The sequence below is a fragment of the Oryx dammah genome, unplaced genomic scaffold (assembly GCF_014754425.2).
Source record: "Oryx dammah isolate SB20612 unplaced genomic scaffold, SCBI_Odam_1.1 HiC_scaffold_27, whole genome shotgun sequence".
NCBI lineage: Eukaryota > Metazoa > Chordata > Mammalia > Artiodactyla > Bovidae > Oryx > Oryx dammah.
In genome coordinates, this window is record NW_024070211.1 from 13387497 (window position 1) to 13661351 (window position 273855).

Below are 273855 nucleotides of genomic sequence, written 5' to 3' on the forward strand. Positions count from 1 at the left end.
CCAACATAGCAGGGAAAAATAGGGCAATAATAATAATAGTAACAACTCTCATGTGTGGCTTGCATGTGCCCAGCTCTGTGTCGAGTGTTTCCAGAGTGCCCTAGGAGGTGGAAGGACTATTATTCTCCTGCGTAAGAGGATAAATGACTTACAGCAGTCCCGGAGGGCTGGTAGAGCTGGGATTTGAAGCTAGGCACCCGTGGGTCATAAGAGGCTCAGAAGTTTTCATTGTATGAAAGCTTTGATGCATAAGCCAGAGATGTAGCCCCTAGAGAGGCACTAGGGCCCTGGGTCACACTAACAGAGACTTGGGGCCACCCTTTATTTCGGGGGGCTCCAAAATCACTGTAGATGGTGATTGCAGCCATGAAATTAAATGACGCTTACTCCTTGGAAGGAAAGTTAGACAACCTAGACAGCATATTAAAAAGCAGAGACATTACTCTGCCAACAAAGGCTCGTCTAGTCAAGACTATGGTTTTTCCAGGAGTCATGTATGGATGTTAGAGTTGGACTATAAAGAAAGCTGAGCACCGAAGAATTGATGCTTTTGAACTGTGGTGTTGGAGAAGACTCTTGAGAGTCCCTTGGACTGCAAGGAGATCCAACCAGTCCATTCTAAAGGAGATCAGTCCTGGGTGTTCATTGGAAGGACTGATGTTGAAGCTGAAACTCCAATACTTTGGCCACCTCATGCAAAGAGCTGACTCATTTGAAAAGACCCTGATGCTGGGAAAGATTGAAGGCAGGAGGAGAAGGGGACGACAGAGGGTGAGATGGTTAGATGGCATCACCGACTCAATGGACATGAATTTGGGTAAGCTCCGGGAGTTGGTGATGGACAGGGAGGCCTGGCTCCTGCAGTCTATGGGCTCACAAAGAGTCGGACACGACTAAGCTGAACTGAACTGAACTGGGGCCACTCTGCTCACAGGACCAGCTCTCTGGCCTCATAACAACCCTGTGAGAGGGGCAGGGCTGGGCTACCATGCCAGGTGACAGTTGGGGAAACAGACTTGCCAGCGGTTACACATGAGTCCAAGGCAAAGCTGTGAGCCAGATACACTGCCGTCCCAAACCAGAGTGAGGGACTAGCCATCTGACCAGCAGAAGCTGGGGAGGGAGGGAAATGGAAAGCTTAGTCTTAGGGCACATGCCAGACTTCAGGTCCCTGGATGGGACTCTTCACTCCTGAGCCCCGCAAGCCAGGGAAAAGCCATCCCAGTCCTCACCCTGGACCCTTGAGCCCTTAGGCTTCTATAAGGCTTTCTTTAGGCGGCAGCACCCTCGTGTGGCTACTTCTAGTAACTACATGAAGCGGCAGGTTTCCTCCCTGTAAAAATGCTTCACTCTCTAGCGCCTCCTGCCGGCACGCTAAGTCCCTTCAGTCCTATCTGACTGCCACCCCGTGGACTACTTACTGTAGCCCGCCAGGCTCCTCTGTCTAGTGCCTCACGCTTCTCCAAAAACTCAACTAGAAAAGAGACACCAGCTATCCCTGGAGCTGATGGAAGGTGGCAAGAGCAAGACGGCATGGGCAGAGCACTGAGCTTGATTTCAGGAATCTTCAGATAAAATGCCATTTCCTTCTCTAGGGGATCTTCCCAACCCAGGGATCAAACCCAGGTCTCCTGCATTGCAGGCAGACGCTTTACTCTCTGGGCCACCAAGAAGAGTAGTCTCCTGGAGAAGGAAGTGGCAACCTACTCCAGGACTCTTGTCTGGAACATCCCATGGATGAAGGAGCCTGGTAGGCTACAGTCCATGGGTTTGCAAAGACTTCACTTTCACTTTATTGCCTAAGGCTTTCAAGAGGATCAAAGGCATCCAGATATGAATGTGCTCTGTAACTTGTAAAGCCCGGTGTGAGGGAAGGATTCTGTTGTCATCAAAGTGCGATGGAGGGACATGTTGAAGGGACTCATGATGGAGGTCTCTTCTAAGAGACCAAGAATGTCGGTCTCCATATGGTTGGCAGCCCAGGACCTCATATCCTTGGATGGACTTGTTAGCAGCTGGTACTGGCAGTCAGTCAAATAAGGAGATTCAGCCTACACCCTGAAATGCAATCCTGCAGAGGGAGGGGTCCACCCCAGCCCCAATCCCTCCCAGGAGATGCCAAGGGAAAAAGCTTCAGGCCAAGCATTGGTTTGACCCAAACACTTGCATCAGAACCCAGCACTCATTTCCATATCTACAAGATGAAAACCACCACATTCCTCGCAGGACTGTTGTGAGAAATGAGAACATGTAAAAACTTATCTCTTGGGTGCCTGGCCCAGAGTTAGTTCATGACGAGTGACTTTATGTCCCCGGTGGCTCACGTGGTAAAGAATTTGCCTGTGATGTGGGAGACCCAGTTTCGATCTCTGGGTCAGGAAAGATCCCCTGGAGAAGGGAATGGCTAACCACTCCAGTATTCTTGCCTGGAGAATTCCATAAGCAGGAATTTTGACTCCATGGAGTCAAAAAGAGTCGGACACGACTGAGCGACTAACACTTTTAAACTTCTTTACATAATGGACAAGGATTGTTTGATTCACCAAAACCTGTGCACAAACATTTGGAGGAGTGCTATTAAAAGGTAAAAAACAATAAATATCATTTATTGCACCAATGTGCCAGGCACTCTGCTAGGCTACGTAATTCAGTTCATCTTCACGCCAACCTTTGACATGAAGTACTGTTTTCCCCAATTTCACAGAGAAGAAAATTTGGACTCAGAGAGATGACCCAGTAATTAAGGGCAATTGGGATGAAAACCTGTATTTTTCTGACCACAAAGGCCTCAAAGACACAGGGTTGAAGTTAAGATGGTGGAGGTATCACATTTCCAACCTAGCACCTTGCTTTCTTACCACTAAAAAACACAAAACATTTCTCTAAATGCTGAGTAAAAGGAGAGGGGGAAAAAAGTACAAAATCTAAGTATAAATAGTCCAGGTAGAAGAGAAAACCTACATGAGTAGCTCTTCAGTTGCAGGCACTTCACATGTTTTATTTTTATTTTTTGCCTGAGTCCTAGCTGCAACATGAGGGGTCCAATCCCCCAACAAGGGATCAAACCCAGGTACCCTGCATTGGGATCACCACTGGACCAACAGGGAAGTCCCTTGACATGTTTATTAACAATTCCATCTTACTTCAGCTTCATGAGGTATTACTTCAGTCTTAGAGAAAAGGAAACTGAGGATCGGAGAGACAAAATTACCACCTCAAGGTCACAGACTGTAGACTCATGGGAAAGAAATCCAAGCCTCTTGTTTTTGCCTGCTTTGTTCATGGGCTCTGCAAAGGTCCAGTAATTGTCTAAAAGCTGTTAATGTTCCACGATGTAAGAACCACTTCACATACACGCAACTGATGGCCTTCCATCCATTTCCAGCAAGGAATTCGGTTAAAGATCAGGTAAAGGGACTACCCTGGTGGTCCAGTGGTTAAATCCCTGGCTGAGGAACTAAGATCCCACAGGCCACAGGGCAACTAAGTCCACACACCTCAACTACTGACCCTTTGTGCTGCAATTAGACAAGTCTATGTGCCCCAACGAAAGCTTCTGCATGCTGCAACTAAGACCCGACACAGCCAAATAAATATACAAATGCTTAAAAAGATCAGGTTAGGGTTAGGGAGCCGCATTTGAACCCTGGTCTGATTGCAGAGCCACGCTACTCAGTCACACACACCTCCAGCATGCTATCTCTGTGGCCTCGGAAGAGGGTTCGGGAAGGACTCCATCACAGCTGCTACGGCAAAATCAGATTCTGGACATGAACCCTCCACTGTCTCAGCTCCTTTCCCCTCCGTTTCTTCTCAAACCACAGGGGCTACTAGTGACCGTCCCTCACCCTTGGGAGGGGACCCTGGGAAGTCCCTTTTCCATCTACCCTGAGGCTCCACTTCCAGTGCCCCTGGCTGAGCCCGCCCATCCTGTCGTTGCCAACCAAGTTTCAGTGGTGGTTTCCTGCCAAAGCTGCTCCTGGAGCAAAGATGGTGAAGAAGGGGAGGGGCGCATTTCTGGCACAGATGGTGGGTATTTCAGTGAGCTAGAGCCTCCTGAACTCACTGCTGGAAGAGGTCCCCAGTGTGATGATACTAAGAAGAGTGAGCTAGGGACAGGAGCAGCCCAGCCAGGGGAAAGGAGAGGGGACCTCAGGGCAGGGAGGTCTTCCCTACCACCCTGCCTCAGAAAATGAGGAGACATTTAGCTTAGCCAGGAGACATTTATAATCTGTTGGATTCTAATACAGGCCCTTTGGGCTCACAACAGGTGCAGAGCTCAGAGAGTGCAAATGAAGAGAACCAGGCAGATAGCGGGGGTCAGGCCTTTTGAGGATGCTCCCTGTCATGGGCACCCAAGAAGGTGAATTTTCTGATTTTTCAAAAGAAGCTGGACATCGTGATGCATGTGGGATGTCTCTGATAAACCCGCTCACAAGACAAAAACAGAACAGAAAGAGACACAGGCAAGAAAAGGGCTGGCTGCTCTGGGGCACTATATCGGAAAAAATAATAATAGTAATAAAGCACAAACTCAGATTCCAAAGTTCTGTATTTTTCAAAATAAAGATCACACATTGTTTAGAGACAATCTACACAAGAGTTACAAAAAATAGTTGCCCAGGCATAAGCATACACAGGTTTGTTAATTATACACATATGGTTACAAGTGTGCTTGCAAAAAAGTTCATTGGAAATATACACAAGGCTCTGGAAATGTACACCGTGTAGTGTTACAATTCTATATTCAAACAAGGAAAATTGACAGTATGTTACATTCACTTACAAGTAGACAAAATGCAAAATACAGTTCATCTTCTGTACAAAAAGGAAGGGCAATTCACACTTTACAAGGTGAGAGGGGCTCTGATTGTAAGGAAAGTTAGGGCGGGGTTGAACTTTGCACGTCCTTTTGACTGTCACAAAATAAGCAAAACATTACTTTTTTAGGATTAAAAAAAAAAAAAAACCACTACTGTGAACTGAATCATCTTGAATAACATTTAGAAAGGATCTCGCTACTATCTGACTAGGTGACAAATAAAACCAAGCTATTTTTTTCCTTTTTAAAAGTTAACTAGGCTGTATAAAGAACATTTATTCCTTCAAAAGAAAAAAAAATTTACTTCTGGTTGAAATTACAATTTACAATATACAACACTATATGCTACGACCATAAAAGGTGTGAATATACACTGAATGCACAGGGCTGGCTAATTTTCTTTTCTTACCAAAAAACGTGTTTATGTTGATTCAAACTTCTCCACATTTACATTACAGGTATACAAATGTACAATTGTACAATCAAAAGTATGTTCGACTACTAGGGTACATTATAGATACAGATTAGACATCAAAACAAGAAAATACTACAAATTTGTATATATGCAAAGTCTACACCAAGTATACACTATATATTTATAGAAGCAAGACCAAAAGCAGAGTTGGATTTTTTTTTTTCCTCATGCTAAATAATCAGATTTTTGCCTTTCAATGTTAACAGAAAAAAATCCAGTAGGCAGTAAACAATCATAGCCGCCCGGCCTTGAAAGACATTCTGGGTGCTCACATCTCCTCCTCACAAAACGGACTACACTATTTTCTTCAGCATAATAATCTCCAAAAAAGGCAATTTTTAGAAGTTTCATAAACTTAATGTCATAAACTGAGGCTTTTGCAACTCTGAAATGATTTTCATTATATATATATATTTATATATATATATTTTATAAACATTGTTAAATGCCAGTTTGGGGTCATTTAACTAAAATTCAGACTTCTCAGGGTTTTTTTTGTTTGTTTTTCTTTTTTACTAAAATGAGGACGTGGGGAAGAGCTATTTGCAAAACTTGCCAGTGAGGCAAATGAGTTAAAAACCTTTTTTCTTTTTTTTTTTTTTTAACTTTTTTGTTAAACCAACCACCCTGAAAGTTTCCATACGTGGAATATAGATACAACATTGAACAAAATATGTGGCCTCCCATGTACACTGGTTACCTATGTACAAGTATCCTATACACCAGTAAAACAACAGGGCAATTAGTCAATTAAAAAAAATAATTAGTACATGTTATGTGTAATAAAATTAAACAAATTTACAAAGGCTTTTCCACTTGTGGATTTGATTCCTTTTTGGGGGAGGAGAGGGTAATCCTGGAGCAACCATTTACCCATTTTTGGATTCTACACTGGAGCATTTCTGGTTGCTGGTTGGATTCACCAGTGGGCCGTGAGTTCAATGGGAATGAGGGCACGGGGTGACACTGCCTCAGATGATACCATTAGGGGGGCCACAGATGGGCCCCAAGTCAACGCCATTCTTCATGTAGTATTTCTCCAGCTTGGCCAGGATGTGCTTGCCGTAAGTGTACTTGCGAAGAGTCGCGATGTGGGGCCGGATCTGCGGAGAAAGCACAGTCTGTGTTACTCTGGCCTGGGACAGGCTCAGGGGGCTCCAGGGTAACTTGCTCCTGGACACCAGGAGCTACCAACAGGTACACACGCCCCACAAGCAACATCTTTCAGTAGCTCAGCCTGAGCACCGGAATTCACGAGCTACACTGACCCAGCAGATGAGCAGAGCGGCTCCTGTCCTGAGCACTGATGCAGAAGTGAGGGCTCTGGAGGTCGGACAACCACAGACCACTTCCAGGACAGCGTGTGGAGACTGGCATCCTGTGAAACGACCACACCGTCCACCGCCGGACGGCAGCCCCTGAGGGAGCCTCTCGGCCCCATGGCTCTCCTGAGCAGCAGGGGCTGCTTTCTGGGGACCACGAACCCTTGCCCTCATCACCTGACCCTGCTCTCCAGCTCACAGTGAGTCACAGAAAGCTACTAATGATAATAATAAAAACGATTAATACGAGCCAAGAACTGTCCACTTTGAAGCCTCGTAAGAGAGGTGTGATCATCCTCGTTTCACTGATGAAGACATGGAGGCACAGTGGCTAAGTCACTCACCTAAAGTCCAACAGCCCCCACTGTTTGGCTGCTCCTCTCACAGCTCTGCTCCAGCCTCACCTTTCACCTTAGCCCTACGAGCATCTCTTCCGTTCCCCGCTGCCCACCCCCACCCTGGGGCAGACCCACACCTGCAAGTCCCGTGCATCCCACACAACTCAGGAGGTGCTTCCTCTCTGGAACCACCTTTCCTTGTTGGTGACCTCACACAGCCTTCTACATACCTCAGCTACAACACACTGCGTTCAGAATCATTTGTGGAACCACCAACATGCCACAAAGACAGTGAAGACCCACAATATTGACCTGCTTCCCCATCACAGCTCCCCAGGTACTCACTCAACACAGGACAACATGCCAGGGAAGATGGACACTCTCAAGCCTGAATGTTCCATGCAGACTGCTTTGTCTGTTTAGTTGTGCCCTCAAAGCAAGCAAGTGTCAGGTGGCTCCAGAAACCACTTCTGTAACCCACACAGGACACAGACCCATATTAGCTTTACACTCTCACCTAGGAGCCAGCCTGGGACCTGTGCACAGTCCTTGGCTCGAACTCTGAGCTATGGCACCCAGACCATTTGCCCAACCCTCCTAAATAAACTCACTTGCAAAAAGGACACCACACTTCCATTTGGGTTGCAATCACGACCACACACATAGCTGATGATTTGGTCCTTAGTACTCGAGGCTCCAAACCCCTTGCTTTTGGCAGCTCTGCTGTGGAAACTAAGTGAAATTCAATTCCTTCACCTGTCTGTCCCCAGGCCTGGCTCACTGATGAGGCCAGCCACCTAACCTCTGCATCTGCCCTCTTCTAGACAAACACCAACAATGTGCATCTACACCACCACTGAGCTCCCTCTTCCACTTGATCTAAAGGGAAATGGAAAGCAGCGTGTTCCCCTCAATGCTGCCTCTCCCTAAAATAGGTATGCCTAGCTGTGAAAGAGCAGAAGTCAGGCTTTTCAGATTCTTAGGACTCCCCCTCCTCTCTCAACTCCCTCAATCAAACCAGCTGCGAAGCCCCATTCTGTCCACTCTTCTTGAATCTCAAAATCGCCACGCCCCTCCTGGCTTAACTATTTCAACAATCCCCTGTCCAGCCCTCAACTGCCTCCTTTCCTCCAAGGTACTCATCAGCCAGGACCACTATTTGAAACGTAAATGTGATTCTGGCACCAGTCCCGTCCCACTGAACCTGCTGTGCTTCTCCATTTAAATACGCCACCTTGCCTCCCACTTCCAAGCCTGAACACACTTGGTTCCCTCCACCTGGAAAGGTTCAGGGTTTTTTTCGAATATCGCTCTTGTAGGGAGCCTTCTCTGTACCCCCATATCAGAAGAGGCACCCTTCCACATTCTCACCGCCCCCCAGTATTTCCCCAGCCTCAGTGTAACTGTCTACAACACTGCTTGGCCTACCAACACAGTGTCCTGGTGAAAAGAGAGCACATGTGCTTGTAAGTACCTGGTAATGAATGAACTCCCAATGTTCTCTGTGTCACCTACATTCCCTCCGCCCTCGCCAGCATCTTGACAGGCCCATCTGAGTCTCACAGCTTAAGCACTCTGGACTCCCCAGCCTTCCACTGCCATCGCCAACACCAGCATGGTGTTCTGTTTTGAACGGGAGGTGGTGGGTGCCTCGTCTGGCTCAGAACTTGAGTCCAGAGTAAAGATTCTCATTACCGAACTCTGTTCTCAGAGAGGGCAAGTGGCTCATCACTGCCAGACCACGGTCACCCCCTCCTTCGAGAAGGGCTGGGTGAATTCAGAGCCCAAAGGCTGAGGGTTCCAACGGGCAGAACCCGAGGCTCGAGGTACTGCCTCCCGCAGACACAGTGCGGCCTGCACACCTGCCTGGGGGCTGGCTGGGCTTCCCCAGCCCCGTGGTCTGTGTGGGGCCAGCTGGACCTCCTTCATGACAGCTGAGGCCATGAGCCTCTTCACGCGCTTTCTGTGTCAGCTCCCACTCACAGCACACAACACCTCAGATTTCTGTCCCATTTTTTCCTACCTCCTCTGTAGCCTGGACTTCCCCTCCTACGAAGTCTGTCCTCAAAGGCGTGAGCACAGGCGCTCACGTCACCCTTCCCCACGTGTGCTCTGTGGGCAGTGCTCAGTCTCAGCTATCTGTATGCTGGCGACTGGCACACAGTGGGCACCAGGTCACTGTGCCAGACCAGGTGCTGCCTTAGGTGGGAGCTTGTTCAGTAAACGGTGGTGGAATGAACAATAGAGGGAGGAAAGGAAATAAGGAGGTTGATCTGCTAGACTGAGAAGCTGGTCTCCTGGGAGCCAAGAGGTAGAAAGAAGCATGGCCTGAGGAACTGGGAGGGGACTCCCCCACAGAGACCGAGTTTAACATTCACACCAGTGAGTTACTGATGGAGGGGCAGCAAACACAGGGACAGTGACCACTCCAGATAAAAGGGTAAAGAAGTCACAATCCAGTGACAAACTGTGCAAGCAGCAGCAAGATGCCCACCCTCCTTTAGAAGCGAGGGCCAACTCCTCCTCTCTGATTGAGACCTGCACAAACGCCTACCTTGTGCATGACGATCTTCCTCTGAGCTGGCTCTGCCACATCGATCATCTTCTGGACCACGTAGTTGGCGTACTGGTCCTTCATCATGGTGTATAAGGCACTGTGGGGACCATCGTTCATGGTGCACACTTCATCGATAAGCACAGCGCGCTCTGTACGGGAGGCGTGAGTGACACACTTCTCCACAACATTGCTGTAAGGAGACAAATCCAGGGCCAAACCTTAGAGGGACCTCGTTAGGCTGTGCTTATCTGGCCTGGGCTCTGACCTCAAGGTCAGCAGCAAATCAGGCTTCTTCGAAGATTAATTCCTCATCTGTTTGGCTCTATGAGACCCTATCTTTGCCATCTGTGATCTCCAACGTCAACAATGGCCAAGCACAGGTCGTGGAGGGTACCAGACCCAACCATCTAACAGGGGAGGGTAAACCCACGTAAGTAAAGGTTCATACAACTGGTTATGAACTGAAAATAGGTAATGAACATAATTTCAACAGGCATCAACATCTATCAATTCTCCCTTCACGTCTGTGAGCTTAATGGGGCCAAAAACAAGTTTCTCTCACATCTAGATCCCTAGTGCCATGCACAGAGCTGGGCACTTAAGAGAGGCCCTACAGACTTGCTAAGTGAAGGCAGACACAAGGAGAAACCACACTGTCTCTTAAGAACAAGAAGGACCCCCAGGTGTGTCCACATTTCTAAACACTTCACAGATGTCTCAACCTCGGAAAGGAAAAAAAAAGAAATGCAGTTACTTTAAATCAGGGTTCCTCTAAAATCCAGAGGGACTGACTGCAGAGGCTGATTAAATCACATCCAGCCATGCTAAAGGGCACTCCTCACCCAGGAGTGATTGATTATTCATGACTGTTTGCTTCTGTACGTCAGCAGTACTCTGCTTCTGGGCCTCTGTGGGTATGAGGAAGTTGTGTGATGTCTAAGAACAAGAACAATACTTATCCTCTGTATTTGTATTACTGCAGCCAATACTTGGCAAAGAGAACATCTGCTAAGTGGGCAGCTGAATACTGCAACAATTTCATGACTGGGGGAAGAGCTCCTCTGGATCACAGAACACTCAAGTAGAAAAGGAACTTTCAAATCTAGCTAATGCAGAAAGCTCTTTTCTGACCATTCTGAAAGATGCCCATTTAGCCTCTGCATGAGAATTTCCAATGATTTGGAAGTGATTCTGGGGCAACCGACCACGAGTGAATGCTTCTCTTAAACATTCTTTATATACTAAAATAAATGTGCTTCCCTGAAATTTCACCCATTTGTCTTAATTTTGCCTTCAGCGGCTGTCTATACCTATTCTAGGAACACCAGAAGGCAAGAGATAGTGCCTTCTTTCAAAGACCAGCCCTATATAATTGAACAGTCATCACAAATAACCACCACCAAGTCCCTACTCCAGGTCCCTACCCCAAGTCCCTACTTCAATTTTTAAATCAAAAGAGAGGGTGCTGGTTCCACATCACTCTGAAAGGACCCTCGCCATGTTATCTGGTTCAGCATACTGAGCCTTTATTACGTACGTGCTTTTATTTAGAAAACAAAATTCTCAAGCTAAAATATTTAAGAACTACCACCATCCTTTCTTCAGACGTTGTCTCCCAGACATTTCTTCAATCTTTCTTCTTAAGACAGAGTAAATCAAATCTGATAATCACATGTAAAACCACAAACAGCCTCTCCCTTCTGATACAGCAGCAGTATGCGAAAACTTTTCCCCTCACGTTCCTCCCACAGCACTCTGCAATTCTAGCATGAACTGAAGGTGTGGCATGTGAAAGTGAATCTCGTAATAGACACTGGCTTCTCCCTTAGCAGAAAAGGGAGTTAGGACATTACTAAGCCAGTCACGATATCCAAATGTTCAAGTAAAAAATCATCACTTTTTAGAACTGCCAGGCTGAGCTGCCCTTTCATCCACCCAAGACCAGAGTGGTCAGATTTAGAACAGAATTTTCTACTAAGTTAGGCTGGCAACAGGACACTCATTCTTCTCGGCAGAAGACTGACTCCTTGACAGTAACCTGTCTTTTAAGAAGGTATTATAGGATCACTCACTGATCAGGATCCCACCTGGCCAAAGACTCCCTGCCACCTTAACACACAATCCATACTGTTCCAGTCTTTAAAGTTTATTCTAGTATTTCTGAAGCTGTGGTTCTTAAATTGATTGTGGGTGATAAAATCAATTTAGTGATTTGAGACTAGCTTTTTTTTTTAAATGAAACAGAGTAGTATCAATTAATTATGGGCAATCTTCAGTTATGTGTGTATGCACGTGCCTATGCATTCAAAGTTGATGAAAAATTTACTTCGTATTCTGGGTTACCATCAAAAATGTCATAAGGTCACTAACTTGCTTAATTGGTTTGTTTCTATTCAATTTTCAAATTTACTGGCTCTTTTGTTATCTTTAATTTACTGTTAAAGCCATATAGCCAATTTTATTTCAGATGTTATACTTTTCTACTCTAGAACTTCCCTGTTAATTCATTCTGTAATAAAGCTTCTAATTCTCTGCTGCTGCTGCTGAGTTGCTTGTCATGTCCGACTCTGTGCGACCCCATAGACGGCAGCCCACCAGGCTCTGCCATCCCTGGGATTCTCCAGGCAAGAACACTAGAGTGGGTTGCCATTTCCTTCTCCAATGCATAAAAGTGAAAGTGAAGTCGCTCAGTTGTGTCCAACTCTTCCCAATCCCATGGACTGCAGCCTACCAGGGTCCTCCATCCATGGGATTTTCCAGGCAAGAGTACTGGAGTGGGGTGTCACTGCCTTTTCTAATTCTCTACTAACATTCATCTTTTCATTTCACTACACACACATTTTCCTTTACATTTTTGAGTGTAATTTAAATGCTTTATAATACTTTAAGTACCTTAAAATATAATATTTTAAAATACTAATTACTTATATAAAATTCATAAAATATAATTTATAAGATTATAAAATTCATACTTTTATATAATTATACTTTTTCATAATTTTAATACAAACTTTTATTAATTTTAATTTTTAAAATAATAGTTTTTGTATATAAAATTATATACTTTATAAAGGGCTTTCTAATCCTTCTCTGCTAACTCTAACATCTGGGTGGTATGGAACTATCGTCACTGGGGAGTTTTCCATTTCCATTTTTCCTGAGTACAGGCCACACTTTTCTGTTATCTAGACATGACAAACGATGCACTGTGTGCCCTGAGCTCTGTCAATCCCTAAGAGTATTACTCTAACCCCTTTTTGGGGCACGCATTTTCTTTGCTGAAAGCAAACTGCAACCCTCTCCCATGCAGTAAGTAGCAGATGAAACCTCCACTAAATTCTTTCAGCCTTGGTAGGGTTGCCTTGAGTTCGTCCTGTGCAGTGTGGTTCGGGAGTGAACCAGATGCTTAGAAAGTTTAAATTTAGGCTTCCCCCTCATCCCTGGTTCTCTTCCTTTCCAGAATTTCTCCCCTGTCACTCTGCCACTGCCTTCTCAGAACACCAGCGATTTTCTATCCCAACTTAGCCTACAGATTAAAACTTTCCTAATTATAGTCAACAACACCTCTTATAAATTTCAAAGTTACCAACAGACTAGATCTTTAATGGTTCTCAACACAAAAATGATAATCATGTGACATGGTAACAGCTACAGTTACTGTAGGAATATTACAACATATAAATGTATCAAACCAGCAGGTTGTACACTTAAAACGTGCACAATGTTTACGTGTCAATTATGTATCTCCCAATTCTCTCAAAAAAGGAGGTGTGGGAGGAGGAGAAGGAAATTTTCCCAATGCAGTGAACCTTCTTTCAAGTATCAACAACCTCCTCTACTCACTTCTGGTTATCGCTCTGCTCCTGGTCACCATCTAATGTCTGCAGGTAGTTTCTGGTATTTTGTCCACAATTTATTAGTTGTTATACATGAGAGAATCGGGCCCAAAATAGCTACTCACTCATTATCAGACCACAACCCTAATACTTAACTATACAAGGGTGAGACATTAAATACACTGAACAAGACAGTAAATAGGACTGTGACCCCAAAAAGAGACCTAAGAGGTTCTGTCTTCTATTCTCCTGATCCTAGCAAAAGTCCATAAAAACCAATACAAGGTCTAGGAGATGATCCTAATGTGGTTAGGGTGCTGAGACACTGGATCTGGGGTGCTTTTATTTTTTGTCTCTATTTTTCATGCTGTAGTAAGATTTCATAAATTAAAAGTGAACAATTTAAAAACATCAAGGCTGTATGAGTCACACCTGCCCTGCAATGTACTTTAAAAACAAGAGAAAAAAAATATTCCAAAAAATACAGAGAACTGTGTTATGCATAAGATAAGATACACAGACTCAAATCAGATCATTAACCCACTGGAGGGCCATTAATTTCTTCTTTAATCTCTGCTACTTATAAGTTACTTAAAACATCTTTCACAACCTGGGAATAACTAATACATTTAATTATTGGGCTGGTATGATATGAAGACTTGATAAGAGATTTTGAAGAATATGAAGGCCTTATACAAAGATATGGTTACCTTCCTTTTAACTCCAGTATCAATGAGGAAACTAAGTAAAGAACATTTCACAATTCCAAAAAAGTAAATTCATGGAATACCCAGTTTACCAAAGTACAAAAATGTATGTGCTTTAGAAACAAATTCCCCAGATTTCAACGTGGCTCACTCTAGGGGAGTAAGGAGCCAACTAAGAGATGTCTTATGTTTCATATTTTGCAGAACTCAATACCTATATATTACTTTAAGGAAAATAAACATTAAAAAGAAGAAGAAAAAAAAAAGTACGACAATTTCTCTAGACCTGAAATATTATTTAATCACTTCTTCTGGAAAACATTCTGTGTAATTCAAAGCACATACCTTGCAAATTTGTGCTGACTCAACACAAGTACATTGCCTCGAATTTCTGCTACAATTTTACTTTTATCCTCAGGACGACCATGCTCCAATACATGCTGGATTACGTAATTTCCATACTGATCCTGTTTCAAAAACAACAGAAAATTTTAAATTTATTTAAACAAGCTCTATGCTACCTAAATTTTCTGACATTAATCAACACCTATCTTCCTTTAACACCATGATGGCTTACCTGAATACTAAAGAACACATATGGAATTTTTTAAATGGGTAGTGACAATTTTTCCCTATCATTACAAAACAGGAACGCATCATTACTAGACAATGGAATGTTTCTATATATATTTATGCTGAAAGGTCCTAGTCAGGGATTTCAAATAAAGAGCTATTTTTCTAACAAATGTACACGTGGGTCTCTGCACCCGTCTTTAACAAAGAAAAGCTGGAAACACTGGCAACACTGAGTTAAATACCGCCACAAGCAGACAATGGAGACACTCATCCCAAGGGAAAGAGGCATTTAAAGAATAAGTGTGCAAGCAAGGATCTCCAAAGGCACAAATATTTATTTGTAAGATGTAAAAAATTAAGTGCATACAAAGAAGACTTTTTTAAAAAAGTGCCTATGCCAAATGTGTCTGCTTCTGGACAGTAGGATTATGGAACATTTCTTGTGTTCTGCTGCTCCTTTCTGCACTTTCAATTTTTTCTACAATGAATATTAATACATTTATAATCTCACATCTCTCAGCAAAACAAGCAACAGGCACCACTCCAAAAATTGCTTTAAGATAACATACTACATGAAGGAAGTGTTCAAACAGTATGATATGGGAGAAAATTTTAGTACAAGCAAGACAAATTAAAAAACTACAGAAATCAACTAATCCATTTAGTTCATTTGAAAAGATGAAACTGGCAGACTACATGGCCTGCCTAAGTGGCCGCAGCGAGCTTAATCCACGACAGGGCTCTGGCCTTTGACAGTTCCTGGCAGATCTCCTGATGACTCAGAGGTAGATCTCAACTCCAAGGGCAGGGTTCTACTCATCACCCATATTCATAAAAGATGAACCAGGCTGGTATAAATGAAAACTTGCCCAGAACGTCAATGGGCATTTTAAACACATTAACCCCTTCTGGAAAAGAAACCTGTGCTGAGGAAACACATAAGCCCACAGGGACTTGCAATCAGCCCACCGGCAACTCCACTACCTGTACAAGCTGCTCTGTGTGCTGGTGGAGCTCCTCTAAAATAGGGAGTGTCTGGTCGGGGAGACAGTGCTCCAGGATCCTCTGAATCACTCGGCAGCCATAAGGGTGCGTGGACAGAGCAAACACCTAGGGCAAACCAACACAAACAAGACAGCCAAAAGTAACAGGTGCCACTTTCAATACTTCAGTATTATTTACATACATTTTCCCATTAATTTTCCCAATGACCTCGAGAGACAGTCATGATTATTCTTGGTATACAGAAGAGAAAACCAAAGTGCCTAAGTTTACATAATGTGCCTAAAGTCTTACAGATAGTAAGTGACACAACCAGGATTTTATTTCCTACTCTGACTTCAAGTCCAAATTATTAAGTATGGCATTTAAGTTCTCTCTGCAAATAATAAAGTGTGTATGGACAAATGAGGATAAATTCTAATTTCTTAAATCCATTCCAAGAATTCATAGATTTATACAAATTCAAAACTAAGAAGGACCTTCCCAAAAAGTTCATTTAGAAAGGAACAGAGAATTAATTAAGGTCATAGAAAACACAGTTAAAGAGTCCACAGCGTCAAATGATGGCTTTAAAAACAAAGAAAGGGTTTGGACCAAAGCCTGAATGCTATCATATAACCACAGGATAATGTTCTGAATTGAGTTGGGGTGTTTTCCAGCAAGAAACGATTTGTTGAGTCTGCAACAAGGGGAACACAGGCTTCAGATCCAGAGGACCCAGTCTCAACTCGGCCCTTCCTCGCTGAATGACCTGGAGCATCTGCACCTCAAATTTACTGTCAAGAATAATGACAGTAATGATGAGAACACTTAATACGCTCACTAGTAGCTCAGACGGTAAAGAATCTGTCCGCCATGCAGGATACCCAGGTTCGATCCCTGGGTTGGGAAAATCCCCTAGAGAAGGAAATGGCTACCTACTCCAGTATTCTTGCCTGGAGAATCCCATGGACAGAGGAGCCTAGGGGGCTATAGTCCATGGGGGCCTCAGATGGTAAAGTGTCAGTCACAGTACTAGGTGTTTTATACGCAGCTTCATGTGTACAACTATGCACTTGAGACACTGTACTGTTCTGCTCAATTTCAGCTTTATAAAAATGGTAAACACTCAGTCTAGAACAACTTATGTCACTCAACATAGTGATTCAAGTATTTACTTATAATACTATGAGCTTCAATCACTTATTCTGTTTATTTGTATAGCATAAAGTTGAGAAAGATTTTTTTTTGGGGGGGGTCTGATCCTCTCCTGATAGACATCTAGCTTATTTAATCTTTTCCTATTAGGAGACTAATGCTGCTTTAAACACATCTAAACATATCTCGTGGTGTACATGACCAAATATTTCATCAGGTATAGGTATATACCTGAACTTCAAAAGAGTTTGATCCCTGGTTGAGGAACTAAGATTCCACATGTCACGTGGCATGGCCAAAAAAACAAAGAAAATGATCTACTATTTGTGGTCTTATTTTGCATTTTCATGATTACTAATGGGATTACTTTTTCATATTTTCTTCTGTCTATTCAGGCTTTCAGCCCATTTCTGAATTAACTTGTATTATTCTCTTTGATTTTAAGAGTTCTTTATATATGCTGGTTATCAATTCATTGGCATTTTCCATCTTAAAAATATTCCCCCTCATTTGGTGGCTTAATCCGTTTACTTTTTTGTATATTTCAAGCACACACAATAAAAGGTCTTAAACAGAGGTACTCTTTTATAAATTAACTCAGAAAATCCCAAATAATCCTCAGTTACTGTTTGGGCTTCCCTTGTGGCTCAGCTGATAAAGAATCCGCCTGCAATGTGGGAGACCTGGGTCTGATCACTGGGTTGGGAAGGGAAAGGCACTCCAGTATTCTCGCCTGGAGAATTCCATGGACTGTAGAGTCCACGGGGTCGCAAAGAGTCTGACACAACTGAACGACTTTCACTTTCAGTGTCTGTACTCTACTTAACCATTGTTGTAACTGAGCAAACCGCAAAGCCTAAACAACTCTAAAACCCCATTTTGAGACAGGCTTTAGCAGTTCACATGACTATACCTGAAAATTTACCTGATATTTCCAATCTCTCCTTCTTTTCAAAAACAACAACAACAAAAGCTGTGGTATGCAAATTATCAACTCTGCTTGGAAGCTGGTGCTAAAAGCACACTGATTCTCATGATACACAATAAACAGGAGAAATCAGAAGCTAGGTCTGGTTGGGTGCCACTTAACAGAGTTCAAACCAACCTGATCATTGCCCCATCCAACGCCCCAAAATTAAGAAGCACCTTCGTGTTTTCTTAACATTGGGGGCAGGGGAATGGAGGGAGGTGGACACGTAGGACATAAGTCAACCCCTGCATTAGAAATGCAGAGTCTTCACTGCCGGATCACCAGGGAAGTCCCATACCTTGTTAAAGATATATACAGTCACACATAACCTGTGAGACTGGTTTTGTTAATCACCTAAATTTTAAAACATGATAAAAACTTTTAACTATCAAGATAAATAGTACTTAACCAAATGAAAAAATTTACTCTTCAAATATAAGACTTAACCAAATGAAAAAACTTACTCTTCAAATATAAGACTTAACAACTCTGATGATATTATCTCATCCTGACTGATCGGACATCTGCTTTAATGATGGAGAGAAGATCCATGGACAATTAAGGGAAGAGCTAGAGGTGCACAGAGCTAGTACCTAGTAACACTGAAGAGGACTGCTATTTACTGCAGTCTAAAATACACTAAAAGGCCCTGAGAACACTCCCATAGTGTTCTCTGCTCACAATGGAAATACCCATCAACTTGTTTCCCTTGTTTCTTTACTAAGTCACTCACCTGCCCCTTAAATGCATCGATGATAAACTGCAGAGACTGGGGCTGCACACATTCGATGCACTTCTGCACCACGTGATTGCCATTCTGGTCTTTCACACACTTGAGGACGTGGCCATCCAGTTCCCGAACCATTTCATTCTAGTTGAGACAAGGAAAGAAAGCACCACCAGAATCACAGAGAGCAAAAACTTGGACAGTCAACATTCTCCTTGCCAAACACAAAAGCACAGAGCAGGGAGTCCATGACAATCAAAGAGGGACAACTCAGCTGGGGCACTCAGACAACCTTGCTAACAAAGGAGGACTGGAGTTTTTCCACGTGATAGCAAATTTTCTGTAACAATTACCAGGCTTAAGAAAAGTTCTCTAACTGGCGAAAGACCTCTTGGGAATTCCAAAAAAAATGCAGTCAACTTCAAATAGAAAGGAGCCAGTATCAAATCAACTATACTGTATTAGAGACTATCACATACAATTCACCATTTGTCACCATGACAACCCTGTAAAGTACCCATCACTAAAAATGACAGTAGTTAATCTAGCGCTGACTCTAGCTAGGCAGACCTCTAAGTGTTTAACATGATCTGACTCATGAATCTGCCTCACAATCCTCTGAGTGGCCACTATTACAGATGAGGAAATCAAGGCACAGAAAAATTAGATGATTTGTTAAAAATCATAGACCTGGACTTGCCCCAATTCAAACCCAAGTAATCTGACTCCTGTGTGTGACGATACACAGATAACACAGATCATGTCAGCAAATGACTAGTCAATTAAATATTACCCTGCACACTCTCCTCCACCCATATATATGAATATATGAACATACTGAGTCTGAGAAGGGTTAAAACTACAGACAGTGACTGAATCAGAACTCTAGCCTGAGTCTGTGACTCCAACATGATCTTTCCACTAGGCCAGACTGACTGCATAATCAGCTGGAATAGTACCCTCAGTTAATGAAAAGTGTCCAAAGTCAGGGAAAATACAGGACAAGACCAGACATTATGTGGTGTGTATGTGTGTGTGGGTGACATGGGTATCGAAAAAGAGCCATTGGGATTTTTACTGGATGCCCTCCCGAAACTCGCTGACTCAGGTCTCCTTAAGATAAATACATGCACAACAGCTGGGCCCTGGAACTTTCTGCCCAATTTCTTTGCTGTATACAATCTCTATATATTAGCTACACAGTGCTGACTCTGTATTTATGGTGTGGGAGAAGACAGCAAACCAGTTTAAGATGGTGACATTTATGAATACAATTGTCTTAAATCCTTGAGATATTAAGCATGTAAAAGCACTAAAAGATTTTCTAATTAAAGAAATTCAACACTACACTGCCAGGGACTAAACAAGCAATAGATTCAGGACAGTTTGCTGAAGCAATTAATCAAATGTCAGAAAAGAATAACTTATGGAAACATAATTATGAGAATAATAAATACAGGATGATGCCTATATAAAGATAAAACACCAGGAACAGTTCTAATAATCAAAATGAAGGGGAAGTGGCTTCCCTAAATATTTGCTTGAGCCCAAAGAGGTAAAAACTCCACCGGAGATCAATTTATTTCACCTAAAATATACTTACATCTGGAAAACACTGTTATTTGTACTGGGAAAGGTAGTTTAGACCCAGAACAGGAATCCCAGAGAAACCAGATCAGGAAAAGATACTCAGGAATATACAGGGTAGAAAGAACAATGGGGGTCGAAAGAACAATGGGAGTTGGAGTACAGGGAAGAGAAGGGAGACATAAACTACTACAATGTAGCCATTGGATCAGAAAACAAACACAAAAATATAGTAAAATTTTAAAAAAGTCAACAATGTATCATATTCGTGGGATAGGGCACAGAAGTGGAAAATACCTGGGAAATAAAAATTTCCTGCTTGATTTCAGTAAGCAGGCATTATGGTCAAGAGAGGGGAAAAGTTCCATGAAAATTAACAAGGAAAGATTCAGTCATCACATTTTCATCCTGGAACATCCCAGGGAAAATTAAAGCTGGTAACGATCTGAACATTAGGAGAAAACAAACTAGTAGCCTCACCCCTGCTTCTAATCACTTACACACATCCTCTTCTTACCGCTGTACCTCCTGTGCCGGACACTGAATGGAATGAACTCCCAACGTGCTGTGTGTCACCTACATTCCCTCCGCCCTCGCCAGCATCTTGACAGGCCCATCTGAGTCTCACAGCTTAAGCACTCTGGACTCCCCAGCCTTCCACTGCCATCGCCAACACCAGCATGGTGTTCTGTTTTGAACGGGAGGTGGTGGGTGCCTCGTCTGGCTCAGAACTTGAGTCCAGAGTAAAGATTCTCATTACCGAACTCTGTTCTCAGAGAGGGCAAGTGGCTCATCACTGCCAGACCACGGTCACCCCCTCCTTCGAGAAGGGCTGGGTGAATTCAGAGCCCAAAGGCTGAGGGTTCCAACGGGCAGAACCCGAGGCTCGAGGTACTGCCTCCCGCAGACACAGTGCGGCCTGCACACCTGCCTGGGGGCTGGCTGGGCTTCCCCAGCCCCGTGGTCTGTGTGGGGCCAGCTGGACCTCCTCCATGACAGCTGAGGCCATGAGCCTCTTCACGCGCTTTCTGTGTCAGCTCCCACTCACAGCACACAACACCTCAGATTTCTGTCCCATTTTTTCCTACCTCCTCTGTAGCCTGGACTTCTCCTCCTACGAGGTCTGCTCTCAAAGACGTGAGCACAGGCGCTCACATCACCCTTCCCCACGTGTGCTCTGTGGGCAGTGCTCAGTCTCAGCTATCTGTGTGCTGGCAACTAGCACACAGTGGGCACCAGGTCAGTGTGCCAGACCAGGTGCTGCCTTAGGCAAGAGCTCATTCAATAAACAGTGGAATGAATGAGTAAGAGGGTGCAAGTGAAGAAAAGGTAAAGAAGGTAAACTGGAAAAAGTTTTGTTTGTTGGGGTCAGTTCGGGTACAAGAAATTGACAACTTTACTTTCTTCATCTCTTGCCAAATGAAAAACCCACCTCTAAAATCACACCTACTAAAGACTTAATTCTGGTCAAAGGGACACGTGTTTGAAACCACTGGTTTTAACACAAGACACTTGATCCACTATAAATTTACAAAATTAACTGCACAATTCATGCTTGCCATGCACAGAAGGCAGCCACAAGCACCAAAGAAAAACTGAGAGAAAACTAAAGACTGACAAATTTACAAGGTTCACCACATGCACCATGAAGAAACACCAAACACCAAGAGAAAAGTTAAAGGGGAAACTTACAATTACCTGCTGGTCTGAGGGAATAAACTCAAGAGCTTTCTGGATAACACGGCAGCCATACATCTGCAATGCCAATGACAGGACGTGGCCTCGAATCCGTTCAGCCAAAGCCAGCTTCTGTTCAAGGCTGCCAAACTAGACATAATGTGTGGGTGAATACCATTACTTAGGTAGAAAGAAAGAAACCAGAGAAAGCAAAGCATTCATTATTCTGTATCAACCACTGGCATACCTCTTTTAGCCCTGTCATCTGTGATTAACTAAACTTTTTGTTTATAAACCCTTTGTTTCTTCAAGTTCTCTACTTATCAGAATCTGATTAAGAGGAACTCTTTTTAATGTTAAAAACACTTCTCAGATATCCAACTGTAGTAGTTTCTGCTAAACAAATACCAATTCCTCAAAGATGCCCTTAACTCATCAATACTATTAAATATACCTATATGCCATTAATTACAAGAGCATTTACATTTATTCTAAAAACAACAGTACAGGTGGAAGACACAGTTTATTATTAAAGCTTTAGACAACATCTGAGGGATATCTGAGGATTTCTTGCAGCAAACCTACATCACTTTAGGTGTCTGAGTCTGTAAGTTGAAATGAGAGAACTGTAGTTCTCTCATCTTTGTGAAGTTTAAGCCAAAGCACACATGCACACTCTCTTCTGAATATGCTGTTCTATACTACTCTATTTATACAAGTCAACAGGATCAGGGGGAAAGTTGATAAAATCAAGAGGTATGACTGCACAATGTTAGGTCTTCCTAGAAGAATGTTTCTCCATCCTTGGTTTTTTATTTTCATTTGAATAGCATATGAGACTGATAGAGACTTTATGATTAAGGATGCCCAACCCACTCATTTTCCATACAAGGGAACTCAAGTCCAGGAACATTCTCTAAGTCAGAGTTCTCCAGCTTGTCCCAAATTGTACTGCTATAATCAACTGCTCATTTGGCCAGCCTAGTTGTCTTAACCTCTGGAGCTGGAGAGCTCTATATTTTTACATATATGTGACAAAAATGGCAGTGAAAAGGTATCTGAAAGTCAAAATTGTAAGAGTCATATTTAGGTTGATTCGTCAATCCACAGCTAGAGAATTCAGAGTCAAAGAACTTAGATCATGATGAGAAAAGTTGGGAAGATAGCGACTGTGAGTGAGCCACTTTTTAAAAATCTTCACAAAAACCAAAAAAATAAGACGTAAGAAGATTACAGATTTCTCTTATTGAGGGACAGGTAATGTGCAGAGTTGCCGCGTTTTACCCCTGTACCAAATGTTTCATCTCAATGTTTCACTCCTTTCTGGATTTATAATAGGGTTATTGATACCACGGCTGTGTAGTATATCACAGCTACAATGGTCAGTTTAAAAAAAAAAAATCTGTGCCTTTCTGACATTTTAGTTTAGAAGAGAAAATAGACATTAATCCAACAATCTCACTGATCCTTTCCAAAGACAATGATAACAAGAGTAGACATTGTCCGCATTAACAGGAATAATAAGGAATCAAGGCTGAAGGATCACCCATGTATCAATCCTCATGACTATGGTTTATGATGAAAAACACTAGAGTTGGTGTTCAAAGATAATTCTCTAGGAAACCATTTCTTAAATTTCTTTTTCAGAACTTTATTGTGGTCCTCCTAAAATTATCTGACACAAATTTTTTTCCTCCAAACATGACACTTTCAGTGAAACTATTTTGGCAATCAGAAATATTGTGCTGGATGCTAAATGAAGAGAGTGGTTCTACAAACACGTTTCTCAAGTACACTAGCATTATCTGCTTGGCTATTTAAACGATGCACTTCTGCTAATGAACTGGAAAAACATTTAATCATTCTTCAAAAAGACCATTCACACTTCATTTTAAGGACTGGAATGAAATTGCAATTCTAAAAGCAGCTAATGAAAATCAAAATGCTGTGGAGAGTCTCTAAAGGCAAAAGACAGAAAGAACAAAGGCTTACTTCAAAGAACTTCTGAATGACGTAATTTCCAAATACATCCACCATCAGCTGGTAAGCGGCCTGCAGGATTTCATTGAAGACAAGTTGGCGTTCGGCTGGTGTGGCACGCTCAAGTTTCAGCTGAATGAATCTGAAGTACAAAGTAAAAAGAGCAATCACAGCATTTTAGGAAGACTTGGAAAATATCTAAAGACTAGCTCAATTTATGTAATTTTTCAGTTCTGAAGCAATACGTATTTGTGTGCATATGCATATACACACACACACAACTGTTACTTAAATAAATCACTTGAGCTCACTTACTTGAAGAATTACTGAAAAGGAAAAAAGTTATACTGTGAAGTATCCCCTATTTTACCCAAGCTTTTAAAGTATATTTAAGTTTCAGTACATGTCATTACAACAGGACATGTATTTCCGTGTGGGATGGAGGGAGAGATGAAAAGTGGGGCAGAAAAAGAGAGAAGAAGGTGAAGGCAAGAGGCACAACACCAGGAGAACTTGGCCAGACGTTTTCTCTTAGAAACCAGTCCCACATCAATAAACTTAAAAGCCCATGGTCCCTATTTTAGTCTTCAACACACATTCATATGAAGTACATGTGTAGTACATATTCATTAATGGTATGGAACCGTAGTCATCTATGTGCAGTATCTTTCTAAAGTAGCAGCTACTCAGTTTGCCTTTTTTAGCTCAGGAGACTGTATTTAAAAATCCATGTTTTTCTTTTAATCTGGACTTTAGGATTTAAATATGAAAAATCCTTGCCCACTAGCAAGCTGGTAGAATTTAAAGAGGAGGCAAATTCTTTGGGAGTTGTTTTAGTGGAATCATCCATCAGAGAGAAAGAAACAGGGAGAGAGAAGGCTGGATGATGTCATCAGAACTGCCCTTTCCTGAGGACCCAGGTCCCTTTCTGTGAAGTCCACTGGAACAGGGAGCAGTAACCAAAGCTAAATAATAGCATTTCTAACCTCTGTGCAGACCCTTACTTCTACAGAAAGGAACAACAAAGGAAAGTGGTGGCAACATCTTATTCCTGAGCCTAAGGATCCAAATTTGCATTTGAACAGTGTCTCTTGGAGAGAAAGATTCTTAACAGTGATTAAAGTAGCAAGTATTGTACACAAGTCTTTGTGTTAGTATTTCTGTTTTTCTTGAACTGTAGACATTCTGTGAGGTTCTCATGAACAAAGGAACAGCAGGCTAATCTTTCAGAAAGGTAAAAAGGTTTGTTTCAGCATGTGATCCAGATTATTGTGGTTCAGTCACTCAGTCGTGTCCAACTCTTTGAGACCCTATGGACTGCAGCAGACCAGCCTTCCCTGTCCTTCATCATCTCCAGAGCTTGCTCAAACTCATGTCCATCAAGTCAGTGATGCCATCCAACCACCTTCTCTGTTGTCCCCATTCTCTCCTACCTTTAATCTTTCCCAGCATCAGTGTCTTTTCTAAAAACTGTTTTCATATCAGGTGGCCAATGTATTGGAACTTCAGTTTCAGCATCAGTCTTTTAAATGAATATTCAGGATTGATTTCCTTTAGGATTGACAGGTTTAATCTCCTTGTAGTCCAAGGGAAGGACTCTCAAGGGTCTTCTCAAACACCATAGTTCAAAACCATCAATTCTTTGGCACTCAACTTTCTTTATGGTCCAACTCTCACAGACATGACTAATGGACAAGACTACTGGAAAAATCATAGCTGTGACTACAGGGTCCTTTGTTAGGAAAGGAATGTCTCTGCTTTTTAATATGCTATCTAGGTTTGTCATAGTTTTTCTTCCAAAGAGCAAGTGTCTTTTAATTTCATGGCTGCAGCTGCTATCTGCAATGACTTTGGAGCCCAAAAAAATAAAGCCTGTCACTGTTTCCAATGTTGCCTCATCTATTTGCCATGAAGTGATGGGACTGGATGCCATGATCTTCATTTTTTGAATGCTGAGTTCTAAACCAGCTTTTTCATTCTCTTCTTTCACTTTCATCAAGAGGCTCTTCAGTTCCTCTTTGCTTTCTGCCATAACGGTGGTGTCATCCACATATCTGAGGTTGCTGACATTTCTCCCAGAAATCCTGATTCCAGCTTGTGCTTCATCCAGCCTGGCATCTCGTGTGATGTACTCTGCATCTAAGTTAAATAAGCAGGGTGACAATATACAGCCTTGATGTGCTCCTTTCCCAATTTTGAACCAGTCTGTTGTTCCATGTCCGGTTCTAACTGTTGCTTCTTGACCTGCATACAGGCTTCAAAGAAGACAGGTAAGGTGATCTGGAATTCCCATCTGTTTAAGAACTTTCCACAGATTACTAAATGGCTATCGTCAATCACTTTGTATTTGATGGCTCTTACAGCCTCTAAAATAAATAACAGGAAGTATACCAAAAGGAAAATTTTCTTTCATTAATTTTATAGCAATTTCCTTAGTGTACACCTTATCTGAGGCATGGAATTTAAGGCATTAGGATTTCAGTTACCTTAAGTGCCAAAGCCAAGTCCTCACCTGGAACCATGCTGGTCTTGGGAAAACTCCATTATGTGCCCAGCAATCTCCCGCAATTGTAAATTGGGATATCGGTTATTTCGAAAATCTTCCAAAAGCCTGCTCCTGCCAGAGGGCATGACATCAGACATTCCATATCGCAAACGGGAGGAGGAAAAAAGGGTGCTGCTGGGGCTGAAGAGGCTGGAGGCACTGCTTGCGCTGCGGTACTTGGCTTCAGCGCCTGGAGCAGCAGAGATGTATCTTCCACTGCCATTTGTGAGTCCTCCTGTTGGTTACAGAACAGGAGAACTCAAGACTCATTCTTAAGGAACTTTGTTCAAGAGAAGAAAAAGCATTCCATACATGAAATCTTGTATCACCTCTGATTTCTTTTCAGATCTGTTGCTTTTGTGTTAAGACTCAATTCTATTAGTGCCATGATTTTTATAAGGCCAACTCACCAAGTTGGAAGAAAGCTTTTGCACAAAAATTGAGGAGAGTGCTATTAAACACTGATAGGAGACTGCTAGCAACAATGGAGCAAGGGTTAGTGAGTCCCTTCGTAATAAGTGAAATGAGGAGGAACATTCCTGCTGTGTGAACCAGGATCAGAAAAGACAAACTGCACAGAGACGAGAGTGGTTTTCCACTCTCGTCTCTGTGGAGATTCCTGCCATCAATGAATAATCCTCACTCCCATCTGAAACCCTTTCTTAAAAAAAGAAAAATGGGGTACCCAGGTTAGTCTGTTTTATATAGTGGGTCCCCCCAAAAAAGTTTTGAAGGCATGATTTTGCCAGTAAATAAAAGTATGAAAATCACTAAGGCAATGCAGGCCAACAATTAGACATAAGGGATAGAAAAAAAAAAAAAGGATATATACTTTGAAATGGAAGGCTTTCAAGTTCTTCATCAGGAATGGACAGCATCTAACTCCTACTGGAACAGAGCCTGAAGTAATTGCAGTAGCAACACCTTTCAGGCCACTAATACTGCCATCTTGACTGCTGACAAAGAAATAATCACTGTGAATCCCCCGACAGAAAAAATAGAGGAAAAACTGAAAACCTATCAAAAGGTAAAACAGAATTTTAAAAATTATGAGTATCTATTTTCTTTGTTTTTTTACGATACTGGTGTTTTTTTTTTAACTTTAGATTGTACTATAAAAAGGATGTGAAGCCTTTTTTTTTTGGTTCTTCCCCTATTCCTACATTGCAAAGTAGGTAAGAAACACCATTTAAACCACAAAGGGAGCAGATGAATAACAATCCAGAAACCATGAGAGAAGTCACCCAACATGAACTGCCTGTTAACTACAGAGTTTTTATGACAGTCTGATCTGGAGTTCAGTGGTAGCTACAAAAGAACACTCAGCTTGGACTTCTCCACAGAATTCTATGGTCCAGTTTCAAAGGTGTGGGTCTCAATGAAAACTGTGGAACCAAAAGGAAATGGCTCACATTTTTAAGTAATTAAATAAAAACTACTTACTGAGCATTTGTCCTATGTCAGCCTCTATGCTAGCAATATTTCATATCCACTTTCTATCAAATTCTTACTGGCATTACAGAAAAGGGAGTTTTAAAAATCCCGTATAAGTAACATAAAATTAAGGCCGAAAATTACGAAATGCCTCTCCAAAGATACAAAACTCAAATTCACCATGACCAGAATTTATCACAGAATTCTTAACTCCAGAGTTACAGCTTTGCAGCCAACCACACTACTCCTTTTCAGATAGTTATACAGTTTTCGTTTTCTAAAGGACATTGTTATTCTGGTCAAAATTTCACAATATTTCTTAATCCAAAAGGAAAACATTTCTTTCAGCAAAAGAAGACAGGAGGCTTCTAAGAAAAAAGAACAGTAGCCATATGGCTGCTTTTTATTCCATTTCAAAAAATAATACTTCTTTCCTCCAGTCTGAGAAAGGAGACAAACAGGCAAAGAGGAAGTAATCAGACAGGTCAGCAGTACTGAAGACTGTGATAATACCAAGTAAGGTGGTGAAGAAGGAGGCGTGGCATGAATACACAAGGTTTTGAAACAACTCAAAGGTATTTTACAAATCTGGTCACTAACAAAGGTACTTAGTGAAAAGTAACAAATCAACAAAAAAACAACCAAACTCCTAAAAGGCCTGAGAAACATCCAAATTAACATGGAAGGAAGCCAGATCCTTGGTTTCAAGGCTGAATTGCGGGAACCAACCCTGAGCACTGCCCTATTTCTCTACTTCAGTTACACAAGCCAACAAATGCACTTATTGTTTAATCCATTATCAGCTGGATTTTCTGTTACTGTGGCTAAGAGCATACTGACTAATCCATAACATAAAGGGTTGGGAGTGAATAATGGGCAGATTTACACATCTGCCCTGAAGTTTTGATTTTTGGCTCTGGTATCCTTGGATGCCAGAAAGGATATACAAGCACACACACATATATACACACAGCTGTTACTATTGAGAAGGGAAGTATACAAATCTGAAAAAAAGTTTCTCTAGGTACTATATTATAAATGGCAAACCAACAGTTAATAGGAATATTCTGCTCAGGCCAAATAATTTTCTTTAAACATTAAGCCAATGGTTAAAATTTCTGCTTAAAAAATGTGGTTTCCTGTTGTTTTTGAAAAGGTATCCGGCAAAGAGCAGACCATCATTACTTGTTGACTGCAGTTTCTTTATAGATACCTAAAGGCGTTTTCTAGTTCACTATGGTTTACACACCTACATGCACTTATGCCCAAACTTTCATCCCTTGGAGGTGGCCTCTGAGAGTGTTTAACACCTGTTTTAAAAAAGAACATTTCATACAGGCCCTCTAAGGGAGCCTCCTAACGATTCCACAAAGTTTTCAGTAATATTTTGATGGTGGTGGATTTCATAGAGCTGTGTCCTATGACACTTCCGCAGAGATCAACAGCTTAAATGTTTTGTGTATATGTTGTGTATATGTAGGTTTCCTGCTTCACATGTAAGGAATGTGGAAGTCACCACTTCACCCTAACAACAAGCAAAAAACTAAACAGTCTGAAAAATCAAAAATTCTTCTTGGATCCATAAAAGAGATGAAAATAGAGAAAACCACTGCTGCCAAGATCAGAGAGACAGACATACAGGTCATCACGGCTAACCTGACCACAGACTCAAACAGACACACTGCCCAAACCAGTAACAGACTAGGAAATCCTGAACTGTAACCAACAAACTATCAAGTGCTGAAATACGCAACTCTAGCCTACCCAAACTATCCTGTCTGAACAAAAGGAGAAGGAAAAATACTAAGAAACATTTGTGAAGTTGATGGTCCAGAAATACAGGCTCACTAACACAGTGAGACCTAATCATAAGTCTACAGAACACTCTCCCTTCCCTCACACTTCACCATCACATTACTAAAAACCTACTTATGGCATTTCCTTTCACTTGATATATCAGGCATGGCTATCAAGGCATAGCAAAAGGCAAAAAAAAAAAAAATCTGAAGAGTAAGGGCACACATCAGAAACATAAATGACAGGGATACCGAAATTTTCAGAATGGGAATTTAAAACAAATACAATTAATATGCTAAGGGCCCTAAAATATACAGCATGCAGGAAGAGATGGGCAATGTAAGCAGAGAGATGGAAATCCTGAGAAAGAACCAAAAAGAAATGCTAGAGATAAAAAGTATTGTAACCGAAATGAAGAACATCTTTGATGGGTTTATTACCAAACTGACTACAGATGAAGAAAGAATCTCTAAGCTAGAGGATCTATCAATAGAATCCTCAAAAATCAAAATGAACAGAATATCCAAGGATTGTGGGTAAACTACAAAAACTGGAACATACACATAGTGAGGATATCAGAAGGAGAAGAAAGAGAGAAAGGAACAGAGGGAATATCTGAATCAATAATGACTAAGGATTATCTAAATCAATGTAAGACACCAAACTGCAGATCCAGGAAGCACAGGGAACAACAAGCAGGAAAAGCAAGCAAAAAATTATACCTCCCAACTATCATTTTCAAGTGACATAAAATCAAAGAAAAAATACTGAAAGAAGCCACAAGAAAAACGTCTCACTTACAGAGAAGCAAAGGTAAGAATTACATCTGACTTCTCCTCAAAAAGCATGCAAGCAAGAAGACAGAAGAGCTTAAGTTTTGAAGGAAAGAAACCCACCAACCTAGAATTCCGTATCCTGCAAAATTATCCTTCACAAGTGAAGGAGAAATAAAGACTTTCTCAGCAAACAAAAATTGATGGAATTTGTTGCCAACAGATGTGCCTTGCAAAAAATGTCAAAAGCATTCTTCAGAAAGAAGTATAAATAACACAGGCCACAAACTGATCCATATAAAGAAAGGAAGAACCTCAAAAAAAGAATAAGTAAAAGAGAAAAATTTCTCTTATTCTTAACTGATCTGACAGACAATAGTTTGCTCCAATAATAGCAACAATGTATTCAATTATGCATGCTTATGGCTACATCATATACATACATATACACACACATCTGCTTTTTATACAGCTGAAATGAATGACAGTAATTACACAAGGGATAGCAGATAAAGGTTAAGATTATTCTGTGATTATAAAGTCCTTTTATGGCCTTATTTGAAAGTGGACCTTAGTTAACTGTAAATGTATAATGATCCTAGTCAAACCACTGAAAAAGTTGTAAAAAAAAAAAAAGGAAGTAGTCTAATTGACAGGCTAAGAAAGGAAATAAAATGGAATCATAAAAAATGCTCAATTAAAACCACAAGAGGCAGGGACTTCCTGGTGGTCCAGTGGCTAAGATTCCACACTCCCAATGCAGGGTGCTTGGGTTCGACCCCTAGTCAGGGAACTAGATCCCACATGCCCCAACTAAAGATTCCATGCAGCCAAATAAATAATTTCTTTTTAAAATCCACAAATGGCAGAAAAAGAATGAAAGACAAACATAGAAACAAAAAATAGAAAACAACAAATATAGTAAACATTAATCCAACTGTATCAATAATCACTTTGTCAATGGTCTAAATGTACCAAATAGAGAGACTGTCAGAGTGGGTCAAAAGATGTAATTCAACATATGCTGTCTACAAGAAACTAACTTTAAAAATACACACATACAGATTAAAAGTACCATGCTAAATTAAGAAGTGCTTCAGTTACTTTATCCAAAGGGTTTTCTAGTATTCCAGCCATCTAGGATCCCATCCTCTTGCTACATGGAATGTTTTCATTCATCTGGTTTTGTTTTCTGTACTCAGAGATTTAGTAGATGACTAAGGGGCAAAACCCTGCTTTCTTTGCCTTTTACAGAAAACTTCCCAAGGCGCTCAACATCTGGTTCTGAATTTAACACAGGCAGAGGCAGTGCTGCTCACAAAAATGTTTATAAAGTAGTTCTCCTCAAACCACTCCTTAATACCATAACCAAGCAACCCTTCATGAAAGTTAGCCTAAGAATAATTGTCTTTAGTGCATAATGCTGAATCCAAACTATGTTAACTTTCACTCGGTTAGTTTTACAGATGACAAGTCACTTCAGAGAACTAGGTAATCAATCACAAAATGCTACATTTCCATTTAGAACAGGAGGCATACACACGACTAGTAAACAATCTGAGATTACTACAGGTTCAGTTCAGTTAAGTTCAGTCGCTCGGCCGTGTCCAACTCTTTGCGATCCCAGGAATCACAACACACCAGGCCTCCCTGTCCATCACCAACTCCCAGAGTTCACCCAAACTCATGTCCATCAAGTCAGTGATGCCATCCAGCCATCTCATCCTCTGTCGTCCCCTTCTCCTCCTGCCCCCATTCTCTCCCAGCATCAGGGTCTTTTCCAATGAGTCAACTCTTCTCATGAGGTGGCCAAAGTATTGGAGTTTCAGCTTCAGCATTATTCCCTCCAAAGAACAACCAGGACTGATCTCCTTTAGGATAGACTGGTTGGATCTCCTTGCAGTCCAAGGGACTCTCAAGAGTCTTCTCCAACACCATTACTACAGGTTACTGAACAATAAATTGGAAACATCAACTGCAATTCAGGCAGGGACAGGGAAAATTATTTTGTTTGATCTTTGTTTTTCTTAAAGGATTAGTAATTCTACCATGATAATAAAACTAAATGCTTACAAGCAATGGACAATCCAAAATAAAACTAGAATTCTATTCACAATAGCATTAAAAAAATATACTAGATCTAGTTTTCATGTAAAGACCTGCACACTAAAAATTTCAAAACTTTGCTGGGGAAAAACAGTGCACGCAAAAAGATGAACAATCACCTACCTCATGCAATACACAAAATTAACTCAAAACAGACCAAAGACTTTAACAGCTAAAAAAACAAAAATTTTAGAACAAAACATACGAGAACCTCTTTAAGACCCTGAGTTAGGCAAAGATTTCTATACCATAAAGCATGATAAACTGGACCTCATCAAAATTAAAACTATTTTAAAAAAATTTAAAGTTACTGCACTTCAAAAACAACCATTTAAAAAGAAAAAGACAAGCAAAAGATCAGAAACTATGTATATGTAAAACACATATACATAAAGTCTGATAAAGGACTTGATTCCAGAATACAGGGCTTCTCAGATGGTGCCGTGGTAAAGAGTCTGCCTGCCAATGCAGGAGACCTAAGAGATGCGTGTTCAATCCCTGGGTTGGAGAGATCCCCTGAAGCAGGGCAAGGCAACCCACTCCAGTATTCTTGCCTGGAAAATCCCATGGACAGAAGACCTGGTGGGTCCACAGTGTCACAAAGAGTTGGACACGACTGAAGCAACTTAATAGCACACATCCAGAATATACAAAGAACCCTTACAATTCCACGGAATAAGACAAACAATGCACATCCAAAACTGGGCCCAAAAAATGAGTGGACACGTCACCAAAGATCCACGAATGGTAACAAGCACATAAAAAGATGCTATGCATCACTGTCATGAGGGAAATGCAAATTAAAACCACAATGACATAACTATTTCATGCCCACTAGAATGGCGATGTTATATAAGAAAAATAAGAACAAATGTTGGCAAGGATGTAGAGAAATTGGAATCCTCATACACTGCTGGTGGGAACGTAAATGATGAAACTGGAAAAGTCTGAATTTCTCCCAAGTTTAACATAAAACTTTTACATTCAGCAATTCTACTTCTAGAGAAGTGAAAACATGTTTCTACAGGAAAACATCTAACAGCCAAAAACTGTAAACAACAAACATCCTTCAACTGTGAAAAGTTAGACAAAAATGTAGCATTATCCAGAAAACAGGATAATTCAGCCAAAAAAAAAAGGGGGGGGATAAACTACTGACACATACTATATCATGAATAAAATCTCAAAAACCTCTGAAGAAGAAAAAAAAAAGAAGCCAAGCAAAAGAGGTCACATACTGTATGGTTCCATTTATATCAAATGTTCAGAAAAGACAAATTTAAAAACAGGAAGTAGGAAATTTCCTGGCAGTCCACTTTCACTGCAGAGGGCACTGGGTTCCATTCCGGGTAGGGTAACTAAGAATCCCTAAGGCTTGAAGCACACATATATCCACCCCCACATGCAAAAAAAGAACACAGACAGAAAGTACATCAGTGTTTGACTGGAGCTAAGGGTGTGAATGGGCTTCCCTGCTGGCTCAGCAGTATACAATCCACCTGCAATGCAGGAGTCACAGGAGACAAAAGTTGGATCCTTAGGTCGGGAAAATCACCTGGAAGAGGCACGGCAACCCACTCCAGAATTCTTGCCTAGAGACTCTCATGAAAAGAGAGGCTGGTGGGCTAAAATAGGGTCACGATGAGTCAGGCATGACTGAAGTGACTTAGCGCACGCACATAGTCAAGGGTGTGAATGGAGATTAACATAAATGACTAAGAAAAATCTTACAGAAGGGATGAAAATATTACCAACTTGATTTATGCTAAAGATTGCACAATATAGAAAGTTACTAAAAATAATTGAATTGTACGCTTGAAAGGAGTGGATTTCAAAATATGCAATATACAACTCAATAAAGCTGTTTTTTGGGGACTACCCTGGTGGTACAGTGCCTAAGACTCCACGATTCCAATTGCAGGGGATGTCAGGGAACTAGATCCTACATGCAGCAATTAAAGAATCCCCATGCCACATCAAAGATAGGAGATCCTGTGTGCCACAACTAAAATCCAGAACAGCCAAATAAGTTAACAGATATTTTTTAAAATAAATTGTTTTTAAAAATAGAAATCTGATCTTTAAAACAGGTATGAAAAAAAACAATGAAGAATCTATAGTAGGTACTCAACACATGAATGTTGAATAAATAAGGAGGAATATAATTACTGCAGGCAGGGATTTTTTTTGAGTATCCTAACACATTTCTGTCTACTGGGAGGAAATGTGAAAATATATGATAACATTGAGAAAAGATCCACACTGGGATAACAGAGATACAAGCTGGAGTGTGCATTCAAACACTTATAGCTATGGGGTATCACAAAACTCATTAAACCATGCTGAGTTTAAGTTTCCCTGTATAGAGTCATCTGAGTACTTAACACAATGAATGAATGCTTACTTACTATGGTTGTTAGTGACCTGAGAACTGATAGTTGGTGGCAGCAGTACAGTATTAATAGTAAAAACTACATTAGGAATGGCCCAATTTATATTTGGTAAAAAAATTTATATTTCCTTGGTGACAGATGGTAAACAGACTTATTGTGGTGATCATTTTGTAATGGTTAAAACTAAAGCATACAAGAACCTTTTTCTCAAGGAAATAGACTTAGGTGAGGCAAAGCACCACCAATCACCACAAAATTCCTCAAGAGTGGCATGTCTCATTAAACATCGCACATGCAACAAAGGCAGTCCAATGGGAATACATACCTCTAAAATGCTTATTCAAAGTAAAAGATTTTTAAAGGGAAGGTATGTCAAAAATAAAACTAGGCAGACAGCAAGAGTCATTAAAATAAGAAATAACTCACAGCAACAGTTTGTTCCTTCTTCACAGGGAAATCATAAATTAAGGAGAAGGATGTATTTTATTAAATTGCTGATATATTGGAAAGAGGAAAGGCACCACGCATGCAAGTAATGTTTCCAGCTCCATTTTCAAACACCTAGAGCCATAGCATTTAGTTCAGAGGCTGATACAGTCCACAGGACAAATCTGGCCTGCCACCTATTTTTGTAAATGAAGTTTTATTGAAAGATAGCTGCAAATTTATTTACATTCTGTCTGTGGCTATTTCTGTGCTTCTTTAGCAAAGTTGAATATTGACTAGAGACTAACTGACAAGCCTAAGATATCTACTATCTGGCTATTTACAAAAAAAACTTTTTGTAGATTTCATCTGTTTACTGTTAAGTATATGCTGATACAGTTTAAATGTTTAAACCAAGGAATTAAAGGATAAGAGTTCTGACCCTGATAATGCACTGGTTTAAAAGATATTCTGGGCACATTACATGATATACCCTGATGCTGCTTTGGAGTCTGTTCAGACCTAAGCAAGATTTAAGTCAGTTTCCTCACATCTGTATCATAGGCATACCATATCTTCCAGAATGGTATGTACAGCACCCAAAACTGTTAACAGTAGCTGGTAATAACTATTCAATAAATGTTAATGCCTTCCATCTACATACTAAGCTGGGGCTTTCATCTCCTCCTTGTAAGTTTGCATTTACCCTCATTCTTTAAAGCCAGGCCTCCTGTTACAAAGAGACACTGTTGTGCAATATACCCTATTCCTTATTTATCCAATATGGACCTAGCAATTTGTAACATCCCTAAAACTTTTCTAAAGTGATGTCCATATATAACATGACACAGTTTCATAACTATAGTTCTTATCATGTAAAACCTCAGGATACACACACACACTCTCATATGTCTATGTACATACATACATAGTTTTGCCTTAGAACTCATTTCTCAAACTCAGAGAGCACTCTTAGTTCTAGAATAATAACTATATTATCCTATCCCCTTCAAGACTTTTGATTTTTATAATCATTTTTCAGTCTTTGTCTTTCCAAATAAAAAAGGACTGATCATTTTTAATCAGTCCTCATTTCTAAGTCCATAATCTTTCTGGTCAAAAACAAAGAAAGAAAAAAAGAAACAAACAAACAAAAAGATCCATGTAAACTATGGACTTTGGATGATAACGATATGCCAATGTAGGTCCATCAACTCTAACAAAGGTACCACTCTGGTGGGGGACAGTGATAAATAGGAGAAGCTATAAATGTGCAAGTCAGAGAGTACAAGGGAAATCTCTATATTCTCCCCTCAATTTTATTATGAGCCTAAAACTGCTCTAAAAAATAAAAGCTTTAACTTAAAACAATAATAAATAGATTTAAAAATCAGAATCCTCTAGCAAAATGGTATTTCCCAGGACAGTCCTGATTCAGGCTTGTCATCACAGATGATTATTAACAACACCCTCATTAGCTCCCTTAAGTGTCCTGGATTGCAGCATGAATTATATGGTCACCACACTTCTATGCCTCAACTTTCTCCATCTAAAAAATAACTCAGCACTTCAAAATACAAACTTGATAAATAACTAGAGGAAGGGAGTGTGTGTACCATCTTCCATCTTGAAAGATTTAAAACCTTGCAACCCAAATTGTTAAAATAAGTTTCTTTTCATTCTTAAAGCTGGCTGCTTGGCAGCCTCTATTCCCTCGTCATTTTCCAGGATCCAGATGGTAACATTTTTTTAAACCCCATATACAAAATAAGCTAAACATATAATTGGGAAGGATCTATACTCATTAGCATCCTGTGTAGTTTAAGAATGTATATAGAAATTTTTTTAAAGAATCTGATGAAATTTTTAAAACAAAATGCTTTATGTGAGAAAGTAAGATATTAAACATACACGGGGAAGGGAAGGGAATCTGAAAAACAAGGCTAAATATTAACTGTGGTGCTATTTCAGTAGTGTTACTAGGTTAATACACTCTTTGTCTCTATTTTCCAGCTTAAAGGAATCTGTACTGTTTATACTGAAAGATTCTCACATGCAGCCAAAGAACAGCCAAAGATGTTCATACTAAAGCTGAAGTGAATATACATGGGATGCACCCAAACTTGGATAAATTCCACACTGCTGTGCTGCCTAGGTACAGCCTAAGTAACATGAGGCACTTTAGGAAGGCACAGAACACCCAGGACACCTCTAGGATGAAGGGATCGTCCTTTGCTTACGCAAAGTACTTCTAATGTCATCAGTGGCAAGAGATTTCTAGAGTTCAAGGTGGTGTAGAGTAATGGTTCTTACCCAGGTTTAAGCTTGAAGAGGATCCATGTGAAGAGAGGGAAGGAGGTGGTGTCTGTGAATGTCCTGGTCCCTGACTAGGGAGAGGCATGCCCACGGGTCCAGGAGAGGAGGAAAAGCTAAGGCCGTTATAAAAACTGTGTCCAATGGGGGTCAAGCTGCTCGATGTCCTCTTATAAAGGTCACTGCTGCCAGTCAGGGAGTCACGGCGGGAGCCACTGCCAGTGTTGGAGTTTGCAACTAAAATGGAATTAAAACAATGCAGATAAGAACAGGCCTGTTCTTCGAAGAACAAGCCCAGTGACCTGTTCCTAACACTTTGATCCAGACTCCTTACCACCGCAAATTTGTCAGCAGAGACAGCCTAACTGTTCATGTGGCAGTTCTAGGGGCAGGTAGAGTAATAAAGAGGACATGGCTCTGTTAACATGAAACGTTTTTTTCAAACCATCACACGTATGTTAAAGTCTCCTTCCTTTTGTGTCTCATATTATGGGGTAGGGGTGGGTTAAAATCCTCTGATGGCCACACAAGTTATGGGAAAGGTGAAAGAAAATGGGCTAGAAAGAATGCCTTTCATCAACCCAAAGGTTCTGGTAGAAAAATGGAGTAGAAAAAAGATTTGTGAAGGGGGTATTGCCCCACTACACAAGACTTACATGAAAAAGCCTGCTTTCTCAAAGGGTTCAATCAACAGATATTACTAGCCCCCAATTCCAATTTAAGATACTGTCTCTCAAATAAACCCCTGTTTTGATCACATTGTCTTACAAACACTGCAATTATTCCATCACTTTCCTTACTACTTTCCCGCTTTTTTTCTCCCATTAAAACATTTAAAATATCTTTAGTCTAATTTCCTTCCTCCCACTTTTCCATAATATCCACCTTAATTCTTCTGAAGACTAGAGAAAACTCATGACTCTTTAAGGCCTGCAGGTTGTGGAGTATACCACCCTAAGATTTTTGGTAAGTCCTCCTCCCTCAGTTTTTCATATCCACATTTGTATACTTCCCTCCACATTCTCCCCAATGCCTGCAGAAATCTCCCCAGATTTTCTAACCCTTAAAAACAAATGGACTCTGAGAATATAAATAAGTAGCAATGTGTGTGTAAACCTGAAATAGGCCCCACATGTATAACTTGACTTGAACAGTCCATTATCTCAAAGACGTGTGGAACAGCTGGGTTCCCACGGGACTCGGTCCAGATCTGCCTGTGGTATCTGTCCAGGGTTCCATGCACTGTCAGTAATTCCATAAAGATTGTAAAAAATAATTAAAATTTAGTTTCAGCACATCAGCGTGATTTCTACCTGCTGTTCCAAACCCTCCAAGGGCTGATCCCAGTGTGGCGCCGAGAGAACTGCTACTTCCAAATCCCAAGGATGTGTTGGCAGGCTGGGCGGAGCCCTGGGAGAAGAGGGAGCTGCTCTGTGAATTGCTGCTCAGAGAGTTGTTGCCGTAAAAAGAGCTGGATGCCAGGTTGTTACTGGGCTGCTGCTGGGGCTGGGGCTGGGGCTGCTGAGTTCCTAAAGGGCGAAATGGTCCATTTGTTGTTCCAGCAAGACCACCGGCTGCTCCATTTGCTGAAGCTGCGGCCGCTGCAACAGCTATGTAGAAGAAAGCAAACCATATGGCTATGAAAGAGAATGGCCACATTTCCAAACTGCATTGTTATCCTTTTGAAAATCTTTTAATGCTGCCATATCTTTTCAAAGCAGACACAAATCTTTTAAAGAACTATACAAATCTGTCTTTGATCCCTTCACCTGAAGCTTCTATTAGTATTTTTCTACTTCTACTCTCAATTCAAACTCAAAATACCACTGGAGCCAAGTTCACTATGTGGGCAGATTATAAAGAGTCTACAATTTAAGATAGATCACTATGTGGGCAGATTATAAAGAGCCTATAATTAAGATAGATATGGGTATCAAAAGTACTCATTTCAAATACAACTACTTCCTAAAGTTTCAAGTTCTACAATTACCTACATTAAGGACATTTTCTCCAGAATCACATACTGAAGCCCTGCAATTCTTAGGACACTTAAGCATATTTCTCTCCCCTAGATACCCCCACTGTTGTTCCCAAATTTATAATGTATATAATAATACAATATATACATATGACATATATAAAGACTTAAAATAAAAATCTATTGCTGCCCTCCCCCGCCATAGCAAAACAAAAACAAAACAAACACCAAATTGTCTTAAATAACTATATGAATTTCTGTGAAATTAGCCTTGGACTTCTGCCAACAGTGCCATTTTGTGTGAGTAATCCAACTTGGCTATGCTCACAGTAGAGCAGGTCCTTGCTGCTAACCAGCTGGTACACACTGTCAACAGAATCAGAATCTATCAAGGTCATTTGCCACTTCTGACTCTTTCTCTTTGAAAAATTACAGGATAGAATTCTTACTCTGAAAATTGTCAAATAATGTACCTTTCAACATAGTTTAAGAATATCATCCATTCTCCCTTTTAAATCTGAGTGAGTCCACTAAGACATAAGCTCACCTGCTTGTGCAGCTGAGGAACTAATGATGACTGGGGCAGGAGCTACAAGTCGAACAGGAGCTCCAAGACCATTTCTCGCTCCTGCATTCACCACAAGGGCACCGGTTTGGTCATAGTAAGCAGCGGGAGCCAAGACTGGATAACCTGAGAATATTAAGATGACAGATAAGTATATATGAAGCTAACAAATGTTTCCTGGACACCAGCATACTGTAAATAGTTACAAACTCAGCACTAGGGACAGAAACACCTAGGTTTATATCCTAGCTTGACCACTTAAGATAGCAGCATAACCCTGAGAGTCTGGGTAGTATCCTCATAAGGTTAATAATAATACCTAACTCATAAAGTTCTTGTAAAGATTAAAAAATGAGTGTGAAAGATGTAGCATGCTACGTGGCACAGCAGAGGGTAGTGTAATTTATTATACACCAAGTGTTAGAAAGGGAATTTAGTGGAACAGGGAACAACTGTACTCTTCAAAGTGCTAACCACAGTTATCACCAGCAACCATACACTGACAATTATTTTATGTTTTCTTAACTATACAATTCATATCACATAATCTAAATACAAATATACTGCAAGTTATCAGGGAAACTCTAGACAAGCTTCCATTAACAGGTTCTTTCAATACTCTGAGACAGTATCTTCAAATGCTATTGAGCCATAAGATTAATTACAGTTGACTTCATAATAAAACATAAATGCTTAGTAACTAACAACATGCATGATCTAAGTTCAAGTTACTCAATGAATTCATAAATAGATAAGCTGACCTAACTATACGCCAAGGTCAGTAAGAATCCATAAACTTATACTGAGGTCTCAGAAGGACTTGTTTAAAAGGCAAAACCTCAAACTACAGGCAATCCATGCAAAGAATAAGACCAGGAGACAGTAAGCTAAGAATAACATGTATTCAGCATACATATCAATCACAGGTAGACAGCCACAAAGCACCTCTACTGTTTGGGAGAAATTCTAGAAATGGAAGGGGAACATGATCAGAGAATACTAGGAATGTCTTCCTAATAATACTGTTCACAAGTATCAGCCCTGGAGTGATGCTGATGCAACCTGGCCACTCCTTTCATTCTTAACACTGAGGGAGAAAACAGACTACCACCAAAGGAAAACAGGATAATCTAAGCTATGTGTGGAGGTTCACATGTTTCCAATATGTAAGATTATGACTGGCTCAGAATACTAGGTGCTCTCATCAACGAACTATGGTCTAAGTGAGGGCAAGTGTATGTCATCCTCGCCAGTCCCCAAATGATGACAAGCTTAAGCAAGTCCAAAGTACTGCCATTCTCCTCTGAACCTCTCCGCAAAAAGCAGACTTTTCCCCCTCGAGTGATGAGGAACAACAATGCAGCCTCACCTGGCATGCCTGCAGCCAGTCCTTGTCCAAATGCAAGGGCAGAATTCACTGCTGCAGCTGCCACCAGTGGATCGGCTTGCTGTCCCTGCTGGTTCTGATTTGGGGTCAAAGGACGCTGGCTGGCTCCTCCACGGAGAACCTGGAAGACAGAAATAAATCAACATTTTCTTCACTGGAAACATCTAAGACCCAACACGTGCTTAAGTTAAATCAACTTTAAAAACTGATGATTGTAAACCATTTTTCCAATAATGTTTTTATGTGACATGGATGTTAGGATTTAAAAAAAAATCAATTAACAGCATTTCATATAGTGAAATTTCATTCTACCACTTTTAGTTTAAGAAACATATTACCTTTATAAGAGTTAAAACCATTTAAAAGTTATAATTCAGTCAGTAATCAAATACTTAATGCCTAACATCTGGCAGGTATTGGGGATAAAGCAATGAGCAAGACACACAAAGCTCCTGTCTTCTTGGAGTTTTTATTCCAACGAATGGGAGCTAGACAGTAACCCTATAATAATCAAAAGAGGGTGAAAAAAATTATCCTAGAGTGGATGAGAGGTTAGATATGATAAACAGGAGTAATTTACCCACATCACCAAGTTATAATATCTGTATTAAAAAAATAAAAAAGGTTGTATTTTCTTTATGGAATATGAGAACATTTTCTCTACCCTATGACACTATTCTCATTCATCAGAGGCCAAACAGCCCCAAATGAAATCAACGTATTTGATTGTAGAAGGCATCATTTTTCCTCATAAATTTCACAGACAGCAATCTAAATCAATGTAAGTATCAGTCAAGAACATTGACATTTCAGTGGAGAATACCTGTTCTGCCACTGTGATAAAGGATCTTTTTCTTTAATTAATGAAAGATAAGATGCTGATAATCATTGTTAAGAATCTATTTCAAAAGATCTATATATGACAGTAAGTAAAAATGTAAAACTGAGTAACAAAGCTAAAATTACCAGTTTATGCATTCTGCAAAGTTTTCAAAGGTGAAGTTCTTATCAGATCATTTTCATTATCATTTTACTATTTATAAAAGTTACACATGTAATCAAGAGCCCATGTACAGAGAAACACTACTATCAAACATTTATTAAATGAGTATTTAAAATGAAAGACACTGTCCATATTGGCAAAAAGAGAGGTACAGACACTAAATCCACCAAAAGTTTCTCATTTCCTTATCCCCAGTAGTAGTGAGAGTAACAGCTGATCATCCAAATTTGTAGAAGTATTAGAATTAATGTCTGCAAGGCACTAAACCTAGTAACCAGGAAACAATCAATAACCAACAGTTAATTCCTATCAAAATATTAGGCAATTTATCTGTGACCGAAAGAACTCTAATGGACTTCATAAGAGAAGGAAATGCTTCATTCTATATAGACAGAAGACTCAAGAGAAGTTGCACAGATAAGAGTTTGGGCCAAGACTGAGATGCCTCACCAACAATCCAGAAAGGAAAAGTAAACAGCATTTACAGAGATTTGGCAAGTACTAATAGTTCAAAATTTTTTTTAATTTTAATAGAAGAAGGAAAATAAATGAAAACATCCTTTTCATAGGGCATAATGAATTAGGCTATTTTGTTAGAAGCTGTGTATAGTCACAGGACAGGGAAATGGACAAGGTGTCAGAAGAAAAAGGTAGTCCAGACCACTGAGCTCTGTTTTACAATGAAGAGAGCAATGTGTATCCTCTCAGTCAACTCTCTAGAAATCGATGCGGTACCCTTGATGATAAACCAAAGTTTTTCAGTCAGCTCCCAATATTCATATCTTAATTTCATAAAGAAATGTCAAGCCTGGGAAACAAATATGTAAAATTTCACAAGTAACATTTTACACATGAAATAAAATCAACAAAAATGACTATTTGTAAAATGCTATCCTACGACTCAGTTTACTATTTTCAGGATGTAAAAAGTATTAAATTCTAATTTATTTTCAAAGGTAGTGATTTTAAATGCAGCATTAAAATTTAATAAGCAGGCAGATGCTCAACAGAGATATTCTAACAAACATTCATCCTTCTGTAGTTCATCATACTTGGTAGAATCATCATCTATATAGTCTCCCCTCATCTAGAGGCTTCAGAAGCCATTCTAAACTTTTCTCTCATGATACAACACCCAGCATCAAGCCACCACCAAGATTACCACCATGCCTGAGTTCACCTAATATCCAGAATTTTTTCTTCACCAAATATTTTGAAATTTTAAAAAAATGAACATTTTTATCAGGTGTCAAAGGAATCTTTGAAAAGAATGAAAAAGGAATCAGAAAAAGGATGGAGTGGCCAAGAGGTCAACTCCAGCAATTAGATTCAGAAAAGAGTTAGCATATCTAGAAGGTAACAAACACTTTCTGATAAAAGGCAAAGGCCAAAAAGGTTGAAAGTTTTAAAATGACCTCTCATTTAAATGACTATAACCAAAGAAGTTCACCAGGAAAATCATATTTTTCTAAAACATCTGAAGTCAGAAATTGGCAAAAATGACACTGGAATGAAAAAATGGATACTTGTCCAAAGATAATTTGAATAACAACTTTTTCACAGTAGAGTCTGTTATTGTTGGTGACAGAAAACTCAGAAATAATGCACCTGTCATGCTCAATTTATAGCTAAGGATATATTCAGAGACGTCATGCAACTTGCCTTAGTTGCAACCAGTTAGTGGTAGAACAAAGACCAGATCTCAGGTTTCTATCACTCTAGATATCACAATATGGTCAGAAGATAGCACAAACTGTGAACTTACACACTTGTGTTCAAATCTTAACAATTTAATACGTGTGTGACCCTGGGCAGAGAAATTCCATTCCCTCAATCTTATGCTAAGAAGTCATGTAATCTACTTATTAGAATTAGGATGAAAGAAACTATATAGAGAGCACTTAGCTTTAAACAAAAAGCTTTCAGTAAGATGTACTTATTACTATTTTTCTTATTCAGTCTATTAGAGCTGATTTGAAAACATAGCTATTACTTCAGTCTTCCAAATCCAGGATCTGGCAGCCATTTAAAACACAAAGATCATCACCTGATAAGTACCAACTTTCCACAAAGAGTAGCTATTAAGAAATTTATTAATAGAGGTCGCTCTTCTGTCAACAAATTACCTGCTGAATCCCCTCTGCACGTGGTACTAGAAGTGTACCTAACTTCCAAAAAGTCATCTAAATGAAAAAATACTGAGCCAGACAAAACTAGCTAGAATTTCAAGACCTGGTTTTTCTATCAACCTGTGAAATCTAAGAAATTAAACATCTACTTTATTAGTGACAATGATAAAAACCAAAACGATTCATTTGGATCATTAACATATGTACATATATGAGCATGGTGTTTTTCCTCAAAACGGGGGGAAAAAAAAAAAAAGCTTTAATTTGATGATGCTTATCAAAAGCCTAAATGCTCGTTTTATTTGCTCAAAAAAAAATTCCATTTCCAGGACATTATACCATGGAAATAATCAAGGATTTATGCAAAGGATATTAAGCTTATTTATAACACCAAAATATTACTAAGTTATAGCAGCAGTTACATAAATATAACAAATAATAATGGACTGGTCAAAATAAAGAATGAGGCACTCTTCAACGGATTTAAAAACAATAAATAACACAGAAGAGTATAATAACAAGATGCAAAGCTGTGTGGACAGCATAATCCCAATTTTATAAGAAATTAATTAAATAGTAAGACTAGAATGACAGATACCAAACATTTATACTGTTTTTTTTCTGGCACAAGGATTTAAGGGATTTATTTTTCCCTTCAAGTAATTCAATTCACAACTTTCAGAAATAAATAAGTAGGTATTATTCTAGCAAGCAAGAGAAAATAGCCTAATATAAAAAGACACTTAGTTTTGCAATTAACTATTCCTTTTCTCATCTTGGTTAAAAAGCTTGCTGCTAAGTCACTTCAGTCGTGTCCAACTCTGTGTGACCCCATAGACGGCAGCCCACTAGAGATTCTCCAGGCAAGAACATTGGAGTGGGTTGCCATTTCCTTCTCCAATGCATAAAAGTGAAAAGTGAAAGTGAAGTCACTCAGCCGTGTCCGACTCTTCATAACCCCATGGACTGCAGCCTACCAGGCTCCTCTGTCCATGGGATTTTCCAAGCAAGAGTACTGGAGTGGGTTGCCATTGCCTTCTATGGGTTAAAAAGCTTACTCTAAGTTAAAAAAGATATAAATAGGTTTAAGATTTATGTCCAATTCAATAGATGTTACTACACATAAAACAGACAATCAAGGACCTACTGATAACACAGGTAACTATATTCAATATCATGTAATAACCTATAATGAAAAAGAATTTGAGAAATATATAAATATATATGTGTATATATGTATGTATAACTGAATCACTTTGATGTACACCTGAAACTAATACAATACTGTAGAAAAACTATAATTTTTTTTTTATATAAAACTGATGCCATAAATAAGCAATCTGAAGAACTAGTACCTTCCCTTTGGTAGCAAACTACTTAAAGAGAGAGCCAGAAGTGATCTGAGAATGGTGCTTAGAAAGTAACCAAAGCATCAAAGCAAGAAAACTTCACCGTCACTAAACTGGAAAATCCTCTTAAGCAGTATCACATGGGACGTCATGCCATGATCTCACTTCGTCACGCTGACCAAAGAACAGGTACATAAAAGGCATTCAGTAAAGCACAGGCGAGTCTGTCTGAACTCATATACCACACAACTCACTCATTCATCATGCACAGTTTATCAGGAACAACATTACCCTTTAATTATACACAATAACTAATATTCACACTTAGGTGGGGTTAAGTTTTGTTGACATTTACCTGCTGCTGCCCTTGCTGAGCCTGTGGGGTGGTCTGCTGATTAGCAGAATTTGTTGCTGCAGCAGCGGCGGCGGCTTGCTGCTGGAAAAGACTGGCAGGGTAGACTCCCCAGGGAGTAACTCCGTAATACTGGGGAGGGACCACAGCCGGGCCTAAAAATAGCAAGAGAAAGGTAAGAAAAATTTAGTTATTAACAATCAGAGTTTCCAAAGACTATACTTGATTCAGCAGACACTACTGTAAAATATTGATATATTGATTCATTCTAGCTAATCATGAATTCTATTTTTAAAAAACAGAAAATATTATATGTGATTCCCACACCGAAGTCTCCTAAAGTCAGCAATATACTCCAGGCCTAGAGAAAGAAGCTGGGTAAGGACCAAGCATTGGAGATATTGAAAGGGAGTATAACTGATAGAAGCTGGAAGAAACTAAGAACAGATGGAGGAACTGGCCTTGGTCAAGAAGGCAAAGGTATGTTTTTCTGCTGAGAAAGAAAAAATCTATATAGGATAGATATAGACAAAGTTTGCTGCTAAAAGGGAAATGGAAAGTCTGTATGCTTAAAGTGATGGAACACAGCAAAAGATGAAGCTGCACCCTGCTTTCAGTCTAAGGATGGCACCTGAAGTGACTGATGGGGACAGGGATCTTAGTGCTTCATTAACTCCAGAAGCATGAAAATCCATCAGTTTATCTGACAACAAAGCCCAGAAACGCCACTGAACTTCCACGGCTCAAATTTGAAGAGGCTTGTTTTTCCTATCTCTATTTTTAATGTCACAAAAAGCATGCAACACAACTACATTTAGGTATTGGAATGTGAAATTTTTGTTTTCAAAGCTGAAAACAAACGGAAATGAAAAAAAAAAAAAAAAAAGCCACCTCGACTTCTCACAGACCTGAGTATTCTATACAAAACTGAGCATTCTGTTTTAACCTCTTTGGCAACAAGCTACCACTGCAGTCTCTGCCAAACAGAACAAGCAAGAGAGAAGTTAACAGAGCTATGCGGACAGCAACCTGGGTGGGGCAGAAATCTAAACCACAGAATTCTCTGAAGCTGGTGGCAAGATACATCAAGGCTCATTTGTCAACCAAGACAAGGGCACAAAGCCAGCATCTCAAATGTGCGGGAACACATAGCTAATAAGAACTTTCCTAGTTAAAGCATAGTTTAAAATATTTGCAATTTGATTAAATAATAACTGCACTTTTCAGTGAAATTCCATAGACCTGTTTCAAATACATCCATTCTGACATACTAGCCAATCCTGTAGAAATATGTACTTCATTAAGTCAAAATAAATTGGTTCATGTTTTTGCTTCTCCATTAAATTCTAAAACACAAGTCAAATTGTATTACTGTCCAATATTACTATGACATTTCTTTTGAACTCTGACATTTCTAATTTGACATTTTCTGTATCTGTAGTCTCAGACAAGATCAAGAATCTGTTTATAAAGATGCCCAAGGTCAACCACGGTCCAAAATGGTGCAAAATGAAGGTGCTACTTAGGAATTCTATGCTACAGTATGAGTTACTTTTTAATAATAAGCAAATAAGTTAAAAATTTTAAACATGTGGGCATGTTTGGCTCAGGGTGCATCATTAATTGAGCTTGATTCCCTCAGGATGCCTGTTTCAATTTCTGTGGATTAACATTGCACAAGAATATGCAGTTTTAGTTTATAACAGTTTAGTTAACATTTCTGCTTGTGTGAAAGCACTTAATTCATTTTCAGTTTGGCTCAGATGATAAGTACAAAAGCAAGATTCTCATCATGAAACTATGATCTCACTGAGGACAACTTTTGTCATCTATAAGACTGGTTCTTTGTTTCAAATAACATATGGTAAGTTAGTCGAGGAAAGTTAGCAAAGGAAAGAAAGTACAAAAAAGGTAATTCAAGATAACATGGACACTATATGACAGTGAAGGACATGCACAGGCTTTGAGCTAGAAGTGACTTAAATCTCAACTCTATAACATTTAAATTATGTGATCTCTACTACATAAGCAATCTACAGAATTAATGTCATTCATATCAAATTACCCATGACATTTTTCACAGACCTGGAACAAATAACCCTAAAATTTATATGGAACCAGAAAAGACCCAAAATTGCCAAAACAATTCTGAGAAAAAGAACCAAGCAGGAGGCATAATCCTGCCAGATTTCAGACAATACTACAAGGCTACAGTAATCAAAACTGCATGGTACTGGCACAAAAACAGACATACAGACACCAGTGGGACAGAAGGGAGAACCTAGAAATAAACCCACACACTTACAGTCAATTAGTCTTTGACAAAGGAGGCAAAAATATACAATGGAAAAAGGACAGTCTCTTCGCCAAACAGTGCTGGGAAAAGTTGAACAGCCACATGAAAATAAATGAATTTAGAACACATTCTCAGACCGTACAAAATGTCTTAAAGACTTAAGATATGACACCATAAAACTCCTAGAAGAGAACATAAGCAAAACATTCTGACATAAATCATACCAATGTTTTCTTAGGTCAGTCTTCCAAAGCAATAGAAATGAAAATAAAAATAAACAAAAGGGACAGTCATGTTTACATACACAAATAAATACAAAGTGATAAGAGAAAGAGTAAGGACCGGTTAACAAAGGAAGCTTTCTAGAGGTGACAGTACCAGCTAAGAAGCTTCCCAGGCAAAGTATGGGGAAAGAGTTTACTCTAGAGGACTAAGGAAACCATAATGTCCAAAGACGCAGGGGCCTAAACCAGTGCGGTGTGTGTAGCAAACCAAAATCAATTGAATACTGCTAGAATGTACGGTATGAGACCCGGGGAGGGCGGGGGCCCGCCGGGTAGAAGGGGTACACATGTGGGGATGCTTGCGTGATCATGGAAAGACTGCTGTACACAGTGGGTCCCAGTCCTCAGAAATGTCATGGTAGCTCCTTCCAAGTACTAATTTCAAGGAACAATCCACCATCACCACCCAAGGAATTTGGAATGACCAGCCATGCTGATGTGACCTGCAGTATACTGTATTAGGTAGGTAAGACAAAAATCAATAAACAATTTAAGTAGAAGGGTGACATAGTAAGGTTTGTGTTTGAGACTGTTTTCTCAAACAATCTAGGTGGGTGAACGAGGGAGAAAAAGGAAGAAAGCTGGTAAAATATAAGAGAGAATAGCTGTAAAAGTCTAGGTAAAGACCAAAGGATCTGCCACAGTAGGAAGATATAAGCAAGGGGAGAAATTCCCGAAATATATATGAGAAACTGGTGACTCAGTGAAGCAAAAATATCTATACAATAACACAACACTGTAAATGAATTAATTAATTTTAAAAGGAAGTGGTCTAAAGCAGAGGTCCCCAACTCCCAGCCTGCAGTCTGTTAGGCACTAGGCCACACAGCAGGAGGTGAGCAGCAGGCAAATGAGCCAAGCTTCATCTGCCAGTCACCATCGCTTGCATTACAGCCTGAACCACTCAACCCACCGCCCAGCCCCTACTCCCCATCATCTATGGAAAAACTGTCTTCCACGAAACTGGTCCCTGATGCCAAAAATGTTGGGAGACAAGTAGACCAAAGGCATTTGCACCAAGCCAAAGAAAAAAGACAGGAGGTAGCGGATTAACGTCATTTTTAAATATGTTCAAGTCTGAGGTTATAGGTGGGCAGAGATATTTAGCTGGCAGATAGATGGTCCTGGAAATCAGGAGAGAAATATCCACTGGAAACGTGGATTTGTAAGAGTATAAAAAAAAGAATGCCCATCAAAGGGACTTTTTTTAGCAGGTGAGAAAATCCCTTATGTGGCAAAACATCTCACCTAGCGTCGCTGCTGCAGCCAATCCAGCTGTGTAGGGGTCCGTCCCTGGGGGCGCAGCACTGATGATATATGGGTTGGGGACGAACGCAGCGGGAGCTAAACCTGCTGAAAACATACCTGTCAGTAAAAACAAACTTGACTAAAACAAACCTACCAAACTCCTACACACTATGGTTAACCATTCCGTGGGCAAGAGAAAAAAGAAAAGCTACAACAGCTTGAGTAAAATGGACTTTCAAAAAGATAATACTTGTACTAAAGATTATGGTGACATCCATCTATCGTCTTTTTTCAATAACCTCTGCTAAAGATTACAATTAAAACTACTAAGCAGTTTTAAATTCAGCACAATTTCTAAAAGACTAATGAAATTATAATAGGTTAAAATAAAGTGATTTAAAACAATTTGTAATGGGATGGAGGGAAGTATTTATTTCCATTTAAACAATTTTCCAGTTCTCCTCAAAGAAAATGTATGCCTATTTATAAACATGACTATCTGTAAGTATAAATTAAATCAGACCCAGGCAAAGGTTTTTATGTCTAGACTTAATATAGGTGACCCTTTGACAACACAGGAGGGAGGGGTGCAGACACCTACACAGCCAAAAATTCACGTATAACTTTAAAATCAGCCTCCACAGTCACGCTTCAGCACCAACGATTCAAACAAGGATCAAGTAGTACTATAGACCATATTTATTGAAAAAAATTCATATATAAGTGGACCTGCACAGCTTAATCCCATGTTGTTCAAGGGCCACCTGTATAACTAGGCTAGAAGCAAGTCTTTTCTTCCACAGCATTTCACAATCTGTGATGAGTGATTTTCTATCTATTCAGTCATGTCATTTTAACCAACCCCCTTTATAAAATTTCTACTTGTATAGCACTATTTTGAAGAGACCCCAAAAAGGCGGGGGGGCCCCCCGCCAGTCTCAGCAATAAGACAAAAATATGTTCCATCAGATAAAAAATATGTTAATATCAAGGCATTAACAAGTAAAACAGGTACAGAGCAACTTTAAAAACCAGTGATTATGATAAAACTTTTTAAATTTTTCAACACATGCTACTTGGAAAATAGGTTTACAGGTACTACTTGCCACTTAATAAGATGTGATGTTGAGACATCCATAGTCTATACATGCCCAACAAGCACAAAATTGTTATTTAAGTTCATCCAAACCTACCAACAGAGCTGATGCTAGTCACTACTACAGGAAATACTTTAAATCCTGAAACAGCTGGCAGAGCAATAACTGGATACTAAGAAATCTTATGAGTTAGATCTAGAAAAATAAGAGAGTGGCTAAAGACAACTGGACGAGAGTTAGAGGCTGTTTACTCTGAGGTCTGTCAGGACCTTCACAATCAGTCCCCACTAGCTGGGTTCCACAGCAGCCACTTTCCTGAGATGGGGCCACCCCTACAAGGGAGCTTCTGGTTCAAGGACTTACCAATGTGGGGTTGATGTGCGGCTGCCAGCGCATACTGCTGCTGCTGAGCTGCTGTCAACTGCTGGACAGCAAGCGCATTGGGTCTTTGGAACAGCTGAGGGAAGAAAAGGGCATGATGAGGTTAGAGAACCAGTCTCATGAAGGAATTTTAAAGCCTCTCTGAATAAAAGTTTCCATAAACTCTCGTTTAGACATGATGCTTTTAACAAGCATGTTCTCATGCTCTACTCCATTCCCTTGGTATCTATGATGCTTCATACTTCTGTTCCTCCTCTACTGCTCTGGCTCAATGTGGCGAGCCCAGTCCCCGGGTGCTGCCGACTTACTTCACAGGTTATCTGTCCCCTGAGCCATAAACGAACATACAAATGCCCTAGCAGTTGTTTCAGGTCTGAGGGCGCCGCCTGATCCAGAGCAAGGCAGAAACTAAACAAACACACTGCAAGTGACTTACCTCACGGCACCGAGTGCTGTCATCTGCCTTCAGTTCTTTTGAGAACTCCACAAACACTCTGAAATAATTATCACCTACTCACATTTTAGACAGGAAAATGGAAAGTTTTCATTTCATCCCCTGGCTGTCTCTTCTGGGGAAAATACTGAATACCTCCCTCAACTAGTGGTTTATAAAAACGGGTAAACTGGACAATGTGCAACTTTCAGGGGCTCCCGAATTTCCTAGGATACCAATCCTTTTACATGTGAGAAAACAGTAGAAGTATAGCTGCTACTAACAAAACTTGGATTATGAGCTTAGTTTCCAAGAAAAGGAAAGGAATTCAAAGGTCTTGACAATAAGAATATCCTAAGATTCTCTCTTATTACAAAGTCAATCATTCATTTTACAAATATTTTTGAATCAAAACCTGATAGGCACTGTGCAAGGAACTAAGTTTACAACACTAAATAAAATGTTCATACAGTTTAATAGGAATAATACTGGTACAAAGAAAGGGGATACCTGATTCTGGATTGCCCTGATATGCCTCCTTCAGTTATATCCTGAAGACTTATTTACTGAAATCAGACTGGGAGAATTTAGTGATGGGACTTCCCTACAAAAGACCTTCAACCTACCTACTCTTTCTACAGGACTTTTCAGTGGTTAGGCTAACATCACTGGATGATATATAACACATACCGTGGATCTTGAACCACGGATGTCTTCATAAAGAAACCTGTTTTGGACAGTAGGTGATAATGTCATTCTGACAACTCAGTTTAATTACTGTCACAACTGAACTTTGATTCAGTTGTGGTGAACCTGATTGTTATGATTTGGTTACTTCTGTGCCTCAAGTATAAAAACAGACTGATTTAAAAAAATTTTTTAAAGGTGAATATTCTGAACATACTGACCAACTTCACCTGTTACCTCTCTCTGTATATATAAACCAGAGTAAAATAAGTCTCTGCTTTCACAGTATGAATGTCAAAAGTAACCATGTAGTACAGGTTTCAAAAATGCTTTGTATAGTTTTTTTTTTTAATTTTCAAAGGTTAAAGAAAAGAAAAACTTCATTATAATGCTGGTAAAAAAACAGCTCTACTTCATAAGCACTGATTAAATGTCAAGCATTCAAAAGAAATACAGGACTGTACTGGGAAATATGTCAAAACAACTGTTCACTCCAGGAAGGGAGCCAACCAGTACTATTTGGTAACTACAACCTTGTGATCATCGCCAAGTTGGTTTGGTTTCACCTGAAGGATAGTGCCTCGTACTCCTCCTACCAACAGCTCTCCCCAAACCCCTCCCTGCAAGAGGAGCATCCAGGAGGCAGAAAACAAGTAAAATAGTAGAAAGTTGTTTAAAATTTTTTCCAAGACTGTAAAAACACCTCCTAGTTCCACTAGGTATCTACTATCTATTTAATGGGTCTCTGGAATTTTCCTAGCCTAAAACTTTTTGAAATATTTAACATCTCAGACAATGCTCATGCTAGCCTCTTCCCTCTACCTTTCTTGGCCCTGCTGCAAATAAAATAACTCATTTCACTCAACAAATATTTTTTGAGCACTATTAGCTAGGCTCTGTGACATGAAGCTAGGAGAATAAGGATACTGTGTTCAAAATTTAACTCTTTAGGTTATCTTGACTTACTAACCAAAAGCAGTACTTTAACACCATTCCAATATGATTTAACTTTACTTCGTATGTTTTTAGCATTTTTTAACATTTCATGTAAGATTACATGTATGTACTGTATCTGTAAATATATATATATATATATATATACACACACACACACACACAGTGTAAGAATAAAAGTAACCACTCCACGTAACATTAGTTTGGGGTTCTCACTACTGTGTTACCACACTGAACACCGGGACTAATTAATAATTTTAACTAGAAACATATAGGCCCTATAACTGCTCCCATATATCCTATGTTTGAGAGTTGATTCATGTGTCCATGATTGTGACAAAGAAGGAATTATTTTGAGTGCATTCTGCAGTAAACAATTAAACATAAGTAAACTATACATCAACAGCAGACAGATTTGGTCATAGCATAAATTACAGCAATTCTGGCACATTCTAGCATGTAAACAGTCCAATAGTAACTGGAAATATAGGTTATTAAAAAACAAAACTGGGTAACTGGCAAGTGATAGGTTCCAGAGGATCCTAAACAATGCATACAAATGCACTGTTTACCATTGGGCAAAGTGCTAAACTCTGTCCCTTTCTCACCTCAAAATAAAATGTACTGCCAGGCCTGACTTCTTACGAGTTTAAGGCAACATGCCTAGTGGAAAGCGGATAAGCACAGACTCCGGGGCCAGAAAACCTGGACTGGTATCTCAGGTCCACCACTGGCCCTGTGTGCGGGACACTGGGAAGGAAAGTCACTTTGTGCCTCACTCTCTTCCTCTCTCTAAAGAGGGGCAATAAAGATCTAACTCATCAGGTTGTTTGCTAACTATTAAAATCAATACACATAGAAGTCCTCTCTATGTGATACTGTTTCTGATGAATGAGGAGAGCACCCCCAAACACAGACACAGCCCTTCTGTGGGCCACCTCTAATAGCGTGTCACATAGCAAGGCAGTCCGGGAAGGGACAAAGCAAGCAGAAGGCCAGACTCTTCCAAGGCAGGTGGCACGGACATATACACTGTCATGTGTGAAACAGGCAACTAGCGGAAAGCTGTTGCAGAGCACAGGCAGCCCAGCCCGGAGCTCTGTGACGACCTAGAGGGGTGGAATGGGGGGACAGGGGTACGCAACAGGGATGGGAGATATACATCGATATCTATATATATAACTATGACCTATTTGTGATGATATAAGGCAGACACCACAACATCGTATAGTAAAAAAATTAAAATGCTAATAGCAAACACAACAAACAAAAGTGCTAAAAAGGATGAAAGCAGGAGTGGGAGGAAGAATAACTGTGTAGCTTTTTACATTGTTTTTATTTTTTGAACCATGTGAATACTTCTACCTACTCAAAACTTAAATGTTAAAAAGTATATAAAATAGACCAAAAAAAAGAAGAAAACTTCTGAGCAGTGTTAAAGTCAAAGTCCTGCCAAGTTCATGAGCACCACCTGCTCTGGGTCACAGAGAGGAAAGAATACCTTTTTTGTTTTTGTTGTTGATAAGTAATTTTAAAACATATACCATGCTTAAAAAAAAAAAACTATGAGTGCAGTTAAATCTGAAGGTGAGACAGCTCCACACAGAGTTTTATGTTTCTAGAACTAGGCCCAAAGCAAAGAGCGAGGAGCTAGGAACTGAAACAAAGGTGTCTGCATAGCAGGGTTTTAAGATCTTCAGGAAGTCTCTGAGCTTCTCGCTGTCTTAATTTTCTTATCTATAAAAATGGCTGCCCTACCTGACAAGGCTATTGCCAGAATTCATGGAGAAAAGCCTTTTAAACACTAAGAGTATTACATCAATAGTGGGGCTATAAATTTTAAAGAAAAAATTATATTCTGGAGCTAGTCCTCAGTATATGAAATTTTTGAAAATTTGCTACTGTGTATAGCCTCTAGATCAAAGTTCATTTTTGAGCACGTTATCTCAACAGCTGCAATAGTTAATATATAATTATAATGATTTTTACTGTAACAGGTACATACAAACTATGCTGCCAAACTTTAAAAATTCACATTTCTTTAGCAGATGAAGAATCTGATTTCAAAATAAATGACTTTTAAATAAGTGAGGAAAACAAAATACAGCCTTCCATCAAGCAAATTATTATCTTTAGAGAAAAATCACATTCTAAAATTTCAAAGTCAAAGAACAATAAAGGTATGTTTCAAATGACCTAACTGCTAGCTAAAGTCAGCATTTCAACAGTGACTATACACATGATGTATAAACTCATTCATAAACTGAAGAAAGCCAAGAATTTTAAATACCTATATTAAAACTAGGCAAACTCAGTCTCCTACGAATGACATTTAAATCACTACCACACATTAAAAAGAATGCATGCCAACTTCCTCTGCCATCTGACTAAGGCTTTCAGAGTATTGCTTCTTTGTTAAAAATTCATGCCTAACAGATCAGAGTCTCAGTACATCAGTATGCAATTTTGTAACGCATGCCACATTAGTAGCCTATTTTTACACTAACTGAACCCTAAAATAAAGAACATCAACAATTAACCAGATTAACCCACCTGATCATCAACTTAATCTTGTCTGTGGTTTCTGTTACTAGGTTGTAATACAATGAACCCTAGCAATAATTTTCCAGAATATATTTAGATGAACAGAGATAATTTCATGGCTATTTACTATGCAAGCATCATAACTCAAAACAGTATAAACACATTACATATGAACTCTTCACTGTATTTTCCAGGACTGAAGAGAAGACAATAAGGAGAAAGTCCGGTATCAATGAGCATTTCAAACCACCCTAAATTAAAGGTTCCTAACCCCAGACCTTTGTACCTGAGGCAGGTAAAATTACTGTCATGAAATTTAGCATGTCCTTCAATTATTATTATAGGCAACAAACCACATTAAATTTAGCCACACTTCTGTGATTCGATCACAAATAGAAATCATGTGTTTTCATGTTACTTTACAACTGCTAGACATCTCACAATCTTGTTTATGCTCGCCATCATGGCAGTACAACTACCTCTATCTCATGCATCATATGAAAAAGAAGCAAACACCCATCATTCAATTTGCTGTTAAATACTATTACAGCTATTTTTATATAATTGGCTTCTTTTGTAATCATACTTACACTACACATTTTAAGACAGTATTCTGAGAATTCAGTCTGAGATCTTACCTAACTGCCAAGGGGTTCACAGCACCATAAAAGGAATCCCTACTATAAATACATCTTAGGTTAAGATGATGGTTTACAGTGATTAGATAAGTAGCTTAGTTATCCAAAACCAAAGTATCCCTAAAGATAGTCTGTAATGAACTAAATGAAAAATATTTTCCCTGTATTTTCAGGATGCTCTATATTATGTATCTAAATACAGGCTGATATTAACAGTCTTATGAAACCAACTTATTACCCCAAATGAAATGAAATAGGACACAAGAAGGATTTATTTTGTCAATTATCAAACCAGATCCACTCATAAAATTATCAACATACCCTACCAATTATAGCAAATTAACTCCAAAACTCCCAACTTAAAAAAAAAATTGATGCCCATTTAAGAAAGCCATATAAAAGAGCAAAATGTATAGAAAAATACGTGCTACACTAGATGTTTAGTTCAGTCCTCACAATCATTAATATTGTCTGTACTCAGTCCTAGCTCTCAATGCCTGTGACCTGGACTCAGTAACCAAATGCATCTTTTTCTGTTTTCCTTTTATGTGTACTTTCTACTCTTACTAACCTATGATCACACCATCGTCATTTCCATCTCCATAACTCTGTTCTCTTAACTGCAGGAATACACATTCCATCTCTCATTCAAGTTAGGTCTATACAAACTTGGTCCTCAATGAGCCTTCCCCTGGTCTGATAGGATTCTTGACCAATCAATTTAACATTTAGTCGCTCAACTATTTCATAACTGTTTTATATACTGTAAGACAGTCTTTTTTTTTTTTTCAGAAATTTATTTATTATTATTTTTTTACTTTACAATTCTGTATTGGTTTTGCCATACATTGACATGAATCCACCACGGGTGTACATGCATCTTATTATGAACATTAGCTCTGTTCATTACGGACAAAACCTAAAGTCCCTGCAAGGATACAACAGTCAATAGTTAACTGACTAATATGGACAAAAGAATGTATAAAACTGCTTCTAAGCTAACACTGCACACAAAAAATGAATCATGTTAATTCAGTCCTCACTTCTTAAAATGCCTTGTTAATGCCTATATGACGGCACAGCGAAGTCAGTAAGACTCACAACACTATCTATGTAACCGCACAAGTCACTTTTTTCAACCTCAACTAACCATCCAGGGTGACTATTTCTATATTATCTACTGAACACGTATGTTAATGTCTAATTTTAAGCTCTTAGTTTACTATTTTCTCCACTGGAGTTTTCATTCTTTTCCTGGTATAAATAAGTCTTGCAAAGCACAACTCAAGATCCATTTATTCTGTAAGTCCTTCCTTGCCCAGCAAACAGCATGCTCTCCCTAGGATGTGGGCATAAATAGTCTCATCACTTGTCATCAAGAATTTCCTTACACTATCTAAATGACCAAATGAGCCACAATAACTAAACTGAGAACCATGGGGTTGGGGGGAGTCTGTTCTGTTCATGAGAGACATGCCTGACTACAGGTAACAACAAAAAATAAGAACAGAAGGTTATAATTTGCAATCCACAGACCTGTGATCTCCCTCATGTTATGCACAAAACTGAGTCTCAAAAGAATCATGTATGTTTTTTGATGTGAGGACTATGGCTTTTAATCAGATGGCAAAAGAGGGCTGTGACAATAAAAAGGTTAACTACTGATTCAGGAAATAAATTTCCTGGCTATTAAAAAGGTCCCATTATTCATCTATGATAAACAATCTAGTGGGCTAGACCTAAAGGACTCACACATTAGAATACATGCAAGACCTCAAAGAGTGGCCTCCAGACCTCTCCCAAGGGTAGCTTTCAATCTTAGCTTGGTGAAGTATATGAAACACAGGGGATGTTCTGAGATAATGTAACAGGGGTGTGGAAAAGGTTCCCTGAAAACTTGGTCCATCAAAGCGAAAGCAGAGGACACAGAGAGATCAAGACCCCATCTTACCCTCTAGGTGATTACAATCTAGCAGAGGATTATTAGACAAGAAGACACCATGACTCTTTCTCTTAGAGGAGGCACAAGGCACTATAGAGACAGAAATGACTACTTTTTGATCTAGAGATCAAGAAAGGTAACCAAAAAAAAAGGGGGGGGGGGTAATATAGCATTGGACCTTGAAGAATGAGAAACATTTTAACTATTAGAAATGGAAAAAGGAATAAAATCTAATGAAAAGCAAAAGGGTAAAAGGGGATTAGAAGGATAAAGTATAGGAACAAACACCAATTTCCAGTAGAGAAAGGGTTCTTCCATCTTAATAACTATTGGCTTTTATGCAGCAGCCTTTGGGAAGTTAAGGTCCTGAAGAGTCTTGGGTCAATGATTTCTAGGCATGCTATCAGTACACCCAGTATAAGAATGTGTACAGCCATCTACTCAAAATAGCAAGAATTATGAGCCCATGGGACAAAATAACAATAATCACATCCTATGATGACGATGTAACTGTGTAACAATGACCCTATATTACAGCAACCAAGACATGCATGGGAAAGCAGAATTTAACAACTTAACTTGCAAAATAATGGCATTCGCTTCCAAAAACTGCTGAAATGTGATCCATGGTGAAGGCACTCCAGGTTTTATAAGTCTGAGCAGGTGGTGTCTTTGATGTAATTGTGTGAACTATTTGTGGGCATGCAAAAGTACATTTCTGTTCAAGTTCTAATAATTATCCAGTCTCCTCAAAAATTGGTAGAATTACTCTGAATCCCAAGTTCAGTAAATCAAAAGTGAATCCCAACTTTAATTATGAGATAACAATTAAATGACAAGAGAATCAGATTGTCATTCATAAGAGGTTGGAGACAAACACTTCTTAAATAACAAGCCAAGAGTCAGACTGGGTTAGATTAGGAATGGAAGCTAAGAACCAAAAATGGCTGCAGATCTAAGGGTTGCCAGGGGAAGTTTGATGAGACAATAAAAGAAAGAATTCAGATAAAAGTTTTTGAGATAACTAGGTTACAGGAACTTGATTAGAAACAGCCTACACGTAACATACCTCAATTTTGATAGAGAAATTACATTAATATTCTAAACTGGATAAGTTGAAGTCTACACAGTAATAGTGTGTCCCTATGTTTGCTGATATGCCACAAAATATCTTTAAGTCGAGTATTTCCTCAGCATCTGAAGTAATTTCTGACTTCATTCAGCACTACTATTTCGAGGATTCATTGTGGTGGGGGGGGGGGGGGGTTGCAAAATTAAAAAATAAATAAATAAGACAAAAAGCACAGAAAGTCAAATTTCCATGGAAAGGTGAGCATATCTATTGGGAACTACAGGGAAAACAGTGCACACTCAGTTCACACTCTCTAGAAAAAGACTTTGTTAATTACACCTAGTATATCCAACTGATAGGAACACAGAGTGAGCGCACATCACATCACCCCTGCAAGGGGCTTGTTTCTATAAACTTCACGGGGCTGACGGTATTATCCAGCTACCTATCAAGCAAAATTCACTTAAGATCAGCCATTTATGACAACTAAAGGGACAGTGTGGTACAATTTGATCTACAAAGACTGTAAGCCAAGTTTCCCCATAGATATATAATTTCTAAACTACAAAATAAGATTTTAACTTTTCAAACCTAGAAATTTATATGTATGCTCCAGACTAAAATTAAGGAGTATCAGAAACGGATGGCCCATCAAATTGCTTGAGGCCACAAAGGAGAACTTGTGGAACTTAATATGAACAGGAAAGTTACCTACCCGCTTTTCATTAATTTGGCTAATTTTCCTTAAAAAAAGAAAAAAAATTAAAAAGAAGAATCTGTAAACTCTAGAGAGAGTCATACACTGCCTTCAAAACCAGAGGCACACATAAAATACACTCCAAGGACTTACAAATAAAAGAAGAGCCAAATAATTTCACTGCAGATTTTATTTTGAATGATTTGTGTTTTTCCCCTAATCACATTCTAACTCTTTTGAAAGGTGTGACATATGTCTGTTATCTGTAGTAACTCACTTAATTAAAAGATAAGACTAATAAGACGTCTGGCAGTGGACTCCTGTCAGTGGCAGACAAGAGAGTCTACTATTTTAAAAACAAAAACCAATAGCATTATAATCACATTAATCTTCAGTGAGATTAACATTCAAGAGGATTGTGTTACAGGAGGTAACACCACCACACCCCTCCCCAGGCCCTGATAAAAGAGAGGAGCCAAAGGATTACACAGAGCAGGGTGGTCTCTTGCCAACAAACCTCAGCATGGGAATCATGCTGGAGGGGAAGATGCAAAGGCTTTATAATCCACATCACTGTTGGGTAAATAAGGACTGGCCATCAAAAGCCTAAAATATTGCCACCCTCCTCCCATCCCCCTGTTTTCAGTTACTTGAATAATGTTGCTGCCTGGAGGGAGAGCATAGAGAGTGACAGAGACACACACAGTACCTGTTGTTGAGAATTGTAGTCAAAAAGTCCCACAGTTGCTGCTGCTGAGTCCACAGGTACCTGCGTGCCTGAATAATCAAACTGAAGAGGCTCCATGCCCACATGTTCCATGGGGTCCAAGGGGACACTCTGGGACTCCATGTTGGAGAAATCCTCCACAGGCTTGGCACCATTGGTGCTGGTCAGCTGGGCTAAACCCTCAGAACCATTCTGGTTTGGACCCAGAAGATCCACTTCATTAGCAGAGTTCTGGCAATTACCAGGGGTACGGCTAAACAGAGAAAGTAAAGGGCATTAAACCTTATTTTAAGTGGGGAGGGACACTACACCAACCTAAGTTTAAGGACAATGTCCTTAACACAGCTTATTACCAACAGTATTTAAAACTATTTTAAAAAATGACCAGAGACCCTTTATGGTGCTTACACGTTACATCCTATAAAACGACTCTTCTATTGCTTGCCTTCCCACAACCCACCCCTTAAATTTACATTAACTGCTATTAATTTACCATCTTTTACCAAGGGGCCCAGATGTGAGGAACACTGGATGAACTGGGGGTGGAAATCACTCCCAGGTAGTAAAATACAGGTAGTAAAACATGCCCCCCAAAAGCAACATCCTATTCTTTTAAACAGTCAATAGACAAAGTTGTTTCTAGGGAAAGTTCCACATCTGAGAATAATTCTATTCAAAAAAAAATTTTTAATAGGTGAAAAATTCGTTTGTATTTCCTAAGTACCACTGGCCAACGATAAAACTGACTCCCCTTTTTCTTTCAAAGAAACCAGAATCAAACCACTACAAAACAGTACAAAATAAATTCACTCTTTAGGATAAGCTCCTGCTAAGGAGTCAACTCTAAGAATTAAAAGTACTATGAGGATGTAATTCATCATCCGAACCAGGACACTCCTAAGAGCAAAAAAGGGCAGTATTAATAAATATCTTGGGACAGAGGTATAAACAAATACTGTCCTGGGCAATCCAGGACACATGATCACCCTATGCAAAAAGACAGCAGAACTATCTAATTCTAATTCAGATCAATACTGAATAATAATATATTCTAGTCAGGGAAATATAGCCTGTGACTACATTCTTAGCCTACAAGAAATCCTACAGCTGGTACAAATTAAAGCTCTTGTAGTTCCTTAACACACACACACACAGCCACACACACACGCACCCACACACACCCACACACACACACCTTACTACTACCATCTGCCCTGGAGTCAAATACCACAAAACAATACCACAAGCTGCTTGAGATTCAGGATGGAGGGATACCCAAACTCATTTTAAAGACCTGAGGTAAGTGTTTATGCTGTGACTCACACTTCTTACAAAGACTAATTCTTTACATCCATGAGATGGAAAAATTAGTGTAGGAAGACTAAACAAATTAAACATTGTTCTAAAAGGAATGACCCCCCCCAACACACACACACACACAATATTTTAATTTTGGCTTTGCAGATTATTAGGATAAAGGATGTTGTGTGTGTGTGTTTAGACACACATTAGCTTTAGACTAAAATTATTAAAAATTAAATTCTCTACTGGACATCAGTGACTGAGGACAAAAATCCTTAGTCAAAATTTAAAAAAAAATTAAAACTCACATACCATCATGTAACAAAGAATACTTGCCAAATGTGGAAGACAAGCATGGTATCATTAATACCGTGCATATTAAAATTATAGGGTTAAAACCTGCAAATCAATTATGACCAGAGATGGAATGAGAGGCCTCCATGGAAGGAATATGATTAAGAACAAGTCACTTGAGCTGTATCTCTGGTTCTTCAAAATGAAGAAAACAATACCTGCCTACCTCAAAGGGAGCTTATGAGTCTCAAGTGAAATAATATTTAACTGATCTCAACTGTTTTTCACTCTTCCTTAATATGCCACAGTAATATGACACACTTCCATTTAGTAACCATGATTTCTCCCAAGATAATGATTTGGGAGAAATCCCAAGGTGCTCATCCAGGTGATTTTGGAATTTGAGAATCAATGAACTGATCCTTATGAAATCATTCTGCAAATTATAGAGCTCCAAAAAAATGGAGAGTCTATTGTTTTGGCAAAACATCAGGTATGGACAGATCTTTAAAAGTTTCACCTTAACAGTTCATACAATTTTTGTGGTATGGCCTACACTAGTCCCAGTTCTTTAAAAAGACATGTAGAGAGGGGAAAAGAAAACTAAAATCAAAATAAAACTAAATCAAAACAAAAACCCATAGTCCCCACTCAAAAATCAGAAGTGTAAAACATACAAACCTAAAATCTTTGACGTCTGCGTCAATCCCATTCTGCACTGGTAAACCATTGGTCTTGTCCATCACATCACCCTCCTCCTTCAAATCTCCTAGCTTATCTCCATCAAACGTACCCTTGTTCTTCTTTTCACCTTTGTCGTTTTCATCACTGTCTGCATCCCTTGGGCCCTGTTTAAAAAATAGCTTCAGCTTCACTAATCATCATCAACTAATAATAGCGGGCAACCACCATGGACACCAGACTACACTAGATGCTAATTAGAACAGGATAGTATCCATGACCTTTCAAGACATTACAATCTAATTAACAGACAACACAGAGGCAGGAACACTGCAGAAAGTCTTGCCAAATGGGGGAGACAGACATACATTTATGTTACAGAGTTTAGGACAGTCTTATTGTGCCCAATGTCCCACCACCCCATTTTTTTCTCCTTTCTACCCAAAGCCCAACCACAACTTTGTATTTCTTAGTTCCATTTCTCTACTCTAAAATCTAACTCTCTAGAATAGCATGGTTCCTAATAATCCCCGGGAATTATAGCTAATATTATACTTAGGAAGTATTAAGCCTACAAAATGAATTTCCTACTTCTATTGCCTATGTAAACTCCTCCCTTACTTCTGAATATTGAATTAAGTGTGATCTAACATCATTCCTATTCAATTACTCTATACACTTCATGTTGGGATATACGCCCTGCCAATTTGAACCACCACCACCCCAATTCCACCCAATGTCTCACCGCTTACTGAAACAATAAATCACTAATCATCCTTAACTTGAATTTTTAAAATCCTTCAAAACATGTTAAATTTAACTAAAATTCTTTCACAAAGAATACTCTAAATGTTTAGTTGTCATCCACTGCCTGTCCGTACATACCAAGGATTACATGGGAGCATATTAAGGCAAATCATTGATACAACAGAGTTTATCTCTGAAGTACTTCAAACTAAAAAGACTGAAAGACTGGACCTAAATGGACTGATGCGGTGCAAAGCACACCGATGTCCTGTTTTTTAAAGAAATTAAGTCTGTCTCCTCTTACCAACAATCTAAGTTAAGACATGGACTTTTAAAGCAAATGTGTCTTGATTTTCAGAATGAAAAGAAGGTTTGGTATAGTGACTTGACATGGCATAGCAAGCTTTGCAAAACCTTACCCAAGGGTTAAATAATTTTTGCTTTTCTAAAACTAGAGAGAGGTAAGTAATCTTGCCTGTCTCCATCACTGACTTCTGATTTAAGAAAGAAACAAACAGACCTAGACCAAAAGAAAGCTCCTGGTAAAAGGTAAGATCCAATCAAAAGATGATGAGAACTACTGCTCAGCATCTCCAGTCACCACAACCAAATTTCAGTGGGGAGGGTGGGGACCACAAATGGAAGATAAAGCAGCAGACACAGCTATGAATGGGTAGGCCTGCAAATGCAAAATAAAAAGATGCTCTTAAAGTAGTTCTTAGCCACCCTGACACAGAAAGACTAGACACAGGGACACCTGACAATCTTAGACCTTTCAACAACCAATTCAAAGCCCATTTTGCTTTTAAAACCAACCTCTACTCAAAAGTAACACAGAAAAAGAAAGACTTCATGGCTAATACGAATAAAAGAATACAGACCAGAAGGAATTTAGAAAGGATATACCACTTAGTTTCATGTAGCAGCAAGATCATAAACTATAGTTTTGGCAGCAAATGAGATGTAACTTTCACATGTTCAAAGTGTAACACTGATACTGGTTCAAAGAGTAAATGAGAGCTAATTAAGCATGACACTGAGATCCCAAGCCAGACAAAGTATGACAGGATTCTAAAGACAGAAAGAGCTTTCAAAATGTCCAGAAATAAAGGTATGCTCCCTCTTCCTGCAAAGGTAAAACTGACAGAAGCTATGTAGTAATTTTCATATCCCCAGCACTGAATACACTGCAGGACAGAAGTTCAAAAAATAAGATAAAGAAAACAAAGAAAAAAAGTCCTGCAAAACTGAACTGCTAAAAATAAGGATCTTCTCATTCTATTTATCATCAGCTTAAGTGTTCAAGAGGTGGTAATGAACAAGTCCACCTGAATTAGATACCACTAACATCAATAATTTTTAAAGGTATTTTAGGACCATCCCACCAACACACTTAAATGATCTTCCACAAATCTACAAATCAAGTCACTGGCTCAGGAGCTGCAGGCAGTTCAGTTCCAATTTCTCACGAGGAGTTCAAACAGTCTACAGGAAAAAAATGGTAAGGAAATGCAATAAAGCAGCAGTAGAAATTTTCACCAAGCAAATAATCTAGGTACAGAAGAGGCTCACTCACCAAATCAACATTTTTCATGATCCTTCCTCAGTGACCCTTCACAAGGGCTTGCTGAGAAACTGCTCCCCTTGTAAGCCAACTGCCCTGACCTGAACACTTAGTCACCGATACCTACTTCCTCAATTATACTGCCAAGGGCTAAATTTTCTAAGATGTCCCTGGGATGGGCTGGTTTTTGTCCATGTGACCCTTCACAAGGGCTTGCTGAGAAACTGCTCCCCTTGTAAGCCAACTGCCCTGACCTGAACACTTAGTCACCGATACCTACTTCCTCAATTATACTGCCAAGGGCTAGATTTTCTAAGATGTCCCTGGGATGGGCTGGTTTTTGACCATGTTATACAGTCTATTTACATAAAACAGTTACCTACCTCCGACTAGGCTATTAATGCCTCAGCAAAACACAGAACAGGCAGGATGACTTCCATACCTGACTTGGATGGGTTATAGGGGATATTTCTATTAGGCAGAAAGTCATGAAGATGAACATTTATGACGTGTAAACTTTTCTATACATGGGTCATAAAAAGTCTTAACAAATTCAGTAAATCAACAAAAGCACTAAATTAAAACAGTTGACATGAAGTCTGATTTATGAATGATAACAAGAGTACAAGTGGGAAGCTATCCTGTCAAAAGTCTGCTATTAAAAGAGAATATAGAATACAGAGTTGGGGATCATAAAAATGGTCTCTTGGAAATCTGAGGACCCTAGTGAGAGAGAATAAGACTATATTTGGGCTGCTCTGTTTTATGGAGTTTTTTTTAATGTTTAAGATAACGTATTCTTTTAGGAAAATACTAACCCAGATTGCACAGAACCTATAGTCTATCTCAACTGTTAACACTTATTGGACTTTGGACAGGTCATTAAACCTGAGTCTGAGTTGTCTTATCTATAAAACAGGGATCATTTTGTTTAAAACAGAGTAGTTGTAAACATCAATGAAATGATATATATGTAAAAGTTTATTATAAAGTAAAAAACACTGTATACAAGCATGACACTAGTGAAAACTCTGCACTGGGAGACTATTTCTTATGTAACATTGTGATATTAACATTAAAAATGAAGGCTCCCATTAAGTGGTTTAACTCAAATAAAAGTGTACAGCCAATCGGCCCTCCCAGATACACTGTCCTTTGCACAGTGCAAGTGGCTCTATGGTTGGTATCAAACACCACAATCTTTAAAAATTTGCAAGTGACTGGGCTTTCTCGAGAGATTCTAATTTAACTTGTCTGCAGAAGCTCCCACAAACCTAAGTTTTTCTTCCAATAAGCACTCACAGTTGAGAACCACTATGTGTGTGTTAAGTCGCTTCAGCCATGTCAGACTCTTTGCGACCCTATGGACTGTAGCCCGCCAGGCTCCTCTGTCCATGGGGTTCTCCAGGCAAGAAGACTGGAGTGGGTTGCCATGCCCTCCTCCAGGGGATCGTACCCACCCAGGGATCAAACCCAAGTCTCTTATGTCTCCTGCACTGGCAAGTGGGTTCTTTACCACCAGCATCACCTGGGTAGCCCAAGAACCACTAAAATTAAGTCCAAATAAGCATCCTAAAGACAGGAGTTACATTTTTCTTTTTTGTCACATATTGCCCAGTGCAAATTAATACTAAAAAGCCTATTAACTAAATGAAATAAAAAACAAAGATGGATTAATAGCATATTCCTGTTTTAGGCTCTCTCTAGATGAATTTCAATTCAAAACTGTAATCCAAACACAGCCCTCAGACAGTGCTCAAAACGCAAGAAGCCAAGCCCACTCAAAATCCCTAGAGTAGGGCCAAGGAGTGTTCTTGAGAGATCAGATGACAGACAGTAACATTAGAATATGTTCTGTTGCCTCATACTGAAGAACTGAGAGAAGAGCTGAAAACTATGTACTATGGAGATCAGAGTCATTCAGTCTAGATCACCTTTCTCAAAAGTTTCATCTTTCTAAAAAAGGGAATGAATATATCAGGGAATATTAATTTGGAATGAAGTCAGAGAAATGAGAACTTAATTTTTCCTGTTACTGCAGAGATTTTACTTCAAAGCTCCATGTGGCAGAAGTCACAGTCAATAAGATTAGTAATTTTTCTTTTTCCTCAAAGGACTATTTGTGTATTTGCTTGATAAACCAGTCAAAAAACCATAACATTAACTAAAATATTGGTTTCCCTATGTACACTTCTCAATTTTTCACAAAATGCCACCCAAAACCAAAATGTCAACTTCCTTAAAGTTCAGCAGTTTTAGCTTCACTAGTAATAAAGAAATTTCAAATATCTAAAAAAATGAGTAAAAGTTTGAAATTACTAGTCATGAATTACTTTTAAATTAATATATTAAATATGATACTACTGTGAGAAACTAATAAACAGGACAGTGGAGCATATACTATGGCTAAAAGATGTGAAATTAGAACACTGAATTCAGCTCCTACCGCTTCCCTTCTAAACCTCATTCTCCTGATTGACAAATTTTCATAGGGACAACATCTACTTCAAAGGATTGTTTCAGGTATTTAAACAAGGCAATTCATGACTGTGCAATTCCTTTTAAAAGATTCTTAAAAATATTTTATCCAATTTTGCCCACTACCTTTCTCAGACACAACCAGTCTCACTCACCTCTACTACCCCCAAAGCTTCAAACTTGCTTGATTTCTTATGTTTCCCCCCTGGAAAGACTATGGCTTTCATCATTAACCCCTCTGTCCCAGTAACTTTTCTGAAATATCTATACACAATCAAGCCACCAACTACTGTGTGTGTGTGTGTGAGAGAGAGTCAGTCATCTTTGACTCTTCACAACCCTAGGGACTGCAGCCCATTAGTCTCCTCTGTCAATGGGATTTCCCAGGCAAGAATACTGGAGTGGGTTACCATTTCCTCCTCCAAGAGATCTTCCGAACCCAGGGATCAAACCCATGTCTCCTGTGTTGGCAGGCAGATTCTTTAACGTTGAGCCACCAGAGAAGCTCCACCACCTATTATTATTACATTTCATCAAATCTGAGGCACCATCAATTTATAAGACATATCATCTTATGTGCTGCTAAGAAGGAAACACTGGCAATTAAAACATATCCAATTTCAAAATGAACAGAAGTTGGGAGGTATGCAATTTAGAAACAGTGGAGCATGGAATATACCATGCACTGTGTATATGACACCCAATTCCCGGTGTGCAAAAAAATCAGAAAAGTGTTCCCCTCTGTTGTACTACCACCAAACCCAGCAGGAAAAAGAGATGAAAACCATAAAAGGTTTTCTGAAAGTTGCATGGCTTTTTTTTTTTAACTTTTTATTTAGTCAGTGTCTAAAATCTTGTCAGAAAGCTTGACATTGCAAAGCAGAGCACAAAGATTTCTTGTTCAAGGGAAGCTCAAGTCTGAAGGGGCTCCATCCTGAGATAAAAGTTTCTGAATTGAAATCTTCCAATAAAACTATATTATCAATATTTATGATACTTCAATTGTATATAAATCATCTGTGGGTTGTATAAATCAACTGCAGACTTTGATTCAATAGTCTGGAGATGAATCTGAGAGTTGTCATTTCTAATAAGCTCCCAGATGCCAATAATACTACTGGCCCAAGGACTACGTAGCCCAAGATTTTATAAGACTTACAAAGTATTTTCATATATTATATACTACATAGCCATATGAATTAGACTTTCTGCAAATGAAGAAATCAAGGTCCAGTTAAGACTCAAGTCCCTGCATTACATTACACAAAGTTTTTAAACAAAATCTACTGAAACAACACTGACTACCTGAAACAAATGCACTGGAAACTAGAAAAGCAAGTTATCAAGTTCTGTGATCTAAATGAATTGCTATGAGTGTGCATGTAACCTCCAGGTCAGAAAGCAGCCAGTCTCTACAAACAAGCAGAAAGGTCTTCCCAATATATTTTGTTTTTTTCTAAAAAATCTTTTCACCCAATGCCTAAAAACATAGTAAATACATACGACTTTATAACCATCCAAAACCATGCTTTGTTTTATTTCGGGGTGTTTGAGCAGGCAGGTAAGGGGATGTCTTTAACCCAGGAATAAAGGAAATAAATCAAATTTAAAAACCTGACTCTGACTTAACTGGTATTCTGAATTTTCCCATTTTTCTGAAAACTGCTACCCTGAAGTTTCTGATTCATACTTGGAATACTACCAAAAACTTCCAGTGGGTGCTGAGAACAAAACACTGCTATCGGATTCTTATCATCAGCATGCAAGCACTCTTATCACAAAAGCCAAAATGACCGAGTCCATTTTTACATTCGAAATGAACTTAAGAAAGGCTCAGGAAAGCTAGACAGGGTTAAATACATTCATTCAAGCTTTAACCATAAAACAACTTTACTGAAAACGGAAAACCAATGTGATTACTTTAGTTCTAAACCCCTTTAACTGAGCAGTTCATTAGAGTCTGGTACTTGATTTGAGGTGTACATTCATTATGCCATTAGGGATGATGTTTTTAGCTCTTGGGGGTTTCAAATGGAGCTTCTCTGAGGCTAACCAGAAGAAATGCTGGTATGATCCCCTAAAAAGAAAAACATCTGAATGCTCTAATCCGTAAACAACCAATGACTACTCTTTAGAAAAACTATATACTAGAAGCAGATATTCTGTCTTCCTTGGTCTCTGAACTCAGCGCTCTAAAAGACAAAATAGATTTTTTCTTAAAAATAAAAAAAGGCTCACCTCTTTCCAGATGTATGCATACCATGACAACCAGAAAGTGATTCAGGTTTCCATGACCAGAGCTGTGATCAAATGTCACCTTAACCAACAGACAGACAGCAAAACCAAGAGAAGCACAAGATCAGCAGGAAACAACCAAAAAGCTGATAAAGCAGGTCACTGATCCCATTTCTCTATCCACCATAAGGTTAGATGTGCCAAAGTGATGGACTGACGTCACTGGTCAGTCTTCCTGTATCACCATTTAGGTGCAACTCAAGTCAAAATACAGGATAACGTTTCATTACACGCAACCTTCCTCCTGAGAAACTGGAATACAGATTTGGAGAATTTTCATTTATCTTTATGCAAACTTCAGAAACTCAGTAAAGCAGATGCTTTTTAGAGAATTCAATTTTCTGACCTCTATCCTGAGGTCTTAGCTTCCCCTGGTAACAATACTACAAAAGAGCTAGAAATCACCAATCTCTCAAGACAAGTAAGGATAGAAGCCACCTTTACAAAACCAAATAAAGATATGGAATACAAAAGACACAGCTTCATCATAGATTAACTAATGAAATAATTGTTTAAAAAGGAAAACATAGTAAATCGGCCACAGTGTTTTATCTTTCTCCTACTTCTAATTATTTTTCTGCTTCCTACAAATTTCACGGCTTCCCTCATAACTCAGTTGGTAAAGAATCCACCTGCAATGCAGGAGACCCCGGTTTGATTCCCGGGTCACGAAGATCCACTGGAGAAGGGACAGGCTTCCACTGGATAGTGGATGCCCACTCCGGTATTCTTGGGCTTCCCTTGTGGCTCAGCTGGTAAAGAATCCACCTGCAATGTAGGAGACCTGGGTTCAATCCCTGGGTTGAGAAGGGAAAAGCTACCCACTCCAGTATTCTGGCCTGGAGAATTCCATCGACTTTATAGTCCATGGGGTTGCAAAGAGTTGAAGACAACTGAGTGACTTTCACTTTCACAAACTTCACAGTAACCCAGACACATGTCTGGTGGCTAATGCTCAAGACTTAGAAGCTGTCCACACATGATAAGAGAATTCATGGCAAGAATCTCAGGGGTTCCAGTTCACCACAGTAATGACTTAGCTATGACTTTTCTCCTATAGTAAATACCTAAAAGTTATAGGCAGAAGTTGTGCTTCCCTGATGGCTCAGTGGTGAAGAATCCACCTGCCAATGCAAGAGACTTGCAGGAGATGTGGGTTCAATCCCTGAGTCGGAAAGACTCCCTGGAGAAGGAAATGGCAACCCACGCCAGTATTCTTGCCTGGAAAATCCCATGGACAGAGAAGCCTGGCAGGCTACAGTCCCTGGGGTTGAAGAGTCAGATACAACTTACCAACTAAACCACAACATAGGCAGAAGTTAGAAGGCAGCACTTCCTCTGAGCAAAGTGTACTCAAGATGAGCAAAGTGTGAGAGGTAAGAAAAAGAGGTGAGCTGGGGATAAGTTGAAAGAAGAGAAGAAGTAACACCCTTCTTCCCATGAGACAACATGCAAATGATCATTTTGCCTGATCTCATTCCTCACATCCAAAGGGTAGATCTTGTTCTTCCCCAAAAGCCTCTTGGGAAGGCTCAAATACAAGCACTATTTTCCAACCTGACCTATGAGCCACTGAACCTATGTCTCTGCAGGGTTAAAAGACCCAGAAGTTAATCAGGTCAACTTTGGAACAGCTAGTATGAAAGAATCAAGACAAAAGCCCCAGTTTGGTCCCTTGCTCTTCCTAAATGTTATTATAAAAATGAATGAGCCTGTTCTGGCTTAATTCCTCAAACCAAATTTCTAGGTGTAAAGCTGGGAGAAATTCAAACCAGCCTCTTAAATAAGCTCATTTCACTCCCCCTGCCCCACTCTTTTTTTTCCTTTTTGGTAGAATCAAAAGCTCCAGCCACATGTCAAGTGTCAATGTCCACTGAAGCATTACCTTTGACATGAGTAGAATCAAGTTAACTCCAGGTGGATTCTGGTTACCTTGGAGGCCACCTGATAACATTTTCCTGACGACCAAGTCAGCAATCATTCATTTAGTGTCCACTAACATGTTGTTGACACTAAATTAGTTTCAAGTGGAACTGGGAAAATAGAACCAAGCCTCGGATACCTAGCAACAGATGTCTAATGATAAAAATACTAACAATAAATGCCACTAAGATAACAGAATGTAAGACAGTTATAAAGGTAAAATTATTAACATGATTTGTGGGAAAGAAGCTCTCTTAAAATGACTGCCAACAGAAGTATTGGCCCAAAAAGACTTCAGGGAGACAGTGCTTTGAAAAGGTACAAATCATGTTGAGTCAAAAGAAAAGTAAGGAAGAAAGAGTTAGGGTGCCTTTTGTGATCTTCCTAGCTATGACCTGGAATATGAAACCAGTCAAAGAACACAAAATGAGGAAGATTCAAACAGAAATGCATCTTAAGACTTTTAGATCTATAAAGTCAATGCTATAAGAAAGAACTAGTCTTGAGAAAGGCTATCGAAGATGCTTGAGGAAGATTACTTAAGACTTAGGGAAGAGGTTACAGAGATGCTGCTTTGGCTAGAATTTAGCATCAGAGAAGTCAATGGTGATGAATCTGAAAAAATTTGCAACACAGAATTAACAGAACTTCTGATTTCCTGATAAGACTGGGTATGACAAGCAAAGTTATTCAAAGAGGGCCAATGATCATTTCATAATTAAAGCTTAGCTAGCAAAAACAAGAATGAACCCACGTTATCCGATCCATTTTAAGGACCCTCAGGTCTTGGCAAACCACTGCTCTCAGATCTACTCCCTACTGACATCCGCCTTCAGCTTTGTGTTAATTCCTTCTCTTTTTGTGTGTTTTCTGGAGGACCGATGAACTGAGACCTAGGTTTCAGTTCTTACCTCACATTACTATAAATGAGTCCCAAAAAAACATCCTTTCTCTATTTTTAAAAAGTTTAGTCATATCTCCTGCTGTGTTTGCTGAGATCTAATTGCAATAAAAGTGTTGTTAAAAACTCTGCAATTAGTGCTGTGAATACCTAAGGAAACTCAACAGGCATGTTTTTCTTTAGGGGGAAGGGGAAAGAGAGAGAGAGATAGGAACAAGTTCCTCAAGCCAACTTACAAATCCTCCTTTTCTTAGACAGGAATCGCCCGGGGATGAGCTCAATACATACTCCACCATGCTAACTCCTAGTCCCCCACTCTCCGACCGTGGGGACAGTACAGAATTGACCTCACTGTTCACATGGAAACTCTGACCAGGTCTTCTCTGCACCATGATTGGCTGGGAAACTGAATGATCTACAAAAAAGATACACAAGCATGATACAGTGCAGCCAGAGGCTCAAACAAATTACGAGCGATGTCTCATGGATAAACCAATGACTGGGAATCAGGAAACCTGCCATGGTAAATTGAGCCAAAATGTCCTACTGTGTTTTCCCTAAGTATAATATTCTACATAAGCTAATGAAACAGAACACACCCTTCATATATCCAGGACAGCAATACAGTAGTTCACATAACTGGTTTATCTAGCTAAGTGGACAAATTAATGTTTACCCCTTTCAAGTAGCAGAATTCCTTTTTAATATATTTTATTGGTAACGTCACTAAAAGGAAATGTGAGTTTACTGCCCTTTTTAAAATAACAACATAATCTGATCTTTTCTGATGACCACGGTCATCTGAGGTTCCATTGTTACATTGCGCTGCAACACAGCACATCGGCTTTTGAATGTTCTGACTCCTTCCTCCCCATCATCTGTCATTTCTTTCTGCTGTCAGTGTGGCTGCCTCTTCAAGTTCTCCCCGTCTCTCTCTTCAGGGGTAGTCAGTCAGAAACACATCCATGCCCAGTGACTTATTTGGCCCCAACCACATTTTTAGATAGAACACCCCATACACAGTACACAGGGGCAATGGGAGGAGAAAGAAACATGAACTTCAAATGGCAGGCATGGATTTTCCAATTCCAAGTATGCTGACAGCAGTACAGAACAAGAAGTTGTAGCTGAAATTACAGTCATTTCAACTAAGACCGTTCCCCTGTGGCTAGCACTTCAGCAAAAATATTGAAGATTTGATTTTGCATTAATTATGTTTTAATAAATTACATCATATAAGCTCCTTCATGGCAATTATACTACAGGACAGGACACTGCTTGACATGCTTATGTCACTGATGTAAAATTCATGACTTGCCAATTGCTGAGGAAAGGAGCTCTAAGACAGGCATAAATCACAGTACAGATGCTAGATCTAGATTACCTGATGTTCCCCAGGCACTGTCTCGCCATTGATCACCCAGGAATATTCCTTTTGGTCCATCTTTGCTGGATTCATCTGTTTCCCAAAACTTTTTACCTGGCAAGAGCTGCTGCAAATTAAAAATAATAGATGCTTTTAAAGAATTCATAAAGGATGAAAGTACAGCAGTCAACACTTTCTTTTAGACAAGGGTACTGAAGATGCTCACGTGCCCTGAAGGTCTTTAATTACAGTGTTCTGACTCTGCAGACTGTCCTCAGAGCACTACTTTATCTTTCGTAAAAGTCACAAAGAGGCCTAATGCAAGCAGGGCTACAGATCAACCCATCACAATAGAGGCTCAGCTTAAACATCTGGAATTATTCACTTAATCTATGCCAAGATTTTTAAGTGGGGAGGGAAGGGGACTCATATTAGACCTATCAGCTAACTGCTCACTAAGAAGATTCTTACTGAAAAAGAAAAGTACCTACAACTATTGAAAAGGCTACTTCTGCCTACATTTACACTAACTGACCCTACAAAGCTACTCAAGCTTGGGCATTAACTCAGACGCCAGCTATGGAACACTAGAGGCAACATTTACCTCCTTCATACACATTTTCAAGACCACAAAGAAAAAACTAAAACAAACAAAAATCAACAAAAAAAAACACTTCCTAACCACAACATTAACCTATTCCAAGATTTTGGAAAGACAGATCAGTTATTCCCCCATTACTGGAAGGGAAATTAAAATCTCCTAACCTCAGTTAATCTTAAGAATACTTAGTAATGCCATTAAAGTGACTTCACAAAACATTCCATACTTCCTAGAAATGCAGGCATCATTAGCTTTAAATTAGCTTCAACCAAAGAAATGCAAACCACCCTTCAAGCAAAACACAGTACAGTTCTGCACATGATCGAACTATCAGTGGCCCACGGTGCAAAGTAAATTTCCATTACTATGCCATTATGCTTCATCAGCTTTACTCACTAATGAAACGTCCCTCTTATTTATTCTATGTTTTCACTTCAGCTGCTACTAGTCAGACAAGAAACTCAGAAGTTTGAGATAATACTTAATCACTGCTTTTGAGCATAAAAGAACACACCTGAAGAGTTGAATTTCTCAGAGGAAGAGAACAGAAAAGCAGAGAGTACAAAACATTTGCTCTCCTCCTTGATGATTAAGGTTTTACCTTTCCTATGTATAACCTATAACCCAACGATAAGGAGAAACAGCTCAACTCTGCTCTCACTAAAACGCATCTCAGCTTTCCAATCCAACTTCTGGGTTTCTCAGCATCAATTTATTTGAGTTCTATGAAACTATATGGTAGACATGGGTTACTACCTGAACCAAAGCAATTTCCCACTTATTTTTCAGGCCCTAACATTGTTTCCTGGTCCAACAAGGTCATGAAAAAAAGACCTATTTTGGTCTGACATTTAATTGCACAGATGCACTGGTTTACTTGATGATGAGCAGTTATAAGCAGTCAATTCCTAGTGTGCCTCTAGGGTTCATTCTCTCAAAGAAACAAGGACACAGCTGGTTTGTTAACTTGAAGGACAATGAGGACAGGTGGGAGCAAGAGCCCAGACCACAGCTAAGCAATAGAGTCAGGAAGCCCTAGACTAAACAACTTTGATGTGTCCTAGGACAAAATGCAGGACTGCCCTGGGCCTCATTTTCTTTGTACTAATGAAGGAGATATTTCTCAGGATGCTGTGATGATTAGAGATATTGTAGATATGCACCTAACACAATGTCCACCACAAAGGAGGTTCTCAATAAATGTATTCAGTGGCATTACACCAAGGCAAAACAGCTGTAAACCGCAGAAGGGACAGTGAAAATTAACGTGCACTATTCATCACAACTCAAGAATTGTTGTTTTTAAACTTCTCTTAATTTCAAAAATGCCCTCTCATAAGACTACAAATAGAAACAGAATTTCTTTCCCTGTTGTTTAGGTCTTTCTCCTTTATTTCGTATGGAGTGTGAGCAAACAAGAGTCTGCATCAACTTCTCTGTGCACCAAAAGAACGTCAGCACAAGGGACACTTCATCAGTCAGTTAACTTTAGTCTCACATATTGGAAAGACAGCAAAGGTGATGAAATACATTCATTATACTGCTCATCCCTCTCGACACAAATGTAGAAATCTTTACGCAAAACTCAAGCTTCTCTAAGCACCAGCCTCCATGTGCAAACATAGTCTTTCCATAATTTGTCAAACTGCTTACTGAAAGCAGCAGCCCTGAACTCAAGGCTTCAAAAATGACTTCTACGACCCTGCCTTCTTTCACTGCAGCTTGCCAGGTCGTTATAACAGGCAGTGCCAGTAAAAGCAGGTCCACATAAAGGCAGCCATTTTCAGGTCAACTTCTCTCAAAAGGAAACAATAATACAAGAAACTTGTAGAAAGGCACTAAAAAGCGGAGACTGTATTTCAAAGTGGTAACAGATGCAACGCATCTCAAAGGGATACAGTTGCCCCTTGGTATTCATGCAGGACTGGTTCCAGGAGCCCCCTTGGATGCCAAAATTCTCAGATGCTCAAGTCCTTTATATAAAATGATGTAGTACAATGCACACAATGTATACATATTAAAAACTTCAAGACTACAGTCAGATACTAATGGTGTCTCCCACCATGAACAGTATCTATAAATATAAATCCTGAAGAGGTGCTAGGAGCAGTCCCAAAAGTACTAAAACCCCGTACGATCTGGCAAAGTAGCCAAGAAGATCAATTAACTTATTACTAATAAAAATGGCAGGGAATGAAAAGGAAAGTCTGTAAGAGATAAAGAAAAAGAAAGCAGCAGAGGAAGGCAATAACAAGTCAATTCTCCCAAAGTCTCTGCCTCTAGGTAATCAGTCTCTCATGTGACTCCCCCTCTTCCTTTGACTGTGGGCTGAACCTAGTGACTTGCTCCTAAGCAACAATACAAAGCAAAAATGACTGTAGTGTTGCTTTCAAGACTTAAGAACTGACTTCCATCTTGTTTCTGCTCCTCTCTCACCCTTGCTCCTTCTCAATTTAATAAAACTAGCTGCTATATTGTGAGCTGCCCAATAGAGAGACACATATGGCAAGGAACCGAGAGGTCACTGGACATCAATTCGTTAGGAACCGAGGTCCTCAGTCTAACAATCTGCAAGAAACTTAATCCTGATATCAATCACGTAAGTGAGCTTGGAAGCAGTTCCTTCCCCAGCTGGGACTTTGAGATGACTGTACCCCCAGCTGGGGCTGAAATCTTGACTGCAGCTTGTCAGGGACCCTGAAATAGAGAATCTTGCAAAGTCATGACTGGGATCCTGTTTTGAGCCACTAAATTTTGGGGTAATTTAGTAAGCAGCAATAGATAACTAATATAGCCATGAATATACACAAGGGTTTTCTTACATTTAAAATATCTTTAAGATTTTGTTTTCAAGAAGCAAGTCTTGTTCTACTTCTAATATTTTTTAATTTTGAAAAAATTTCATGTTTCACTTTGTCTTATAGCCCTTCTGTAATAAAAAGAAAAAATTACTGGTTTTCTTAAACTCTGCAAAATTAAATGGATTTAGATACGTTAAACTTACTGAGAATTAGTAGCAATCACAAAACCAGGAGTCATCTAAAGCAAAGACACTGTTTGAACCTGATCATACTAAAAGGAGCTGTAATCTACTGAATATAAAACAAAGTGATGATGGGTATCCAATTATTTCAGATTAAGATTCAAGCCCTCTGAAGATTAACATCATCCATAAGTAAGTGAAGTCGCTCAGTCGTGACCGACTCTTCGCGACCCCATGGACTGCAGCCCACCAGGCTCCTCCATCCAAGGAATTTTCTAGGCAAGAGTACTGGAGTGGGTTGCCATTTCCTTCTCCAGGGGATCTTCCCGAACCGGGGATCAAAGCCGGGTCTTCCACATTGCAGGCAGACACCATCTGAGCCACCAGGGAATCCCCAACATCATCCATAGCACAGGCTAAAGCATCCAGGTTTGCCAACCTGCAGACCTTCCCTTCTTGCTGCCATCATTCAGTCACTAAGTTGTATCCTTTGAGACCACATGGATTGAAGCATGCCAGGCTGTCCTTCACTATCTCCCAGTTTGCTCAGATTTATATCCATTAATTCCTGTCCATTAAAACCTCACATAAGCCACACCTAAATTCAATCACCAAACATTCAAACGCAACTAGTCTATGAAAAAGATGGTTACTGCTTACCCCATCAAGAACTTGAAAATAAAGACTGCTCTCTGACAGGAACAAAGAACAGTTCACAGCAGAAGTTTACAGAATTCAATTTAAAGAAAGATTAAGCAGTAAGAGGATTAAAAGATTTGACAATTCTAAAGGAAGATAAGGGAATTCGGAATTGGTCCAACCAAAGGAAAGGAGAGCCAGGGAGTCAGATGAAGAAGGCAGTATTATCCGGTACCCAAGTTTAGGGAGAGCCAATAGGATGCACAAACAAGTCTGTCCTTATAAAAGCAATTACTGCATCAGACTAGACAGCAGTGTGGGTACAGTAGCCACTAAAAACATCCATGTTCCCTGGCTCAGACTCTGCCTACCAAGCAAACTTCTTAAGAGAACTCTGTTTCCACCTACAGCCAAACATGCTGATCCACTTGAGAACTGCTATCTCTCTTTATAAATTAGTAAACAGCATTTTAGTTTTCATACACTCCTCTCTTGCAGTTCTAGTTAGTACAGGTCAGTTCTACAACCCAATCAGCTCTAAATTAGTATATCCCCTTTAAGACATACAAATTGAGAACCAGGGCTTGGGAGGCCCTACCATCTGACAACAGCAACACAACAGGCCTTGTACTCTTCCTTGTACAGTCCCATTATGTGGGATTCCTAACTGCCTCTCCAATAGTATCTGTTCTTCAGTCTTAAGAAGAAAAACACATACACTATTTAATACCAGCTTGAACTACAGGTTTGTAAAAGAAAAGACTTAAGAAGAGTAAAGAAATTAAGTAAGCTTATCCATGAGGCTTCTCAAGAAGAAAGTAGAAACCAAGCACCACTGGTTTATAAGCAATGTCAACTACTTGGGAAACCTCCATAAATTTTGTTTGGAAACACTTAAAAATAAAAAAAAAAAAAGACAATACACAAAGCTACACTTGCACAATCGACCATCACATTAACCCCTACCAACAGCCCTTTAAACAAAAGTGTTCTAAAAGGCTAAGAACATCAAAAACCTTCAGGCTTCTTATTTTAAGAAGTAATATCATGGGTAAAACACACACAACTACTCTGAAGTCATTTTTAAAACCAGACAAATAAAACTGGCTTCATGTTCCAACTGTGTTGAATTTATTCATCTAGGTCTCAGTTTTCTCACTGATAAAATGAACTGTTACAAACACTGAATGTTATAGCATGTAACAAGGCAAATCTCAAGAGTAACCCTCAGTTTTCTCACTGATAAAATGAATTGTTACAAACACTGAATGTTATAGCATGTAACAACGCAAAACTCAAGAGTAACCAGTCAGAGTTAGCTGTTAATATTATTTAATAACAAAATAGTAACCAACAGACTTCACACTACTAATGGCAAAGCCAGTGAGATGCTCCTGTGTATACAACTCACAAAAGTGAGCACATCACCCAGCCCACTTCAGTGAAAAGCCCGTAAAATTAAGAGCCCTAACAAAAACACTGCAAGAACCATGATTACAGCTTTGCAGAAACTAAGAGGCAAGCTGATTATTAAGGAGTAGATGTGTTTGACCATACCACCACTAATACCTGAACAGATAGAATCTCCATTAAGTATGCTGTACTCAAGAGGAATAAAACAGGTAACTACTTACACACTCAACATAAGGTACATAGAGCTAGCTCTCAAAGGAAAAATTTGGCTTCTTAAAGAGTACAGGGATGCTACAGCCCCAAAGGCATAACCAGGTTTGATCATCTCATCTGGCAATGCAAACTTCCCACACAAGCTTAGTTTCACTGGAATGTGGCCAATACAGGAATCAAATACCTGATATTTTAACTAGCTGGTAAGATAGAGGCCCCTCCAAAATTTTTAATCTCTTGGTAAACACTGCACAATTGCACTCATCTCACATGCTAGTAAAGTAATGCTCAAAATTCTCCAAGCCAGGCTTCAGCAATACGTGAACCGTGAACTCCCTGATGTTCAAGATGGTTTTAGAAAAGGCAGAGGAACCAGAGATCAAATTGCCAACATCCGCTGGATCATCGAAAAAGCAAGAGAGTTCCAGAAAAACATCTATTTCTGCTTTATTGACCATGCCAAAGCCTTTGACTGTGTGGATCACAATAAACTGTGGGAAATTCTGAAAGACATGGGAATACCAGACCACCTGACCTGCCTCTTGAGAAATCTGTATGCAGGTCAGGAAGCAACAGTTAGAACTGGACATGGAACCACAGACTGGTTCCAAATAGGAAAAGGAATACGTCAAGGCTGTATATTGTCACCCTGCTTATTTAACTTATATGCAGAGTACATCATGAGAAACGCTGGACTGGAAGAAACACAAGCTGGAATCAAGATTGCCGGGAGAAATATCAATAACCTCAGATATGCAGATGACACCACCCTTATGGCAGAAAGTGAAGAGGAGCTAAAAAGCCTCTTAATGAAAGTGAAAGAGGAGAGTGAAAAAGTTGGCTTAAAGCTCAACATTCAGAAAACGAAGATCATGGCATCTGGTTCCATCACTTCATGGGAAATAGATGGGGAAACAGTAGAAACAGTGTCAGACTTTATTTTGTGGGGCTCCAAAATCACTGCAGATGGTGACTACAGCCATGAAATTAAAAGACACTTACTCCTTGGAAGAAAAGTTATGAGCAACCTAGATAGTATATTCAAAAGCAGAGACATTACTTTGCCGACTAAGGTCCGCCTAGTCAAGGCTATGGTTTTTCCCGTGGTCATGTATGGATGTGAGAGCTGGACTGTGAAGAAGGCTGAGCGCCAAAGAATTGATGCTTTTGAACTGTGGTGTTGGAGAAGACTCTTGAGGGTCCCTTGGACTGCAAGGAGATCCAACCAGTCCGTTCTGAAGGAGATCAACCCTGGGATTTCTTTGGAAGGAATGATGCTAAAGCTGAAGCTCCAGTACTTTGGCCACCTCAGGCGAAGAGTTGACTCATTGGAAAAGACTTTGATGCTGGGAGGGATTGGGGGCAGGAGGAGAAGGGGATGACCGAGGATGAGATGACTGGATGGCATCACGGACTCGATGGACGTGAGTCTGAGTGAACTCCAGGAGACGGTGATGGACAGGGAGGCTTGGCATGCTGCGATTCCTGGGGTCGCAAAGAGTCGGACATGACTGAGCGACTGAACTGAACTGAAATATCCTCATTACATTAAAAGAATTCAACATCAACTCAGAGAAAGGGCCACTCAGCACTAATGGCAGTAAAGAAATACTACTGGTAAACCAATAGCTCTGACTGTGATAACTGTGTAATTTTCAGAAAACCATTCTCAAAAATATTAAAGCCCTAAGGGGTTTCCTGGCCCTCCATACCACAGAGGGTTGTTGGAAAATGTAGTGAGATAGTTCATAATACTTTATATTATACACATAAAGCTTTATTACTGAAGTTTTAACAAAAAATGGCTTACATATAAAAGAATAAATCAATATCCTTTACAAGGCATAAAGAAAAAGCCTTGTACATATATCCATTCACTGTTAGGACAATTCTTTTGGAAAGGATTGTACATTAGAAGTCATGTTCATCTCCTACATTGTTGGTGGAAATGTAAATTGATGCAGCCACTATGGAAAACAATATGGAGCTTTCTTTAAAAACTAGAGTTGCCATATGACCCAGCAATTCCACTCCTGGGCATATATCCAAACAAAACGGGGCATAATCCAAAAAGACCCTATGTTCATAAGCACCACTATCTACAATAGCCAAGTCATGGAACAACCTAAATGTCCATAAAGAAGCTGTGATATATACATTCAATGAAAAGAGTAAAATCATACTACCTGCAGCAACATAGATGGGACTAGAGATAACCATACTAAATGAAGTCAGAAAAAGAAAGATAAATACCATATATGTTATCATTTATATGTGGAATCTAAATACGGTAAAAATGAACATATCTATCAAACTACAGACTTACTGATACGGAGAACAGCTGTGTGGTTGCCAAGAATTGAGGCGAAGGTGGGAAAGTAAAGGGCTGGGAGTCTGGGATCAGCAGATGCAAACTGTTACACACATAGGATGGATAAACAACAAGGTCCTACTGTATAGCACCGGGAACTATATTCAATATCCTGTGATAAACCATAATGGAAAAGAACACGAAAAAGAGTATGGGTACATGTGAGACTAAATCAGTTTGCTGTTCAGCAGAAATTAACACACAACACTGTAAATCAACTACACTTCAATAAAATTTTTTTTAATAATAAAAAATTTAAAAGCTAGGTTAAAAAAAAGTCATGTTCATTCCTGAGTCTATCAACATTAAATAATGCAAAGGGGCGGGGGGAAGCTTCACATTCAAAGAATAAAAGCAAAACAGCTGGGAGCAAATTAAATGTTCAATAAGGTACAGCTGTATGCAACAATGTACGCTCACCCAAAATAGCTATCATGACTATATGTAGTATTTATAAAATAACAGTAAATTTTAAAGCAAAATACAAAATCATACATGTAAAGATTGCTTCTCTTCATGGACCCTTCCCTTTTGGATCAAGTTTGGAAAGAAAAATAAAAACTGAAATAGATGTTTGTTGATGTAGTGGGATTATGGATGACTTGTTATAATATACATTTTTATTATGATTTAGAACTGATTTTTAATAAAAACTGAGATAGTGGTATAGAATTCACTACAAATAAATAAGGTGTTTTCTCTTAGCAGATACATTTCGCTACAACATAATTTCAAAGTGACCAAAGTTAGTGGGAATTTTAAGAGAGCTCAGACCACATGCTTCAAATATTTTTAAGCAAGCAGACAGTAACTTCCAGTCCACTTTGAAAACTGTAGCTTAAATATAGAAAGTTGAAAATGTTCAATGGTTAATCACAGGCTTAATCTTTGGTTTAAAAAAAAAACAAAGAATATGGTGGTTTTGCTTTCAAGTTTAAGGAATATGATCCTCTAAATTCTCACTTCTCACTTATATATCTACTAATTAAGGAAGTGTTCTGCATCAGTTACTCAATACTTCTATGCAAAGATTATTTTTAAATGTTTATAAACATTTTTACAGTTTCATTTTATTCAAGTCATAAAAAATTATTGAAAAATCAATGTTTGCTATAACTTTTTCCCACATTTCACTATGACCGCAGCATCATAATCTGCTGCTGCTAAGTCACTTCAGTCGTGTCCAACTCTGTGCAACCCCATAGATGGCAGCCCACCAGGCTCCGCCATCCCTGGGATTCTCCAGCCAAGAATACTAGAGCGGGTTGCCATTTCTTTCTCCAATGCATGAAAGTGAAGTCGCTCAGTTGTGTCCGACTCTTCATGACCCCATGGGCTGCAGCCTACCAGGCTCCTCCGTCCATGGGATTTTCCAGGCAAGAGCACTGGAGTGGGTGCCATTGCCTTCTCCGATCATAATCTGACACCTAGCAATTACTACTTAAAATTTTTAGCCTATATGGCAAGATGACTACTAGTGAAAACAAATTTCCATGTTAATGGTCTCATAACTAAACATCTTTGGTTAAAATCTAATATATTCCTTTTAAGAAAAGAAAAAAAAAGTTTAATTTTTTTGCATAATTATAACTGCAGTATATAAAATTAACAGATTTTTAAAAAATATTTTTCCAGGGTTATTAAACTCTTATCATAATACGCACTGCTAATAGTTGTATCTAATGTCCTTTAATAACACTTCCACAACTAATGATGAAGTTACACAAATCACTTAGGCCTGGCCAATGTGGTAATTTGATCTTCTCTCCTATCTAGAAAACCAGTACTGCTTTTCTGACTACTGAAAAAAATAAAAGGTTTAGCATCTGAACTACTTACCGATTTCAAAAAGTAAACTATTACTTGAACTTACACTGAAATGCACAAACCACAGAAGCCACTACTGGAAGTAACAAAAATAGTAAAATAAATAACATAAAGTCTTTGCCTTGAAGGAAAGATTACAAATCTACCAGAAATCAAAGTGAAACAGTTACAGAGCATTTCAAAGTAAGCACACTAACTAGTGTGATGCAGACTGTTAAACTTCACAACCTATAGAGATGAAGAAAGAACAGTACCTGGCACAGGATGGTCAAGGAACGCCTTAAAGGAGGGAGGAGTAGAAAGCGGAAGAGCAAAGGTAGAAATGAAAGCAAGTGGGGCAGGTTGCTGTCGTTAGTAGCTAAGCTGTGTCTGACTCTGTGCAACCCCATGAATCACAGACGTCAGGCTTCTCTGTCCTGGTGCCCACCAATAAAAAAGAAACCTGGCCACCAACTAGAGGGGCAGTAAGGAGAGGGGGACAAAAGAACAATGAGCTAGCTGCCAGTGAGGCTTAGTGGAGCACTGAGGACCTGGGCTCTAATCCAACAGGCAGCAACAGAAAATAAAATCATAAAAATTCACTTTAAAAGATTAACTTAACATCACTTTATTAAATGGAGTGAGGGAAAGCAAACAGATGCTGGGAAGCCAAGCAAAAAGGTGACTTCAGTAATCTAGCCATAAAATGATAAAGGAAGGGATCTGTGGAAATGGGAGCAGGGAAGGTAATACAAACTGCTGCTTAAATGCCTCGCTCAGCTTTCAAGGCATTTTAAATTATTTAATTTCAAAATGGAAGATTCATAGCCCATTATGATGACCAAGAATGAAGTCACTAAGTATACATAAATAAGCCAGTCTACCACTGAAGTTGTCTTAATAAGGAACCTATTCGACAGAGTCAGTTGAGTGCAAAGACCAGAAGACAACAGGATCCAACTATGTAAGAATATGGTGTCACAAGTTTAAATCTACTACTCCAAAGTGTAAAGTTTTAAGGCTGTCCTCAGGATTCACTGTGAGTGAACTAAACTAAAGATAATAAGAATTTGGTAGCTTTGAAATTTTAGGACCACCACAAAATAGAATGAATTGCAAACAGTTCTTCAACTGAGGACAACTGTTAACTTAAAAATGTACTTGGGGACTTCCCTGGCTGTCCAGGGGTTAAGACTCAGGGAACACCGCACAGCTGGGTCAAAGAAAAAAAATACAGTCTTCAAGGAAGCGCAAAGCTTTCCCAGTGTTCTTTACCACACAAAAAATACAACCACTGTTAACAACTTTATCCTTGAAACTAAACACACAAAAGACACTGGCTGCTCTCATAAAGCATACCCTTTAAAAAAAAAAATCAGAGATACTGTTAGTACCTCTAGCTCCATAATATTTTGTGGCAAATTAACCTGAGGCAAGTTCCACACTAATTCTTTCTCCACTGCACATCCCTTCCTGAAGCCACTGAAAATAAAGTTTTCTTTATACTGTCCCACTTCCGGTTACTGGAATAGAGCCAAAAGAAACTTTTCTCTGATTAACTTCATAAACAGTAAATTATGTTCAGAAAATGAAGAAATGCCCAAGGTGAACAAAGAACTTCCAGATGTTCAAGCTGGATTTAGAAAAGGCAGAGGAACCACAGATCAAATTGCCAACATCTCCTGGATCACAGAAAAAGCAAGAGAGTTCCAGAAAAACATCTATTTCTGCTTTATTGACTATGACAGAGCCTTTGACTGGGTGGATCACAACTGGAAAATTCTGAAAGAGATGGGAATACCAGACCACCTGACCTGCCTCCTGAGAAATCTGTATGCAAGTCAAGAAGCTACAGTTAGAACCAGACATGGAACAAAAGACTGGTTCCACATTAGGAAAGAAGTATGTCAAGGCTGTATATTGTCACCCTGCTTATTTAACTTATATGCAGAGTACATCATGCAAAATGCCGGGCTGGATGAAGCACAAGCTGGAATCAAGATTGCCAGGAGAAATATCAATAACCTTAGATATGCAGACGATACCACCCTTATGGCAGAAGGCAAATAGGAACTAAAGAGCATCTTGGTGAAATTTAAAGGAGAGTGAAAAGGCTGACTTAAGACTCAACATTCACAAAATGAAGAACATGGAATCCGGTCCCATCACTTCATGGCAAATACATGGGGAAACAATGGAAACAGTGAGAGACTTTATCTTCCTGGGCTCCAAAATCACTGCAGATGGTGACTGCAGCCATGAAATTAAAAGATGCTTGCTCCTTGGAAGAAAAGTTATGACAAACCTAGACAGCATATTAAAAAACAGAAACATTACTTTGCTAACAAAAGGTCTGTCTAATCAGAGCTATGGTTTTTCCATAGTCGTGTATGGATGTTAAGAGTTGGACCATAAAGAAAGCTGAGCGCCAAAGAATTGATGGTTTTGAACTGTGGTGTGAGAGAAGACTCTTGGGGGTCCCTTGGACAGCAAGGAGATAAAACCTAAGTCAATCTTAAAGGAAATCCGTCCTGAATATTCATTGGAAGGACTGATGCTGAAGCTGAAGCTCCAATACTTTGGCCACCTGATGCAAAGAACTGACTCACTGGAAAAGACCCTGATGCTGGGAAAGATTGAGGGCAGGAGGAGAACGGGACAACAGAGGATGAGATGGTTGGATGCCATCACTGACTCGATGGACATGAGTTTGAGCAAGTTCTGGGAGTTGGTGCTGGACCGGGAAGCTGGTGTGCTACAGTCCATAGGGTCACAGAGTCAGACACAGCTGAGTGACTGAACTGAATTGAACCAGGTTTTTCTGCACAATATAAGGAAAAGCATGTAAGGAAACAACAACATTATTATCTTGGCCACCTTTAAGTTACCTATTAATAGTCATTTGTTTTTATCTAAGTATAAATTACATGGTTTGATCTATAACATAATCATATTAAAGTTATACTAGGTCTAGACTTTAAATAATTATGATTACTTGCAATAGTACCTGGGAGCCCAGTGCACAAAAGATAAGCTTCCAGGTCACTTAGGAAATCTGTAATGTGCATGAATAAAACCATGAAAACATCTAGTTTGCTTCATGACCTACTCCCCTCGTATTCCACAAGCAGGAAGCAAACAGCTCAATTAAAACAAGATAGAGTCCTCTTCCTCAAGATGGGACCACACACTCAGTTTGGGACCCACAACTAAGATGGGACCCACACAACCAGTCATCCTCGGGCTAATTTTAACTATTAAACTGACAAGAGAAGTGTCTCAGTATGCCAGTTATGGACAAGTTCCTTCTTTTATATGTTCCTAGAGTGGAAAATGTCATAGATGTGCATGTAACACAGAAAATAAACTATTTCTTCTACACATTTTGCTAAAATGAGGATCACAAAATCCATTAATCAACTAAGTGACAATGAATTGATTTTCTTCTTTTGGGTCCTCATCAGCAAAATAAAAGTAAACAAGAAAGAATTACACACAACAAAGTTTAATACAAGTTTGAACAAGAAATATAACAAGAGCAATTCCAATTTTCTGAACACCATTGCGTCTGGTTGTATAATGAGGGTATTCCCACGCCACAGCAGATGGCCCAAAGAATGTGTCCTATGCTTACAGCTACATTAAACAAAAGATCCTTTATAATAAAAGCCTTTTATACATAAGATTCAACTTGGATGATAACAGCATTGCTGATATGCTATTCATCTTGTGTACTCTGGTAAAATAATTATTGAATAGTTTGAAAATATAAAGATTTGCAGAACAGATTGAACAAATACTTTTCAGTTTTATCTGTTCCTCATCCTTCCCCTCTTCAGAACCCCACACCCCAGAGGATGGAAAAGTAATATGAATACAGAATACAATCAATATTTACTGAATTGAACTGAGCTCTCCTGAGGTTCCCTGGGGGAATTTCTGAAGTAAAAGGGAAAATAAAGAGGAACTGATACTTAGAAAAAAATATTTACTGGTAAACAATTCATTCAACACAACATTAGGCAGCCACTGTTAGCTAAGTGCATATTAGCTGAAGCCTCTGCCCTCAACAAACTTAAGTGCAAGGAAACAGAAAATATTTACACAAATCACATATATAAAATAAATTAGGGCCATAGAAACGATATAAACAAATGACTTGCTACTTGAATTTCCTCTGTAGGTTCTGGTTGGTGAAAGCAAGAACCTTTCATAGGAGAGCTGATAAGCAAAGCCGGATTTTTCAGTACTGGGTAGGCTCTGGACACGCAAAGTAACAGTGGGAAAGCTCAGGATCTATAGTAATAGAAGCTAGGTTTAAACAGCTGGCCCGTAATCATGTTAACCTCTGTAATCCATGTTTGTCCAGACGTCATCATACTGCAGGACCACTGTGAAAACTGTTAATGTGTGTGAAGTGATTAATAAAGTACCTGGAAATGGTATATGAAGATTGCAGCTATTATTATTTCTGAGCCTAATGAAACAGAACTTGAAGTCAATCCACATTTTGATATTTCTGATCTTAGCTGGAGTCACTTGACCTTAGAACTCACTTCCCTCATGTAAAAATGGTACTAATAGCTCTCAAAAATTTGTTGGAAGATTCACACAGGAAATGATATCAGTGCCAAAGTGTCTTGAAAAGTCTGTGTTACTGCAGTTAGTTAGCTTGCTTTCAAATAAAACATACTGATATGGATGAAAAAAATAAAAACTGAGAAAAAGGAGGGTAGAAGAAGAGAAATTTAATGAAGACAAACTAAGCAACATGTGGATCAGTTATCTCCTGCTTCAAAGAGGCATGTTTTACTGTATTCAAACATTCCAAGACAGCTCAACACATTCTTCCCAGTGCAGGATAGAAGGAAGATACTGGAATGAGTGGGGTTCCACACATGTCTCAAAGTCACAGGACAGACTGGGCACTAGGTTTCATATGTCACATGCACCCACATTCACAAGGTTAGAAAACACCTTCTTAATCAACCTTCTTTCTCAAAATGCCCAATCCTCATCCCAAAACTATTAAGAGATCCCAGAAACTTCCGAAACAATATTCATATAAAGGTCACTTCTCCTCTACACAATCATTAACAGAATACAAGATAGTTATTAACTTCCCTCCAGGTCACTTGGCCTGCCTGGCTATGTTTTCTCTACAGTAACCATTTCATTTTAATAACAAGATGTCAAAAATGCCCAACAATCAAATGGTATTAATACAAAGTGAACGGAACTAGGAACCTTTTACCATTCCTCTGCATACTCAAAAGCTGCGTTTTGTGGGGGAAAGGTGTGTTACACTGCTGGGTTGATATTTTTATATTAAGGCACCACAGGCTATATTTATTTTTCCCTCCCTGCTGCAAAAAAGGATCTTGCTACCAGACAACATATTCCTTTCCAAAATTCAATCCAGTTTAGAGTCAACTGAGTTACTTCTATGGGACTCTACCTGCAAGGAATTTACAGTGTGAGGTTAGCCCCTCTGGGGCTGTGGATCATAAAAGTGCTTTTAGCTAGCCCAAAGCCTCCCAGTTCTGTGAGCTACCAGGCCATGCTGAAAGATGTGGACCTGGTGTCCAAACTAGGCTCCTACCTGCCCCAGCTCCCCAGTCACCACCCTGCGAGCCCTGACGGACAAACACTTAAGTGTCTTATGCAGCTGCAGATGGTGAACGAGTCAGAGACCCCAGCGAAAAGCTACAAATCACTTCATCACAGTCTAAACACATCTTTAAGATACTCTCTGGCATATCCTAGAAAAAGCAAAACTATTCCAATGTTCTGTCTTTTTAAAGATAGAAATCAGGACAAACTTCAAGGATCTTAAGACTTAAAAGGGTCCTGGAAAACTATCTAGTCCAATATCTGTCTTACCCATGGAAAAAGAGCAAAGTCCAAAGAATATGAGTGTCTGAGGCAAGGCCGGAAGTGGTGATATAAGGGTTCTTCTTGTCCAGTGAGCTGCCATCCCACAAAGCTATACCTTTCCTTGGGTTTAGAACTCTTCAAAATATTGTCAAACTCCTTACTCTACAACCCATTCTGCTTTCTCACATTTATGGGCAGAATTCCTAAGTAATGCCTAATGAGAACCTACATCTATGTTTTAAGTATATCTCACTTTATTCTACTTCCAGGGAACGTGGTAGGATTCATTATTACTCCACATACAAAAGCACTTTCCAGATTTCATTCCTCTTGTTTACAAACTTGTCTATTACCAAGGGTAAGTTTTTCTATGCTTCAGTTTTCTAAAACAAAGATGAAGGGCCACATATCTAAAGACATTCCATTTATTCCAGAAATAATCACTATTATTAATGTCCCTGAACACTGTCAAGTAAACAATATGTAAAACATTAAGGAAACTTAAAAAGAAAAAGGTTCCTTGGTTTTCAAAAGGGAGAAAACCAATTATTCAGGAAAAAGTGTCTTTTCTGTCAAAGACTTGAAGTACTTTCAAATGAGAACCACTAACCTTTGCAAATCCATCCCTTTCAGGACATAAAGAGTAATAATGCTGCCCTCCTATATGCAGAGTAAAAAAGTCATGCAAGATCATAAGCCAAATAACCATGGGAGAAACAGAGCCCAGAAACATCAGGGCAATGAGCCTTCCTCAGTACTACAAAGATACACTCTTGAATACTCAACTACCAGAAATAATCTATGCCTTTAAACTTTTCAGAACTGAACTTAAAGTTGAATGAAAGGGGCTGCTAACAAGGATAGTAGATGAAATATCTGAAAATAATTTGTAGCCCTAAGCCTAACAGATTTTCTTACCTTCCTTTTTATGTGTACTTTTTACAACAGGAGGCAAGTAAAGCATTCATACTGTGTCCTTCAGCTATGAACAGCTGTATTTCAGACAACCAGCAAGGTTTGAAGGTGAAGTTTTAAATAGTCACTTCTGAGCAAGATTTCTAAGAAACACTCTAAATACAGCAAAGTGACTCTAGGAGTCTATTGAACACTGGCTTTGATGAGGGAAAAAGAATAACAAGAGCCAGGCAGCACTAACTTTACCAGAAATCAATTACTTTGAAAGAAGCCAATTCTCTGAATTCCAAAGATTCATACATTCTTGAACATAGGTATTATTTGCCCTAAGGAGGACTCTCACACAAGCACACAGACACATACAAATACAAATAAAATAACTGCAGCAAAAAAATACTGTGCTTGGCTTAGGCAATTTACTTGAAATTTTAGTGTTTATGTGGGTAAAGACTACATTTACACACATCCCCTCCCAGAGATGCTTTACTGTTTAAAGAGAAGGAAATTCAATTATTTTAAACCAATTAGAAACTTTTTTATTACAAAAACTTATTTTCTTCCTTTCTCTTTTGTGTCCATCTCCCTTTTATCTCTACAAAAACATTCTCCCAACCTACCCCTATATGAATCCTAACTAAACTATAGGATATTTCTCAAGTCCTATACCTCCTCCATTCAAGTAATCACAAACTAGTCTTGCCAGTACTGATCACTAACCTCCTCAGAACATGAACCACACACAAAAAAAAACAGTGCACACTTCCCGTCGTCATGTATATTCATTCCATGCTCAACCAGCTAAACAAAGAGTTCCTCGAATTCAAAAACTTCACTCCATACTTAGTTTGTTCCCTTTGTGCCTGGACACTGGGTTATGCTTTCAAAAACTAACTTCAGTTAAGTATCCGTATTTTGGGAGGGAAGTATATTAAACATTTTAAAAAATCCTCCCCCAAATATCTATTGTTATAAAGCTTTCTAAAATGAGATTTTTGCCATCAATTCTAAGTACTGGCTTTATTCACTCTCATGCTTTGGAGAGGTAGCCAGCTCCATCACTTTCTAGATTTATGACCCTGAGCAATTTAATTCATCTCAGCCTTTTTCTTTATCTGAATAAAAGAACCGTCCTGAGTTATTGATGAGATAATGCTTGCAAACCTCTTAACATCTGCCTAATAGGTGGTCAACAAATACTAGTTATTACTACTTTGTTAATAACGAGGAAAGAAGAAAGAAGAGTGACACTGCATTACTGTTGGAATGTATATTTTGTTTAGTTACTTACACAGGCCTACACGGAGGTCTGAGGAATTATATACAAACATCAAAAAAATGACATTTCTAACAGAAGTAAGGAGGGTGCAGTCGGGAGACCTTGGGAGGAAGGGACATTTTGAGAAGAAAAAAAACTGATTTTTTAAAATATTTTTGTTAATTTAAATAAAATTCACTTTTTGTTCATTGTTCTTTGATTAGAGTTAAGTCTTTAGAGATTTTGAAGTGTTGCTTACAAAACAGTAACGGTATTATTTTTATTTTGTATAACTAATTTTAAGACTAGGATTAGATTTTTGGTAGAGTGAACCAGGTTACCATCACAGGAATGGGGAAGCAGATAAATGCAGTTTCCCCACCTATACTTAGTATCAGATACATCTGTTAACTTTCAGTTCAAATTCTGCTCCAGAAATACAGTGAGAAAATCTTTTACTTAATAACCAAACAGGGTTTATTAATATGCACTGTTTCAATAATATTAGGCAAGCACCGGAAAACATAAGAACACCTACCAATCCAATCTGCAAACTCTAGAGGAAAAACAAAAACAGGCCACAAGATGATAGGACTTTGACCACAAGATGACTCAGAAGAACCAAGACAGCAAGAATCTTAGGATCAAAGCACCAAGACTTTAACTAATGCTCAGTCACAACGGCAGTCAATGAATATTTGTTATAAATCAGGAAAGAAAATTATCTTAATTTTGAGTCCTCAGAACCTAGCACAGTGCCTGAATCAAAGAATACTGGCTAAATTATTAATAACAAATGTATTTAATGAATGGTATAAAAGAGAATCCAGCATATACCTATTTTCCCTCCTTTAAAGCATTAAAATAGACATGGGAGCTTTTAAATATTAGATATACAAAAAATAAAACAGGGGAAAAAGAAACTCTCCAGAAACTCCAGAAAAAAACTCTCCAGAAAAAAACTGCCTATCACCAAAACACTTATTGTCAACATACAGAAGCACAAGAAATCAGCTGTCCTTGATCTATATTCCTCTTTTAGAATTATAGCAATCTTCACTATCAATATAACAGATGATAGTAAATATTATTTTCTGCAAATTTTAAACATTACAAACAAACCAAAATCCTTTTTTCTAAATTCTACCTGTGTAATGGGTGACTAGCTCAGGCCTCAATCTTCTGGAATTATTTATCAAAATACTCAATTCCTTCCTTCTTCACAATGGAACTGCAAACAACATCCTCAAAAGCTGCAACATCCTCTAAAAATAGGTTATCAACATACTGACTAGCAGCCAATCTAAAAACTCTTTCACTGCAAAAGAACCTAATGACTGAAAAATGAAGCAAAGGTAAGGACGTTTGATGCATATAAAACTAAGTTATTTTGTAAAATTTTAACACCTCAATTTCCAACTGACTGGTTAAGACAAATACTGATTAATTTGTGCTTATATTTTGGTTTTATTTTTAACATATTAGGCTGAAGTTAACATTCTCCTTATAATGAGATTGTTTTGGCAAAATTCTGCAATATCCCACTCCTATCATGAGGATGGCAACAAGGAAAAGCAAGCACATACTTCTGGAGACTAGATTCAGACACATTTGATGAGAGACAGCTCCAACCTTCCCTTAAAAACAGACCCACATTTCTGACACACCAATTTACTTACCTCTCCCATCGCTCTTCCCTCCAGAGCAAGTGCTTGAAAATCATGATTCAGTTCATCCATAGAACGTACCTAATGTTTAGAATAGAGGGAAAAGTTTCACATTAGCACCTTGAATTTTACATACACATTAAGTACAACTGAAAAGCTTTTCGATGTTTACTTTCACATATTGACAAGGAAAATAACAATAATCAAGTGACTAAGATTAAACATTCACTTACCTTTAACCATCAGGTTCAGCAATGACCCCTGCGCTTTCTCCCCTCCCAATCCCTCTTGCTTTCAAACATGAAAAACACAGAATCCAGAAAAAGAAAAAGGAAACGGCATCACACGAGAATTATGATAGCTATTGTTCATACATTTTAACTTAGTAACAATATGTTGAAGGGCAATAATATATGTAGATGATTATGTGATCTAAACCTTGTTACTGGCTCAAAGACCACAGTGCTTGTCCACAACTGTGAACAGTTAAGTACAAATTAGGGGATTCATTTGATCCAAGCTAGTGTGTCTTTGACAAACATCAGGGAAAGGCACTACAGACTACATAACCGAGTGCCCTCGACATTTCTCCAAATTGGAAGATCTCTGGGAGTGCCTAGAATCTCAAAACCAGGAGGAAAAAACAGCAAGTATCACAAGAATCCCTTCAAAGTTTACCTAATTAAATGTACTACCCACATCATAACATTCTAGACTTCAACTAACTCATCTTCAAAGTGATTCAGTTCAGTTCAGTTCAGTCGCTCAGTCATGTCTGACTCTTTGCAACCCCATGAATCGCAGCACGCCAGGCCTCCCTGTCCATCACCAACTCCTGGAGTTCACTCAGACTCACGTCCATCAAGTCACTACTAGAAGGTAATATTTAAGAGCAAGAATGAAGTGTGGAATAGATTACACAAAACAGTCATAATTCAAAAACCCTTTCTTGTCCAACTGTCTACTGGACCTCTCAATTATAAGCAAGAAGCCACCTTTGCTAAGGCTAGAGTACAGTCCCTCGTTTATTAAAAAGGAAAGCTTTCCAGCTTACCTAAGAAAGATGGCTGACTGCCTGAAGTGGAACTTTCCCAAACCCCCTCATCTAATCATCACTACCTCCAAATGTATGTGTACAATGTCTAGCACTGGGTGAATGCAAAGAGCCAAACTAGAGCCAGGCAGGGAGAGAGTAGAGTATGGAACATGAACTGGAATAAGCTGGAGGGATCAATTTAAGAATTTTGTTAGTATGCTGCCTGTATACCACCCAATAATCCTAATTCTACCAAGGTGACAGTACATAAAAATACACTCACATTGTTCTGAATTATACATTTTCAAGACTCAATGCTACAAATGATATACTGTGTCACTAAGATGTAACAGCTTTGGGATGCTTGTCAAAAATGTAAATTTATAAAATTCAAAATAGGCTCAATTTAAGCCATATAAGAACAAAGAGACATAGAGATAAGACTTGTTACTATAGTAAACAGTTTCAAAGGGCCTTGAAACAGAAGCTAGGGTCACAATGCAAGCCATTTACATTATTCAGGTAAGCACACTGAATAAGCTCCTAAACTTCAGGTGGTAAAATTAAGAGGGGAGATGAGGACAGCATCTTAGCTATAAACTCTACAAACAATAGGTAAAATCAATTTTAACCTTCAGGACAAATTAACATTTACAAAGCATGTAATTTAAACACATATAAAGTTCTATATTATTAGTAGCTCTTCCTATGGAATCTATAAACATGCTTTTAACTAGACGCTAGGAGTTTCCCGAAAATCCAAAAACCTACAAATAGTTTTAACCAAGAATGTTGGAATTCTATTTATGTCTCCCAAGAAAAAAGTAGGACTGGCTACAAAAATGAAAAAAAGGGCTTCCCTGGCGGTCCAATGGTTAAATATCCACCTGCCAATGCAGGGACATGGGTTCAATCCCTAGTCCAAGAAGATCCCAAAAGCTGCGGGGCAACCGAGCCTGTGCATCACAACTACTGAAGCCCACGCACCTAGAGCCCGTGCTCTGCAACAAGAGAAGCCACCGCAATGAAATGCCCTTGCGCTGCAGCTAGAGAGGAGCGCCCAGTCGCTGCAACTAGAAAATGAGAGAAAGCCTGAGTGCAGCAATGAAGACTCAGCACAGTCAAAAAAATTTTTTAATTAAAAAATGAAAAAAGAAAGTGGGAATGGTAAGGAAGGTAGAGAACATGCAATGTGCATATTGATGTTATCATCACAACAATCTCACAGTAATTAATTATTCCTAAAGATTAGAACTGAGCCTCAGAGAAACTGTTCAGTCATTTCAGTCGCTCAGTCATGTCCGACTCTTTGCGACCCCATGGACTGCAGCATGCCAGGCTTCCCTGTCCATCACCAACTCCCAGAGCTTACTCAAACTCATGTCCATCGAGTTGGTGATGCCATCCAGCCATCTCATCCTCTGTCGTCCCCTTCTCCTCCCAAGAACAGTTTCTCTGTCACCCATTGTTAAGCAGGGAAGTGCACTTAGATGGCATTTCCAGGATCTAAATCCAGGTGTTCCAATTTCTGTGCACTGTCCTTTCTATGTCACCAAGCTACACCCAGGGCAGCCACAGGAAGATGCCACCCCCAGACAGAAGTGCCTTCACAGTTTCTGCTAAGGGCTTTGACAAGGGTGTTCTCTTGGTATTCTTGCCTTTCCTTTCCAACTGTCTCTTCCCCCTACCTTCAAAATTTGCCCATCCTGCTCTCACAGCAATTTCCATCCCTTTCTATACTGCCTTCCACCCGCTCTTCATTCTCTTTTCTACCACATTTTATTTGCTGGCTCGCTCACTCTCTTGCCTCTCCTGTCTCCCTCTCTTTAGCTCTCTGTTCACCTCAAGCTCTTCCTCTTTTGGAGCGTCTGTCTCTGCCTCACCTACAAGGTAAACCACCCCTTCTCCTACCTCCTTTAGACAATGAGAATGAAGCTCTCTTTCTCAAGTCTGCTTTGCTTGTACAGAAACCATGTGCCCACGGTCAAGTGGAGAAGATAAACCAAGTCACTCTCACAGGCGCTTTTAACAAGTCAGGTATTTCTTGTTTATAATGGGAGCCGTACTTGGTGTGATCATCAGCATAAGGCAGACTCCACGTAACTCTTCCCAGAAAACAAAACTAATCATCAGAAGCAGCTCAGGAATCAAGAGAAATCGAGTGATGAAAACTCAGATTACTGTAAGAAACTTCATGGGCAGGTTAACGAAGAAACTAAGAAACTTATTCTATTATGAAGGAGAAAAGCTAGCTGTAAATTATAATCAGAGAAAATGCTCCCATCAGGACAGAACTCTCTTTAAGTTCTTGTACAGCTATACTTCCCCCCTTTCTCTAGTATTCAGTCTGAGTGATGAGTTAATGTTAGGGTTTCTTTAATTAAAAGTTTACTAATTTGTGGCTCAGCTGGTAAAGAATCCGCCTGCAATGTGAGAGACCTGGGTTTGATCCCTGGGATGGGAAGATCCCCTGGAAAACAGAAAGGCTATCTACTCCAGTATTCTGGCCTGGAGAATTCCATGGACTTTACAGCCCATGGGGTCATGAAGAGTCGGACACAACTGAGAGACTTTCACTTTCAATTTCATCTTCACTTTTGCTGAATGTCTATGCTGCTGCTGCTAAGTCGCTTCAGTCGTGTCCGACTCTGTGCGACCCCAAAGATGGCAGCCCTCCAGGCTCCCCCGTCCCTGGGATTCTCCAGGCAAGAACACTGGAGTGGGTTGCCATTTCCTTCTCCGCTGAATGTCTATAAGACTTCCTAAATAATTTATTCCCTTTGGTTTCCCAAAACTACTTCCTATTTTTGTCTTTGGGCTACTGGCCAGTTATTCATCTTACACCCATCCAGTTTCTCTACTGCTGCCCCTCCCTATAAAGGCATCTCTTACTCCCTTTTACTAAAGCCACAAAGTAAGACCTTAGGGTCTGACCTACCTCATATCCCTCATCCCACCCAAGAAGGGTCATCTGTATAAACGACCAAGCTTCTGAGTTTCCTTTCCATTTCCCAGATCCCAGAAATTTCTTTTGTAAGCCTTCTATTTCTACCAAGGATCTTGTCCTAACCAAAATCAGAATTTCGAAAATAAGTTGGTGTTTTACCAACATGCTGCTAAGTCACTTCAGTCATGTTCGACTCTGTGCGACCCTGTGTACGGCAGCCCACCAGGTTCCCCCGTCCCTGGGATTCTCCAGGCAAGAACACTGGAATGGGTTGCCATTTCCTTCTCCAATGCATGAAAGTAAAAAGTAAAAGTGAAGTCACTCAGTTGTGTCCGACTCTTCACAACCCCCCATGGACTGCAGCCTACCAGGCTCCTCCATCCATGGGATTTTCCAGGCAAAACTACATAGCAAGTTATAAAATCAAAATAGATAGCCCAAAACTATACATCACATTTGGAAAATGAAAAACTAAGCAAATGCATCACTTTATAAATCTTTAAGAATGATAGTCAAAACTGCATTTCTTGAGAAGCCCTACTCATCATACCCAACATCTCATACCCTTATCAGAATCAATGAACTTCACTATTTCCATCTGTAAAACTGAGGTAGCACTGACTACTTGACACACTTGCTATCAATATTAAATGAAACAACATGTCCAATACTTACTAGGCATGTATTCAACTACATCCACTTCACAGTTTCTTCTCTTTAAGTTACTGGAATGTCTTCACACATCCATCTTTTTTTTTCCCTATCCTCAGTTTTGGTCATTCCGGGAAGGGGAGCCTCTCTCTCTACAGGTCAGCATTGTCAAAATCAATATTAGAAGCACCTAGATCACATTATACACATCTAACTTACTTTCTAAAACCTAGCATTTCAAAGTAAAACTAATTTTTCTCTTCTTGATTCTCAGCCAAATCATCAATTCAGAGAAATTTCCATTCTCCATTCTAATCAGTACAGAAACTTCTAAAATATGAAAATAAAAATCACCACAAGTTAAACCTCAGGTTCTTTGTTTTCATTTAAAAAAAAAAAAAAAAAAAAACCTTCTCAAATTCCTTCATTCCTTGATTTCCATACCACTATGATCTCGTGGTTCTCCTCCTACTTCTCTGCTTCTCTGTTTAGATTTCTGATTTCTGTCTTTCTTTTGCCCAGCCAAAATTACAGTCAAAGAAAACAAAACCTGAAATTTAGACTTGGGTACAAAGTAATCCAAATGTAAGAAATTAATGATCCAAATATGTAACAAATTAGTTTATAAGATTTTTAAGCAGATCTGTATTCAGTTCAGTTCAGTCGCTCAGTCGTGTCCGACTCTTTGTGACCCCAGGAATCGCAGCACGCCAAGCCTCCATGTCCATCACCAACTCCCGGAGTTCACCCAAACTCATGTCCATCGAGTCAGTGATGCCATCCAGCCATCTCATCCTCTGTCGTCCCCTTCTCCTCCTGCCCCCAGTCCCTCCCAGCATCAGGGTCTTTTCCAATGAGTCAACACTTTGCATGAGGTGGCCAAAGTACTGGAGGTTCAGCTTTAGCATCAGTCCTTCCAATGAACACCCAGGACTGATCTCTGTTAGAATGGACTGGTTGGATCTCCTTGCAGTCCAAGGGACTCTCAAGAGTCTTCTCCAACACCACAGTTCAAACCCATCAATGCTTCAGTGCTCAGTTCTCTTCACAGTCCAACTCTCACATCCATACATGACTACTGGAAAAACCACAGCCTTGACTAGACGGACCTTTGTTGGCAAAGTACTGTCTCTGCTTTTGCTGTCTACATTGGTCATAACTTTCCTTCCAAGGAGTAAGCCCCTTTTAATTTCATGGCTGCAATCACCATCTGCAGTGATTCTGGAGCCCAAAAAAATGAAGTCTGACAGTTTCCACTATTTCCCCATCTACTTCCCATGAAGCGATGGGACCAGATGCCATGATCTTAGTTTTCTGAATGTTGAGCTTTAAGCCAACTTTTTCACTGTCCTCTTTCACTTTCATCAGGAGGCTCTTTAGTTCTTCGTCACTTTCGGCCATAAGGGTGGTGTCATCTGCATATCTGAGGTTATTGATATTTCTCCCAGCAATCTTGATTCCAGCTTGTGCTTCCTCCAGCCCAGCGTTTCTCATGCTGTACTTTGCAGGTAAGTTAAATAAGCAGGGTGACAATATACAGCCTTGACGTATTCCTTTTCCTATTTGGAACCAGTCTGTTGTTCCATGTCCAGTTCTAACTGTTGCTTCCTGACCTGCATATAGGTTTCTCAAGAGGCAGGTCAGGTGGTCTGGTATTCCCATCTCTCTCAGAATTTTCCACAGTTTATTGTGATCCACACAGTCAAAGGCTTTGGCATAGTCAATAAAGCAGAAATAGATGTTTTTCTGGAACTCTCTCGCTTTTTCGATGATCCAGCAGATGTTGGCAATTTGATCTCTGGTTCCTCTGCCTTTTCTAAAATCAGCTGGAACATCTAGAAGGTTACAGTTCATGTATTGCTAAAGCCTGGCTTGGAGAATTTTGAGCATTACTTTACTAGTATGTAAGATGAGTACAATTGTGTGGTAGTTTGAACATTCTTTGGCATTGCCTTTCTTATTTACTAGCATTTATTTATTTACTGGCCTTATTTATTTACTAGCATTTCTGTCCTTGGATTACTGTCCCTTAACTGCTTGGGGTGTCTTTACAATGAATGTCCCTTTACTTGAGCCAGTTTGACCAGTTCTCAGCTGCTTTCAAACAAGAACCAAACTCTAACACAATAGGTATCACTGAGTTGGTTATTAATGAAATCACACTGGAAGTTTATATTTTAAAACAGACCTACGTACTGCACTTGGAAAAATTAACTTCCCAACAAATAAACACTTGTCAAAATATTTTCTCTAACAGACATGTTTTAAGACACCTGCCTAGAAAGGGCAACTTCATGATTCCTACTACCTCTGGCCACAAATAACTATATGAAAAGTATTCTTCTAAATGGCCAAACTCCTAGTATCTAGTATCAATCTGAAGAGAAATCATAAGCTAATCAGATTCCTCTTAGCATTTGGGCCAGAAAGCTATGGATAAAGTGAAATTCGCTAAAGATCTGGCAGTTGGAGCTGTCACTTTGGGTCAAGTATAACCTGGTGAATAAGCAGATAGTCAACATAGAGAAAGAATGTGCAGGAAAAAAAAAAAAATCAGAGACAAGAGACTATAGAACCCCTATGGAAACAGCCTCCTGGTGCCCCTGAGGCCCATGTATACATTTCCTACTCTGGGATTCGAAGAGAATCCCTGGTGTTCTTTCATTTAACACCCTGAAATTTTGCTACCTAGAACAGACATCTATAAGTTGAGACTAAAACTGCCCTTAGTAGAATATTTATTTCCTCAACCACTGAATCTCAGTTATCAGGCACTTTTCTCCTCCACACCTACCTTTGTTCCCCTAGAGGATTTTTGCAAAGGCAATCCTAGATCACAATGGCTCAATTTCACTAACACAGATCCAGAACAATACAAGCAGAAGATCTGGTGCCAAAAATCATTACGGGAAGGAGATACCAGTGAGAAAGGGCCAAGCAAATGCAGGAGAAACTTGAGCAATGAGAAGAAATGGAATGTGAGAATTAACCTAATTTGAATTTAATCATTAAGGGAAAAAGGCTTCGCTGGTGGCTCAGACAGTAAAGAATCTGCCTGCAATTCAGGAGACCTGGGTTCAGTCCCTGGGTTGGGAAGACACTCTGTAGAAGGAAATGGCAATTTACTCCAATATTCTCGCCTAAGAGAATCCCTATGGACAGAGGAGCCTGGCAGGCTACAGTCCATGGGTCATGAAGAGTCAGACATGACTGAGCAACTAAGCACAAAGCACATTAAGGGAAAAACACTTAATAAGTCTGTTCCACACCATCTTCTGGTCTATTATATCTGTATTATAAACAATAAAACAATAAATATTTACTGAAACTTATGTTGTGACAGGCCCTGTCCTATAAAAATCCTTTTATGCTGTATGATCTCTTTAACAGTCCTAACAATCTGAAAATGCAAGTACTTTTATCCCCATTTTGTTAAGAAAAACAAAAAGTTATTACATTGCTATAGTAATACATAACTAAATCAACAGTATTCTTGATTACTGGGAAAAACCAGAAACAAAAAACTCTTTTAGCTCGGGAGAATGCAAACCCTACTACGTGATGCTATTTATTCACTGTCAATAACAACACTAAATACCAGTATATTTACTGAGTTTTCAAGGCACTGAACTGCAAAATTATTCCAGTTTATAGATGAGGTATAATCTGTCCAAAGTCACAGAGCAGAAAGATCAAAAGTGGAATTCAAATTCAGATCTCTAACTCTTTTACTATCACTTCTATCTTTTCTCATTAAAGACAAGCACAAAGGACACAGAACACCTGGCTTAAACAACTGTTGTTCCAGAAACTGATCACTGTACTATTTTTATAGTCCCTTCCATGATAACACAGCAGGGTAGGGCAGGAATGAAGTCACCACAGCAGCCAGAATTAGGTCAAAGTTTTGGTTTTCTATTATTATTTATCATTTCAAAACTGCTACTACCTTTGGCAATTAAATACCATTGAAGTTTTAGATCATCTAATGTGTTGATGGCATTCAGACTGGATGGTTAACCAACCAAAAAGATAAACTATCCGTTTATCAAAGCAAATCAGTTATCAAAACTGATTTGCTACTGTACTATATTATAATATATACCTCATGTAAATGTCAGCACTTCCTAAACATAAAATGATTTACAAATTGAAAAGAATAAATATTTCAGAAGCAGTTAATGAACCCTATGATACTAGTGACCTTTAAATATAAAAACCTCACAATTTCTGGTTCTTTTTCTTAATTTTACCAATCATGATCAAGCTGAAATCAGTAATGAGAGCAGGCCACTTTAATTAAAAGAGAGAAACTAATTAATATGATGAAAGAACCCAATCTAAAAAGTATAAAACTAAAGACAATGATATATCTTTATCTCTGCATGTCTGGCAACTACCACCCATAGTGATCTATCTGAATGGTATACAGCTGGCTTCCAAAAGAAATAAATCTGACAACACGCATCAGGTTTTACAAATGTTCACGCCCTTTGATCCCGTAGTTCTACTTCTAGAAATTCATCTGAAGCATACAACCAGAAACATGGGCAAAGATTTGTTAACAAAGAACCTTCAACATGGCTTTGTCTTAGGGAAAGTGGTTTAAAAAAAAAGTTTAAATACAACAGGAATTATTAAATTCCACAGATATGCATTTACAGAATTTTATGCAGCTATTTCCAAGAAGGCAATAGCACCTCACTCCAGTACTCTTGCCTGGAAAATCCCATGGATGGGGGAGCCTGCCAGGCTGCAGTCCGTGGGGTCGCTAAGAGTCGGCCACGACTTCACTTTCACTTTCACTTTTTACTTTCACGCACTGGAGAAGGAAATGGCATCCCACTCCAGTGTTCTTGCCTGGAGAATCCCAGGGACGGGGGAGCCTGGTGGGCTGCCGTCTATGGGGTCGACAAGAGTCAGACACGACTGAAGCGACTTAGCAGCAGCAGCATGCAGCTACTTAAAACAGTTTTGAAATTCTTAGAATATGTTTATGTGTAAAGATTCTGTAATAGGCTACAAATCTGTACATATAAAAAAGAGTATGTATTTCCACAGAGACATGCAGAAAATAAGAAAGTAATATATTCAAATGTTAATTTGTAACTTCTTCAGTAGTTTCTACATTTTCTATAATACCAATGAAACAACTCAGAATCTTCTGAAAATAACTTAACATTCATGAAGTCTTTTATATCAATATCTTTCAAAGTAATAACCCTATTCTAGAAACGTCTTAAATAACTAAAAGAAATGAGAGGAAAAAAATAAGCAGTGAGCAAAGGTGCTCATTGTGCACTTCTCTTTAACAATACTCAGTAAATAAAAAGGTTATGGTGTACTCAGAAGCTGTTTCTACAGAGACAGGATTCTCCTTCTATGCCATACAAAATAACTGTTATCACAGCTAGTATTTATTAACTGTGTACTAGGCAGCAAAGTGCTTTCATTCTCAAACTATGAAATAATTCCTAATTATCCTCCATTACTCACTTTTTTTAATATAGGAGGAAACTGAGGCAGAAAAAGGTTAAATAACTTTTCCAGAGTTACACAGACAAGCTGATTCCAGAGTTTGACTCTGAACCAGTGTCTGGTATATTAGGGATCAAAATGTTTTGAGGGTACTCCAACTGTTTAGGCCATGAAGTTGCACTAGATGAAAGCCTGCTGGAAACCCAAAAATGGAAAAAGAGATGACTAGATTACCCTGTTACTCAGCTCAAAATATGAAAATATAACAACCCATACAGCCCATCTCTGGCTAAAGCTCAAGGATTCCTCTTTGTTAATACAAGGATAATCAAAAGGAGACAAGGAGTATTGGGACTACAGAGAAAAAACTACTTAACCAAGGAAAGGAAATCTCAAGATATTAAAGAGAAGACTAAAAATGATCTACCTGTTGAAGGAGAGAATAAATAACAGGTATATAGACAAAAATTCATAGCAAATTTTAACATTCACAAAGCAGGAAAGAGTAATAAGCTGAATAATTAATGACGCAAACAAAACTGAGAAGTCAATCTGGAGGAAAAGGACACAGATTCAAATAGAAGACAATTGAAAAAAAAATCAAACATCCATCAACTGATAAACGTATAAACAAAAAATAATATACATCGTACAAAGGAATATTATTCAGGCATAAAAAAGAAATGGAGTACAGGGAATTTCCTGGCAGTTCAGTGGTTAGGACTCCACATTTCCATTGCATAAGGCACAAGTTCCATCCCTGGTTGGAGACTAAGATCCCACAAGCCATGCTTGCACAGCAAAAAGAAGGAAGAGAATGAAGTACTGATACATGATACAATATCCATGAATCTTAAAAATATGCTAAATCAAAGAAGCCGGACACAAAAGGCCACATATTATATGATCTCAGAATAGGAAATATCCATAATAAACGAGACAAGAATAGGTTTGTGCTTGCCAAGGACTTAGGAAAGGAGGAAATAAACAATGTCTACTAATGAGTACAGGGGTTCTTTTGGGAGTGCTAAGTGTTCCAGTGTTAGAAGCATGATGGTTGCTTAGTACTGCAAACATACTAAAATCCACCAAAGTGTAAATTTAAGGGTAAATTTTATGATATGTGAATATCTTATAACAATAACACTGTTATTAAAAAATAGGAGATGGCAAACACTTTCTATAACAGATCAAGAAATAAATAATACAGGCTTTCTGGGCTGCATGGCTTCCCTGATGGCTCGGCAGTAAAGAATCCATCTGCAACACAGGACACACAAGGGACACAAGGTTAGATCCCTGGGTCTGGACAATTCCCTTGAGAAGGAAATGGCAACGCATTTAGTATTTCTTGCCTGAAAAATCCCATGGACAGAGGAGCCTGCCAGGCTACAATCGCAAAGGTTGCAAAGAGTTGGACACAAATAGGCACCTGAGCACATAACACTGAGGGCTAGACAGGGTTTTTGTCATATATTCTTTGTTTTTCAGTTTCACGCATGCACGCATGCTAAGTTGCTTCAGTCATGTCTGACTCTGTGCAACCCTATGGAATGCAACCTGCCAGGCTCCTCTGTCCATGGGATTCTCCAGGCAAAAACACTCGAGTGGGTTGCCACGCCCTCCTCCAGGGGATCTTTTTAACCAAGGGACCGAATCCGTGTCTCTTATGTCTCTTGCATTGGCAGCAGGTTCTTTACCATTAGTGTCACCTGGAAAGCCCTTTTACTTTCAACTACAAACTTGAAAATGTAAAAACCATTGTTAGCTCAAGGCCGCAAGCTAGATTTGGCAGAGGCTATAGTTTGCCAAATTTGGTTTAAAAATAAGTCATTCCTTTTATGTTTACAAGTAATGTGTACTAAGTTAAATGATCCACAAACTAAGCAAAGATCTCTTATCAAATTTATAAATGGAACTTCCACAAATGTTATTGGATAAAGGGAACATACAGAAACTAGCAATCAGAACTTAGTACTTTTATTAAAAATTAAGATCATATAAAACTAAGAATTAAACACCACATTAAAAAATAAAGATAGCTGCTCACATGAAAATACATTGAATACCATTAGTCATCAGGTAAACACAGATTAAAATCACAATGAAAGATCATTACATATGTATCAGAATGGCTAAAATAAAAACCAGTAATACCACCAAATGCTAGTAGGGTGCAGAAAAATTGGATTATTCCAACATTACTGGTCTAGAAAACAATTTGGCAGCTTCTTAAAAGACTAAACGTGGAACTACCATATTACCCAGCAACTGGACTCCATTCTCATGTTCACACAAAAATTTGTACATGAATGTTCACAGCTTTATTTATAATAATTAAAAAATGGAATCAACCCTCATGTCTTTCCACAGGTTAAAACCCTGCACCTGCAGTGCATCTACACCACGCACACGGCGCAGCAATGAAAAGAGGGCCCCCCAGGCAGCCGCTTGGGTGGGGCTCCAGAAAAGGATGCGGCGCAGGGAAGGCCCCTCAAAGGCTGCAGACAGCATGACTCCATTGCCATAACGTTCCTGAAATGACAAAACTGTGGAAATGGAAGACTGGATACATTAGTGGTTGCGGGGAGGCCCCTACAGCCCTACAAAGGGAAGGTGGGTGTATTTAAAAAGGGCTACTCAAGGGTTCCTTGTTTAAGAGCTACTTAGTACTTTGTGGTGGCAGGAATATGAATCTAGCAGATCGTAAAATTATACAGAACTTCATACATACACATGCATCCAAATGAGTACAAGTAACCCTGGAGAAATGTGACTAGGACTGGATGGATTTTATCAATGTCAATAAATTAGTGTGATGCTATAGTACACAACGTTACCTGCAAAGGTTATACTGTAAAATGATACCACTAGGGGAAACAGAAAAAAGTATACAAACGATCTCTCTGTATTATTTTTTACAACTACAGGAATCAACAAATAACTAAGTCAAAATTATAAATTAAAAAAAGATGACTGCTATGAAGAAATAATGAAGACACAACTTAAAATAATTCCCAAGGAAAAATCTAAAATAATCAAACGTAACCAAAGAACCATCCTCAAGCTATAAAACTATGCAGATCAAAAGGTCTCACCCACAGAGTACACAAAAATCACCTCCTGACCAAACTATCCTGAAGTTGGAGAATTCTGTAAGTATCAGAGCAAGGGGAAAAAACAGAATTTACTCTTGGTTCTCTAAAACACTACCTGCCAAAGTCAGTAAGATCTACTATCTACAGTCCAAAGATTTTATGTCTTGACACAATTGTCTTTCATGTATAAAGGCTACAGGAACACAATATACAAAAGAGTTAATAAAATATGCCTCCCACATGCCATCCTCAGCAATTACTACACCAAACACTCCAGTCAACCGAGCACATAAAATGGATAAGCTGCCATATAACTGTTTAATGATACTGTTGTTTGTTGTTTCAGTCACTAAAGCATGTCCGACTCTTGCAACCTCATGAGCTGTACCCTGCTCGGCTCCTTTGTCCCTGGGCTTTCCCAGGCAAGAACACTGGAGTGGGTTGAGATTTCCTTCCGCAGGGGATCTTCCCAACCCAGGGGAACGCACGTCTCCTGCATGAGCAAGTGGATTCTTTACCTCTGAGTCACCATGGAAGCCTATTTAATGGTACACTACTAGTTAAAAGGCTCCATTTAGTGTTAAACACAACACAGGTTCTCAAATGTAGTATGCTAAGTGAAAGAATATTTACTTGGGCTTCCCCGGTGGCTCAGCTGGTGAAGAATCCACCTGCAATGCAGGAGACCTGGGTCCAATCCCTGGGGTGGGACAATCCCCTGGACAAGGGAATGGCTACCCTCTCCAGTATTCTGGCCTGAAGAATTCCATGGACTGTGTAGTCCATGGGGTCACAAGAGTCAGACACAACTGAGCAACTTTCTTTCTTTAAGTGAAAGAAACCAGATTCAAGAGCTACATACATTTACAGTACATATATGACATTTTGGAAAAGGCAAAGCCACTGAGACAGAAAACAGTTGCTGGGAATGGAAGTACCAGCTGACTATGAAGAGGCTCCAGGGAGACAACAGAAAAAGAATTACAACTCTGCAGCCTTGGAAATGAAAACCACAATCATAGAAAGTTAACATGAAAAGGCAGAGGATCATGCCCTAGATGAAGGAACAAGATAAAGCCCCAGAAAAACAGCTAAATAGAGATAGGCAACATACCAGAAAAGAATTTCAGAATAATGATAGTGAAGATGATCCAGGATCTTGGAAAAAGAATGGAGAAGATGCAAGAAGTTTACCAAGGACCTAGAAGAACTAAACAACAAACAGAGATGAAGAATACCATAACTAAAATGAAAAATACACTAGGAGGAATCAATAACGAATAACTGAGGCAGAAGAATGGATAAATGACGTGGAAGACAGAATGGTGGAAATCACTGTTGTGGAATGGAACAGAGGAAAAGAAACGAAGACAGCCTAAGAGAACCCTGGGACAACACTAAATGTGCCAACATTCTCATTATAGGGATCCCAGAGAGAGGAGAGAAAGGACCCAAGAAAATATTTGAAGACATGATAGCTGAAACCTTCCCTAACATGGGAAGGGAAACAGTTAACCAAATCTAGGAAGTTCAGAGTCCCAAGCAGAATTAACCCAAGGATGGGACTTCCCTGATGGTCCAGTGGTTAAAATCTGATTGCCAATTCAGGGGACACGGGTTCACTCCCTAGTCCAGGGATATTCCACACGCACCACAAGTACTGAGCCCATGCCCTAGAACCAGAGAGCCACAACTACGAAAGCCTTCAAGCTCTAAAGCCCAAGACCTGCAGCAAGAGAAGCCATTGAGATGAGAAGCCTGAGCACCTCAACAAAGATCCGGTGCACCCAAAAAGAACAGACAGTCAGGGGCTTCCTTGGTGGTCCAGTGGTTAAGAATCCACCTTGGGGAACAGATTTGATCCCCGATCAAGGGCTAAGATCCTACTGTGGAGCAACCAAGCCCAGGCGCTGGCACTACTGACTGACTGCATGCCAAAATGAAGACCTGACGCAGCCAAATAAGTAAAAATTTTTAAAAGAAACAATTATCCTTGTTATCAGATAAAAAGGAATGATTAACATTTTGTAGGTTCTGAATAAAACAACTAGATGGACATATTACAGAAGATTTTTAGGGCTGAATTATAGATGAGGGGTGGTTGGTTTTTGGTTTGTTACTTGGGTGTTTTTATTTTTATGATTTTATAACTATACTTTCTGAAATATTTACAATGAGAATTTACTGATTTTTAGAACTCAAAAATACCTACAAGTCATTCTTTTTAATGGGAGGGGAAATTTTTGATTTTTAAATCACTGTTCATTAGGATACGGAGAATGAAATTAGGCCACGGAAAGAGTCCTTAGTTCACTTATAATACTGAGAAACAAAATTACAATCATCACCAAAAGAAATGACTTGTTTTAACATATCTGCAAAGTTGGTGGATATATGTTTAGATGTAAGGGGAATAAACTCTAGTGTGATAACAAAGGCATTCTATATCAGTAATCAAACATTTCTCAGAGAAACAGTTTCTCAAGTTTCAACAGTTCATTATTACTGTTACAATACAAATAGTTGGCACAGGAAATAAGAGCTCCCTATCTAAAAGGTCTTCAGCCAGGGAGCCTAGTAAACGTCTTCTTCCATTCAGCAGTCTTGTCACTAACCCTCACTCCTCCTGTGTTTCAACATTCTATCGTTTGTAGCACGTAAGGGAATAGAAATTCTCAATGAGTAGTAAGTCTATCCAGATACCTCACAGCAACAGAATCAAAGAGGGCAGCTACCAAGCACATCAAACAGCTCATTCTGGACTTCATGATCCTAAGGGAAAATGTAATACATAAATCCAAAACTGTATCTGTGGGAGAAAATATTTTAATAGACTTCTACCTCCTCTGGATTAAAAAAAAGCAGGATATGAAAATGAAAATATCAGTGATTCTTAACCAAGAGACAGAATACAAAGGAGGAGACAGAACTTAATAATCTTTTTAATACATACACTGGTATGTATTTTATATGGGTTGTTTGTTTACAGAATTCTTCCTAATGTTATACAAATAGTAAACCTTCATCTGCTCCTTTTTCAGAACTACTACCTGTAGTTTCTTACCCTGTAATTTGTATTACTGTGAGGTCATGAACCATGGAAGTTTTCCTTGTCAGAGTTGAGAGGGACTTTGAAAGTCAAAGTGAAGTCACTCAGTCGTGTCCTACTCTTAGCGACCCCATGGTTGTAGCCTAGCACACTTCTCTGTCCATGGGATTTTCCAGGCAAGAGTACTGGAGTGGGTTGCCATTTCCTTCCCCATAGGACTTTCCCAACCCAGGGATCGAACCTGGGTCTCCCGCTTTGTAGGCAGGCGCTTTACCATCTGAGCCACCAGGGAAGTCACTAATGAGAGGGACTTTAGATATAACAAATTTATTAGGTTTTAAACTTGGAGACTGTGGGTGCCCTAGAGTAACGTTTGAAATTGGATTTTAAAAAATCAGAACACATGTTTTGTTTCCTATACTAAAAACGATGGCTTTTAGGAAATTTTGAACTATAAAAAACAGTAAATCCTCACTGTAAACATTTTGGAAAGTAGGGATAGCAAATTACAAAATGGGGGATTAAGGCACTGAGAAAATGAAAGCAGGGGAGGGAGACAGTTACAATTTAAACAATGTTCACAAAAAGCTTCACTGAGAAGGTAACTTAAACAAAGGACTGAAAGAAGGTATATGAGCAACTTTCATAGACATTAGAGACAGGAGCACTCAAGCAAATGGAACTGCAAGTCAAAACTCTGGGGGATGGGCTATGAGGGTGATTCTAGAAATAACAAAAATTGCTTTAATGTCAAGCCAAATGCCACTAAAATACAACAAATAGAAGCCTAGACTTAAGCAAAAAGCAGATTATTGGTTGCTGCTGAGATGAACTACAAAGGGCCAACAAAACTTTTGGAGAAGATAGGAACTGTCATTATCTTAATTGTAGTGAAGGTTTCACAGATGAATACTTTGACATGTCACAACTTAACAAATTATACATTTTAAATGTGTGCATTTTATGTCAGCTATACCTCAATAAAGATTATTTTTTAAAAAACAAAAACTAGCCCTGCAGTAAGAATAAACATATCAATAAAACAAATGAATCAGAACAGATGCATATATGGGAAGAGAATTTATTATAAAGGACGTCTTTCAAACCAATAAATAGTGCTAGAATTAGTAATTAACAACTTGAGGCAAAGTAAAATTACATCACTATTTCCTGCCTACACAATACACAGAAACTCCAGATTAAAGATGAAAATATAAAACTATACTAAAATATTCCAAGAAACACAGGAGATTGGGTGAGGGATGATCTAAGAACATACAGATAATGAAATCAAAAAGGACAATAAACACAGTTGGTGTTAGTTGCTCAGTTGTATCTTATTCTTTGCAACCCCATGGACTGTAGCCCACCAGGCTCCTCTGTCCATGGAATTCTACAGGAGAGAATACTGGAGTGGGTTGCCTATTTCCTTCTCCAGGGGATCTTCCCAACCCAGGGATCCAACCCAGCTCTTCTGCATCGCAGGCAGACTTTTTTTGTCTGAGCCACCAGGGAAGTCCCAAAACACAGTTAAAAGACATATAAAAACAGTTTTATAAATTTAAGAAATTACTACCAAAAAAAAGTGGACAAAGAACACTCATAAGGTGTTTGCAGAATTTTAAATTGCTACAGTCTACCTGGAAAACAGTGTAGAAATATTTTTATCAAAATATTAAATGCATTCTTCTGTTTGATCTGTCACTTTCACATCTCTGAATATATTCTAAAGTGACTCTGGAATACAAAAATATAACTGCAGTACTGTTTACTATAGCATTATTTAGAATGTCAGAAGTTAAAAACCTAAAATCAAAACTGGGATAAAACAGTTAAAATCACTGTTCTTCAATACACACAGAGGTAAAGAATCTGCCTGCCAATTCAGGAGATACAAGAGACAGGGGTTCAATCCCTGGGCCAAAAAGATAGGAAATGGCAACCCGCTCTAGTATTCTTGAGCACAGTCGTTGTCTTGACTCTTTGGGACCCTTAAAAAAGAAGTAGAGGTATTTACTGGCCTGAAAGGAGGACTACTACATATTAAGGGTGGAAAGACTATCATCAGTGTATGCATGCCCGGACACACAAAAGTATGTAATATATTTAGAGAGAGCAACTGATCCCATCTGGTTTAAAACTAAAATGTATTCACGTATCTGTTTATATATGTCCAGAAAAAGTTTGGAAGGAAATAACCAAACTGTTAAAAGTAGTTAACTCTGAAAACCAGATTACTGACATTTTTTAAAACAAACATATACTATCAAAAAGTTTTCATTTTAGACAAAGTAGATTAGTGACTGCCTAGGTATGTGGGTGAGGAAGGTGGAAAATGACTGGTAATAGTTACAGGTTTTCTTTTGTGGGTGATGAAAACATTCACTTTGATTGTAGTGACAGTTGTACAACTCCGAATATACTGAAAACCACTTGATTAGTACATTTTAAATGGGTGAAATGTATGGTATGTGAACTATATCCCAATAAAGCTGTTCTACTTTAGAACAAAATTTATAATCAAAATATAAAAAAATAATTCACAATTTAATATTCACACTGCACTTTATACTTAATTGCCAACAGAAACCTTAAAAACCCAAACAGCAACTCTTAAAAAGCTTCAAACAAGAAAAATGAGTCACTAGCTTCCCTGGTGGTTCAGTGAAAAAGAATCCACCTGGCAATGCAGGAGATACAGGTTACAACCTGTATCCCCTTGAGAAGAAAATGGCAACCCATTCCAGTGTGCCCATTCCAGTGTGCCCATTCCAGTGTTCTTGCCTAGGAAATCCTCGGGACAGAGGAACCTGGCAGGGCTACAGTTATAGTCTATGGGCTTCCAAAAGAATTGGATACAACTTAGCAACTAAACAACACAGAAAGTGTTAAGGGCAGTTAACCACTGACAATACAGGGATAAATTATAACCTTCATTCTACCTTTATAAAGATACTACCCTTCTTAAACAATAATAGATGATATTCACTTATGAGAAGAGGAATGAACTTTGAAAATGTATTCGGTTGAAACAGTATGGCACCATTTCCCAATATGTGATGTTGACGATGGAACAAAAAGTTTCAGCGTTTAACAAATTAAGCAAAGTAAAACTTGTTTCTACAGCCTCCTGTTTGCCTAGCTCTGACGTGGTTTTAAAAACACCCCTCCACTCCCCCCAAAAAAAGCATAAAACCAGAGTTGATAGGAATTACTTTAAGAGCTCTTTAATGCAACTCTGCAATAAATGCTTACTGACTCCTTAGCTTCATGCCAAAAAGCCTCTCAAGTATTCAAGACCCTACATTCTGTTACACCTTACACCTTATCAATTAAAAATGGTATCGTAACACTCTTCAAAACAAAACTCTCATCAGTCTAAGTCTCTTCAATAAGCCCTGATGACAATATATTTACTCATCATTTATGACATACATGCTATTTGCCAGAGGCTGGAGATATAAGGCTGAAAGATTCTTCAAGAAGAACCATCACAGTGGTTCTTAACCAAGCTGTACATAAAGATAACCAGGGAGTGCTTTTTAAAAAATATATAAACTCCATCTCATCACTGGATATTTTGATTCAGTGGGTCTGGACTTAAGCCCAAGCGTCTGTTCTGAAACGGATTACTAGCACCCAATGGTGAAGGAAAAGTACCAAACGATGAGAGCACCAAAAGGGGACACAACCTATAAGAAAAGAAATGAGGAAGGTTTATCAGAGATAAAAATACTTTAGTTGAAGATGAGACAAGTAGCTAGGTGGATGAGGAAGGAAGGGGATTCCAAGCAGAGAAAACCACATCAATAAAAATAGCACAACTATGTTGAGCAATTGCACAAACTATAAAAATAGCATGTATGTTCAAAGTTACAGTACTTCAGTAAAGCTGGAGTGCCCATAAAGCCTGGAGAGGTAAATTAGCTCAAAACACAAAGGGTGTACACTGTGCCATCCTAAGACGCTTGAAAGTTAATTAGCCTAAAAGCAGCTGGAAAAGCCAAAAACAAAATTTAGGTAAGGAAGCGTGCGTGCCTGCTGAGTCACTCCAATCATGTCTGACTCTTTGCCACCCCATGGATTGTAGCCCGCCAGGCTCCTCTGTCCACAGATTCTCCAGGCAAGAACACTGGAGTAGGCTGCCACGCCCTCCTCCAGGTATCTTTCCGACCCAGGGATCAACCCCAAGTCTCCTGGATTAGCAGATGGGTTCTTTACCACTAGCGCCACCTGGGAAGTCCTGGCAAGGAAGAGACAAAAGCAGAGCTGCATCTTTAGAAATAACAATTTGGCAGCAACAAAGAAAATAGCCAGAAGAAAGAAAAAAAGGAGAAGGGTGCAGAAAACCAGTCAGAAGACTACTATAAATGTCCAGGCAAGAAATATGAGCAGATCACACACAGGAATATGAATATAACCTTGGAACTGTCTGAAGCAGGAGGCAAAAATCTAAGGTTCTTAAGTGGCCTGTAATGGAGATACCATACACAGAAACAAGATACAGGGAATGAAATCACTTGAGTTCAGTTCTGAACCTCATCTGTTTGAACACACCATTCACTGAGCACCCAAAGTGAAAAGTGAAAGTGAAAGTCGCACAGTCCCATCTGATTCTTTGCGACCCCATGGACTGCACAGTCCATGGAATTCTCCAGGCCAGAATACTGGAGTGCATAGCCGTTCCCTTCTCCAGGGGATCTTCCCAACCCAGGGATCAAACCCAGGTCTCCCACACTGCGGGCAGATCCTTTACCAGCTAAGCCACAGGGAAGCCCAAGATTACTGGAGTGGGTAACCTATCCCTTCTCCAGGGGACCTTCCAGACCCAGGAATCGAACTGGGGCCTCCTGCATTGCACGCGGATACTTTACCAAAAGAGCTATCAGGGAAGCCCACTGAGCACCTATTATGCATCAAGTACTGGGCTCCGATAATTAAACATGCAAACTAAATTTGTACTGGTGTCCCTAAATTATAAATATGTGAGCAACAAGTAGGGCTTAACATGTGTGAAAATGTGTCAAAAAGGCGTGTGTGCATGTATGTATGTGAGAGAGATGGATAAGCTGACTACTCAATCCATGATGCACAACAGTAGGGTCTCCAGACACATTGATCTAGTGGAAAGAACATGAGCTAATCACCTCAAATATATGTCTTCTATGAGACCTTAAAAAATCGCATCTCATTTTTCTGACCCTGAATTTCCTCATCCATAAAACAGAAATAATAATAAACGACACAGGGTTATGGGGGCTTCACATCATATGCAAAAAGGCTAGAATGGTTCTGGCACACAGCGTATGGAGATATGTCAATAAAACTTATGGTACAGAAAGGTACTCAATACCAAAATAAAAATATCTCTAGATCTCACTGGATACACTCAATCTATCCTAACAACCTCAGCACAACACACTCACTAACTTCTTTTTAATTAAAACAGAGATAATTAACGTAAAGGAAACCACTGCACTGATGGGGAAAAAAAGTTAAATGGTTTCTAAGATCTTTTCCAACCCCAAAATTCCACTGGAAACGTATCAATTCACCAATTCAGTTTTCAGTCAGTATGGTAAACCAAACTCTTAACAAAAGGTTTGAAATTTGTCCTTTTTCTCTCTTTAAAATATAAAAATCTCAGGGTCTAAGTTCCCTGGCAGCCCAGTGGTTAGGACTAGGCACTTTTACAGCTGTGGGCCTAGGTTCAGTCCTTGGTTGGGGAACTAAGATCCTACAATCCACAGAGCAAGGCCAAAAATGAAAATTCAGAGTTTGAAATTTTGTGAAAATTAAAAACGTACAAGACAAAACCAAATTACCTATAATTTCCACCCACATAAATAAAATTAGTATTTTCCCATATTTCCTCCCAATCCTTTTTCCACGTATGTCACTCTCAATGGATATATACAACTTAAGGCCTATTTTCTAGATAATAAGTTAGTAAGTGAAGGAACCGTATCTACTATAAAATTATTCTCACCTGGTTTGTTTTTGTCACCCAAACACCCAACAGCCCCATCTTAACACTCATTTCAATACAGAAACCAACAATTCCCTTCTCCCTTCCTTCCTCCTCTTCATTCTCTGAAGAAAGAATGATATATTAATTTCACTGTTTTGTACTTTACTATAAGGCTTCTGACCTGTATAAGTAGTATCTTCCTCATGTGTCCAATTATGGGGAAAATGAACAATCTGAATCAATAAATTCTTAGTAAATTATAAAGAACATTCCTTTAATTAACAACAGATATGGTGCTTCCTCCCTTCATGAAACTATAAATTTCTCTAGAGAAAGAATGATATATTAATTTCACTGTTTTGTATTTTACTATCAGGCTTCTGACCTGTATAAGTAGCATCTTCCTAATGTGTCCAATTGTGGGGAAAACGAACAATCTGAATCAATAAATTCTTAGCAAATTATAAAGATCATTTTTTAAATTAACAACAGATATAGTGCTTTTAAACACATACAATAACCAGAATTAAGTTAATGAACCATTCCCTTAATAAAAGACCTTGGGGTAACTTTCTTTAATAGAGAAAAATTATTTGTCATTAGCAGATCAATTAACTGTATATTAATAACATCTAGAGAGCAGAGCTCCCTAAAAACACCTGCTCTTTCTAATTTAAGCATTCTGCTTCCCAGGGTTGTAAACAAGTTTATTTATGCTGTTAACCTGAAAATACTTTCTTCATAGATAAAGAAGAAAGTTGTCGTTAACTCCAGTAAAACTTGTCATTTGGAAAAATTCCAAATCCACGGTATAAAGTTGTAGATAAACTAACCTCCAAACTCTATTTCTAAAAAGCACTGGCATCGGTGAAGACATTTGTCTGCATATTAGACTTATGTGCCTTTAAAACTTATTAGGTACCCAAAGAACCAAAAGCATGTATCGACAGAAACTTGTACACGAATGTTAGAAGCAGGATTGTCCTAATAACCAAAACATAGAAACCCAAAGGTCTGTCAACTGATAAACGGATCAACAAAATACGGTATATATCTATTATGTAACAGACTATTATTCAGCAGTAAAAAGGAATGAGGTACTGATCCATCCTACAAGATAGGTGAACCTTTAAAACATTATGCGGGCAGTCCAGCAGTTAAGGCTCTGCACTCCCAATGCAGGGGCCACAGGTTCAAACACTGTTCAGGGAACTAAGATCCTCAGTGCCACACAGAGCAGCCACAAAAAAATTTAAGAAAAAAAAATCACTTAGAAATTACGTTAAGTGCTAAATTATGCTAAGCCAGTCACAAAGGGCCACATATCGGATGACTCCATTTACTATGTGAAATGTCCAGAAGAGACAAATGCATAGACACAGAAAGTAGGCTGGTGGGTGCTTAAGGCTAGAGTGACTGCTACTGGTACAGACCATGAGGGATAATAAAAATGTTCTAAAACTGATTGTGGTGATGACTGCACAACTCTGTGAATATACTAAAAACGACTGAATTGCACAGTTTAAATGGATGAATTATATACCAATAAAGCAATTATAAAAAATTGTTAGGGCCCCCAAATTCCACAAATCTAAAAGTTTTCCTAATGTGATTTTCAAAAACACTAAGATACTTTAACCATAAAAGAACACTTACTGAAGAAGGAAAAAAAAGACAAATTTGAATCTGCTGAATCTTCTGAAATTATTAATATGGCAACTGAAAAACAATTCTCAAAAAATATTACAGAAAAAAACGTGAACATTCCTCTTCAACTTCAGGTTTTATCACCAATGCCATGTTTATCCTTCAGCCTAAGTTCTTCAATCAAATTCCCAAATATTAAATTCACCCAACCTATTGCCAATCACTGACCACCACTTCTCACAATATTCACAGTAGGGAGCAAAAAGGTAGAGGCATTCTCCTAAGCTGAAACCACATTCCCATTCACAGGTCTTTACCTACATCTAGAAGAGACAGAACGTGAATGTGAAAATTAGGGAAGAAGGGGTCAGAAATCCCTCAACAACTCTTACCCTCGGAGGGAGGGGACATGGGTATACCTATCACTGACTCTTGTTGAGGTATGACAGAAAACCACAAAATTCTGTAAAGCAAATATCCTTCAATTAAAAAAATACAGTGGCAAAAAAAGAAACCTCTTACCCTATCCTCAGCACTTACTTTATTGGCATTGTCCTATGTTCCTCTGTGAGTGTTAAGCCATTTCCCAAAAGTGAATAGATTCTAACCAAGAGCTAGAATTTTTTAAGTATTCTTTCCAAAATACCAGAAGCATAATTCTGTACTCAGGCTCAGCCTATATACAAAGTATTAAGCAAATGCTGTTGCCCAAGAGAAAATGGATACATGCACAAAAGATGTGTGTATCTTCTCCAAATACAGAGAGGTGCAATGAAAAAACAATATCATTATTATATCACTTCATGGTTTGCAAAGCACTTCAACCACAACCAAACTGAAATCTGAAACACAGCTCTTCCTAAGTAACTATGTTTTTCTCTTACTAAGAATCTCCTGATTCATCCCATTTCCCTCTTTTCTTTGACCACAAGAGCACCCAGAGCAAATTCTGTAACCCACCACTTTGTTGTGTATTTCTAAATTCTACATTTACCTCCTTTATCTTCCTAACATAACCCTATTTTCCCACTGCTACATCTCATATACCTAGTCAAGTACAGATATGAGAGTTGGACCATAAAGAAGGCTGAATGCCAACTAACTGATGCTTTCAAACTGGTGCTAGAGAAGACTCTTGAGAGTGCCCTGGACTGCAAGGAGATCAAACCAGTCAATCTTAAAGGAAATCAACCCTGAATATTCACTGGAAGGACTGATGATGAAAGTAAACCTGTAATACTTTGGCCACCTGATGCGAAGAGCTGACTCACTGGAAAAGACCCTGATGTTCGAAAGACTGAAGGCAGGAGAAGGGGACGACAGAGGATGAGATGGTTGGATGGCATCATTGACTCAATGGACATGAGTTTGAGCAAGCTCCAGGAGATAGTGAAGGACAGAGGCCTGGCGTGCTGCAGTCCGTGGGATTGCAAGAGTCAGACACCACTAACAATTGAACAACAACAACGTCTCATTACCACCTATTTTTTCCCCCTAATTCCACAACAAAAACCTTTTGAAACAAAACAAAGATATAAACTTCTATAAGGTGCCACCTAGGAGGCACATACAATCAAGTACCACACGGCATTAGAGAAGGGAATCTGAATGTACACTTTTTGTACACTGGAATCTAATCCTTAACGCTGGAAAATAATTCTTGAAGTTACAGTCAAAGAAAGCCCGCTGATGATCCTTTCGACCAAATATAAAATGTTTTAAGTCTCTGTGAACTCCAAATATAATGAAAAAGGCTCCAAGGGTACAAGTGAAAAAGAAAACACTGAAAAATATGAAAGCAACTTTAACGTATGTTAACTAAGTGCCAATGGCCCAAATGCTGAAGCATCTAAGCCATCTACCCAGAAAGACAAGAGACACATGGTCTAACAAAGTCAAAGAGCAGGGACAACAGAAAAGGATATGCAGACAATGAGGAGGCTCCCAGTATCAGAATACTTGGGCCCCTCCCAATTTAACATAATATTTATTAATTATATAGTGTAAGGATTAGCTCACAGCCACTGGAGATTAATGGGATGGATGTCAGATACCAAGTGAAAAAGAAGTGGGGGGAGTTGGTACAGAGTCAACGAGAAGATTTATCCACTGAATTCTGCCTGGCTACCTAGAATTATCTCCCACAAGATTCAGCCACTGAATTCTGTTTGGTTATCTAGAATTATCTCCCACAGCTGCCAATCTATGGTGGGTGGATACTGACACATCCCAGTGCCAAAAGATTCCTAACAAAAGAAAGAAAACTTGAGTTCTCTAAATTTCCTTTCTCAAAAAGCAGAGCTTTCTACCTATCTCTGCCCCCTTAAAATCCAGTACAGAGGCCACAGTTCAATTGATCGACCTTAAAAATTTTTTCCCTATTTCATCACCCACTTTATCTCACAACAGTCTACAGAGAAAACAGATTTCACAATGAGAGAATAAAATAATTACAAAAAGTCAGACTTAAGGCTGGGCTTTGAATGATGAAACCTTTAATACTATTAAGGAAAGAAAGATCTGTTTATAAAAATTATTATTAAAATAAGTATGCAAATTTTTGTAGGCAACATTTTTAAAGAGTATTATTTACTTAGCGAGATGTGTTTTCATGGGATTTTTTGGTTTTGTTGGCAATGCCCAGGCAGCCTGCAGGATCTTAGTTCCCCAACCCGGAACTGAACTTTGGCCCCTGACACTAAAAGTGCCGAGTCCTAACCACTGGACCATCAGGGAATTCTCTCTAGTATTTTATAATATCTTGATCCATACCCACTGTCTTGTTTACTATGAGTAAATTTTATAGGTAAAAAAAGAAATAAAATTCATGGTACTTCTTTCCCTCACTCCCCACCGAAGACCTCAATAAGACCCAAAAATGAGGGCTTTGAAGTTTCTAACTATACCAAATACAATAATATTATGCATTAAAATAAAGGATACTAGGGACTGCCCTGATGATCCAGTGGTTAAGAATCTGCCCTGCAATGCGGGGAAGGCGAGTTTGATACCAGTGCGGGGAACTGCGATCCCACATACTATAGGGCAACTGAGCCCACGCACCACAAGGAAGATCCAGTGCAGCCAAAATTTAAAAATCAGAAATAAATGTCCAAAAAAAAGTGATATTTACTATATTTATATTCTTAAAAAAAAGACAAATACAGAAAGAAAAAAGTTTACACTCTACAACTTTTTAAAATAAACACATAAACAAATCTGAATACCATTCACCTCAAAATATTATAGTTCCTAAATTTAATTTTAAATATCTCAGCTTGTAAGATTTTTAAAGTACTCCATTTACTTTAATACAAGTTCTCAAGCTGCTATGGTTTTAAACTTTTATTTAAAGGGACATCACGCTAATAATCAAGTTTCACAGTTAGAAAAAAAACTTAAATATTTTTTTAAAGTCACATGTATTTAGGCACAAGTTAAAGAGGGCATTATTAAAAGATGGAACTCAGGGCAATTCCCCAGTGGTCCAGTGGTTAGGACTCTGTGGTTCTACTCCAAGGGACACAGGTTTGATCCCTGGTCAGGGAACTAAGATCCCACATGCCAAGTGGCGTGGACAAAAAAAAAGAAAAAAAGATAGAACCCAGACACTAAAAGAATTTCTACATAAAGCAAAAAACCTCTAATTTCAAAGGTTAAAAAAAGATAAAGTATAAAAAAGTGACTGCTCATAATAAGTAATAATAAGAGAAATGGATATAAAATAAAATACCTGGCCCAATACCTGGCACTTCCCTCCAATATTGCTGGTGGCATCAGAGCCTGTGATATTCTTTACTTCACCAGCTCACTGATGAAAGCATTCTGCCAATCTGATCTTAAACTTTGTTCCATTATGCAAAAAGTCTTAAAAAAAAAAAAAAAAAGAAGGGGAAATAGGCCCACAAACAGTAATGGCCCACTGGAACTGCAGAATGTGCTAGCAGCAGAATCACTTTAGATTGAGTCACTCTGTCTCAACAGAGACTTTCCTACAATTTCTACATAGAATATACATATGTAAGTAGTTTTAAAAAAAATACTTTAGCATCACCGATGGGGGAGGGAAGCCAACATTATTTGTATTCATCTCCTTGTTATCAAATTTATCTCTAAAAATTCAAATAAATTATGGCCAAGTAGTTCTTTGATCTTAGAATGCGTTCCTCTGGTTTGGTTTAGGTTCTAGGACTAGAAATATTCCCAGCGAGGCAGAAATACAGAAAGAGTATGGGCATTAGGATCAAAGACCTGATTTCAAAACCAGAGTCTACCTGGGAACTAAGCTTCTCAATAAAGGATTTTACCTCCTTCATAAAATTGTTCTGAGGATTAAATATAGGAAATATTTAGTCCAGTGCCTAAAACATAAGATTCTCAACTTCTTTTGCAGTTCCACCTGACAGCTCAGACACGGAGAGCAGCGATTCTCTGCAATAGAGCTATGCCTCAACTCTTCAATTATATTACACTCATCATTGCTTCTTGTCCAAGTGGTCACTATCTATTGCCATGTATTTCTAGCAGAACAGCTAAGCTCTGAGACTCACTGCTTTACTTTATGGTCTTCCCTCACTCAGTCAAGACCAAAACCACCAAGTTATAATAACTCTGACTACAGGACAGGTAATGTGTAGATGGTCCACACCGCAACACAGCAGCTACCTAATGCTGTTCATTATACCATGTATCCAGACCAACAGAACTGTGGATGATAAATGCCAAGTCCAAGCTGAGTCACTGGTTTAGGCCCCCCTAGGTGTGGAACAGGTTTTGCCATTTAACATGAACACTGATTTGCTAACTGACCTGGATAAAATAGGGCTCAGCACCTGAGTCCAGAGTATGTCTTCACAGCATAGCACAAGTAAGGTTTCCCCCTCCCCCGCCACAGCCAGATTTTAGATCTTGAAACTCTCTGCCAAGGGCTGACCCACAGTTTGACTTGCCCACCTAGCAAAGTACAAACCAAGCACCTTGATTCTTCTTTCAGTTTTTATCCATCCATCGTGAGGAAAGCCAACACAAGACTTTACAGATCTATAATATAAATTATAATATATACTCTAAAAACCAATGGTCATGATTTTTAAATAGTGTTTAACCAAACAAGGCAAAAATTACAGGCATTCCACTTTTGCTCCCTAGACAGATCCCTAGACATATACCATCCAAATTAACCACCTCCTACCTTGGTTTCACCCTACACACACAGCTACCTACATCTCAAATTCAACATGTGTTCTACGGAATTTAATTACCCTGTCCCCAAACCAGATTCCCCTCTATATTCCTTTTCCTCTATTACTCCATTTTCCCAGGGACCTAAACTTTCAAATTCAATCACCAAATTCTATGCATTTCTCAGTCCTATCCCACCTTTCCACTGCTCACACCGGGGCTATCAGAGTAGTAATCTAGTCTCAGCTCTTACCCACTCCAATCTCTTACTGCCAACTCAACCTTCCCAAAACACCACTGGACAAAAACTACTCCATACAAACACACTAAAAACCCTGCTGCCTACTGAATTAAATCTTAGCCTGGCACTCAACATCCTTATTTTTGTGACAATGTCCTTTTTCCCCCAGCTTTAAGGCCATAGGATTAGGGCCTCATGCACTCAATAACTTTCTTCTGAAACTCTATCATTCGCCAAATTCGAGGAACTAGGAACTAGGATATTGAGATGAATAAAATTTGATCTCCACCTCCAAGACTTTAAGCAAACCAGAAACAAAGTACCCTAAATAACAGATACATAATAAGAATGCCCTAAGTGCCCAAGAAGCAGCTCCCTGCACCTCACATTTCTTAGTGTTGCTCACCTACAAATAATAGATGTTAATGAATTGGCACTGATACTGATGACCGTTCAAAGCCCTGCGATCAACACGCTAATAACTTGTTACCTAACAAGATTCCACCTCCTCATTTCTACTACAGTAAAGAACTGTGGTACACCAGCTGTCTGGAAAGGTCAAGGGGAAGCACGACTGAGTGTGCTTGCGCCTGATTTATTTCTGAAGAACAGAAGCATGAGAACCCCTCATGAGACGTCAATTCTTTCTGCTAGTCAGTACTCAGATATTGGCAAAATAAAATAAAACTTCTGCAAATTCAACCTATACCCTATTCCAAAGAATAACCAGATGAAAACATTCTAACCCTTTCATCACTATCAAGTTAGGAAACACCTTTCAGGCTAAACTCTCTTCTCAGTAAAATATGCTGTGATTCCAGCTATAGTCTTGGATTAGTAAAAGTAAGAACGTTAAAATTAACCAAATGAAACAAGCATTTACAAGAGGACAAAAATGGTAAAAACCTAAAAGCTGCAACCACTCCTTTCTAACACAAAACATAAGATATATCAGTTCCATGTCAAATTTCACTTGAGCAGCTGATTTTTTTTATCAACTTCCTTCTGCTTTCAACTATAACATTTTAAACAAAAAAGTCACGAATACCCAACAGGAATGGCTCTAAAGTATGTATTTAGCCTATAAACAGCTCAAATAGATCTTAAAAGATTATATGTTAAGATGAAAAAAGTATTCTTTGTTTAAAAAGTATACTTAGAAAAGGAATGTGCACATTAGAACAAGCTTAAGTCTTTTTTTCTTTTTTAATGAATTGGTCATTTGCTCTTTAGTACCACCAGAACGATAAATGACTCAGTGACATTACAACAATCATCCTTTAAAACAAGTGACTGCTTAGTTTAGACCAAATGAAATCATTAGCAATTTACGCTTTTTTAAAGACATTCACTGAAAGCAGATATCCTAAGTGGACAGTGATTATAAAAAGAGTTTCAAAGCTGAAATAGTGAACTTTTTTTTACCTGATGTTCTGCATGAATGTTATCCCCAGTAGGCCATCGATGTTTGCTATTATTATAGCCGCCTCCACCACTTCCTCCTCCCCCAAGCTGCTCACCATGCTGCCTCTGAAAGAAGTAGTCCACCATAGCGTCGTCCTGGGAACGGCCTGCAACTCCTATGGATCCTGGGACAGGGCTGGAGTGTGTCCCAGCTGCAAGAGCCTGATTTGCAGCTGGTTGTGGCTGCGCTTGCGACCCTGTTCCAGATGTCAAAACAACAGGCATGTTGGGATTAGCTGGTTCTTGAGGGTGATGTTTCAGGTGGGGGCTGAAAGAGTCCTGCCAAAGCACTGCTTTTCTCTTCAAGACACATGCAACGCTCATTCCACCAACACCTAAGGACAAACAGGTTACAAATGTTTACAATTTGCATTTCTTAAAACATAACTCGATATATGCACCAAGACAAAAATGTGAGCCCCCTGGCTTTTGCGATCTATCATCTAAAATAATTTCTACCAAGCAGCTAAATGTTTCATGACATATACACAATTCTCTAAACTGAAACCTCTATTTTGAAGTTGCTGAGTGTGTGTGTATGGAAATAACTGTAGTAGGTGACAGGCACTCTGACAAGAAATTGAGATCAGGACTCAACATGGCAACTTCAGGGAAACTTATGTTGGTACCAAAGGTTAACAGTATGGAATTAGACTTTAATTAACAACTCTTCTACCCAACTTATTTACACCTTAAGCCAACTGTAGCAGATACTTTTTAAATGATAAGAGTTTTACAAAACATCCCTTTACAGCTGGGGCAGACATACACTAATAAACCAAACAAAAATCCAAACCCCATATATAATTAGCAATGACTCAGAATGTCGAAACTTGAAAGGATCCTTTAAAATGTCCAACCTATTCGTAGGATGCTCTCTGAAAAAAAACAATAAGGCCCCCTGACTAAGTACGGACTGCAACAGAATAATGTTCTTAGCCTGAAACTTTTCAGTTAATGCACATGGGAAAGATAAACTCTAAATTTTTACCAATAACTTACAATTATAACTGTAATCACATCATCTTTCTACTAATATTCTGACTCCTACAGAGACAAACTAAATTCACTCCCCTTGTGTAGAAAGTCTCACTGTAAAAAAAAAAAAAAAAAGAAATGCTTCAAAACAATAATAACTGTATGGCAAATATACTGCAGACATTTCCTAGTCATTCCTGTTTTACAGATAAAAACACTAAGGTATAGAGGAAAAGTTATGTGATGTGCCCAAGGCCGTTCATCTACTGAGCTGTAGGGATTCAAATCCACATCTGTACACATCCAAAACAACTATAAACCCCTTGCTACCACACCCCAGTAAACCAAAACAGGTACTATTTCTCACTTGCATCTGCTATTCTTCTCTAGAAAGATCAACCAAAAACCTCCAAAATGTTACTATAAAACACCACTTTCAAGTTTTCTTAAAATCAACAATTACATTTGTATAAAGCATACAAGTTGTCAGCCTACAGGTGCTTAAAAAAAAAAAAGTGCTTCAAAATAATTATCAGTTACCAACTAGAACACACCTGTCCACAGCCACTAGAATCTAATTTCAAGGCTATCAACCTAACAGTCCATTACAAATGCCATATCTCCCTTTAGCCCTACTGTGACAATGCATAAACAGACTCACAAGATTTATAAGAAATCTTTTAAATTATTTCTCTTTATAGGATAAACATCCTGATAAAGAAGCATTTGCTTCTCACAACTAATTCATGTTTTAAAAGACACAAAGGAATTTTTAATATTTTTCAAAGCCGAATTTGGAAATGCATAGTTTCAGTTAATAATTCCAATCCATCAGAACCTTAACTGGAGTAATCCAGCTTTCTAGACTGCACTTTCTGCTTTTATCAAGTCATGTTTATGCTTAAACACGAAAATCAGAAAGTCATAGTTTACCATAGGTACTAGCACAGTCCTAACCAGCCTAATGCCTTTCTCTTTGATTTTCAAAAGAACTCCCTGTCCTCTCATTAGTAAACAGTAACCAGTCCCATTCTATTCCACAAGGGACTATCAGTCTAGTACTCTGTGTTGTAGAGCTAACCAGCAGTCCCAAAACTAAAATTTTACCACTAAACTACAACTTCCCTGAGCCTGTTTCCTCATCTAGAAAATGGAAGAAATCCTTCATGACTTACAAATGCTTTTTAATCAAAATAATACATATAAAAGTTTTTAGTAAATTTAAAGTCACATGCTGAGGCCTTGGGAATTTAGTCACCACCAGTTAAAGCAGTGGAGCTCCAGTCCCTAAGAAGATTCCTAAAATAGCAAATACAATCTTCTCTGAAATAAGATTTGCCATAATACTTATCTAACGAAGAACTTACATATGAAAAAGGTATTCACCATTGAAATACACCGACCACAACTTCATTCTATCAAGGCAATGGTATGGGGGAGCAGTGGGAGAGTTCCTATGAAAATGTTCAAACAAAACAATTGGCTTTTGTAAAGCTATCTGTATGCCCTGAGACTTCCTGCTTTACCTAATGAGGCAAGGCAGTTTCTCAAACAAGAGAAAACCTGGCAGAAGGGACATTTTGAAACTGAGCAAATACCTAAGCAATTAACAAGTGTCTTGGGTAGTTTTGAAATATCTTGGCACCTATCAGCATAAAAATTAAGAAATCAGTCACTTAATACTAAATACTAAATTAAGAAATCAGTCACTTAAATACTAAAAAACATTTAAATTGCTGATGCCTTTTAAAGAACTCTCAAACCCACTAAAAAGTTGCTATGTGAAGCACCTGAAATGTGACTTTTTTCCCCAAATGATACATTATAAAAATTAGTATTTTTAAGCAACTTTAAAAAGTACTGAATTCTAGTTACTCTTCCATAGTTTTCAAACTGTTTTCACCAAAGTTGTTATTTTTCTTTAGTCTTGTTTTTAATATCACCAACAGGTTTTATTTCAAACAAAGGAACATGATCTAATCTATCCACCGCTCACCTTTTATTTACAAAATGCTTTGTGGTTTAAAAGGTGTTTATTTTTACCATACTGGAAAAAAAAAAAAAAAAAACCTGTGGTCATAAATTTATTTTAAAGCAGTTCATATCAACCCAAACTAAACTTCAAACACAACTTCAAAAAGCTGTGGCCTTGAACAAAACGAATCCATTTAGGGCTAAGACAAAAGGAAGAGTTCAAAATCCAGTGTGTATTTCCCAAAACTCCAGATAAAGAATCAAGTGCCCCCAAGAGTGTTTTTTGTAAAGTTAAAACTAGCAATGGGTCAAAATGTTTATTTTGCTTACTAAAATTGCATTGGGAGCCACCTCTGTTTCGGTGAGTCTTGATGTGTTTTTCATAAACAAAAGGCTAAAACTACAAACCTACGGTTTCAGAAGTAACAGACTTTAAAAATAGAACCCCCCTCAAAAAAAAAAAAAGCTTCATAAAACCCCATTCTTAATCTCTGGCAGAGTAGGAAGTGAACGAACTGTTACAGACAACTAAGAACAGTGTTTTCTCAAGTGGACAACGAAGAGTAACAACCTATGAAGTTATGGGAAGGATAAAACCTTTCCTGGTAATGTGGGGGAGGAGGGCATATGGCGGGGGGTGGAGGAGAGTTACGCGAGCGTATTCCTCACTAGACGTGGGAGTGGTACTGACAAGTATTAACAAACGATTTATGTTTACCAAGAACGTCCGTGAGGCCTAAAACTATCTAGTTATTTTGTATCTGTTTATCTACTACAGATGCACGAACCCCTCTTTGAGTTAAGACAGACACGCATCAATACAGACAGGCTCAAAGAGGAAGAACCCACCAAAAACAAGCTCTCACGGAAACAAAAGGCCACAAGTACTCAGGAGCCTAAAAAGCGATCTGAAACTTCCTGATCGCCTACTTCTCCACATTTAAGGCTCGCAAAGTTCCCCCATGGTGGATTTCGCCTGCAGACAAGGGCCATGGCTGCTTCTAAAGCGATTTATTGTTCCTCCTGCTTCGGCGCAGGCACGGAAGCTCAAGAAGTCGAAGAAATCCAGGGTGGTACAGAATTACACTTCATGGCCACACACAAGACTCGGGCTTCGCAAACCCATCAAAAAAGCAACCCGAATGGCAACATCAATCTTCAGGGGCCCCCACAGGGCCAAGCAGAAATGTAGAGGCACGTCTATGCCCAGGGCCCGGGCCTAAACCCCCGGCATTTTCCTCGCTTCGACCCCGCTCCCCACCCCCTCCCTCCTTTGATAACAATAGGGGCCTTGCTGCTGACTCCAAAACATGAACGAGGAACAGCGAGTGAGAAGCCTCAGCCAGGGCCCCGGCGGCTTTTCCAAGGCCCTTCTCATCCCCGCAACTGCTCTCAAACACCAATACAAAGGGACAGTCTGCTCGCTGGGGGTCCGGAGCAGCGTTTGGGGTTAGCGGGGTGCGGATACTCACGGGCGGAGCGGTAGGATGAAGATGGATTTCAGCCCCCCGATCTTCCCTCTCCGGCGCTCTCGCTCCCCCTTACCTTTCACTCCGACAACATGGCGGCCCACTGGGGACTGGGCTGGCGCGGTGCATCATGGGATAGGCTCGGGCCCCGGCTCCGGCGGTGGCAGCTGCATGTGCGGAGAAGGCAGGCTGCTCAGGAACAGGTTGCCTGGTTGCCATGCCAACCCGGGGCCTGTGTGAACTTGGGAAACTCGCTGGCAACACAACCGCTGCGCGCGCGAGTTCCCTACAGCAAGGCAAACGTGCGTCGCCGCCGCGGACAGAAGGCGGAGTCCCGCGGGCAGACACTGGAGCGCCCAGGGTGCGCGGATCTTGGTCCAGCACCTCACGGACCTGGGCCCGAGGGGTCAGAGCAGTGACCTCAGCCGCAGCGCCATCCGCCCCGGCGCCCTCCCAACTTCACCTCTAGATTATAACGACCTCCAGGGTTAATGGACGCTTACTCCAAGACTCTGGCCCGAGAGGTGCTGGGTTCAAACTCCGTTGCCGCAGCTTTCTGGCTCTGGCATTATTTAATCTTCCTGCCTACGTTGCCCCATTTGAAAAATTCAGAGGAAAATGAAAATTGCTACTTAACAGCATTGCCCTGAGGATTAGTGAATAATGTGGTTTAGTAGTCCATTTAATAATGTGGAATGATTAGTACAGTGCCTGAGACTGGTAAACAGGCCCGATACAGAATTTGAGGAGTTTGGGAAAGACCCTAATGCCAGGAAAGATTAAAGGCAAAAGGGGAAGAGGGCGGCAGAGGATGAGATGGTTAGATAGCATCATCCACTTGATGGACCTCAATTTGAGCAAACTCGGAGATAGTGGACGACAGAGTGCTAGTGTGCTACAGTCCACGGAGTCTCAGAGAGTCGGACTCAGCCACCGAACAGCAACAAGAAGCGCAAGGTGGAAGTGCAGGTCCCCTTGTTCAAAATCGTTAATAAATTTCAAGACAGAGATAGCAGAACATCAACATAAACCAAAGACGCAAAGCCGACTTTGTAAGCACTGATTCAGTGTTAGCTGATGTTGTTCTGTCCAGTTCGGAAAATAGAAATTTGGGCATTTGATGAAAGTGATTTTTCAAAATGAGTATTTCATAAAGGGTCAGTCGTTCAGTGGTGTCTGACTCTTTGCAACCCCATACACTGTAACCCGCCAGGCTCCTCTTTCCATGGGATTCTCCAGGCAAGAATACTGGAGTGAGTTGTGATTTCCTTCTCAAGGTATTTGATAAGATATAGCTATTATAATTCAAACTAAACCCAAGATGAATCGAAAACATAGGCAAACCACAACCCTGTAAAAGATCAGAAGAGATTATAGGGGGAGAAAGCTTTTAAATAGAAAGAGAGAATGTTTATAATGAATCAAAATAAATCTCTTTAGAAATTGAAATTTAAACGTCTATACAGTAAGAGTGCCACCATCAATGCATAAATGAGAAAACAGCTTTAAAGTATTGTAACTAGTGGTAGACAAACGGTTGTGAAAGTCATTCAGTCCTGCCTGACTCTTTGCGACCCCATGGACGGTAGTCCATGGAACTCTCCAGACCAGAATACAGGAGTGGGTAGCCTTTCCCTTCTCCAGGGGATCTTCCCAACCCAGGAATTGAACCCAGGTTTCCCACATTGCAGGCACATTCTTTACCAAGTGGACCACAATGGTTAATCTTCATGATAAATACTGAAATTCTCTAATCAATTAAAAAAGAGCGTTTTGAAAAAAGAGAGAGCACAATCCAGACACAGAAAACAAACTTACAGCTACCAAAGGGGAACCGGGGAAGGGATAAATTAAGAGTTTGGGATTAACAGATAGATATTATTGTATGTAAAACATAATCAACAAGGACCTACTGTATAGCACAAAGAACTATGCTCAATATTTTATAATAACCTATAGGGGAAAAGAATATTAAAAGAGAATATATATATATATATATAACTGAATCACTATACTGCACATCTGAAAGTAACACAACATTGTAAATCAACTATACTTCAATTTAGAAAATAAAGAAAGCTGCTGCTGCTATGCTAAGTCACTTCAGTCATGTCTGACTCTGTGCTACCCCCACTAGGTTCCTCTGTCCCTGGGATTCTCCAGGCAAGAGCACTGGACTGGGTTGCCATTTCTTTCTCCAATGTGTGAAAGTGAAAAGTGAAAGTGAAGTCGCTCAGACTCCCAGCGACCCCATGGACTGGAGCCTACCAGGCTCCTCCGTCCATGGGATTTTCCAGGCAAGAGTACCGGAGTGGGGTGCCATTGGCGAGCAATTCAAAACAGACCTGAAATCACTAATGGCTAATAAACACAGAAAAGATAACCTGAGACTGACCAGTGGGAGGTGGGTAGGGATGAGAGGGGACTGCTAGTAGGTATGGGTTTCTTTTGGGGGTATTGACAAAAGTTTAAAATTAAACTGTAATTGTGGTTGCACAACTCTGAGAATACACTAAAAACCATTGAACTGTGTGTATATTAAAAGATAAAGTTTATAGTATGTGAAATATATCTCAATAAAGCTATAAAATTGAGAATAAGTAATAAAAAGAAATGCAACTTTTAAATATAATATTTCATCTATTAAACTGGCAAAAATTTAAACAATCACTAAATCCTGTTTTCGCAGGTTGTGAGATAATCAGCCCTCAAATTGTTTACATTATTTTAATGTTATTTTTATTTAAAAGGGGCTTCCCTGGTAGCTCTAAAAGAGTGAGAATTTTATTTCTGAAAAAGAAGATAAGACTTGGAATTTAAAGATCAGAACTCTGCTACTCCGAAGCTGTGTGACCTTGCAGGTATTCCTGGTGTCAGTGCCCTCATTTGCAAAATAAGGGTTTCCATACTTTGGACAGCAAGGAGATCCAATCAGTCCATCCTAAAGGAAATCAGTCCTGAATATTCATTGGAAGGACTGATGCTGAAGCTGAAACTCCAATACTTTGGCCACCTGATGCAAAAAACGGATTCATTGGAAAAGAGCCTGTTGCTGGGAAAGATTGAAGACAGGAGGAGAAGGGGACCACAGAGGATGAGATGGTTGGATGGCATCACCGATTCCATGGACATGAGTTTGAGTAAATTCAGGGAGTTGATGATAGACAGGGAGGCATGGTGTGCTGCAGTCCAAGGGTCGCAAAGAGTCGGACCTGACTGAGCGACTGAACTGAACTGAACTGATACACACAGGACAATTACAAGAGTTAAATAAACTAATATATATAAAGTGCCTGACATAGAATTAGCATTCACTAGATGTAGCTGTTTTATTGTGGCTGTAGATTCATTTCTGAATCCCCAGAGAGCAACTTAGTGTAAAGTACAGGGACTTTGTTCATTAAGCATTTGTTAAATGAATGAATTCAACAGCCATTTAGAGTGATGACTCTCAAATCCAACAACACTAAAAGCTAATATGTTGTATTCGGAGATCCAACTCTTTAGCCAGGCCAGAAGTTACTTACTTAACTCTCTGAGCCTCTGTTTTTCTCCCATGGAACTTAAAGTTAATAAAACATCACTAAGTGTAATTTTAAGTGTAATAAAGCAGATAAAGCATTTAGCCCTATTGGGCCAGGACAGTGGAATGTGCTGAGTAGCCAAACTAGAAAAACATTTTAAGAGAGAAAACTTAGGTGACATGAGAAAATTAAAAAATTTCCAGAACTTTACCAGGCTGTGAGCTCTGTGATTATATTCTGAGATCCATGATTGACTCAGTTTTAAGCTTTAGCTTTCATTACTCAGAGATTCCATTATCAGTTTGGCCACAGTCATGTGGAACCACACCCCATTTCAGGCCTCTCCTCCATCAAAAGCTATACTCCCAACAGAAAGCCAGCCATCCATCCCTGCTTTAAGAAACTGTTTTCAAAAGACCTGAGTTACCCAATATAACCTGAGGTCCCAAAAATAACTCTTATCAGAATATCACCTGCAGCAGACTCATAAGATATCTTATTATCAAATGCTTACCTATGTGCCATGCACAGCAAAACTTTTACATATAGTATTTCATTTTGAAGTCTCCACATACCTATGACATGGACAACATTATTCCCATTTAAAAATGAGAAAACCGAGACTTGGAATGTTATGGAAACAGATTAGTATTTATCCAAGCAAGTTATCTAAGGTTATTTGCTGAGAGTTGTCTGGTCAGAAGGCTCTTGTTATTTAGTTGCTCAGTTGTATTCAACTCTTTTGTGCCCCCATGGACTGTAGCCCACCAGGCTCCTCCATCCATGGGATTTCCCAGGCAAGAATACCGGAGTGGGTTGCCATTTTCTTCTCCAGGGGATCTTCTCTATCCAGGGATTGAATCTGGGTCTCCTGCATTGCAGGCAGATTCTTTACCATCTGAGCCATCAGGGAAGCCCAGAAGATTGTCTTAATCATTCCTAGATCTTGAAATCTTTACAATCCAGCCAATTAAACCCAAGCATAACAGATAATGTAATTTTCAAAATTTTCAAAAACCAAAAATCTAATCAAACTGACCTGGTCGAGGATTAGGGTGGATTTGAGAAGTATTTTAATTTAATCAGTAAAAACCTAATCCAGTCCATTGTAACTTAATCAGACAAAGAGATCTCAGACAGAAATGTTTAGTGAAGGCCCAAGAACCCCTGGTTCAAGAATTTCAAACGTTACCTCTTCTTTCATATGGAAGCGGTTGTCAAGCTGTGATCTGAAGTTCACTGGTGAGTCAGCAAAACTGGCCCATGATGACAGCTGAGAAAAACTCCTGGAGTAAACAAATGCTGTTCAGTTCCACAAACTTTCATTCTTTCTTATAGTCAATGCTATTGGATGATAAATGTTACAATAATGTGGTATTTGTACACTGAATGTAAAGCACTCTCAAGCAACCTTGGAACACCTCCAATTCTCTGGAAAGATGTTTTGTTATCAGTGCTGATTTGTGTTGCTTTTTCAACTGTGTTACATTTGAGTTTTTGTGTATTTGTAGACTTTCCCTTGGGTGGCACTTCCGCTCATTGTTTTGGTGCTTGGGTATTTGTTACACTGTTAGCATTTCCATTGTAACTTTGTTTCTTAGCAAATCTTGGTTGTTAGAGTGCTTTTCCCATAGGAAGGTAGGAGGGAAGGTTTGGGCTGTTCCAGCACTGGTGACTAAGCAATTCCAACCAACTCTCCCACTGAGGAAAACTCGTATAACTGGAAAAATCTGAAAATTTCCTGTTGAAATCATCAAAAAGTTAATGTTAGTGAAGAATTAACTGAGCCAGGATCTGAGAAAGGACAGAAACTGAGGAATGTAAGCCCTGCAAATAGGACTACTAGTCTTTCTCTGGTACAGTTAAGAGCCTACCTTGGGTACCTCCCAGAACAGAGATCGGAGTCCAGAACCTGCTAAGAGAGAAAGCACCTAGTAAACAGCTCTCACTTGAGACTGGGATCCTAAAGGACTATACTCTAAAAGCAAATGTACGTAGAGTAGAGAAGGTCTTACAGATTGAAACTCAGCTTCAAAATACCTGAAACCCTGAAATTGTCTGAATGATTCCAGCATGCCAATGCCCAAATACTGGGCAGAAAACAAAGTGAATCCTCTGGAAGTTGAATTATTTCTGTGAACAATTATGCAAATGTATTTATTTCACAAACAAAAACTATTAGGTATACTGGAAGACAAGATAACACGAACAAAAAACAGCACAACAGCGACACAGTTGAAAGGCATGCCAGAGTACCTCATATTGTAGTCATCACGTTGTTTATTGTGTTCAAGAAGATAAACGAAAGATTTATCATTCTGGCAGTAAAGTGTGAAGTTTACACCATACCGATTTTATGACTGACCCAAGGATGGAACCCACATCGCCTGCGTTGGCAGGCTAGTTCTTTACCCCTGAAGCCACCTGGGAAGGCCACATAGCTCTATGAATGAGTGAAGTCGCTCAGTCGTGTCCGACTCTTTGTGACCCCGTGAACTGTAGCCCACCAGGCTCCTCCGTCCTTGGGATTCTCCAGGCAAGAATACTGGAGTGGGTTGCCATTTCCTTCTCCAGGGGAACTTCCCGACCCAGGGATTGAACCCAGGTCTCCCACATTGCAGGCAGACGCTTTAACCTCTGAGCCACCAGGGATGTTCAAATTTAACAGACTGTACCCTTCATATATATGTTATATGTATGCACTCCTTTATATCTCTCACTGATTAAAATAAAAATCAAGAAACCTTTTTTAAAAAAAATCAATACCTCAGTCCACTAGCCTAATGTATTTGAGTTAACCATTTTCTTACAGGTTGCTTAGAAAGAAAAGGGAGCTAACTCCATCTTTTTTTTTGTATTTATTTGAAAATTTTAGATGTATTACTAAACTGTCAAAATTAAAAAGAAATTTGAAATATATTTAAGGGAAACACAATCTAACTTCCTTTTCTGTTTTATTTTGTTGGAATGTATGAGTAACTTAACTGGAGAGGGAAAAAATTCCTCTTGCAGCTATGTTGTCAAAACATTTAAAGTGAGTTCCCATTTCCCATTTAGGATGAAATGATGTAATGTCTGGGATCTGATTCAAAATAATCAGGAGTGGGGGAAGTAAAAGAGCATATAAATGAGGCAAGATAGTACAGTAATTGATCATTGTTAGAGTTGAATGATGACTATATGGGAGTTTTATAACAGTAAGAATAAAAGACCAAAAACAGACATGGTTTTTTAAAACCTTCTTTACTGTAGAAAATTTCAAATACATACAATAAATTAAAAAATAAAATTTAGTCTTAACTACTCTTGGTCTTCTGCTCTTATATATATATATTTCAGAATCAGCTTGTCAATCTAATACTATTTGATTTGGATTTAAAATCTATTGAGGAATTTCTCTGAAGGTCCAGTGGTTAAAACCTTGTGCCCCCAATTGCAGGAGGCCTGGGTTTGACCCCTGGTCAGGGAACTAGATTCCACATGGCTCAACTAAAAGATCCTGTGTGACACCACTAAGACCGAGCACAGTAAAAGAAATTAGAAATAAATAAAATATATTTAATTTATAGATCAACTTATAGAGCAGTGTCTTTCTGATACTAAGCCTTCCTACTCTAAATATGGGATGTGTCTAACTTTTCAAGGTCTTCTTTGGTATTTGGTAGGGCCTTCCCTGGTGACTCACTGAGTAAAGAGTCTGCCTGCAATGCAGGAGACCGGGGTTCGATTGCTGGATCGGGAAGATCCCTTGGAAAAGGAAATGGTAACCCACTCCAGTATTCTTGTCTGAGAAATCCCACGGGCAGAGGAGCCTGGTGGGCTACAGTCCCTGGGGTTGCAAAGAGTCGGACAGAACTGAGCAACTAATACACACTTGGTATTTTTTAGTACAGTTTTATAATGTTGTATATAAAGATCTTGTACCTTTTTCATTAGATTCACTCCTCTGTCATAGTTTTGTTGCTATTTTAATGTTTTATTTGTATAATTACAGCATATAAACTTGCTGGTCTATAGAATAGTGAATGCCTTCTTTATATTTGTTTTGTGTTCAGTCGCTCAATTGTGTCCCACTCTTTGTGAACCCATGGACTGCAGCACGCCAGGCTTCTCTGTCCTTCACCATCTCCTGGCACTTGCTCAAACTCATGTCCATTGAGTCAGTGATGCCATCCAATCATCTCGTCCTCCGTCATCCCCTTCTCCTGCCTTCAATCTTTCCCAGCATCGGGGTCTTTTCTAAGAATTTGACTCTTCACATCAGGTAGCCAAAGTATTGGAGCTTCAGCTTCAGCATCAGTCCTTCTGATGAATATTTAGGATTGATTTCCTTTAGGATTGACTGGTTTGATCTGCAAACTATTTGGTTATTTTGTATACAGACCCTAAAATCAACTACCTTGCAATATTCTTCTATTACTCCCATAACTTGTCTATAGGTTATTGCCTTTTTTAATTAAAATAATCATGCCATCTGAAGATAATGACAATTTTATTTCTTCCTTTTCAATAGTTATGCCCTGAATTTATTTATGTATGTATTTATTTATTTTTGGCTGCACTGGATCTTCTTTATTGCCTGAGCGGTTTCTCTAGTTGTGATGAGTAGGGGCTACTCTTCATTTTGGTGTTCGGGATTCTCTTGTTGCAGTGCACAGGCTTTAGTTATACCAGCTTCAGTAGTTCTGGCATGTGGGCTCAGTAGTAGCAGCTGGCAGGCTCGGGAGCATGGACTTAGTACTTGTGGCACCTGGGCTTAGTTGCTCTGCAGCATGTGGAATTGTCTCTAACCAAGGATCAACCCCATGTCCTCTGCATTCACAGGTAGCTTCTCATCCACTGTACCCCCAGGAAAGTCCACCATGAATTTCTTATTATTTTTTACTGCACTGGCTAGAGCTTCCATCACATTGTTGAGGAGAAAGAGTGATAGTTGGCATGCATACCAGGTTTATAACGTTAAAAGGAATGCTTTCCAAGTTTCTATGTTTATGATAACATTTGTTGTGAGTTTTTTTATAGGTACTTTCTTTTGGTTCAGTTCAGTTCAGTCGCTCAGTCTTGTCCAACTCTTTGCAACCCCATGGACTGCAGCACGCCAGGCTTCCCTGTCCATCACCAACTCCCAGAGCCTATTCAAACTCATGTCCGTCGAATCGGTGATGCCATCCAACCATCTCATCCTCTGTTGTCCCTTTCTCCTCCTGCCTTCAATCTTTCCCAGCATCAAGGTCTTTTCCAATGAGTCAGTTCTTTGCATCAGGTGGCCAAAGTATTGGAGTTTCAGCTTCAGCATCAGTCCTTCCAGTGAATACTCAGGACTGATTTTTTTTGTTTTGATTACTGTTCTATTTCTAATTTATGTTCAATTTTGTCAAATAATTTTCCTGCATTTATTGAAATGTTCATATGGATGTTTTTCTCCTTAATCTGTTATAACAGTGACATCTCTGGATAGTCTAACATATATTTATTCCTGTGATAACTACAACCTAGTCATTGTATGTTTCTTTTACTTATTATTGGATATTATTCACTAATATTTTGTTTAGAATCTTTGCAGCTATATTCACAAGTAAAATGGATTTGTAATATCTTTTCCATTTTAACTTTATCTGAAATTAGTATCAGGTTATATTGGCCTCATGGATTTGACAGAAGGTGGTTTTCCCTCTTTCTCTATGCTCTGGAAGAAGCTGTATAAGATGATCTGTGTATAAGAATAATCTGTGGCTTGAAAATTGGCAGAATTTGCCTGTAAAACCATCATGGCCTGGTGATCTTTTTGTTGGAAGCTGCTTACTGCCCCAGTGTTTAAAAACCTTTCATTATGAAATACTGATAGATTCACAGAAAGTTGCAAAAACAAAAATGTTCTAGAAGATCCCCTTTACCCTTCACCCAGTTTTCCCCAATGGTAACATCTTGCATAACTATAGTACAGTATCAAAATCAGAAAATTGACCATGGAGCAAGTCACGTGACTTATTCAGATTTCACCAGTTTTACACGCACTCATCTGCATGTGTGGGTGTATAGTTTTATGAAATTTGATCACATGTATGGATTGGTATAACCACCAACCACCATAGTCAAGAGGCACAGTTATTTCACCTCCACAAGGATCCTTCTTCTCCCCCTTTATTAACCACTCCTCTCTCTATTTCTTCTTTAAAAATTATTTATTTATTTGGCTGCACCAGGTCCTAGTTGTGGCATGTGGGATCTGTAGTTGGGACATTTGAACTCTTAGCTGAGGCATGTGGGATCTAGTTCCCTGATCAAGGAATGAACCCAGCAGCCCTGCACTGTGAGTGTGGAGTCTTGGTCACTGAACCACCAGGAAAATCCCCTGCCCCCCCATTTCTAACTTAGGCTACCACTAATCTATTCTTCATCTCTATAATTTTATCTCAAGAATGTTATATTAGTGGGATCATTCAGTACATAACCTTTCAAGGCTGGCTTTTTTCACTCAGTATAATTCCCTTGAGTTCTATCCACGTTGTTGCATGTATCAGTGTTCTTTTTTCATTGCTGAATTAAGTAGTATTCAGTGATACAGTTGAACCATTGATTTCAACCTTTGAAGGACATTTTGCCTGTCTCCAGTTTTTCACTATTATAAGCCAAACTGCTATAAACCATCATGTACAGATGTTTTGTTTTGTTTTTTGAACATGATTTTCATTTCTCTGAGATAAATGCTCCAGAGTACAATTTGAAGCACTACAAGGTTACTTGTCTTTGGGTTTCTCTTGAGTCAATTTTAGATGTTACATTTTCTAGAAAGTTGTTCATTTCATGTCAATTTGGAAATTTATTGGCATAAGTTTACAATAGTTTTCTCTTACCACCTTTCTTAAAAAATATTTTATTTATTTGTTTTTGGCTCCCCTGGGTCTTTGTTACTGACCACAGGCTTTCTCTAGGTGTGGCAAGCAGAGGCTAGTCTCTGGTAACGATGCACAGGCTTCTCCCTGTGATGGCTTCTCTCCTTGCGGAGCTCGGGCTCTGAGGCACAGGCCTCATTGCCCTGGAGGCATGTGGGCTGTTCTTTGATCAAGAATCAAACCTGTGTCCCCTGCATTGGCAGTTAGCTTCTAATCACTGGGCTACCATGGAAATCCTCTTATTGTCTTTTAAATCTATGTCTTCCCTGTAGTTATAGCCCCGTTATTATATTTATTTGGTGCGTGCTCCGTCCCTTCATCTGTGTCCCTTCTTTGCAACCTTATGGACTGAAGCCCACCAGGCTCCTCTGTCCATGGGATTCTCCAGGCAAGAATACTGGACTGGGTTGCCATGCCCTCCTCCAGGGGATCTTTGTGACCCAGGGGTAGAAATTGTGTCTCCCGCATTACAGGTGGATTCTTTACCCACTGAGCGACCTAGGAAGCCCTTTATCATTTATATTATTTATTTGTGCTTTTCTTTTTATTCTCATTCTGGAGATGGAAATGGCAATCCATTCCAATATTCTTGCCTGGAAAATTCCATGGATTGAGGAGCCTGGTGGGCTACAGTCCACGGGGTCGCAAAGAGTCAGATACAACTGAGCATCTTCACTATCACTTCACTTTTTATTCTCATTAAACCTCACTCTGTTAGTTTTGGGAAAAGAAAAACATTTTTTTCTTCCTCTTTTCCATCTGGAATCATGGAGGGTGCAGAAAAGGAGAAAAGATTCCCAGAGTATCACAAGTCTTTAAGAGTGAAGGAGTTTTACAGAGCTGCATCTAAGAAAGAAGTTCACAGATCAAGCATCTAAACGAAGTTTGCCCAAAAAAATGCTTTGAAAGGCAAAGAGGAAGCTTACCTACAAAAAAGTTAATCACTATTACAAGGAATATAAGCAGATGTATAGACTGAGATTTGAACGGTTAGGGTGACAGGAAAGTTGGCAATCTCTATCTACCTGTGAAACCCAAATTGGCATTTGTCATCAGAATCAGGGATATCAGTGGTGAGCTCAAAGGGCTGGAAGGAGTTGCAGGTTCTTTGCCTTTACCAGATCTTTGATAGCACAATCTTTGAGCTCAACAAGGATTATGGAACCATGTATTGCCTGAGGGTACCAGAACTTGAAGTCATTAAAGAATTGATCTATAAATGTGAGCTATGGCAAAATCTACAAGAAGTGGGAGCTTTCCTGGTAGTCCAGTGGTTAAGACTCCACACTCCCAATGAAGAGGGCCTGGGTTTGATCCCTGGTCAGGAAACTAGATCCTACATGCCACAACCAAGAGCTCATGTGCTACAACTAAGACCTGGCTCAGCCAAATAAAAAGATAGATAAATTTTTTTTTAATCTAAAAATAATAAATGCTGGAGAGGGTGTGGAGAAAAGGGAACCCTCCTACATGGTAGGTGGGAAGGTAAATGGGTACAGCTAGTATGGAAAACAGTATGGAGATTCCTTAAAAAACTAAAAATAGAGCTAATATATGTTCTAGCAATCCCACTCCTGGGCAGATATCAAAAGAAAGTCATAATTCAAAAGGATACATGTACATCAATGTTCAATGCAGCACTGTTTACAATAGGCATAACATGGATGCAACCTAAATGTCCATTGATGGAGGAATAGATAAACAAGATATGGTACATATACACAACAGAATATTACTCAGCTATAAAAAAGAATGAAATGATGCCCTTTACAGCGACATAGATGGACCTAAAAATTGTCATACTGAATGAAGAGAAAGACAAATATCATACGATACTGCTTATATGTGGAATCTTACCCCCCAAAAATGGTATAAATGAACCTGTTTACAAAATAGCAATTGAGTCCTAGATGTAGAAAACAAACTTACAGGAAATTCCCTGGGGGTCCAGTGGTTAAGAATCTATGCTCCAAATGCAAGGGGTGCAGCTTCTATCCCTGGTCTAAGTACTAAGATTCCATATGCTTTGGGGCACAGCCTCCCCCCCAAAATGTCAAACCACTTATTATTACCATGGGGTAAAGAGGAAGTGGGAGGGATAAACTGGGAGATTGGCACTGACATATACACCCCAAAAGTATTGAAAATGTTATTCAGTCCTGTCTAACTCTTTGTGACCCCATGGACTGTAGCCCACCAGGCTCCTATTTCCATGGAATTATCCAGGCAAGAATAGTAGAGTGAGTTGCCATTCCCTTCTCCAGAGGATCTTCCCAACCCAGGGATTGAATCTGGATCTTCTGCATTGCAGGCAGATTTTTTACCACCTGAATATATATATATGACTAACATCTTACTTAGTCATAGATGATTAAGATGACTAACAAGAACATACTGCATAGCACAGGGAATTCTATTTAATACTCTGTAATGACCTATATGGGAATAAAATCCAAAAAAGAGTGGATATATGTATAATTGAATCACTTTTGTGTACAGAATAAACTAACAAAACATTGTAAATCAACTGTACTCCAATTTTAAAATTTAATTAAGAAAAGAAACACAATCCATTCTCACAAATTAAATTCAAACACTAAAAGGACTTCCCTGGTGGCTCAGACGGTAAAGCGACTGTCTACAATGCGGGAGACCTGGGTTCGATCCCTGGGTCAGGAAGATCCCCTGGAGAAGGAAATGACAATCCACTCCAGTACTATTGCCTGGAAAATCCCATGGACAGAGGAGCCTGGTAGGCTACAGTCCATGGGGTCGCAAAGAGTCAGACACGACTGTGCGACTTCACTCACTCACTCAAAAGTTACTATTTTAAAAATACTATTGAAATTTATGATAATACTTAATTATAATTTCAAAGATTAATTAAATGATTGTCCATGAAGGAAAAGGAAGGCAAATGGGGTTGGAAACAAGGGAAAGAGAGACGTTATTCTGGCAGCCGTGGGAGTTGTTGTTCAGTCACTTAGTTGTGTCTGATTCTTTGAGACCCCATGGAATGAAGCACGCCAGGCTTCCCTGTCCTTCAACATCTCCCAGAATTTGCTCAAACTCATGTCCATTGAGTCGGTGATGCCATCCAACCATCTCATCCTCTGTCTCCCCCTTCTCCTCCTGCCCTCAATCTTTCCCAACATCAGGGTCTTTTCCAATGAATGTGCTCTTCATGTCAGGTGGCCAAAGTGTTAGAGCTTCAGCATCAATCCTTCTAATGAATATTCAGGGTTCATTTCCCTTAGGATTGACTGGTATGATCTCCTTGCTGTCCAAAGGACTCTCAAGAGTCTTCTCTAGCATCACAGTTCGAAAACATTAATTCTTTGGTGCTCAGCCATCTTTATGGTCCAACTCTCACATCTGTACATGACTACTGGAAAAACCATAGCTTTGACTATACAGACCTTTGTCAGCAAGTGATATATCTGTTTTTTAATATGCTGTCTAGGTTTGTCATAGCTTTTCTTCCAAGGAGCAAGTATCTTTTAATTTCATGGCTGCAGTCACCATCTGCAGTGATTTTGGAGCCCCCAAAAATAAAGTCTGTCACTGTTTCCATTTTTCCACATCTATTTGCCATGAAGTGATGGGACCAGATGCCATGATCTTCATTTTATGAATGTTAACTCAGCTTTTCGCTCTCCTGTCTCACCTTCATCACGAAGTTCTTTAGTTCCCCTTCACTTTCTGGCATTAGAGTAGTGTCATCTGCATATCTGAAGTTATTGATACTTTCCCTGCAATGTTGATTCCAGCTTGAGTTTCATTCAGCCCAGCATTTTGCATAAGGTACTCTTCATATAAGTTAAATAAGCAGGGTGACAGTAAACAGCCTTGCTGTACTCCTTTCCCAATTTTGAGCCAGTCCATTGTTCCATGTCTGGTTCTAACTGTTGCTTCCTGACCTGCATACAGGCTTCTCAGGTGGCAGGTCAGGTGATCTGATATTCCCATCACTTTAAGAATTTTCCATAGTTTGCTGTGATCCACACAGTCAAAGGCTTTTGCATAGTCAATGAAGCAAAAGTTTATCTGGAATTCCCTTGCTTTTTCTATGATCCAGAAGATGTCGGCAACTTGATCTCTGGTTCCTTTGCCTTTTCTAAACCCAGATTGTACATGTGGAAGTTCTCAGTTCACTTCCCTGATAGGTCAGTTGGTAAAGAATCCGCCCTCAATGCAGGAGACCCTGGTTTGATTCCTGGGTCAGGAAGATCCCCTGGAGAAGGGATAGACTATCCACTCCAGTATTCTTGGCCTTCCCTGGTGGATCAGCTGGTGAAGAATCTGCCTTCAATGTGAAAGATCTGGGTTGGAAAGATCCTCTGCAGAAGGGAAAGGCTACCCCCTCCAGTACTCTGGCCTGGAGAATTCCATGGACTGTACAAAGAGTCACAAAAAATCAGACATAACTGAGCGACTTTCACTTTCACTTTCAGAGAGAACAGTGATAAAAATAAAGGAAAAATAAAACATAGATTGGATGGTCAACACCGAAATCAGATTGATTATATTCTTTGCAGCCAAAGATGGAGAAGCTCTATACAGTCAACAAAAACAAGACCGGGAGCTGACTGTGGCTCAGATCATGAACTCCTTATTGCCAAATTCAGACTTAAATTGAAGAAAGTAGGGAAACCCGGTAGACCATTCAGGTATGACCTAAATCAAATCCCTTATGAATATACAGTGGAAGTGAGAAATAGATTTAAGGGCCTAGATCTGATAGATGGAGTGCCTGATGAACTATGGAATGAGGTTCGTGACATTGTACAGGAGACGGGGATCAAGACCATCCCCATGGAAAAGAAATGCAAAAAAGCAAAATGGCTGTCTGGGGAAGCCTTACAAATAGCTATGAAAAGAAGAGAGGTAAAAAGCAAAGGAGAAAAGGAAAGATATAAGCATCTGAATACAGAGTTCCAAAGAATAGCAAGAAGAGATAAGAAAGCCTTCTTCAGCGATCAATGCAAAGAAATAGAGGAAAACAACAGAATGGGAAAGACTAGAGATCTCTTCAAGAAAATCAGAGATACCAAGGGAACATTGCATGCAAAGATGGGCTCGATAAAGGACAGAAATGGTCTGGACCTAACAGAAGCAGAAGATATTAAGAAGAGGTGGCAAGAATACACGGAAGAACTGTACAAAAAAGATCTTCACGACCCAGATAATCACGATGATGTGATCACTAATCTAGAGCCAGATATCTTGGAATGTGAAGTCAAGTGGGCCTTAGAAAGAGCATCACTATGAACAAAGCTAGTGGAGGTGATGGAATTCCATTGAGCTATTTCAAATCCTAAAAGATGATGCTGTGAAAGTGCTGCACTCAATATGCCAGCAAGTTTGGAAAACTCAGCAGTGGCCACAGGACTGGAAAAGGTCAGTTTTCATTCCAATTCCAAAGAAAGGCAATGCAAAAGAATGCTCAAACTACCGCACAATTGCACTCATCTCATATGCTAGTAAAGTAATGCTCAAAATTCTCCAAGCCAGACTTTAGCAATACGTGAACCGTGAACTCCCTGATGTTCAAGCTGGTTTTAGAAAAGGCAGAGGAACCAGAGATCAAATTGCCAACATCCGATGGATCATCGAAAAAGCAAGAGAGTTCCAGAAAAACATCTATTTCTGTTTTATTGATGATGTCAAAGCCTTTGACTGTGTGGATCACAATAAACTGTGGAAAATTCTGAAAGAGATGGGAATACCAGACCACCTGACCTGCCTCTTGAGAAATCTGTATGCAGGTCAGGAAGCAACAGTTAGAACTGGACATGGAACAACAGACTGGTTCCAAATACGTCAAGGCTGTATATTGTCACCCTGCTTATTTAACTTATATGCAGAGTACATCATGAGAAACACTGGACTGGAAGAAGCACAAGCTGGAATCAAGATTGCTGGGAGAAATATCAATAACCTCAGATGTGCAGATGACACCACCCTTATGGCAGAAAGTGAAGAGGAGCTAAAAAGCTTCTTGATGAAAGTGAAAGAGGAGAGTGAAAAAGTTGGCTTAAAGCTCCACATTCAGAAAACGAAGATCATGGCATCCGGTCCCATCACTTCATGGGAAATAGATGGGGAAACAGTAGAAACAGTGTCAGACTTTATTTTTCTGGGCTCCAAAATCACCGGAGATGGTGACTGCAGCCATGAAATTAAAAGATGCTTACTCCTTGGAAGAAAAGTTATGAGCAACCTAGATAGTATATTCAAAAGCAGAGACATTACTTTGCCGACTAAGGTCCACCTAGTCAAGGCTATGGTTTTTCCTGTGGTCATGTATGGATGTGAGAGTTGGACTGTGAAGAAGGCTGAGCGCCAAAGAATTGATGCGTTTGAACTGTGGTGTTGGAGAAGACTCTTCAGAGCCCCTTGGACTGCAAGGAGATCCAACCAGTCCATTCTGAAGGAGATCAGCCCTGGGATTTCTTTGGAAGGAATGATGCTAAAGCTGAACCTCCAGTACTTTGGCCACCTCATGTGAAGAGTTGACTCATTGGAAAAGACTCTGATGCTGGGAGGGATTGGGGGCATGAGGAGAAGGGGACGACAGAGGATGAGATGGCTGGATGGCATCATGGACTCGATGGACGTGTGTCTGAGTGAACTCCGGGAGATGGCGATGGACAGGGAGGCCTGGCGTGCTGTGATTCATGGGGTTGCAAAGAGTCGGATACGACTGAGCGACTGAACTGAACTGAACTGATACAGGAACCAAACTTTAATATAAATAATGGCCTTGAAAACATTGAAAAAAAAATTAAAATGCTCTTTGTCTAAAACAGGAAGCAAGATTTATGAAAAATGAATTATTGATGCCAAATTACAGAATTTCAACATTGCTGCCATTACCCATGTAGTAGAAAATACTAAGAAAAAGGAGGAAGATTCATTTTATTGTGATTGCCAAGAACCAAAATTAAGTTTCAAATTATTTCAATTTATTTTGCTATACTCAACCCACTAATAACATCCTTAAAAGAAAGACTTATGATACTGAAAGAATATCATGACCTTTTCAAAATGTTCTAATCCAGATAACATATATAACTTGAAAAACATGATAAATGTGGGCTACTGCAACTCTGTAAAAATTATAATTGAAATCAACTTTATACATAAAAGAAGACTTTGATGGGACATTAGTGTATTAAGAACCAAACATCCTAGACTTCCCTGGAGGTATAGTGGATAAGAAATCCGTCTGTCAATGCAGGGGACATGGGTTTGATCCCTGGTCCGAGAATATTCCACATGCCTTGGGCAACTAATCCCAGGGTGGCTACAACTACTGAAGTCCACAAGCTTAGAGCTTGTGTTCCACATCAAGAGAAGCCACTGTATCAAAGAGCAGCCCTGTTCTCCGCAACTAGAGAAAGCCTGCACACAGCAAAGAGGACTCAGTACAGCTAAAAATAAATAAATAATTTTTTTTAAGAGTTGAATTAGTGTCATGTAAAAAAAAAAAAATCAAGAGTATGGGGAGGGTTAAATTAGGAGTTTGGGATTAGCAGATATAGTCTGCTGCTGCTGCTGCTGCTAAATCACTTCAGTCGTGTCCAATTCTGTGCGACCCCATAGACAAGGGCCCACTGTCTCTGGGATTCTCCAGGTAAGAACACTGGAGTAGGTTGCCATTTCCTTCTCCAATGCATGAAAGTGAAAAGCCAAAGTGAAGTTGCTCAGTCGTGCCTGACTCTTAGCAACCCCATGGACTGCAGGCTACCAGGCTCCTCCGTCCATGGGATTTTCCAGGCAAGAGTACTGGAGTGGGGTGCCATTGCCTTCTCTGAGAATCTTGCTTTTCTTTATTTTTATTAATACTTTTTGATTTTTCATTTTTGGCCACTTGGCACATGGAATCTTAGTTCTCTGACCACAGGTTGAACACCTTGCTTGAAAGTACCAAGTCTTAACCGCTAGACTTCCCTGGTGGGGTTAAGACTTGGTACTTTCAAGCAAGGTGCATGAGTTCAACCCGTGGTCAGAGAACTAAGATTCCACGTGCCAAATGGCCAAAAATGAAAAATCAAAAAGTATTAATAAAAATAAAGAAAAAGCAATATTCTAATGGGAACTACTGTGCTCCCTATAGCACAGGGAGCATATTCAACATACTGCAATAAACCATAATTAAAAAGAATATGGAAAAGAATATATATGTGTGTGTACCTGTATGTATACATATGTATTTTGGGAAAGACTGAAGGCAAAGGAAAAAAATATACACATTATACACCAGACACTAAAACAGCATTGTAAATCAATTATGCTTCAATTAAAAAATAAATCAGAGCTTTGTTTTGCATTTCCAAATAACAGTGCTGTTATAATACAGCATATTCTTTTTTTAAATGGGGGTTCTGCTGCTTTCCCTTCCTTTTCTTTTCCCACCTCTTTCCCCTCCATTCCTGGGGCATGCTCACAGAGTCCCTTATTTTTTCCCTTGTCTTGCAGGCTGAGTTCTTGGAAGTCCAGGACCTCAGCTACCTTCTCCCCCCCACCCCCCACCCCCACCCCCGGCGGCTTAGGGGATGGGGGCGGGAAGTGGGGAACGGACTGGGAAGGCGCTGGTTAATGTTAAATGAGAGAGTGAATGGATACATCTTAAAGGGAGAGAGAAAGGAAAGAAGGAGCTACCCTCTGCACTCTGGGGTCCTTTCCGCAGAGTCAGGGAGCCCAGATGGAGTCTCTGGTCCTCTTATTGCTCACAGAACATTTCCCCACAGCTGCAGAGGCACCACCTGATACCACTCTGCTGGGGTCCAGCCCCCGCAGGATCCAGGGAAACCCGAAGGAGAAACGGCGTTGGCGATTGATCGAGAGAGAGATAGATAAGAATGTTGTAGGTAAGAAACTAGAGGAGAGAAGAAAAGAGGCTGGAGTTCCTTGGTTTATACAGAAAATCAATAGAGTCTCAATACAAGAGACTTGCACCGTCTACATGAGGCCACAGGTGCCCTCCCGGTCTCCCGGGGGAGTGAAGGCACAGGGCGCCTTTCCGTTCAGGTCTTAGAAACCCAGGCAAATAAGTAGACATGGCGGATCTCTGTACTCCAGATGAGAACTAGCCAGAAAGAGAGAGTAAGAGGAGGAAAATGATTGACATGAGGAGATCAAGTTGCTTTGATGAGCAAGATCCATAGCTTTATTTTTATACGGTACTTATATACCTTTTTTGTACATAGAGGAAATGAAAGATGCAAGGTCATACAGAGTCAGCCCAACATTCCAGCAGTATTGCCTTTATCGAAACCATGATTTTTCTGCATACCTTTTTTACAAAAGATGTTGTGTACAGTATCTTCTGGCCTTGGAGGCCTGTGAACATTTTATGACCCTCTTTTGATAAAGGCTGCTCAACCAAAAAACTTGTTTTCCCTCAAAGTGTTTTTTCTTTATATTTTTAATCTATGTCAGCCTCAGAAAATACCAAACAGAGTTATGTTTTTCACAGAGCAAAGGTGCAATGAGTTACAAGAAAGAACCAATTAGCTCAAAAGTTTGATATGGTTAAATTCAAGGCTACACTTGTTTCTCTAGCATTCTCACTATGTTAACTAATGCATTCCCAGGTGCACAGTGGATAAGAGATATGGGAACTTAGCAACAAGCATTGGCCCAATAATGAAATCCTACATCAGCACTAGCACTACTCTAATAACTTTTTTTTTTTCTAATAACTTTTAACTCTTTCAAAGGCTCTATGTTTTAGGCTTTCCGTTTCTCTCACAGTTGGGAGGCTGGAAATAATCACATGCGTAGCTGTAAGGGTCTGGATATACCTGCCGAGCAAGCTAGAATGCTAACAGAGGGGTTTTGATTTGAAATGTTCCTCTCATGTCCAGGAGACTTATTAGCTAGAGCCCTAAGTTAATTTTCTTTAGAGAAAGGTAGTTAGGGTTGGCCCCCTGTTAATGTCAGAGGAGTTGGTGAAAGTCATGAAACAGTAAAACAGACAGATTCTGGTTTTGGGGTAGATGCTTGAGAAAGCCTAGGGAGCCCCTTGAGTTCTGAAGCCTTGCTTACCAGTTCTCTTCCACATGACTTTGTCATGGGTGGGATCTCCCATGGCAGCTCCCGGCACCACTCCCTGCCCAGAGCGCCATCCCAGCCCCGGCTTCCTGGTAAACCTCTCCCAGCGCAGCGCCCTCGACTCCGTTCTCCGCGCGGGAGGGAGGCAGGGAGTCAGCGGTCCAAGTCTTCAGGGACCCAGTTGCGCAGTGACAGGTGTGGGGGGGGCAGGGGGGGTGACTGTGTCCCAGCCCGGGGTCGGGGTGGGGGGTGTAAATAAACGTTACAGATGTCCTGTAACCCGAAGAGAAGAAACAGTTAACAGAAAGGTTTGCTAGCACCTGGTGCCGGGGACGCGCTGCATTTTCCTTTCATGTTTGCCATTCCACGCTGTCTACAAGTATTACCTTTTACAAGGAAAAACAAAGCCAGAATAAATATTGCTTTCCAAGGTGTCTTTTTGTGGTTGTGTTTTGAATTTTGTGGTTTACTATTCTTTGTTTTCAGTTGGGTGAAGCCAGGCTCCTTTCCCCAGGGCACACAGAGACTCTGCACACAAATCCCAGGAATTGAAATTGTAAGTGGGTGGAAGGGACTGGGAGAGGAGCCAGGCCCTGGAGAGGGCCGGAGGCGGAAAGTCTTCGAGTATGAACAGGGGCAGATCCTGACACTATTAGGTGCCCTCTGGACCACTGCCCCAGTGCAGGCTCTGTGCCCTCTTCCATACCCCTCAGCTTGGCCACACTGGTGGGGCGAGATGGCGGAAGGGGAACACAGGTGCCGGCAGCCCAGGGGAAGCCTTGGGTTTTTACCACATTCCCTCTGTGACCTCTCTTCTTAAAAAAGAACAATGTCACATCTGTTCTTTTTCTGTAAACATCTTTTAAAACTTTGAAAAACCAAAATATTTTTAACATGTGATCTTCAAAGCAACTTTTGGGATGGAGCTATCTCTTACTTCTTTCATCCTTTGGCTGCTGGCACTATAGGGCCTCTGGGAGTGGGAAGTGTTGCAGGAAGGGGAACCCCCTCCCAGGGCGTGAAACTGGGCTCTTGTCTAACACTCAGAAATGAATTGTCCAAGGAGACACATGTGCTGACAAAGCAAGAGATTTTATTGGGAAAGGGTCCCCGGGTGGAGGGCAATTGAGTAAGGGAACCCAGGAGAACTGCTCTGCCTCGTGGCTCACAGTCTGGTGATGGAATTAGTTTCCGGGTTGTCTTCAGCCAGTCACTCTGACTCAGAGTCCTTCCTGGTAGTGCATGCTTTGTTCAGCCAAGATGGATGCCAGTGAGGATTCTGGGAGGTGGTGGAACATGTGGTGTCTCCTTTTGACCTTTCCCCAGCGCTTCTGGTTGGTGGTGGCTTATTAGTTCCATTTTCCTTACCAGGACTTCCTGTCATAAAACTACTCATGCAAATAGTTACTATGGTGCCTGGCCAGGGTGGGCGGTTTCAGTCAGTGTGCTTCCCCTAACAGAGGAGGGGTAGGTCTGGGCCTGACCCTTGGAGTTCCCGCCAGGTCTGCCTCCCTCCACTGGAGTCTAAGAGGAAAGCGTTCCCTCAGGCCAAGAAGGAAATGAGTCCCCACAAGACACCTGACCCCTCAAGACCCTCCCAGGGACTTGCACAAATTCCTTTCACAACCAGCATAAAACTTCTGGGGATTTTGGAGTGCTAAGAGCTTTCCTTCTGGTTTTCCTAAGGCTATTTCCTGCTTAAGAAAACCACAGCTGTCCTCAACAGCTGAAGAAACACTGGGGAGATCTAGAAAGGAACTTCTCCCACTCCACTCAGAGTCCAAGTGAAAGCTTGGCTCCCCAAGAAGGGCTGACTGGGGGACCAGCAGGCTGGTGAACACTCAGACTGTGAAGCCAGGCCATCGGAGGTAGGCTAGAACCCCTGATGGCGCACCTCAGTTTCTTCATCCAGGCCTTGCACTAAAGGCTTGATACAAATTAATTCAGGTCATCCTCACCATAACCCTGTGAGGTAGATGCTATTAATATTATCATTGTATTGTATGCTGTGCTAAGTCGCTGCTACCCTAGGGACTGTAGCCTGCTGGGCTCCTCTGTCCATGGGATTTTCTAGGCAAGAACACTGGAGTGGGTTGCCGTGCCCTCCTCCAGGGCATCTTCCTGAACCAGGGATCAAATCCATGTCTTTTGCCTCTCCTGCATGGCAAGCAGGTTCTTTACCTCTAGCACCACCATTTAAAAATATATATTCATTTGGCTGTGTGGAGTCTTAGTTGTAGCCTGGGAACTCTTAGTTGCAGCATGTGAGATATAGTTCCCTGACCAAGGGTTGAACCCAGGCCTCCTGTGTTGGGACCTCAGAGCCTTAGCCACTGGACCACCAAAAAAGTCCCAGCTATTATCTTTCATTTTAAGGAGGAACCCACAGTGGAGAAAGTTGCTAAGACCACACAGTGAAAAGAGAGCATAGCTGGAGCTTGAACCCAGTCAGTTTGGAGTCACTAAACTTCACTGCAGCTCTTTGTGGATCTTTATCTCAGAGAATCTCTTTAAGGAGGCAGGAATGTAAAATGGTTCCCTGAAACTTCATGAACTCTCAGTCAACACTCTATCACCAACACTTCCCTGGTAGTCCAGTGGCTAAGACTCCGTGCTCCCAATGCTGGGGGGCCTGGGTTCAATCACTGGTCAGGGAACTAGATCCTTCATGCTGTAACTAAGACTCCATGAAGTCAAAAAAAAAAAAAAAAAAAATACAGCCCGTTATCATGGATTGTCTTATCCAGGCCATTCGGAGGCAGTCACAGCCTTGGCCTTGTCTGTATACACAAATGTGCTAAAGTCCTTAGGTACTTAAAAAAAAAAATCATACTGAATTTAAAAGAAGGAAAAGGAAGAGGAAGAGATGAAAGAGAAACAGGAGAAGGAAAGAAGGTAGAAGAGGGGGAAAAAAACAGACTCTGATGATTTAGGCAGACTACTGAATTTCTCTCTTTAGTGCTTTTGCTTTAAAAGAGCAAATACTTTAAATACTTTGGCCACCTGATGAGAAGAGCCAGCTCATTAGAAAAGAACCTGATGAAGGGAAAGATTGAAGGCAGGAGGAGAAGAGGATGACAGAGGACGAGAATGCTCCAGGAGATGGTGAAGGACAGGGAAGCCTGGCGTGCTGTAGTCCATGGGGGCGCAAAGAATCAGACATGATTGAGCAACTGAACAGCAACAAAAAGGGGCTTCCCAGGTGGCTCAGTGGTAAAGAATCCACCTGCCAATGCAGGAGACCCAGATTCAATCCCTAGGTTGGGAAGATCCCCTGGAGAAAGAAATGGCAATCCACACCAGTATTCTTGCCTGGAGAATCCCATGGACAGAAGAGCCTGGAGGGCTACAGCTCCTGGGGTTGCAAAAAGTAGGATACGACTTAATGACTGAGCATGCAAAATGAAAAATAAATAAGTAAAACAGCACTTACATTCATTAATTTTTCCTTATTGTTCTAAAGGTTATACTTGTCATATCTGCTCATTACAAACATTTCAAACAAAACCCAAGAAGTCACAGCCATTATGGAAAATGCTACAGAGATGCCACAAAAAATTTAAAAATAGAACTCGGACATGGAGCAACGGACTGGTTCAAAATTGGGAAAGGAGTATGTCAAAGCTGTTTATTGTCACCCTGCTTATTTAACTTTTATGCAGAATATGTTATGCAAAATACCGGGCTGGATGAAGCTCAAGCTGGAATCAAGATTGCCAGGAGAAATATCAATAACCTCAGATATGCAGATGACACCCCCCTAATGGCAGAAATTGAAGAGAAACTAAAGAGCTTCATGATGAAGGTGAAAGAGGAGAGTGAAAAGGCTGGCTTAAAACTCAACGTTCAAAAAACAAAGATCATGGCATCTGGTCCCATCATTTCATGGCAAATAGATGGGGGAACAACAACAGAAACAGTGAGAGATTTTATTTTCTTGGGCTCTAAAGTCACTCGCTGCAGACAGTGACTGCAGCCATGAAATTAAAGACATTTGCTCCTTGGAAGAAAAGCTATGACAAACCTAGACAGCATATTAAAAAGCAGAGACATCACTTCGCCGACAAAGGTCTGTATAGTCAAAGCTATGGTTTTTCCCGTAGTCATGTGGGAGGTGGACCATAAAGAAGGCTAAGCACCGAAGAATTGGTGCTTTCAAACTATGGTGCCAGAGAAGACTCTTGAGAATCCCTTGACCAGCAAGGAGATTAAACCAGTCAATCCTAAAGGAAATCAACCCTAAATATTTACTGGAAGGACTGATGGTGAAGCTGAAGCCCTACTACTTTGGCCACCTGATGCGAAGAGCTGACTGATTGGAAAAGACCCTGATGCTGGGAAAGATTGAAGGCAGGAGGAGAAGGGAATGACAGAGGATGAGATGGTTGGATGGCACCATGGACTCAAGGGATACAAGTTTGAGCAAGATAGTGAAGGACAGGGAAGCCTCATACTGTACTGCATGGGGCTGCAAAGAGTTGAACACGACTGAGCAACTGAACAGCAACAAAACCCTATGATCCAGCAGTCCCACTCCTGAATATACATTAGAAGGAAATGAAATCAGAATCTTGAAGAGATATCTATACTCTCATGTTCACTGCAGTCTTATTTACAACAGCCAAGATATGGAAGGAACCCAAGAGTTCATTGATGAACGGATAAAAAAGATGTTGTATATATACAAAGGACTACTACTCAGCAATGAGAATGAAAGAAATCCTTCCATTTGCTACAGTCTGGATAAAGCTGGAAGATATTATGCTTAGTGAAACAAGGCAGATAGGGAAAGACAAATACTGTATCATCTCACTTATATATGGACTCTTAAAAAAAAGTGGAACTCATAGAAGCAGAATGGTGGTTTCCATGGGCTGGAGGGACGAGTTAATTGGGGAGAGGCTGGGAAAAGGGTACACCATTGCATTATGTAGAATGATGACCACAACTTAATACTACTGTATTGAGCCCTGTCAATTCACTGAAAGTAAGCTCCAGGTGTCCCCATCACACATATGAAAAAGATAACTGTGAGAGTAGATGATATGTCAATTAGCTTGACTATGTATGTGTAGTCATCATTTCACTGTGTATATCAATCACCACATTGTATGCCTTAAATATATTTGTGTATAATTTTAAATTTAAAATATATAAACATGAAAAAAAAACCAAAATCAAACGTGGAAGTCCTCTCTGCTCATATCTGTTGCTGTACAGCTCATTTTTCTTCCTCAATGAAATATCATAAACTATACGTTCAACTCTACTGCATTCTTTTTACCAGCTACATAATATTTCATAGCATAATTTTTTTTTAATGGATCCTATCTTACTCATTTTAGTTCAGTCGCTCAGTCATGTCTGACTCTTTGCAACCCCATGGACTGCAGCATGCCAGGCTTCCCTGTCCATCACCAACTCCCAGAGCTTGCTCAAACTCATGTCCATTGAGTTGGTGATGCCATCCAACCATCTTATCCCCTGTCATCCCCTTCTCCTCCTGCCCTCAATCTTTCCCAGCATCAGGGTCTTTTCCAGTGAGTCAGCTCTTTGCATCACGTGGCCAAAGTATTGGAGTTTCAGCTTTAGCATCAGTCCTTCCAATGAATATTCAGGATTGATTTCCTTTAGGATGGACTTGTTGGATCTCCTTGCAGTCCAGGGGACTCTCAAGAGTCTTCTCCAACACCACAGTTCAAAAGCATCAATTCTTTGGCACTCAGCTTTCTTTATAGTCCAACTCTCACATCCATACATGACTTCTGGAAAAACCATAGCCTTGACTAGACAGAGCTTTGTTGGCAAACTAATGTCTCTGCCTTTTAATATGCTGTCTAGGTTGGTTATAGCTTTTCTTCCAAGAAGCAAGCATCTTTTTATTTCATGGCTGCAGTCACCATCTGCAGTGACTTTGGAGCTCAACAAAATAAAGTCTGACACTGTTTCCATTGTTTCCCCATCTATTTGCCATGAAGTGATGGGACCAGATGCCATGATCTTCATTTTCTGAATGTTGAGCTTTAAGCCAGCTTTTTCACTCTCCTCTTTCAGAGGCTATTTAGTTCCTCTTCACTTTCTGCCATAAGGGTGGTGTCATCTGCATATCTGAGGTTATTGATATTTCTCCCGGCTACTTTGATTCCAGCTTGTGCTTCTTCCAGCCCAGCATTTCTCATGATGTACTCTTCATATAAGTTAAATAAGCTGGGTGACAATATACAGCCTTGACATACTCCTTTCCCTATTTGGAACCAGTCCGTTGTTCCATGTCCTTTCTTATTGGAGAACAGTTATTCTGTATGTAATTTTCTTTTCACTGTTTCATATAATCTTCAATAAATATTTTTATAGAAATATCTTTGTCTTTTTATGGAAGTATTGTTCAATACATTTCCAGAATTGGATTTCTGCACCTAGAGAAATACAAATGCATAAATTCATGCTTTTGGCCTTCCCTCGTAGCTCAGTTGGTAAAGAATCTGCCTGCAATGCAGGAGACCTGGGTTTGATCCCTTGATTGGGAAGATTCCCTAGAGAAGGAAATAGCAACCCACTCCAGTATCCCTGCCTGGAGAATCGCTTGGACAGAGGAGCCTGGCAGGTTGCAATTCATGGCCTCACAAAGAGTCGGACATGACTTAGCAACTAAACCATCAACCAATTCATGTTTTTCTTGAGTGAGTTAAATATTTATCAAAGGCTTATTATGCCATACACTCTTTCCGGTGCTGGGAACACAACAGTGGGTATGATAAACGAGGTCTTTACCTTCAAAGAACTTACATTTTTGGGGGTGGGGGGAGGAAGGCGAGAAAGAAAATAATTCAAATGTTAAATTGTCTAATTTCAAAATCCATTAGTAAAATATAAGGATACACAAATGCATACAAACACTTTATCACCAACACAGGCTATCAAGAAACTTTTTTAATTTTGTCATTCTGATAGATGAAAAAAATTGTATTCTTTTGTTGGATTTTTATAACTTTGCATAGGATGGATTCCAAAGCTCTTTTAATGTTTCAGCCCTTTCTCTTGTGAATTGCCTGTGTGTATTCTTTATTTTTCTATTAAATTGTCTATTTATAGATGTTCTGTGCTCACAGTATGTTTATCAGTTATATATGTTATAAATATTTTCTCCCAATCTGCCATTTGTATTTTAACTTATTTTTGGATTCTTTTGCAGTACATAATTTTAGATTTTTTTTCCTAATCAAATTCATCACTTTTTTATATCATGATTTCTAGGGGTTTTTGACCATTTGGAACACCTTTCTCAACCTTATGTTATAAACTCATTGTTGTTCAGTCACCAAGTCATGTCTCACACTTTGACCCCATGGACGCTCCTCTGTCCTCCACTGTGTTACAAACTTAGTCACCTATCTCTTTTTTTTTTTTTTTTTTTTGCCCTGAGCTTTAACAGTTTTAGGTTTAATATTTAAATCTTCAAGGGCACTGAACTCCATCTGAGAATCCAGCAGCTATCTGAGAACTATCCTTCTCAATCATGAATGAGCTGGTGGGTCTTTAAATCTGATGGCCCTGAGTTCTCTGCTACAGAAGTTGACAAATACTGAGCCATCCTTAAACAAAAAACTCTTTTCTGTATAGTCCTGCAAACAAATCACTGTGAACTGTGGGAAAGTGCCTTCCCAGTCTGCACTCCAGCAAGCTCTACTAATCCATAAAACCTACCCTTTGTTCTGGGTACTGGCTTCTCCCAGTGTCTCCATCACCCTTAACTGGCAATTACTTCACACCCCCTGCCTGGCCTGTCACCTGTACACAGCACTCTGCTCCCACTACAGCCGATGCCTCCCACCCTCGTTCAGTGACTCCCACTGGGAACTTTGGTAGAACTCCAATCCCACAAGCCCTAACATGCTCCCTAAATAATTGTTGAATAATTACATACACAAACAAGTGCCTGTTGAGTCCTTACAGCATGCACTTAGCTTAAATATATATGCCTTATTCATTCCTACATACTTTTCTACTTACAAAACAACACAGGATTATTATAAAATATTTGCAATTATAGAAGTCTACATAATATGCATGTCCTACAAAACATAATCCTGTCCCTTAGTGATAACTAGTACAAGTATTATTTTGAATTCTTAGAACAGCTGTGCAAAATAGGTTCTACGGTCCCCATTTTCCAGATGAAAAAAGGGAAGCCCAGAGAGGTGAAGTTAACCAGGATCACAGAGCTGGTAAATTGGTAGGTTAAGTCAGGATTGACAAAAGCAGCAGTCTGGCCCCAGAGCATGTGCTCCTTTCACTGAAACCTATTCTTGTACCCACAGATTAGCAAATGAACGATCCTGGGGCCTTTTATGGAATTAAATGGAATAATGGATGCCAAGCAGCCAGCAATTCCTAGGAACCACAGGATTTCTAGAGGTAGCGGGGGCTCCTGGTAGTTTCTCATGGACTTGCCACTGTAAAAAGCTTTTTAATTAATTTATTTATGTATATAACCGCTCTGGGTCTTAGTTGTGGCATGTAAACTCTTAGTTGCTTCCTGGGGGATCTAGTTCTCTGACTATGGATCGAATCCAGAACCCCTGCATTGGGAGCATGTAGCATTAGCCACTGGACCTCTAGGGAAGTCCGTGGACTTGCCACTTTTGATCTCCTAGGAATTCTAATGTTCTGGTATCTGGTGCATACATCACCCAGCATCACACATGGTATTCTCTGGAAGAACCAAGTCCTGGCTACCTATTCACCAGGAGAACAGTTAATAGCCATAGACTACCGTGTGAGAATGGAAAGCATTCTAGACAAGGTCCAAGAGACTGAAGTCCTAATCCTGGCTCTGCCACACACTTGCTGCGTGACCTTAGGCAAGTTACTTTATCTCTCTGAGTTTCTGAGTTTGGGTTTTCAAATTGGAGATAATTAAATTTACCATCACTGAGTCACAGGGTTATTGGGAGGTGATGGGCATAGGGGACACAGAGGTAAAGAATCCATCTGCCAGTGCAGGAGACACAAGAGACACGGGTTTGATCCCTGGTTCAGGAAGATCTCCTTGAAGAGGAAATGGCAACCCACTCCAGTATTCTTGCCTGGAAAATTCCATGGACAGAGGAGTCTGATGTGATAGAGTCCATGGGGTTCCAAAGACATGACTGAGCAACTGAGCATGCAGTCTACAAGGGGCATGAAACTGGGAGTTTCGGAGGACCTCCTACCCTTAAAGCCCCTTGTGCTTTCTTCTCTCTTTGTACTTATCATTCTGTATTGGAAATATCTTTTTGCCAATCTGGCATCTCTGAGAGGAAAGGGGGGATCAATTACATATGAATAAACGTATCAACGTCAAGTCCTATGTGTATGTTTGGTTTGCTCTACAACAATGTGGTTAAGCTTGCAAACTCTGGATATGGCTTGCCTTGATTCACATTCCAGCTCCACTACTTAATAATTGTGTGAATCAGGCAAATTACTTTACCCCTCTAGAGCTCTTTTAGTGCCCTCATATGCAAAAAAAAAGGATAAAGATAGCACATAACTCATCCTTAAACAACTCATCCTGTTGGTGTGAAGATTAATTGAGCCAGTGTGTGAAATGTGTTGAGAAGAGGTCAACCAACTACAACTCACAGGTTACCTCTTTTTACAGAACTCACTAGCTTAAAGTAGTTTTTATATTTAAAAATTTTTATTTTTTTAGGTGATTTACAAGCTTATATTAGTGTCTGCTGTATAACAAAGTGAATCACTTATACATATACCTGTACCCACGCTCTTTTAGATTCTTTTTCCATACATGTCCTTACAGAGGTTTTTCCGAAATTTTTAATTTCATAAAAAATTAGTGGAAATTTGTTTTCTGTCTTGTTATATACATCCCTATGTGATAGTGTTAATTTTGGCTCTTTACCTGAAAATCTTAAAGTGTTTAGTATCTGGAACTTAACAGAAAAAGTTTGCTAATGCCTGGTTCAGTCTAATTCCTGACCCCTAGCAAGAGTTCAGTGAATGATAAGTATTTAATACAATGGGAAGAGATAAATACTTTGGTATCCCTTTTCACAGATGGTGAAATTGAAGTTTAGAGATGGAAGTGACCCTGGCCACTTCGATGATTCTTGCAACATTGCTCTGGGATGTGTGGGACACTGTGAAAGTACCTTGGGGACTACCCATATAGGTACCTCCTTAGTCATTGGGAATCATGTTGGAAAAGACATGGAGATTTCCTGGCCTCAGAACAGGAGGTGAGGCACAAATTTCCTTCACTTGTGATTTCCCCTCAAACTGTCTGGGAATTCTAGCAACCCAGCACCATCTGCCTACCGTACATTCATAAAATAAGTATTTGTAAGAAACTCTGGGCTTCTCTTTCCCTGCTGGGGCTGCAGGTGGAACAGGTAGGCGCTGGTGGGCTCCTGTTCACGGCCTCAGACTGCAGCTGAGAATTGGACACAAAACTGTGCTGGAGGGTAACGGAGGGTGAATGCTGAGAACAGCTACAGAAACACAAGATCTGGATGCATGCTAACCCCGAAAAGAGGTTTGTGTGCCCATGAAGTTGAAGGCTGTTTTCCAGTGAACTGGGCATCACAAATCTGTACTGGTTTGAAAGTTCAGGGTTTGGAGTCAGGCTGACCCGGATTTGAATCCCAGCTTCAGCTGTTATCTATGTGGCCTTTAGCCAACGCTTCCTCCGCCTGGGCTTGGAGGCAGAAGTGACCTTAACTATCATTCATGCTGAATCCTTCAGTTTGCAGTTGAGAAACTATGTCTGCCTAAAATTCATATGTTGAAGTCAACCCAGAGTATCTCAAAATGTGGCCTTATTTAGACATCAGGCCTTTACAGAGATAATCAAGTTAGATGAGGTCATTTGTATGGGCTCCAATCCAATGCGATGAGAGGAGGAAATTTGGAAGCAGACATGCGCACTAGAAAACACTATATGAAGATGAAAGAGGAAATTGGGTGATGATTCTACATGTCAAATACCACCAAAGACTGCCTGCAAGCCACTAGAAGCTGGGGGAAGTGAACTGAAAGTCTTAGTCATGTCCGCCTCTTTGCGACCCCATGGACTACACAGCCCATGGACTTCTCCAGGCCAGAATACTGGAGTGGGTAGCCTTTCCCTTCTTCAGGGGATCTTCTCAACCCAGGGATTGAACCCAGGTCTCCCGCATTGCAGGCGGATTCTTTACCAGCTGAGCCACGGGGAAGCCCAGAAGCTGGGGGAGAGGCATGAAACAGATTCTTCTGCAGAGTCCCAAGAAGGAAGCGATCCTGTGGACATTTTGATCTTAGACTTCTAGCCTCCAAAACTGTGAGAAAATAAATATCTGCTGTTTAAATCAATTGGTCTGGGACTTCCCTGGTGGTTCAGGGGTTAAGACTGCATGCTTCCAGTGCAAGGGGGTGCAGGTTTAATCCCTGTTTGGAGAACTAAGATCCCACATGCCATTTGGTGTGGCCAAAAAAGAATAATAATGATGATAAATAAATAAAATAATCGAATCAACTGGTCTGTGGTGCTTTGTCATAGCAGCCCTAGTAAACTACTACACAGACTGAAGCCAGGAGTCCTGTGTTCTGTAGACCTGTAGAATTAGCTGTGTGGCAACACTTAATCCTATGTTAAGATCAATTTCCTAATTTATAAATTGAGATCAGGATCCTACCAATTCAACAAATATTTTGGTCTCCTCTGTGTTCCAGGCTCTGGAAACTCAGAAGTAAATAAAACCCTGTTTCCGCCCTTGGAGAAATCACAATGGGGGCACAGGAGTGCAAATTTGTTGCAATTTATAGTGTAGAAAAAGATTATCAGCAAGTTGATTGAAACCAGCGTAGAGTACAGTGGGAGTGGAGAAGGAAATGTTAATCCTCCCTGGGAGGTACACATGCTCTGGGTATTGAAAGGCAGGTCGGTTTTCACCAGGCTGACAAGGCAAGGCAGGAGTCATGGGTAAGGCATTCTAGGCAGAAGGAACAGCTTGGGCAGAAAGCCAAAGGCGTGAAACAACAAGATGAGTTTGGGAATTGTAAGTCATTCAGTAGTGTCAGTGCTCCAGCAAAGATGGGAAGTAAGGCTGCCCCTGAGTCAATGGAGTAGACCTGGGGTCACATTGCCTCCTACCAGGCACACAGTGTGATCTTGGGCAGGTTAATTAACTACCCTGGATCTCAGTTTACTCATGTATTCATCTATCCGACTGTGACACACCTGCTCTGTGCTGAGCGCTGTGTGCAGATGCTCATATTACAACAGCAAACAGGAAATCCAGCTGATGGGTTCTTGCATTAACGGAGCTTAAAACCAACTGGGAAAGAGAGTATAAAACAGATAGTGTATGTATGTTTTTTTCCCCTTTGAGGTTAAATTTTTTTCAGTGAAGTATAGTTGATTCACAATGCCATATTAGTTTCAGGTGTCTAGCACCGTGCTTCAGTGATACATATTCTTTTTCCTTGAGATCAGGATCCTACCAATTCAACAAATATTTTGGTCTCCTCTGTGTTCCAGGCTCTGGGAACTCAGAAGTAAATAAAACCCTGTTCCCGCCCTTGGAGAAATCACAATGGGGGCACAGGAGTGCAAATTTGTTGCAATTGATGGTGTAGAAAAAGATTATCAGCAGGTTGATAGAAACCAGCGTAGAGTACAGTGGGAGTGGAGAAGGAAATGTTAATCCTCCCTGGGAGGTACACATGCTCTGGGTATTGAGTATACCTCCTTGTGCTATATAGATCCTTGTTTGTCGCCTAAAAACAACCAATGCTTATTAGGATTAGGTTTAGCTGTAAAGGCAACTAAGTCCAAACTGTGTCTGGGTGGTGGTTCAGGATTCATATGTCATTCTATTGTCAAGACATAGATTTTTTCCTATTTTTGTGGCTCCACCAAGCTGGGTCTATAATCTCAAGGTGCAAGGAAGCCAGATCTAGGGACTTCCCTCGTGGTCCAGTACGCAGGGGGCCCGGGATTTGATCCCCGGCGAGGGAACTAGATACCACCCAAGAACTTAGTTCTTGTGAACTAAGAATTCACAAGCTACAACTAAGATCCAGTGCAGCCAACTAAATAAATAAAAATAAATATTTAAAAAAAAAAAAGCCAGATCTACACTCCAGGAAGGAATTAAAAATAAATGAAAGGAGCCTGAGCATCACACAGAGTTCCTTAATAAGAGTTATATTTAGGGTTCTTAAGAATAGAGTACTTCCACCTCCATCCCATTGGCCAGAGCTCTGTTATATGGCCATACTAGATAGATGCAAATAATTTTTGGAAATGCAGTCTTTATTCTGTGGTTTTTGTGCCCAGTTGAATGCTCAGAATTCAATTATCACAGAAGAAGGAGAGAATACAGGCTCTGCCATGCAAGTGTAACAGGAAATCATGTGGAAAATTTTCTAGATTGGAGTAGACTAGATTTGGAGAATTGCCCCCAAACTGGTGCTAAGTGCCTCAAATTCTAAAAAGAACCACAGTAATTGGGGAACCTCCAGATAGGACCAACTTCCAGTGTATGAACTCTGCAATCTCAGAGGGCCTTGTCCTTCCAAGGGCCCAGGCTTGGTTAATGCTCTGCTGTCATCATCCTGACATTTTTAATCATTCCATCTTTGAATGTGTGTTTTGTATGAGAAACCTGAGGGGAAGACGGAGCACGCACAGGAGAGGAATAGATAAGCACGTGTGTCTGGCATTCCTCACCGCCCCCATTTACAAACTGTGTTCACAATTGTGTATCACAGGTGACCAATGGACCTGTGATATATGGGAACTCAGTGGGACTCAGCCTGTGCAAGGTAATCGGGTTACTTCTATGGCTGAGTAAGCTGGAACTCTCCTACTCCTGACAAGCCAAGGCTCCTGTTCCAACCAGAACTTGCTTGGACTAAAGAAATGAGGTGATAGCTTTCTAAGAAACATAGATGATCAGGGCACCCTACCATATCCTTTCTTATCCATGTTGCTTGACTTCCCTGGTGGCTCAGACGGTAAAGCCTCTGTCTACAATGTGGGAGATCCAGGTTCGAGCCCTGGGTCGGGAAGATCCCCTGGAGAAGGAAATGGCAATCCACTCCAGTACTATTGCCTGGAAAATCCCATAGACAGAGGAGCCTGGCAGGCTGCAGTCTATGGGGTCGCAAAGAGTCGGACACGACTGAGAGACTTCCCTTCAGTTCCCTTCATTAGCTGCTGCTGCTGCTAAGTCGCTTCAGTCATGTCCCCCTGAAAATAACAAGAGGAGAGGGAAAAGACAGGCAATTCATAGTTTATTTTCATTCCTTATTCATCAGTATTTCATATGATTAACTTTTAGTAGTACTACTTCTTATTCAGATTAATACTATTATTATATATAATATATATTATTTTTCTATTTTATTTCCTCCATTATTCATCAGTAAACCAAAGGTAGACAGTGTTGATAGAATACATACACATCCAGAAGAGAAATAAAAGCAAATTAGTTCAATATAGTGTTTCCATTATTCTGGTAAAATCAAAATACATATGTATCTACAAACTATAAAATGCAAATTGTGTAAGTCTGATGAGTTTGCATGAGTTAAATTGCTCTTATATTTGCATTTAAAAGCAGAATTTAACAGAAAATGTAAAAATATAAGATATATAAGCATATAAAATAAAAAGAATGAAAATTCATGCAAACAACTTATCATTTTAATTTTTTACTTAAATGATGCTAAATAGCAAATGAAAAACACCTTGATGAGTCAAGAGAGAGACCACACGTTATTAGCATTATGCTTTCAAGGTGCATTTATGCTATATTCTCTATCAGTACTTTGTTCTGATAGCTTACCACGTGAATGATGTCAGATTCACGAGCTCGAAAGATTTAACTTCAGGATCAGGGACCAGGCTTGATCACTCAAGAGCTTTTAGGTGGCAGAGTTTTATTAAAGTATAGAAAGGGGCAGAGAAAGCTTCTGACATAGACATCAGAAGAGGGACAGAGGGTCCTCCTTAGCAAGGAGTCTTAGCAAGGGAGCTATATACTTTTTCAATTGGTTATTACAGTAAATCAAAAGAATGTTTCAAGGTTGTAAGGGTCTTACCAGACCCACTCCTACAGTATACATTTTAAGATAACAGGATTAGAACTAACAATAAAAAGATCTTACCAGACCCACTCACACAGTATACATTTTTTTTTTTTTTACACAGTATACATTTTAAGATAACAGGATTAGTCAGAAGATTCTTAAGAAGGAGAAATATGTCAAGTAGAATACATAAGTGAAAGTGAAGGTGTTCAGTCGTGTCCAGCTTTTTGCAGGTCCATGGACTCTAGCCCACCAGGCCCCTCTGTCCATGGAATTTTTCAGGCAAGAGTACTGGAGTGGGTTGCCATTTCCTTCTCCAGGGGATCTGCCCGACCCAGGGATCGAACCTGGGTCTCCCGCGTTGCGGGCAGACGCCTTACCATCTGAGTCACCAGGGAAGCCCCAAAGCAGGGTACATAGTTGTTATATAATCCTTAGTACAGAGTTGTTTTGTTGTGCAATCATCAGCTCTGGTCTTAAAGAAAAAAACGTTTTATGTGATTAAGATGAAGGAATGGAGAAAAGAAGTTTGCCCTTTTCTCCTTCTCAAGAGCCCCAAACCCCTTTCTCCTCCTTAGGGACCCCAGACTTCTAATCAACCTATCTAAGAAGCAACTCTCTCAGTTCCTTTTTATTGCAGAGTAAAATTCCATTGTGTGGATATGCAACATTTTATTTATCCACTTATCAGTTGATGGAGTTTTGTTTTTTTTCCACTTTGGGGAAGTCATGAATAAGCATCTGTATGTATATGTATAAACATTCGTGCACAACTTTTTGGATGGACATATATTATCAATTTTTTGGAATATATACCTAGAAATGGCATTGCTGGGTCATATGGTAACTCTAACAGTTTGAGAAACTGCCAAGCTCTCTTCCAAAGCAGTTGCACCATTTCACATTCCTATTAGCAATGCATGAGAATCCTAATTTTTGCACATCCCAGCCAACACTTGTCATTATTGTTTATTCTTATGATTATCACTATCCTAGTGGTGTTGGCTAATCTTTTCAGTAAAGATCAGGCAGTTACTCAGATCTGATGATGTAGTATAAAAGCAGCCATAGATGATACAGAATGAATGATGTGACTATTTAAAAAAAAACACTTTATTTACAAAAACAGGGATTTGGCCCAGAGGCTATAGTTTGCTGATCCCTGCTGAAAATTACTGTAGTGTGTCAAACTGGACACATATTTAATATCTGAAAGTGACTGAGAATTTGTGGACTCTGACCTATATGTCATATTATTAAGGACTTTATTACTAAGTTGGGGGTAAAGATGGAAGAAATAATGAATTATCATATTTGTTACACCAGTAATGACAATGAAATGCCATAAATGCTATGGAAACTCACCATATAAGTGCCTAACCTAATTCAGGATGAGGATGAAATTATGGGGATGGGGGAAGTGATCTGGAGGCTGAAGCCTGAAGAGTGAATGACAGGTGGTTACAGGAAGAGGAAAGTGAAAGTGGAAGTCGCTTAGTCATATCTGACTCTTTGCGACCCCATGGACTATAAAGTCCATGGAATTCTCCAGGCCAGAATACTGGCGTAGGTAACCACTCCCTTCTCCAGGGGATCTTCCCAACCCAGAGATCAAACCCAGGTCTTCCACACTGCAGGGAGATTCTATAGCAGCTGAGCCACCAGGGAAAGTAGAAGACTAATCAGGTAGAGAAAACCCAGTAGCAGGAACTAAACCCAGTAGCAAGATTAATAAGTTTGAAGGAAAAGAGAAAATTTCAGAGTTGCTTGAACCCAGTGTGCAAGGCAAGATGAGAGAGACATAGGGGGCTGGGTGTTAAAGTCCCTTATAAACTAAGCTAAGGAAACTTAAAAGAAAAAATAAATAAGCTAAGGAAACTTGAGTTTGAGGGTAACAGGAAGCCATTAAAAGATTTAAGATTTAAGAGCTATATTTCAAAAAGTCTTGCTGTACACTTTCACCTATAAAATGGAAAAGTTAATACCTACTTCCTAGTGTTGCTGTGGCAATGAAATGCAATTATGCTCATAAACTGCTTAGCACAACGCCTAATAGGAAATACACAGTAAAATTGTCATCAGTAGCAGGAATAATAAAAGCGACACATAAATCAGATGTGATTAGATACTTTAGGGAGCAAATCAGAAGTAACAAACGTGGCCTTAGAGCATGCTTTCTTTTGCCAGAATGGTATTTTAAACGTTCAACATTTAGTTGCTAACGTTTTTTTAAATTTTATTTATTTTTGGCCACAGTGGGTCTTCATCGCTACTCAAGGGCTACTCTCTAGTTGCAGTGGGCAGGCTTCTCATTGTGATCGTGGAGCACAAGCTACAGGGCGTGTGGGTCTCGGTGGTTGTGGTGTCAGGGCTCAGCAGTTTTGGCAACTGGGCTTAGCTACCCCTTGGCATGCGGAATATTCCCAGACCAAAGATTGAGCCTGTGCTCCCTGAATTAACAGGCAGGTTCTTAACCAATGGACCACCAGGGAAGTCCAATTGTTAACATTTAAAAATCTGGATTTTTTACATACATTTTAGAGTTCCAGTTTCTCTTGAATATCAGAAGACCTGGCAACTTTGGTTACATATCCTGACGGCAGCGATCTGACGAGCTGTCTGGTGGCAACTGTCCAGCTAAGAGGCACAAACTCTCAAATGTCCCCAGTCCCCACCTGGCCCACTTCATCCATTGATGGTATCTGCCTAAATCCTCCAGGCATTTGAATCTGAGGATCAGGGAATAAATTAACCGTGTGACTGAGGATTTTAAAAGCAACCAAAACTTTTGGTTGCTTTTAAACAAACCAACCAGTTAACCAAAGCAACAAGTTACCTGATGCCAGGTAACTGGGGGTGATCTCAAGCACCAAGCTCATCAGTTGCATTATAGTCTATTTGCAAAAAGGCTTAAGGAATGGTGGGGGGCCTAAGCCTAGAGTAGAGAGATACAAATTGACTATGTCCTATTTTAGAAATGTTTTGGTTACTGGTCATGGAGGCAAATTTCAGTTCACTGAAGCAGTAAAGGGAATTCTATGGAAAAGTGCCCAGAGAGGCTATGGTTCAAGATGGCAGCATAACCCTTGCATTATGTTCTGTCTGGAAACCCAATTAAAATAATAGAAAAATATTTAGAAATTATATATCAGCATCTTAAAAAATAATAAAGGAGATTCATTCAATAGTGAACTGGAAGTTTCAACAAATTTCAGGATGATGGCCTATGGATGGCAAAGGTTTGATGGAAGAAGTATAGCTCAGAAAGCAGCAAATCAGAAAATGCGGAGAGAGGGTTGCAGGACAAGAGAGAATCAATATTCCTGGCAGAATTCTAGAAGGGTTCCTGACTGGGAAATGAGAATTGGGACAAAAGGTTAGCTTCCAGAAATGGGCTGTAAATGTAGGTACTAGTTGAATGTCCCACCCAAAGACTCTTCCACCTCCCAGAATGAAAGGCTATATTGGAGGGCTCCTCTCTAAAGCAACTGAATTGTCTCTGGAGACCATAAAGACAGCTGGAGAAGTAGCTACTGCCCCAATAAATCTCTCCTCCAGGGGTCCTCCAGTGCCATGACGGGCCCTCCCACTCCTCCAGAAAGGGGGCTTCAGTCAGAAAGGCTCAGGCAAGTTCAAGCAAGTCCTTTCCTTTCCATTGCCTTTTTCTTAGAAGTGCAAATGAGCCAGAACTGCCAGGCATTTGACGAAAGCCTGCTGAATGCAAACGTGAAAGAGGAAGGCCAAGATAAAAACACACGGGAAAAAAAGATCACAGAGGTAGCAAAGATAATTTAGGGACCATAGTTAGTATCCTTGGAAAACTTTGATGTTATTGTGAGCCATTAAACAGCAACAGCATGCTTTTTTAAAATAAACAGAATAAGACTTCTTGGAATTAATAATACGGTTAAGCTTCAAAAAACAAGGCAGCTGAAGAATTTTAAATAAAATGTCTCAGAATGTAGATCTGAGAAGACAGGCGAACATTTGAGAACGGACCCAATAATAAATAGAAAACTTGAATCACTAATCGTTAAGAAGAGATCAAAGAGTAACTAAAGCTCTACTATTATTTTTTAAAGGTATGAGGTCAGATGTATGATGAGGAACAGGTTATTTAAGTGATCTCAAAGTAATGTTCTGTAAATATTTATTAATTTTGAAGAGAAAAAATAATAACTTTGCGGTGAATAAACTTGGAGGACACCAACTTATCAAATCCTCAAAGTTAACATCACCATGACTGGGACAGGTGAGTTTATCAGGGTGCTATGCCCTGAGAAAGACACAGCTGGGACTTCCCTGGTGGTCCAGTGGTTAAGAATCTGCCTTGCAACACAGGGGACTCAGGTTCTATCCCTTGTCGGGGAATGAAGATCTCACACGCTGCAGAGCAGCTAAGTCTGTGTGCCACAACTACTGAGGCTGGGCACTCTGGAGCCCACAAGCTGAAACTAGAGAGCCCACGGGTCACAAGAAAAGATCTGCAGGACGCAATGAAGATCCCGCTTACTGCAACTAAGGCCCAATGCAGCCAAATAAATAATAAGATAATAAATAAATATTAAAACAGGGCACAGTTCACTTTTGTGGTATTCCTGCTAAAAAGGCATAACTTGAAGCCAGTCATGAGGAAACATCAGACAAAACCATCTGAAGGATATTCTACAAGATAACTGGCATGGACTTTTCCAAAATGCCAAGGTCAACATAATAAAGGAAGTTTTAATCTGAAAACATAATATTTCAGATTAAAAGAGATTAAAGATGGGGCAATTAAAAGCAACTCATGCTCTTGGATTAGATTTTGGTCCTGAGGAAAAAATAGCTCTTAGGACAAAAATGGAAACAGTGACAGACTTTATTTTCTTGAGCTCCAAAATCACTGTGGACAGTGACTGCATCCATGAAATTAAAAGACGCTTGCTCCTTGGAAGAAAGGTTATGACAAAACTAGACAGCATATTAAAAAGCAGAGACATCACTTTGCTGACAAAGGTCTGTATAGTCACAGTATGGTTTTTCCAGTTGTAATGTATGGATATGAGGTGGTGATTTAGTTGCTAAGTCGTGTCCAGCTCTTGTGACCCCATGGACTGTAGCCTGCCAGGCTCCTCTGTCCATGGGATTCTCCAGGCAAGACTACTGGAGTGGGTTGCCCTTTCTTTGTCCAGGGGACCTTCCCAACCCAGGAATCAAACCCAGGTTTCCTGCACTGCAGGCAGATTCTTTACTGACTGAGCTATAGATATGAGAGTTGGACCATAAAGAAGGCTGAATGCTGAAGAATTGATGCTTTCGAAGTGTGGTGCTGGAGAACTCTTGAGAGTCCCTTGGCCAGCAAGGAAATCAAACCAGTCAATCCTAGAGGAAATCAGTCCTGAATATTCAATGGAAGGACTGATGTTGAAGCAGAAGCTCAACTACTTTGGCCACCTGATGCGAAGAGCCAACTCACTGGTAAAGACTGATGCTGGGAAAGATTGAGGGTAGGAGGAGAAAGGAGCAACCGAGGATGAGATGGTTGGATGGCATCACTGACTCAATGGACATGAGTTTGAGCAGACTCCAGGAGATAGTGAAGGACAGGGAAGCCTTGGGTGCCATAGTCCACGGGGTTGCAAAGAGCTGGACTGAGCGACTGAACGAAAGCAACCAAGTGCATTATTGCAACAATTGATAAGATTTGAATATGGATTATATACCAGGTAATAGATATGCACTAATAGTGAATTTCCTGATTTTTATAATCGTACTGTGGTTATATAAGAGAATGTCATTGTTTTACATGTGGGAATATAAGAAAGACAGAGAGAGAAAGGATGAGAGTATTATGTAGGGTAAAGTGTAAACAATTATTGAATATGAAATTCCTTATTTTTTTATTTTTGTTAAGTATAAGATTATATCAAAATAAATTTAAGATCACATAAAAAGATGTCAGATTATTTCACAGCTGAGTTCTCTCTAATCATTAAAAATCAAGTGTATCTAAGGTTATCTTAGATCACAAAATTGAATGCTTTACAATTTATTTACATGAAAATAGAATAACTTTACTATGTCAACTTGATAAAAAGCAAGCAAAACTGCATACCAAATCACATTATATAGATGTAAAATTTCTTAATAAAACTTTGGAAATTCAAATTCAGCAAGATAGTAAGAAAATAATGCATTATAGCCAAATAGACTTAATTCTGAGTATATGAATGCATTAACTATGGGGAACTACATTGATATAAATTAAAGAAGAAAACCCATACGATTATATGAATTGATGCTGAAAAGGCATTAGCACTCACTCCTAATAAAAACTCTTGTGTAAAATATGAGGAAATGAAATGACAGTAGCAGTTTTACTTCCCTTGTGGCTCAGCTGGTAAAGAATCTGCCTGCAATGGGTTGGGAAGATTCCCTGGAGAAGGGAAAGGCTACCTACTTCCAGGGTTGCAAAGAGTCAGATATGACTGAGCGACTTTCACTTAATTTTCAGTTTTACTTATAATAGCCAAATATTCATCAATGGGAGATCTGAAAAACGAATATTTTGGGCTTCCCTGGTGGCTCAGCGGTAAAGAACCCACCTGCCAATGCAGGAGACGCAACAGACTCTTCTTCAATCCCTGGGTCGGGAAATTCCCCTGGAGAAGGAAATGGTAACCCACCTCAGTATTCTTGCCTGGGAAATCACAACGTAGAGCAATGAAAAAGGAAGTGAAAGTTGCTCAGTCGTGTCTGACTATTTGTGACCCTATGGACTACAGGGTCTATGGAATTCTCCAGGCCAGAATACTGGAGTGGGTAGCCTTTCCCTTCTCCAGGGGATCTTCGCAATCGAACCAGGGTCTCCTGCATTTCAGGCGGATTCTTTATTAACTGAGCTATGAGGGAAGCCCAATGAAAAAGCATCAGCTCTCATTGTACACAATAACATAGGGGAACTTCATGGATACAATATTGAGGGAAAGAAGCCAGATGTCAGAGAACATACTCTTGGTTACATTTATATGAAATTTGAAAATAGGCAATGGGACTTCCCTGGCGGTTCTGTGGCGAAGACTCCACACTCCCAATGCAGGCGACCAAGGTTCAGTTCCTAGTCAGGGAACCAGATCCTACATGACGTAATTAAGAGTTTGTATGCTGCAACGAAGATCAAAGATCCTGACTGCTGCAGCACAGCCAGACAGAAGAATAAATAAGTAAATAAAAGATTTTTAAAAAATAGACAAAATTCCTCTACCATGATAGAAACAGGAGGGATATTGCCAGGAGGGGCAAGAGAGAAGCTTCTAGGGTGCTGGAAATGTTCTCTAAATTTGATCTAAGAGATGGTTACATGGGTATGTTCATTTCTAAAATTTAAGGAGATACACATTTAAGATTTGTGCAATGTATTATATCTATGTTATATCTCATTAATTCCTTTAAATATGGATAATTAAAACTACTTTTGGCTCCCTGGTGGTCCAGGGTTTAAGAACCCACCTTACAATGCAAGAGACAACAGTTCCATCCTTAGTCCAGAAAGACCCCGCCTGCCATGGAGCAACTAAACCTGTGTGCCACAACCGCTAAGCCCACTCGCTGCAACCACTGAAACCTGCATGCCTGGGGTCAGTACTCTAGCAACAAAAGAAGCCACCGCAATAAGAAGCCTGCGCACAGCAAATAAGTGTGACCCTTCTTTGCTGCAACTAGAGAAAGCCCAGGCAGCAACAAAGACTCACCACAGCCAAAAGATAAATCAATCTTTTTTTTTTTTTTAGAAAACTACTTAAGTATGATTTTTTAAAAGCTCAACAATTCATTTACCAAACATCAATAGCAAACATCATTCAAATGGTTCAACTCTAAAACCATTTTCATCAAAATTGGGAAAAGATTGAGATGTCTGCTTACATGTTGTTACTCAACAATGTTTTCAGAGGTTTTATCAAATTAGACAAGAAAATGAAGTACCCAGTATAAATATTGGAAAAGAAAGTATGAAATTGTTATTTCCAGATTCCTCGAAGCCTCCGCCCCACCCCTTTGGTTCCTTTCGTGCAAAATATCTCAAAATAATTATCTAATCTTACTGCCTCCACTTTTTCTCCCGTTTTCTCTTAAATGTACTAATCAGGCTTTTGTCCCCATTCCTCCACCGAAACAAGGTCAGTTTTGATCTTCATGTTGCCAAACCTAACATTAGATCTCAGTCCCCTTTACTTGCCAGATAAATAGCTTCTGACTCAGTCAATCACTTTGTCCTCCCAGGAACCCTTTTTTAATTTGGTTATTGGAGCACCATACTCCTGGTCCTCCTACAGCTCTGCCTTCTCCTTCTCTGTATTTTTCACTGAATCTTCTTCCCTTTTCCAACCTCTGCATGTTGGCATTCCCCAGGATACGGTCCTTGTATCCCTTCATCTATTCAATGTGTTCATTTTTGGCTGTGCTGGGTCTTCACGGCTTTGCGAGCTTTCTCCAGCTGCGGCTATCTGGGGCTGCTCTTCCTTGGGCTTCTCTTGTGGCGTTCTAGGCACTTGGGCTCAGTAGTTGTGGTGTACAGGATCAGGTGCTCCTCAGCATGTGGGATCTTCCCGGACCAGGGATCGAACCTGTGTCTCCTGCATCAGCAGGTGGACCATTCCAATGGCCCTTAACCACTGGACCACCAGGAAAGCCCGAGAATGTGAATTTTAAATTTAAAATTGCCATTTACACAAACTCTTTTGTCCACCTGTCAATGCATCCAACAGAAATACAGGCACAATTAAAGGACAGATACACAAGAATGTAAATTACAATATTGTTCGTAAAGTCAAAAACAAAACAAGCCCAATAAAACCTGAAAACAACCTGCATTCCATTGACAGGCGAATGCTTGAATAAGTTGTGGCATATTACCAGCCTGAAATATTTTGCAGCCGTTGAAAGAAAAAAAAGAGTTAATTCTATTCATTGACAAGCAAGATCTCCACGTTGAATTTCAGGTTGCAAAAAAAGAAATTGAATGGAAATGTACATAATATGATCCTACTGTTGATATGAAAGTTACAAAAAACATAAATATGCAAAATAATTGTGTGAGGATATACATAAATATATTCATCTATGTATTTCCTCATGCTCACACAATGTTCAGAATGTTACAACTGATTATCTTTGACAGGAGAGGAGGAGAGAAGAGTCAGGAAAAACATTTTAACTGGTCAAACAAAGACAATAATGTTATTATTCTTGAACAAGTATGAGAAATACATTCATAACAAAAATGAAGGAACAATCTAATTGTTGGCATCAGGGATTTGGTTAAATTAATAATGGAATGGAAAGCCCTCCAGAAAAATAAAAGATAGCTATTAATATTAGGAACAATGCTGTATATGTATATTTACATGCCCAATGTGTCAGGCGAAAATAACAGTCTACATAGAGCACGTACACAGTCAGGTGTCTTCCATTCATGTATTTGTGAGTAAATAAAAAGCAGCCTGAATGAATCAGGGCAAGCTCTCCCCATGTCTGCCTTAATTTTATTTACTTGTATTTTCTAATTTTTCTAAATTAAACTTCAAATCTAAGAGGAAAAAGACAGATGAGTTCGGAAGGATGAACAGTATCTCACTATGAGGGATTCCAGAAAGAGAAGAGAGAAGATATGTTAGTCCTTCAGACATGGCCTAGTAACACTGACCCTGGAAGAGAGAGGTCAGTGTTTCAATCTGATCATTCCTGGATTGCAAATTTCCTTCCCTCCTCCTGTCTCCATCCAGACACCAAATTGGAGAGGCAGCCCCCCGTCAGGCCATAAAGGGTACTACCTTCACACACACACACAAACACATAACTAATAAAAGTCACTCCTGGAATTCTTCCCTGGACAGCTCAGTCCCTAGGTGATTGTGTTCTTCCAGGCTGAGAAGCATGCAGCAACTTTAAAACTGCAGCTCCTCTTGCTAGACCAAAAATTAAGGTCTTTCTCACTACGCAGGCTTCTACATTATTAACAACTAACAGACCATTAAAGCCTGCCTGGTCCTGTCCTTCCCTGACCCCTTCTCAGGCCTAGAAGAATCAGAAATCCTGAGCTGGATATGCTATCAGGACCCTAATTTCACGTGCCAGGCCTTGCTGCTCCCCTTATTTACAGGGAATCAACCTAAATCTCCAGTCTGAGTGGCAAGTTCAAGGTGGCTCATCTCAGGGGCTCCGAAACTCAGATCAGACCTGGTCTCCTGTGCCTTTTCTACTCCGCTAGTATTTTAAAAAGCTTCTGTGAGAATTCCCTGGTGATTCAGTGGTTAGGACTCTGCCCTTCCTCTGCAAGGGGCTTGGGTTCAATCCCTGGTCAAGGAACTAAGATCCTACAAGCCACAGGGAGCCTCCAAAAAAAGAAAGAAAGAAAGAAAAGAGAAAAAGACTTATGTGACCTTGGATAATTCTGCACAGAAAAAGGTGGCCAGGGTGATGGATGTCCCCAGTGGTGCGCTGGCCAGCGCACGACAGTAAGCTCTCTGGGGAGAAAAGACAGCTCTGATTTGTAACATTTGCCAATTTCCTTGGCATAAATCCTCTCACTGTGGTTGATTTTGCCATCCGCCTGAAAACTGAAGAGCTCTTGGATTCCACCATATCACAATAAACTCAGGCCTCTCCCCAGGGGACCTAGAGTTCCTAGGGTTCTGACGCCTTCTAGGTCAAGTCTTGCTCTATCTCACCTCAGCATGGCCCTGTTGTTTTCTTTTTTTTAAGTCATTTATAAGGATTAATGTTGAGACAACATGGGCAGAAGAGGACAGAAACTTGGGAGTCCAGTAGCTTTAGTTTCCTATCAATTAAGCAGCCTCACTTCACTTGACCTCCAGTTGCCTCACCTATAAAATCAAGATAAAGATACTTGACAACTTTGTTGTGAAAAATGAATGAGATGATACTCATGAACTACTTGACAGTCAATATGACTTTTTTCTGTACATTACTACGAACAACTACTCATGACAATTTCTGCTGCCTGCAGAAATCAGAACAGCAAATCCTCATAAGCTTTATTATCATGGATGCACCGGTTGCATGGGATGAGGGCGGGGAGATTAACAGAGAAACCCCTGAGGGACCTTTATAGGTGGTGAAAATATTCTTTACCCTGAGAAACCTGTGTGCTACAACGATATATTCCTTTGTCAAACCTCATCCAACTGTACACTTACAATCTGAGGATATCATTCTATGGAAATTATACCTCTATTAAAAAATGAAAAAAAAAATAGGTAAGGGGACATGATTATAGATTCCAAGTGACTTTATTTCTAAATGTTGTTTATCTAACTTTTGGCTGCGTTGGGTCTTCCTCGCTGTGCGAGGGCTTTCTCTAACTGCGGGGAGTGGAGGCTAGTCTCTAGCTGCAGCGTCAGGCCTCTCATCTCAACGACTTCTCTTGTTTAGGAGTGCAGGCTCTGGGATGCAGGGCTTAGTAGCTGCGGTGCATGAGCTTGGTTGCGCCACGGCATGGGGGATCTTCCCAGACCGGGAATTGAACCCATGTTCCCTGCACTGGCAGATGGATTCTTTACCTCTGAACCACCAAGGAAGTCCCCAGATGACTTCAAAAAGCATATAAATCAGCAAATGGATGAGAGTTGGGCGAAAAGGCTTATCTATCAGGACAGGCCAAACCCCACCATGTGGCTCAGCCCAGAGATGGCCTGAACTCTCTCTCCAGCATAGAGGCAGCTGCTAATCACAGAGACGATAGGGGTTTTGGCCTAAGGGAAGGGTACTATGTGTCAGGAATCGTTACACACCAGCTACCATATTTCCAGCAAAGCCCTGCTCAACCCAGGCAACATGACTCAGCTGAAAAATCTCACCCAGCCAGAGTTGGCTGTTAGACCAAGTTTATTGGACCAACATAGTAATTGACCCGAGCATGCCTTTGAAGACTATGAAGCAACACCCTCCTGCTTCCTAGATTCCTACAGCCATTGCCTCGTGTAATGTGCTGAATTCAATCCTCCCTAACCCATTGGAATCTGTGATCTCACTGGAGACCATTGCCAAGAAACCAAAGGCTTAGCAAGCCCAAAGAAAACCTGTCTCTCAATATTAACAAAAAGGGAAAAAGGAAGAAGAAAGATGTGGGGAACATTCTCTCAAATAGAAGGCAGTAAGATCTCTGATCTATTTGTATTCTTTCCTAGAAAAAAAAAATAGAGAGAGAGAGAGAAAAAAGAAAAAGCAGCACAAATAAGCCAGGCAACAGCAGTTACTTCAAAATGAAAACTGTGTAGGTAGTAAGACCAACAGAACTTCCCTGTTCTATCATTCAGAAGATAGACACTTGGCCTGGGACACTAGCAGATACAAATCCTTCATGCTGTGCTCCCATTTCATTTACACTAATTTTAATCTGGATATCAAAAGATGTGCAAAAGAATTAAATATTCAGATTCAATTCATACAGCACTATTTACAATAGCCAAGACATGGAAGCAACCTAAGTGTTCATCAACAGACAAATGGATAAGGAAGATATGGTACATATACAGTACAATACTATTCAGCCATTAAGAAAAACCTGAAATATTGCTATTTGCAGTAACATGGACAGACTTAGAGGTTATCATACTAAGTGAAGTAAGACAGACAGAGAAAAACAAATTTTATATGCCATCCCTTATATGTGGCCTCTAAAAAAAAATGATGCAATAAACTTATTTACAAAACAAAAACAGACTCCCAGAGATAGAAAACCAACTTACAGTTTTCTGAAGTTCCTTTCTGAGAAAGGAAGGGGGAGGGCTAAATTAGGAGTTTGGGATTAACATACATAGTACTCTATATAAAATAGAAAATAACAATGATTAACTGTATAGCACAAGGACTAATATTCAATGTCTTGTTATAGCCTATAGTGGGAAAGAATCTGAAAAAAAATGTATATATATATAACTGAATTGCTTTGCTATATACCAGAAACTAACACTGTAAATCAACTATACTTCAATTTAAAACAAAATTCAGCTTTTACAGTCTAAGTGTCCATCACAGATAAAGAAGATGTGGTGGTGTGTGTATATATATATATACACACACCAACACACACAATGGAATACTACTCAGTCATAAAAAAGAAGGAAATTTTGCCATTTGCAGCAACATGGATGGACCCAGAGGGTATTACGCTAAAGTGAAATAAGTCACCCAGAGAAAGACAAATACTGGATGATATCGTTATACGTGGAATCTAAAAAACACAGCAAACTAGTGAGTATAACAAAAAAGAATTAGACTCACAGATGTAGAAGAACAAACCAGAGGTCACCAGTGGGAAATATAAGGGGTAGGACATTAAGAAGTGCAAACTATAATGTGTAAAACAAGCTACAAGCATATATTGTACAACACAGGGAATATACCCAATATTTTATAATAAGTGGGTATAACATTTAAAAATTGTGAGTCACTATATTGTACCCTGTAACTTATATAATATTGTACATCACTATATTTTCAATTTTTAAGAAAGAAGGAAAAAAGATTCAGCTTTTGAAACAGTAATGTGAAAAAAAAAAAAGAGTAATGTGGTTTACTTAGTTTTCTCCTCTGAGTGGCCAATTATTATAGAAGTATCTAAACATCTCAATATACTGAATGCAAAATCTTTTTTACAATAAAGAATAAAGGAGGGGACTCCCCTGGTGGCCCAGGGGCTAAGACTCTGCACTTCCAATGAAAGGGGCCTGGGTCTGAAATTAGATCTCACATGTCACAACTAACAGCAAAGATCCCAAGTGCCACAGCTAAGATCAGATACAGCCAAATAAGTAAATAAACCTCCAAAAAAAGAGAAAAGAATAAAGGCGCAATTGGTTGCTTCTCTTTTTATCCATAAGAGTAACATGTTTATACTGTTTCTCTGTTTTTCTGGGAAAATAATTTTTAAAATTATATAATATTAATTAAATTACATAACATTAATTTTGGGGGACGTATCTCAACAGGGGTTTTTGTGTGGACTGATGTCCTCTCCCAAATGCCTACATTTTTCACTCTAGGACGCAGTTTGTCATGCTCTATAGCTGTAAAATGAAACTCTGAATAAAAACAACTTGACTAACAAATTAGGTATCACAGAATATAAATACACAACTGCCTTTAAAATAAGACACTTATAAACAAGTTGGCTACATATACTGAATTTATTTTGTTGGTGACTATATTTCAGTTTATCTATTTAAAAAATAACCCGGATAGAATTTTCAATGAAAGTGAAAGTGTTACTCGCTCAGTCTTGTCCTACTCTTTGTGACCCCGTGGACTGTAGCCTGCCAGGCTCCTCTGTCCATGGGATTCTCCAGGCAAGAATACTGGAGTGAGTTGTCCCTCTCCAAGGGATCTTCCCAACCCAGGGACTGAACCCAGGTCTCCTGCATTGCAGGTAGATTCTTTACCATTTGAGCTACCCAGGAACCCCAGACTTTTCAATAGTCAATCTTGATAGAAAAATCTATCAAGTAACATGGAGGAAAATGTTTGTAAATACTGCTTTTATTTTTCTTTTGAAAGAACATGTGTGTGAGAGTTATGATTTACGTTAGAAACTGACACCATAATATGAATGCTTGAATAAATACCAAAGTTGCTTGGCTTTTCTCCAGGGGCAAAATTCAAATACATCTTGTGTTATCAGAGGTTGCTCAGCTAAAGAAATGTGTGTGTTGCAATCCACTTCTCAGGTTTTCTTTCTGTCCAAATATGCCTTAATGAATAACAAACCAAAGTACAACGAAAGGAGCGAAACACAGCCCATGACACTGCAGAGCACTCTCTGTCACTAGGAAACAGAAATACATCAAGCGTACCTGGAAAAAAAAGTCTCTGGGCACAAATGGCAGTCATAATTAGTAAACAGGAATAGCAATAAAAAGCCTTTACATGGATAGGGTCACAGGTTAAGGGTGTCTTGGAAAGTAATTTACTTTGATGAAGGAGGATCTTTGTTCCTGGTGAAAGCAGTTGGTACTGGCTAGCTCTCAGGGCCCTCTGGCCTCAGAGCTATTGAGTGTAATCTGAGCCATCTTGTCATCATTATGGTACTGGATTCCTAAGTGAGGCAAAGGGGACTGCCTGTTTATGCAAGGTGGCCAGGCATGGGGGGGTGGGGGGGCAAGTGGGGAGCCTCAGAGGCTGAGGGGTTAACTTCCCTATGTACAAAATGGCCCATCTCACCCTTACTTTGCTTGGGCTAAAAAAATCAAAGGAACATTCATAAGCTGATTGTTAGTCCTTTGCCTTGGAAAAATTGTTCTACTTCCTAATATATTACAAACATTATCAACGGTTAAAATACAAATGCTAGAAAAAAATTCTTTACATTTTATTTATTTATTTTGGCTGTGCCAGATCTTAGGTGCGGCACGTGGGATATGCTATCTGCATTGTGGCATGTGGCGGATCTTTAGCTGTGGCGTGTGACTCTTAGTTGTAGCACGTGGGATCTATGTCCCTGAACAGGGATCGAACACTAGCCCTCTGCATTGGGAGCATGGAGTCTTAGCCACTGGACCACCAGGGAAGTCCCGCCAAGAGTTTTTGTAATTTTTTGGTGAGCAGCATTTTCTGTCCATACTTTAAAAAATTTAACTCACTGTCAGTTTTTCAAAATGGACAAGACTTTTAAAAAGATTGCAACTACATTTTTCTTTTAGCATTTGTTTCTTTATGAAGCTCTCTATATTGCCACATTCTAATATTAATATCACATTCTTTTCAAAATTTTGTAGACTATATGAACTGTTACTAGATTCTGAAGCAGTCTTCATTGCTCTGTTACAACACAATCAAATTTCAGGAAAACAGTTAAAGATAATATTAAGAAGTTGACCCAGAAAAAAGAGATGAAGGAAAACAAAGAGAAATTAAGAGAGATGGAGGCCAGATCGAAAGCATCTAACAGGCAATCCCGGGGTTGAGAACAATGTGGATGGCAAAGAGGCAATACTGGAAGAAATAGGGCTGAGGATTTTTTCCAGAAAAGAAAAAAGACGTGAGTCTCCAGGTTGGAAATGCTCAAATACTGAGCAGCTTCAATAAAAATAACCCAGCCAACTGATAGTGGTTACCTCTGAAAGGGTTGAGATTGGCTTGAGGCTTGAAGCAGATTTTAGCCTTAGCTATAAAGCATGCATTTTTCATAAGGAGACGGCATCTGTGTATTTCATATGCAGCCAGGAACTATTTTTTAAAAACCTAGCCAGACTGAAATGGTGAGTTTCTTACTGGGAGGCCAATCAGTGGGAAGTTGGGGAGAGGAGTCTTGAGTGAGCCTCCCCACCTGGGGTGTCTGCCCTGGAGATGCCAATGCCTAGGGGAAGAGACAGAGTCACGGAAAAGTACTCTGTGGAAACTCTCAAAATAGATGGAGACATCAACGGCTGGCAGCAGCAGCTCCTGTTCACGGTATGCGGATGGTGATGCCAGGTGGTTAACAAGCAGTAACTGATCCAAATCTCACTCCACTCCAGCAAGACTGGGCTATCATGATTTCCATGTTAGAGATAAGGAACCTAAGGCTTCGAAAGATTAAGGTGCTTGCTTGAGAATAAGTTTATACGTTAGCAATCACCAGAGCCAACACTTACTGAATGCTTACTACGAAGCATGCACGAAGAACTTGTTATATGCCATGTATTAATTCATTTAATCCTAACAACTCAGTAAGGCAGTGCTAGCCTATTCCACTTAACAGATGAAAAAAATGAAGCCCCGATGTGTTAAGACCCTTATCGAAGCAAGTAGGTGGTAGAACTGAGATTTGAACCTCATCTGTACAGAGCTTATGCTGTTAATTTCATAATATTTTACATAGGTGCTGAGGACACAGAGAAGGCTAGGAAATAATCTGCATTTTTCAATCCCTTGGTTGGGAAGATCCCCTGGAGAAGGGAACAGCTACCCGCTCCAGTATTCTAGCCTGTAGAATTCCATGAACTGTTTGGTCCATGGGGTCGCAAAGAGTCAGACACGACTGAGCGACTTTCACTTTCACTTTAAGGATGAGGGGTTCAGGAAGGAGCAAGGAAGAACACTTTTGAGTGGGTCTTGAAGGGTAAATATAATAGGATTTTGCCCGCAAGCCACATGGCACAACAACAACAAAAAGTATATCCTTGTGAAACAAGAGGGAAGGGGACAGGGTACAACCTTTAAAAGAATGACATAGCTGTTGAAGACACACCATAAGCTGGTTAGTACCAACTAGGTCCAAGATAGTGGACGAGTCAACTTCCCCTAGACCTTGAGCCTCAGTGTATGCTCATTGTAACACATCAGCAAGCTAAAGGACACCCCCACTGGCACCATGACAGTTCCAGGGCTGACCATAAAAGGCCAAAAAGTGGGCAGTGGCCCAGTTCCTGGAAATCCCCACCGCAAAATAGTTGGAATAATCCTCCTATTCATAGCCTATGAAATTACCCAGCCCATAAACACTAACCACCCTGTATTTGGGGCCTCTCACCTTCTGAGATGGCCCACACTCTGTGGAGTTTCTTCCAAGGCTGCTCTCATTTTTTGAGATGGACCCCATGCCCTGTCACCACTCTCCCCTTTCAAGGCAGACTGGGTTCTGTCTGTGGAATGTGCATCTCTCTAAATACATCTAAATATATCCACTTTTTACCTATCACTTTGTCTCTCACTAAATTCTTTCTGCAATGAGACAAGGAAACAGCTTTAAGTTCTGAGGTGCATGATTTCAATTAAAAGACCGTAGGTTCAGGAATTCCCTGGCAGTCCAGTGGTTGGAACTTGGCACTTTCACTGAGGTTGAGAGTTGGGGGAGCCTGGCTTCAGTCCCTGGGAAGAGCCGGCACTGTTGCCATTGTTTAGTCACTAAGTCATGCTCGACTCTTTGTGATCCCATGGACTGTAGCCCACCAGACTTCCCTGTCCATGGGAATTCCCAGGCAAGAATATTGGAGTGGGTTGCCACTTCCTTCTCCAGGGGATCTTCCTGACTCAGGCATCAAACCTGCGTCTCTTGCAAGTCTCCTTTGGCGGGTGGATTCTTTACCACTGAGCCACCAGGGAAGCCCAAGATTCCACAAGCCCTTCCCCCAAGAGAAAGTGGGTTCAAGTCTCAATTTGGGTTCTGTCCAGGTCTGAGTTCCATGAGTTCAAGCCCCAATCTGAGTTGTAAGATTTCACTTGTGTGTCATGCTTTTTACATAGTAACAAAGTCAGTATCCTTTGCTTAACAAGATTTAACACCACAATCAGACTCTGCATGCACGTGGAAAACTTGTTTTTCTCTCTGAAATCTTGTAACATCATTTTTCCCCCTATTGTTCTGAAATTTCCTGCCAATGTAACATGGCATGGACTGATTTTCATCTAATTTTCTGGGAACTCAATGGACCTCACTTTGGTAACTAGTTCTTCAGAGTTCCTGAATTGTTTCTTTGAGGATTTCCTCTCCTCTGATTTCCTCTTTTCTTTCTGGAACTCTTGAAATTCAGATATTAGACCTTCTAGAGTAGCCCTCTAGCTTTCTGATAATTTCTTCTGTTCTATTTTCCATCTCTCTGTCATTTAGCTGTACTTTTTTTGACATTCCATAATGTTCTTTCCACCTCTTCTGTTCTTTCACTGGTATTGTCATTATTTTCATTCCAAGAGCTGTTTTACATGTGTGAACAACATCATTTGACATACACACACACACACATACACAAAGGTTTGAATTTTTAAGAGCATCTCTGCGTGCAAAGTAAAGAGCAAAATTCTTTTTGTGAGATTGGTTTTCATAGTATCAGGTCCAGCTTAAAAGGCAGTTTCAACTTCACACAATTAATGGCTGAAACCAAGATGCTTTACCTTTCCCAGTGGCTCAGGAGGGAAGAGTGCACCTGCAATGCAGGAGACATGGGATCCAACCCTGGGTCAGGAAGATCCCCTGGAGAAGGACATGGCAACCCACTCCAGGATTCTTGCCTGGGAAATCCCATGGATGGAGGAACGTGATGGGCTACAGTCCATGGAGTCACAAAGACTCGAACACAACTGAGTGACTAAACAACAACAAGAAGATGCCTTTATGCAACGGCCCAAGTGCTAATTTTACTGGCTTGCATGGAATTAGTGAAAACTGCCTTTTGGATCAAAGGAAACACCACATTTGGACGCAAAAGGAAATGGGAAAGGTGTCACTTTAGACTAATGCTATGCCATTAATTGGCACACTGACAACATGTCAGATGATTTAGCATTTATCCAGAAAAATGTTAAATACACTAAAGCTTTCATTGTAGATTGATGATCATTCAGACTGTAGTAACTGTTGTGTTTATGTGGTACCAGTTAGAATCCACAAAGAGAAAAGTCTGATAGAACCTCTGAGGTTTCAAGGCAATTTGCTGGAGATGAAATATTCAAAGTGGTAATAAATACTTTGAAAGACATGAGTTATTTTGGAAACACTGAGTGAATCTGAGTGCTGATGGTCAGGCAGGAAACCTACAGCTCTACAGTAGGAATTCCTTCTGGGAAACCTGCAAGTCAGGTAATACTTGTCTTATTTGTAAAAAAAACTTTCCTGTATGGGCTTGTAGAAATTTGCCTATAGATCTGAATTCCATGTTAAATGAGGTTAGCGGAAATGATGAATATAAGTAATATAAACTGCTATAAACTCTTCTGTTTAGGAGCAGAATACCACTTCTGAGATTTCATATCAAAATACATGATTTCCAGGGACAAGTTTATAGCTCAAAGAAAGACTTTTTTTTGTGAATAATTCTCAATTTTCAGATTTGTCAAAGGTTATTATAATCTTTGTAGAAGGTTTTTATTCATTTCAATTTTTTGATAATCTGGTTGATTTTAATTAAAAATTGCAAAGATGGCTTCAAGCTAGTTAACCAGCATTGGTGAAAATGTTCATAAAGTCAAGGCAAAATTCACCTTTAGGAAACTGAGATTGAAAGCGATATATAGGTGGTATGTGAAATAGGAGAAGGGTCCGAGAGCCTAACTCTTCTCAAACAGAATTTCAACAAGGCTCTAGTTCCCAGCCCTGCGATCACTCCTGAGCCAGAGCCATCTGGTTCCACATCTCCTGAGTTTCAAGAGGATGCCACAGTGAAGTTAGGTGACTTCTTAGTTGTGCCCTGACTGGTTTAGAGTCAGCTCAATCGCCTTTCTTCTCACTTTAGTTAGAGGAAACCCATATTAAAGTGTGTGTGCAGTCTGCCATATTTAACTGGAAATAGTGATTTTCAAACTTAAACAATCGATTGATTGATTGATTGATTGAGCAGCAGCGGGTCTTTGTGGCACCTGGGCTTAGCTGCCTCAGGGCGTGTGGGATCTCAGTTCCCTGACCAGGGTTAAACCCGTGTCCCCTGAATTGGAAGGTGGACTGTTAACCGCCAGACCACCAGAGAAGTCCCTCAAAATATTTTTTAAACCAGAGAAATTTTTTTTTTTTTTTTTTCCAGAGAGAAATCACATCAGAGTCCAACTTATGAAGGAGGAAAAGTGGAGTTCCTTTGCTTGGAGTCGGAACAAAGTTGTTTCCACATGGGATTTTTTTGTATTTCTGAGTTCCTTAGTCCCCAGACCAAGGTTTCACTGGATTCAATTAATCAGCGGAAATATGTGATTTTTCTGAGCCAGGCCCTGTGCTAATTCCTGGGGCTACAGATGCAGTTCTCATGTGGGTCTTTTCACTCTTGCAGTTCTCTCTCTCTCTTTTTTTTGGCCGCACTGTGCAGCTTGCGGTGGAGAAGGCATTGGCACTCACTCCAGCTCTCTTGCCTGGAAAATCCCATGGACGGAGGAGCCTGGTGGGCTGCAGTCCATGGGGTGGCTAAGAGTCAGACACGACTGAGTGACTTCCCTTTCACTTTTCACTTTCATGCACTGGAGAAGGAAATGGCAAGCCACTCCAGTGTTCTTGCCTGGAGGATCCCAGGGATGGGGGAGCCTGGTGGGCTGCCGTCTATGGGGTCGCACAGGGTCGGACACGACTGAAGCGACTTAGCAGCAGCAGCAGCAGCAGTGCAGCGTGCGATCTCAGCAAGGATTGAACGCAGTCCCCAACAGTGAAACAGTGAAAGGGCAAGTCCTGTCATGACATTCCTCTGCTCTCAACTTCCCGGTGGCTTTTCTCACTCACAAGGTCCTACCCATGTGGCCCCGATGGCTTCTCCAGCTTACTCCCATCCCGGGGACTCTGCCTGGATTGTTCTTCTTCCAGGGACCACTCTCCTGTTTCAGAGCTTTGCTCCAACATCACTTTCTCTCTCTCTTTTTAAAAAGAGTTTATTTTTAATTTTATTTGACTGCAACGGTTCTTAGTTGTGGCAGGTGGGATCTAGGTCCCCAATCAGGGATTAAACCAGGCCCCCTGCATTGGGAGCTCAGAGTCTAGCCACTGAACAACCAGAGATGTCCCCAACATCATCTTCTTGGTGAAGACTTTCCTGGATGCCTTAACCAGCATTTCCATTCTTGCCCTCATAGTTCCCACTTCCTAGCTTTATTAATTTTTTCTTCTTACCTCTGAGCATCATCTAATTTTTCCTTTTCTTATTCATTTTGCTTACTATCTCTCCCCCACTAAAATGTACCCTCCAAGAGAGCATGGATTTTTACTTTCATGGTTCACTGATATACCTCTAGCACAAGGAATCATGCCTGACACGTTGTGTTGCTCAATAAATATTTATCAGATCAAAAAGTCTGGTCCCTGTTTACTCTCAGTAGCTGTTCTTCTCCCCTGTCACCTCTTCTTCCTCCTCCTCCTCTTCTTCCATCTTGCTTCTGGAAGTAAACTGCTGGGTTCTTTCTGGAGCTTTGTGATAAATTTCAGCCCAAGGACTCGGCCTGACCCAGTTTGGGTCAGCTATTGAGCCATGGACCAATTAGCTATGGTTAAGGAGGTAGGATCATATTCACTTCCTTCTCTGTGGTAGGGGTCAGTTCCTAGAAAATAAGGGCTGGACACATGGCCCAAAATGTCTCTGTGAATGGGAAGAAGCAACAGAAAATTTATCTAGAAAGCAGAAGCTGCCATACCCAATTTTTTTCTTTTTTTAAGGCAGAAAAATAAAAACTAAAAAAACACCAAAAATCAACTTTGTGTTTTTGGATTCCTTTTACATTGGTGGCAAAAATGCCAGTCAGGTTTTCTGCCATGCTGAACTTCCCTGCTGACTTCAGCTGCCCTGGTTCCCACAGTCTTTCTGCTGCTGTCTCAGCCAGAGAGGAATGGCAGGGATGGATCCTCGGTCCAAGAGAGAACAATTCCTCTGTTGTGTTGAACCAAGGGAGACGCTTTCCTAGGAACTTGAGCAAAGAGACCCACAAGCCGTGATCAGCTGGTGGTGGGCTCCAGGGTAGAAAGGCCCCGATGTGGAGCACGTTCTTGGTGGGTCCAGGGGCCCCTGAAGTGTGGTGGCGAAGTGGGGAGCCTGATGGGATGGGAGGGCAGCAACTCCCTGTGAGTGCTTGTCGCTGGTCTGTGGAGAGGAGTGGCCCCTGGGGTGGGGGTTAAGAGCAAAGCAGAGACAAGAGACAACCTTGTCTCAGAGAGAGGGAGACGGAGAGAAGCTGTCTGCTGGCATCCAGCTCCTCGTCTCCCCCACTCAGCAGTCACTCACGGAGCGTCTCTTCCTGCCCAGATCTGTGCTAGTCACTGGCCCTGTGAGTGAACAAGACAGAAGGGGCCTGCCCTGAGGAGCTTGCACTCTTGTGGGGCAGAAAAACATGAAAGAGAGACTCATGTGGCTAATCAATTCAGTAATCAGAAGCGTAATCACTGATGTGAATTATTGGCAAGTCAAACTACTTATGAGTGCCCCAAAGGTAAAACACAGAGTGTTGTGGGATGTCACTCAGCCTGGGGGCCTGCGGAGGGCTTTTCTGTTGGGACCTCACAGATAAGAAGGAGTTAGCTAGGCAAAGAGGGGAGGGGAAGAATAGTCTAGAAGGAAGAGATGGGCTGTGCAAAGGCCCTGAGGCAGTAAAGAGCATGGCACATTCTAGCAACAGAGGGGAGTCTGTTGTGACTGGAGTGTCGTGCATGAGGGGAGGAGAGTATGGGATGAGACGGAAGTGGTAGGCAAGGCCATATCAGGTCACCCCTGTAGCAAGGACAGAGTTTGGATTTTACTCCTCCACGTGCAGTGGGAAGCGTTACTTCAAGCTCTAAGCAGGGCTCATGTCGCAGGCAGTTCAGGAAGGTCACCCTGGAGTCTAGATGTGCTGACACGGCTAAACATTCAAGACAGACCTCTAAAGAAAAAAGGCAGGTTGCCAAATGCAGCACACAGAGTGATCCCGTTTATGAAAAAGCGAGCAAACAGAATAGTCTGAGTGAAAACACATAGTCAAAGGTCGGAAAGGACACCCGTATCCTCAACAGCACCATTTGCCCTCTCAGGGAGCAGTGGACTTGGGACTTAATGAAGTTAATCCTTGCTCTGTGCCCAGTTTTGTTTGAATTTCACAGTGATGGTAAGGTAAGTGTCTCTATTCCTTGTTTAATTCAATGAATGAATGAATGAATGAATAAATCTTGTTTTAATAAAAGCAAAGAAACAGGTGAGCTTTTCTAGAAGCAGATTCCAAGATAAAGATTCTTCAACAAGTGATTCATTCCCAGGAGAAATTGGTTAAGGGAGCAAAGGAACTGGTCGGGGAAGAGAAAGAGGACAAACAGGGATGTGATTTCAGACAGCGTTCTGAAGGGGGTGCAGCATCTGCCTGAGCACAGCGGGAACTGTGGACTGAAGTACAGCCTCTGAGTTGTCTGGGCCAGAGGCAAGGGAGCCAGGCTGCCACTCCCATTCCGGTCAGCCATGCCCACAGGGTAAAGCTGTGAGGTACCGAGTCAGGGCTGGAATTTAAACTCCCAGATACTTCCAGCTCTCTGGAGGGCAAAGCAGCTCCAGAAGCTATGTCCAGTTTCCCAAAGAAGGCCCTCCGGCACGGGCCATTGAAAACTCTTATCACCAGCACCCAGACCAGGGGAGACGGACACAGGAGAGGGTCTGTGGGAATCTGGATTAAACATCAACATTGCCCACTGCAACATTTTAACAAATTGTGTTTTTGTGTGTGTTTTAAAATATTAATTTATTCATTTGGCTTTGCCGGGTCTTAGTTGTGGCACGTGGGATCTAGTTCCCTGACCAGGGGTCAAACCGAGGCCCCCTGCACTGGAAGCACAGTCTTAGCTGCTGGGTCACCAGGGAAGTCCCCCTTAAAATTGCTTTTTAATAGGCAATGTGTCCATGAAGTATTTTCGCAGAACCATTCTGTACACATACAAGCTCATATATAAGTATATATTTCCTATCCTCCTCAAAAAAAAAACAAAACAAATGGTAGCATGCTCTGTATATTGTTTACTTTCCTTATTTCACACCTTGGAGATGGCATGATGCCAGTACATTTTAGACACACCTCATTCATTCTGGGCTTCCTGCCACTGCAGGAGATTCAGGAAATATGAGTTCAATCCCTGGGTTGGGAAGATACCCTGGAGAAGGAAATGGCAAGCCATTCCAGTATTCTTGCTTGGAGAATCCCATGGACAGAGGAGCCTGGTGGATTATAGTCCATGAGGTCGAGAAGAGTCAGATGCAACTGAGCAACTGAACACATTCATATCAGTGACTTATACCTGGGTCTTTACTATAACAAAACTGCAATGCATATTCTTTATATATGTCTCCATGTATGCATAGATCCATAAATGAGATTTGTAAATATAGAATTGTTTGATCCAGAGTTATATGCAGTTAAATTTCTAAAATATATATTAGCAAATTGCCCTTCCATAGGCTTGATACTCAATTACACTCTCATACATTATGAAAATTCTCACAGGTCATTTATCTCTTTTTCTTGAAGTTGCTAAGCTAAATCTTGGACTGCTGGAGGTCTTCATACTACCTAGAGATTCTATAAGACAAGAGGAATGGAAGGTATCCTTTGAGCTCCTGGATCCAGCCATACCTGAAACTAATAATGTTATATTTTGAATCTAATCTCACTTTTCTTCAGTTTATTTGATCTAAGTTTCTGCCCCTTTCAAGAGTCCTATCTTATTTCACAGCCTCCAATACTGACACACATGCTCCTTGAGTCTCACATATATGAAGATACTTTCAGGTGTAACTCAGGGTCAATGACAAAGCTTTGACAAACCTAGACAGTATCTTTAAAAGCAGAGACATTACTTTGCCGACAAAGGTCCATCTAGTCAAAGCTATGGTTTTTGTGGTAGTCATGTATGGATGTGAAAGTTGGACTATAAAGAAAGCTGAGAGCCAAAGAATTGATGGTTTTGAACTGTGCTGTTGGAGAAGACTCTTGAGAGCCCCTTGGACTGCAAGAAGATCAAATCAGTTCATACTAAAGGAAATCAGTCCTGAATATTCATTGGAAGGGCTGATGCTGAAGCTGGAACTCCAATACCTTGGCACCTGATGTGAAGAACTAACTCGTTAGAAAAGACCCTGATGCTGGGAAAGACTGAAGGCAGGAGGAGAAAGGGTCGACAAAGGACGAAATGGTTGGATGGCATCACCGACTCGGTGGACACGAGTTTGAGCAAACTCTGGGAGTTGGTGATGGACAGGGAGGCCAGGCACGCTGCAGTGCATGGGATCACAAAGAGTTGGACATGACTGAGTGACTGAACTGAACTGAACAGGGTCAACACTAAGAACTTGCTTGAGAACACTGGTATGTCATTTATTTTGCATAGGTAAATTTGGGGAGTCATGTAAATAGGTGGATGGGATTCTGACCCCTTGAGGATGCCTTTGGAGTATGAGGCCTCCCCCTGAATCATGGAACTAAAAGACCTTGAATCCTCCTTCAAGGCAGAGCAAAAGGAACCGAGTGCCAGTCAGGAAGGTGCTATTAGGCAGAGGGGAAGGGAAGGGCAGAGTTTACAATCAGTGTCCTGTAGGGTTAATTGCACAAGCTTCAGAGTTAGTGACTCTGTATAAGTCCCATCTCTACCTCTTAATTTCTGTGTAGCCCTGGGCAGTTCACTCTTCCTCTCTAAACCTCAGTTTTCTCAGCTGCAAAATTGGGCTAATAATAGTGCCAATTCCATAGATTTGTTTTCAGGATTAATGAAATAATACACATAAGCTAAGACTCACTTCATTTCCAAGTGTTAGAACACAAATCAAATTATCTTTAATCATAAAAGAGAATTTATTGGCTCATATAACTGAAAAATACAGGAGAAACAGCTTCAGGCATAGCTGAATCCAGGGTCTCAACTGATGTCACCAAAAACAGCTCTCTAGTCTCTGCTTTCTTTTGCTCTGGCTCCATTCCCAAATGAGCCATGCCAAATCACTCTATTTTTCACAACTACTACTCTAGTCCAAACCACCGTTGTTTCTACCCTAGTGACTATAACAGCCTCCCAACTGGCCTCCCTTCTTCCAATATTCCTATCGCTCACTCCTGGTCTCAACTCTACTGGATGCTCTTTAAAGAGCATGAATCAGATTTCATGACATCCCTGCCCAAAACCTTCCAAAAAATTCTTGGACTAAAATCCAAACCCTTCTCTAAGTCCCATCAGACCCTTCAAGGCTGGCCTCTGCCTGAACACCTGAACCCCTTAACGCATCTTCTGCTTCCTTTCTCTCTCACTTTACTGCACTGGTCTTCTTCCCATTGTTTCTCATGCTGGAGGTGTTCCCTCTGCCAAGAACTTACCCCTGCGCCTTGCTCCCTAAATTAATTCACAACTCAATTCCCTTGATCTCAACTGTTCAGGCTTCTGTCCTTACAATTCCAAGTCAAGTAAGAAAAACACAGAGCTCTCTTGCACAACAGTTTGTACACAAGTCCAAGGCTGGTTTTCATCGGCCCAAATTGCACTCTGGGCACATCCCTGAACCAGTCACTGTTGCCAAAGGGCTGAGATGACCTGATTGGTTAGGCTGGAGTCGCATGGCCACCTGGAGCTAATGCAAGTGTGGGCTGCCCATGGAGGAAGTCAGTTCCCAGAGAAAAATTGAGGTCATGTTACCAGAAGGGTGAAGTGATGCTCTGTTGTTGTTCAGTAGCCAAGTCGTGTCCAACTCTTTGCAATCCCATGGACTGCAGCACGCCAGGGCTCCCTGTCCCTCACTATCTCCCATCCATCTCAATGGACGTGGACTTGGGCAAACTCAGGGAGAAGTGATGCTAGGCAGCCAAAACAACAGATGTCTCTTTTCTGTGTGTTCATAAGTGCCTGACAAATAAGTGTTTGGGGGAAAAAAGAAAAAAGCCAGCTTGCATTGCAGACAAAACTCCTCTGGGATCTTCTTCATCAATATTCATTCATTTAACAAATTTTTATTGAATCACTCGATTCCAGGCTCTGTCCTAAGGGACTCTGCTACTCTCTTAAATCAAAATGTGATAATATAATAGATTATATGACTTGTCTAGAACAGTCCCGGGCATTCATTCAACAATATTTATTGGGCTGTTATTAACTTTGGAGAGGAGCTCGGATCACAGCTGTGAACACCATAGGTGGTCCCTCTCCTCCTGGGGTTTATATTCTAATGAAAAAAAAAAAAAAGACATATAGCCAAAGAGAACATTTAATCTCAATGGAAGTGCATGCCATTCTTTTTTTTTTTTTTTTTAGCACAAGCCATTCTTTTTTTATTATTATTAAATTAATATATTTAATTGGAGGCTAATTAGTTTACAATATTGTAGTGGTTTTTGCCATACATTGACATGAATCCGCCATGGGTGTACATCTGTTCCCCATCTCGAACCTCCCTCCCACCTCCCTCCCCATCCCATCCCTTAGGGTCATCTCAGTGCACCAGTCCTGAGTGCCCTGTCTTATGCATCAAACCTGGATGGGCGATCTATTTCACATATGGTAATATACATGTTTCAATGCTATTCTCTCAAATCATCCCATCCTTGCCTTCTCTCACAGAGTCCAAAAGTCTGTTCTTTATATCTCTGTCTCTTTTGCTGTCTCAAATATAGGACCATAGTTACCATCTTTCTAAATTCTAAAACCCTGTATATGGAATTTACAGGGTTAATATACTGTATTGATGTTTTTTTTTCTGACTTACTTCACTCTGTATAATAGGCTCCAGTTTCGTCTACCTCATTAGAATTGATTCAAATGTATTCTTTTTAATAGCTGAGTAATATTCCATTGCATACATGTACCACAGCTTTCTTATTCATTTTTCTGCCAGTGGACATCTAGGTTGCCTCCCTGTCCTAGCTATTCTAAACAGTGCTGTGATGAACATTGGGGTACATGTGTCTCTTTTAATTCTGATTTCCTCAGTGTGTATGCCCAGCCGTAGGATTGCTGGGTCGTATGGCAGTTCTATTTCCAGTTTTTTAAGGAATCTCCACACTGTTCTCCATAGTAGCTGTACTAGTTTGCATTCCCACCAACAGTGGTAGAGGGTTCCCTTTTCTCTGCACCGTCTCCAGTATTTATTGTTTGTAGACTTTTTGATAGCAGCCATTCTGACTGGTGTGAGATAGTACCTCATTGTGGTTTTGATTTGCATTTCTCTCTTAATGAGTGATGTTGAGGATCTTTTCATGTAGGACAAGCCATTCTTAAGGCTGACACTTTCTAGGGAGAAAAAAGGAGTGACCTGAGCCTTTTCTTTGCTGACGAGCCTTTTGAATTTTTGGAACTGTGTACTTGTATTAATCATTTAAAAATATTGATCCATTATTTTCAACAATGAATGCCATGGATTTCCCTGGTGATCAAGTGGTTAAGAATCTGCTTGCTAATGCAGGGGACATGCATTCAACCCCGGGCCTGGGAAGATTCCACTTGCCACAGGGAAATAAGCGTGTGTCACAACTACTGCATCCACTCCCCTTGAGCCAGTGCTCCATAACGAAAGGAGCCAGTGCTCCATAACGAAAGGAGCCAGTGCAATGGAAAGCAACGAGGAGCTAGCTCACTGCAACTAGAGAACGCCTAAGTGCGCAATGAAGATCCAGGGCAGCCCTCTCCCACCCCCCAAATTAATAATTAATTAATTAAAATTTTCAAAAAAGCAATGCCCTAAGGAGATACATTGCACCACTTTCACAAAAGTGAAACGACTGGCAGTGCCAAATGCTCAGGAGCACGTGGAAGAACCAGAAGTCTCTTATGTTGCTGATAAGAATGTAAACTATTGGGACTTCCCTGGTGGCCCAGTGGCTAAGACTCCATGCTCCCAATGCAGGGGGCCCAGGTTCAATTCCTGTTCAGGGAACTAGGTTCCACATGCTACAACTAAGACCCAGTGCAACCAAAACAATAGAATATTTTAAAAGTAAATAAAATGTTTTTAAAAAAAGAATGTAAAACTTTATAACCACTATAGAGAACTATTTGTCAGTTTCTTATAAAATTAAACCTACAACAACCTTATGACCCAGAAATTCCTCTCCTAAGAAATAAAAAAAGCAGGTCCACAAAAAATTGTAATGTTCATAGCTTAATAATTGCCAGAAACTGAAAACAACCCCAAAGACCATCAACAGAGAAGCAAATAAACAAAGCATTCTATGGCTGTGTAATGAAATACTACTCATCAATGAAAAGAAACAAATTACTAGTCATACAATATATCTGAATCTCAAGAATATGCTGAATGAAAGAAGTCAGACTCAGAAAAGTCATACTGTATGCTTTAACTTATATGAAGTTCTAGAACTGGCAAAACTTATCCAGGTTAATTGTAGTAGGAACAGTGGTTGTGGGCGGTGACAGATGCTATTCACTGGGAAGGGAACTTCCTGAGTTCTCTTGTCTCCACAGTGTTCTCTGTCTTGATAGAGGTGTAAGTTACAGAGATGTTTCCATTTTGTCAAAACTCATGGAACTGCGTGTTTAAGTTCTGTCTGTGCATTTCATTCACCGTAAATTATACCTCAATTTAAAAAGAAAGTAGTTGCAAGTATTTGAATTGAGGAAGCTACTGCTTACTATGGAAATGTGCGACAGGGTAACTCCAGGAGCTTGTAGGTGTGTAAGAGAGATCAGGGAAGGCCCTTACTGAGAAAGTGAGGTTTCAAAGACCTGAGGAAGGCGAGAAGAAATGAAGGAGGTGAACTCAACACATATATGTCCGCTTTTATCAGTGGAGCCCTTCCAAAGCCAAGCATCTAACATTCATTTTGTGTCTGCAGCTTCCATAATTGTGTTTTCGCAGTTAATCTCCCAAGTGTTCCTTCAACATCAGCCTCTGGCTCCCATTGTACAAATGAGCAAACTGAGGGCTTCCCTGACAAACCCGAGGTACACACCAACAACCAGGACGTGGTGGGAGCCAGGTTCTAGGGCTGTATATTGGCTATCACGATTCTGAAACAGGAACCGTGAACTCCAGGTTGGGAGGGCAGGAGCAAAGGAATGTTCTCTGAACAAAAGAAGGGCTGGGCGGACGCGATCGCACCTCTCATCTCCCCAGGCGCCAATCTCCAATTCTGCTGGGGGGGGGGGCGGTTGGGGTGGTGCGCCAAGGTCTGGTTCCATTCCGCTGAGTCAGCGCCTCCCAAGACCCGGGAGGGTTGGCTCTAGAACAAAGGGAAATCAGTGGGGCTGAGAGGCGGGGCGCAAGCCTCGGGAGGAGCAGGGTGGAGGCGGGGGGCGGGGCTCAAATCCGGGGAAAGGGGCGGGGCTCAAATCCGGGGAAAGGGGCGGGGCTCGGAGGGGCCGAGAGTCAGGAAGAGGTGCTCCACGAGGGGTGGGGCTGGAGGCGGGGCCCGAGCTCAGGGAGTGTCAGTCCAGGAGGGACCAAGGGGTGGGAGGCGTCAGGCTGGAGGGGGAGCAATGGGCGGACCGAGGATCCCACAGCGCCCGCGGCCCCAGAAGTTTCCAGGAAGCCGCTCGCTCTGCAGCCCCACCTGCTGGTCTCCGCCAGACCCCGCCGGTCCTGTGGATCAGCAGGTCTGATCCACCGAGCCCTGGAGGAAATCCTTTGTCTGCATTCTCTTCTGTAGCGTGACAACGGCCTTTCTTGTTTCTCAGGGTCTTTGAAGAGTGGATTGGGAGGATGGAAGTGAAAGGAAGGCTTGATGTCAGCCTCTTCACCAACACACATTTTGAATACTTGCTAGGAAGAATTGTATTAATAGCTGTACTAATAACTTCACACGCAATTTCCACTTTTCCACACACCAATACATAGAATAGGTGGTATTATCATCCTATTTTACAGCTGAGAAGACTGAGGCTCAGAAGCATTGATGTGGCTTGCCCGGATTAACACAGCTAGTAGGCGGTAGAAGCACTTCAACCTGGGGTCTGACTTAGTATTTTGGGAGTCTTTCTTACCCTGAAGCCGGTGCTTTGAACCACCGTTTAATTTCCGCCTAATTGTTTTATTCACTAATTTATTCACTTTGATTTCATTCAAAAAATAGTTCTTGATCACCTACTCTGTGCTTGGTCATATATTGAGTATAAGTTATGCAGTGCCGAGTTTACAGTTTGTACAAATAAGGCTTAAAGTGTAATCGGAAAACAGTGAACAGTTGATGACAAACGAATTACCCAATTAAAACTGTGGTATGTGCTTTGGTGGGAAAGTATGGGGAACTATAAGAAAGATGTTTTCTGGGAGATGAGGGTCTGTGATGTGTCACGGACGCTCAGTCACTACATCGTATCCAACTCTTCCCGACCCCATGGACTGTAGCCTGCCAGGCTTCTCTGTCCATGGGATTTTCCGGGCAAGAATACTGCAGTGGGTTGCCATTTCCTTCTCCAGGGGATATTCCTGACCCAGGGATCAAGCAGCAGTCTCCTGTGTCTCCTCAGTTAGCAGGAAGATTCTTTCCTACTGAGCCACCTGGGAAGCCAGGTTCATGCTAAAAGATTTATGATTTGACGTGGGTCTCCTGCCCCCTTAAAATCTAGCTCAGGGGGCTTCCCTGGTGGTCCAGTGGTTAAGATTAGATGCGTCCAGTGCAGGGGGCACAAGTTCGATCCCTGGTGGGGGAACTAAGGCCCCACAGGCTGCAGTGGTGCAGCCAAAAAAAGTCTTTATCTAACTTGTTTGAACGTTGTGTTAACCAGGATTCTAGCAGTTACAAGTGACAAAACTTACCACAAACCAAAGTAAGCATTGCTTTGTCACGTTCTGGATTAAGAGCACATTAACAAGTATTGACTCAGCTCCTGCCCCCTCATATGTTGGGGGACAGGCACATGGATGTACAACTTATTCACTCAACAAATATTTGCTGAGCTTTTGTTATGTGTTAGGTAAAACTATCTGATGACCCTATTCTTGCCCCCGTGGGAATTTACTGTCTGGTGGGGAGACTAATAACAAACACTGAATACAAATGAGCATATAATGATACTTGTGAGTAGTGCTAGGAAGAAGAGCAGGGTGCTCTAAAAGCCTCTAAGCAGAGTTCTTGGCCTTGTCTGGAAGGTCAGAGGAGACCCTCCTCTCCCAGAGGAATGTTTGATGTGACATTTAAAGCATTCATAGGTTAAATAGGCAAAATAAGAGAGAGAGCATTTTAGACAGGGGAACCTGCATGTGCAAAGGTCCTGGGGTAGAAGGGAGCATGGTAATATCAAGGACTTGAAAGAAGGTCATTGTGGGGCACTCAAACAAGAAGGAGGACTGGCATGAGATGAGGAGGAAGAGGTAATTAGAGGCTGGTGGATTTTCTCAGAGCTTACAGTTTGAAGAAACAGGGGCTGTGCACAGAGGCTACCGTTTTTTGTGTGTTTGAATCAAATGTGGTGATGTGTGAAAGGCATAACAGTGCCTGACATACAGCAGACACTCAACAAATTGTAGCTTCTGATACTGTTCCATTGAACTTGAATTTGTAGAAGTCAGGGATTGTATCCATTTCTTCTCGGTCTACAGGCCCTCTGTGGAGGAAGAGGACTCAGCAAATGTTTGTGAACCAAGCTAAAAGAGGAAGGTATAGGCCTTGGCCAGAAAGCAGGAATAGACATTACTGATTTTTGGAAAGGCTGGTGGAAAATTGAAGGGGGTTGCACCATAATGATCATTGGTGAATTGCCTCCCCAGCATCCATCCCCTCTGATTTTCATTTGGAGATTGATCATTTGGAGGGAAGTGCCCTTCCCACTGACTCAGTGTGGTGAGGATGGGGCTACATTCACAGCATCAGGGATGAAATGAGTACAGGAATGGCTTGACTAATCTTTATATCCATTCTCTTCGCTGTGGTGATTGGCTCATGTATGGGCACATGACATACATTCGTCCAATCAGAATGGGTTTTGGGAGTTACAATGATCTCGTGAGGATGGGGCTGGACCGTCTCCTCAGTATGAGGGCCTTTCTGAAGGCTGAGGCAATCTAGAGTCCTTGTCACTGAAAGAGGAAGAGGGAGAAATCAGTCTGGGAAGGGCCTGGATGTGGGTTCACCCTGACTTCAATGAGGAGACAAGTGAGCGCCATGCTGTGTCTTTTTTGACCCACAGCATGGGCACAGGCACACGTGGGGGAGACAAGAGTTCCCAGTAGGAGAGGAGCAGGAAGTGGAGATGTGAGAGCTGAGACAGTTGCAGAGACATTCATGATGACAATTTTGTAGAGAATGGCCTGGGTCCTTGAGTAACTGCAGGGAGCAGAGCTGGCCACCCACCTGGATGATTCACATGGGGACTGTAATGTGAGAAAGACACTGTGTTCCTTAAGCCACTGTGTTGTTGGGTCTCTATGTAAGAGCTGTCTGGCTTGGCACAAACTGATTCATTCTTCCTGATACCCAGCAACCTCCTTCTCATCCTTTGAAGCTTAGCTCAAATGTCCCCTCCTCCAGGAAGTCTTCTCTGAACTCATCCAGAGGGATGATCAGTTTTCCCTGCTCCGTGTTTCAAGGTTGTGCTTCTTTCTCTCTCTTTTTTGCTGTTGTTTAATTTATTTCTTTTTAATTGAAGGATAATCGCTTTATAATATTGGTTTGATTTCTGCCATACATCAGTGAACAAGGTTGTTTTTCTAAGTCCCTTCTCCAGGCCTCCATCACAGGTCACATCTGATTCTGATGTGCTCCGGTTTTGGAGAGGATGCCTATCCTGTTGGATTGTGACCCCTCAAGGGCTGAGATTGTGAACCCAGATTGTGATTTGATTCATCCATTCATATATCTGTAGAGGTCCATACACTTGCAGGCTGTTTGCAAAATCCTGGGAGATGCAGTGTGGAGATGGGGCTCGGAATTTGAGCCCCTGTTCCTGCTTAATTAGTTGAGCTCATGGAAGCATCTCCATCTTGTTCTCCTGTCCCTGGTACTCATTTTGTTAGAGCAGATCTAGAACTCAGCCTTGTTCTCTGACTGCCACAAATCCCCCCTCACACAGGCCTTCGTGTGGGTGGCAGATTTTACTGAAGATTTGATGAAGGTGGGAGGAGGGTTTTAATATCTAAAGTTGGTTCTTATTTTAGTCTCTTTCAGCAACTTGTGAATTTCCTTCATAAGATTTATAGCAATTTGTCATTATTTTGTTTATCTGTCTTTTTACTTTTTGTGTGTTCGTTTTCTTCCTCTATGACGTTGTAATAAGGACTGATCTTGCTCATCATCCTATTTATAGCGCCCAGTACTGGTAGGCAGTAGACTGACCTCAGCTGAACGAATGAAGGTGAATTTGGACATCTGTCTGAAAAGCTCTTCCACCATGGGGAGATTTTCATCCAGCTCACCCCCTCCAGTTTTTCCAGGCCTTTTCCTATTTCTCTTTTTTCTTTTGGTATCAGTTTGTCCCACAGGGCCTCCAACATTCTTGTCACCCTGTATGTGGAAAATGTTATATTCTTTCTAGCCCCTACTCCTAAACCCATCTGCAAATCTAACCCCTGAAGGCATTCAGAAACAAGACACTTTTTATATAAGGATATCTCCACTCCTTAAGACACAGCCATGATTTTAAGTTTCCTCTACCATGACCATTTCATCCCTAGTACCCTGTACAGGGCCTGGCACAGTAGAAGCTGAGGTTACACATGTGTGTGTTAAATTCAAGGGAATGGAGAGACTTTAGATGGTGTGACAGACTAAAGACAACCACAATTTCTTTGCCAGTCCTCTTGTTAAGAGATAGCGTCAGTGGTTCCCCTTCTGGAATGTGGACCAGCCAGTGGCTATTTTGACCAATGGATTATAATGGAAGATATGCTGTACCAGTTCCAAACCTAGCTTTTATGAGGACTGGCAGTTGCCACCTTGGGTTTTTGGAGCTCTGAATCACCGTGTGAAACTCCAGTGATTCTGCTGGAGAGACCATGTGGAAAGGCCCTGAGACGACAGGGAGATGGGCCCAGTTGAGCTCAGTCTTGTTGCTGATGCCATCCAGACATCAAGCATGTGAGGGCAGCCTCGTGGGTGCCTTGGACTCTCAGACCGAACTCATCACCCATTAACTACTGTTGCCCAGTGACTATGGTTGGTGCCATGGAGCAGAATAACCCACTCAAATCCTTGATCCCCCCAAGTTGTGAGATATATTAAAATGTTTTAAGCCACAACATTTTGAGTTGATTTGTTAGGCAGCAATAGGTCACTGGAACAGAGGGAGCAAGCCCCTTGGGGAGCCAGGCCAAGGATGCTGGCTGGGCCACACCAGGACTCAGGAGGGTGGGCAGGTGACATTCTGGTGGGAAAAGGAAAGCAAAGAGAGCTTCATTTGCACCCTAATGGGGCTGTGGCTGGAGGAACAGGTAGTCAGTGGCCACATCACCTCTCCCTGGCTGGCCCAAGCTTAGAGAGTCCTTGGTGGTCCTTGGCATTGACCTCATAGTGGCCGTGTCAGCATACCTTGTACTGACGTCATGGGTCAGAAAAGGTACATATATAGAGGTCCTACTCAGTGTCAGGCACAACGATGCATGGGTCCTTATAAACCCAGCACAACCCAGAGAGAGAGATGCAAATGCTGCATCTATATAAGTAAAACTAAGGCTTGGAGGGGGTAAGTGAGCTGCCCAGGGACAGAGCTGGGGTTGGATTCTATGCTGTCTACTCCAAAGCTCCAGCTGACACTGTGACCTGGCCACATCAGAGGGGTCAGAGGGGTTTGAGGACCTCATTGTGCTAGTGGTAACAACAGCTCCCAGAGGTCTGACATGTGCATTCACCCAGGAGAAGAGGCTGTGTCGCCCCTGCCTGGATGAGGGCTTGTAAGTTTTTTCCATGGAAAAGAAGGTGGGGGACTAGGGGAGCCCAGGTTCCCTAAAACACGGGGAATTAGGCCAGTAGTTCTTACCATCCTGCAGGACCCAGGCAAAGAGGCAGAATCTCTGCCCGCAGGGGAACACGGCATTAGAGTGGGAAAACAGGAGTCCAGTCATGGCTGGGTGGCCCAGCGAAGGAAAGGGCCCTTTGCCTCACTGAACCTCAATTTTCTCATTTGTAGAAGGGAATAACCACAGTATCCGCCCTGCTATTCTTTCACTCGTTCAGTTATTCATTCGTTCATTCTCTCACTTACTCAACAAGCACCTGCTGAGCACTGACAGGACCAGGCCGGATGCAGCCATGTGCCAGTGACCCCCAGACCCCTGGCCAGTGCTTGCAGTCACAGAGTGGGGAGAGATGATGGTCCTCAGACCCGGAACAGCTCCTTTTCCATCCGGGAGCTCTCTTTTCTCTTCTGGCCAACGGCAGTGCTTATCACAGTGGAGGCTCAGATACTTCCTGGGGCCTCTGGGCAAAGGCTGCAGGGAAGTGAGCGGAACTTGGGATGGAGAGGAGGCAGAAGTGGATGCTGGCTGATTCTCAAGGCCAAGTCCTGCGACAGTGAAATGGGTCCTCTGCCCGTGGCCATCTCAGGAGGGCAGGCTGGGCTGCAGAGGCAGATGGAGGAAGACTGGGTCTGGCTGGTTGAGGAGGCCTCTGGGAGCCCCTCTGGCATTCAGAACTGAGATTCAGGTCCCACCATACTGCTCCAGAGTGTGGTCTGTCAAGGAGGCCTCAGGCCACCCCAAAATACGTGAGTTCTTTCCCTGTGTAGTTTTTACAATTTCCAAAGCTCTTACCCTTTATGGCCTGAAAATATACATTAAGAGTGTCATTTTCCAGATGGGAATATTGAGGCTCAGAACAGCGACTGGCTTGTCTAAAGTGATCCGTTAAATTGAGGCAAGAACTCACCTTCCTGGTCACACCTAGTGCTCTGTCTCACCCTGACTCCTCTCCTCTCCCTACTGACCTTCTCCCCGTGGAGCCCCATTGACCCCAGCTCCCTATCTACCTTCTCCTTAGGGCCCTGAGCACCCCCCGCCGTCCCCATCCATGGTGATTCAGGAGCTGCCATCTTTCAGGAAGTGGGGAGATGCGAGGGAAGAGCAGGGACGCAGGCCTACTGCCCCACACTCACCCCAGGCGGGCAGAGAGGACACCTTCTGTGCCTGGAGGCCAGGGGGGCGGAACCCACACTGCATCTTTTACTTTCAGGATCACCTGTGATCCTCAGAGAACCCTGCCTGGGGAGGGATTTTACAAGTGAGGGATTTTTATCAAGAAATAAGACGTGACCAAGATTTCCCACTTAGCAGGTGCCAGAGCCAGGAGACGAACCCTGGTCTGGTTCTGCACAACCCTGGTTATTATGCAGAGCCCTTTCTGAGTCTGGTGCCAAGAGAGGGAGGGTGGTGGCTGGGCAGCAGGACGGTCAGTCATTTGGCGGGGATGTGGAGTCCAGATGTCTGGAGGCAGTGTAGATACGGCACCAGCCAGCAGGTGTCACTGTGACAGCCGTGCTCCCCAGGGTTCTCCGGGAAGGAGGCAGAGTGAGATCATGCAAAAGCAAGATTAGGACTTTTGTGAAAACAAGCAAGAGACAGCAAGGATAAAACAGGGGCTATACCACTACTGGAGATGGTGGGGAGGATGAACAATATCACTCAGGAAAAGGGTCCAGCCAGGCACTCAACAAACAGGAGTCACCCCCCTTTACCACCCATGCAATCTTAATTTCTCTGTGGCTCAGTTTCCTCATCCATCAGATGGGAATTACAGCAGCTGCCTCACAGGATCTCTGTGAGGATTAAGGGAGTTGATGTAAACCCGGCACATTGTAAGGACTCGGTGAGTGTTTACTGTTGACTATATTCCTCCTGGCAGTAGCATCCTATCCTGTTGGGCCTCACGACTTTATTTCCTACCACCCTCACAAACCCCACCAGTCACACTGAGGACCCTCCCTAGGCACAAGAGCAGGAAGCCAAGAGTGTGGACAGAGATGCATATAAGGTGTATTCACCCGGAGGGTGAGGGAGTTTGGAAGTCATTGTCCTTGGCAGGTGACGTACTATATCTAGAAAACCCTAAAGATGCCACACCGAAACTACTAGAACTGAAACATGAATTCAGCAAGGCAGCAGGATACAAGGTTAAAATACAGATGGACTTCCCTGCTGGCATACTGCATAGGAATCCGCCCGCCAGTGCAGGCGACACGAGTTCAACCCTTGGTCCAAGAAGATGCCACACGGGTGGAGCAACTAAACCCATGAGCCACAACTACTGAGCCTGAACTCAGGGCCCTTGAACTGCAACTACTGAGCCCTCACACTCAGAACCTGTTCTCCATAACAAGAGAAGTCAGTGCAGTGAGAAGCCCGAACATTGCAGCAAAGAGTAGCCCCCACTTGCCACAGCCAGAGAAAACCCACACACAGCGACGAAGACCCAGCACAACCAAAAAAAAAAAAAAAAAAAGATTAACATACAGAAATCTATTGCATTTCTTTACACTACTAATGAAATTTCAGAAAGGGATAATAAAAACAAAATCTCTTTAAAAATCACATTAAAAAAAAAAAAGCAAACAGGAATAAACCTGACCAAGGAAGTGAAAGGTTTATATACTGAGAACTATAAGATAGTGTTAAAGGAAATTAAGGATGACTCCCGGGTAGCTCGTACAGTAAAGAAACTGCCTGAAATGTGGGGGACCTGGGTTCGATCCTTGGGTTGGGAAGATCCCCTGGAGAAGGAAATGGCAACCCACTCCAGTATCCTTGCCTGGGAAATCCCATGCATGAAGGAGCCTGATGGGCTACAGTCCATGGGGTCACAAAGAATCGGACACGACTGAGTGACTAACACTTTCATAGAAATGGAGAGAGATCCCATGCTCTTGGACTGGAAGAGTTAATATTGCTAAAATGGCCATAGTGAACTTCTCCGGTGGTTCAGTGGTTAAGATCAGTCTGCCAATGCTGGAGACAGAGATTCCATCCTTGATCTGGGAAGATTCCACATGCCAGGGGGCAACCAAAGCCCGTGCACCGCAGCTACTGAGCTAGAGCACTAGGGTCTGCGAGCCACAGCTGCTGAAGGCCATGTGCCTTAGAGCCTGTGCTCTGCAACAAGAGAGGCCTCTGCGGTGAGAAGCCCAGGCAACACAATGAAGAGTAGCCTCTGCTTTCTCTGGCCACTAGAGAAAGGCCACACACAGCAACGAAGACCTAGCACAGACAAAAATAATTAATTAAGAGAAGGTCATTAAAAAATCAAATTGTTTGCTTCCTAAAAAAGTAAAAATGACCATCGTACTCAAAGCAATATACAGATTTAATGCAATCCTTATCCATGTCCTTATCTACGAAACGGTGACAGTATCAGCGAATGAGCCGTTGACACAAGTGAAACCCCAAGTCCAGTGCCTGGCACAGTAGCTGCAGGGCTTGGCGCTGGTCCTGGGGAATCCCCGCTCTCTTATAATCACCAATCATTTGTGATTCTTAATCTGACATTCGGGAACCTCTGTAGCTGACTGGGGTCCTTGTGCTCTCGCAGTATTTCTGAAAGCCAGAGAACCATCTCGTACTGAAATGGGAAGAGGTCATCAAGCTGATAAGGGAGCCAGTGCTCCAGGATGTCATGTGGTGAGTCCTGCCCCACAGAGCTGGGACAGCTGCCTTGAGTAGTTGGGAAATAAATTGTTAATCAATGTTCTCTCTTAAAAAATAATCGGGTGAGGATGATGGTGGTAATTTCAAAAGTCTGGGGCCACTGATCTAGCTTCATTCCTCTCTTCTCCCCAGGGCCATTGTCTGGACAGAAACACTAACGCCCTAGTTTGGAGCCTAGAGATCCCAGTCTCGGAGGCAGCCCATCATTTGATGAGACAAGGGTCAGGAGGCGTCATTTTCGTGTTATGCTGGAAAGGACCTAACATTTATCAGGGGCCTTCCATATGTCAAGTGCTTTACAGGTATTCTCATTATCACAATAGACCTTTCAAATACTGTGCCATTTTACAGATGAGAAAAAATGAGGCTCAAGTGATTTACCCAAGTCTCACTCATCCCTCCTTGATGACTTAACTCACTTTATTTCTTCTGTCTTGAGAGGCAATTCCCCACTGAGGGCAATGTCGCCCCTCAGGGATATTTGGCAATTGTCACTACTGAGGGTGGGGCTACATCTGGTGAGTGGAGCCCAAGGTGGCTGTAAACATCCTACAGTGTACAGGATAGCTTCCCATAGCAGGGAACTACCTGGCCCCAAGTTAAGATGGTAAAGAATCTGCCTGCAGTGCAGGAGACCCGGGTTCGATCCCTGGGTTGAGAAGAGCCTCTGGAGGAGGGCATCTGGCAACCCACTTGAATTCCATGGACAGAGGGGCCTGGCGGGCCACAGTCCATGGGGTCGCAGAGTTGGACACGACTGAGCGACTAACACTACTATTAGGTTGAAATAATGTGGAGCTGGAGAAACTGTCCTCTAGAGCAATCCATGCACTTCTCTCTGGGTCACTCCAGGAGGCCCTCCTTGAGTCTTGGCTGGGAGAGGTTGCCTGTCCTCATCACCCCTGCAGCCACTGTGTCCTAATAGGTGCTGAGCATGCTGCCTCGAATCAGAGCTTTCAGTAAATGCTACTGGATTGATAATCAATACACGCTTGTTGGCTTAACACACAAGGTAGCGCCTGTCTATTAACTCCTTGCTTCAATTAGACCGGCAATTCCTAGCATTTTAGGACTGGAAAGAAATACCCCGAGGCCTCTTTGTTCTAGCCACCCTAACTGAGCACTGCCATCCCTCACCTGGATTGTCTTGATAGCATCTGACCTGGTCTCTGTCTTCTAGTCCTTGACCTCTCACAGTGTATTCCTTACACAGTATCCCAAGGGATTCTTCCTAGTTCTGTGGTTTCCCATCTCAGATCAAAAACTAAAGCCCTTATGGTGTTGTTCAAGCCAATATAGTGTCAGACATTCACACCCTTCTCTCTCTGACTTTGTCGCCTACCGCTCTCTCTTCCTTGCTTTGAACCACACTAGCCTCCTTGCTTCCTTCTCGTATTCAGGCTTCTACCTCAGGGCCTTTGCACTTGTTATTCCCTTTGTCTTCTAACTTCTTCAGGTATTTTATCAAAACTATTTCTCAGGGACTTCCCTGACGGTCCAGTGGTTAAGACTCTGCACTCCCAAAGCAAGGAGTGTGGGTTTGATCCCTGGTCACTTGGGGAACCAAGATCCCACATGCCATACAGTGCATGGCCAGGGGGGAAAATCTTTCTGACCGACACGATGTCCAATTTAAAACCAGAATCGATCCCTCTCCTGCCTTCCCTGCCCTGCCCTCTTTTGCTCCATGACAATTACCTGACAAACCATATAATTTACTGCTCTGCCTTTGTGTGTATCCTCCCATAGATACCCCCCAGGAGAGCAGTGATTATGTCCTGCTTTGTTCACTTCATATCCCCAGTGCCTGATACACAGTAAATTCTTAATCAATATTTGATGAATTCAGATGCTCGGGTCCCAGTGAATTGGAATCTGGTACATGAGTGGAGCCCAGAAATCTGTACTTTAAAAACACACTCCAAGTACAGGTAGGGTGGAGAAGCCCCATCCCTGAATGTCAGCAGTAAAGAAACCCAGGAATAATATTCTGCCAAGTCCAGTCCTCTCATGTCATGACGAAGTCGCCAAGGCCAGAGGTGGGGAGGAGGGGCCCCAGGTCCCAGGGTGAGAAGAGGGCAGAGGGGAAACTCAAACTCCAGTATTCCAAGGTCAACACAGGGCTCTCTCTGCAGCTCATCAGCTTGGACCTCATCAGACTGGTATCAGGGGAATCGCTGAATCTGAGACTCGGGGCACGGTGTGGTCCCCAGCTCAGGTGGTGGTGGGCAAACTCGGACCTGTCTTTGCTCCAACTAACCTAGTGGTGAAGTTGTCAGTGTTAAAGTTCAAGAGTTGATCCTACCTTTTGACACGATTAACCCATTTTTTAAATAATTTAAGACTGTAACAAGTATTAACATGAAATTTAAACTTGAGAGAATCTTAGAGTAGAGTTCTGCGGGGGCTGGCAGGTATAATTTGGGTAGGCCTTCCATGACCCTAGAGGGGAAGTTTCAAAAATGTTTGGAGGCCTCTTTACCTGGTTCTAGAATTTCCCAAACCTGGATCACTCTGGGCACTTGGGAAAAACATAGGTTCCTGCTGCTGCCCAGATGTTGGGTTCAGTGTGGCCCAGATCAGGCTTAGGAATTTGGATTTTTAAAGCATTCTTATGCTCTGTAAACTTGAGAAGCTTGGCCTGTCCAGCGGCAGTAGCCTGTGGAGTAATGAACCTTATAAGGCAATGAGGTCTGGTGTGAGGCACTCCCTCATTCCCAATCTGTTTAGAAACAGGAAGACCCAATCCTAACTTATTCAAGCAAACACTAGTCTATCTACAAATCCCAGGAGACTCTTGTGCTTGTCAAATGCACCTTGGGGAATTCGTATTCTAGTGCTTCAAAGAATGGCTTGGACGCCTTTATGACTCAATAGTCATTGGAAGATCCATCCTAGCTGGATTATTCGAACGTGCAGAGGTTGCAGGAAATGGTCCCAGGGTAGCAGAAGCTGTGCTGGGCTTTTTTGGGGCTGCACTTGGTCTTCGTTGCTGCACGTAGGCATCTCATTACCCTGGCCCTTGTTGGAGAGCACAGGCTCTAGGGTGCATGGGGTTCAGTAATCGTGGCTTACGGGCTTAGTTGCCCTGCAGCATGTGGCATCTTCCCTGACCAGGGATCTCCTGCATCGGCAGGGGGATTCTTAACCACTGGACCACCAGGGAAGTCCCTGTGCTGGGCTTTGTGGGAAGGCCAGCTTAACTAGTTTCTAGAGTGATGAATAGGGACCAAGGGATGCTGGAATCCTGCAGTTCATGCTGATCGTGACTACTGCAGGGGCCATCCTGAGTTTATACACATAGAGCTCCTGGTCACACACATACCTCCAAGAACGCATGTTTACACAGAGAAGAGAGGAACCCTAAACCTCTCCCAGACAAAACACTGCTTCCTGCTTCCCTCCTCCAACCCACTGTTCCAGCCCTGCCAGTTCTCGCTAAAGGACAATTCTGAGTAGCTTCTGCTGAAAGTCCTTCAATAGCTACCCCCACAAACCTCCCCCCACGCCAGGTTTGACATTCTGATGCACTCTGGTTTGACATTCAGGGCTGCAGGATAGGACTCCTTCCCTGTGGAAGGTAGAATAATGACCTCCCGCCCCGGGAAAGATGTTCCCATTCTAATTTCTGGAAACTGTGAATGTGATAGATGGCTAAAGGGACTTTGTAGATGGGATTAAAGACTTTGAGAGGAGGAAAGTATCCTGGACACAGATCCTTCTAAGTGGAGAACCTTTCCTGGCTGTGGTTAGAGAGATGCGATGATGGGAAAAGGATCAGAGAGCTGTGATGTCACTGGCTTTGAAGAGGGAGGCCAAGAGCTAAGAAATGCAGGGAGCCTCTAGAAGTTAGAAGACAAGGACATGGATTCTCCCCTAGAGCCTCCAGAAATGCGATCCTCTAGACATCTTAATTTTACCCCAGTGAGACCCATGATGGACTTCTACTGAATTTTAACAAATGTGTATTTCTTTAAGAGACTACAGTTGTGATAATTTATGACGGCAATAGAAATCTAATACATTCCCCACTGAACCTTCCTCTAGCTAGCTCGTCTCTGGCCATTCTTACCCTAGACACCACGGGCTTTCCTCCTTCCCTACCTCTGCTCATGCTGTTAGCTCCTATTAACAACTGCCTTTCATGCTAAACTGTCCTTAGCATTGACCACCTGCTATCAGCATCCACCCTTCTGCCTGACCACTCCATGGGCTCCCCACTAGACCATGAACTCCTTGATTTATTTCCCTCTGACTCCACAACCAGGAGTGGTCCACAGAGGTTGGCATAGTGGTCCTGGCATGCTTATGTGGAACCTCTGGTTCTTGGCCCTAACTGCAAGGTCACCTGGAGATCTTAAAAATCTCAGTTCTACCAAATCACTGTGGAAGAATGGGAGACAGCTCCACATGTGTTATTGGGAGATTTCCAAGAGTTAGGCTGAAAAAAGTAGAGTTGAAGAGTAAGTAACATATTTTACCATTTGTGTGAAAAGGGGGGAAAATTTTATATAATTAAAAAAAATTGACTATCTTTGGAAAGATACGAAAAACAGGTGAAGAGTACATAGCCCCCTGAAACTTCCTGAATTCCGCATCTTATATACGTATTACTTATTTACACACAAAAATAAATGTTTAAAAGACTCTTGTAGTATGGTCAGAAAAAGAGCCAGGATGTCCCAGTTGGGAGGCAAGAATCTGTGTCTAAAGCACTGTCTGCCAGTTTATTTCAAGTCAGGAACTGAATCATCAGAAGAGGGCAGAGCCAAGATGCCAATGATATTTGAAAGCATAATCTTAAAATGCACTTAATCAGAAAAATAGAAAGCTCTCCAAGGGATTGTGAAGCCAGGTTTGGGAACCACTGATTTAATCCCCTCTGTGCATTTTATGGATCAGGAAAGACAGGGAGGATCATTTGCCCAAAGCCACACAGCCAGCCAGAGGCACAGGCCAGTGTCCCAGGAATGTCTGATCACGACAATGTCGTAGGTCCCCAACCTCTGCCCACCCTTCATACAAAGGCTTTTCCCTTAGAAGACCCTGCTAACTCATGGGCAGGAGGACAGGAAGAGAGAAGAAAACACCGTCTTTAATCAACCCACCTGCACAGAAACCAGGGCAACACTCCCTGCCTTGTAAGGTCCCGGTGAGATGAAAACCTGCTCTCCTTGAAAAAAAGAAACCATCTTATAAAAACAAAAGGCTTCAAAGCACCAGTGGCTAAACCTGCTGAGTAGAAAAGGGGTTCAGGGTGAGATGACAGCTGGCTGGGGGTGGGAGAAGAGAGGGCTGGAGGCAGGAGCTGGCCCAGGGGCAGAGCAGCAGCCAGGCTGGAGGGAACCGTCACCCTCTGGAGCTGCACCTGGAGCTGACCAGGGCTGATCTCAGGTCCTGCAGTGACCAGAGAAATGCCCAGGGTAGGCTCTTCAGCACAGACCTGCACATGAGACGTGGGGATGGCGTCTGAGTTCAGGACATTTTGGCCTTAGAAGGGAATGGCAGATCATAGCGCGGAGAGTGAGGAACCGTCACCATGGAGGGGCTCAGGTGTACGACCGTCTGTACTTCCACCTGGCTCCCCCGGGCCTCCCACCCTCCTTCCTAAGCCAGGGCCATTCCTGTTTCACAGACTGGAAGCTGAGGCCCGATCCTCCTGCCCTCGGATTCACCGGCCAGCACACGGGATGCAAGGTCCTCAGAGGTGTCTGAGGAGGGAGGTGAGGAGCCTGAGCCCTTACGTTGACTTGCTCTTAAGGAGTGCTGGCCTCCAGACCCCTCTCCCCAGGGGCACCCCGCCCCCATTCTGCCCCTCCAGAACAACTTCTGGGGCTGTTAGAAGTTCCTTCTGGACACCGACGTGATCATGAACGCTGGTGATCTTTCAGCACTGGTGACGGGGCAGCACAGATGAGCCCTTTTCCAGGCTGGAACCACTGGTCTTTCATCAGATGAAGTGGATGGTGTCCTTAGAGGTTGGCAAAGTTGCTGAGGGGGTGAGGGGTCGTGGGTGCAGCAGCTTCAGGGACCTGGGAGTGGGGGAATGGGGTTGTGTCCCCCCTTTGCTAGAGAACGCTCGAAAGCTTTGCCAAGCGTGGGCAGAGGCCGAGTCTAAGAAGGCTTCCCTGTAGGTCAGGCTGAATGCAGGGCTCTGGGATCTCTCCATCCCATTTCCAACAAGAGAACGGGTATATTGCTTTAAGAGAGGCATTGGCAAGTGGTGGCGGTGGTATGTGAGAGTGGTGTATGTCATATGGGTTCAAGAGTGTCCAAGTTGGAAGGGGGCTTGGAATAAACTGGACACTGGGTTTTGGAGTCCGAAACTATAGATGATATACTGTGTTCAAGACCTGCCTCCACCAAAAGTCCAGCTGTGTGACCTCAAGCAAATCGCTTTACATCTCTGGGACTCAGTTTCCATATCTGCAAAATGGGGATTATAGCAAAATCCCAGTATAGTCCAGAGAATTGAGAGTCAAATGAAAAGGCTAGAAAGAGCTCCATTTACTAAGGGATTATTTTAATTATTTGAGGTGAGAAGCCAAGGCCCAGAGAAGACAAGGGCTTTGCCAGATGTCACACAGAGTTAGTGATGGAGCTGAGACTGGAACCCAGGACTCCTCTTCTTCTTTGTTCGGGGGAACTTTCCCCAGGGCTGGTGAATAAATGTGGCGAGATGGGGGGGTGTGTCTCTCCTGCCCTTTCTCTCTGGACAGGGGACAGGATGCTGGGGGAAGAAGGGAGAAAGGGAAGGCTGGAGAAGGGCGGGGGGGTCTCCCGCTCACGTCAAGGCTGAGATTTTAAAAAAAATACAAACCCCGCGATTCTCCCCGCCCCACCCCTCAAGTCCAGGCTGCTAAGGGCCAAGTCCAAGTCCGCGTCAGACCCAGATCCAGCCGGCTCAGGCTGCAGTCAGTCAGGGAGCCGCCAGGGGGCGCGCCTGCCATTTTGGCCAGAGCTCGCGGCAGCGGCGATCAGTCTAGCCGCCGGGGTGGGCGTGGGGCAAACGCTACCCAGACCTGCAAGAAACAAACACCAATTAGGGAAGCGGACCACTGAATAGGGAGGCGAAGAGATCCGCCCGCCCTCTCCGCTCCGCCTTCCCCTTCTTTCTCCTACACTAATGCCGGGGTCCCTCTACCCGATACGGCTCCGCGCCATGACCCACGTGTACAGAGGCTGCAGTTGTAAATGCGACGTCTTCTGGGGCGCCTGGTATCCGTAGGAGTCAAAACCGCCGATGAAATCGACTGCGGAAGGGGAGATGGGACGTGGTTAGAGAGCTGGTCCTGTGGATAGGCGAGGTGATGGGAGGCTGGGTCTTGAAAGGGAGGAATCTGAGACCAGATCCGGTACAGGGCCTGAGGGGTTGAGCTTTGCTGTAACATCCCGAGGGATGGGCCAAGGCCTGAGATGGAGAGCTGGAGCGTAGATGTGGAGGCCTGCCGATGCGGAGGGCTGTCGTTTAAGGGAGAAGGCTGGGGGGTGGGAGTAGGGGAACTCGAGCAGGGAGGCGAGACCTTCCGAGGAGTTGGAGTGGGACGAACTGGGAATGGGTGGTGCTTGACTGGAGTGAGGCTGTGGACCCCTCCGAGGGGACAGGACGGGGCCTAAGGGGCGGGTGGTGGGCCAGTGCCTTGGCTTGGGCGCCTGGACGTCTGGTCCTCATCCATAATGGGCCGGCTATGCAGACCCCCACCCAGCCCAGTCTCTTCTTCCCCAGCCCCAAGAGGGACCCCTTAACTGACCCAGGGCTCCCTCCCGCTCGGGCCCCCGTCCAGGGTGCTGACGGTGTGGGCTCCCCACTTCCCTAGGGGCTCCGCACTCACAGCTGTCCTCCTCTTCCAGGAATACTTTGCTCACGTAGCAGGCGAACACGAAGCCGAACAGCTGGGGGAGGACACAGCGCATCAGAGAGGGAGGAGTGGGAAGCTCTTTCTTCACCCCCTGCCTGGCCCTGCCCACCTGGCTGGAGGGGCCAAAGGTGCTGAGAGGAAGGCAAACCCATAACAACTTCCCAAGTTTAATGACTGTGCCTTAAACTTAATACACTTGGTTCTGTTCTCCGTTCTGGGTGTGACTTTGAACAAGTGATTATTTTACCTCTTTGTTTCCCCAGTTGGACCTGGGCGATATCTTACTGGCTTGTTAAGAGGAAAGAGGGTTAAGTAACTTTGTATGTGTTAGTGCCAAGGGCAGGGCTGGGATGGGCAGGGGGACAGAAACTCACAGCCAAGAAGATCTGCAGGGCACTGCTAAGTGCTTCAATGTAGGGGTAGTCGAGCAGGCAGCCGGTGACTGAGATGACATGGTGGTCCTCCAGGGCCAGGCGGGAGTTCAGGACAGGTGTCACCAGGCAGCCTGGCCCGTTCTCCATCCACCAGGAGCGGTGCAGGGATGTGTTGAAGGTCATGATGAAGTCCCGGTCCTAGGGGCAGAGGGGCCTAGGATACTGAGCTGGGGGGAGGGTGAAGATCTTTCCCAGGTTCCAGGGGACCTTATATAAATGTCTACTCCACCCCTGGGTTATAACAGCTTCCCTTCCCGGCTTGATTTGTGAGAGGTATGGTCTGTATCTGCAAGTCTAAATTTGGCCAGTAGGTGGCGCTAGATGATCATGCCCGGCTGCTACAGCCCCACAGGAGCCTCAGAATTTCAGGGCTGGAAAGGATGTTAATGGTGACCGGTTCCCCCTTTCCAGCTATTAGTGAAATCCCCAATACAGACCTTCTTCACAGCTCATTCAACCTCTCCACTGCTCCCCGTGTGTGACCCTGGGCAAACCTCTCCTCTCTTTAGTCCTTGGTTTCCTCTTGAAATGGAGAACGGACTGACCTAGATCAGTTCTTACCCACATGTGCATCTGAGTTTCTCGATCCATTCACTCATACGGTCCATTAACAAATATTCACTGCATACCGACTAGGTGCCAAGCACTGAGATGTGCGACCTCCCTCCGCAACCACATGAAACTGGAGTTTTTATTAACTGCACTTACTAGATGAGGAAACTGACGCTCAGAGAGGGTGAGCCACCTGCCCAGGGTCACACAGCTAGGAAATGTTTGAGCTGGGATTTAAATCTAGCAACAGTACGAAGCCAAGTGCTCTCATTCATGTGTTTTGCCTCCTTTCTATCTAAAACTAGGAGTTGTGCCTTCTGGATTTGTTCTTCCCCAAGTTAAATACTCCCACTTTCTTCAACAGTTCTCCATGTGACATGGTCTGTTCAGTTTTCCCAGAACAGACTCTACTACCTAGTTTCTTTCTCATCTGAAAAATATCGATTAGAATTGGACTCAAATCTTCATGGTCTAAGCCATACAAAGCATGTTGCATTTTCACTTCTTTTGCACTGAACATGTGTGAAGCCTAAGAGAAGTTTTCTGGGTCGTGACATATTGATGGTTCTTCTGAGACTGTGATCAACTGGAACCCCTACCCATCTTCACTCAGACTGCCCTTCAGCTTCATCATTTGTTTTTGAGAAGTACAGAGGAGGCCAGAAATGAAAATGTAGGGGTGGAGGGGGAGCACAGATTACCCCAAAGTGTAGAGAGTGTTCTCTTTAGGAGATGACACCCCAGATCCACCACAGGAGCCCTCGGGGCAGGGGATGCCAGGCTTTGTCCTCTGACAATGCCAGGCCCGAGGCTTACCTGGGACAGCTGTCCAACCTCCAAATAGAAGCAGATGATAAATGCATTCCAGCCAACCCAGAGCACCAGCCAGGCTGCGTACTGGGGAAAGAAAAGAGGGGGGGCGGTGTCAGGGCAGGGCCTGGGGGAGTGGGAAGGGGGTGGGTCAATGGACTAAAGAGACCTCTGCAGGGGAAACTATGACAATGCCTCACTCAGAGAGCACTTCTCAGTTTATAAATCATCTTACAACCAGGCAGGGAAAGCACCATCTTTCTCTTTAAAGCTAAGCTAAGGCTCAGAGAAGAGGTTTACATTTTCCAAGATCACACAGCTAGGAAGAGGTAGGGCTGGCATGCAAACCCAAGTCCGCTGGTAGGTAGTCTATCCACTCTGTAGAGAACAGCAGACACTGGATGGCATCCTACGCATGGCCAAGAACTAGAGAGGAGCTCGAGGTTGCTGTTGTTTAGTTCCTAAGTCGTGTCTTTTTGTGACCCCATTGACTCTCTCCATGGGATTTTTCAAGAGTACTGGAGTGGGTTGCCATTTCCTCCTCCAGGGGATTTTCCCAACCCAGGGATCAAATCCAGATCTCTTACATACTCTGCATTAGCAGGTGGGTTCTTTGACCACTGAGCCACCTGGGAAGCCCAAGGAGCTGGATGATTTCCACCCAAATCCTACGCCTGTGATTCTGGTGGCAGCCTCCTGGCAGGCAGTGCTGTTTACAGAGGTGCCTGGGGTGTTCCTGAGGACTGGAGAGAAGAGTCCTCTCAGGTGAGGGAGAGCTTTGGAAGGGCCCTGTTCACCTGGATTCTGGAACTGAGCCTGCTGGAGGTGGGGAAACTCACCCTAGAATGAGGGTGAGTGGGCTTGGGGGTGGGAGGGGCATGAGATTACACGTCATCGGTATTTGAGGTGCCAGGCATTTATGAAGCAAACCTACCAAAGAGCCTTTTCCCTCAAGAGAGGTGTGTGAATGGGTCACAGAGGAAGAGCAGCAGACGAGGATGAGACCAGCTGAAAACAGGAGTTTGATCTTCAAGGACCAGGGCTTAGAAAGAGGAAGTAGGTGGAGGGAGCCAGGGACACCATGTACTCCTGGGATTGGGCGCAGGAGGCGCTGGCCTCAGAATCACACGAGCCTCTCTAGACCACATGCTTGATGAATATCAAGGGACAAGAGCCAAGCCTTCTGGAAGCAGCTTGAGAAACCAGACGAGACCAAGTGCATCCCTCACCCGGACCTCCTGGGGCAGCGTGGGGATCCGGCAGGAGCCTTCGCTCTGGCAGTGATGCTCTAACCCTGCCACTTATTAGCTGTGTGACTCAAGGAGTCCTCGTCACCTTTCTGAGCCTCATTTCCTCATCTGGAAAATGGAGACAGTAAGATACACCTCGCAGAGCTGTCGTAAAGGTAAGTAAAGCTAGTGAAACTCTTGGGATGTGCCTGGCACATGGGAAAGTGAAGTATGAAAGTGAAAGTCACTCAGTCGTGGCTGACTCTTTGCGACCCCATGGACTGTCCATGGAATTCTCTAGGATAGAATACTGGAGTGGGTAGCCTATCCCTTCTCCAGGGGATCTTCCCAACCCAGAAATCAAGCCGGGATCTCCTGCATTGCAGGCAGATTCTTTACAAACTGAGCTATCAGGGAAGCTCTGCCACATGGGAAGCACTCACTCAATGATACATCTGGTTAATAGTTGGACTTTTCTGTAGAAAATTCTTTAGGAAAGTACTAATCTTGTCTCCACTGAGCAAAGAAGCATTGGGATTTGGATATCACCAGCCAGGCTGGAGCCAAGACTGAGGCAGGGGTCTAGGTGCCCGGGGTTGGGGGGCAGCTCTGGCTGGAGAATGAGGTGGGAATGGATGGGGATGAGAAAGAGGGAGTTGGTTTGGGGAGGGGCCGAGTGAGCCATACCAGAATGAGGTACCGGGAGCGGTACTGCACGGTGCCAAAGATGCCCAGGATAACTGCCATGATGTGCAGGAAATTGGCTAGGATCGGAGCCCACTGGTAGCCCAGGAAGTCAAAGATCTGCCGCTCCAGCGCAGCCACCTGTGGGAAAGAGCAGGCTGAGGCCATGTCACCCCCGAAGGAGGAAGACGGGGCTCCTCCTCAACCTTGTGGAGCAGGGGACACCAGTTACCAGGGTGATGAGGCACCATGACCTGCCTGTACACACGTCTCAAAGTCACCCCAGCCCTGTAGTACCCAAGGGGATTCTGGGAGGTGAGGACAAATTGGTGAGGATGAGAGGGGGATGGAGCCCTGGCAATCACTTTGGGGTGGGCTAACGGGAGACGGGAGCCAGGGTTCAGAATACCTTCCTCCCTGCCAAGAAGCCTCCCCGCCTGGCACCTGCAGCTTCCCTGGGGGTGGGTCTCAGTGGAGTCAGGATTCAGACTGGCTCCCCCTAGCACTGGTCTGGGGATGAGCCATGGCCCTGGTGGACCGAGGGAAGCCTGCAGGACTGAGTCTCCTCTTTGAAGGACCCCTCTCTGGAGGTTGTCCTGGCCCAGGGGATCCATGGGCTGCAGAGAAAGGGATTTGTTTTCCTTTTTCTCCTGCTTCCACACTAACTTGTGCTCCCTGGCAGTGCCTTCCCATACTAATGCTTGTGTTCAGTCAAATGACTTGCTTCATTCAGTGAGATTTGAGTAAAGAGGAAGAAGGTGAAAAAGCTTGAAAAATGCTGGTGCATTGGAGCTTGCCCACTTTTTACACTGATAACACAGAAAACAACTTTTGAAAGAGCTCAAGCTCACTTTCAGGAGGACAAGAGGGCACGGGGAAAAGAACCAAGGCACCCCAGCCGACAGCCACATCAACGCACGTGAGTGAGACCATCCTAGAGCACTCAGATGCTAGCCAACCCACCAACAGACCAAGGACATGTCACTAGACCAAAGGACCTCCAGCTGACCCACAGAATCGTGAGCTAAATCAAGCGAGCGGTTGTTTTATTTTTTGTTTTTATTACTGTTTTTAAAATTTCAGCCACGTTGTGCAGCTTGTGCGATCTTAGTTCCCCAAATCAGGGGTTGAACCTGGGCCCATGGCAGTCAAAGCCCTGAGTCCTAACCACTGGACTGCCAGGGAACTCCCTAAAATGGTTGTTTTTGCACCACTACATTTTGGAGGGATTTATTATGCAGCAGGAGGTAACTGATATAGGACTCGATCAACAGTCCCTTTCCAGTAGCCCCTGATTCAACCTTTCAGCTGATACACTTAGGAACAAAGGTACCAAGGATACCAATGGTTACTGACCGTCCCATATGCCTTCTTCTGTTGACAGAACCTATCTCTTTGTTTTGGAAACTGCCTCCCAGACCCTCAGTCCACGTGTACTAACTTCTGCGGTGGGCTCAGGACCCAAGTCTAACTAAATAAGCAGCACACAGCGATCTGCTCAGGGATGGGCACTCACTCTGCGCTCTGCCCCTGAGAGTTGCCTGGATATTTGCTGGGGCATCGGGACAGAGATGCTGCCTGTCCGCCGAGATACCTGGATGGGTGTGGTGTCAGCTGAGAGCTCCTGGGGACTGTCTTTGCCACCATGCAGGGGACAGCCTGCTTGAGAAGGAAGCCAGAGCTAAGGGACAGAGAGTGAGGAAAGAAGAGTGACCACACAAGGGGAGGGTCTGGGAGACCTTGTTTTGGGTCTGAGGATCTAGCCACGACTAAATAAATTCTCCCTTCTGGTACTGATTTCTGTCACTTACACCCAAGAGTCCTGACTACATAGAAGGAGAGAGAAGAGAGTCTGTCTAGGTAGGGAGAGATGATCCTAATAAAATAACACCCCAGAAGGCTTTTTCCTGGCCAGGAGGCAGGAGGAGGTGGAGGTGATGGTACCACACAGATGGTAAACTTGGGCAGAGGCCCAACCCTGGCATCCACTGACCTGGCACCGGCCTGCCTCTTGCTGGTGACTCCCCTCCCAGGGCTCTGCAGGTTGCAAAGAGCTTTCCAAGTTCATCTCTCATTGGATACTTCTTGGCAGAGGGGCACCGCTGAGATCATTAGCTCAGAGGAAAGCAACAATGAGGCTCAGAGAGAGGAAGTGACTTGCCCAAGGTCACACAGCAGGTTGGTGGCAGAGCCAGGCAGACATTCTGCCTTTCTCTGCCTTCTGTCCCTTTTAGCACCAACATGCCACCTTTCCCGGTTGGCACCAGCTCAGGAGTTTAGACATGTGGTTTCTGGTTGAGGTTCTAACACTGACTCCTGGTTTACTTGGGCAGGCTACCTTCTCTGTGGGTCTTGGGCTCCTCTTTCCTACACAGAAACTGCCAGACTAAATAATCTAAGGGCCCTTCTGGTCTTGAATCCAATGGCCTGCGCCCCAAAGCTCCTGGCCCAATTCTGTTCTCCTTTCTACCTTGACTCTGTGAGGCCCTGGGGAGCCCTGGTGGTTTGAGGTCCAGATGGGTGCTCTAGACTCAGCTGGCACGGGATCCTAGAAATGAGGTTGTGAGAGAGTTGCCCAAGCTCATAGTGTAGCTGGGGAGACACCCTGTCTGGACACAACTGCCTAAACCTGACATCACCCCCACCCTGGCCCTTGCTCCAAACCCTTGTGTTCTCAGGGACCTCACTGATGGAGTGAGCGGCAGTCAACTCAGGTTCAAACTGCAGTTTGCTGTGTGACTCAGGACAAATTAATTCCCCTCTCTGAGACTATTTCCTTAATTATAAATGGGGAAGACAGGAATCCCCTAGGAAGTTGTGAGGATATGGAGACATCACATAAACTATTGGACTTAATATAAGGTAGTTAATTAATAGAAGACCTAAGAGTCAAAGCTTCTTAGTTGGGCTTTGAAGACTGCTAGGATTTGGCTCAATTCTTTATTCCGGTCAGTTTCTGCCCCCAAGCAGCTGAAATAACAGTTGAGGTTCCACTATCATTTCCCTTTTCCTATACCCAAGTCCTCCTCATTTTTCAAAATATAGCACAATTTTCTCCTTCCCTAGCAAGACTTCCTGCCTGGCCCAGAGGGATCTCTCTTTCCACTGAATATGGAACACTAGCTGTTCGTGACACTCTGAGCCATCCTTGCAGCCTCCCATCCAACACTCACCCACTCATTCATCAAAACCCCATCCACATCCCTTTATTCATCCCTCCGACATCTGACATGCCCTCATGCATCCAGGGTCCATCATTTATTTATTCACAGAACGTTTAGTCTGGGTCAGGCCCCGTGCTGACGCTGGGATGCTGAAGTGAATATGTTGCAGTCCCTGCCCTTTGGGAACTCAGAGCCTAGGTGGGGAGATGGATGGAAAACCGGACAGTTACGAACCATTGTGATCAGCGTGATAACCCAGGCCTAAACGATGCTGCCTCTTCTGCCGAAGGTGAGTGCAGAGATCAACTTAAATAAATAAGTATTTTAATTGACATTCCATATCTTATATACAATCCCAATTCTAAAGCTGTTGTTACTCCAGAACTCCTGCTTCCTCAGCACTGATATGTGCCTAATTAACAAGCAAAGATAAGAACAAAAAACAGGAGGAGTATCTCCCCCGTCTGGTTCCACCAGCTTAGAAACACTAGTCTGAGGACTGCAGTGGGTGTAAATCGTAACTGGCCTTGGAGTGTCCTTTTTCCTTTGATGAGAGGACTTGTGTGGAGACAACAGCAACCTATCCCAAAAGTTCAAGTGCACAGGCAATGAGAGGGAAAAAATGACTTTGGGGAAATTTTGACCTGGTCAGCCTACAGGCCAGGGCAAGCTGGCTTCCTGGGTCTCTCTCCTCTGTGAGCTGGCACGAGGTTTCTGTGGGCAAGTGCTGCAGCGTCCTACCAGATTTCCTGGCAGAGGGAGGCTGCCGACCACCTCTGTGGAGTGCTTTTTCAAAGCACAAAATCTGCTTGAGTCACCTGTCACCCATGCAGCCCAGAGAGCCTGGGGTAATCTCTCCGGCCTCTGGGCCAGCCAACTCACGGGTCACCCAGGACCCCAGACAAGCAGGATGAGTGGTAACTAGTCCCTGAAGGACAGAAGAAATCCAGACCCCTCAGCCCCACAGCCCTGTCTGGATCTGTCAACGCCCACAGAGTAAGTCCCACTTTCCTGCCCGTTGGTCAGTCTTCTCTGCCCTTGATCTGAATGCCCCTCTGTGCCGCTTCCTGACCCAGACCTCCCCTGGCCCCTTTTCACGAGCCCTTCCACACCAGCGAGTGTCTCTCTGGCCTCAGTGCCTTTTCTAAGGGGTCCCCCACCTGCTACACCTTGCACCCCAGGACCCTGCTTCTCTGGAGTCTTCTCAGTGACTCTGTTTCTCTTCTCTCATCTCCTGTTCCTTGGGCCCAAAGGTGGGATCCTGGGGTCCCCACACTGCCTGGCAGAACTGTGCAGCCCTGTGGCTGTCCCACCCTCATCCACGGCTGGCTTCATCATCCACTCCAGGTCAGGTTCTTTCCTTGAAGATGATTCCTCGATCCCTGCATCACCCTGGTTGACTAACATCAGGTGGGGGCACCCCCTCCAGTAGCCCAACCTCTCAGCCTCTCGGGTCCTCTCCCACGCCCCAGGCTTCCGTTCTTCCTTGTCCACGGCCACCTCTTGGGCTGGGTCATCACCGTAACTGCTATGCTTTCCAGTCACCGATTCCTGAGCCCCTCTCGGACCGCCCCGGCTTCTTTCCAGCAGCCTTCACAATGACAAGCCCAGCCCTCTCCTCGCTTCCACTCCCCACTTCACATCCCAAGTCAGCCTGCTGGGATCACGGGACCCCTCACTACACCATCATCTTCGCCTGCAACCCAGACTCTCAAACTCCTCTGCCTTTTCATTACGAATGTCAGGGAAAGCCCACTCCTGGATGAACCCAATTAATAGTTTTCTTAGTTCTTGAAAAGCAGCCAAGAATTGCTGCAGAGTCACTCCCCGGGCCAGACTGGGGCCCCTGGAGATCTGGAATCAACTCCAAGAAGCTCCCTGGGGAATCACTCTCCCTGATGATATTCAGGTCTTTTCGCTGTCCTCCACCTCCTGGGGGTCCTTCACCTCTGCTCTGGGTGAAGGCCTGGTCTCCTTCACCCCCATCTCCTACACTTGAGGCTCCACTCCTCCTCCCACCCAAGGCCAGTGCCTCCTCCTGCACTCTGAACTGTGTCCTCTACCTTCTCAGGAGCTCACATCATCCACAATCTCTTCTCTTGTAAACTCAACTTCTTCCTCTGCCGGTAATCCTTCCCCCTGGCTCCTAAACATGCTCAAGCCTCTTCTATTAAAAACAACAACAACAACCCCTTTTCCCCTCCAGCTAATGCCTTATCTATCCCAACATTCTCACATCCAAAGTTGATTAAAGGTCTTCACATCCTTCCTGCCACTCACTCCCCCACCCACCTGCTATAACAATTTGGTCTGGGAATTTAAGAGCAGAGCTGGGTTAGAACCCTGGTGCCACTGGTTTATCTACAACTCTGGGCAAGTCACCAAATCTCCCTGTACCTCAGTTTCCTCACCAACAAAATGGGTATGTTTCACAGTACTTCCCTTATCTCATCTTGAGGAGAGTCAGCACCATGTAAAATTATATTCCGTTGCAGAACTCCCCACTCCTCCCCGCCTCCACCACTTAATTTTTTTCCCATGGTACTTTTCACTGACTAACATACTACTTACTCCTTATTTACCATCTCCTGCATTAGACAGCAAATTCCACGAGAGCGGGGATGTTCACTGCTGCATTTCCAGCGGCGAGAGCCATGCCTGGCACGCACATCCTCCACCTCTCAGGCCTGACTGCGGTGCAGCCCAGCCCCTCTTCATACCCCTGTGTCCCAGCAAATGTGTGCCCCGACCTCCCGCCAGCTTCAGTCCTTTAAGCCTCCAGCCCTTTTATAACCAAGTACCCACTGGATGGTTCATCATGAACTTAATATGCCCAAACCTGGTCCATTTCCAGGGATATGGGCCCCATGAGGTGTCCAGCTGCCTGAGCTAGAAAGTTAAGCTTTAGGTCCTAGACTCTTGCTCACTTGATGCCCAGTCATGAAGTCCCGGCTCTCTGATCTTCTGAATCTGTCACATCTGGCCATTTTCCCACCTCTACCCTCTCTCACCTGGCCGATTGCAATACCAGCCCCCAGGCCACTTCAAGCCTAACCCACCCCTCTTTCCAGAGTGAAGCCTCCACCAGGCTCCCCTGCTGCCCCTCCCCCGGCCTTGAGCTCCCCACCCCCATCCCCGATTATTTATTTATCGGGTAGCTGCCAGCTGAGGGGGATGCAGTTGCCATGGGAACCTTCAGCCCCGAGTCAGGGCTGCTTCTGTTCTCAGTAGGATGCTCTTGTCTGTCTAGACGCCAACTCCAGGAGCCCAGCACCAGGTGGGGGGCTGGGGGTTGAGGGGTGAAGAATGAATAATGCAGATGGGCCCACCCCAGCCCCAGGAAACTAGCTGGGGGAGAGAGCTAAGCCTGGGGCCACAGAACCCCATCAGAAGCCTCTTGTGCCCAAGCCCTTGGCAGCCAGTTCTGCAAGTCAACCACTTTTTGCCCCAAATTCTAGCCATGTCACCAGGGGACTTAGATACAGAAGTCAGGTTGTCTGGGGAAACAATGAGGAAGGGGACCCTGAAGTTTCTGGAGAATAGTTTGGTCCAAGCTGGTCTCCTTTACTGACATCACATTATTAATTTTTTTCCTTTATTGGCTTTAGTTCACAGGGAAGCTGAGGCAGGAAGAGCTCACCACTGGGGCCTCTAGGCAGACCAGAGCTCTACTTCCAGATCAGCCCCTGACTCACTGTGTGACCTTGGGCAAGTTACTCCCCCTTTCTGAGCCAGTCTGTTTGCTCACTGGGAAAGATGCCCTGAGGATTCCGAACAGTGCATGTGAAGCTCTAGAGCGGGTGCCTGGCACACAGTTGGTGCTTAAGACATGGCAGCAGCCTCAGATGCATCCCCAAACTCAAGCCCCCCTTTTCCCAATGGATTTCTGAGGCAGCTGACAAAATTAAAGTCGACTCAGCTCCTCATCCGTGAAATGAGGTAGTGGGGCTGAAGCCACAGATGGCAGAGCTGGAAGGACCCCTAGAGACCCGCTGGTCCAAGCCCTCATTAGAGAGGGGAGCAAACTGACAGCAGAGAAGGGCAGTGACTTGTCTAAGGGGAGGGTCTTCTCTCTTTCTCTGAGCTCTGTCTCAGAGCTCAGGGATGGACCCCTCTCTGGGGTCCATCTGGCGTCCATAGCCATTTGAGCATGAGTCAAAATAAACACCCAGCAAGAGATTACAGAGTACAGTCAACGGAGACTAGGTAGCCTCTGGCAGGGTCAGGGAAGATGGGCCTAAAAGGGACTCAATTCATCTGACAAGCATTTCTTGAGCACCTACTATGTGCCAGGCACAATGCGGGGTATACGGTGATAAGCAAGCTAGCGTGGCTTTGGCCACAGAGAATTCAAGCCTAGAGACCAGATGCCACAGTCCTCTCGGAGCCGAGGATGGAGGCTTCTCTGCCTGGTTTCCACTCACTGTGTGTAGTGACTTGTGGGGAATTCCTCCTACCGCAATACACACTCTCTCTCTCCCCCTTTCTTTGCAAGGGCTCTCACAGCCCTTCTGCCTCTCTCTGGCCCAGCCTGGATTCTCCTGGAAAATGTCCAAGGCTATCACTGTTAAGTGAAAAGAAAAAAAAAAAAAAGAGCTGCAGAACAATATGATTCCATTTATGTTTAAAAAAAAAAAAAGAGGACAGATACAAGATGTGTGTGACTGTAAATGCTGAATCGAGAGCCAGGGAAACGTACAACAAATGGTTATGAGAAGTTCTCCCTAGGGAACGGGAAACGGGAGACTTTTACTTTTAAATACACAACACTTTTGGATTTCTGAGATGTTTTACAACAAAGCTACACTTTTTTTTAAAGTTAAGAGAAAATGTTGTAAGATGTTGTTGATTTATCTCAAGACTATGTGGAAGAGCACCTGGGTGGCTCAGGATCTGAGATCTCCTGTGACGGGAACGTGCTTTGGGACCAAGGGCAAAACTCCTCTGGGCCTCAGTGTTCTCGTCTGCACTATGGGGGCCACTCCAGCTCCAGGTTACTATCTAGGCCTGCTCTTACTGCAGCCTACCTGCCCGCAGAGGGACTGGCCTTGGGATCCTGGGACCTCTGGTTCTGCCAGTCCCTGGTACAACCTGTCTCTCTAGGTTCTGCCTGGGTCATCACAGCCCTGCCTCCCCTTGCCTGACTATACTCAGACCCATCACCACCCCTTCTCCAGGTGCCAGCAGCGCTCTCCCCAGAGCCCTAGTGTGGCCACCTTGATATAAAGGTTCCCCTCCTACACGGCAGGCTCAGAGCAGTCTTCTTGATTCTCCCCAAGTGTCTCAGACTGGATGTGGCAGAGCTAAGATCTGAGTTCTTATCTCTATCTCCACTGCTCTCCCTACCCGCCAGACATCTCTCCAGACAGCCAAGGTGATATGAAGGGACAGAGCAGAGGTGGGGACAGAATCTGCTCTGCTCTGATGAGCCACCCAGCCCAGCCTCCCATGGGCAGAGAAGTAACAGCTGATGTTTATTAACCTCCAACTAGCGCCAGGCACTGTTCTGAGCACTTCACATCTGCTCATTCATTCATTCTGCCAACAGTTCCTGAGTGTCTTTTGTGGGCTTAGTGCTGACAGCTCAGTGGTTGAGTCTACAGGGCCCAGTTCCTTTCCCCAATGGATAAGAAACCTTCCCCTCCTCAGGACAGATACCAGAACACCCGGCCCAGGCCAGGGAGCAAGGGAAGCCGGAGGGGGCAAGAAGAGAAGAAGCTCTTTCCCACAAGAAAACTAGGGACTTTGCTGGTGGTCCAGGGGTTAGGACTCTGTACTTTCACAGCCGAGGGCCCAGGTTCAATCCCTGATTGGGGAACTAAGATCCCACAAGCTGTGCAGTGAGAATAAACAAAACAAAACAAAATACAAAGAAAGCCCCCCAAACTAACCTCTCCCAATGGGTCTTAGAATTGTACAGCCACTTATTGAGTACCTACTGTATACTGCCCCTCATACTCAAGTCACATTGCTCTCTGTACTATTTTTGGGTGTGCCAAATGGCTTGCAGGCCAGTGCAGAGTCCTAACCCCTGGACCAGTTGGGAAGTCCCAGGTCACATCTCTTAATCTGACCTCTACTGATAGATGAGGAAACTGAGGCTCAGGGAAGCCAAGGGGCTTACCCAGCATCACACAGAAGAGCTGATTCTGCAAATGTCTGCTGGGGCAGAGCCCTTACAGAACCCTGTCACATGGTTCTTGGAGACTGGGATACTCACCCCTACAACCCCGCGCCTTCTGTTCTCTAGGGGTAACCTCCTTCCTCCCCCCACCCCCGTGCTGTGCCCTCTTCCTCAGGACAGCTCCCCAGCCTCCAAGCTCCCAGACTGCCATCTGTCTGTCTTCATACCCACCCGCTGTGGCCCAGCCCCCTACCTCATCCGGGCCTGGAGGAGCCAGGGAGCAGCTGGTCACTACCTTCCACATAATTAGCCCTCGGAGACCACACTTAGAGCTGTTAGAGAGGCCCTGGACTGTCTCAGTGGGCTGATCTGGCCAGTCCTGGTCTATCCTGAGGCAGTGGCTGGGGCTTGGCCTCTGTCTCCATGGCAACCCATCCCCTCATCCCAGTGACTGCTGACCTGTCCTCAGTTGGGGGGCTCCTCAGGCCCTTTCTGGGCAGATCTATCCCCCTATACCTCTGAGCCGGCAGCTCCATAAGAACAACAGGCCTTGAAGAGGCCTAATTAGCACACATCTACATTAATTTGCATAACCCTTGGGCCTAGCAGCCCAGGGTGATATCAAGGTCAGTCTAAAATCAAAGGGTCCTTCTATCTCATGGGACGCCTAACTCCTCATTGACCATCTGGTCCAAACTCACAGGCACCAGAGTGGAAGGCGGTGTGGACAGCACAGAGAAGGACCTTCAGACCAGTGACTCAGTCTTCTCCTCTGTAGAATGGGCACAAGGTGCCAACTTGACAGCAGTGTTGAGAAAATCAAGGGGTATTCTAGATTCCCAGTGGTAAAGAACCCACCTGCCAATGCAAAAGATGTAAGAGATGTGGGTTCAACCCCTGGATGGGGAAGATCCCCTGGAGGAGAGCATGACAACCAACTCCAGTATTCTTGCCTGCAGAATCCCAGGACAGAAGAGACTGGCAGACTGTAGTCCAAAGGGTCGAAAAGAGTCGGACACAACTGAGGCGACTTAGCATGCACACACATTTGTAAATTCATTCCCAAGTCCAAGTCTTGCCCCACACCTCCAACCTCCAATCTCCAATCCTGGCACTCTGCTTTCTGCTTGTGGGCATACCCTTCTTCCAGGCCCAGAAAAGCCCAAGAGCCTGCCCTCTCCATCCCTAATTTCTGGGCCTTGGCAAGAGTGAATTAGACACTGTAGGCTACCAGCTTTGGCCCTCCAGCAACAACACCTCTGGGCTTTGACCTGGTTGGTGCATAGCTGGGAAGGAGGGCAGCAGAGGGCATCTGGCCTGGCCTGGGCTCCGGCACCACTACTTCAGTGTACCCTTGGGAAAACCATGCCAGGCAGTTCAGGGCATGCTCTGGAGTCATACTGCTTGGATTTATCTGCCATGTGAGCCTGAGTTTCCCCATCTGTAAAATGGGGATACCGAGTCTCTGCACTTCTTGGACTTGTGAAAATGAAATGAGATAATGTATGTCAAGTGCTGGATAATCAGCACTCCATAAATGTTAACTATAATTATTAAAATAACGACAGTAATAAGAAAGAGACTTAAGACCATCTGAAGGGTTAAAGAAGGGTTTACAGAGGAGGTGATACTTAAATTCGGCCTTGGACTTCCCTGGTGGTCCAGTGGTGCCAGTTTGATTCCTGGTTCGGGAAGAACCCACAAGCCCAGGCACCACAACTTAGAGTAGCCCTAGCTTGCCACAACCAAAGAAAGCTTCGCACAGCAACAAAAATCCAGCACAGCCAAAAATAAAATACATTTTTTTAAAAAAATGGCCTTGGCCTTAAAAAAAAAACAAAAACACCAAAGCTGCAAATCCTCCGGATGTCCCTCAAAAGGACACACAGTAAATTATGACATCTCCCTAAGATGAAACCAACACAGACATTACCATAGGGTGTGGAAAGAGGGTCAAGCTGTGTGGTGTGAAAGGCTGCAGGACCACCTGAGAAGTATGATCCTTTTTCTCTTTCTTTTGGCTGTGCCGAGAGGCATGAGAGATCTTAGTTCCCGACCAGGGATCAAACCTGTGCCCCCTGCAGTGGAAGCACAGAGGCCTAACCACTGAACCACCAGGGAATTCCCAGCAGGATCCAAATTTCGTGCAGAAGAAAGAAAAAGAATCATCAAACTGTTAACTCTGGAGACTGGAACTGGAGGGGGGCTCTTTGAGAGTCCACTAGAGAGATTTCTATAAGGTTGCTACATTGATGAGCAATGCTTTTATAAGACAACAAAATAAAAAAGAAATTACCAGGGGATGAATGAGCATGGGCAAAACCCCCCACGGTGTGATCAACCATCCCGATTGGCCTTGGGCTGTGGAGTTTCTCCAGGTCCAGCACTTGAAGGGATAAACCCCAAAGTCCCAGGCAAACTGGGAGGAGTTAGTCACCCCAGATGTGGAAGGGTGTGGTCCACTTGGGGGCCTGGAGCAGCTCTGCATGGGTGAAGTGAGAGTGGCAGGGTGGGGATGCCTGCCGCTGGGCCTCAGACCCAGAGCTTTATCCCACTGGCCCCAGGAGCCAGGGAAGGTTTGAGTAGGGTTAGCCAGGGCTTCCCTGGTGGCTCAGATGGTAAAGAATCTGCCTGCAATGCTGGAGACTCGGGTTTGATCCCTGGATCGGGAAGATCCCCTGGAAATGGGAATGGCAACCCACTCCAGTATTCTTGCCTGGAGGATTCCATGGACAGAGGCAGAATCCATGGATGGATGCCTCAAGCACGGGGCTCCCTGACTGGGGAAGGGGGCTGGAGATGGGCAATCTGATGGAGACATCAAGGCCTTCTTCGGCTGGCTGAAGGCAGGAGCCAGAATCCATCCCTCTCCATGCTCGGAGACTCCCTCCTAGGGCTCCCACCTGCTTGGAGATGCCCCCTCTACCTCTGCCCCTTTCCCATGTAAACTGTCAGCACATCCCCAGTGCCATTCCTCAGCAGGCTCTGGAGTGGGGAGTGAAGGCCTGGGAGGAGGGCGCCTTCCAGAGAGAATCTGGGGAGTGGGGGAAGACAACCCAGACAGTGAAAACCCACCATAAACCAGGATCTCCCAGGACATGGCTGCTATAGGCAAATGGACATTTGGATAAATGTAAAAGTGATTAATCAGATTCCCCCCATTAAGTACAATGAACGATACCATATTATTAAGTCAAAAACTGATGGTAGAAAGCACATTAATGAAGCTGGCACTTAGGCAGTGAGAATTAATTAATTAAGGAGGTGTAGAGGATCTCACGGAGAAGGCAATGGCACCCCACTCCAGTACTCTTGCTTGGAAAATCCCATGGACGGAGGAGCCTGGTAGGCTGCAGTCCGTGGTGTCACTAAGAGTTGGACACAACTAAGTGACTTCACTTTCACTTTTCACTTTCACGCATTGGAGAAGGAAATGGCAACCCACTCCAGTATTCTTGCCTAGAGACAGGGGAGCCTGGTGGGCTGCCGTCTATGGGGTTGCACAGAGTCGGACACAACTGAAGTGACTTAGCAGCAGCAGCAGCAGCAGAGGATCTCAGGAGTGGCTATGACAATGGAAGTGGGGTAGTGAAGATCAGAAAGTTGACGAAAACAATCAGGAATCAACATCTGCCCAGGAAGGGACTGAGAACAGAGTCTAGGAGTTATTAGCCCAGGCTCTGGATGGAGTCTTAGCTGTCACTTAACAAGCTGTGGGATGTGGGAAAGTCATTTCCCTGAGCCTCAGTTTCCTCATCTGTAAAATGGGAATACTACTGTTACTAAGCACAAGCTGAAATCAAGATTGCCAGGAGAAATATCAATAACCTCAGATATGCAGATGACACCACCCTAATGGTAGAAATTGAAAGGGAACTAAAGAGCTTCATGGTGAAAGTGAAAGGGGAGAGTGAAAAAGTTGGCTGAAAGCTCAACATTCAGAAAACTAAGATCATGGCATCCTGTCCCATCACTTCATGGCAAATAGATGGGGAAACAATGGAAACAGTAGCTATTTTTCTGGGCTCCAAAATCACTGCAGATGGTGATTGCAGCCATGAAATTAAAAGATACTTGCTCCTTGGAAGGAAGTTATGATCAACCTAGACAGCATATTGAAAAGCAAAGACATTACTTTGCCAACAAAGGTCCGTCTAGTCAAGGCTATGGTTTTTCCAGTGGTCATGTATGGATGTGAGAGTTGGACCATAAAGAAAGCTGAGCGCCGAAGAATTGATGCTTTTGAACAGTGGTGTTGGAGAAGACTCTTGAGAGTCCCTTGGACTACAAGGAGATCCAACCAGTCCATCCTAAAGGAGATCAGTCCTGGGTGTTCATTTGGAGGGCCTGATGTTGAAGCTGAAACTCCAATACTTTGGCCACCTGATGCAAAGAGCTGACTCATTTGAAAAGACCCTGATGCTGGGAAAGATTGAGGGCAGGAAGAAAAGGGGACGACAGAGGATGAGATGGTTGGATGGCATCACCGACCTAATGGACATGGGTTTGGGTGGACTCTGGAAGTTGGTGATGGACAGGGAGGCCTGGCATGCTGCAGTTCAAGGGGTCGCAAAGTGTCGGACATGACTGAGTGACTTTCACTATGAAGTCTTTGGTTTCATCCCAAGGCCAGACTTTTGCAGCTTAACCCCAGAGAAGCTCTATAATGTAGTGGTTAAAAGTGTGGTCTAGAAGCCAGACTGTCTGGGTTTGAATCTGACCTTCAACACTTCCCAGCTGTATGATCATCAGCAAGTCACTTAACCTCTCGGTGCTTTAATGTCTTCATCAGTAAAATGAAGATAATAATAACAGTACCTATTTCATGGGTTTGTCCTGAGGCCTAAATGAGGGAATATATGTAAAACACTCAGAACACTTGCTGGTCCTCAGCTATAAGTAAAGCCATGTTAATTGCACTGTGATTATTCACTGTGTAGACTCCAGAACCCCACAGTTCAGAGGACTCCTGTTCTGGACAGGAGGCCACAGTGGTCCAGGTGTGCAGGTTCCTTTAAGGCACTCTCCCTGATTCCCCTGACCCTCCCACTCCACTCCCCACCACCGCCACCCCACTCCATCCAGTCCAGCAACTGCTTGGCTGGGTCTGGCCCCTTGCTCCACCCTTGATCTCCTCACTCACTCACCAAGCATTCGTGGACGCTGACTCTGTACCAGGCCTGCACTGGCTGCTCAGAAGATTGACTCCAAGTGTCTGTGTAGTGAGAGACCAGAGAAGAAAGCAAGGCCTCTGCTCCAGGGACTTGCCCTGTGCATGCGGCCTGACGTCTGGTCATTGACTCCTCTCACTCCTGAGAAGTGTCATTTTACGCTTGTGGACACTGATTCAGGGAGCCAAGTCACAGGTCCCGGGTCACAGAGCAGGATTCAAACACGCTGTGGGCTCCGGAGCCTGCAGGCCACCGCACTCTCCCTATCAGCTCCTCTTGCTCCCGCACAGTGTCAGCGTCCCTCTTGCTGATGCCTCCCCCAACTGCTGAAACCGGTGCCCTCCCAGAGGACCCGCCAGGCCACAGAGGATGCTGAGATGCATTCTGTTCAGACTCCTCATTTGCTACCCTTGTGATGCCCAGCAAGTCTGAACCTCCTAAGCCTCGGTTCCCTTGTCTACAAATAGGAAACGAATTAAACCCGCCTTTCAGAGCTGACATGCAAGGATACAAAGCAGATGCCTGGCACAGAGGTGCACCCAGCAGATGCCTTCCTCTGGTCTCCTCTGAGTCCAGTCCTTCCGTCCACCTCACCCTCACTTTTGTAGGTGGTTTTCTGATCTGCTGAAGTTTTCTCACCCCTTCAGTGAAGGTTTCTTTCATTCTTTCCGGAGGCCCTCCTGCAGCCCTTCTGCTGTGACCTCAAGTGGGTGGCCTGCCTGCCTTCACAGCACTCCTGCAAATCTCCATGTCAAGCGCTATCCCAGGGCTCCCTCAAAACGCTCCCTTGAAGCTGACCCGGTGCTCCCTCTGAGCCAGCCAGGCTGAGTCAGCCTTGAGAGTGGGCGGCCCTTGTCTGTAAGCAGAGGCACTCAGACCAACACCAGTTTCAGGGCCTCCTCTCGACCCTGCCTTTTCCCTCCTGGACTCTGCTATGAGTCTATGACATCCTGTCTAACTCAGAAAATTATGAATGTTGAGACCCTGGGCAAATCATTTGACCATTCGGGGCCTCAGTTTTTTCATATGTAGAATGGGGCCTGAAGCCCCTACCCTACTTGCCTACCAGGTTAAGGAGTGGACTCAGTGGGATAACTGACCCCTGGGAAGCATCAAGATCCCCTCCTCACTGGACAGAACTCTTGGGCTCGCACTTTCTGTTCCAACTGGGTCAAGAGAAGCAGAACAGTAAAGCCCTGGCTCCTCCTCCTTCCCACCTGAGCATCCCCAACAGGAGAACTGACCTCCAAGGAGCCTGGTGCAAGAGAAGAATCTCCTGGAAGTCTGTTTTATCTCAAAAGAACATGCATCTAATATTCTACTCTGAAGCTTCCCAGGTGGTGCAGTGGTAAAGAACCCACCTGCCAATGCAGGAGACGCAAGAGATGCGGGTTCAATCCCTGGGTCAGGAAGACCCCCTGGAGTAAGAAATGGCAACCCACTCCAGTATTCTTGCCTGAGAAATTCCACAGACAGAGGAGCCTGGTGGGCTACAGTCCAGGGGGTTGCAAAGAGTCAGACATGACTGAGAAAATACACACACACTCTACTCTGACATAGAGCCTTCTTCGACCATTTCCACCCAGATCAGGATAGAATGGATTCTCTGCAGAGATGAAGCTCTTTATCCTGTGGTTCAGCTCCCACCCTGACCCCTCACCAATCAGGCGGATACAGGAACTGAAATCTGAGAAGTCAGCCAGACCAAATCCTGCCTCCACCATTTGCCCACAGGCCACACAGCTAGTAAGCCTCTTACCATGGCTGAAATGGGGATAACTGATATCAGAGCCTCTCTCATCTGAAATGGAGATAATTGATATCAGAGCCCACATCTGTGGGTCAGGCCAGGATAAAGCAAAGGGAATGAGTAAAGAGAAAGTGTCTAAACCTGAGGTCAGGGATATAGAAGCTGGAATCACTGTAGGAAGGGTCTTGAGAAGTTTGAGCTCTTTAGGTCATTATGAGACTTTTTCATTTTCCCTTTGTTCAACCAGTACATCTTCACTGAATAGCAGTACCAATACTAGACACTTTCTACTAGATACAGTAGTGAGCAAAAGCAGAAACAGAGACAGCCCTTGACTGAACCAAACACTCAACTGAACAGGAACAGAAGGTAACTTCCTCAACCGGGTAAAAGCCATCTATGAAAAAGCCCACAGCTCGTACCATATTTAATGGTGAGAAACTGAGATCAGGGACAAGACAACGTGTCCACTCTCCTTCACTTCTGTTCAACATTGTATCGGAAGGACTTCCCTGGTGGTGTCCAGCGGTTAAGAATCCACCTTCGCATGCAGGGGATGCAGGTTTGATTCTTCAGGGAGCTAAGATCTCAGATGCCGTGGGGCACCTAAGCCTGCACACATCAAGTAGAGAAGCGCAGGCCACACGTGGCAACTCCTGAGCGCATGCTCTCTAGAGCCGGTGCTCCGCAGCAAGAGAAGCCCATGCACCACAAGGAAGACCCAGTACAGCTCAAAACAAACAAACAAACAAATGTCTAAAGAGAAACACCAGAAACCCTCACATCGTTGTACTTGAGATTGTAGCCAGGGCAATTAGGCAAGGAAAAGAAGGCAAAGACACCTGGATTGGAAAAAAAGAAGTAAAACTATCTCTATTTCCAGATAATATGATTTTTTTTAATTGAATGAAAGAGCCTTAAAATTCTATAGTGCTTTACAATTTTTAATAGTTTTACTATAATGGAAAAGGATATGAAAAAGAATACATACATACATGTATAACTGAATCACTTTGCTTACACCAGAAGCTAACACAACATTGTAAATCAAATATTAAAAAAAAAGTTTCACAGCCTATTTGCATATAATCCCATAGCCCCCCCCCCCCTGCCCCCTAAAGTTTCCCCCCCACCCCCTCCCCTCCCTCTCCCACTGTAGCCACCAGTTTGTTCTCTATATCTGTGAGGCAAATGACATGACGTTGTACATAGAAAGCCTAAAGAAGTCACACACACACACACACACGAAAAAGTTAGAGCTACTAAATCAGAGCACTAAAGTTGCAAGGTCCAAAATCAGTATGCAAAAATCAGTTGTATTTCTATATACTAGGAATGAACAATTCAAACTTGAAATAAGGAAACAATTTCCTTTACGATAATATAGAAAATAATAAAGTACTTGGGATAAATTTAACCAAGTAGGTGCAAGACTCATACAGTGAAAACTACAAAATATTACTGAAAGAAATTAAAGACCTAAATAAATGGGAAGACATCCAGTGTTCATAACCTGGAAGACTTAACATTGTTAAGATTGCAGTACTTCCAAATTGATCTATAGACTCAATGAATCTCTATAAAAATTCCAACTACTCTTTGCGGAAATGGATAAGCCAGCCCTAAAATTTATATGGAAACGCAAGGGGCCCAAAACAGCCAAAATAATCTTGAAAAAGAACAAAGTTGGAGGACTTCTTGACTTCAAAACTTAACAACACACTACAGTAATCAAGACACTGTGGTACTGAGATAAGGTCAGACATATAGCTCAATGGAATAGAATCTAGAGTCTGAAAATAAACTCATATATTTACAAAAAGCTTTCAACAGGGTGCCAAGATGATTCAATAAAGAAAGTATTTATTCAATAGAGGATGCTGGCACAATTAGACATCCATATGCAGAAGAATGAAGGTGGACTCCTACCTCACACCATATATAAAGCTTCATTCAAAATGAATCACAGACCTAACTATAAGGGCTAAAAATATTCAGCTCTTACAAGGAACCACGGGAGTCTATCTGAGTGAACTTAAAACAGGCAACAGTTTCTAAATATGACACCAAAAGCACAAGCAGCCAAAGGAAGACTAGATAAATTGGACATCATCAGAATAAAAAACTTTTGAACATAAAAGCATACTATCAAGAAAGTGAAAAGTCAACTCATGGAATAGGAGAAAATATTTGCAAATCATAGATGTGATAAGGGTCTAGAATCCAGAATATATAAATAACTCTTGTTGCTATTTAGTCACTAAGTCACGTCTGACTCTTTGCAACCCCATGGACTGTAGTCCGCCAGGCTCCTCTGTCCAAGGCATTTCCCAGGCAAGGATACTGGAGTGTGTTGCCATTTTCTTTTCCAGAGAATCTACCTGACCTAGGGATCAAACCCATGTCTCCTTCACTGGCAGGAACTGCCACAAGGGAAGACAAAGAACTCTTCTAATCAACAATAAAACAATAAACAACGCAATTAAAAATGAGCAAAGGACTTGAATAGAAATTTTTCCAAAGAAGATACATAATTGGCCAATAAGTACATGAAAAGATGCTCAACATCATTAGTCACCAGGGAAATCAAACCCACAATGAAGTACTACCTTACACCCACAGGAACAGTTACTCTAAATAAGCTGGTGTAGTGAGGATGTGGAGAAACTGGAACGCTTATGTATTGCTGATGGGAATGTAAAATGGTACAGCTACTACGGGAAGCAGTTTGACCTCAAAAAATTACACATAGTTATCATGGGGCTTCCCTGGTGGCTCAGATATAAAGAATCTACCTGGATGCAGGAGACTGGGTTCAATCCCTGGATTGGGAAGATCCCCTGGAGGAGGGCATGGCAACATTCTTCAGTATTCTTGCCTGGAGAATACCCATGGACAGAGGAGCCTGCAGGCTGTAGTCCACAGGCTTGCAGAGAGTTGGACACAACTGAGCAACTAAGCACCCACCCACATCATGTGGCCCAGCAATTCCACACCAAGGTATATACCTCAGAATTTAAGAGTTCAAACAAAACTTGTATAGGAATCTTCACAGCAGCATTATTCATAGCAGCCAAAAAGTGAAAACAAACCAAACATTCATCAATTGATTCGTGGATAAGCAAAATGTGATACATCCATTCAATGGAATATTATTAAGCTACAGAAAGAAATGAAGGAATGACCTATGCCACAATATGAATGAACCTTAACATCATGCTAAGTGAAAGAAGCCAGTCCCAAAGGACCACATATCGCATGATTCTATTATAACAAATGTCTAGAACAGGCAAACCCAGAGAGACAGAAAGTAGATTACTGGTAGCCTGGGGCCAGAGGGCAGTGGGAATGAGTTTGAGGTTTCTTTTTAGGGCAATGAAAAATGTTCTGGAATTAGATAATGGCCATGGTTACACAACTCTGTGAACATATTAAAAACCACTGAATTGTTAAATGGTGTATTTTATAGTATATGAATTATATCTCAATAAAATAAGGAGAAAAAAAAGTCCAGACATTTTTGCCCTTCTCATCCTGATGGAGATTACATTCAGGGACGGGTAGGGGGAAAGGGAACCACACACACAGAGATACATGTGCACAAATCGAAATTATTATTGTGCTAATAATAATGGGAGAGGTGTCAGGAATGAGAGGTATGACAGGTTGAGGAAGACTTTAGGGAGGAAGTGATCTGAAGGAAGAGTAGGGTTAGCAAGGAGAGGAGAGGAGGAAAAAAAGTTCAGGCCGAGGATCCTGCATGGGAAGGAGCTTGGCAAGCAGACAGGTCCAGAGAAGACCCCCATGCCTAGAGCAGGGGGAATGAGAGGGAGAAGGTGGACGGAAGGGCTGGGAGGCCCACTGTGGCTGGGGCGGGGGCACCAAGCCCTCTGAGTGCTCTTTGGGTAAAGGTTCACGGTGTGGGGGTGGAGGGTGATAAGCACCTACTGCAGGGGTCAAGTGCTCCCAGTCAACATCTGGAATGAGCTGGGAGGTCGTTTCCCCTGGCTGAGTCATTCTTCATGTGACCTGATGGAAAAAAACCCAATTCCCCAGCTTCTTTAGTGGCCTCTCCTGTACTGATGCTCCCAAGGAGGAAACACTGATGAAAACCAGTCTCACTGCTATGGTAACAGCAACCACTTCTGATTTGCCATCCTGATGGTAGGCCAGGTGGGAAGTCTGCCTAGCAACTGCGGTGGGTGTCAGAAGTCCCTCTCCGGGGCTTCAGGATCCCCCTTCCAGCACCGTCCAGACCTTGGCTCGGGTCCCGGCTTCTCCTTCCAGTGGGGAATCACAGCCAGCTGCCAACATCTGGACAGCTCTTCACAGCTCAGACTGTGATGGATGCCACCACCCTGGAATGTGGGATTGTTAGCCCCCCTGGACAGATGAAGACACAGGGGCTCAGCGAGGTAAAGGGGGGCTCTGGTCCCCTCCCTTCTGTGCTGCCTTCCCCCTCCCATATGGTAAAGGTCTGCTCACCTGGGCAGGTCTCCTGCTGAGTCACCGGTGGCACCTAGGAAAGAGTGACCGTCACTCCCCCTCCCTGTCACCCTCTTCCTTTCCTGGTGATCTGTCGGTTCCGGGGGACCTGCCCCCACTGTTCTATTCTGGCCCAACAGAAGGCTAGAGGAAGGGATCATTTGAGGTCTGTGAGAGCCAGGGTGGTAAAAAAGGATTGTGAGAGGCCCTGCACAGGAGGGCAGTACCCCTCCTGCCCCTCTGCGTGACACAGCTAAAGTAGTTGCCTTTGAAATGCCTGGCTTTGAACTTCAACACCAGTACTAACCTCGACGACTAGTACTTTGTGTGCACTTACCCTGTGCCAGGGGCTTCCCTGGAGGCTCAGTGGTCAAGAGTCTGCCTGCCAAGCAGGAGACATGAGTTTGATCCCTGGGTGGGAAGATTCCCTGGAGAAGGAAATAGCACCCCACCCCAGTATTCTTGCTTGGGAAATCCCATGGACAGAGAAGCCTGGTGGGCTATAGTCCATGGGGTTGCAGAGTCAGACACGATTGAGAGACTCAACAGCAGCTCTGCTCCAGGTTTCGTGGCAAGTGCTTTGTGCTCACTCTCTCATTTAAATGAGGGATGGGCTATCACCCTTTTGCTATGGAGGGGAGCATGGCCTGAGATCTCAGAGCTGGAGAGGGCGCTGAGCAGTGGCAAACCAGGTGGCTCTGGAGCCAGAGTCTGGCTCTTAACCAGATACCTGCCACCCCCAGGAGACCTTCTCATCCTTGTCCCTATCCCCTTGCCTGAGGGACTGGCTGGGAAGATGAAAAGGGAGGGCAGGGGAGCTGAGGAGTGGAGCTGCCACCTATAATCGCTTCCTGGCTGCAGGCCAGAAGGCTGCTGGCGAACCTGTTGGAGGAAGGTGTGCGCTGTCTGCAAGGCAGCAAGAGTGGAGGGAGAGGGAGGGGCGCTCCCAAGGATGGGCCCTGCCTCATCCCCAGGCCTGGTTCACAGGAGGAAAGAAAGGGAAGGCATGGTTCTTTTTTGTTTGGCTTCGCTGGGTCTCTGTTGCAGTGTGGGCTCTCTAGCTGAGATGGCTTAGTTACCTCTTGGGCTTCCCTGGTGGTTCATATGGTAAAGAATCTGCCTGCAATGCAGGAGACCCTGGTTCGATCCCTGGGTTGGGAAGATTCCCTGGAGAAGGGAACGGCTACCCACTCCAGTATTCTGGCCTGTAGAATTCCTTGGACTGTATAGTCCATGGGGTCTCAAAGTGTCGGACACGACTGAGCAACTTTCACTAGTTACCTCTTGGTATGTGGGATCAAACCCACATCCCCTGTGTTGGGAGGTGGATTCTCAAGCACTGGATCACCAAGGAAGTCCCAAGAAGTCATGGTTCTTAAGTGCCTACCATGTGCACATGCTGAGCATCGCCCTTTACAGGTGGTATTTCATTCTATCCCCAGAATGACACAGAGACCAACAGCTAATGCTTATGACGTGCCAAGTATCTCGAATGCTCAGCATGCTTTGATTCACTTAATCCTCCACAGAAACACGCCAGTTCAATGCTCTGCACACGGGAAAACTGGAGCATAAAGGAGAAAAGTAACTTGCCCAAGGTCCCACAGCTCATAAAGCTTTAATTCAGGTCCTCTGGCTCTAGATTACCTGAGTAAGACTTTGTATCCTGCTAGGGGAACTGTGTCCCCATGGTCCAGAGAGGGAGAGGGAGGCCCTTTCTTGAGGTCACCAGGTGTCATAATGGGGTCTGAGCTCATCTCCTGGGAATGTCTATAGCATTTTGACTTTGTGGCATCTTTGCCCCTGTTCCCCACCAACTCCTGCCCAGAAACATAGAGCCCACGAGAACAGGTCTACCTACAGCCATTTGCCCATGGCTGCCCAGAACTGAGCAGAGAACAGTCCGCTTCCACCCACCTGGAGAGCTTATTTCTATTCAGGGTTGTTTTGTGTCTGGAATCACACAGACAATCACAATCCTTCCCAACTCACTTTCTGTAACAGTCCATAATAAGCCTCAGTGAGAGGCTCCCTGACTTTCACTGGGAAGGAGACAGGGATTAAGATCCCCTCGGTCCCACTGTCTCCTGGGGCCTCTGTGGACTCGTCTGTACAACGGGTTGGAGGGATGTTCTCTGGGAACTTGCTGGCTCCCGCAGTCCCAGATTCTCTGTCGCGAGTTTCCCTTTCAGCAAACAGTCCTAACTGGGAGTTTTACAGCCATACCACCTCCCGGAGCCTCATCGCGATTCGCCTTGGCTGTAATTACGGCGGCTAAAGCTAAGCACCAAACAATTGATGCTTTTGAACTGTGGTGTTGGAGAAGACTCTTGAGAGTCCCTTGGACTGCAAGGAGATCCAACCAGGCCATCCTAAAGGAAATCAGTCCTGAATGTTCATTGGAAGGACTGATGTTGAAGCTGAAACTCCAATACTTTGGCCACTTCATGCGAAGAACTGACTCATTTGAAAAGACCCTGATGCTGGGAAAGATTGAAGGTGGGAGGAGAAGGGGACGACAGAGAATGAGATGGTTGGATGGCATCACTGACTCAATAGACATGAGTTTGAGTAAACTCTGGGAGTTGGTGCTGGACAGGGAGGCCTGGCGTGCTGCAGTCCATGGGGTCGCAAAGAGTCAGGCACAACTGAGTGACTGAACTGAACCACTTCCTAAGCACTAAGGGCCAGGTGCCACTCTGAGCGCCTTTCACAGATTCTCTTGCTGAATTTGCTGGGCAGCCCTAAGAGGCAGGATCCAATGATCTCCACTTTACAGATGAAGAAACTTGGCTCTGGAGAGGCTGAGCACCTTGCCTCCCCTCACGCTCCCCGGGAAAGGCAGAAGCTGGTAGTCTCGCTGTTGCCTCGCGCAGCTGGGAGGGCAAGAGTCCATTAGCATATGTCAAGGATTTGGCCACAGGCCTCGATAAACTGCATCCCCACACCCTCCATCGGCCCCCATGAGGCCCCTTTAGCCAACCAGCTCCACCTGTCAACAGCTGACAAGCACGGTGTGATCCCCAGGCTGGACCCCAGCCAGGCTCTCCCTTCACGGGAGGATCCTTGTGTCCCTGGTGGCCTATCTCGGGGATGACAGCGAGTGGCAGCTTGGGGACAGCAGCCCACTCAGGTGGCTTCCGGGGCTGCTGACCAGCAGACAGGCAGTGACAGGCTGGAGCAGCTGTTATTGCCGCAGGCAGACAAGGCACCTGAGAGCCTCTGCCTGCACACATCCCTGAGTCCAGAAGCTTCGCTAACATCTGGAGGCCTTCGGACACTGAGGTGAAAGTACCAACAGAGCACCACGTGTCCAGATATTTAAGTTCCGAATCAAGCTGACAAACTTTTGAATAAAATATGGTCTGTCTTCCCACCCAGACACAGCAGTCTGGAAGGCCAGGCTCTGTGCTGAGATTTCTCAGATTCCTCAGAGCTCTGCGCTGTTAGACAGTAGTGTCTTCCTGGTCCCTCCCTGTTCTCCCAGAAGGGACCAGGCTCCTTCATACACAGGTCTGGGAGTCTGAGACACATGTGCAGGCCAACATCCACACCTTCCCCGCCCCCACAACAGCAGTCCTTTGACTGTCCCAGGGGTTCTGGAGCGCACCCACCGGCTGCACAGGCTCCCTCTGGACATGCCCTGGAAGGTCCTGAAAGTGGCCTTGGGGCTGACCTAACAGGGGACCCTGGAGTCTGCTGCAAGCAAGCCGGTAAACCCTCACTGGAGCCTCGTTCCCGACAAAGTCTCAGGCCACATAGGTGCCTGGACTCTGGGTAGCCCCAGCAGATGGAGAGCTAAGGATTTAGCATCACGAAATCCAGGCAGACCTCAGCTCTGCTGCTTGCGTGCTGTGATTTGTGGCTGGTGAATTCCCCTTCTGGGTCCCCCTTTGCTCATCTGTAAAACAAGGACGATGACAGTTCCTGCCTGGTGGAGCTGTAGTCAGGAGTAAATGCAGTAAGTCTGTGAAAAGCTTTGTGCCTTGCTTGCAGACTGTTCAACTCCCCTGAAGGCTATCTCTGAGAAGCCCTCCCCTTAACACCCAGCTCCTTCACTGTCTTCTTTTTTGCAAAGCTCTGCCCACATGGCAATATGATCACTGACAGCACCTGAACCCACATGGGCCAAGACTTTGCCTCCTAGACCACTGAATCCCCAGGATCTCGCACAGGGCCAGAACTAGAGTAGGCAAAGTAAGCTTTGTGGTTATTCACCAGGGTTTTCCATCTGCTTACGGGGCTCACTCAAGCATCGCCACCACTGAGGGCCTTCTGAGGGCCAGACTCAGTGCCAGGCTCCAAGGAGCAGATGGCTCAGGCTCCTCTCCAGACTCCATGGAGCTCACAGTCTACAGAGAACGATTTCATGTGGAAATAGGGACAGATGACAACAGAGTGATACCTGCCGTAATAGGGGCAAGGTGTTGCCAGAGTCCATAGGAAGACAGGTACAGGAAGACAGGCTCCAAAGAGGAGATGATGAGTGAGCGGGCCTTAGGAGATGAGGAGGGGAAGGGCCCTCCAGAGACAGAAGCAGCAAATGCAAGGCACAGAGGTGTGAGGTGCAGCTGGTGAGCTTCCTTCCACGTGGCCTGAGCTCAAGGGTGTGGAAGTTGTGTCAGGGTTCGTGGGGCAGCCCACTGTCCCACTGGCTAGCCCACTGGTCCTCAATGTGGGATCAGCAGCAACAGAAGCACCTTGGAACTGGTTAGAAACACAAATTCTCGGTCTCCACCTTGGACCTACTAAGTCAGAAACTAGAGGCAAGGTGCAGAAATCTGTATTTGAACAAGCCCTCTAGATGATTCTGATGCACGCTTAAGTCTGAGACCCATCAGACATCCTCCTGTAGGCAACAATGAGCCAAGGAGAAGGGAGGAACAGAAGGAGGCAGGATCAGACTGTACTTCATGACAAGCACTGGGCTGGTAAAAGGCCCACATCTGAAAGCAGGTCCCACGCTGGAAAAAAAAAAAAAAATTTCCTGGCAGTCCAGTGGTTAAGACTCCACACTCCCAAAGCAAGGGGCACGGGTTTAATCCCTGGTCGCGGAACTAAGATCCCACATGTCACACAAGGCTGTCAAAAACAAACAAAAGTTGGTCCCACGTGAACCCTCAGCTCCAGCAGGACAGAGCTGCAGCGTGTAGCAGAACCATCTATCTTCACATGTAAGGGAGGGGCTCCTGGAAAGTCAGAGACCCCTGGGGGACACAGAGTCTGCTGCCAGGGTGACCACCTGTCACTTGGAGAAAGAGGGCAGCACCCTGCAGAGGGTCAATGAAGGGGAACTGGTTATCATGGCAACCTCCCCTCAGGTGGGATAGGACAAAGGAAGAGGAAGTCTGTGGTCCCGAGGTATCCACCCCATCCCTAGGTGGGAGCACCACAGTCCCAGGCTCCTCCTATGACTGCGTGTGGCCCAGCATCTCCTTCTCTGTCCACCTGGGGCCCAAGTGGCAATTTCCTCCCCTCCCCATCATGAGGCCACACCCTCCTGCCACAGTCTAAGGGCTGGGGGGCTGTCTCCTCGGTTACAGCCCAGGCCCTTGTATCCATGGTGACCCTCTCTTAAGAGGCCCCAGATCCTCATCTGCTAGGCCAGCAATGTCCTTTGCCAAGGCTGGTTCTGGGAGCAGTGACCCAGATCAGGAGTAGGGCGCTTCCATTTTTTTCTTCAGTTGGCACATGGTGAGAAAAAGAGGTACAAGATGATTCAACACGTTACCTTCTGCCAGGAGATGGACACAGAGGGTGCCTTAAATAGCTTTCCGAGGTCCAACCTGACGCTTAGGAGAAAGCAAACTGCACCCTCAACCCCAGTGAAGTACAAAGCACAGGGGGATTCTAGAGTCCGAAAGGCCTGGGTTTGAGTCTTGGTGCAGTTATCTTGGGCAGCCTGTGTCACTTTTTGAGCCTCAGTTTCCTCACCTGTACACTGGAGATATTAGTATTTACCCTTTAGGGTCCCGCAAGATTCAGTAAGAAAATGCATCTGACTGAGAAGCATAGTGCCTGGCACCCCACTGTGTCTTATCTTCCTGTCCTCAGGTTCAGGAGGAGGAACGCCTGCTCCTGAGTGAGACCCCTCATTGCTGGTGGGACCCCCACTGGGCAAGAGCCATGGCTCTGGGCTCAGAAGTACTCCATAAACATCGACTGCTGGTGCTGTTATTATTACTATTAATCAGCTGGCAATGAATGGTAAATTGCTTCCTCCAGGTAATTTACATTTCCTATTGTCATTGTAATCTTCATTCAATGCAATCTGATACAGGGATGTTTTCTAGAAAGCAGGAGCCATGTTGTGCTTCTTAGTTTTCCTGCAGTGCCTGGCTCCGGTCCTGGCAGGGGCACCCAAGCAGCTCAGCGTTGAAAGGACTTGGAAATCACCTACTCTAACTCAGCGTGCAAGGCAGAACGCTCTCTTCCCTGGCTTTATCAAGCGCTTGGACGCCTCCGGGGATGAGGTCCTTACTCCCTGTTGAAGATGGACTAGTGCCTACAACTCCAGGGTGGCTGAGCTTCGTGGGGTGAGCAGGAGCTAAATGGGCAACTGCAGGAGTTGGGGTGATGGGAACTCCCGGGGCCACCCCTACGCCCTAGCAGCCCCCCTTCCTCTCCCACTGAGAGTTGATAATAGGAGTGGTTCTAATTATGCTCTAATTGTTTTCTTTCAGGCAGTTTTCTCTGGAGCCAAAGAGTTCAGAGTTCATGAATAAATGACGAGGGAGGAAGCAGAAGGGATGTTTATCGATCCACAAATCTCCACGTGCCAGTGTCTGCCCCACAAATGCTTGGGCATGCAGCTGTGTACAGTTTTGCAATGTATACATGCATGCGTGTGTGCTAAGTCACTTTGGTCATGTCTGACTCTTTGCAACCCTATGGACTGTAGCCTGCCAGGCTTCTCTGTCCATGGGATTCTCCCGGCAAGAATACTGGAGTGGGTTGCCATGCCCTCCTCCAGGGGATCTTCCCAACCCAGGGATTGAACCTGCGTCTCTTTATATCTCCTGCATTGGCAGGTGGGTTCTTTACCCTAGCACACCTGCGAAGCCCCTGTATACATACATACAAACACAGAGATATACACACCACAGGCCCCAGATACCTCTCTTCAAAGGACTGGTGGGGGGTGGGGGGGTGGTAAAAGGAAGGTAACAAGAAGTGTGCAAAACTGACTTTGGGTTCTAGTCTCAACTCTGCCATTGACTTGCACTGTCTTTGCATTAAGTCGCTTTAGGCGTGTCTGACTCTGTGCAACCCCGTGGACTGTAGCCCGCCAAGCTCCTCTGCCCATGGGACTCTCCAGGCAAGAATACTGGAGTGGGTTGCCATGCTCTCCTCCAGGGAATCTTCCTGACCCAGGGACTGAACCTAGGTCTCTTACATCTCCTGCACTGGCAGGCGGATTCTTTACCACTAGCTTAGGCAAATCCTAGTTTTCCCAGGTGGAGAGTATGGAGGGGAAGTGATGTGTCTTGATACCCTCCTCTCAGGAGACCCAGCCTTTAGGGCTTCAGTGGGTGCCATCCAGCTAGACAGAACCGTGGGTGAGGGCACTGTGGCCCTCAGACTGCCCTCTCATCTGGATGCCTCCTTCCCTGAGAAGAACTGGCCAAGCAGCCAGGGCCTCCAGGGAGGTGGCAGGAGGATCTCATGTATGTCTATGCTGGCAGGATGCCTAGTAAAGATAAGTAGGGGCTCTGGACTTGAGGCTTTTGGGGCCCTGGGCAAGGCACTTGAACTTCTTGAGTCTCAGTTGCTTTGTCTGCTAAACCTGTGTGATGAAGGTTCACCCAGAATGTATACTGAGTGGTCTTAGCCAAATGCTTAGCATACAGTAAGCATCTGGTAAGTGGTAGTTATTATTGCGAATACTGTCAACACTCTGCAAGGTACAGGTTGATGCCTTCATAACACATGAAGAAACTAGGCACAGAGAGGTTAAATACCTTGCCCCAGACCACGCATTAAATGACAGGATTTGAACCCAAGCCCACCTGACCCCAAGCTCTGGGCTCCAGTGTTGCTTCTCTGATGTGTTTGATCAATCTGGGCCCCAACAGTTGGCACATAGTCAGTACCAGCTCTTAGGGACGTATGGATATTATGGCATACAGTATCCATAATATGCTGAATGACAGAGAAAGGAGGTTAAAAAAAAAAGAGAGAGAGAGTATAACAATGCTGTTTCCAGTGACCAAGGTTGGGGTAGATTGATTAAAGTACTAGACCAAGATTTCCTTCAAGGTCAAATAGAAGTGCTGGATCTGAGAGACCCCTATCTATGGCTGCGGCCAGGCCAGGTGGTGATCAAGGGGTTCTTGGTGTGCACTTTTAGAATGAAACCTTTTCACCTTTTATGACTTCCACTAAGAGGCCAAAGTTAGCCATCCTGACTCTGGCATCAGCCAGACCCGGCTGTGTCACTGCCTTGCTGGGTGACACTGGGCAGGTAACTGTTCCTCTCTGAATCTCAGAGGCCTCCTCTAGGAGGTGAGGAGAAGAGTGGTCCAGCTCTGGGGATGTGGGATGACACAGGTGAGGCCATATGCTGGAGGCTAAGAGCGGGATTTGGAGTCAGCCTGCCAGGTTTGTATCCCAGCTCCTCCACTGCCTGACATAACTGCCTGTGGCCTTGGAGTCTGCTCCTGGAAAACAGGGCTCACAACTGTCTACCACATGGGGTGTAGTGAGTGTGAATAGGCTACTACAGGTAAAGCAGTTGTGACATTAGGCAGTGCTTTGAAACGCTCCGTAAATCTTCTCTATTGGACATTTTACACATGGGGAAACTGAGCCCTGGAGCGGGGCGAAGACTTCTCTGAAGTCATGGAGCCAGTGCACAGCAGAGCCGGGCCCATGCGGGAGCCAGCTGTGTGCACGGCTCCTTGTCTAGCCTGTGTCCAGACTGTGGCTTGATAACCTCAGACCTTTCACAGCACCTGGGCCATCCTGCTCCAGCCTTGAGGACTCTGGGGCGGGGGGAGGGGAGGCTGACGCTCCTGCCTCCTGCTCTCCCTGGTGGCTCTGAGGCTAGCTCAGACCAGCGGGGTATGTCAGAGGGCAAGGAGCACCTGGCTGGCCCCTCCACTCCAGGGCTGGCCGCTGAGACCTCAGAAACAATCCAGGGGTCCAGGACCAGAACGCCATTTGTCAGCCCTGCGTGGTGGTAGCGGGCTTGTCTCCATGGCAACAGTGCAGTGTGAAGGCATCCTGGCAGCATCAGGGAGCGCGCTGAGTAGTGTAAACAGAGGCTGCAGTAGATTACACGCCTATTATGAGCAGTCTCGGGCTCGGAGCACTGGTAATTATGCCTAATTGTGCATTTAATTGTGTAATTGAAAACCCACGTCTCTGGTTCAGGCTGGGGCTGCAGAACCTAACGCCCCCACCCCTCCAAAAAGAGGCATAGGAGCCACCCCACCCTAATAATCCCAGGGCTGCCTCTCCTTCGAGGGCAATGGGTAGCCGGAGTGAGCATGGAGTAAAGTACCTGCAGACCTCTACTCTTCCCCACTTCGGTGCTGAAGAAGGAGCTCAGCCAGGCTCTGTGATTTGGGGTGGTGGGGGAGCAGGCTCAAGGTAAAGGGGCATGGTGAAAGCACAAAAGTGTTCACAATTTTTATTATTCATAATATACACCATTTTGTACGATAGCCACTGTCCTCTCAGGACCTAGAATCAGCATCTGGTGCTTCCAAAGGACTTGGATCATCATTAGATCAGTACACATCCAAGTCATCCAACCTACATGTTAATCCTTAATCACTGTGAGAGACAGGGAACTCATCACTCAACTGTCAGCCCACTACGGCAGAGCCTCTGTAGTTTGAAAACCGCTGATGGAGTTCAACACCCTCTCCTCCATCCCCTGGTTTCACAGACTGGAGAAAAAGAGGCCCAGAGAGAGACAGGACCAGCTCAAAGTTGCACAGCAAGTGAGTACCAGAATCCTGGGATTCTGACTTGCAGCTGAGGGTGTATTTTGTACCCTAAAGTGACCAAGAATCATGGTTCTGGGCAGCAGCAAGAATCATGCCCAGAAGTTTGTAGATGCTTCATAAATATTTGCTGAATGCCACTCGGGGTAGTGTTAGTTGAGGCAATGTTTGCCCTCTTTTCCGACAGTATTTTATCTTCCTAGGGGTGAGGAAGTTCCCCTGAGGAGTTAGTGATGGGTTAGAACCTCCTACTCTGAGCCTCTGTAGCCTGAGACTTGATTTTACAACCAAATATGCCATGTGGGTATTTGGGATAGGGAATCTCATTCAAACAGACAGCGGAAGGAAGAGGTTCCCCGAGTCCTGGACAACCTGACACCCAGGTGTCAAGCTCAGGCAGGTCTTTGGCAGCAGGAGTCTCCTCCTCCACCCAGAGCCTGATACTCCCATCAGTCACCACTGCCTGCAGCAAAGTGGGCTGATGTGGCAGCAGCTCTGATCTCTACCCAGGAAAGGATGGAACTCATCTATGAGTCAGAGCTGCAGAGGTCCTTTGAGATGAGGAGTCCAACCTTCTCCCTTTACAGAGGAGGACGCAGAGAGCCAAGCTTCCTCTCTGATCTCCTCTGAGTGAGTGCTGGCTTCTCTCTGCCTTATCTCAGGTCACCCTCACTGCAGTCCCATGAGAATGTGCTATTATCATTCCCATTTTAGGCAAGAGAAGATCGAGGGACAGTAAGGCAGAAGGCCACACAGATTTAGCAGAACCTCTGCTTCAACTAGTTTAATAAAAGGACATGTCCATTTCCTATCCCACGATATTCAGGTTCATAGAATCTGCTGTCTCATTTCCAAGGCATTCCAGAGTGAACCCTGGGACTTCCTTGGTAGTCCTGTGGTTAAGAATCCGCCTTCCAATTCAGGGGATGCGAGTTCGATCCCTGGTAGGGAAACGAAGATCCCACGTGCCACAGGGCAACTGAGCCCACGTGACTGCAAACTACAGAGCCCACGTGCTCTGGAACTCAAGCACAACTAGAGAGAAGCCCATGCACCACAGCGAATACCTCACGTGCTGCAACCAAGACCTGATGCAGCTAAAAACAACTAAATACATAAAAATTTATTTAAAAAAAATAAAATAAGAAAATTATAAATACATTTATTTAAGTAAATGTACTTTTTAAAAGACTGTGAACACTTTGTGGGCTCCTAGGCAGCCTATTTTAACTCCAGGAAGGACAATTCTCTGAGGCAGATTACTAGGACCCTGATTCAGAGAAGTGCAGGTGGAACCTCACAGAGGTTAAGTGTCTTACCCAAGGTCACCCGGCTATAAAGAGACAAGAGATGGAGCTCAACCCCCAGCCAGATGACACAGCTCAAGCTCTTCCCAGTTGAACTTCCTGCCTCTGGATATACTAGCTGCTTTGAAAAGCAGGGGCCAGGAGGCCAGGGTAAGCCATCAGAACCCACAGCCTCAGCAACTGCTCTTCCAAAACCCCAGTACTTGCTGGCACAAGTCCCCGGGAGGCGTGCTTTGCTGCCCGAGGCTCTCTCTCAGTCTTTGAATCACCATCCTTCTCCCTCTCCAGGACCAGCAGGGAGACCAAGAGCATAAGGACTGGGGTCCCGACTAAAGCCATCTCCACCCACTGTGGCCAGGAGTTGGCCTTTAAAAACACATCTCTGCACTTCCCCGGCGGTACAAATAAGAGTCCACCTGCCAATGGGGCGGGGGGATACAGGTTTGATTCCTGGTCTGGGAAGATTCCTCATGTTGTGGAGCAGCTAAGCCCATGCGCCACCACGACCGAGTCCGCGTGCCTACTGCCTGTGTTCCACAACAAGAGAAGCCACCTCAGTGAGAAGCCCGTGTGCAGCAATGAAGAGTAGTCCCCTGCCCCCAACTAGAGAAAGCCTGTGCAAAGCCACGAAGACCTAGTGCAACCAAAAATGAACTAATTAAAAAAACCCCACATCTCTGGTCTCAGCCTGCTTCCCATCACTCACTACTCCCTGAAACTAGAGGAGAAAAGAGACTTCAACCATCAGAGCAGACCATCTCTACTTGGTCCAGATTTTGCAACTATTCTCAGATCCTTTCCCCTTGATCATTTATGTGACACCTAGACTGTATCTTCTGTTTCCTTGGCAACCAGTCATTTCATTCTTCTGACTTCAGTATGCCCATCAGTAAATGGGTATAAAGACCATCCCTATCTCATCGAGTTGTTATGAGGGCTGATAAGTCTTCAATACAGGTTAATTTCTTGGGTAATTTGTTCTGAACCTGTGTCATAAATTCCCTTAAACCTAACACAGGCCTTGGGGTGAGTGGAAGTGGGGATGGTGGATGGGGTTAGCATTTGAATAAGCAGCTCAGCAGGTCTGGCATCTAGTCATCTAGTAACAATTCTTTACGGATGAAGGAAGATTTAGATTATTCCATCAGCTTCCACATTCTGCATCTCCCAAATCCTACAGGAGACACAACAGGGCATGCATGGTAGAAGCTGTGGAGTTCTAGATCTGATGTGTGAATCCTCTTCTGTCCCCAGTATATGGGTGGCCATGGATAAGCCAGATAGTAACAAGGGACAAGGTATATAAAATGCTTAGTGTAGTGCCTGGCTCACAGCACACACCAAATAAAAAGGAAATCGTTCCTATTATTTTTTCTGACAGAACCACATATTTTCCATATAAAGAAACTAAGACTTGAAGAGTTTATGGGTACGACTCTGATCACTAAAATCTCTAATCCAGGCAGAGATGGGAGCTGAAGTGACTTATCCGAACCTCAAGGCCACAGGGAGCACTTACCTGGGCCAGCGCTGTCTGGTCATCAGCTAAGGGAACACCCTCAAACTGCCATGGGGTACCATGGTTATTCTGATTACTTTATAGCAGAGGCTCAGAGAAGGTAAGGGACTTTCTGGAAGTCACAAAGCAAGGCAGCAATGTCTGCCTGATCCCAGAGGTACTGGTCTTTCACCCCACTATGCCAGATCTCAGAGTGGCTGCCATTTATGGGGTACTTATGTCAAATTCGCCCGGCCACCCACCCCTGCAAAGGAGCAGAACCAGAGTTGTATGTTGCCCCCTGCCCCAATCCAGGGTCTTGAGGGCTGTTTGGCCTTAGTCTGTCCATCTGCAAAAGGGACTTGATTACCTGAGCCCCTATGTTGCCCAAAGGGGTATAAGGAACAAAGAGGGCCAATGCCCTGACTCTGAAGCCGGGCCCAAGGACCAGAGCAGAGCTGGCCACTCCCCAGGAAGCCCTGAGCGTGCAGATGCAGCTGCTTCTGAGTGCAGACCCCTGCAGAACCCAGTTCCGTCTGGTCTCCACCATCACTGCTGCTAATAACGACATCAATCAGGTTGACCATGTTTCACACCATTACTCGCAGCTCAGCAGGAAGCAACATATTTCCCCCCCTCATCTACTACCTTCCAGAAAGCAAAGAGCTTTCCAGAAGGGAAAAGAATAAAATCGGTGGGTTTTTTTTTTTTTTTTTTTGAGTACCTACTATGTACACGGCAGCTGGCTAAGCCCTTTTTCCAACTCTGAGGGGTAAGGATAACTCTTTTTCTTGGACAGAGAAAGACACTGCAGCCCAGAGGAGCGAATGCATGTGTCCAAGGTCACCCAGAGCGGGGACAAGAACAACCATGGCCATGATGTATTACTGACCACTCACTGGCTCACGGAGCCCAGCAGGTGCGTGATCCTACTGAAATAGTACCATTTTAGTTTTCAGATAAGGGAACTGAGGCTTGACGCAGTGAAGAGATCCGAGGCCACAGGCTGCTGAAGCGTGAGTAGCAGAGTGACACAAGACAGAGAGGGTGGCTCTCTGCTCAGGCCAAAGAGCGCATGAATCTTGGTTCTGTCACTGACTAGCTTAGACCTCTCTGAGCCTTGGTTTCCTCATCAGAAAAAGGGGCTAATAAAAACCTCTATCACATTTTGTAGGGTAACAATAAGAAGGATAAAAGCAGTAAAATAGCTTACGTTTCGATCGTTGAAGACACACTAGGCACTCTGCCAAGTACGTTACATATGTAAGCTCATTGGGTTAAATGAGGTAATGCATATAAAGTGCTTAGCACAGGAGTCCAGAAATGGGAGTGATAATGACGATGGTGAAGAAATTGATGATGATTCCCTTGGGTAAATCTCCCCGGTTCATCTTCTTACTGAAAGAATAGCATAGCCTGCAAGGTTTCAGGAAGGAGGTGGACTAGGAAAGAAGGGCAGGGGAGGTAAATGGGAAAAGCACAAAAATTAGGAATAACATTAATAATGTCAAGATGATACACCAGGTAAGGAGAAAGCAAGGGGCCCAAGATGTTCCACATAGTGGAACCAAACTGACACATGGGAACCTCCAGGCCAGTCCAGACATTCTCCCAGTGTGCCAGATGGGCAGAGCTAAGCAGGACCCTAGAGACACAGACCGGTGGTTCTTCCCATTTTAAGATGAGGAAAAGCCAAGGCTTGCTGTAGGGAAAAGACTTGCCTAAGTTCACCGGATGTCAGTGAGGAAGGCTGACTCTCCAGGCCTCAAGACTCTCAGCTTCATGTCCAATTATGTGCTGCTTCCCACAAAGGAAGAGTGCAGGATGGCCCTTGGATATGTCTGGGTCACAATTCCGGGGAAGCATCTCAGGATATACATCATTAAGATAATAACAATACGGACTTCCCTGGTGTCCAGTGGTTAAGAATCTGCCTGCTGATGCAGGGGACACAGGTCCGACTGCTAGTCTGGGAAGATCCCACATGCTGCGGAGCAGCTAAGCGTGTGGGCCACAGCTACTGAAACCTGTGTGCTTTAGAGCCTGGGTTCTGCAACAAGAGACGCCGCTGCAATAAGAAACCACGCACCACAGCTAGAGAGCAAGCCCTGTTTTCCGCAACTAGAGAAAGTTCGAGTGCGACAACAGAGACCCAGTGCAGTGAAAAAAACACATTTAAAAATTTTTTCTAAAAAGATAACAACAACAAAAAGTTACAGTTTACTGAATGCTTATTCTGTGCCTGGCACAGTGCAAGCTATATGCATTTAACTCTCACAACACTTCTAAGGATTGGGTACCCTTTTCTTTTTTAAAAAGTATTTATTTATTTTTGGCTGTACAGGGTTTTTCGTTGCTGCTCGAGCTTTCTCTAGTTGCAGAGGGCGGAGGCTATTCTCTAGCTGAGGCTTCTCACTGAGGTGGCTTCTCTAGTTTCCACAGGTCCCGGGGTGCAGGAGCGTCAGTAGGTGCAGCACATGGGCTCAGCAGGTATAGGCTCCAGAGCACAGGCTTAGTTGCCTTGCAGCACGTGGGATCTTCCTGGACCAAGGATCAAACAGGTGTTCTGCATTGCAAGGCAGATTTTTAACCACTGGACAACCAGGGAAGTCCCTCGGGAACTGTTTCTATCATCTCCATTTAACAGATGACAAAACGTGACTCAGAGAGGCCAAGCAACTTGCTTATGATCACACAGCTAGGAAGTGACAGAGCCAGGACTCAGTCCCATGTCTGTCCTGTCAAACTCCAGAGGCTTGTCCTCTGTACTTGTCTACCTGAACAGTTCAGCCCCCACCTGCTTCCTCCACCCTCTAGTGCACCCTCACACCCTACTCCCTCACCCAAAGCAAGTCTAACCCAACTCCAGAAGAGCGTTTAGAACTGGGCTGTTTTATTGTAATCATCAAACCCTACATGAGAAAGAAAAATGATACAGTTCTTCTGCAAAAGTTTTTAGCTGAGAAACATTTAGCGGCCTCTTCCTTCTCTGCCCTTTTCCACTGGATGAAAAAACAGGCTCCCTTCTTCCTGGTTGGTGAATTCTACCATCCAGGAGCACATTACGGAGGCTGCAAGGCAGCAGAGGCTCCTGGGAATTAGCGACAGCTGAAGGGACCCACTGCAATCGGCCCAGACAGAGCAACAGACCCAAGAGACCAATTTCCAAGTCCCTTCTTGGAGCACCTCCCCAGATTATCTCATGGAATGCTCACAAGCTACCCAAAGGCATCCAGTAAGACCAAGAAGGATCAGAATCCCACCCAGGTCTTGTCAGATTCCAGAGCCACTTATGCTGGTGAGCCCTCCAAGTGGAAAGGTGGGTTTAGCTGAGCTGGGGAGAGCTACGGAGGCAGGTAAGAGAGAAGCAGGGAGACTGTCTCGCCACCTTCATTTATCTACAGAGAAGTAAGCACCCCTCATCACAGCCAGAGCTACTTATTTTCCAGTAAAGAAGGCAAGGGAGGATGCTGGTCAGCTGCCTGGCTTTATAGCCCTTAACTAGAGAACTCTGGACCAGTAAATTCATAGGATTGTTATGAGAATTAAATGAGTTAATACATGGAAAAGGGCTTACAAGGGCACCTCGCACCTAGTAACTGTTCCCCAAAGCTAAGGACTGTTATTATCATCAACAGAGAATACGGTGGGTCTGGGCATAGAAGGAAACGTCTTCATCTTCTACTCCATTTGGTTATTTATTGATTTAATCATTTTATAAAATGTATATGTTACTTTTCTTTCTTTCTTTTCCTTTTTTATTTGCAGCAAGTGGATCTTAAGTTGCAGTAAGCAGACTCTTAGATGCTGCGTGTGGGATCTAGATCCCTGACCTGGGCTTGAACCCGGGCCCCCGACATTGGGAGCGATGAGTCTTAGCCAGTGGACCACCAAGACACCCCTGTATGTTACTTCTCTAATAAGAAAAAGTCCTAGTTTAAAATTTTAAAATAAACTCAGAAAGAAAAATTCCTTGGAAAGTTTCATCACTTTTTGGAATTTTATGTTCCTGAAAGGAGATAAAGAAGGGTGTTTCTACCAGGAGCCAGGAGTTGCCAAATAACTGATTCACTCATTTACTTTACAAATATTAATGGAGTGCCAGGCACTGTTCCAGCTGCTGGGGATTTAGCAGGAACAAAACAGATAATCTCTGCCCTTCTGGAGTTTCCATTCTACCTGATCTTAATTAATCCCTCCTGCCAACCTCAAGGATGAGCAATTTGTAGAGAGGCTGACCAAGATGTCACTTGCCCTGCAGCCCACAGCTGGGAGCAGGGCTCCAATCTTCAGGGCCCAGATGTTTGGGCCACTGTCCAAGAGGGCAGGTCTGTGGATGGAGTGTTTGGGGCTGGGGTCCCCAAGAGGAAAGAAGAAAGATGAATGGGGTCTGTATATCCATATTCAAAGCTTCCTTCAGCTTTACTGTATGTACACACCAGTGGTGGAGGAAGGGCAATGGATGCAGGCAAAAGTGGAACCCAGACTAGACCTCTTTACTGGTTAGATCTCAGCTTTAGCATAGGCAGGAGATCCTGGCCTCTCTTTAACCACCTTCCCAAACTCACTTGCCAGACTCTGTACTGAGGGGCAGAGCCGGTCCTCTTCAGCCCCCAAATTCACTACTCTGGCTTCCCTGAGACAAGAACCTGATTTCCCTGAGCTGGGATTATGTACAGTGTCCCCAGGTACTCCCACCCTCCCTGGGCACCCAAGTATTTCCACTCCCATCCAGGTGCCAGCCCTGTCTCACCCCCTCCAACCCCCCACCCTCCCGCCCCTCTGGTGGAAAGACTGACAATGCCTATGGCTACAGTGGTCACAGCCAAAGCAGGGAGGGCAGTCCCGCACCTGGTTGGTCAGCTGGCCCAGGACCTAGTAGCTCCTTGTGACCCTCTCCAGGGAGGGGCTCTTAGGCCTGCCCAGTCAGGAGGGTGGAGGCAGGCAGGAAGAGCACAAAGGAGTGAACGGTTCTTGGAGTCTAAGAGCCCCCCCACACACAGATGAACATGGACCAGAAATGGTCAGAGATCTAGACACATACCAAGGAGAAACGCGGAGAGAGACACACACAGGAGCAGAGAGTTTGTGAGAAACGCTCAGTGGGGCGGAGACCAGAGGCAGAGACCCACGCAAACGAGTGATCTGGAGGAAAACACACGGTAGGAACCTCAAGGGATCCACACACCCGCCTCGGACACACCCCCAAGCCCCGGAGAGCCACACTCCCACGGCGCATCTCCCCAACAGGAGGCCACTAGTCCAGTGCGGGCCAGTCGCGTGGAGCCCCAGGCGCCGGGCGGGCCGGGGACTCTCGCACAGGACGCACTCGGGGACCGGGGAGCGCCGGGAGAGAGGCGCACACAAAGAGACAGCCGGGCCAGCAGGAGCAGGCTCCGCCCGTCCGCTCCGTGACTCCAGACCACCCCCAACCCGGGCGCTCGCCCCAGACCCACACCCAGACCCACATCCCACCCGCTCGCCCCGGGACCCCGCCCCGCCGCGCCCTACCCTACCCGGCCCGGCCGCCTGGGCGCGCGGCGCTCACCAGCTGCAGGCAGCAGAAGGCGACCAGCGTGCAGCGCCCGCTGCACTTGCCCATGGCTCCGGGGGTCGCTCGCACCGACCGCCGCGGCGCCCCTCTAGTTCGGCGGCGGCCGCCGCCTCCTCCGTGCCGCGCGGGCTCCGCGTCCTCCGCACTGGGCGCCCCGGGCGGCCGGGCCGGGCGCCTTAGGGCCGGGCCCGGGAGCGCCGGGTCCTCAGGGCTGGGGCCGGCCGCTCGCGCTCGGAGTCCATGGTCCGTCCGCCCGCGCGCCGGCTCTGCCGCGCCTCCTTTGTCTGGACGCCCCGCTGCCGGGCGCGCCTCCCGCCCCGGGGCGGTTGGCGGGGAGCGCGGAGAGGGGAGCGCAGGCACCGAGCGCGGCGCAGCGCAGAGCAGCACTGCCCAGCTGGGGCAGCCGCCCGGGCGCTCGGCGGCCGCGGTTTCCCGGCCCCACCACGTGGCTCGGCCGCCGCGGCTGCTGAGAGGGAGGGCAGGAGAGGAGGGGAGGGGAGCGGAGGGGAACGGAGGGGAGCGGAGGGGAGGGGAGAGGTGGGGCGGGGCGGTCAAGGAAGCGGAGGGGTGGGGAGAAGGGGTACGGAAACCGAGGGCAGAGCCGAAGAGGCTGGGAATGAAGTGAGCAGAGGGCAGGCTTGGGTCAAACCCAGACTTCGCAGCTCGCTCGCTGTGTGACCTTGGGCAAATCACGTCACCTCTCTGGGCCTCCGTTTTCTTAACAAAATAGGAGCAATTATGATTGCTCTTGTGTTGCCACAAAGATGAAATGCAGTTATGTGAATCAAGCGCTTAGTTCTGTGCCTGGTCTCCCGAGAGTGTGGAGTATGCCTCTGTCCACCTTGTCTCCAGGGCCTGGCGGCTCCAACCTTGGCCTCTATTTCCTTCCATTCCAGTTCCCATATCTGCTACCCATCCCAGCCTCCCTCCAGAGTTCTTCCCTCTTTTTCTCTACTGGCATTTACTGAGCCCGAACTGACTGCATACACACCCCTGGGGCCCCTATGATCCAGAAATGAGCCCTGCAGCGCTGTTCCAGGACCCACTGAGCTTCCCAGGCTAGGGAACAGGCAGGCTCCCAGGGGCATGAGCACAGAGTTGCCTGACGGCAGAGGTCTGCCCAGGGGGCTGTAGTCCCCATATCCCAGGCAGCAGTGGGGAGGGAGTGAAGGACTTGTCAGTGGAAGACTGCCTTCTCCAAGACACCCCTTGAAAAGCATTCAAACTCTCAAACACATCCCCAATCCATTTACTGATTCCAGCACCACTCCTAACTTCTTACAGTCATCTTGAGGACTAGCATCACTCAAGTGGGAATCTCTGCATCATCCTCGGGGGCTTCTCTATCCCATCTGACCTGTCATTATATTCTATGAACTTACCTTCCAGCTGATATCTATGGAATACCTACTAGGTACCAGGATCTCCACTGGGGGATAAGGGGATGAACCGACCTCTGCATTCACTGAGAGAATAGTCTAGAGACAGATTGTCATCAAAACCAGAAAACATATAAATATATAATGACAAATTCTGATAAGTGCCTTAAAAGATAAGGAAGAGTAAAAGAATAAGGGGGCTGTAATTCACGTTTGGAGACCAGGAACGCCTCTTTTAGGACATGGCATTGATACCCAGATTTAGAAGGAAAGGCCAAGGTGGAGAACAGTGTTCTGGGAAAAGAAACAATTAAAAAAAATTTTTATCTATTTTTGGCTGCATCAGGTATTAGTTGGGGCACTGCAGGCTTAGTTGCCTGAGTGGCATGTGGGATCAATCCCCCTCCTTGCAAGGCAGATTCTTTAACTATGAAACCACCAGGAAAGTCCCCAAGAATGAATGTTTCTTATTCTTTCACCTTTTCTCCAGTCTCACTAGCACTCTGGACACAGAAGGCACAATGACATAGACCTTATAAGACCCATGCTTCTGGACCCAAGCAGCCTGGGTTCCAGTTGCAGCTCTGCCACTTTTGTGCAGCTTACAGAGTGAAGGACAGGGAAGCCTGGCATGCTGCAGTCCACAGGGTTGCAAAGAGTTGGACACGACTGAGTGACTGAACAACACAGGGTGAGCACTCAAATGCATAAGGTCTCCTATGACTGGCGAGATAATTTCTGGAGTCCAGTGCAAAATGAAAAGCTCCTTATGGCTCATTAGGAATGAAAACACAGCAGAGCATAAAAACAAGCACAGGGTGTGTCCCACGTGATGCAGAGGATGCATGCCCCCAAAACCAGCCCTGTCTTCTTCCTCGATTATCAGAATGGTCCCCTCACTGGTCTCCCTCCTCTACCCATTTGTCAGCATGCCACTAGGTATTTTATTTTTTTGCCAAATAGTTGTGTTTATTTTAACTGCACTGTACAGCATGTGGGACCCTAGTTACCCAACCAGGGATCGAATATGTACTCCTTGCATTTGAAGGCAGAGTCTTAACCATTGGATCACCAGAGAAGTCCCAAAGTTAGAGTGTGAAGTTGCTCAGTTGTGTCTGACTCTTTGCGACCCCGTGGACTTGTAGAGTACAAGTCTCCTCCATCCATGGGATTCTCTAGGCAAGAATACTGGGGTGGATTGCAATTTCCTTCTCCAGGGGATCTTCCCAACCCAGGGATCGAACCTGGTCTCCCGCATTGCAGTGCAGGCAGACGCTTTAACTTCTGAGCCACCAGGGAAGCCCCACTTGGGAAATCCCAAGCACACAGATTTAAGCGGGAGGGGATGTAGGTATGCACCCTATGGCTGAGTCATGTTGATGTGTGGCAGAAACCAACACAATACTGTAAAGAAATTATCCTTATTTTAAAAATAAATAAATTTAATTATTTTTTTAAAAAACCACACAGATTATTCATAGACTTGAAATTCTGTAGAGGGGTGAATGAATTGGGAGATTTAGATTGACATATATACATCCCTGGTGGCTCAGACGGTAAAGAGTCTGCCTGCAATGTGGGAGATCCGGATTCAATCCCTGGGTTGGGAAGATACCCTGGAGAAGGAAATGGCAATCCACTCCAGTATTCTTTCCTGGAAAACCCCATGGACGATGGAGCCTAGAAGGCTACAGTCCATAGGGTCGCAAAGAGTCGGACGTGACTGAAAGACCTCACTTTCACTTCATGTATAAAATAACGAATGAGAACCTGCTGTAGAGCACAGGGAACTTACTCACTGCTCTGTGGCGACCTAAATGGGAAGGAAATCTTAAAAAGAGTGAATATATGTGTAAAGTTAAAATGTGAGTTGCTCAGTCATGTCCGACTCTTTTCGACCCCATGGATTGTGGCTTGCCAGGTTCCTCTGTCCACAGTATTTTCCAGACAAGAATACTGGAGTGGGTAGCCATTTCCTTGTCCAGGAATCTTCCTGACCCAAGGATCGAACCTGGGTCTCCTGCATTGCAGGCAGTTTCTTTACCATCTGAGCCACCAGGGAAGGAGGAATAAATGTATACATATAATTCATTCACTTTGCTGCACAGTAGAAATTAAAACAACACTGTAAAGCAACTATGTGTGTGTTCAGTCATGGCAGTCATGTCTGACTCTTTGCAACCCGATGGACTCCAGACTCCCCTGGGGAGCTCCAGACTCTCTCTGGGGAGCTCCAGGCAAGAATACTGGAGTGGGTTGCCATTCCCTTCTCTAGTAAAGTAACTATACTCCAACAAAAATTAATTTTTAAAAATTAAAAAAAATTATGTGAGGTGAAGTTTTCACTTAGAATAATAAGCTGAGATAAGAGTGGGTTCTTTTCTCAGCCATGCTTGGCAAATAACAGCTGTGTCCAACCAGTTTCCATGACTATACAGGCCTCCAGGAGTCTGGGAAGTCCGTGAAATAACATACAAATCATCATCTGAACAGATGTGTCTTTTTCTTGGGAGAAGGTCCACAGGTTTCATTAGATTCTCCAGAGCCCATTTCCTACAAAAGAAAAAGAACCAGCCTGGCAAAGTCTTAGCCCAAATGTAACGGTTCTCTAGCAGATCCTCTCTGGAGCCCCTTCCACATACAGCATCTGCCAGTTCCCTCGTGACACTCACAATGCAATTCAATAATAATAACAATAATAGCTTCCATTTATTGAGTGCTTGCTTTGAGCCAGGTACTTGACATACACTATCTCATTTACTCCTAATAACAGCAGATTCCACTGGGGCTGTGACCTGTGCTTGCCAGCCTCTTGGCTGTATCACATCATGCCTGTGACACCCTGCTCAAGGACAGGCTGACTTACTCTTAAATCTGTCCTATGGGACCGGAACTGATGGCCTGACATCAGCAGAACTAGCCTCTGCCCCTGGGTCATTCCATTTAGACCATTTAGACAAAGTCTTGCCCACACCACATACACACCACGTCATCACTTCCTTCCGTATTTTGCATGTGTTGTTCTGTCTAGAATGCATCTCCCATCTGAATGCTCAGGCTGGAGGCGTCCTATTCAAATTTCAGCTCACCTGTTACTCCCCCCACCGAACCCAGACCTTCCTTAACACTACAGCCTCAAGGAGGCACCCTCCTTTGGGATGACCAGTGTTATCTCCATGAGAGTTTTTACTGGGATTTACTGTCCTTGTTTGATTTTGTTTTCCCCCACAGACTGTGAGCTCTATGAGGACCATGTTCAGTTCAGTCACTCAGTCATGTCCAGCTCTTTGCGAGCCCTGTACCGCAGCACCCCAGGTCTCCCTGTCCATCATCAACTCCAGGAGTTTACCCAAACACATGTCCATTGAGTCGGTGATGTCATCCAACAATCTCATCCTCTGTCATCCCCTTCTCCTCCTGCCTTTAATCTTTCCCAGCATCCGGGTCTTTTCAAATGAGTCAGTTCTTCACATCAGGTGGAGTTTCAGCTTCAATATCAGTCCTTCCAATGAACACCCAGGACTGATCTCCTTTAGGATGGACTGGTTGGATCTCCTTGCAGTCCAAGGGACTCTCAAGAGTCTTCTCCAACACCACAGTTCAAAAACATCAATTCTTCGGCACTCAGCTTTCTTTATAGTCCAACTCTCACATCCATACATGACTACTGGGAAAACCATAACCTTGATTAGACAGACAGAACTTTGTTGACAAAGTAATGTTTCTGCTTTTTAATATGCTGTCTAGCTTGGTCATAACTTTCCTTCCAAGGAGTAAGTGTCTTTTAATTTCATGGCTGCAATCACCATCTGCAGTGATTTTGGAGTTCCCTCCAAAAATAAAGTCTGTCAGTTTCCCCATCTATTTGCCATGAAGTGATGGGACCAGATGCCATGATCTTAGTTTTCTGAATGTTGAGCTTTAAGCCAACTTTTTCACTGTCCTCTTTCACTTTCATCAAGAGGCTCTTTAGTTCTTCTTCACTTTCTGCCATAAGGGTGGTGTCATCTGCTTATATGAGGTTATTGACATTTCTCCTGGCAATCTTGATTCCAGCTTGTGCTTCTTCCAGCCCAGCGTTTCTCATGATGTACTCTGCATATAAGTTAAATAAGCAGGTTGACAATATACAGCCTTGACATACTCCTTTTCCTATTTGGAACCAGTCTGTTGTTCCATGTGCAGTTCTAACTGTTGCTTCCTGACCTGCATATAGGTTTCTCAGGAGGCAGGTCAGGTGGTCTGGTATGCCCATCTCTTTCAGAATTTTCCACAGTTTATTGTGATCGCAGAAATAGATGTTTTTCAGGAATTCTCTTGCTGTTTTGATGATTCAGCAGATGTTGGCAATTTGATCTCTGGCTCCTCTGCCTTTTCTAAAACCAGCTTGAACATCTGGAAGTTCACGGTTCATGTGAACTGAGGCCTGGCTTGGAGAATTTTGAGCATTACTTTACTAGCGTGTGAGATGAGTGCAATTGTGCAGTAGTCTGAGCATTCTTTGGCATTGCCTTTCTTTGGGATTGGAATGAAAACTGACCTTTTCCAGTCCTGTGGCCACTGCTGAGTTTTCCAAATTTGCTGGCATATTGAGTGCAGCATTTTCACAGCATCATCTTTCAGGATTTGAAATAGCTCAACTGGAATTCCATCACCTCCACTAGCTTTGTTTGTAGTGATGCTTTCTAAGGCCCACTTGACTTCACATTCCAGGATGTCTGGCTCTAGGTGAGTGATCACACCATCATAGTTATCTGGGTCATGAAGATCTTTTTTGTACAGCTCTTCTGTGTATTCTTGCCACCTCTTCTTAATATCTACTGCTTCTGTTAGGTCCATACCATTTCTGTCCTTTCTTGAGCCCATCTTTGCATGAAATGTTCCCTTGGTATCTCTAATTTCCTTATTAGAAATTAGAGAGAGATCTCTGGTCTTTCCCATTCTATTATTTTCCTCTATTTCTTTGCACTGATCACTGAGGAAGGCTTTCTTATCTCTCCTTGCTATTATTTGGAACCATGACTATGTCATAAATTATCTCTATATCCCACAGAGCTTGGATCATGTCAGGAGTCAGCAAATACGTGGTGAAAGAATATTTCTGCCTTGGGCCACAGCATATCCATGCTCTTTACCACCAGGAAGTCCAGGATGTTAAGGGGGAAGGCAATCTAAATGTAGAGACAGAAACATCTTTGGCAAGAAGTTGTGGGTGTTAGGAGCAGAGAATGATGTCAGGAGGGGCTTGGAGTAGTTGACACAAAAGATGACTAACCCTTGGACTAGGGAAAGAATGTGGAGGAAATGAAGCAGGATTTAGAAATAAAGGACAGAGATGATTCAGAATATACCCACGCTTCCGGAGTGAGAAGGTAGGATCATGGTCAGCCTCTGAGAGAGATGCATCAGGAGCAGCTAAAGTGAGGAAATTTCTGAGGTGCTACATTCTTCCCTTGACCTAAAACAAGCCTAGATGCTGTGTCTGAATCTTCCACCATTAGTCCCTCTGTGGGTTGAAACACTGAAGGTTTTTGAGAAAGTTCACTCACATGATAGAGGAAATGCTATTAATTTTCCCCTCCAAGTTAGAGGACTGAACATGCTCACCAATTACAGTTTCTGGAGTGTTTTCTGACACCAAACAATTCTCCAACACCAGCTGATGGTCCAACAATTTAATTCTGACACTAACTACCCAGGTTGGCACAGACCCACAGCATCAAGGTTCAGTCCCACAAGATTGCCTCTCCTTCAGATGCTAGTTGCAAACCTCTAGCCACACTTACTTTTGACCAACCAGCTACAGGGTGGTCCCCCCAGGACTTCCTTCTCAGGTTGGATAATTTGTCTGTGAACAGTGCACCGAGCTCAGAAAGGCACTTTGCTTACTTTTACTGGTTTATTATAAAGGATACTAAATGAACAGCCAGATGAAAAGGTGTATAGTGTGAAGTCTGCAAGGGTCCTGGGCACTTCTGTCTTTGTGGAGCTGGAGTGCACAACCTTCTCAGATGATTCACCAACTTGGAAACTTCTCAGGATCTCAGTGTTCAAGAGTTGTTATCGAGCTTGGTCTCTAACTGCTGCCCCTCTTTCCTGGAGCTCAGTGAGAAAAGAAAATGAAGTTGCTCAGGTGTCTCTGACTCTTTGCAACCCCATGGACTGTAGCACTATCAGGCTCCTCCGTCCATGGAATTTTCCAGGCAAGAATACTGGAGTGGATTGCCATTTTCTGCTCCAGGGGATCTTCCTGACCTAGGGATTGAACCCAGGTCTCCCGCATTGCAGGCAGATGCTTTACCATCTGAGCCGCCAGGGAAGCCCTGGAGCTCAGTAGGAGGGGCTAAAATTTCCGTCTTTAGTCACTTGGTCTTTCAGGTCTGTCTATGGGTCTCATCCTAAGTCACCTCAGGTGTGATCAAAAGGGACTTGTGAATAAGAAGAGACACTCCCTAGCACTGAGGGCATTGCAAGAGTTTTAGAAGTTTTGTGCCAGGACTAGGGATGAAGACCTTAATATGACACAGTAACTAACACCTCTTAAGCATTCTGCGCAGGCACTGTTCAGAGCCACTTCCATGAATTAACTCATTAAACCTCACAGGAGCCCTTTGAAATGGGTACTATTATCACCACCTGCAGTTTCTAGGAGAGGGAACTGAGGCTCAGAGAGGTTAGATCATTTGCATGATATAACAAGAAAGTGGAAAAATCAGGATTTGAATCCAGGCAGAACCTACTGCATTCCTTATGGTTTTCAAACTTTTTACCAGCAGACTCTTCTCTTCAAAAAAAAAATCATACATTTCTAAAACTAAAAAAAAAGAAGAAAAAGAATGTGGGAGCCCTCTGGTTGTGTGGAGAAAGAGGACTGGCAGCTTGCTGTCTCAGTTTGCTCTCTCATCTTGCGAAGGTCCCAGATTAGCACCTCGAGCCAAAGTCTGTCGGAGCCAAGTGAAAAATCCACTGGCTGAGATGATCTGCAAAATGCCTTTTTTGAAGAGGTAAGACATAAAGAAACGGAGATCCCTGGAATTCCCTCACAGTCCAGAGGTTAGGACTCTGCGCTTTCACTGCCTAGGCCCAGGTTTAAGCCCTGGTCAGGAAACTAAGATCTTGCATAGCCATATGGCTGGCAAAAAAAAAAAAAAGAAACAGAGAACCTGAAAGACAGAGGGCAGAGAGGCTGAGTGAGTTCTGTTATGCCACACAGCACATTAGGGCAGAGTTGGATCTCAAGAACTCCAGGTCATTTCCATTACAGTGTCAGGCACTGAGCTAGGAACTATGGAATCAAAGATGAATCAGGTAGCTGCCCCTGATAATCCTTGGGCTAAAGCCTGGAGGGTTAGCACACTGGCCTACAGCATGACATCGTACAATACTTATTTCCCTACCCAGTAGCTTCACCCATTTGCCTTTCCTCTCTGGGCCCTGATGGCATCTGAGTTTGTGACTCTTGGGCCTGTGGGTGAGGTGGACAAATAAACAGATTGTTATGAGTGATACACAGAATAGCAAAGTGCCAATGAAGTACAGAAAATTAATAGTGGAAAAAATGATGAACTCTGCTTGGGTACAGGCAGTGATGGAAAACTTTGAGAAAAACTGATGCCTGAAATGTGGGCTGCTAGACAAAAAAGAAGTCCCAGCACAGAAGTGTTTAACAGCAAGTTGTGTTTAGGAGATATGATCCCTTCTCTTTGATTTCTACACACACTTTTTACTGCCTGTTGCCTCCTTCCTATCACCACTCCTTTCAGGAAATTGGTTGGAGGAAAAAAGAAAAATCTCTAAGAAAGAATGGTTGAGAAAAAAGGAAGAGGAAGAACGGGGTATATATGAATGGGCAGGGTCTATGTCAGGAAACCCTAAACAGCTCTGATGGCAGTAAAGCTTATAGAAAGTTGACTTTCCTCGTCTAGGCCCAGAATGCCTAGCACAGAATCTGCCAACAGCCAAGACTAATCTCCCTTTTCACTAGCCTTTTAGAGGCCACATGGGCTTTCAGTTAAAATCTGCCCTCAGGCCAGCTGAGCTGGGGACATTGAGAGATGGCAGGAGGCTCTCTCCAGTCGGCCCCATAATTCCCTGGGCCTTTATTACGCTGCACTGGGTTTGCCCAAGGGCCAACTGGGGACAGGAAAACAGACGGGGTCAGCTCGGGCCTGGCCCCTCCTGCAGGTCCCAAATGCTCTGATGGGATTCTCAGTTCATCATTTTCTATAAGCCTTCAACTAGACTACCTTTCACAGCAAACAATTCACTGAATTCTAAAATTACCATCTTAGGTAAACAGCATGTAAAATCATAGAACAAGAGTTGGAAACGACCACAGTGGTCCTCTGATTGAGCGGCTCCCAAATATTAGTGTGCAGACCACCTGCACCTAGATTAGGGCCCCACACCAGCTCAACTCCAACAAAATCTCTGCAGGTGGGACCTGGTTACAGGTATTTTAAGAATATATCCCCCAGGGATTCTGATGAGCAGCTCTAACTATCCAAATCAATACAACACGGACATTCCTGTCAAATGGTCACCCAGCTTTTACTTGTACTCTCCAGAGCAGAGGACCCCTCCACCATTCTGTGTGTGTGGACAGGTCTGAATCAGCTGCTTTCTTTGTTGAGTGTAAATCTGCATTCTTATAATCCACTTGTTTTGGCTCTGCATTTTGAGGCGATACCATAATCAAAAGCAATCTCAGGAGCGGCTGACCTCCTATGCAGAGTATCAAGAGACCTTTGCTGGTTTCCTTCCCATAAAATGAAGCCCAAAGCTGCCCACCTGGTTTTTAGACTCTTAGCAATCTGACTCCAACACTTTCTAAGGTTTCTACTCATCTGTCACTCCCCAAATAAGTTGTTAGCATCACCACGTGCTGTCATTTTTGACCACACCAGTTTGTTGTCTGCTCCCCAGACAGTACTTAATCCCCCTCTCAGATATCTCTCCCTCAATTTCCCATCTTCCTTTAAGATTCACTTAAAGCATCATTTCCTCAGTAAAACCTTGTCTAAATTTTCCATAGCCACTGCCTCCTAGTTTGCAGGCATACCTCTGACAGTATGTATTAGACTGAATTTGAATTTCTTATTTATATTTGTTTCTAAAACAAGAACATGAGAAGACACAAAGCACACGTAAATGTGGTACATCTTCCTGGGGTGCCAGTTTTACTTGCTTCCTCATTTAAAACCTTCTTTATTGTAAAACTAGCACAGCTATATTATGAAGCAGTATACAAAATCATATACATTTAAGTAGTCAGTTTCACTGGGGAAAATATATAGGGGACTGTTCTAGATTAAGAGACATCGGAGAGACAGAATACCCCAAAGCATAAAACTTGATTGATTCTAGATTGAAAAATTAGCTATAAAAGATACTTTAATGGGGAAATTTTAATATGATCATTAGATGATATTATGGAATTGCTGTTAATTTTCTTAGATGTGGTAATTGTATTGTGGCTATGAAAGAGAATGTTTTCAGGAGATACCTACTGGAGTATTTAGGGATATTTGGGAGTAAAGAATTATGATGACTGCATCTTCTTTTCTTTTTTTGCATCTTATTTTCAATAGTCAAAGTGTTTTTTTTTTTTAATTTGTTTAATTGGAGAATAATTGCTTTACAGTGTTTTGGTTTCTGTGGTACAACAGCATGAAGCAGTCATAAGTATACATATAATCCCCTCTTGAGCCACCCACTCTCTATTCTACCTCTTTAGGTTGTCACAAACACCAGGCTGAGCTCCCTGTGTTATTCAGCAACTTCCCACTAGCCATCTATTTTACACATGGCAGTATATATATTTCAAAGCTACCAGAAGAGATTATTGAATCTAGGTGGAACATATATATATATACTATGTTAATATTTCAATTTTTATGTTTGGAACATTTTTAAAAGTTGAGGGGAAAAATCATACATTTTTGTATATTCAAGGTGAAATTTCAAAGTTATTAATTTTAGGGGTTCTTCATTCCTGCTCCAGTTCATTTTCCTCTGCTATTAAGGCATTTATGTGGATAAGTTTGAGAAGCGATTTTTTTTTTTCTCTCCCCACTGTTCTGCCCCGTGAGTCTTCAGAGATGAGGCTATGACTCAGTCATTTCTGTATTCTCCGGGCACAGCACAGGGCCCACCACAGAGGCCTGTTGAATTAATGTTTCCTGAATGAGCAAAACCTCTAACTTAATTCGCATGTGACCTTGTGTAAAGGATATATTTTCAGTTTCTCCTGCAAATGAGGTTGGATTAGATGACCTAAGTACCTGTAAGATCCTTCCTGGCTCTAGTACTTTTGGATGCTATACTTTGAAGGAAGGTTTTAGGTCATTTTTCTACACAAAGCCAATTTCTAATGGACTGTTTCTGCCCAATAGTCAATTAGACAGAGATGACCACAGTGGATCAACTTCTGCTTCCTGGCCAAACTTGTAAGTTTCAGCTTACTTGGTCTCTGGTTCCTCTGCCTTTTCTAAATCCAGCTTGAATATCTGGAAGTTCTAGGTTCATATACTACTGAAGTCTAGCTTGAAGATTTTGAGCATTACTTTGCTAGCACGTGAAATTAGTACAATTGTGCAGTAGTTTGAACATTCTTTGGCATTGCCCTTCTTTGGGACTGGAATGAAAACAGACCTTTTCCAGTTCTGTGGCCACTGCTGAGTTTTCCAAATTTGCTGGCATATTGAGTGCAACACTTTCACAGCATCAACTTTTAGGATTTGAAAAAGCTCAGTATTGAAATTCCATCATCTCCACTAGGTTTTATCCTAGTGATGTTTCCTAAGGCCCACTTGACTTCACACTCCAGGACGTCTGGCCCTAGGTGAGTGATCACACTGGGATTATCTGAGATATTAAGACCTTTTTTGTATAGTTCTGTGTATTTTTGCCACCTCTTCTTAATATCATCTGCTTCTGTTAGGTCTGTACTGTTCCTGTCCTTTATTGAGCCCATCTTTGCATGAAATGTTCCCTTGGTCTCTCTAATTTCCTTGAAGAGATCTCTAGTCTCCCATTCTATTGTTTTCCTCTATTTCTTTGCATTGATCACTGAGGAATACTTTATCTCTCTTACTATTCTTTGGAACTCTGCATTCAGATGGGTATATATTTCCTTTTCTCCTTTGCCTTTAGCTTCTCTTCTTTTCTCAGCTATTTGTAAGGCCTCCTCAGACAACCATTTTTGCCTTTTTGCATTTCTTTTTTGTGGATGACTTTGGTCACCACATCCCATACAGTGTTACAGTTGGATCACTGATCATTGCCATACAAATTGCCTCCGTCCATAGTTCTTCAGGCTCTCTATCTGATCTAATTCCTTTAATCTGTCACTTCCATTGTATAATTATAAGGGATGTGATTTAGGTCATACCTGAATGGCATAGTGGTTTTCCCTACTGTCTTCAATTTAAGTCCGAATTTTGCAATACTGAGTTCATTATCCCAGTCTTGTTTTTGCTGACTGTAGAGAGCTTCTCCATCTTCAGCTACAAAGAATATAATCAATCTGATTTCGGTATTGACCATTTGGTGATGTCCATGTGTAGAGTTGTCTCTTGTACTGTTGGAAGAGGGTGTTTGCTATGACCAGCGCATTCTCTTGGCAAAACTCTGTTAGCCTTCGCCCTGTTTCATTTTTGGCTTACCTCTCATTACCTTCCAAGCTCATAGCTCAGTTGATAGTCTGCCTGCAACGCAGGAGACCTGGGTTTGATTCCTGGGTCAGGAAGATCCCTGGAGAAGGAAATGGCAACCCACTCCAGTATTCTTGCCTGGAGAATCCCATGGACAGAGGAGCCTGGAAGGCTATAGTCCATGGGGTTGCAAGAGTTAGACAACTTAGTGACTAAACCACCACCACCACTGCTTCATTTTGTACTCCAAGGCCAAATTTGCCTGTTACTCCAGGTATCTCTTGAGTTCTTTCTTTTACATTCCAGTCCCCTCTGATGAAAGGGACATCTCTTTTTGGTGTTAGTTCTAGAAGGTCTTTTAGGTCCTCATAGAACAGTTCAGCCTCAGCTTCTCTGGCATTAGTGGTTGGGGCATAGATTTGGATTACTGTGGTATTGAATGGTTTGCCTTGGAAACAAATGAAGATCATTCTGTTGTTTTTGAGATTGCACCCAAGTACTACATTTCAGACTCTTTTGTTGACTATGAGGGCTACTCATTTTCTTCTAAGGGATTCTTTTCCAGTTAGATATAATGGTCATCTGAACTAAATTCACTCATTCCCCACCCCTTATGACAGAAAGCGAAGAGGAATTAAAGAGCCTCGTGATGAAGGTGGAGAGTGAACAAGCTGGCTTAAAATTCACCATTCAAAAAACTAAGATCATGGCATCCAGTCCTATCACTTCATGGCAAATAGATGGGGAAACAATGGAAACAGTGACAGACTTACTTTTTCTGGGCTCCAAAATCACTGCAGATGATGACTGCAGCCATGAAACTAAAAGATGCTTGCTCCTTGGAAGAAAAGCAATGACAAACCTAGACAGTGTATTAAAAAGCAGAGACATTACTTTGCCTACCAAGGTCTGTACAATCAAAGCTATGCTTTTTCCAGTAGTCGGGTATAGATGTGAGAGCTGGACAATAAAAAAGGCTGAGCACTGAAGAATTGATGCCTTTGAACTGTGGTGCTAGAGAAGACTCTTGAGAGTCTCTTGGACAGCAAGGAGATCAAACTAGTCAACCCTAAAGGAAATCAACCCTGAATATTCACTGGAAGGACTGATGCTGAAGCTGACTCTCCACTACTTTGGCTACCTGATGTAAAGAGCTGACTCACTGGAAAAGACCCTGATGCTGGGAAAAATTGAAGGCAGGAAGAGAAGGGGAAGACAGAAGGTGAGATGGTTGGATGGCATCACTGAACCAATGGATATGGGTTTGAGCAAACTCCAGGAGATGGTGAAGGACTGGGAAGCCTGGTGTGCTGCAGTCCATGGGGTTGCAAAGAGTCAGACATGACTGAGCAACTGAACAACAGTTGCTTCTAATGTGCATTCAAAGTTAAAAGTCACCAAGCCCTACACTGTGGTGATAAGGTTAGATTTCCAGTTGGATTTATGTCTTGGCTTTGCCACTTATCAGCTGGTTGGTCTTAGTTGTTACTCATCCTCTTTCAAAGTTTTGTCCCAGATGTAACAAGTGAGATAAACCACGTAAGCCAAAAAGAACAGTTACATAGTCAAAGACAACTATCACTAAGTAAACAGAAGTCTCGATGGCTCTCCCAGGAAAGATGAAAACTTTCTCAAACTTGCATCAGAATCAACTGGTGTGTGCATGCTAAGTCGCTTCAGTCGTGTCCTACTCTTTGCAATCTAATGGAGTGTAGCCCGCCAAGCTCCTCTGTCCATGAGGATTCCTCAGGCCCATGCCCTCCTTCAGGGGATCTTCCCGACCCAGGGACAGAAGTCTTGTCTTTTTTGTCTTCTACATTGGCAGGAGGGTTCTTCACCACTAGAGAATACCTGGAAAGTGAAATACCTCAGTCGTGTCCGATTCTTTGTGACCCCATTTTCTAGGCAAGAGTACTGGTATGGGTTGCCATTTCCTTCTCCAGAGGATCTTCCCAACCCAGGGACTGAACCTGGGTCTCCCGCATTGTAGGCAGACACTTTACCATCTGAGCCACGAGGGAAGTCACCTGGAGGACTTGTTAAATCAGATTGCTGAGCACCTTCTTACCCTAAAGTTTCTGATTCTGTAGGTCTAAGGCAGAGGTCTTGAGTTTGCATTTCCAGTACATTCTCAGGAGATGCTGATGTTAATGTTTGAGACTACAGTTTGAGAATCATGGTTCTAGAGCAGGGTTTCTCAACAGTGTCACTAATGACATTTTGGAGCACCTACTTCTTTTTTTAAAAAAATAAAACACATTTACTTATTTATATACTTACATATTTATTCATGGCTGTGCTGGGTCTTCCTTGGGCTTTCTCTAGTTTCGGCAAGTCAGGGCTTCTCTTCTTGTGGAACTTGGGCTCCAGGCGCAAGGGCTCAGTAGCTGTGGTGCACAGGTTTGTTACCCTGCAGCCTGTAGAATCTTCCCTGACCCAGTATCAAACCCACGTTCCCTGCTTTGGCAGGCGGGCTCTTGAACAGTGGGCCACCAGGGAGTCCCAAGCACCTACTTTGAGCATCTCTGGCCTCTACTCACTAGCTGTGCATAGTGTCCCTCCAGCCGTGATGGTTGAAGATGTCCCAAGACACTGAAAATGTCCCTTGGGCAGCAAAATTGTGCAGAGTTGAGAACTACTGCTCTAGAGAATATAAATTAGAGAAGAATCTAAGAGTGTAGGTGAGTTATGGAGGCAAGTGAAGAAAAGAAGTTGAAGCCTAGAAGAAAGGAGGAGTTTGAGATAGCTCAGGGTTGGTGTGGAGAGGCTGGATGCCCATCCAGGGCTATTTTTTCTTTGAAGAAGGATCATTATAGGTCTGCAATTTAGAGACAATTGACTGGAGGGCAGAGGGTAGGCTCATCTGGTCCCACAGGAATAGGGGCTGTCTTTTAAGTCTGGCGTCTCCTGTCATGGGATGCAGCTAAAATCTCTTCTAAGGCGAAATACTGTCCTAATTCAAATGGCCTGTCCCTAAGACTCAACTGCCTGCAGCCCCAAAGTGCTCAGGGCTTTCTCTTATTTCTCTTTCCTATCCACACACCTTGAGACATTAACAAGCAGCAGATTTTAGGTCTATCAGGAGAAACAAATAACTCTCTAGTTTTGTTGTGAAGAAGTAATCTGTTAAGAGCCCTAACCTGTCCAAATCCACCTCCCTGACAATTCAGCTCACAAAATTTAACCACCCAGTGAAAAAAAGATTTGGCTCCTTAAGTGCCAATGGTATTAAGTGCCAGAGACTGTGGAAGTCATAAAGGGAAATTAACTGAAAACCAGAGATGCCATTACTCATTTGGGAGCAATCTATCTCTCCCAAAGTGAGAATACAATTTGTACCCTCCAGGGATGTTTTACACTCAAAACTTTATTCCCCAGGCTAGGGCCTATTCCCCACAAATTGTAACTGGTGCTGCTGTTTCCTGCTAATGGCTTCTATCCAGCCTTTGAAGAAGGCTCTTGGGAGGAGTGAACAGGCTAAGGTTAGAGGAAAGCCCTTGACGTCTCCAGGGCCTTGGTTCTTCCCAATCACTGCCAACTTCTCAAGGGATCGGTAGTCTTTTAAAAGAGCACTGTCAAGGTTCAAGTTTTATCCCAAGCCAAGAAAGATGAAGATGGGTTGAGGGAACTAATTCTGAGGTATGTAGACTAGGTATCTATAAGGGATTAGGGAGTAACCTGTGATTGTGATAGAGGTGTGAGAAGTAGCCTGCAAACCATCTTTGGCCAAGTCCCTTCTGGCAAAAGGCAGAACCATACATATGATTATTGCTTACATCTGAAATCTGAGTCACCGTTCCTTTTGACAATCCCTCTATACTTAATAAACGTTCTAAGCATTCCTGAAGTAAAGAAACCTGTTTCAGTTTATTTAACCAAGTGCTCCTGAAGTCATTTGAGCATGGCATCTTTATGCCCCGATGTTTCTAACATACCTGGGAAACAGTGTTCTGTGGAATACACTTGAGGAAACCTCAACCTGTAAGATCAATTACATGAAGTACAAGCTCTCCAGGATGTGGCTTGTAGTTAATTTTGCAACTCCCCACCGGTAACCATACTGAAGTTCTTTTGGTTCATAAAACACACCAATCTTTCAAACTTGTGCCTGCTGTTTCTTAGAATGCACATGTTTTATGCCCACCTGGCAAAGTCCTCCTACTCAGTCTCTAAGTCCCAACCTAAGCATAATCATATAATCTGTGAAATCCCTTTAGCTCTCAGAAACAATAAAGTGGTTTCTGTTTCCAGTGTACTTTATTCTCTGTATTAGAAGTAATTGGTTTGACAGGTTTATCATCCTGCTGGTTGCTTCACTAACGAGTTAAATCTTGAACATATGCTCACTTAAAACTATCCTCTTTCTTGGACTTACCTGGTGGTTCAGTGGTTAAGACACCGTGCTTCCACTGCAGGGGGGCATGAGTTCAATCCCTGGTTGGGGAACTAAGATCCCCAAAAACCCCCATCCTCTTTCTAACTTAAGATAGATGATTCAGTTTGTGAGCTAAAAGTATAAAACCAAACATGTTCAGAACAGGCTGGAGGTGTGAAGATCTTTATATTGAGACAGGAGATTCAGAAAAGAAGACTCCAGTCCCCAGTGCCAGACAGGCTTCATAATGCTAGTTTTTGTATGCTGGGCATAGTCACCCTGCAATCCAGAGACAGCAGTAACCTGCCATGGGGGTAGAAAGTAACTAAGTCTTAGACAATGTCATGGCTCAGTAGCACCAATTTTTAGGAAAGATTTATTTATTTTTGGCTGCATTGGGTCTTGGTTGCTACATGCGGGCCTTCTCTAGTTGCAGAGAGCGGGGGCTACTCTCCAGCTGTGCTGCACTGGCTTCGCACTGTGGTGGTTTCTCTTGTTGTGGAGAATGGGCTCTAAGCATGTGGGCTTCAGCAGTTGTGGTGCACGGGCTTAGCTGCTCCGTGGCAAGTGGGATCCTCCCAGACGAGGGATGGGATCAGTATCCCCTGCATTGCAAGACAAATTCTTAACCACT

General features: G+C 42.5%; 2 protein-coding genes and 4 non-coding genes across 22 annotated transcripts; all 6 read right to left on the minus strand.

Annotated features, from left to right (window-relative positions):
- Window positions 1–4534: 4534 nt before the first annotated feature.
- Window positions 4535–129843, minus strand: PUM1 (pumilio RNA binding family member 1). Of its 17 annotated transcripts, none has more exons than XM_040227952.1 (22): window positions 129742–129835; window positions 125279–125652; window positions 94567–94635; window positions 74833–74938; window positions 73685–73863; window positions 63541–63707; window positions 61246–61516; window positions 51552–51645; window positions 50092–50196; window positions 46267–46418; window positions 41413–41551; window positions 40026–40169; window positions 38814–39110; window positions 37501–37737; window positions 26226–26493; window positions 23726–23855; window positions 21749–21883; window positions 18476–18613; window positions 15618–15743; window positions 14403–14524; window positions 9512–9704; window positions 4535–6400 (listed from the first exon to the last, which is right to left on the minus strand). In XM_040227952.1, exons 2-22 carry the CDS (start codon window positions 125639–125641, stop codon window positions 6269–6271), a joined length of 3567 nt encoding a protein of 1188 aa, XP_040083886.1. In that variant the 5' UTR covers window positions 125642–125652; window positions 129742–129835; the 3' UTR covers window positions 4535–6268. The 17 variants fall into 17 exon arrangements, with proteins under 17 accessions (XP_040083886.1, XP_040083890.1, XP_040083888.1 ...); XM_040227956.1 differs by having other exon boundaries at window positions 38814–39029; window positions 50092–50193; window positions 74833–74941; XM_040227954.1 differs by having other exon boundaries at window positions 21755–21883; window positions 50092–50193; window positions 74833–74941.
- On the minus strand, window positions 8612–8696 carry LOC120855201. Its single transcript, XR_005719171.1, has one exon. It is a non-coding gene; the product is annotated as a small nucleolar RNA SNORD103/SNORD85 (small nucleolar RNA).
- On the minus strand, window positions 20776–20860 carry LOC120855202. The gene has a single exon (XR_005719172.1). It is a non-coding gene; the product is annotated as a small nucleolar RNA SNORD103/SNORD85 (small nucleolar RNA).
- LOC120855204 lies at window positions 41221–41297 on the minus strand. The gene has a single exon (XR_005719174.1). It is a non-coding gene; the product is annotated as a small nucleolar RNA SNORD103/SNORD85 (small nucleolar RNA).
- Window positions 111034–111105, minus strand: TRNAC-ACA. The gene has a single exon. It is a non-coding gene; the product is annotated as a tRNA-Cys (tRNA).
- Window positions 129844–209950: 80107 nt separating the features above from the next.
- Window positions 209951–256255, minus strand: NKAIN1 (sodium/potassium transporting ATPase interacting 1). Its single transcript, XM_040227969.1, has 7 exons — window positions 255808–256255; window positions 216811–216948; window positions 214901–214981; window positions 213473–213670; window positions 213072–213132; window positions 212411–212492; window positions 209951–212261 (listed from the first exon to the last, which is right to left on the minus strand). Exons 1-7 carry the CDS (start codon window positions 255859–255861, stop codon window positions 212252–212254), a joined length of 624 nt encoding a protein of 207 aa, XP_040083903.1. The 5' UTR covers window positions 255862–256255; the 3' UTR covers window positions 209951–212251.
- Between the last annotated feature and the right edge of the window lie 17600 nt (window positions 256256–273855).

What these genes read in the sequence shown, in the direction of transcription:
- NKAIN1 (XM_040227969.1), bottom strand. Translation starts at nt 255,861, where the DNA reads ATGGGCAAGTGCAGCGGGCGCTGCACGCTGGTCGCCTTCTGCTGCCTG. An exon ending in CCTTCTGCTGCCTGCAGCTG is followed by an intron (nt 216,949 to 255,807) that starts GTGAGCGCCGCG and finishes TCTTTCCCACAG; the next exon opens with GTGGCTGCGCTGGAGCGGCA. An exon ending in AGGTTGGACAGCTGTCCCAG is followed by an intron (nt 213,671 to 214,900) that starts GTAAGCCTCGGG and finishes CTCTGCCCCTAG; the next exon opens with GACCGGGACTTCATCATGAC.
- PUM1 (XM_040227950.1), bottom strand. Translation starts at nt 125,641, where the DNA reads ATGAGCGTTGCATGTGTCTTGAAGAGAAAAGCAGTGCTTTGGCAGGAC. An exon ending in ACATTCATGCAGAACATCAG is followed by an intron (nt 94,636 to 125,278) that starts GTAAAAAAAAGT and finishes TCTAAACATTAG; the next exon opens with GTACGTTCTATGGATGAACT. An exon ending in TGGAGGGTTTGGAACAGCAG is followed by an intron (nt 37,738 to 38,813) that starts GTAGAAATCACG and finishes ATTCCATTTTAG; the next exon opens with TTGCAAACTCCAACACTGGC.